The 225489-nt window shown below is 40.3% G+C and overlaps 12 protein-coding genes across 22 annotated transcripts; 5 read left to right on the forward strand and 7 right to left on the reverse strand.

Annotated features, from left to right (window-relative positions):
* The first annotated feature begins 287 nt into the window (after positions 1-287).
* On the forward strand, positions 288-12671 carry amph (amphiphysin). 2 transcript variants are annotated; one of them, XM_058066041.1, is made up of 21 exons: positions 288-421; positions 1867-1947; positions 2146-2200; positions 2486-2580; positions 2672-2767; positions 2830-2937; positions 3927-4012; positions 4253-4328; positions 4429-4511; positions 4798-4936; positions 7318-7437; positions 7518-7601; positions 7847-7873; positions 7995-8012; positions 8276-8503; positions 10442-10483; positions 10594-10707; positions 11234-11287; positions 11425-11613; positions 11686-11787; positions 11863-12671. In XM_058066041.1, the coding sequence occupies exons 1-21, from the start codon at positions 353-355 to the stop codon at positions 11965-11967; spliced, it is 1971 nt and encodes a 656-aa protein (XP_057922024.1). In that variant the 5' UTR covers positions 288-352; the 3' UTR covers positions 11968-12671. The 2 variants fall into 2 exon arrangements, with proteins under 2 accessions (XP_057922024.1, XP_057922025.1); XM_058066042.1 differs by having other exon boundaries at positions 7327-7437.
* Positions 12672-12816: 145 nt separating this feature from the next.
* cfap300 (cilia and flagella associated protein 300) lies at positions 12817-17011 on the forward strand. Its single transcript, XM_058066054.1, has 7 exons — positions 12817-13352; positions 13439-13520; positions 14493-14556; positions 15654-15811; positions 15894-16066; positions 16363-16429; positions 16528-17011. Exons 1-7 carry the CDS (start codon positions 13243-13245, stop codon positions 16657-16659), a joined length of 786 nt encoding a protein of 261 aa, XP_057922037.1. The 5' UTR covers positions 12817-13242; the 3' UTR covers positions 16660-17011.
* Positions 17012-17328: 317 nt separating this feature from the next.
* LOC131124991 (elongation factor 1-delta-like) lies at positions 17329-23816 on the forward strand. Of its 4 annotated transcripts, none has more exons than XM_058066051.1 (8): positions 17329-17428; positions 19860-19983; positions 20913-20969; positions 22398-22479; positions 23003-23097; positions 23163-23372; positions 23445-23639; positions 23728-23816. In XM_058066051.1, exons 2-8 carry the CDS (start codon positions 19867-19869, stop codon positions 23764-23766), a joined length of 795 nt encoding a protein of 264 aa, XP_057922034.1. In that variant the 5' UTR covers positions 17329-17428; positions 19860-19866; the 3' UTR covers positions 23767-23816. The 4 variants fall into 4 exon arrangements, with proteins under 4 accessions (XP_057922034.1, XP_057922035.1, XP_057922032.1 ...); XM_058066049.1 differs by lacking the exon at positions 17329-17428 and adding an exon at positions 18791-19341; XM_058066052.1 differs by lacking the exon at positions 20913-20969 and having other exon boundaries at positions 17331-17428.
* Positions 23660-27481, reverse strand: ftr87 (finTRIM family, member 87). Of its 2 annotated transcripts, none has more exons than XM_058066043.1 (8): positions 26982-27481; positions 26122-26280; positions 25818-25904; positions 25044-25280; positions 24820-24979; positions 24689-24739; positions 24556-24618; positions 23660-24487 (listed from the first exon to the last, which is right to left on the reverse strand). In XM_058066043.1, exons 1-8 carry the CDS (start codon positions 27423-27425, stop codon positions 23961-23963), a joined length of 1728 nt encoding a protein of 575 aa, XP_057922026.1. In that variant the 5' UTR covers positions 27426-27481; the 3' UTR covers positions 23660-23960. The 2 variants fall into 2 exon arrangements, with proteins under 2 accessions (XP_057922026.1, XP_057922027.1); XM_058066044.1 differs by having other exon boundaries at positions 25044-25277; positions 26982-27478.
* Positions 27482-27851: 370 nt separating this feature from the next.
* Positions 27852-33946, reverse strand: ftr67 (finTRIM family, member 67). Of its 2 annotated transcripts, XM_058066048.1 has the most exons (9): positions 33535-33946; positions 33198-33284; positions 32690-33110; positions 32191-32286; positions 31883-32116; positions 31451-31610; positions 30036-30134; positions 29571-29672; positions 27852-28251 (listed from the first exon to the last, which is right to left on the reverse strand). In XM_058066048.1, the coding sequence occupies exons 2-9, from the start codon at positions 33281-33283 to the stop codon at positions 28184-28186; spliced, it is 1266 nt and encodes a 421-aa protein (XP_057922031.1). In that variant the 5' UTR covers position 33284; positions 33535-33946; the 3' UTR covers positions 27852-28183. The 2 variants fall into 2 exon arrangements, with proteins under 2 accessions (XP_057922031.1, XP_057922030.1); XM_058066047.1 differs by having other exon boundaries at positions 32690-33284.
* Positions 33947-35700: 1754 nt separating this feature from the next.
* LOC131125037 (protein THEM6-like) lies at positions 35701-40673 on the reverse strand. Of its 2 annotated transcripts, none has more exons than XM_058066156.1 (3): positions 40522-40673; positions 38545-39049; positions 35701-35978 (listed from the first exon to the last, which is right to left on the reverse strand). In XM_058066156.1, exons 2-3 carry the CDS (start codon positions 39043-39045, stop codon positions 35871-35873), a joined length of 609 nt encoding a protein of 202 aa, XP_057922139.1. In that variant the 5' UTR covers positions 39046-39049; positions 40522-40673; the 3' UTR covers positions 35701-35870. The 2 variants fall into 2 exon arrangements, with proteins under 2 accessions (XP_057922139.1, XP_057922138.1); XM_058066155.1 differs by lacking the exon at positions 40522-40673 and adding an exon at positions 39395-39962.
* A 342-nt stretch (positions 40674-41015) lies between these two features.
* them6 (thioesterase superfamily member 6) lies at positions 41016-44267 on the reverse strand. The gene is made up of 3 exons (XM_058066154.1): positions 44121-44267; positions 42932-43434; positions 41016-42861 (listed from the first exon to the last, which is right to left on the reverse strand). Exons 2-3 carry the CDS (start codon positions 43430-43432, stop codon positions 42754-42756), a joined length of 609 nt encoding a protein of 202 aa, XP_057922137.1. The 5' UTR covers positions 43433-43434; positions 44121-44267; the 3' UTR covers positions 41016-42753.
* A 244-nt stretch (positions 44268-44511) lies between these two features.
* ccdc24 (coiled-coil domain containing 24) lies at positions 44512-61459 on the reverse strand. Of its 2 annotated transcripts, none has more exons than XM_058066150.1 (9): positions 61016-61459; positions 60342-60503; positions 55318-55502; positions 51301-51396; positions 51109-51213; positions 49311-49365; positions 48440-48503; positions 46657-46753; positions 44512-46121 (listed from the first exon to the last, which is right to left on the reverse strand). In XM_058066150.1, exons 2-9 carry the CDS (start codon positions 60489-60491, stop codon positions 45782-45784), a joined length of 1092 nt encoding a protein of 363 aa, XP_057922133.1. In that variant the 5' UTR covers positions 60492-60503; positions 61016-61459; the 3' UTR covers positions 44512-45781. The 2 variants fall into 2 exon arrangements, with proteins under 2 accessions (XP_057922133.1, XP_057922134.1); XM_058066151.1 differs by having other exon boundaries at positions 60342-60506.
* zgc:113531 (uncharacterized protein LOC541359 homolog) lies at positions 61160-65580 on the forward strand. Of its 2 annotated transcripts, XM_058066153.1 has the most exons (4): positions 61160-61828; positions 63078-63148; positions 63349-63478; positions 63551-65580. In XM_058066153.1, the coding sequence occupies exons 1-4, from the start codon at positions 61499-61501 to the stop codon at positions 63587-63589; spliced, it is 570 nt and encodes a 189-aa protein (XP_057922136.1). In that variant the 5' UTR covers positions 61160-61498; the 3' UTR covers positions 63590-65580. The 2 variants fall into 2 exon arrangements, with proteins under 2 accessions (XP_057922136.1, XP_057922135.1); XM_058066152.1 differs by lacking the exon at positions 63078-63148 and having other exon boundaries at positions 61323-61828.
* b4galt2 (UDP-Gal:betaGlcNAc beta 1,4- galactosyltransferase, polypeptide 2) lies at positions 64638-163021 on the reverse strand. Of its 2 annotated transcripts, none has more exons than XM_058066149.1 (8): positions 162922-163021; positions 141216-141984; positions 110938-111056; positions 109065-109181; positions 87588-87775; positions 86582-86704; positions 82023-82127; positions 64638-69190 (listed from the first exon to the last, which is right to left on the reverse strand). In XM_058066149.1, exons 2-8 carry the CDS (start codon positions 141562-141564, stop codon positions 69040-69042), a joined length of 1152 nt encoding a protein of 383 aa, XP_057922132.1. In that variant the 5' UTR covers positions 141565-141984; positions 162922-163021; the 3' UTR covers positions 64638-69039. The 2 variants fall into 2 exon arrangements, with proteins under 2 accessions (XP_057922132.1, XP_057922130.1); XM_058066147.1 differs by having other exon boundaries at positions 162679-163015.
* Positions 163022-164092: 1071 nt separating this feature from the next.
* Positions 164093-167913, reverse strand: atp6v0b (ATPase H+ transporting V0 subunit b). The gene is made up of 8 exons (XM_058067203.1): positions 167622-167913; positions 166907-166955; positions 166533-166616; positions 166322-166399; positions 166182-166251; positions 166036-166087; positions 165392-165582; positions 164093-165124 (listed from the first exon to the last, which is right to left on the reverse strand). Exons 1-8 carry the CDS (start codon positions 167704-167706, stop codon positions 165098-165100), a joined length of 636 nt encoding a protein of 211 aa, XP_057923186.1. The 5' UTR covers positions 167707-167913; the 3' UTR covers positions 164093-165097.
* A 9519-nt stretch (positions 167914-177432) lies between these two features.
* On the forward strand, positions 177433-193438 carry kiss1ra (KISS1 receptor a). The gene is made up of 5 exons (XM_058068746.1): positions 177433-178001; positions 181975-182099; positions 189943-190078; positions 190158-190396; positions 191740-193438. The coding sequence occupies exons 1-5, from the start codon at positions 177713-177715 to the stop codon at positions 192124-192126; spliced, it is 1176 nt and encodes a 391-aa protein (XP_057924729.1). The 5' UTR covers positions 177433-177712; the 3' UTR covers positions 192127-193438.
* The last annotated feature ends 32051 nt before the right edge of the window (positions 193439-225489 follow it).

A 225489-nucleotide genomic window follows, 5' to 3' on the forward strand; every position in this document is an offset into this window, starting at 1 on the left:
CTGGACGGAGGCCAAAATTGCAACAATTACATTCAAGAAAGAGCAAGAAAACAAAATATTTTGTCATTATTATGTGGGTATTTGTTATTGCAGGCAAGTTTTCTGATACAAAAAATCGAATCATAGTTCAAATACTTATTTAATTATATTCTTACTTATTATATACTTATTATATTCTTACCACCCTTGTGGCATGTGACTAGTTCCGTTTAATACCTGCAAAAACAACAAAAGTATATGCATTAGGCTCCGCCCCTTACATGCGCACGTTCGCTCTGTCCCGAGCGTACACGCGCACCCTCCCCCCCTCGTCGCTGTGTCGGTGTTAATCCGCGTCTGTCAGAGCGGCGTCATGGCGGATATCAAAACGGGAATCTTTGCTAAAAATGTGCAGAAGAGACTGAACAGAGCGCAAGAAAAGGTAAGGAGGAGGAGTAGGAGGTGATAAATGGAGGAGGAGGGGGTGATGAAGGAGAGAATCTGATGAGGAGGCGATGACGATGACGTCCTTGCAGGCCGCTGCAGCTTTCAAACGTCAGATGTTTTTTTCAGGCACAGACGTTGATCTGTATGACGTCATTTTCGGCGAAAAACGACACGTCTGCCACAAAAAAAAGATAATTTATCTATCATTTATGGATGATGTGTTTAATGTGCTGCTCAGGTACGCAGATTACGTCAGCTGTGCCTGTGATGTCACGCAACATCCCGCATTTTTCTGTTTTCTGGAGAGCCTACGTCATTCACTAGAGCAGCCACTTACATATAAAATACTGAATATAATCTGCATGCAGCTATGAACAATGTTCAAGCATCCAAAAAGGGAGTCAATGAATTATACTACTAATAATGACTAATAAATAGAGATGTATTGATATTGGCTTTTTTGGGGTATCTGATATATCGATATTGTCCAGCACTTCATTACCGATTGCCGGTCAAAAGTTATCTCACATTTTCCATTATGAAATCATTTAGTTAAATCGGAAGGAAATGGTTTGGATGGTAAAAGTACTTGGTTCCCCCCAGAAGGTCCCGGGTTCAAGTCCCATGTACACATTTATTACAATCATTCATTAATTAATTTTCTACCGCTTATCGTGCGACAAGCATCGGGTGCAGAAACACGTGCTGGAGCCTATCCCAGCTGTCTTCGGGCGAGAGGCGGGGTACACCCTGGACTGGTCGCCAGCCAATCACAGGGCACATATAGACAAACTGCTAACTACTCCACCATTTCGTAACCAATTCAAACAAATTCAACATCAAAATGTTTAGCTCACTCAGGACAAGTGTGCTACCAATTCAGACTTTTCTAAATATCAATGTAGTATAATTTAATATTTTGAGTGATTTAAATGCACATCGGTTGATTCCAGAGTCGAGTTCAAACTAATCTTGCTTTCATTCTACATTTTAGCATATTTCCACAGCATTTCAGCCAAGCTTCAGCTTCTGAATGGCTCCTGTTTTCATTCTCAATTTTCATTTTTGAAACTTTTCAAAGCATTTCATTCATTATACTAATTGTGTCCAGCCTGACTGTGTGGCCAACATGCTAACCATTATCGAGAGATAAATATTTTAAATTGAAAAAACTCCAATTAAAATAGTAAATTAACATTTATTACCACATAAACACAAAAGATGTTGTTGAATGTCGGTACCAATCCCCAGGTAAAGGATATTGGTGCTGTATACAGTAGGTTCAAATGTGAAACGTAGTCATCCCTAGATGCAACACACACTTTTTTGAGCTATTAGCATCCTGTCTGCATGCAAGACACATCTCATCCTATGTACTCTGATACCTCTGGCTGGATGTCTGTCAACATGACAACATAAAACACTTCTTCCTTTTTTCAGGTTCTGCAGAAGCTGGGAAAAGCGGACGAGACCAAAGATGAACAATTTGAACAAGTTGTCATCAACTTCAGGAGACAGGAGGTGAGGAAGTCTTAAAAGTCATGCCCTGTAAAGTCATTCTAGAATGGGGCACTAGAAGCAAAACCGTCCATAGCTGCAACGCCACGTTTTTGTTGGAAGGCTTGAACGTCTTGCACTTTGTGTTTTCTGTTAGCCACCGAGTTACACAAACACTAGACTTTATGTGTGTGAATTATTAATAAGTCTTTTGTGTGTTAGTGTGAAGGTTCGCGGCTGCAGAGGGAGATGAAGGCGTACATGTCTGCCATCAAAGGTGAAATGCTCACGTATATTTATGCTCCCAGTGTACAGTACTGTTTATCTGTCATTAACGGTATGTAAGGCTAATGACGCTTTACAATGACAAGAAGAGTTGAGGCTCATGACTGTTCACAGTGAGAAGACGGGGTTAAGGTTAATGAAGACTTAACGTGAATGGAGATGGTTTAAGGGGTTACATTTAAGGGAGTAAAAGGGTTAAGGCCAAAGGAGGAAATTTCATGAACACATTGTTGTGCTCTGTTGAACGTATGTGCTGACTGATTATGTTGTTGTGCAGGGATGCAACAGGCCTCCATCAACCTGACCCAGTCTCTCCATGAGGTCTATGAACCAGACTGGCATGGGAAAGATGATGTCATGACCATCGGGAAGGTACATGTGCATTTCCGAATGACCACATACTTGATGTTGTTGGACAGAATAGTTAAAAGGTTGTATATATTTTAAATGTGTGTTCCTGTAGGATTGTGATGCATTGTGGGAAAATTTCCACAATAAGCTGGTGGACTCTACACTACTGAATCTGGATGAATACCTGCTACAGTTTCCTGACCTGAAGGTACTTAACTTTGGACGCACAAATGTACTTTGACATTAGACTGACAGTTTTGTGTCTTTCAGACCCGTGTGGCTAAAAGAAGTCGAAAGCTCATCGACTTCGACAGTGCTCGGCATCATGTTGAAACGCTGCAGGCATCTGGAATGAAAAATGACCGCAAGATGATGAAGGTCTGTGCACTTTTGTGTTCTCTAAACTGTATGGTTTATTAATAATGGCGAACATTATTGATCATAAAATAGATTTTCTGCAGGTTGATTTGGAGCATCTTTGTGGCTGTGTCATCATGCTATGACACCTACAGTGTTATGCTGCTCCTGCCAGGCCATATACTCCTCAGGATTAAAGTTATCTCATGGCCCTTTTACACAGGGAACAGGCTTAGAACCACGTTCCTTATACAGCAATCCCTCTTTTATAGCGTTAAATGGGTTCCAGACCTGACCGCAATTAGAATTAGAAAGTTTCCGCACTATTAATAAACTGAATATTTTTAGTATAGTATAGTATAGTATACTTTATAGCTTTCGATTTTTGCCATGATTAGAGCCCTCCAGACTTGAAATAACACCCCTACAGTCACTTTTACACTCATATTACCTAATATAGTAGATATAATTAGAGGAAACAAGCCAAGTGGAGACTACAGTTCATCAATGTCTTGTATTGCCTTAACCTGTGTTTGTATTTTAGTTGATTTAAAACATTCTTATGCTTGAAAATGCTGAATTTTGGCCAAGAATATATAACATTTCCTTAAGTATGCATTTTTTGGATAATAATAGGCCATAGTTAACCACGAAACAGCGATCATTTATTAATGAATTCGTTTTAGAAAAACTGCAATATTCAAATCGTGAGGGAGCGAAGGAGGACTGTACATTTAAAAAAAACAATTCATCCTCACATCACATCCCCACACCACTTTTTTTTAATTTTAATTTTAATTTTAATTTTAATTTTAATTTTAATTTTAATTTTAATTTTAATTTTAATTTTAATTTTAATTTTAATTTTAATTTTAATTTTAATTTTAATTTTAATTTTAATTTTAATTTTAATTTTAATTTTAATTTTAATTTTAATTTTAATTTTAATTTTAATTTTAATTTTAATTTTAATTTTAATTTTAATTTTAATTTTAATTTTAATTTTTCAGGCAGATGAGGAGCTGAGAAAGGCCCAGAGAGTGTTTGATGAGCTCAATGTTGGTCTGCAGGATGAACTGCCAACTCTTTGGGACAGGTCAGACTCATCTAATGCTTTTCTACATCACCTCAACTTTGCAAAATAAAAATCCTGATATCATCATAATGACAAGCAAAATCAGTGTTTGGGACAAAATAATAATACATAATAATAATACATTCTGATGACTTTTCAAGGGAAAATCCATGATTTTCCTAAATAAGACAAACATGTAGCCACAATCAAATGTAATTAGAGATTGTTCAAATTGTGACTTCAATCTTTTTTTCTGTTTAGCCGAGTTGGATTCTACATCAGCACGTTCAAAAGCGTGACAAGCCTTGAGGCCAGATTTCATCGTGAGATTTCCCTGGTGAGGGTGAAGCTGTAGAAGCGTCATTTATATAAAAAAAAATTCATAATGTTGTTTTCTCTGGTCATGTGATCATCCTAACGCTACCATTCATCTGCAGGTGTGTAAGCAACTGTATGAAGTGATGATGCAACTTAGTGAACAACACGCTGACAAAATGTTCACCATCCAAGGAGCACCAAGGTCACAACAAACCCATAGATCTTAATTTACTTTGTACACAGATGAATGATGTGCCATAATACCGTACATACCGTAATTAATTATGCCTCATGTCACTTGTGATCTGATCTGAATTGACGCTAGAACTGTTCTGGACGGATCTGTATCATCACTGTTGATTCTGTAAGAATTTAGAAAAATAATCACATGATATCACTGGTAACTTTTCCATAGGTGACGTGCTAATGGGTTTCTTTGGTAGTCTCTTGTTGTTAAGGTTGGATGTGTTTTAATGATCGTCTTCCAGTGATTCTGGACCACTGCGACTCGCTCGGACACCCTCGCCACCGGAAGAAGAGAGTCCTCCTGAGAGTCCAGAAGCCAGTTCCAATCATATGCTTCGACCTGTTTCTCCTGGACCTCCACGGCCCAGATCTCCAGTACAGGTAAATCAATCAACTGGATCTACGTGGGAATCCACATAAAAAGTCAAAATGTGCTCCAATCCCAAGCAAAGAAAAATAATGAGAGCTCATAAAGACTTTAATCATGAGAAAGTAATGAGAACTCATAAAGGTAATGTAAAGTAACATACGTTGAGTTGGTTAAGGACTAACACATTTTGAACTACTATTGGCATGCTAGCATGGCTCTGATTCTAAATGTTTTACTTGTATAACTTTCTTCTCTGCTGCACACTCATCTGTTGGATGGTGAGTGAAAATATCCCGTTTGTGTTTGTACAATGATTGGTACAATGAACTTTGAAGGCCTGCGAGTCTTCAGCGTCATTAACATGTTTGTCAAAAACATTTGGACAAATATGTATGGCAATATGCTGCTTCTAGAACTCTGGTTCCCATTTCCCCCCGCCACTTAGCCAGCAGCTTGTTGAGGCAGAAGGTAAAGATAAGTTGCCAATGGTGATTAATCATGATGAATTAATTGAAGATTATCTGATTGATTAAAATGGTAATAATTTGATAGCCTTAAGCACGATATATTCTCTGGCTTATACATTTTAATACAGTCCTCCCTTGTTTATTGTGTGATAATTGAATTTATAATTGGATTAAATATTATTAAATTGAATATTATATAGTAGTTGCTTAGAGAACCTGTTTACAATCTTCAAAATATGGTATTTAACGTTATTAGAGCCCTCAGGACATGAAATAACACTTGTATAGTCACCTTTACATTTGCCTTACACAATGTAGTAAATATAGAGTAATCAGAGACAATAAGCCGTATTATAAAGTATATAAATAAGATAACATGGACTCACACATTATTTATTAAGCCATTAATATGCTTGAAAATGCTTAATTTAGACCTAGAATAAGTACAATTTACTTTCACCAGTCCAAATATCCTTCACCTCTTATGCGAAGTTGGGTAGTGGGAGCCACAGCCTAAGGAGAGAAGGTCAGGCTTCCCTCTCCTTGGCTACTCTGTCCAGCTCTTCCTGGCTCTTCTTGAGGTGTTCCCAGATCAGTTGAGAGACATAGTCTCTCCAACGTGTTCTGGGTTTACCCCAAGGCCTTCTACCAGTCGTATGTGTCCTGAACACCTCCCCAGGAAAGCATCCGGGAGGCTTCCGGACCGGATGTCAACCTCACGGTCCATCCTTTCCTCACTTGTAAAAAGTGCTGATTCTCATTCTCATCCCAGCCACTTCACACTAGGCTGCAAAGCGATCCAGTTAGAGCTGAAGATCACGGCCTGATGAAGCCAGCAGGACCACATCTTCTGCAAAAAGCAGAGAACCAATCCTGCAGCCACCAGGCCGGATCCCCTCATTCTTTCCATCATACGTATACCGTTTAAATCACTAGATCACATCTTTTTTTTCAAAATTTCAACAATCCACCACTCACTAGTTTGACCAAGATAAAATGAGTGACGGTAATAAACCCAACCGAGATAAATAACGGCAATAACGGATGTCTTGTTTATCAAATCACACATCTTCTTTTCATGTTGACCTAAAAACCTAAAAAGCTGTTATTTGATAAGTCAAAGTGGCAAAGGATCCTTTGCTCAGGTTAATAATCTCTGCATATAATCTAAGAAGTCTCAAGTTGTAATAACAGAATGGATGTTTGCTTCATCTGTATCGTGTAAAACATGAGCTGCTTTCATTGTTTATGGTTATTCAATCAGCTTTACAGATGTGCTTCAATCATTCATTGTTTGGGAACCATTGTTGTAGAACAAATGTGTGTTGTTGTCCTGTTTACATCCTACTCGTGTGTGTCGACGATAGCAAACCTTTTTGTTACATTGCTGAACCTTTAGTCCCTCTTCCTCGTAGAGCTCTGATTGGTTGCTACCTTTTTTTTTGTAACCTGTTAACTTGTTTGGAAGCTGAATCAGGCAGTATTAGTTGTATGTTTATTTGCTATAACAGATCAGGTGAGTGTGGTACACTCCAGTCTGAAGAAAATAGCAACCATCACATGAGCATTCACTGAGCTTGGGTATGGGTAGGTACGGGGTCTGGGGGGGTAAAATGCAGCAACTCGTGCAGTTTGATCGGAGAACCTGGCTGTAGAATGTGAAGATGGACCTGAAGAGAGAAGAGGCTCTAGCAAACTGACGGGCATCGTGGAGGAGCATCTGTTGGAACAGCCTCATTGTCTGCTAGTGCTTAGAAGCAACTCAAAGCAATAGAATAGAAATAGAAACAATGACATTTTTGTCATTATTGTCAGCAACACAAATTGAAGTTGCAGTATCTTTTTTTGCCAAAGCGCGGAATTAATAGAATCAGAAAATGTGAAAAAATGTCTTTAAATCACATTTTGTCCTTATTGATTGACAGATGAAAAAGGGCCCCCCGGTGCCTCCTCCCCCTAAAGTCACACCTTCCAAGGAGGTGGTGGAGGAGCAGATCATTGACCTGTTTGGAGGAGAGTTCTTACCTGCACCGTCACCATCACAGGTCTCTTTTAGTCCAGAAAAACTATGATTATAGCCAAATGAACAACTGCTGGTTAACTGTTTATCATGTTTTGTCCGCAGCCCAATGAGAGGCCTGGAGAATCTCTTCTTGATCTGGACTTTGACGCCTTCCAGCCAGATGAAAGTGTATCACCAATACCGCAGGTTGCATACACTTTGTTAAAAACGCTTTGTGCATGTGATGAGAGTCGGTGTTGGAGTGGCCTTTTATTGTTGCCAACCTAAGGCGCTCCTGTGCATTCAGGATGTTATATCAGTGCTTTCAAATCAAGAATAAGGAGAAGTGCTGACAAAGAGATTTAGACAAGATTTGTGAACAATATTGATTTTTATTTATTTACTTATTTTAACAGTATTGATGTGTTAACATGACTTGTGTGTACCTTCAGACCGCTGTGCCTTGGGATACGTGGTCGGTGAGTACATTTTTATTTATGAATTTGAAGTTTATCTGCCAATGGAAATGTAATAAGTTAATATTAAATATCAATGACATATACTGTCTCTTACTATTCTCTCTTATTTTTTGTTTCCAAGGCGCAGCCATCCAAGACGGTGAGTACACATCTCTTTCAATGTGTACTTTTTTGTTGTACTCACACAACATTCATTTTTGACTAATTTAAGAGGTTCAAATATTTCCAGAAAAAGTGAAAGACTGAAGAAATGTACAAATTTAAGTTTGTCACCCAGAATTTATTTAAGTGACTAGACCCCAAACACAATTTCAAATGTAACCAGACTATCCAGCACCACACTTTAAATTTCGTTCTGGGCTTCTTCAAATGTTAACCCCTCGTTCCGTGCATCTTTGTCAGGCTGAAGAAAGCGGATTTGTTGCGGACTGGTCAGCTGACTTTGGTCCAGCCAATGGAGAGGCTGCTCCAGGAGTGGAGGACACTGCTGTTCCTGAAGGGGCAGAGAGTGGAGATCAAGCTGCAGATACGCATTGGGCCCAAGAAGACGGTCCACAGCCGGCTGGAGATAGAACCATATCTTCTCCTCCCATTTCTCCACCACAGGACAGTGAAGCAGCACAGGATGAGGTTAGCAGCTGGGATGGCCCTTCTCAAACAAACACCAAACGTCTCTTTGGTACTGGTGATGAAACTGAAACGGGGCAGACAGATTCAAAGGGAAATAAATCAGGTGGGGGAGACCGCAGAAAGTCCACCCCTGGGCTCATTTTTACTAATGAGTATGGTGAACAAGTTGAGGACTGTTCCACACAAACAAGAGAAAAGTGGTCTAGGTCTCCTGATGGCTCGGGATCTGAATATGAAACCGCTGAAGAATGGGGAGATGGGCTTCAGGGTGGGGGCTGGGCAAGTGCAGATGATGAACCTTCACCGGAAGACCACCTTGCTGGTGGACATGCAGAAGCAGAGCATGAGGGTGCCATGGGAAGTGGAAGCAGTGGTGAAACAAGTTCACATCAGAAACCTGCAGATGAAAATGAACCAAAACAAGCTGATTTCATGTTAGGAGATGTTGGAAGTCAGGGAGGGGGGGTGATTGATTCTGATCCTTTTGCTGAAACGGATGGAGTGGGGGCGTTTGATTCTGATCCTTTTGCTGAAACGGATGGAGTGGGGGCCTTTGATTCTGATCCTTTTGCTGAAACGGATGGAGTGGGGGCGTTTGATTCTGATCCTTTTGCTGAAACGGATGGAGGGGGGGCGTTTGATTCTGATCCTTTTGCTGAAACGGATGGAGTGGGGGCCTTTGATTCTGATCCTTTTGCTGAAACGGATGGAGTGGGGGCGTTTGATTCTGATCCTTTTGCTGAAACGGATGGAGGGGGGGCGTTTGATTCTGATCCTTTTGCTGAAACACAGGAACGGGGGACATTTGATTCTGCTCCTTTGGCTGAAACCGAGGGAGGGGGGGCGTTTGATTCTGATCCTTTTGCCGAAACCCAGGGAGTGGGGGCATTTGATTCTGATCCTTTTGCTGAAACACAGAGAGGGGAGGTGTTTGATTCTGATCCTTTGGCTGAAACACAGAGAGGGGAGGTGTTTGATTCTGATCCTTTGGCTGAAACAGAGGGAGGGGGGGCGTTTGATTCTGATCCTTTTGCTGAAACTAAGGGAGTGGGGGTGTTTGATTCTGATCCTTTTGCCGAAACCAAGGCAGTTGGGGCGTTTGATTCTGATCCTTTTGCTGAAACTAAGGGAGTGGGGGTGTTTGATTCTGATCCTTTTGCCGAAACCAAGGGAGTTGGGGCGTTTGATTCTGATCCTTTTGCCGAAACCAAGGCAGTTGGGGTATTTGATTCTGATCCTTTTGCCGAAACCCAGACCGGCGACAAAGCAGGTAGTTCAAAGTTAGAGGACAGTTCTGGAGATGGAGGAAGCGGGTGGGATCCTTTCGCCAACAGTCTCCCTGCAGCATCTGTGGTTGATGCCGACATATCCGGGACGCAAGTTAGCAAGAGCAGCAGCTTTGATCCTCCGATCAAAGACCGAGCGTCAACCACAGACTTCCAAGATGTAAATGTTCCTAAAATTCGCAAGGAACCAGAAAGTTCCGACATGTCCGAAGACGAGGCTGCAAACCTGAGACTTGGAAAGTTGTACCAAGATCTAGCTAAAGAAAAGGAAGAGGTACTGGTCCTGTTTTCAGTGTGGTAGATTGGCAGCGAGTAGATGTCAGAAACCTCTTTGACCCACCCAATGACTCCGAACCTGATTCCACTTCAATCCGTTATTGTGCTTCCTTTCTTCTGACAGTGCTACTCCATCACCTTCTCCTGTTAAGACTTCCCGTTTCTGGCATTTGATTTAGGTTGGCTCACTGGCATTTGATAGATTCTTGTTTTTTTTTTTGTTTTTTTTACAGGTGATCTATTGAGCATGTTCCTCCTTTCCCTCTGTCTTCCCAATTGCATTTCCTGTGGTCCTTGACAGACATGCACGTGCATTACTTAGTTTTTATGAAAATTTGAGATTCTTCTGGTCTCATTTTAAACATGCACTCTGAAGGATGCTACTGGTCCATCATTCTTTGCGGCTTTTGATCAAATGGTGAGTAGTCAGTTTGAAGGCGCTGCGTACCATTACATGTAAAATGAATGCAGAGTCACTGTATAAACATTTGAGATTCATCTACATCTTTCTCTCACATTTTGAACAAGAATGAAGTCAAAGTTGGATCAACGGAAGGTTCTGAGATATCAGCTCCAGCGCCCCCTGCTCTTGAGGAAGATACAGTAGAATGTCCTGCCCCTCTGGAGGAAGAGGAACCGACGGTGAGTTGAAGAAAACATTTCATTTTAAATTCATCATTTCATTTATTTAAAAAATGTAGTTCAAGGAGAAGGGCGGCACGGCGGTCGAGTGGTTAGCGCGCAGCGACCACACAGCTGACGAGGGTTCAATCCCACCCTCGGGCATCTGTGTGGAGTTTGCATGTTCTCCCCGTGCATGCGTGGGTTTTCTCCGGGTACTCCGGTTTCCTTCCACATTCCAAAAACATGCTAGGTTAAATGGTGACTCCAAATTGTCCATAGGTATGAATGTGAGTGTGAATGGTTGTTTGTCTATATGTGCCCTGTGATTGGCTGGCGACCAGTCCAGGGTGTACCCCGCCTCTCGCCCGAAGACAGCTGGGATAGGCTCCAGCACCCCCGCGACCCTTGTGAGGAAAAAGCGTTAGAAAATGAATGAATGAATGAGTTCAAGGAGAACTGACTAAAATTGCATTGTTATTAAAATTTTGCCCTTTAACCACAATTAGACAATTAAAAGATTTTCATATATTTTTTGTGTTTTTAGAAGTCTGCTTCAAATTTGGAAGAAAAGAAAGAAAGTCCTGTGGATGAAACTTCGGTAAAATCTCCAAACACAGTAGGACGATCCATCCATCCATTTCCATCCATCCTGATTGTCCTCACTAGCATCATTCATATCCCAGCCATGGTGTAACAACTGCAGTGAAATGATTGACAGCTGATCACCCTTTACAGGAAACAATGCCCATCCCATCTGTGGTGATTGAGCCTGCCTCCAGCAATGAAGGTGATGATGACCGTGACGCTGACATAATCTCACCTTCGGCTATCAGTGACAATGGCGTGGCAGCTGATAAACCATCAATCAAGCCCACAAGTTCGTCTGCGGGAGTAGCAGAGCTCCCTGATGACTTTTTGTACAAGGTCAGACTTTTATTTTTCTTATTTTCTTATTTTTCAAAATAAATGAAATGTTAATGTGTTGTTTTAATGCAGGTGGAGACCATGCACGACTTTGAGGCTGCCAACTGTGATGAGCTCGACCTGAAGCAAGGTGACGTGGTCTTGGTGGTTCCCACTGCCTCAGTAGAAGACCAGGTGAGGCGCTGCATATCACATATTTACTGTTTGATTCCAAGTATGTAATGGATTTGTTTTCTGCTGTCATTGCAGGAAGCTGGCTGGCTGACTGGATTCAAAGAAAGCGACTGGACGAGGCTCGGAACTGCAGCTCAGAAGGGACTTTTCCCAGAAAACTTCATACAGCGTTTGGAGTGAGAAGGTTCTTCAAGATGATGGGGGAAACTAAGCAAGAAGCAATCTGGTCAGCATGTACCAATGCCTTTTAACTGAAACACTGCTGAACTGTCCCAAGCATTAACGTTGATGTGATTCCCCTCCATTTAAAGAAAACAAGACACATAACTGTTTGCTGTCATTAGTTTTGTTTTTGCATGTTTCTATCGAAAAAATATTTTCGGAAGGAATACAAGAAGTACCATATGCTGTATTGTACACCAACTGTTAACACTGTGTTTAGTACTTTTAATGTAATTGATCTATTTTTTTTCTTGAAGATTTTGTTACCATAGATATGATGTGGTTTTTCACAATGTATGGGGCTTTGGTCATATGTTTTTCTGACATAAATATCTGTGAATGAACACTGTTACTGTAGTGGGGCAAAAACGTGAACTTTCTTCCAGTAATTATTATTTTTGAAATGTAATCAAACATGTCAACAATCCTAGTGTAATTGCAACATGGGGAATTACTATGATGATTACTTTAAATGGAGTAAAAATATATGAGTTCGGGAAATAATAGAGAATTCAGAGAATAACAAAGTCAATATGCAATATACAGTATGTAGTTGGATATAGTATATGTATATATATATAGTTGGTTTGACTCACATTTATGTTTGTGACTAGATGTTGAAGTCATATCATTGTCACCTATCTGTCACAATAAAAATGTTTCAATAAGGTCTCATTAGTCACAGGTACTATATGTTTGCAACATGTTTGTTGTTCTTATTTAAGGATTATTATGTGTTGCAAATATAATACTCTGCCTTCTTAAAGTTCATTGTTGTATAAACTGGCAATTTATTTTACATTTTATATTTTACAGTGCAACACATCAAAACAAATGTCTTCCTCTACGATCCCAATATTCTTGCTACTTGTTGCATACATGATTATAGGTAGTGTATATAAGTCAGTAATTTGTTAAACTAAGCAGGCCAAGGCAGTCGAATCTTCTAGAAAAAGAATATTCCCGATGAAGTCGACGTCTTCGCGTCCGTTGTCATGGCAACGTATGTGCTTGGGGAAGACAAACGTTTCAGCAGTCGCTTCGTTTTAATATCGTGAAAGAGGTGCCAAGGCAACATTGAAAGCGTATTGGTCGAGCGTGAGCAAACTAGGCTGTGATTGGTCACTTTAAACCAATCAGCACGATCGTGTACTTGCCTTTTACACACCATAGAGCCGTCTAACACTGTTACAGACCGGGTTTGGTATCAAGCTATTAGCACAGAAAGCTAACATGTCAGGGGTTAAAAAGGAGTTTGAACAAACTTTCACTTTTCGCCTTCTTCCCGCCAGGAAGTTCTCTTTTCTGGAAGAAAAGGAGACAGTGGACCTGTTGATGAAATGGTGAGGTTAAAAGAAAGTTACATACACAACAGATGTGTCGCCATCTTCTGGGTGGTAATCAACACTATTTGTCATTTTTCGTCCAGGTCCATGCTTGGGAGACTCTCAGCACAAACGTTCAGCTTTGACCAGAAGTTCACCCCGTACGCTGGTGAGAGGTTCGCACTGGTAAGCCGTGGTGTTATTGTACAATATAATTGGACTGATCGATCCCAATACAATATCTACATTGGGAATCGATCGATACTGTCGTAATGAAATGTACATTTTGCAGTATTCGTGTAGTTCTCAAGTATACATCAATGAATCAGCATGGTATGCTTATTGTTTTCCAATACTTAACGAGATTACTACATTTAGTTATCTAATGAGGTTTTAAAGAGGACCTATTATGCTGTTTCCACATCTAAATGTAGTTAGAATGTTGTATTCCCGTGTTAAACAATGCCAAATGTTCAGATAATGAGGTTTGCGCATTTTAAAGTGAGCCCTGACAGAAGTTTGGGATGGCTCAAAACGCTCTGTTTCACAGTGTTTCACTGTGACGTCACAGTGAGCCAGACTTCCTCATATGGGCGTCCTGGGTACAATCTTTTTCGGCTTGCCCTCCCCCTCCTCTGCTGTTTGTTGACGATATCGTGGTAGCTCCTCTATTGGAGTCTATAATTCAATACAAAGGTCAGAAAATGAGCATAATAGGTCCCCTTTAAATATTTAACCTTGAGACGTGCAAGTCCAAGTCATGTCTCACAGATTGAGACAAGTCTAAAGTAATATGATATATAATATGACAGACAAAGAAGACTGATAACTAGTCCAGCTGCTCATAAAGTGACAATGACAGCGATTTAGCAAGATTTGGCAGAGCCAATTGATGTGTTTGTGGGCAACCCAATAGTATTGATGGCCAATCCACCACTGGTTGTCTTATATTGTTAAATTGTTGACAAATATTACACAAGTATAGGTAGTATAATGTCAGTATACCTATCGGCGATACTGGCCCTGTATTTACTTAGAAATTGATCGAAACTCATAGACCATGAAAGACTGTGATAACACATTTGTGAAGTTGAGTGAAATATCGTTTGTGTTGTTGATGACTTTTGTGGTGTTCTGTTACCATCGCTCTCCACGCAGTGCTTCTTCAGAGATGCCAAGGTGTTATCCAGTCTGAGAATGATGGCAGCCTGGGAGCCTCTTAGTATGTCCTTTCATCTTTTTATACTTTAAAGTCATCTGATGGTTCACACTAGCTTTTGGGCGAATTAATTAATATGTCATTAGTACCGATATCCAGGGTTGTATTAGGAACAGAGAGAGTGATATTTTGCTCTATCAATATGTTTTGTTGTTGTGTTGTTCATAATGTTACATGCTGTTGTATGTATATATTATTTACATACAAAAAGCGGGCTGCATGGCGGTCTAGTGGTTAGCGCGCAGACCTCACAGCTAGGAGAACCGACACCCTCGGCCATCTCTGTGTGGAGTTTGCATGTTCTCCCCGTGCATGCGTGGGTTTTCTCCGGGTACTCTGGTTTCCTCTCACATTCCAAAAACATGCTAGGTTAATTGGCGACTCCAAATTGTCCATAGGTATGAATGTGAGTGTGAATGGTTGTTTGTCTATATGTGCCCTGTGATTGGCTGGCGACCAGTCCAGGGTGTACCCCGCTTCTCGCCCAAAGACAGCTGGGATAGGCTCCAGCACCCCCCGCGACCCTCGTGAGGATAAGCGGTAGAAAATGAATGAATGAACATACAAAAAGCAATCTGAGGAAATGAGAGCCAATCACAGTTTTTTGTCTTGTTTAGGTATTTTGCAAGATTGACGTTGTTTTGATCAAACAATTGTATACAATCAAAGGTAATAGGGTAAAATATGTGGTCCTGTTACAATGTTTCATGGTTACGTACAAGTTCACATTAAGTAATTAAAAATATAATTTTGGTCCGTAAACAGGAGATTCGCTCACTGTGTGCGGCTGACATGCAGCGACACTATTCTCAACATTGGACTGTTGCAACCATCATTAAGGATAAACATTGTATTGTAACTATACCCTGATGTTGTCACACCCACACACAGTCAGGACTCATGTCACGTTCACGGACAGTTTGAAATCACAAAACTCTTTACTTCAACTCACAACTTCCAAAGCAGTTGTGAACAAATTAAAAGCAAAGCACAAAAAGAGTCCAGCATCTTCAACAATTTCAAATATCTTTATCTGCAATACTGGCCCTGTATTTACTTATCCAGCCACACACACACGTTTAACTCTTTGTTATTCGCAGACAAACCTGTCGTGTCTGTTGATGTGGAGGTGGTACCATGCACAAAAATCTCAATGGACCTATTTGACCCCATCTACACTTGTGGCATTGTGGGCACCTCAGGACGCATCGCCGTATGCTTCCACGAGGTCTACCCTGACTACGACAAACTGCGAGAGGTGGACCTTTCTTTTTTATTTTACAGCTTGGTGTTTGTTTGTTCTCTCCCTTCTCACCACCGTCCTTTCTCTGTGCCTGTAGATGCTGCAGGATGAGGACTCAGAGCACTACTACGTGGTCGGAAGAGCCGAGCGAGGGGAGTTTCTGTTTCACCTCTTCAAGCATCTCTGCCTCGGAGGAGAGCTGAATCAATATGAAGACACCGTTGAGCCTTATGTCAGCACCACCAAGAAAATATACAAAGATCTCATTAGGTGGGCATAATCCATGTCTCAGTGGTTTTCAAATTGGGGATGTATATACACTTTTGTATGTATATATATATATATATATATATGTATACAAAACAATGTTAATATTAATTCAATAAAGTTTATAATTTCATTTTACACCATCTTTATAATCTTAATATAGGGCACTTTAAGTTGATTATTATTTTATGTGCACAAAGCTCTATTTGTAATGAAGTCAATTACCGTATAATTGACCGTATCATTAACTGTACAGGCAGTGTTGCAAGTCATATTTATACCACTATAACTGTCTACAGTGTTCAAAAGGATCCAGAAAGTAAAAAGATCAGTGTTGTCTCAACGGTGCTCAAAGTCTACGTCTTTGTAAGTCTGCTTTTCATTTAATGACAAGGTTCACATTATGAATGAAAATTTTGCTTGATGTTTTATAATTGTTTATAATTGCGCGTTTTATCATGCAGGATGAATCCGGTCGACGTTACCCTGGGACACAAGAGGAAGAGCAGACATTTGCCTACATGATAGTGGACCCCTTCAAACGCCATGTAACTCTACTCTGCCACTGTTTTGGTATTGGAAACATGTCCCTATAAGATCATTAAGAGGCCTTCTGAATTCATGAATTGCACAATTAAATTTTACAATATGTAAGGTAAATGCTGTGCTCGCAGAAATGGTCATAAGGATGAATATTTTTTTGGTCTATTTTTCCCTTTTCTTTTTTCTTTTGCCCTTCTTCACAATAGTGGAAGGAGTTTATCCTGATTTAGAAGGATAAGACCTTCCCCTTTTCTTTTAAAGGGGAAGGCATTCTAACTCCTGACATATGATATTGTTCTTAGTTGTTAATGCAGTTATATTTTATAGTAATACATATATATTTCTATGAATATTTATATATTTATATTAGTATATAGCGACGATATATTTCCCCTCAAAATAACATGTTTTTTAAAATGAAACAAAAACGTGTTACGATTATATACATTCAGACATAAACAATTGAGAACTGCCTGTCAAAACAGCTGCGTTTATTTCCGGCTTTTGTTGACTCATGGGAAATGAAGTCTTTCTTGCACATGGATCATACCAAACTTTGTGTCCATCGGAAATACTAGTAAACATGATTGTCGCCTTTTGTTTGAAATAATAGCATGGTGTTGTTTTGTTAAGTGTCGTAAAACACAATTAGAGTCATTTAAGTGCAGTATAACACGACATTTTGGACAAAAAGATTAAACGTGACCCCCTTGTACGGTTGATGAATATAGGGCGTCCGCTTCACGCTAGCCCTCTTTCGGTCGGATTACAGCTGAGGCAGCACGCAAAAGGGACTGCTTAAAACGTCGAATAAAACACAAAGTAAGTGTTCATAAAAGTTTAGTATGTTTGTCCTGAAACTTTCACAAATAGTCTGAGTCTGGAATGCGAATATATGAATTTTACAGTGGCTACGCGCCACGTGTTCAGTGGCCGTGCAAGTTTGCGAAGCTGTCAAACAAACTTGCTTGAACTTGCCTCACGAGTCACTGACAACATGTATATTTACACATTTTCTGAAATTATGTCTATCAGTTGTCGAATATGGTTGACTATTAAACTATGAGCGTTACTAGTTTGTCACTGCCCAGTTCTTTCATAACATTCCATAACATTAGATACATCTGGAAATGCAAAACCTTCAGTTCTACTTCCTATGTTTTTCAGTTACCAGAGGTGAGTGTTTTAAAAATATATGCTCTTAAACATGCTTCTTGTTGAATTAATTGAGAGAAATTGTTTGCCAATTGATTTGCACATCTTGCATGTAAATGATCAGTGTTTATTGCAACAGCATTGAGACTCCTAATTGTGTCATTGTGCAAGTGTAATTGGTATGATGATAATGAAGTATTTTCATGCATTTGTTATAATGGAAGCTTGATTGTACTAACAGTGACTTGTGCGCATTTTAAAAATAATTTATGGGAGACTTGTGCAAGTTTTTTTTTTTTTTGCCATTGTATGCTTTTGTTTTATTGGGCTTGAACTTGAATTTTGGCCTTGATTTGTGTTTTAATTTACGGGAGCATACTGTATCATTATCATTTCAATTGGCTCATATAATCTTTTTGTGCTTTTATTTGAATTTTGGAATAATGCTTTTCATTGGCTCTCTTCATTAAACGCTTGTATGGTTTAATTTATTTGTGCTTGTAAAATATTGGAATCATTGAAAAGAAATTGCAGTAGAACCTCTGGTAGTCACCCGTTTTTCCCAGTGTTATAATACGCTTTACTGTCATACAAGCGTAGTGTATTAATTAAATTAGAAAATTACAATTTTGCCCTGTGAAAGTTTCTTTTTCTGATATGTGGTTATCACCACCTTTCATATTTACCACTGCTCCTCAAACGTGGCATGACAAGAAAGCCGAAGAAAAAACAAAACGCACTTTAATCACATAGAAATATAAAAGTTGAATTTGAAATTTGTGGCAAATTCCAAAATTAACCAATTTGAATATTGGAGGTTCCACTGTAATTTGTTTGAGATTGTTTGATAGAGCAGAGGAAATGCTGCAAAAATATAACTTAAAGGTGTAATGTGAGCTTGATCCATTAGCTTTAATTGCCTGACTTGTGCACCCAACTGATGGTTTGAATCAAAACACTTTTGTGGTATAAAACACGAGAAACTCTCTAACAGCGTCCTGAAATTGAAATGGCTTTTTGATTATCACCCCTGAATGAGAATGTGTTAAAAGTTCTCCTGTGATGTGTCCCAGAAAGCTAGGTGCCACCTGTTGCTTCTCTTCTCTCATAACGCAACTCAAAAGTGTCAAGAACCTTTTTCAAAGAACCATGGATCTGTTTGGGGCAAACGGCTCAGAACAGGGAGCAACTCCTCAGGACGGGAACACCATCAGCGGAGCCGGCCTCCAGTTTGGGAAGATGCGGCGCCATGCACGCTTGTCCCAGTCAGAGAACCAGAGCTCTGGGCCTGAAGAGTGCTTGAGCTCCTCCGTGGAGATGGGCAGCTCATATGGCCGAAGCCCTGCCCTTCAGAGCACGCATGGAGGGCATGCAAGGAGCCCCAACACCAGGGGCCCATGGAATGCCCACACAACACGCCCCCAGCAGGATGGCACCCAGGTCCCCATAGTGAAGTCTTCCGGCACCCCTCACCGCCGCTACAGCAGAGGCCGCAATCGCACCTCGTCTGAGACAGAGAAGGGCGGCAGAGGCAGCAGGGAGCCCAAGGCCAGGAAGAGGGGCATCTCTGGGAGTGAGAAGTACGACACACGAGGAAATGGCACAGATGTTCGACTACTTTTGTCTGTCTTGCATTATTGTTTGGCCTTTTACTTTTTTATTTTAAAGCTGAACAGATGGAGGTGGAAGTGAAACTGCTAAATGTGGCTGATTTGATTAGTAGTTCAAAAAGAGCTCATCTCAGAGTTAAAGGCCTTTTGTGTGGTAATCCTGCTGACCAGACATGGCTGCCAGGGGAATGTGTTGATGGGGACACAAGCAGGCCGTTTGTCGCGTTGTGGCATGGGACTATTTTCTTTTTTTGACTCAGTTATTTTGACTGGACACTTCATTATATACAAGAGTAGCCTTTACAAAGCTCAGTTCTGAAAGTAAAACTATATTGTGGTGTGTTTTGTATTGGATATCATCAGATTGTGCGGGTGTACCTAATGAAGTGTCTCACTGTAGATCTCAGCGTAGTAATGTCATCATAACATAGCTGAGCATCTCACGTTATGTCTGTCGGTCTCTTAATGTCTCACTGTTTGTTCCGCAGCACCAAAATGAGTGGACTGCAGTGCCTGGCCTCGGAGAATGTCTGGTTTGACAAGCACCGCTACGATGAGTCCGAGAAGAAATTCTACGAGGGCTTGAACGGACCCGCCCCCAAGCAACAACAGGTCGGTGACTTGCTTGTGCTGTTGGTTGAACATGTGTACAGTACACTGCAACCCCTGAAAGGTCTTGCTGGCCTCTGTTGGTTTAAAGCACTTTTACATCATGGCCAGAAGCAACTGTATGTGTGCGCTCGATTTAGAAGCCTTTTCGCCCGTGAGGTCAGGTGGTTTGGCAACTGTCTCAACTGCTACGGAGCTAAATAAAGCCCATAATATCTTGACTTCAACTATTTCAAAGGCGGCTAGTTTTCATTTCCACAGTGAGAACATGTCAGCTGCACCCCCATGCGAGGTATTTGGGTCATTGTTGTGTACTTTTACTGCCACCCTGAATCAGCTTGACATGGTTAGATAAGAGCAAGTGCTGACTGTCAGCCTGCTGCTGCTCCCTAAAATCCCTAAAAATGTACAAGTCTTAAGCTAATGTGCTATCCAGGTCGGTCGGCAGTGTTCATGCTGTTTAAAACCTTAACTGTTTAACCTTTTAAAATAGCTTTTGTGTTGCCATTCATGTTAGCATATGCTGTCTCACAGTCAAACTGCAGCTTGGGTAGCAGCTACTGTAGCTAGTAGCCCACCCTCCACAAAGAGGCTGAATGAGATGAGCGGCCACTCTCCCTGTTCATTCCACTTATAGAACCAATGTGCACAGACAGATGCAGAGTGACCCCTCTTGTCATCCAGCCTGTGTGACACACAGGCGAGCAGACACGCATACATACATGCATATCAATTTATCGAGAACATCATAATTATCAACCAGGGCAAGAAGGTGCATGGACTATATTGAATTGTAGTGAAGCTTTGCTTCGCTTCAACCCACCTGCTTCTATATGGTCTTAAATGTAGGGATATGAACGATGTTTCTTTGTCTGTTTTCTTTGTTTAACCTTCTCTTCGTCCTCCCATCACTTGCGCTTTAAATGCTGCAGGTGAAAAGCTCCCTGCAGCAGGCCAAAGGGCGCCCGCAAAAACGTCAGCACAGAAATGTAAGTCCGCTCTGTTGGAGCGTGTGTGTGCGTAACAACGCATGGCCGTGATGGACGATGTATATCCTTAGTTGCACGCAGTGTGTCTTAATTGTTTTGGCATTGTTTTTGATCATCATCATCATTGTCTTTGTATCATCATCATGCTCAGAATCACAATCAAAAAGGGCTAATTTGTTCTGAATTACTGCTTAATTATGTACATCCATTTGTGGCTTAATTGCATCCCACTGGGTTACATTACTTTCCTGTGTGTAGAACATGTCATTTGTTTTCATACTGTACTTGATAAATCTCAACATGGGCCAAAATGGTGGCTCCTTTTCCTGTAATATTGACAAAATAGAATATCAATACATGTAATACATTATGTCACCACCAGGTAGAGCACTGCACTTTTCTACAACCATGAATTTGTTTTTACTAAGCATGGCGCTGATTCATTAGCGGAATCGGGAATCTGACGAGCCTTGTATATCCTTATGAATTTGGAACCTTTGCATGGGAATATGTACTATGCCTACGTTCACACAGCAGGGTGATACCAAATTAGATGATTGTTTTTCCATAAAATCAGATAATTTTAATAATTAATTGCCAAAAAATGTGACATGTGAACACAATGCATTGGGGAAGCGGACGTGCATGCGTGCAAGTGTGTTTACAGAAGTAAACATCCAAAATTTGTGTTCTCAGTCCTGGGGCATCGGTGTCAATTTCAATGATTTGTGCAATCAGAGACGTTTCCTTACCCAAATTATTCTGCGTAGGAGATAAAGAACAAAGACGGCAAAACATTAGCATGAGACGTCACCGACAGATGTTTGAAATAACGTTTGGATGACTAGAAGAACTTTTGTCGACATCTGTGTCTAACTCCCACGCATGTCTTTTGACGATGTATTTGTTGGATTTACATGAACCAAACGTTCCGACTGCAGTTGCATCGGGTACATACCATACATATCTAATTTATATCTGCATATGAAAGACTCCTGGGTTGCATTTGGAAAAACTGTGGATTCTACCATTCCCACTGAAAAATGTGTGGAAAAAAAAATCTGAATTGACCTGGTATGAACCTACACAATGAGTTGTGTAGGTTCCTCCGTGACGTGCACAAAAAAATGAATTAAAGTGCTCAAACACATCTGAACCACTCTGGTTGACATCAAGATGCTAATCAATAGGATCCAAATACAGTCTGTAAGATGTTGTGTGCATGTATTAGAAAAGTAATACAAAGGATAATCATACTGTAACATGGAGGTTCTCCCAGTAGGCTACAATCATGAAATCATAACATGCTTGCCAACATGAAATTGCTACAGGGTGAAGGTGTGAATCATAGCATGGCTTTAATTACTTTTCTGTGCTTACCTTCATTCAATGTCTATCTGTTCTTCTCCCTTCCCTCGCCTTCCACAGTCTTCCTCACATTCAGCTGGAGACCAGGAGCTGATTGCATGCATGAAGAGCCTGGAATTGGAGAACCAGTCTTTGCACAAAGGTTAGCACAATTAATGCACAAGGCTTAAGGCTTATGCTTATTTTTCTGCCCTTTTATATTAAGTTGTGGACTCCGATAGAGCAGGTACACACAATAACGTGCACAGAAAGCTTTAGAGATCTTCCAGAATCTGCGCCTATTTCAGTGCATTTCCTTGGCTTTCCAAGTTTTCATTTATTCCACCGATGGCCACCTCCGGGCACGCCCACTCGGCTGTGATTGGTCACACTTCTGTGCTAACGTGGTGAAATCTTCACAGTGCAGCAGAGCAGGTCGTATTTGGGAACGCCCATATAAGGAAGTCCATCTCACTATGACATCACAGGGAGCCGGTGTTAGAAACCGAGCATACAGTGCCATCCCACTCTTCTCACTCAAATTTGTAAACCTCATCTGAAATTGTGGCATCGTTTAACGTGAAAATACACCTTTCTAACATTTATAGGTCAGAAAATGATAATACTGTAGGTCCCCTTTAAACTTAGCTGATCTTAGCATGACTGCAGCTTTTGTTTTGTTTCAGTGGTGGGGGACATGAGGGCCGCCCTGCAGAAACTGGAGTTAAGAGTGGCTCAGCTGGAGAAGAACCCTGCATCAGCCCCCGTACCCGCAGTCAAGGTAGAAGAAGGCAAGAGACATGTCTTTTTACGTTTATCGCCTCTTTAATCCTGTTTTTCAACCAGGCCACGCCCATCCAGGTTGCCCCAGCCGGAAAGGTTGTGGTGGAAGAGAATGACGACAGCGACAACGATGTCGACTTGTTCGGTAGTGACGACGACGAAGATGAGGAGGCGGCTCGTCTCAAGCAGGAACGTGTGGAGGCGTATGCCGCCAAGAAGGCCAATAAACCCGTCTTGATCGCCAAGTCATCAATCTTATTGGACGTGAAGCCCGTAAGCAACACTGCTCTCCTGTTTTAGTAGCTAATGTTTAGGAGCCAACTCAACTTTTTTTGTCCGGTTTAGTGGGATGACGAGACAGACATGACCAAGCTGGAGGAGTGCGTCCGCTCGGTGCAGATGGACGGGCTCCTGTGGGGGGCATCCAAGCTGGTGCCAGTGGGCTACGGCATCAAGAAGCTGCAGATCAACTGTGTGGTAGAGGATGATAAAGTGGGCACAGACATCTTGGAAGAGGAGCTTACCAAGTTTGAGGACTATGTGAGTACAAAAACACTTGGTTTTTAGTGCAAAAATCTTTATTTGAAGTGTAAAATCTAGCAAACATGAGTTTTGCTCACTCTTACAGGTCCAAAGTGTCGACGTTGCTGCCTTCAATAAGATCTGAACAAAATGCTGCTCGATGGTACATGAAATTAAAATGTAAAAAATCCCTGAGCAACTTGTGCCTTATTTGGCCTCTTTATATTAGCACTGGCCACAATATTAGGCACACCTGCACAGTCTGGGGTCAAGTCGGAGACAAGCACCTCGAGGCATCTTGTGACTGTGCAAGTGTCACTAATACTGTGGCCGAAGTCTTTACAGGGAGCACAACTTCAAAGTAGAACCTAATCCAACCCAAAATCCTGGATACACAGGCTGGCTGAACGTAGTCTGTACACTGTGAAGGTGAACCATGCCATCAGACACGTTGTAGAAGGACAAAACCCCACCCCTAAAGTTCAGATACACTCCTATCCTGTTGCCGCATGGTGTGGCCAAGCTGACGCCATGCTTAGCGTGCCGAAACACGCACCCGCCGTGCGAGCAGTCCAGGCTCCAGGATTTGGAATTGTGGCCCAGTTTGCTGTCGCTGCCGCCACCGCTCCTGCTCATGCTCCTGTAGCAAATGCCCACAGAAGCCCCGCCCTTACCAGTCCACTCCACCTCCCAGTAGCAGCGGCCTGCCATACCGGCCCGACACAGTACCTGAGCCCAGCTGGTGAAGCGGTCAGGGTGCGGAGGGTACGGCTGGGGCTCGGAGCGCGTGGTCACCGCTCTGTGGTCCTCGGACAAGCTCAGGTATGGGTTGGCCGTGTTGAGGTCCAGTGTTAAATCTTGGTTGTCTGTGCATACCAATTACATTTAAAAAAATAGACGACAATAGGCTTTAAAAATGAAAAATCATACTCACAGTGTAAAAATTCTTCTCTGGTCCTTGGTTCTGAGTCATACGGTATGTGAGAATCTACAGTTACTAGAAGGATGATATGAAGAAAGATGAGTTAATGACCAAAATCAACAAAAACCAACTTGTTTGCATATACCTTTGGTCTTTTCCAAGGGACTTGGATTTCTGGTTTCCTTTAGCGAAAACACTGAAAATGAAGACAAATGGACCTAAGTGTTCATCCCCGAAACAACTTGTCATAAAGAGTATCATGTGCTGTAGACTTGCCTTTATCTGAGATTCTGTTGTACTCCATCTGGAGGCTTTCATCCAGACTGTTCCTCAGCTCTGCCAGGCCACCTCTGATGCTTTTATACATCAAGTATGGAAATGTGTCAGTGTTGGGAATCTGCACCCTCTTGGATGGGAAATGAAGGGATCTGCACTTCTGCAGAGATGAGCAAATCACATTACATTAAAAAAAATACCTCTATTGAACACTTCTGCCTCACCTGAAGGAATTGGAGATGGTCGTCCATGCGAGAGAGATTCTCCAGCTCCTCCTCGCCCCTCCTCAACTCTGTCGTATCCCGCTCCACCTTCTCCAGAAGCTGGTTGGTCTGATTGAGGGCCACCCGCTCTCGGCCTCGGATCATGTCCTTCACGTCGCTCCTATGCTTCTCAATGACGCGGATAAGCTTGGTGAAGATCCTCTCGCTTTCCTCCACCGCCGCCTCAGTGGTGTGCTGCTTGAGATCAACAATCATTGGCAATTTTTGTATTGAGGAAAAAAGATCACGATAACAAAACGCAGCCCCATGTTGCTTTTTTTGTGTGTTCAAACCATTGTGTCCCACAAATTCCGCCTAGCAACAAGCATTCTAGTCCAACCAATGGAGTGATACTTGTGAGCTAACATGTTACTGATGGTTTTCAATGATTCATGTTGACTATCCAGATTTTTAGTTGAAGGAAAGTGTAAGTGTGTGTGTGTGTTGGGGGAGGGGAGGTACATAAAAAAACAATTTTTTAGCATGGAATAATTTCAGCTACAAACATATCTAATAGTCTAAAAATATATAATATTTAATATTTAGTACATACAGTAACTTTAGGCTTGATGGTAATCTTTTTTAACAGCAACAATCATACGTGATCTTGCTGTTTCACACATACTGCTTTAGTACATTATTGGAGGTGACCCCCCAAAAAAGTTGGTTATTTCCCCCTAGAATTATTTCATATAAAAACAAATGTTATTAAACCTCAAAAGTTAGTGTTCTCACTTTAATGTATCTGACCACATATCGTAGCTCCTTCTCCACGTCCTTTAGGTTCTGCTCGCACTTCAAAGATGCTTCTTGGAGTTTTCTCTACAAAAGATCACAAACAGACTTAATTTAGTCCCCCCTCAAATGATGACAACCAATGAAATATTTTCTACAATGTGAGCTTATGGACAGAAAAGGGTGTCAAATCATAATTGCCCGCTATGCTCATAGCCAATACATTGCAATGATTTGCAGTAATCAGCATTTAAGTTTGTTTTTCGTTACTGTTGCAGTTATTTTATACTCTGCGATTACTTACCTGTTGTTCTGTACGCTCGTCCACCAGTTGCACGACCTCATGACCCTTGTGTTTACTTTTCACACACCGTGAGCATGCGCCCTCATGGTCCACTCGGCAGTAGCTCCTCACTACTTTATGGTGATAAGGACATAACTTCTCTTCAGAACGTTTAGTTGTCTGTGGAAAACACAATCACAGACCCAGAACATCACTTCAGTGTTAAGTGTGGACATGTGCAGGACTTCATATACGTACAACCACAACAAACGGTCTCATACATTAATGTCCTAGGTTCCCAAAGTGGGGTAGGTGAATAAAAATGTAAACACAATTACGAGTGTGCCTGAACGCCTCACAGTCCTGTGTACATCATTTGTGCGCATAAAGTTTGATTATTTTGTGCATTAAGAGTATTTAACCAGTGAAATGTATTCTTTATTTCAAGTTAAGATAAAAGGGTTTATGTTTTAAGTGTCCAGAAGGCGTAATAGATGGTACGCATGCGCATCACAACTTCAACCCAAAAACAAATATGGCAGCCGTGATTGTGCAGTGATATCGTGCTGGTCAATTTAAAAATAAATGAAATTTTATTTTACTGTAATATTGTTGGTGATGAATTGCTCGCATAAATCTACATCTAAATTCATACATCTACAACAACCGCAACAATGGCGGACAAAAGTTCCCTGATGAACTCACACGACCGCCGACAAAAATGTACTATACAGTGAATATAATCCATAACTGGACGAAATGCCCAGTGGAATATACGTCCAGCGTTTAACATAACATCACCCACTCATGGTCTGGCATTCGTATTTTCAGTATTAAAAGAATATTTTTGAAAACAATAAATGGCTGTGCTGTAAACATACCGTTTGTCCCAAAGCGGCTGGAACCAGGCTGTGGCCACGCCCCCGGAAGCGTTCGTCGTGAGCCCTCAGGTGAGCCGCACAGTAAGACTCCGAGCACGTGACGCATGACGTCACTGCCTTGCTTTTCTTGCCAGTACAAACTCCACATTTCACCTCTTCCGTAGAAACTGGAGGACCCGGTGGCTCTTGAAGTCCACTCTTCACTAGTTTCTCCACCAGTTCGCCCAGTACAGTGTTCCTGTTGAGCTGAGGTTTCGGGCTGAACAACTGCCTGCATTGAGGGCAGCTGTACTGGCCCTTCTGCTTGGTTCTGTTCCAGTAGTCTTCAATGCAGTTCAGGCAGTAGCTGTGTCCGCAGGGGATCGTCACCGGGTCTCTCAGGACCTCCAGACACACAGAACAGCTGAACTGATCCTGTTCTACAGAGATTGTCGTTGCTGCCATTTTCTACCATGGACACGGCGACTCTGCTGAGGGACGAAAGGGGGCGTTCCCAACAGGTGTACAAACAAGGTTGGTGGATCGATCCAAATACCGATACCAATGACAGTATCAGTGTTATGCTAGCGTGATACTATTGATATTTTTCATAGCTCTTAATTTGTGTTCACATACAGTATACTCACTAATGAGATGATTACATTGTTTACCTAAAATCAGGCGTTTTAACTAGCATGATTGATTATTAAACTTTTCAAGTAAAACTTATCGGTATTGGCAAAGTGTCTTATTTACTTAGTAGCGGAATGATACCAAATTTGAAGCACTGTGATCAGGTTACAGCTGCTGGAGGCATCCAATCAGGAGACAGGAGAATTCCACTTACAAAGTCAACTGTATGTGCAGGGTGTGTATACATGACACATAATCTTAAATGTATGAAAACATTATGTACATATTTTTTTTAATGATACAAACCCAAATAATATATTACATGTGTATTATTAATCCTTTACAATTTTTCATAAAATATACAGCCCTGGTGAGTCTGGCTTCTAGTGCTGCACTGTCCTGCAATGAATATCAATGTCAAAAGTACTGCCAAAGTAATAGTAACTGGTGTGTGTATGTGTAACACTAACAGGCTCACAGGCTTGTAAGGTAATAAAAGTGTGGTTCAGATGTGGCGTAATAAAAAGTAAAGTTGAGGAAGAGAAGAAGTGGTATGTAACATGATTATAATCAATGTCCACATTCAAATATTATTTCTTTCTGGGGTGACTGCGGCGCTGATTCCTCTGCCTGGACCTTGAAGGCGTCAGTTTGGAGCCTGTAGAGACAAACAGCACAGTATTGTTGATTACTGATATATGCTTGACTGAACATATTATTATCGTTGTGTAGTCTCTTCATTTTGCAATAGAACTGACAAAAAACATCAATTAATAAAAAAAATGGATGATCAAAAAATACATATCACACAGTCATATGCTTTTATTTCTGTGTTGATGCTTTGAAAAGTGAGTGAAATGTGTATGCATTGCTTAAGGAATATTGAGCTGCTCCTTTGATTCTTTGCTACAGTGTTATGAAACAAAAATAAATTTCTAGCATAACAGGGGCTCTTAACATGCAGAATAGTCATTATCAAATGTATACCAGGTGTATCACAAATAGGGCTGTCAATCGATTAAAACGTTTAATCAGGATTAATCACATTTGCCCATAGTTAACATGGAATCGCAGATAGAAATACGTTTGTTATCTATAATGAGTAGTGGTAAACAATTCAATGATAATTACATTACATTTTATATAAAGGGATATCAATTTCGGAAATATGGGCCATTATTATTAACAAAATAATACACAGTCAGAAGCACATTTTTTATCACTATTTTTCTTTATTATTAGAATATTAGCTCTTAAACTCGCCCACAAAGGTTCATCAAATACAAAATATGAGCGAGTAAGACCTCTCACATTGACACAAACATCTTTTTTTGACTACAGCATTCGCTCAAAGTAAGATTTGTTTGTTTAGGTTATTGCTTTTAAATTCTAAATGTTTGTGAGTAGAAAAGCCAATTTACAAACATTCAGAAACAATTATTATTACACATTAACAATGCATATAATATATAAACAAGGCATCTCATGAAATGTACAAATGAAAATCCCTAAAACACATTTTATCTTTGAGCAATTGAACAATAGTCATAAAACATTTAGTCAAAATTGCAAACTCAATGTCATTTCATTTTTTGTTTAAAACCCAGTCATTAAAATACATAGATATTAATGTAATATTACAGTAAACATTTGATTTGAACTATTATTTCAAAATTCCCCTAATTTGTACTATTTTGTTTGACACTTCTTGAACACACCATCCACTGTTCACCAATGCACAAATGGACTATACTATGCTGTATTTCCATTTATTATATTTATCATATCTATCATACTATGCTGTAAAACCATTTCATTTATTTTATTTTTAGATTAGTCATTGAGTATTTATTATATTTTCATTGTATTTTTTGTTATTAAAAACAAGTTCTACATTTAAAATTATTTATAAAATATTTTGATTAATGTAATCCATTATTTTTTTATTATTTTACCAACACGGCGGTGCATTATTACCAAAAGGTGAGAAGACAAAAGTGGGCACTGCAGGTCGAGGAGCGGAGTTGAAAGAGCTCAGAGGACTTTGGTCCAGGTCCGGTGACGGGTTCACTGCAGATACTGACACACACACACACACACACACACACACACACACACACACACACACACACACACACACACACACACACACACACACACACACACACACAACACAGGAATCAAGCGTGTGGCGTCAGTACATGTGTGCCGACTCAGCAAGCTGAAGCATAAACAAACATGCTGAGTAAGCAGCTGGTGTAGTTGTGATGAAAAATAAGATAATATGAATTCTATTTCATGTATTGACAGAACACATTTTATGACAACATGCAATTTTTTTGGTTCGCTTTGATAGGTGTGCAATACACACTTTGGCCACTAAAGGCCGCTGTTTACACGCATGGTCAGGCTGCCGTTGATGAGGTTATAATGTTGACTCACCTGTTGCTTCCATTTGAGCAGGATAATGGACATTTCCCATTGGCGTTACTTCTGCCTGGGCAGGGACGGCGGGAGAATCCATAATGACCACATCTCGCACTACATGGGAACGGTAATGCACACAATCAATATCACAATTTAATTTGTGTCAGTAAGTAAAAAAAATGACTCAAACATATCAATTTTTGGCACTCTTGTTGCAGTACGTAAAGCGGCGGGGCTGATCAGAGTGGAATGCATTAATTGGTTGACAGAACAGTCACTTCCCTATGTACTGTATCCATCTATCCATTTATATACCTCTTGTCCTCATGAGGATCACAAATTAGTATGCTGGAGCCTATCCCAACTGTGGTGGGGTAAAAGCGGCCAATGACAGGACATGTGTTATAGATATGATAAATTAAATATTATGTTTTCATTTAACGATGTTTATTCATATGTAAAGGGGTAAACCTTACAAAATCAGCAAGTGTTTATGGTGGTAAGATTTATCAGTCTGGGAAAGGTTATAAAGCCATTTCTAAAGCTTTGGGACTCCAGCAAACCACAGTGAGAGCCATCATCCACAAATGGCAAAAACATGGATCAGTGGTGAAACTTCCCAGAAGTGGCTGGACAACCAAAATGACCCCAAGATGGTCCCCACGACCTTTGGAAAAATACTGTGGTCTGACGAGACAAAAGTTGAACTTTTTGTAAGGGGTGTGTCCCATTACATGTGATGTAAAAGTGTAAAAGTAACGCCACATTTCAGAAGAAAAATACCATACCAACAGCAAAATATGGTGGTGGTAGTGTGATGGCCTGGGGATGTTTTACTGTTTCAGGACCTGGAAGACTTGCTGTGATAAAAGGAACCATTAATTCTACTGTCTACGAAAACATCCTTTAGTAGAATGGTGGGCCATCTGTGACCTTTAGCTGAAAAGTGGGTTCATGTTTGAAAAGCCTCCAATGTGGCTGAATTGCAACAATTCAGCAAAGATGAGTGGACCAGAATTGCATGTAAGAGTCTCATTGATGTTGTTGCTGCTAAGATTAAGATATGCCTTTATTCGTCCCTCAGTGGGGAAATTTGTAAAGGGTGGCCCAATTAGTTATTAGGGCAATCACTTTTCCACATAAGGTCATGTAAAATTTGTTTTGTCCTTCAATAATATTAAGTTTCATTTAAAAACTGCATTTTGTTTTCTGTTGTGTTGTCACTGACTAATATTGACATTTTTGGATGATCTTAAACATTTAAGTGTGACAGAAATCAGGAAGGAGGCAAACACTGTTTCAAACCACTGTTATGTTCTTATGTATGTATGTTGCTTTTGTTATAAAATAAATAAAATATTTGGGACTTCAATGGTGGCTGATGTTATGTTGGAAGGACAAAATAAGTGAATACATAAACAAACACAAACCTTTCTCATAAATGCTGACAAATCCTCCCTGGCCGACTTCCTGCAGCAACTCTTTGTAGTCACACACTGCTTTTGTGGCCGGGTCAAAGGTCAGGTTGTGGTTGATGGCAATGGTAGGTAAAGCTGGCGACGCAGGCATGGCTTGGAGGGACTGACAACTCTGTCGTGAGAGAAGAATCACGTTAATGTGATTGAGTGTAATGTTAGCACTGAAGCTAAGCTAATGTTGCTAATGTTTGTATCATCCTACCACTCCTTAATGTTACATTGCTGTGTATGCTGTGTAAAAAGTAGATAAAAGACCACAGTAGTGCTTCCTTTTGAAGACAGACGTGGACACGGTTCATTAGCATTAAAGCTACAGACACACAAAACACCATGTTACCAAAAGCACTTTTAAACTATCTACATTCCAACATTAAGGCTCCGAACCTGGAGAAAGTACAGGTGGTCCTCAGTGAGCGCCAGCTTGTCCAGCTCAGCTTCCCTCCTCTTCAGTTCTGTGATCTCCTTCTGGATCTTCTCCAGCAGTTGGTCGGCCTGATTGACCACCAGCTTCTCCTGGGCTTTGATCAGCTCGCGCACTTCGAAACGCTTCAGATCAATGGAGCGGATCAGATCGGTGAAGACACAGTGGCTGGTCTCCGTCGCCAGCCGGGCTGATCGCTACAGGAGAGGCCAGACGTTTGTGACGTGTGTGTGACTGAAACAAAAAATCGTGTGAAGAGTCCTCGACTTACGTTGATAGAGAAGATGGCTTGTCTCAACTCCTGAGCCTCCTTCTCTCTTTGTTGGATGTTCTGCTGAGAGATGAGCTTCAGCTCACCAAGCTGTCTCTACAGACGATGAAATAGAAAAATTAAAGACAATGTCGCCTGAAGTTAGACACCACCGATACCCTGAGATTTGCTAGGGCTGTAGGCAACCTCCTGAATTCCACATGATGGCAGTTGTAGCCTTTGAAGTATCATGAGTGGTCAACACCCTGCAGCTTTAGCTACCTCTACATGCACTTTAAAATGTCACAATATTAGGGACTCACAACATTACGTGTAGGAAAATATATTACATATATTGTTTTTGTAACCAAATGTTAGGAACAATACTCTTTGCAATGCAGGAAACTACAACCACAACAATACACTCATTGCCAAAACATATTTGTACAGGCACAATGTTTTGATTACCAACATGATTACAATGGGGGTTGGTGTGTAAAAAAAATAAAATAAACAAAACCTGTTGTTGTTGTATTTCCACCTCTGCCAGCACTGTGTCATGGCCCTTGTGTTGGTCTGTCAGACACATGGAGCAGATGCACTGCTTATCCGTACGGCAGTAGACCTCCAGCAACTTGTCGTGTCGACCACAGACGCTCTCCTGGAGCCTTTTGGAGGCCGAGACCAGCTTGTGCTTTTTGAACACCGCCGACTCGTAGTGCGGCCGGACATGAAGGTCGCAGTAGGAGGCCAGACACACCAGGCACGAACTGACCGCCTTGTTCTTCCTCACGGGGCACACGTCGCACTCCACGTCGTCCGCCTCCGCCAGGCTTTGGCCCGCCGCCGAGGTTTCCTGGAAACCGCTTCGCTTGAATCTCTCTACCACGTCGGCCAGCAAGGTGCTCCGAGCGAGCGCCGGCCTCGGGTTGAAGCTCTGCCTGCATTGAGGGCACATAAAGACCCCCAGTTGGTCATCTTGGTCCCAGTAGTTGCGGATGCAGTCTGAGCAATAACTATGGCCGCACGGGATGGTCACCGGCTCCCTCAGGACGTCCAGACATACCGAGCAGGTCAACTGGTCCTTGTCCAGGACCACCCCGGCATGGGCCATCCTTTGGGGAAGAAAGACAGGAAAGGAAATAAGAATAACACGGAGCTTGCCTTCTTGCCAGTACACAAATGCTTTGTTTACAGGAAGTGGCGTCAAGGGGTGTGGCCAAGTGGCGGAAGTAAATGTTTTTCCCTTTAAAATGCAATACTACTTTGATGTAGTGTAACATACTTTTAAAGCTAAACAATGACAAATAAACATATAGCCTATAGCATGAAACGGATGCAGAAGAAATAGAAAAAAGAACTTACGCGTTTAACAGTCAGTGGTGTCAAGGGGTTCAGCCAGGTGGCGAAAGTGAAAAAGATATGATGGTATGCTTTTATTAGCCTCACAATGGGAATTTCACAACACTATAACGCAACACCTACACTAAGCCACGTCTACATGAGGAGTTCTTTCCGAACTGACTTTTCCGAAAACAATGCCAATCTCTGGTCTACATGCGCCGCTATAATCAAACAGAATAGTCAATGGGGCATGCGCAGTAAAACGTAAACATCAACATCACGTGATACCGGCTTCCCCAAATTTTTCTTTCACTTGTTGGAATAACTCCGTATTGTGAGTTTTTGTCCGCCCAGTCTTGAAATATTGTTTGGATCAAAAACAAACTTTCCACAGCAGTCCAGTCCTGATTGCTCGCCTCCATTTTAAAAACTGAACCTCGTCTCGAGCTGCGTATTACGTCATATCTGCGCATGCGCTGAAAGAACGAACCGGGATACATTTAAACAGGAAAATGTAAAATTAAATCTTAATCCTAATATTTTATTTTATTTATATTTTATTATTGGTTGTTTTTTGGTTGTTGCGAGAACGATGACAGTACTGACAATGTTCTTGTTTAGGCTGTATAGCCTTGTGGTCTCCATCATTGTTTCTTGTTCAAGCTACTTTTACAAAGTGAAAATGGCCAAGAGCTACTCTTGTTTTGTGATATTTAGTTTCCTAGCTTATTTTTATGGAATCATTCTCAAAATGTTTGTATCCATAAGCCACATTTTGTATTTCAGCATGCATGTCTTTATAGTGTTGAAAACCTGAATGAAAAGCAGGCTTGCGGGCACCTCATGTTGGGACCACATGCTGCCTGCGGGCACTGTGTTGGTGACCCCTGCTATAAACCATATGAAAAATGTCTCAACACTTCAATGTTTTAAATAGACTAAATACTTAAGTCTCTTCTGAGACTGGTCTTTATCTTTTTATGACATTATTTAATTTTTTTTAAGGCTGACCTTACCCTTTGTTAATAGGAAGTGACACAGGGCCTCTAACTGGCGGAAATGGACTTTAATGTGTTCAGACTGTAAATATAAACGGTCAAATAATTACAATTGAAACTTTAGAATGGTGTGACCAGTCCAGGGTGTACCCCGCGACAGCACCCCCCGCGACCCTCATGAGGATAAGTGGTAGATAATGAATGAATGGTGAATAAAGAGCGTAGCTGAACGTGCTTTTATTCTGAATGAGTGTCCCAGGATGTTATTACCACTGCCAGCAAATAAATGGAACTTTACAAGTTGAAAACAAGCTTTAATGTAGAAGGTAACCCAAGTGGTAACTTATACGTCATCAAGTGCTGATGTACACATAAAATATCCAGTGTTCAAAGTTATAAAGAGTGAGATATTCCAGCTTTGAAGTCCATTTTTAATCTAAACGTCTTTTAAATACAATGAACATGTTGTACTGACTGTCCAGAAATAATTTACAAAGAACATAAAAAGGCCATATTGTTAAACTTAGGAACAAACAAGACTCACCCCCCACCCACATCCCCCAATTGGTGCATTCAATACCATAAAGAACATTTGAATTTCCACTTGCAGCTTTCAACTTTTAACATTTGTCCCCGCAATACAGTACATGGATTTGGTCACAAACTAAACTGGTAATGTATTAATGTGAGGGAAATGTTTCAAAGTGTTAAAAGCCTAAAGCTTATTGTCCACGCTATTATTAATATTTATAATTAATATTCATAATGTATTGCACAATTTAATAAGCTTCTTCCCTTTCTTCATGCAATTCCAATCAAAGCAGCCCAACCTTTGAATACAGTACATGAACAAAAAACGATGCACAATAAAAGATCCCTTTGAAACGCTTTAGAAAACGCTGAAAAGGAAGATTTTAAAAGGTTGGTTCAAGTATTTCACTTTTCTTCTGTTCACTGAAATATACAATTAATCAGGCAGAACAGATGCAAACATCCCCCCAGCCCCCGTTTCAAACCATGCACAGATCTCAACAGAAGATCAAGTTTCTGCACTGCATGCTTGTCTGAAGATAATTAAGATGCCTAAAGTCAACTACTAAACTAAGATGTGAGGTTCGTGTCACTTTGGAGTCAGAACAACTTCCATGATACTCCATGATGATGTTTTTTTTTTTTTTTTAACAAGAAATTATTTTTTGTTTTATTACTTCATATTGCCTATCTAGTATTTCATTCACAGCAAATAAATACACAGAAACAGTGTGTCATTAGACTAGTAATAACCCTCTACTATTGTATATATTACTATATGTGTGTATGTTTATGTCGTACTGTAAATGTGTCAGAGTGCTGTTTCATTCATTTGTTCTTCTGCTCCAGTCCACTCTCGGCCCTCAGGGCTTGACTGTTGGCTGAAATGAAGCTGATCCAGTGCTTCAGGTCCTCTGGAAGCGGAGGACATTGAATCTAGCAGAGGAAACAAAGTGAGCATCACCATTTTAAAGCTAATAAGTCCTTAAATCATCATCTTCAGGAAAAAAAAGTCAAAAGTAAAACAAATGGTGCTACTTTATTGTGGTAATTACCTTTACTACTACCATACACAGCAATAATAATTTACAGCGGAGTTTCAATAGAATGTGCCGATTTCACATGATTTTACTCTGTCTCAGTAGGGAAGCCCAGACTTCCCGGTCCCCGGCCACCTCCTCCAGCTCCCCCGGGAGGACACCAAGGCGCTCCCAGGCCAGCTGTCGGACGTAATCCCTCCAGCGTGTCCTGGGTCTGCCCCGGGGCCTTTTCCCGGCTGGGCATACCCAGAACACCTCACCAGGGAGGCGTCCGGGAGGCATCTGGACTAGATGCCCGAGCCACCTCAACTGACTCCTCTCGATGTGAAGGAGAAGCGGCTCTACTCTGAGCCCCTCCCGGATGGCTGAGCTCCTCACCCTATCTCTTAGGGTGAGTCCAGCTACCCTATGGAGGAAATTCATTTCAGCCGTCTGTATCCGCGATCTCATTCTTTCAGTCACGACCCAAAGCTCATGACCATAGGTGAGGGTGGGAACATAGATCGACCGGTAAATTGAGAGCTTTGCCCTCCGGCTCAGCTCTCTTTTCACCACGACGGTTCAGTAGAGCAATCACATTAATGCAGAGGCTGCGCCGATACATGACGGGAGGTGACGGGACAGACCAAGAGTGATTCAGAACACCCTTACTCGGTACAAAAAAATATTAATTAAATGGAATGGCTGCCTATTTATTATAAAAGGTCATTATCATTAGGGAAAATTCCCCACGAAAAATATCTGCAGAGTTTAACAAGAAAGTTTGTGATAAATTATATTCATCACAATTAATGTGGCACAATATTATATTTGTTGAGGTCGGAAAAGTATTTGCATTCAAATAAAATTTAAAATAGCCCCCCGCCCCCAAGCCTGGGAAAAAAAATAAATAATTGCAATAATAATAATTTAGAATAAATTGAATAATGTTTTTTTTTCATGAACCCACCAATGACTGAACTAAAAACTAATACACTATTGTAACGTTGGGTATATGGTGTTGTTCCAAGCTGCTGTTTCATGTGTAACCTATAGAGGGCAGTCAGGTTCAGCATGCTGGTTAGAGCAAGCGTTTGGAGGAAAAAGGGTAGAATAAGAGATTGAGCAAGTGTTGGGGAGTGATCATGCTGTGATGAGAGTCAGCGTGCAAGACAGTAAGTGCTGTATGTTGCTGTTACAAATAAATGGCCAACTGATTACAGCCATCCCGAAGCCGCCAATACAACATCATTGTAAACATGAACATATGACACAGACTGCTCTGTGTCTCTCTGTCCCCGCCCCCTACTGCTGAACTAGTGATCTGGGCATGCACTGTGGTCTCACGAAGAAATGCAGCTTATTTGTAAAAAAGTCATTTGTGCCATTCCGAATACCGTATTCAGGTTCGGCTCCACCCCCAATATACACAGTATAAACACACAAAAATTAATTTGATTAATTGGGTAAATTAACCACATAAGAAATTTAGTCAGTGTCAATTTTCATTTACAACAGCACACATTATAATGTCACAATACATTTTTAATGATTATTACTTATATTTGTGGAACTAAAATGTAGAAAAATAAATCATTTATTGCCCGGGAATCTCTGTAGATGAGTAAATAAAAGAGCCAAAGTCATTGAGGAAATTAGTTATTTAAATTTGTGTATAAAATAGACAAGCCTACTTTAAGGTTAACACAATGTACATGCCAACTGTTTTCAACCCAAGACCCCTGGTTTTGGTCATGAACCTAAGATATTTTTTAATCGATTTTTATTTTGGAATGGCCACATATTCACAGACATCAGCTCTGTGAGCAAACCATATGCTTGATGGCTTTTGGTCGCAGGCAAGCGAGAGTTTTGTTGCTGCTGGAGATAGTCGATGCAGCTTACTGCAGTGCACAAGACACCTCAGGGATTTGGGTACTGGGCTGTGGATGGTCAAACTGCGTGCCTGTTGGCAGATCTATCGGTCACTCTTTGAGAAGGGAGTGTACTGGGCATTTACTTTTCCTACTATTTTCAGGATCGAACAGCAAAGTCCTAAATATTGACTGGTCGATCACGATCAACAAATTGGCGTAGTGTTGCTTATATTTTTAAATGACTTTTTTTGTTTCATAGCAGTTGTATCATTGCTTTTTCTCTGCTACTTATGCTTTGTGCGGTGTCGTTCAGTGCTCGAAAAGGCGTATTATCATTGTTTCCAGTCATGATGCTTTGTAAGGTGTCCTTTAGTGCCCAAAAAGGCACATTATTGCTGCTTCTCCCATTATTTACACTTTGTACAGTGTCCTTGAGTGCCCAAAACACCTATGAGTGAGAAGTACTGTTATAAAAACAAAATGTTCCAGATCAAAATGATCAAATTTTGTTCACTTCAGGTGGACACAAATATAAATCCAGTGCATCTGTGGGACAATAAATGTTTGACAGCATTATTCCCCGTGAACGTGTTTGTCATCACTCACCTTCTCTTTGCAGACAAACTCTATAATACGCTCAGGGCTGCTGTTCACCACACTCTGCTTGCAGAGCAACACCGCAGACACAAACGCATCCTTCTTGGATACAAATCGCTGCTCAAAGTAAAATGCTTTGTCGTCCCATCCCACCACTCTGGTCCGGATCTCGAATGCCTCACCAAACGCCAGGGAACGCCGGTAGCGGATGGTCGAGGCCCCCACCACCATTTTGGCCCCCATTTTGAACAAGGCCATGAAGAGACCCGTGCGCATATAGTGTTGGAGGCGGGCAAAGTCACACTCCCTAAGGTAGCGGGAGTTGTTCATGTGGCCCTTGTAGTCTACATCATGGGGAAGAACTATTCCATGCACGGTTTGCTCCACTAGGATTTGCTTTTGTCGTGGTTGGAAGATGGTTGTGATGAAGACCTGGGCCCCTCGCAGGAAGTACCACACATCCACAATGCAGAAGAGCAGCAGGAGGGCTCCCAGCACCAAGAGCAACATATCTCTGGAACAAGAAACGATATTGCAATATTACAATAATACAATACTACTACTCACTTTCTCTTTGAATTGTAGTTTCTCCGCATAACAAAGGCTAAATAAACGTGCCACAGTTCGCTTAATACGAGTTCAAATAAAAATTTACAGCATCACCAGGGAAGCTTCTCTTCAACCTTCAGAGGGCGAGCAAGCTAGCAGCCTAGAAAGCTGCCTTCTGTGCTAACTTTTCTCAGTCCCTTTTTTACGGCATCAAAACACGCACCAACGTTCGCATGACGTATTCGTAAAGGACGATAATAACAAACGGTAAATCAATGTTTTTTTTCATGGCTTTTGCAACATAACTTACCGTTCTTTCGGAAGGGAGAGCTAACATTGGATGCGATGCGGTCTGAAGAAGCCGGCAGACTGGCTCAACGTCGAGCATGACTTCCGCATTTGCGACGACACGTGATCAGGTAAGAAGCTTAATGTTAAAAAAACTACTTTGTTCCAGTTATACATCATATCCCCATTAATATATACTTACATAATACATAAACAAGACATGACAAGAGATTTCCAACGTCATGTTATGTTTGTATTGTAGCACGAATGACACTTCCGGGTTTGTGATGACGCAGCATCGTTAGAATTTTATCAAATTGTGTGGTTCATCACCAAAACATGTTATGAGTTTTTCCTTAGTGTTACACTTAACTCTTTAAATAGTTTATTGCTGTTATTAAAATAAACATGTCAGTCTCTAGTTACCCTTAATACGCCCAATAACTTTAAACAAGCAAGTGCTCTCCCTCATATAACACCTTCTGTGTTGCTGTTAAGGTGAAGTTAGTTTCGTGTTGGACGTTGGATATTCGGTTCCGTAGCTACAGCGATGGTTCCTCCTCACGGTGCCCGGACTACTCTGTCATGGTGCGGGGAGCTCGCACGAAAAGTGCCGCTCTAACCACTGGTTGTTTGTACTAGGGACCGTCCATAACCTATTATTGCGTTGAAGACAGTTTGTTAAAAAAAAGTAATATATTCTAAATCTAACCACCAAAGGACCTATAACAATGTCAAATAATAATTCCTACAGTAAAAGTATTTTAGACGCTTACTTTTTGTAATTTTATATTTTACCGGATTTTATATGAATTTTTAACATTAAAAAGTAAGTGTTGTGTTTCAGGCTTCCAGGTCATGTGACATAGGCACTCCAAATCACTTAATATCAGTAGTGCTATCAGTAATATCATGCACACCTCTGTTTCAAACTTTAAATTTGATATGATTTCCTATTCATTAATATGAAAAATCAAGGATTTTGGAAACCACTTTATATTGGTAGTACTAGTCAAAATTGAAACCAGCAAAATGCAACAAAATGGGAGAGCTGTGAAGCACACAAGCATATTCAAGAGTCAAAATTGTATGCTGAGTATGACAAATTAATACATATTGGCAGGTTTGCCAATATATATATTCTCTCACCGCAGCCTCCTCCAGGGGGACCTGCCCCACTATGTGAGAAGAAAAGGTTTGGCAGAACAAAGATTTCCGTAGCTTTGGTGTATTCGTTCCTCCCACTTTGGCGTGATCCGGCCCAAGGTCTAAGGAAAAAGTATCCTGTCCCTAAGATCTTTTTAACCCCATGAGTTCCTCTTTATCGCTGGGAGAGGTTGGGAGAGTCAAGCTATCAGCGATCAGATACTTCAATGTGTTCTTCAACTAGATCTTGAAGTTCCTCTTGAAGTACTTCTCTCGAGAGTGTCAGAAGTCAAGATATTAGATACTGCTCTGTGATTGGCTGGCGACTAGTCCAAGGCGTAGCCCTCCTCTCACCCAAAGTCTGATGAGATAGGCTCCAGCATACCCCCACGACCCTTGTGAAGTTTTTACAATTACTTGGTTTGGACACCCACTGCCTGAGACAAGTGCTCAAGACCTGTCCACTTGCTGCCCTCTGGTAGGAACTATTTACTTTACTCTTTACTTTGCCCACTAGCATCACATGTCCCACCACTACACTTCATCCTCCTGATCTCATGTCCTGCCCTTAAAAAGGTCAAAGTTTAGGGCTGGTAGAGCCGCTCCTTCTCTGCCTCCGAGTAATGTGTTGCTTGCGACCAAACTGGTTCTTTGACTTGAATGACAAGAGCTGTCTGTTGAAGTAAATGAGTTGCTGTTTTCTGTTGAAACTGCACGATTTGTCAAAATGTGTCATGTGTGTATTAACACAGCAGATTGGGGGAGGGATGGGTTGCACAAACAAGCACACAAACAGCAGGGAGGGACAGGAGAGAGTTTGAGACGACACGCGGTGGGAAAGTGAGGGACATGAGAAATGTCAACAAAAGCTGACACACTGTGGTTTTGAATGCCAATCATTGCTAGCAATAACTGCGACCGGGATGCTGCTTTTTTCTTTTAGTTTATCATCATTTTTATTTCTTTGTATACAAATTTGATGGGTTCAATTTCATTATAAATAATTCATCCATCAATTGAAGCAGTTTTAACAGCAATTTTAAAAGTCCTTAAAATTCATATAAAAGGTGTGCATAATACTAGTAGGCTGGGACTACTAATAAAGTGGTTTGGAGTCCCTAAGGCACATGACTTGAAAGGTATTTCCTAATTGTTCTTATTAAACATTCTCACACAATCCGATAAAAACTAAATTATGACACAAAGAAGTGTGCATGATACTACCAATCTTGGACTATTAATATAAAGTGGTTTGCAGTTCCCGGATCACATGACCTTGAAGCTATTGAAGATAATGTGATTTTCTTTATGTTAGAAATAAAATCCTCTAAAACCTAAATTGCAAAACAAAGAGGCGTGCATTACACTACTACAGTATACTGTGATACTCCTTCAACTGTCACAAAAAGTAGAAAAGTGTTTCAAATTAGCAGAATAATGTATTATAGTTAACTAACACATTGATTTGTACATATATTTTATTAATAACTATATGTTTATCATAAAATTATTACGGTTACTAAATAAATTAGCATTTCTTTTCTGGCGTGAGCACCTGCCCCCCAAAATGTCTGTGCACGTGCTTGGTTTTGAAGGATTTTGGCACATTTCAGTTTGCTTAGAAAGAAAAGATGTTGAAGAAAATCCTGATGTGTGATATTAAAAAATCATATAAAATTCCATTAAAAGTTGACAAAATGTGTGCATGATACTAATATACTAATACTGCTAATATAAAGTAGTTATGCACCTAGATCACATGACAAAGCTTTTCTCCATTGGTTTGGCTTATTACATTCTCAAAAGTTTAAAACCAGTTGGCTAAAAAGTGTATACAGCAATGAGCGCATTAAGGTTTAACAGCAGCAAAGTAGTCAGTATTGGCACAGAGTAAAAATTTTGCAAAAATATTCATATTCATTGCAAGCAGTGGAATTGCAAATCAATCTGAAACTGATGAGTTTTCGATGTAGGGAAATACAGTTAGTGAGCAACAAATAATAAAGTGGCAGCATGGCCATACCCGGTACCTTGAGAATGACATTTTTTGTTTTTAACTATGGCTTTACCTCATCTGGTGATGAACTTATTTCGGCACTTGCATCAACCTTTGTTATCTCCGAAGAAAATTGTCAATCCCAGCACTGAAGTGCAGAACAAAAGTACAACTTGAATGTAATGGCTTGTAAGTTATTATCTCTATTTCAAAGATGCACTTGGTTGTAATGTCCATGCTTATTTGTCTTTCTCCTGAAGGTCGCTCTCCGCTCGGAGTGTCTGACTGCTGGCTGAGATGAAGTTGACCCAATGCTGAAGGTCCTCTGGGAACTCAGGACATTCCACCTGATAGGGTTTGAAAAAAACACAAACGCTAAAGTCTTCTCAGACCTGGCAATGTTTTTCTTGGTCTTACCTTGCGTTTACAGAGATACTGCATGATCTTGCCAGGGCTGCTGCGTATGACACTCTGTTTGCAGTACATGACGGCACACACCAGACCGTCTTTGCAGGACACAAACCTCTGCTCCAGAAAAAAGGCTTTATCATCCCAAGTGACCACCCGACTCCTCAGTTCGTAGACCTCACCGATGCACAGAGCCCTGCGATAACGAATGGTGGTGGCCCCGACCACCATGGAAGCCTCCAGGGCCCGTAATGCCATGAAGATACCATTACGTATATACAGAGAGAAGCGGGCAAAGTCACACTCGCGTAGGTAGCGAGCATTGTTCATGTGACACATGTCGATGTCGCGGGGGGCAACCCGGCCCGTGAGAACCTGCTCTGCTGTCACATCCCGTACGGGAGGCTGGAACCAGGCCCGTAGAACCACCGTGGCCGCACGCAGGAAGTAAAACACATCCAGGGTGCAGAAGAGAGCCAGCAAGGCGCCGAGCAGCAGCAGCAGCCACATTTCTAGGGAGGTCAGACACAAGGAAAACATAGGATGGAAAATGTATGGAGTGACTTAAAGGAAGGAGCGGGGCTGCGCATGAGGGATGCCATTACAGCCTTAATACTCTTGGAGCACTCTTAACTTAATCAGTTTTTAACTCGGTGTCCAATAATATAAACCCTGTTTGGCCACATGACAAACGTTTGACTTATCTGAACTCACTCAAGTAGTAGATTTTTTTTTTTTTTATCAGTCAGTTGTAAGTGAATAGTTGAGAGATGACTTACAGACCAAAAAAAAACAGGCCTTTCAAGATGAACAAGCTGTGTGGCCATTACGCATTGTTAGGACAGTGAGATAACCACATCTCAATGTGCCAAACACAGACAATACGTGTATCTGAATTATTTTAAATGCTGTACACTGTTACTATTATGATTTATGATGACACCTTCACTGGCTGTGTGACAGACGTCCGTAACCTGCTAAACAACCTGTTTAGAAAACCTGCACATGGAACCTTTTGCGACAATTTTAGAGATTTGCACTGTAGTTCGTTATAAAATGTAAATGGTAATGCATAGCTGTGCGGCGCTTTGAAAACTTTTAACGGGTAGTTCAGTCGCTAGCTTTGCGGCTAGCAGTCCGCGCAACAACCAGTGTCAAGAACAACCTTTTTAACTTGTGACGAAACGCTGAAACTCACCCAGGTGTTTTTTGTTGCTGTAACCACCAAAAGAAACCGCAAAGGTTAAACCAAGCAAGCCATTTTTGCAGGGGAAATTTAACACTACCACTTCCGGTTAATGCCGGACAGAATAAGCGTTTACGCCGGTCACCATACAAATAAACAGCGGAATGATAAACCATCAAAGAAACTGGGATTTGTGTTTAAGGAGTTCACTTGAAATATTTATTTGTCGGTTGGAGACATATCTATCACACTTAAAGCTGTGTAGTTTATATTCCCGAAACCGGATGTGACGCAACAACAGGGACGAACATGATTGACACGAGTCAATATAAACACAAATAAATGACATCGTAAAATTGTCAAAGTAAAGCAGTAAGTTCATGCATTGAAGGGTTTAATTTTATTTTGACATACATACGTTTTGCCCTGGTATACATCACATATTACAATTGACAATTCCACATGTACAGAAGGAGCAGGAAGAAGCAGATCTTATTCAAGTCTACCCAAGTCTTCCTCAACCTTCAATAGCTAACACATTTATCCATGCATCCATTTTCTATGCCGCTTATCCTCACTATTCACTTCCTATTTCATTTCCTATACTTGTGCCCCTCGCCAGTTCCAAAGCAACATAAGAAAATGATAAAACAATACAACAATGTACAATAAATTGTATAACTTTGTATATACAAATTGTATATAAAAAGTATATATCATAATAAACCGAGACGACACATACATTGTTGGATGATCAGTGAGTACAGACAATGTAATATTTCAGATAGTCCTACAAGAAAATGAAGAATAAGGAGTAAGCACAGTTGTCATATGACATATACTGTATGTACAGGTATTTATACTGCATGTACAGGTATTTATTTCCCTGTTCAGGATTCTGCTTCCTTTGTAAGCATCAACAGCTTGTACTGATCTGTGAACTTCCTCATTTTCATGCATTGAGTTCTCTACTCAATCCGTTCCATCATTTCATTCCACACACCTACATGCTGAAGGTGTTTACTATTGTTTGTGCGTATAAATGTTTGAAGTTTAATTTTTTCCGAATGTCATCTATCTTGATGTGAATAATTGTACTACATTTTTACGTAGCAGCTTCATTTTTTGCTTCATGCATAATTGTAGCAGTTTGTTTACAAAATACATATTGTTAATTAAAAATATTACCATTGTCAAATCGAGCTTCAGAAATGCATGTGTATAGCAGAAATTAAAAAAATAGAAAACTAAAAACTATAAAAACTATTAAAAACTATAAATACAAAAAATGTCTATCATTTATACTTTAAATAGAAAACCAAACTATATGCAAATCGATCACACTGTCAAATACTATGATATTTACGTATTGATCCAATCACTTCCACATTGTAGTAGAAATCTTATCAGTTCAGTAGCTGACTTGTTGAAGTGACCAGTTATAAACATTTGTTGAGACAGTCCAGTCCTGTCCTGTCCTGGATTACATGTGTCCTGCCACTGAGTACTTCACCTCTTTTCCTCAGGCTTTGCTACTTGATCACTTCCCGTCCATTGGAAAGCCTTTTCCATCTCTTCCAGCTTCCACCTCTGGCAGGAAAAAGGTGAGCAGGAAAAGAGTGAAGCGACAATTTAGTTTGTTCTTGCTGTCTTTCGTCCACAAATCAGCCTTCCTACCCAGGCTGGAGATATTGTGAGGGGATGAAGGGCGAGCTACTCGAGCAGGTGAGAAACCGCCAATGGAGATCAGACTCATCTTCCTCAGAGTGCACCTGGTCACCTGCGGGAGTTTTAAGGCAAACTTTCCTGTGTCGGGACGTCCTAGTACAGACGTCGGCTTGACTTTTGTGCTGCAGAGAAGTCCTCGAGATAGCGTCCAAAGAATTTATTGGCTTGAGGGAGCCGCAAAAGTTCAAGTGAGAAAGTCTGGGTGGAGCGGAGGGAGGATGTGGTCTTCGGATGGTCGAAGCAGTTTGTGAGGTCTTTTCAGCACTCTTTTGTTCCGATGGAAGTCTGGAGGAGATGGATGGGAAGAAAAAAAGCATATATCTAAATCTATGCAGGTATCGGCCAACTGTGGGACATGTGGACAAACATAATGAGGCTGTTGAATGTTTAAAAATGTAAATCAATAAGAGCATTTTTAATGTAAATATTCAGACTTCAGTAAACAGTGTGCTTCTGCTATGAAATATACCAAAATGTGATATTTTCTTGCAATTTTTTCTTCATAAAATGAAACCGAACTGGTGATAGTTTATTTTAATATGCAAATAGGTTAGAAAATAACTAATTATTGCTTGCCATGTGACACTTTGGTGCCCATTTCAGGAGAATGACTCATATTTAAACATATGTAAAAAAAATAAAATAAAATGATTTAATAACACCAGCAATACTACCACTAATAATAATACTGTTTCTATTATTTTTTTAAAATAATTAATTAAAAATAATTAATTTCCAGAGTTGTAGTCCTTTTTATTTAACATTACATTAAATTTAATGAATACAATGACTGTTTACCTTCTGTATTAATTGTACTCACCTGAATGACCTTTTCACTACTTTATCTGGGATATTGGAGGGAGGTGATGGATAGAGCTCATAGTCTTTTTGAATAGCACCTCGAAGCTCTTTCAAGTCTAAAAAGACAGTCATATAAAATGTAATTATTATTTTTTTTACTCTTCAATGCTTATTTGCAGTGACATATTGAGTAGTGAGTCAGAGGAGTCAGAGCCTATACCTTCCTTTGAACTATATTATAAATGTACTGTATTGTATGCATGATTCCTTAAATCTAATAAAAGTAAAAATGAATTTGGACATTTCCTGATCAAGCACAGGGAAGAAACCAGACATGAGGCTCTTCAGGCATCTCTTCTTGGCTTAGTGTGCAAGGCCTGCCAACCATCTGTGTGGACTCACTGTTTGCACCGAGTTGGATCATGGTACCTGCCAGTTTCTGTTTGTCAGTACGGTGCCAATAATACAGTCAAAGTAAAAAGCATGTGAACCTTTTGGAATTTCTTGCTTTTCTGCATAAACTGGTCATAGAATGTAGTCTGATCTTCATCTAAATCACAAGAATAAACGGAGTCTGCTTAGTGTAACGTTACATAAACTATTATTCATTAATTCATTCATTCATTTTCTACCGCTTATCCTTACTAGGGTTGTGGGGGGTGCTGGAGCCTATCCCAACTGTCTTTGGGCAAGAGGCAGAGTACACCCCGGACTGGTCGCCAGGCAATCACAGGGCACATATAGACAAACAACCATTCACACTCACATTCATACCTATGGACAATTTGGAGTCACCAATTAACCTAGCATGTTTTTAGAATGTGGGAGGAAACCGGAGTACCCGGAGAAAACCCACGCATGCACGGGGAGAACATGCAAACTCCACACAGAGATGGCCGAGGGTGGACTGAACCTTATTTTGCATTAAATTGCAACAGACAAGCTCATATGAATATGAAATGTAATGAAACCCTAAACTGCATTTAAAACAGGATCACATTCATGTTATTGTTATAGTTGACATTGGGATTTGTCTGAATTTGTCACATAATTTCTATTTACCTTGGAGTAAGATCACTGCAGCTGTAGCACACCTTCACAATGATCCCATCAGTGAAAGATATTTTTTTTTGCTCCAAAATCCACACAATCATGCATTTGCATGCACAGAAATGAATGTGCTATGACTCTGGTAGCAGCAGCTAGCTAGAGTAGATTAGACATCAGACATGGGTGGATACTTCCCCTCGAATGATGTCTGTTTTGTCACATTTGCACTTTTGACCAGCGCTACTGTTTCAGAGCATTATTGTTGGTCACGAGTCCATGAAGGGCCATCATTCAGTCCGGATCCAGACCAGACCAAGGTCCACCATTTGGTGATGGTGGTTATACACCATTGCTTTCACCAGCCTGTGTAATGACACACGTGGAGGTGCCTGCAGTACTTGCTTCATCTTGTTTGCTGGAAGGGCGTGAGCTAGAAGGTGTCACTGCTATCCTTCCATAGAAAGGAATAGTTTTTTTTGACAGCTGAAGAACAGCCATGTCAAATGCAAGACAGTGTTATGCTCTGCTCAATTATTGAATAAATGAATTTGACTGCCAAGATGGAGAATTATATATCCGGAATGTGAGCCCTCCATAAAAAGACAAAACAAAAGAACACTACACTCAATTATTTATAATATTTATACAACAAAATAATCTACTCGTACACTCAGTCAAGATGCTCAAATTCAGGAATGAAAACGAATGGCCGCTAGATGGCAGCATTTGCCACCAGTTCTTACAGCATTTACCTGCAAGGGTTGGTTCTGGTTCCTTATCCTCACCATATCTCCTACAATCCTTTTTGATCATTTCCTGCAAGAAATACAAATCACACAGCCCCCAGAAGGGACTGATGTTATGCAGTGTATATGGCAGTGTTATGGGACAGCTAAACTAGCACTAAACTGTCCCGAGTGGAAAAGTACAAAGTTAATGTATTCTTTGGAAAGAGCCAAGGAAGCACATTGGATAAAAATAACAACCTGAGAAAGACGGAAAGGAATTTGTGTGACCGCTAAACGCTTAAGCAGAAGTGTTCCATCATTATTTAGCCTCAAAAATTCATATCTACATTGAATGAGACCCACTGTGTGCGTTATATTGTTTTTTCATGTGTATTAGCTATTTGTCTAAGTATGGAAAAGGCCACATCAAACAAACCAGTTAATCAAAAAATATCTTTTTTGGCCTATTCCCCAGTGGGTCTAGCGCTGGGCCAAATCATGTTTGAGTTTTTTTGTCCAAAACAACAATAACATCTGTCTTCAGTCCAACCCACTCAGAGTGCTGCTTATCACAGCTGATAACTTCTACACATCCTAGCAGACATCTGGCCTCAATACCTTATATAACGACACATATAACAATGTTACACATGTGTGGTGCTTTTACCCAGCGGGTATCGGAACACGTATGAGTGTTGTGGGATGAAGGATTGAAGGAAAATACACAATTCTTGCATGTGTAACATAGACGCGTATAATTACCGTACTATGCAATAATATTACATGGTTTGTGAAATCCACATTATTGCAAGTATCTGGTGACCCACACATAGTATAAAGGTTCAGGGATTAAAGCAAACAGGATTAATGATTAATTCAGAATTCAGTGCCTTACCTGTATATACTTTACGTATGATTTCAAAACTGCACATTCTTCTACCAGGATGCACCTGTGAATGATAAGACAAGTAGGTAAGGATCTCACAGTATCTCACAAGTGAGTATTTTGGTTACAGTATATTATCCCCCCTCAGGGGCGATACTATAGAAAGTAAACTTAGATGTACTCTATAGTAGTCAGTGTACTTGTACAGCAGAATAGATTTACTATCCATTGAAAATGACGCAACCCACAGCTATTACTTTCCAAATGGCAAGTGAGCAGCAAAATAATTGTGTCTGGTGGTGGAAGCATCCGTCTGGGGCTCCACGAGTGCTGCTAACACAAGGGAGCTGTGGTTTATTGAGGGGAAACATGAATTCAAAAAATGTACATGGCAGTTTTCCAATATGATAAGCAGCCCAAAATGACTAATGCCTTGCAGAATGTCTCCTTCAGATCAAAGCCAACCTGTGGAACATCCACAGGTTGGAGAGCAAGGTGTCTAACCTAAGAAGACTTGATCATCATAGAGGCGTGGAGGTGGATTCTAGTTACAACCTGTGCAGCTCTGGTGAACTCCATGTCCAAGAGGATTACGGCGGTGCAAGACAACAATGTTGCTCACACCAAGGACACAATTTGGACATGTTCACTCTGACATGTTCTCACTGAAGATGAGCTCCATACCGACTTGTACACTATACACTGACTTGTGAACAAGTGTTTGTTCCCTTCCTGATTTCTTATTTTTTTACGTTTGTCACACTTAAACGTCATGACAACACAACTGAACACAAAATGCAGTTGTTAAATTATCCATTCATCCATCCATCCATTTTCTATACCACTTATCCTCATGAGGCATGCTGGAGCCTATCCCAGCTTTACAAAGCATGTTTTTGGAATGTGGGGGGAAACCGGAGTACCCAGAGAAAACACACGCATGCATGAGGAGAACATGCAAACTCCACACAGAGATGCAGATAGGGGAATCAAACCCAGGTCTCCTTGCAGTGTGGCCTGCACGCTGTTTTTAAATTATTAAGGAATAAAAAAATTCATTTTCAGCTGTGTTGTCATTGACTAATATTTACATTTGTTTGATGATCTCAAAAATTTAAGTATGACACATGTAAAAAATAAGCAATCAGGAAGGAGGCAAATACTTTTTCACACTACTGTATATCCATCTTTACTTTCTATAGTGTACTGTGAGATACTGTAGGTGTAGTTATGTAGTTATAGTTAGTTGAAAAAGTGAAAGAGAGGTGTCTTCATGGACAAAGGCATCAACAACCAGAATCTCTGTCATGCAGTAAACCCAGTTGTTGTACACTAACATACAGTAACTGTGTCTCCATGAATAAGTTGCAAAGCTCAACAAAGCAAGGACGAAGAAGTAATTTTCCCGAGGAAGCCTGTTCGTCCCTCTCCGGTTACATAACCACAATCAAAACTTCTGGCGACTTGGGATGCACTCTCTCACAATGGACCCTTTTGTGCTGATCAAGTCAGGAAGTGGATGTGAGGCCAGAACCAGAGAGAGGGGAACAGGCTCCCGTCCAAGGTAGCCCCAATGGCTGCAATGCTACACAGACCATGAAGAGAGAGGGATGGAGGAGGAAAGAGGAAGGATGGAGTGGAGGAGGCGGAAGGCAAAGTAAAAAGCTACTCAGGACAGCTGCAGGGAACTTAGAAGAGAAAACGGGTTGAAACTCGACTCACAGTGATTTACAGCCAATTAGGTCCATACAGCACATAACGTGTGGATGACTGAAAGTATTGGAGCCATGTCCTTTGTGCTACTTACTTGATATGCTCCACCACTTTGTTGATGTCAATGATATTCAGCTTGTCCTTCACAGCTTCTATCTCCTCTTCCACATGGGAGTGGATGGAACAGCGAGAGCTCAGTCTTCAGGAGACCGGAGGAGGAAGAAGAGGACAAAACTGAGAAAACAGTCACATTATGAGCGCTTTGGAATGGTGGCATGGACCATACCTGATTTCATTTTTGGGTTCGGTGCTGATGTCAAGGCGACCCAGGGCAAAGTTCACAGTCTTTGCGTTGTAGCGACTTAAAAACTCCTTGTCGTGCCTGTAATGACAAGACAACATTCAAGTACCATGGATGTTTCAACACAATATAACAAATGAGCTGAGCCAATATGAGGAGCCCAATAAACACAAGATCTTACAATGGAAAGGTTAAGTCGCTGCATCACATACTCTAAAACTCCCTAAAGAAGGAGAAACAAGTAACTGTATCAGGCAGCTGAAGGTGAACCTATTTGTCCTTGCATTCGAGAAAATAAGCCTTTTCCACTCAGAGAACTCACACAGATAATGATACAGGAGTGTGTGTGTGTGTGTATGGATGGATGGATAGCTAACTGCGGCATCAGGACCACACAAGAAGAGTCCAATAAGCTAAATCACTTTTACAAGGCACCCCCTCACACAGCTCAAATCACAATAAGCACCCCCAGGCCCCTTGCTACTGTTGGTGCCATTTGACCTTTGCCCCTCAAGTGCTACTGAGAAGCATTGTTGGTAATTAGGTTTAAAGTACACCAAGAATAAGAACAAGTGAGAGATTGCTTTATCAACCGACCGAACAGGAAACACTATGTTGTAGGTCAGTTTTCTGAACATTACTTACTTTATACAATTATACACACATGCACACACACATACACAATTGTACAAAAAAATCAATGAAGAGACAAGATCAGTGCTGGCACAGCCTGTGGAGGCACCAATAAATTATGGCAATGTTCAGGCAGTAAATAACAATGGACGTACATTTCCCCTCCAGTCAATGGGACTTTATGTGGTGAAAGAAGGTTTCAGTTTGTAATGTTACTGAAACTAAATCTCCTAATTCTTTGCATTTCTCAAGAGAGACTAAATAGACTCACTTTTTTCCGTATTGACACTCTTTTTCTAAGCCTGCTTTTTCTTTTTTCCTTTGTGTTTCTTAGATTAGATACCTTAACACTGCATGAAGTCAGCTATGGCCTGTCCGACATGATCGGTTGAAAAAAAGGTTCTCCTCCTATTCTGTGTGGAAGTGGTGAGGTAAATAAATTTGAGGCTAATTGGCTTGTTAGCTCGCTAGCTTTTTAGCTCACTAGCTAGCAGTTGTCTGGAGTCCCTCCAGCATAAGAGTTGAGCAATGCCTTGTAAACAAATAATAACAGGAGAGTAAACGTGACTATATGGATATTATTTCATATCGACAGTGCTCTAATAATGCTAAAAACTAGGGATGTCTGATAATTATCGGAAATGTGATATCAGTTGATATCGGTATCTGATTTTTCCCTGATCATGAAAACTGATGTTGTATATATAAAAATGAAAATAAAATTTTAAAACATATATAAAATGTTGTGTATAACACATATGTGTTCATCCCACCACAGGTGATATGTCATGTTACACATATCGGCATTGGTATCGGCTGATATCGGCATCGGAAATTGAGAGTTGAAAAAAGCCAATATTGAACATCCCTACTAAAAACTGTATCTATAAAGTCATAAACAGGTTTTCTATGCTCTAACTACAAAAATATTCCATTTATTAACATTGAATCAGAGATCGTGGAAATTATTTTATTGCATTTAATGGCTATAAAAAAAGGGATTACAGTAATATATTTCTAATTATTTGATGGTCAAAGCTTGTTTTTTTTCTCTCTGTAAGGTTGAAGACATGGTGAGACTAAATAGTGAAGCAGTCATTCAGCAGTCATGATGCAGGATGTCAAACAGTTCACAGCAGCTAAGACGAGATTTGCCACCAAGGTTAGAATGTCATTATTAGGAATGCAGCAAGGACAGTGTATGTGAGTATATCTGTTGGGAGGGCAAATGGAAGCTTACTGAGAAGACAGTGAAAATTCCACACATCTAAGAATAATCCTTGAATATTAATCAAAAAGAAATTCAATGTTACTTGTAACTTGTGAGTTATCCTTCTTCCCACATCTTTCCAGGAATGTAAAAATTAATGCAGTTAACATTTTCCTCACTGGTTCTGTTGCTATTGATTCTAATTTGGTGGATTGATGGTTAAGTCTTATCGGTATAAGACATAATGGCAATTTTATTTTGTATTATTTTAAAAGACGCATTGATAACATGAAGAGGAAAACAGAATAAAATATGACATGGAAGTTGGGTTTAAAAAAGTAATTCCCTTATGAGTTTATTTCTCATAATATGATTATTTTAATGTTATTTTTTTCCGTGTTTAGTTTTTTACTAGGAACACATTTGCCTTTAGGAGCACAAGAAGAAAATGCAGGTGCGCACACCAACCAGGGGTGAGGCGGATAACTCCAACTAGCTGCTGCCAGAGAGACAGACGGAAGTGAGAACAACAGGCTTTTATTGCAGGTTTGAATTACAACAGGAACAATAATCACTAATAAAAATCCCTAATAAAAATAAAGGTTAGTGTTGCTGCAGTAACCCACACCAAGCTAAAACTCAACTCTGAACCCCCGATGTCACTCCCTGTCTGTAGGCCACTCAGCTACCCTAGAATACATTTGTAGCGACACACAAGTCTTGAGCACAAGTCTTATTTATGTCTTAAACGGCTTACTTTATTTTATGATGACTACAATCAGGAATATGAGTGTAAAATTGACTATGGGGTGCTAGTTCACGTCTATTTAGATGTAGGTTTTCTATGGTCTGAATATAAAAATATTCTATTTATAAAAAAAGAATCCCACTTTGCATAAATTCACTTATCGCGGTCAGGTCTGGAAACAATGAACTGTGATAAACAAGGGATTACTGTATGTATATAATGTGTAGTATTAGTACATCTTTGCAGTGTTTTCAGTCGTTTTGATAATGCTGCTGTTTGTGACACTTTTTAAATATGCAAAGTAAAACCATGTGTGAAAAGCACAGCATGAATGGACACACAAAAAAATAAAGTAACAATAGGGAAGTAGTCAAGCAAATTGCCAGGCAATAAAATGTCACAAGAAAAGAAAACAGAGAACATTATGTGGTGCTATTCTTGTAGGTTACACGGGGCAAAATTCCTGGCAGCAACAACTTAGTTGCCCGGAGAAGTACAAGCTCATATGGAGACAGAAACTCTAATAGACACACATAGCTAGCCGCTTTACAACTCTTCTTTGTTTTCCAATAAAAGTCATTTGATTGTAAAGTACCAGTTGCCCATCAATGGCCTAACATGAGAGGGAAAAATTTTAAAGCAAACAGCAATTAGGCTGTTTTATAACCACAGCTTGGATTTTTACAACCCTGATAACTTTCTTTCATAAAAAAACAAAATAATGATCAGAGTGGCAAGCACTCCAAGAGCTATACTCAATATTTCTTCACATATCACAATGGGTTACCGTTTTAAGATGTGTATTTAGCCAGCCAGTGAGCGTACCCACATATATTCTATCCAACAATACTGCACCTCTAAAATAGAGCACAGATGTCTTGCGGAAAAATGGAAAAATGTCTTGTTCGTTCTCAGAGCACATTGCAACAACCCTACTCCCTGTTCCTTCTTTTCTGTCTTATTTGTAAGTGACGAGAGAGCCAGCCAATATAGCGTTTTATGGATGTCTTTGTCAGTTTCTCCCAGCTGTTGGGAGAAACAACAAAAAACAGCAAAAGTAAAGATGATGGCTATCCATCACTTTCCATGCAATTTTCTTTCAGACTAACAACTGCTATTTGACAGTCATCTTAAGGTTCAACTAATGCGAGAAAAATTGCAAATCGTGTGTGGCAGTATAAGCTTGTTAAGCGTGTCAAATGGGAAGCTGCAGTCTGCGAGTGTTGTGACATAATGATGTTAATTCAAACTACAGCTACATTATTTTTTCAATTATATGGTGTGCCTATCCATTACAAAATCCACATCAAAAGTGTAGTTACAAAGTTGCAGACAAACAAACCCATTTGGCTGAGTTAATAAAATTGAGTTTTGTTGCAAAGGGAGCTTGTGTGTGACAACATGCACCAACCTTCCCTCCCGAAGGAATTTCTCTTGGAGATTCTCCAACAACATCTTGACCTCGGCCCTCACCAGCTCCTTGATCACTGGCGGGTCGGCCAGGGGGCCCCTCGGACGAGCGAGAGGGCCCCCTGCTTTGTCGCCGAAGAGTCCGCCCTGCTTTCTATCCTGCCATATCTTGTACCACATGACTGCCTGCAAACGAAAGAAGTCACGGTTAAGACAGCAGTTTTGTGCATGAAGAGTTTTCTAAGAGCGTTGACCTGAACGCAACGTAATTGTAAATAATGAACTTGAATGTGAACTTGTGAACGGATTATGTCAGCTATTTGCACTTGTGCTGCAACAGCGATTATTGTCACTGCCCATATTTTACTAGTGGCGCTCGACTTGCTTCACACTGCATTACACACGAAGCATTGCGCACACTAGTGTAACAATCAAGCAATTCTTAAAGAGGACCTATTATGCTGATTTTTGCCGCTTTGTATTGAGTTGTGGACTCCTAGAGAACAGCTACACACAATAACGCGAACAGAAAGCTTTCTTGATCTTCCAGATTCTGCAAATCTTTCAGTAGTAATTCCATGGAATTTCTGCTTCCCACCCCAACGGTCTGTTTAATTTACTCCACCCCCGGGCCTTCCTCTAGGTCCGCCCACTCAGCTGTGATTGGTCAAACTCCATAGTGCTCCCGAGGACCTCCGGATATGTAGCTCTGCGTTTACTAATTGATTTCAGTGCATGAAACAACACTACAATTTGTTGCTGCTTTTATTTGCAGGGTGTGAAGAAATAAACATGCATACGCTAAAAATAATAAATCACGCATAAAATCACTTTATATTCAATATTGTTCTACAGTTCCACTACGACAATACATAAATGGAGACAGTGAACAGTGTTAGGTGGTGATGGGTGACTTTTAGTTTTCTTTTAAAAGCAAGGTTAGTCTTTCATTCTTACTTTCACGCAAAAAATTTAAATGAACTAAACTTTGAACAACTTCAAAATTGATATTGTGAACTATGAATGTGAACTATTCATATTTATACTATGTTAACTGGACTTTGAACTAGCTCATGAGAACTATGAACTTGCACAACACTGGAAGACGGTAACCGGGGTTACATTTTGTAAAGGACGAGCTGTAGTTCTTTGAGCTGGAAGAATTTTTGAAAAACATTTTCTGTTTATTCATGCAAACCACAGAGGACGAGATGTTAATTGGAAGCAGATGTTAATTGGAAGGAGGCTGAATTGTGAAAACTCATATCTAACATTGATTTTTTCATTTTAATAATAATTAGAATTAATAATTTGGAGTGTGGAAAGGAAAATATAGTTCTCCTTGACCACATGATCATTTATTAACAAGTATATTGCACAAAACGCTTAGAACTGGTGCAGACCAGGGGAATCCGACTGTTTAATTAATTAATTAAAACAGCAGTAAGAGAACCAATGTGTGACAGTGGTAAGGAGCAATTTGCTCATCCAGTATTAATGTCTGGAACACAGGTCGTCCCACATTTCCACTGCCGATGTTGCGCCCTCGCGTCCCGGTTCTCCTAAGCTTCATGGCACCAGTGGTGCTTCTGACAAAGTGTATTCGACACTGAGTGCTCCTGCTTGAGGAAGAGGCAGCGTCCTCGTGTCCAGCTTCCCCTGAGCATCACCACACTAGCGGTGCTCAAGGATTCTAAGGGTTCCAAACAGTATCTCATGAGCTACCAGTAGCTCCTAACCACTTTTCAGGTAGCGCTCCAAAAGGTTAATTCAATTATTATCAACTCCTATACCGACAAAATTAGCAAGTGGGGTTTGGCACTAGTCCGGAAGTAGTCAGGAGTAATCACAACAACATGAGCGTGCCGTGGGTGGAATAAATTAAAACCGACCATTTTGGAAATCCAAGAAAATACAGCTGGAATAGGTGCAGATTCTGAAACATCTAGAAAAACCTTCTGTGCGGCGGATCGTATTTAGCTGCTCTTTAAGTCCACATCTCACTACAAAGGGCCAAAAATGAGCATAATAGATCCCCTTTAAAGGGCTTCATGGCTCACAGCCCCCCACTCCCTCCTTATACAGTAAATTGTGTGAATATATTGACAGTTTATGCCTATTCAGTTAAAAAGTGGCCGTCTAACCTGGCTGCCATTGACAATGCAGCCTTGATGGAGGGTGGAGTGGCGGTGTTGAGGGATGGAGGAGAACCCTAAAACCTTTCATATTGGTGCATGAATGGAAGTCATTACAGAGCCACAAAAGAAACAGTCAGGGATAGACCAAACAAAAAAAAAATGAGAGTAGTGAGGAAATGAGGACTTGATCCACCCTCCAGAGAATGCAATCACAAATTAAATAAAGAGAAGCCTCTAAAAGTCGAGCATTCTGAAGAAAATATGCCTCTGAATTCGGTTATGTGAGACAATAGCACAGATTGTGTCAAACTTTTTCTTTTGCTTTTTTGCAACACTTATTCCAAACAGTGGACCGCAACCGAGCATGACGTCAGGCTAGATAGCATACAATACAGTATACAATAGTTACTTTAATTCCAGTGTTAACTGTGATTATACTTGATTGTACTTTAATTTGTACAACTTCGTAAAACGTCGTAAAACTAAGTTGCATAAACATCTTGTCACATTCTTTCAGTGCGTGGGATAGTTTACACACTTACACACGCACAAACACGCATACGCACCTTGTCACGCAGTAGGTGAACCAGGCAGGAATACTGACAGTCACACGTGCAAACAGGCATGGAAATAACCAATAACAACAACAAGTAATGTCCTTGCACACACAACTTCTCCCCACAAGTTAAAGAATGTACGAGCAAATAGTCTTATCGGCAGTCAAGGATTAGCTTCTTTAACGCTGTTATGCCTCTTGTGGGCCTCTTTTGTGAGATGTATGCATGTGAGATTATGATTTACATATGAAGTGAATCGCACTGTATCTTCTAATTTGATTTCTTTTGTACAGCCTTTAACTGTCACCACTTATCATTTTTTTCTTTTGCATGTGAAAAAAAGACATTAAACTAGATTACATAATTGACGACAATATGTCCGAGCCCTTTGGGTATGTGTGCACATTCTATTATGCCTCCACATGGATTAAAAGCGGCTTCTGGATATTACAATTACAATTACAACATAAGATGAGAGCTGTACGGTCCGAGTTTTCATGTAGTAACTTATTGTGTTGGTAGCTTTTTGGGCCAGTACAAAGGTAGAAAAACAAAATACTGCGTATTTGTCTAGGCATCAATGTTTTTTTTTTTTTTGCCATTTGCTGGTGGTCCCAGAGAGAAACCCCTGTGAAAAAACGGAAATGGAATGAAGAAGTCCGGAAAATCCTCCAGCATACATGAAAGTTAGCACGGTCAGTAGTTTAGCATCAAAAACAAATAAAGAGGCCATCCTCTTTTTATTTTTTCCGACATATCAAGACTTCTCATCAGCACTGCAGATGTGTCTTGAGTGAGGTCAACATGCTAGAGCTGATGGCTCAAGAGTGGGCCTTGTGTAAATATTGATGTCTGGCTGGCTGGCTTACACTTGGACGGCACTGCGATGCCACTTCTTTCTTTTTAGACAACTTTGGCTTTTATTAGGCCGTCTGGGAGCTGTAATTGCTGACTTTATGCAGCTCAGATGTAAGCTACTTGTAAAAAAAAAAAAGTTATTTTTTTACTGGCAGGACTGCTGAGCTGGGTAAAAATCCGATTCACTCTGAGCATGACAGGAAATTCTTGTAGGTGGTGGGGAGGGATTTGACTAGAAACAGACACACTTTTGAAAAGGACACGTCAAGAATAAACACTCACAAGCCGCATCATTAGGTATACTTGCACATTATAACAACATACAATTAAAGCATGATAAGAGATGTTGTGTCCTAATGAAACAGTAGGTGCCTCATTTTCATCATTAAATAAATGCTACACCTCAAATAGCAAAGGCAAAAACAAACGTTACGTTGCATGTTACCGTCTACTGGGCTGAAGTGTGGAGCAGACGTTTGTCAGCAAGAAAAAATCTTAAATAATAATAATTATAATAATAACAAACTGGTAGGGTTGTCAACATCTGGAAAAGTAAACTAAGGAAGCACTCTGAGAGAACTCCGCTAAGCACCAGAGTTGCCCAATATTTTTTGGATCAATCTTGGATATTTTGTAGAACCTGTTGGTAGTTTGTAGTTTGTTTACAAGTGCTCTGACCATTTTTGTGGAGTTATATGCACAAATGCTACCTACCTGCCACCAGAAAGACAGAACAAAAATGATAGAAGAGTGTATCGAATGCAATGACCAGTGAATAATACTACATATCATTCAGAATGTGTTTGATCCCTACTTTTATCTAGTCACACATGCGCAAAAAGATGAAAATTGATATATTTTAGTTGCAAAACACAACCATTTAGTCTCAGTCTGGAGCCTTGAATATTTTTTTGTAATATAATATATACGACATATAGATGCATTGGTAAAAAAAAGGACCCCGGTCCAAAATAATCACCTATATATTCATTCATTAATTTTCTACCGCTTATCCTCATGAGGGTCAGGGGGGGTGGTAGAGCCTATCTCAGCTGCCTTCTGAGCTGAGAGGCGGGGTACACCCTGGACTGGTTGCCAGCCAATCACAGGGCACATATAGACAAACAACCATTCACACTCACATTCATACCTATGGACAATTTGGAGTCGCCATGGAGTCGCCACGGAATGTGGGAGGAAACCGGAGTACCCGGAGAAAACCCACACATGCACGGGGAGCACCTATATATGGTAATCGAATAATATTTGTGGAAATAAATGTAACATAAAATAAATTAAACAAAGACCTCCCACTTAAGATATGGCTTACCCCTCATATATGCCTGATACTCTCTTCCGTTGGGTAAATTAACACTATTTAAAAATACTGTATTTCAACTGTATCATGTAATCAAATAAGATACCACTAAAGGTAAATGTAAAAAAAAAAATCCAACAAAATTCCTTCGTACCTCAGCGTGTAGCTCCGTGTACGTGTCGACCAGCGAGTGGCCCAGGGTGGTGTGAATTTTTGGCATCTCAGAGCGTGGAACATGCTCAACAATCAGGCTCCACAGAGACTGACCCGGACACCCAAACGGGTTCCCGCAGGTAGACTGCATATGGGTGGCAGTCTGCTGGTAAAGACATAGAAAGACAGTAATAAAAACACTTTTATTGAAGCAACTAATTATATTATTTGCTCAAAAGTGAAACTTTATGGAAAAGTGAGCATTGCCTTCAGGTGTGCTGATGGGCCCCTGAAAGGCCAGTGAAAAATAACATTGTTTAAATGTACAATGTATGGAAAAACTATATGTCTAAAACACCTATGTGGGTAAGTGCAGTCAGTGTGTGCATTCCACGGGCCTAGTGACCACCTTAACCTGGCTCTGGAAATTTACATTTAACAAAATAATGCCCATTCATTTAATTAGCATTGTTGGTCCTAAGTAACTGAAAGAGTGTTATATTGTTTTTAGCTTGTTATTATAACGTTAGCTAGCTAATGTTAGCTCACTGGCAAACACAAACCAAATATGACGTTTGTGACGTATTCATTGGCATATTTAACATAATAACATAACTGGAAATAAAATTTTGATTTCTGATAGAACACTAAAGAAAAAGAGAAAGGGAATCTCACCTTCAGTCTGCACTTAGCACGACTCTGGTATCCACGGCTAACATCTCAGTTGCTAAGGGGAGAGCCATCGCGAGACTTCGCGTGGCTTACAGTTCAGGTCATTTAACTTGAATATTTTTGGACTTTTGACTACTTTTGACTCACGTCACCTTCTCGCGTCACTTTAATATGTCGTAATAAAATAAATAAAAATATGTGAATGAGAGTGTGACAGACGAGAGTGCACAAACGTATTTGTTCAAGTATGCAAGTCAGAAATTGTCTACTTTAGAAATGTTAAAAGTGGGGGAGGGACGTAGGTGTACATATATTTATGTACCAGTGCCTCCACCCCCTTCCTTGCGTTTGATCGCTGAAGTCCCAGACAGTCACAAGAGCTTGGAGCAAAGTCAAGACATTTTTTAGCTACAATGTGACAAATATCCCTGCCAACTTTCTGCACTAGTTTCTCTTCACTGAGTTGTGTTCAAAACCCCCAACGGCATGGCGATGTTGCTCCTCTTCTTATCGCTGGTCCTTTGCACTAAGGAGGCCGCCTTCGGCTTCTCGGTGGCCGGTCAGCAGCAACAGGAGAACACCTGTGAGGCCAACGGCAGCATCTACTACGTGGGGGAGTGGTACTTCCTGGACTCGGACCAGTGCACCCAGTGCGAGTGCACCCCCGAGGGCTCAGCGTGTGCCCGCACCGACTGCACCTCACTGCCGGCGGCGTGCATCCATGTGAGCCACTACCCCACCGACTGCTGCCCCCGCTGCGAGAGGATCGGCTGCGAGTACCGGGGGGTGGTCTACGAGCTGGGGGAGAACTTTCGGGTGAGACGCAATGAAACAAGTATTAATAGCGACTTTTCCCCCCCAAAATACAATAGTTTATCTTTAAAGAGTTTTACTCACACTCACTAGACAGTTCATTAGGTACACCTGCACTTCAACATATTTTTTTAAGAAGAAGAAATGCATAGTGCTAAGACAACCACTAATCATCTCCTTTGGTATCCTACAAGCTTTTTGTCACGTATTTCCATTTATGCATGTGAACAATTATTTAGGCGTGTTGTAGCGCCCCTTTGTGGTGGGTAAGAATAAACATTAACGGGACACTTCATTAGGTACACCTGCACCTCATTAAACATTCATTCAGTCATTCATTCATTTTCTACCGCTTATCCTCACGAGGGTCGCCGGGAGTGCTGGAGCCTATCCCAGCTGTCTTCGGGCAAAAGGCGGGGTACACCCTGCACTGATCGCCAGCCAGCCAATCACAGGGCACATATAGACAAACAACCATTCACACTCACATTCATACCTATGGACAATTTGGAGTCGCCAATTAACCTAGCATGTTTTTGGAATGTGGGAGGAAATCGGAGTACCCGGAGAAAACCCACGCATGCACGGGGAGAACATGCAAACTCCACACAGAGATGGCCGAGGGTGGAATTGAACCCTGGTCTCCTTGCTGTGAGGTCTGTGCGCTAACCACTCGCTCACCGTGCAGCTTCTCATTAAACATACTGTATCAAAATGATCTTTTTATTAAAAAATATACGCAACTAATATTTTTGCGGGCTGCACGGCGATCAAGTGGTTAGCGCGGCAGACCTCACAGCTAGGAGACCAAGGTTCAATTCCACCCTCGGCCATCTCTGTGTGGAGTTTGCATGTTCTCCCCGTGCATACGTCGGTTTTCTCCGGGTACTCCGGTTTCCTCCCACATAGGCTCCAGCACCCCCGCCACCCTCGTGAGGAAAAGCGGTAGAAAATGAATGAATGAACGAATGAATATTTTTGCAGCAGATCATTAAAAAGTCCATTATAATTATCATTATGTCATAAAGGAAGTCATGTTCCCCTTACTCCTACACACTAAAAAAAATGTAAACCACACAATGGAAAAAAACAACTTTAATATATTATTAGATTATTATTATTATGACATTGTATTAAACAATCATCCTATTTTTCAACTGCACACAGGCTACTAATTTAAAACACATTTGTCTTATTTTATATGTAAACATGTCATACCATTTGCTGTATGTTCTTGTGTTCCTTTCTTCAGGAGCACTTTAAACATCAGACCACATCAAATAACAAAATAAGGTTTTACAAGCTACAGGTTTGGCATCATGGGTGAGCTAGTTCTCTGGATGGCTGCCGGTCAAAAGCTACTTAAACCATGAAAAGGTTGTCTCGGATTGAGTCTGATGACTTGCAAGTCGTTTTGCCAGCTTGTATGGTAAAAGTTTCGGTATTCAGTGAACAACATTTGTTACTTTGAAGAAGTCAAATATGACACTGACATAATTTATTCATATGAGTTTTCTCCCTAGCCTACTGAATGCGAGCAGTGCACGTGTGACAGTGATGGCATCGCCCGGTGTTTGGTTGCAGACTGTGCCCCTCCCTCCTGTGTCAACCCTGTGTACCAGCCAGGAAAGTGCTGCCCTGAGTGCAAGGAGGGTGAGTTGAATAAAAACATATACAACCGTGATGTAGCACATGAGGGAACGTCACTCACTTCTTGCCCTCTAGGTCCAAACTGCTACGTGGACTCATCTCACAGCCAGGTGATTCCTGCCGGGGAGCCCGTCTGGGTGGACTCCTGCACCAAGTGTCGTTGCCATGACGGCCAGGATGCCGGCTACTGGGAGGGAAACCGTTTGGCCACCTGCACCCGCCTGAAAAACTGCACTCCTGAAACACAAAACTGATTGTGGTGTCTGCAGAGGAGCAGCTGGGGTGTTTGTTACATGACGCAGTCCTTCCTGTTGGATCCGCCCCACACCATCCATCTTCACTAATAAGCTCAGTGCACCAGAATCCATGTGTTATTAACATTTTGGGCGATAGAACATGAACACAAGACAAAGACGCTATTTTGCTACTGCTCAATGTAGCATCCACTGACTTCAACGATTTGATACCCCATGGAGGCCCAAAAACTATAGATAAGATGTAATTGACCTGTCCCAGGCTTATGCAGCACAGCTCTGATGCAATTTAGATTAGCAAATTGTTTAGCAAAGCAATAAAGCCATCTTTATGGCGATTCATGTTTTTGTGCTTTTGTAGGTGTTGCATGTACAATGAAAAACTCAATCGGGACTCGTTTCAGTCATGATCGGAAGTCTGTAGAAGTAAGTTTGTGCAACAAATTGATAAAAGCATAGACATGAATGATTCCTTTGATAGAATGTGTGCAAAATGATATTTTTTTGTAATATGTCATACTGGATGTGTTGTCAAATATATTATATTTTGAAAGCACACAATATCTAAACTAAATGTCTTTGTAGCTTCTAATTTGGGTTTTGTGCACCGTGTACATTTTTTTTTCATTAAAGATGTTAACAAAGGTGGGGAAAAAATAGCAGAAATTTACTGAGAAAATAAGGAACTTAAAAAAAATAATGTTAACAAAAGCAGGAAAAAATACTAGAAATTTAAAAAAATAGAAAAAATAATAGAAATAAAAAAAACACACGTTAAAAAAACATGTTAAAAGTCACACAAAAATCACTATAAATTAATGCACATAATAATCAAACTTGATAGTTTTGGTCAATTCTGGATAAAGCACAAAAAAAGACTTAACATCAAAACAATCTTTAACCAGCAGATTTATTGATTGTATAGAAAAATTAGTTTTGATATGACATAATGCATTCGATATAAGATACAATTTTTAACATTCAATGTACAAAAGAACTTGGATTTACAGTATATTGATGTTCTTTTTGATGTTCTTTGTTTATAAACAAAGACCACACAGGCAAGAAAGCCCGCCCACTGTGCGCACGGGCAGGAAGTGTGTATCCTGTATGGAGGAAGTAAACACCGGATGTGTGCTTGACGACCGTGGCTTCAACAACAGCGCCCTCCATTTTGGAGTCCATTAGGAGACATCAAGCACTGTTCACGGCGTCTCCTCACTTCAAGGAGATAAGTACAGTTCCTGTGTAAAGTACACACCGGGGGCTGTGTTTCTATTCTAAACTCTAAACATGTCAGACCTTTTTGATGAAATTAGGCCTGACTGTGATATGCGGTAAGCTTGATGAGGCAGGCTTTAGTACGATTTTGTACAAAATGCGTGGCAATTTTGTAGACGGCACAATATTTTTGTTTCATGAATAGTCATGAAATAATGAAACTGTACTCCTAATAACCCAACATGTTGTGAGTTTATGGCAGATGTGTCTGACACATCCATTTGTTTTTGGTTGTTTTGGGTCAGTAATTTACAAAATATACCCTTTTGTACAATTTCCCACTAAATTCCTGTGAGACAATGTTGATTGATGAAGCATTGAATGAATAAAAAGGCAAAAAAAAAATATGTATTGGACATTAAGGGCATCGTCGCTGGACAGGAATTTGGATTTGTCACATAATGAAAAAACATAATTAACTTTTTTGCAAAAGCCTTGCAAGTCCACTTTATGATGATTTAAAGAGTGATTTAACATAACAAGGGTCCGGTGTTCTCCCGTCTGTGCTGTTAAAAACATCTAAAGCAAACGACGAAACATTTTGAACAAGTATTTCCATTGGCCTCCAGAACTGTCTTCCAAAAATGGAAAAATACCTACAAAAAAACTCTCTTGATTATCAGTGTCGGTGACACTCATCTTAATTTACATTTTTCCCCTGGGAAAATTTAGTAGGTCCAGTTCAAGATGATTTGATGACTTTTTAACAGAAAAAACACCTTACAATATTCATAGAATAAGCATTTTTTTCCCCTGCAAATTGACGCCATCTGGTGAAAACCATCTCAATCCCAGTTTACGATTTGATGGCTTTTTAAGATAACATTTTCATATTCATGAATTCATGAATTCATGTATTCTTAAAGGTATTTAGCTAAACAACCAATGATAACATGTTTTAATAATAATGCCACCTTTTAACAAATATCTCCACTGGTTATCAGAATTCATTCATTCATTCATTCATTCATTTTCTACCGCTTATCCTTACGAGGGTCGCGGGGGTGCTGGAGCCTATCCCAGCTGTCTTCGGGCGAGAGGCGGGGTACACCCTGGACTGGTCGCCAGCCAATCACAGGGCACATATAGACAAACAACCATTCACACTCACATTCATACCTATGGATAATTTGGAGTCGCCAATTAACCTAGCATGTTTTTGGAATGTGGGAGGAAACCGGAGTACCCGGAGAAAACCCACGCATGCACAGAGAGAACATGCAAACTCCACACAGACCTGGCCGAGGGTGGAATTGAACTCAGGTCTCCTAGCTGTGTGGCCAGCGCGCTAACCACTCGGTCGCCGTACACTGTACAGTAATCCTACTTTTTTAATCAGAGTTCAACAGTTCAGAGTTCTTATGCTGTCGTAATTCTACACTTGATCAAATCCACTTTAGATTTGTCAGATCAAAACATTGATCCTTGTGCAAAATGTCAAAACGGGACATTAGCATTCACTTTGCTACTCCAATTCATTACTTCCTGAATCAGCACTCTAAGCATCATGGGAACAGTAGGTCTTTAAGCCATAAATGAACCACATCATTGTTTAAGCCGCGTGTTTCATGTGAAAAAAGTAGCGGTTTACAGTCCTACATTTACATTAATTTCCAAAATAATCATTAAAATTTGCTTCAATATTTATATTATTAGGCTCCAGTACCCCCCACGAACCTTGTGAGGATAAGCGGTAGAAAATGAATGAATGAATTCATATTATTTTTTACTAATAATAAACCATATTGAAACACAAAACAATATGATTTATTAGTATGTTTTTGAAAAACCATCATAAAGTAAAACCATAAGATTCCAAGTGGGGAGTGATAACTGTACGTACGTTTTAACAACAACGTGTGTTTACCCAGTTGACATGTCCATTGACCAGCTATCAAAAAAACATACTTCCATTTCAGACGACTATGTTGAATTACCGTATGTTGATCTGAATGTCAAATATTGACATTGCGTTTTTCTGTAAAACAGAAATATGACAGGCATGGTTATCATCAGACAGCGTCCATCTACCACTTTTAGCATAGCTACATATTTTGCTCAGCTTCCAGGCATCCGAAGCTTACATGTGGCAGCCGTAAGGGTTACCACACATTGTTGTGGATAAATTCAAAAGCTTTATTACTTGACAGCATTTATATCGCCTCATAAACAAATTAAAATATAGACTAGAGACGGGAGTTGATTGCGACACTAAACCCTGCAGCGGGACGACGGCAAGGGGCAGGGAGGAAAGGTCAATTGGACTCTGAAAAGGCAATTAAAGGTGATAAAATGCAAAAAATAACAATAAAGAGGGAAGACATAATGAGTGTGTGCGCTTCAGAGAGGCCAAGATAAGAGTGACGATGAGCTGGAGACAGTTTCCCTCAGAGGAAGCTGTCAATACACAACTTTTCAGAGAATAAAAGCCCACAAATAAGAAAAAAATATCTTAAACGTGAGTTTTGGTTTTTGTCATTGAACTAATAGAAATACTGAAACTACTGAAGGCATCGGCTCGGCATATAGGCGACAACAGTAACGGTGCCAGAACAGCAACAAAGGACAAGGTAGATGAATGATTCAAATATATGATAATGAAAAGTACCTTGTTTCTGCAAAAAAAAAAAAAAAAAAAAGAACAATAAATGTCAACCAAAACAAAAACATGTCAGAAAGAATAGTGTATGATTGATAAGGCTCATTGTTTCTCATATTGTGATGAAATCGACTCCCATATTAAAAGTGACAGCTGATGAAAATAAAACGTGAATCACAGTTTCATTTCCTATAAGCTGATATTTTTCATGAAGCCAGACAAGTAATAGAATTTGGCTGTATTATTTTGTCTGTAGAAGTAAAACATAAAATTATATGAAAACAAAAATGCAACGTGCCACTAAGTCAGATATAGATATATAGCACAAAATAAAATCAATAAAAAAATCAATTTAAAAAGGTTAAAATGTCATTTTGTGTATCTTATTTTGTCTGTAAAAGTAAAAGGCATTAAAATAAAATTTAGGAGTATTAATATGTCTGTGGAGCCACTTTGTTAAGCCCTTTGTGCCTCAAATAAAATGAAATAATATTAAATACATGAGCCCAATGAGTCCACAGAAGATTAGCTTAAAAAAAACCCCAGAATGATAAAGTAATTAAAAACAAGATAGCGTCTTCTGTGCAACAACAACAGGCTTTAAAAATAAATGATATGAATATTATATCGGGAGTATAAAGTATTATGACCCCGTTGTGCCTCACATCATGTCAAATAATAAGATTATTATAATACAAGCTCAGTAACTGCACCTTTACCACTCACATTATCAGAACAAATGTGGAATCAATAAAGTTAATCTCAAATGATTCGCTTCCAAAACAAACAGCACCGTTTTTTCCCCACAGCTTCAACGTGTATATTCATATATTCATGTTGCAAAACCAGTAGTTCCATTATGTCACCAGTGTGGGCTCGTGTGGGAGATGCAGGCACCATACATTCATTCGTTCGTTAACGCCAACGGCGTCAATTTTGGAGTATTTCGGTAGCGAAAAAGGTGACTCCTGCAGGAAAATGTACTGATGTGAGTGGGATTAAGAGTCAACTGATATGCACACCATCGCTATTGTATGCTAATGATTCCATTAGCCGCCATTGGCTGCCTTCTTGATATTTCACTGAATAGCATCCCAGCTTCAATGAAGTCTTCTGGGAGATCCCTCATCATGATGTTCATGGTTTTTGGATATATAACAAAAAAAAAAACCACGTGAACTTGAGGTTTTTGATCCCCTACTGCCATTTTATTTACTCCGGAATTGTTGCGGTCCTCATTCAGTGAATCCCCATGGTTCAGCTCCATGCCTGTGGACCAGTGGGTATCTTCCGTTTGAAATTGCTGGTTTGATTCCAACTGTGGCCTAACGTCTTCAAATTCAGAAGGTACGCGACCTGTCCGCAGTCCTGACAATAGTGTGCTTGAGAATTCCTTACTTCCTTCATCCGTCTCCGCTCATCCAGCGCTCCTATCCCCGGAAAGGCCTAGGGGGTGGTTTACCGATCTCCACTGAGATGTTGGTGTACAGCGGGTACCTCTTGGTCTGGACCAGTCTATAGGTGAGAGAACTGATGCCGTCCTTTTTCATGGTGTTCTTGGTGTTCTGGATTTTATTGAACCTGGAGACAAAACAAGAAGAAAGGTTTACAAAAAAGCCAAACCTTTGTTGCCATATGTCGCAGTTTTCAAATGATTCAATTTTTGTCAAAAATGTTCACAACATTTGGCACAATATTTCACTTCCTGTTTGTATTATTCTGCTAAATCAGGTGTCCAAACAAAGCACTCTACATGTTGCTGAATCACTGTCCATGTATTTTTAGTTGAGTTGGACTGCTAAATCACCCACCATGGGGCCAAAAAAAAGTTGCAAGTACCAGGAATAAAGAAAACAAGCAATTTGGATTCAGTACTTCTAACTGCCACTGTACTACATCAATACGTACATGTATATGCTGTACAGCATCTCTTTGCACAACAGCACGAGATGGAGGTTTTTACATTATATTTTGCTTGCTTTGCTATTATATTTTTGTGCTACTGTATTTGCTATTTGTACCTTATTTTATTTTACTGTACTACTTTACATATTACTATTCCCTTATTTTCTGTAGATTCAGTCTCAACTAGCTTGCTGCCAATAGAAGCACATCAGCAACTAAGGGAGCTACACACCAGATATGGCACAAAACTGTCCTGAAAACAGGAGTTCAGAACATTCAAAGAGAGATGGTCCCAACCAATGAACCCTCAAAACATTCTGATTCTCAATATCACTCAGTTTTACGGCTTTTTATGACACTTAACTCAGATTTACTTATGATTAGTATTTGTATTTAAGTAGATTTGCATATACAGTATATACAGTATGCCTACTATCTTTGTTTTTTCGAGGCTGATTTGGTCCCATTGACCCCCACATATATAACCACATTTTACAAATTAATTTTTTTCCCCATTAAAAAAGTCACTGATTCTTATAAAAAATAAGTCATTAAAATCAGATACTATTGAGCACATCATCTGTGGTGTGGTTTGAAGTTGTTGAAAAGGTGAAAGTGGGAAAAAATATTGACATGTAACATTTTAATCACACATTTCAGGACTGTTTCAGGACCTGAGGGTAAAAAGTGCCTCAAATGTTAATCATTTTAAGAAGCAAATGAATCATTGATCTCATTTCCCCAACATGAATCCATTTGCAGCAAACATGCGGTATGCAAATAACAATCATAAGTCCCCACCATGAGATGGCGCTAAGGCTATAAAGCATTACAACCCAGTGGACAGACAGCAAAGGTCCATCCCAAGTTGGTCAATTTATGTTGGATGTCTTCTGGCTATGCTTCAACAGTTGCATCAGATGTCCTCCTAACATGGGAAATGGCTTGTATTATAAAACTGAAGGAGGGGAATAAGCGGTACAATGCATCAGCCTGCTGCACACAGCTGCTGCAGCTGATGCAACCTCATCCAGTCGCAGTAGAAATGAGGCCGCTGTGCTGGTTTTTGCTTTTTTTTTTTTTTTTTGGGACGGCGAGATAATCACCCCGGGAACAATCCATTACATTTTGGACATGATCTGTTGTGTATTCAGCATCCCCTTGTGCAGACAAATGATACGATTGTTGAGTCACTAACAATGGTACAAATACACCCATATTTTGTGGACTGCTAGAGAATTAACTAAAGTACAATCCATTGCATTTTGAAGAATGTCTTTGGGTTTGTTTGTTTATTTGTTTTTTTTCCAGGATTACGCAAAAAAAACTACTTCATCGATGTTCGATTTTTTTTTCCTCTCTGGTTTTTGCTTGAATAAATACTAAAAAGACTTGTTTTAGCTATTTTTAGTGTGTTTTTTTTATAATAAAACTACATAGATAATATAAAAAACAACAACATAATCTTCTACAAAACTTTTTCTCATCAGCATATTTTTACATGGAGTAAAAATGCTTGCATACAGGGAGCGGCGTTGGTAATAGCCGTTTCCCATCACAGTTAGCGGCCACATTCGGTTACCCATGCTGTAATGCTAAAGCTAAAATGCTAAAGCTACTTACCATTGAGAGACAACTTAAAGTAATCTCTTCTCTTGAAAAAACTTTGCACTTTACAGTCTCTACTTCCGGATCGGATTCGGGATCCAACACATGGCTATGTTAAAAGCGGAAATTTTAGATAAATAAAGAGATAAATCGACGTATTATGAAGTTTATTATGTTAGCTAGGGCCACAAACTGCAACTGTGTGGAGGCGGGCCGTGGGTGGAATACATTAGAACAGACCGTTTTCACAGGAAGCACAAAATCTAAAGAAATACAGCTGGAATAGGTGCAGATTCTGGAAGAACTAAAAAGCTTTGTGTACTGGTTATTGTGTGTAGCTGCTCTATAGGAGTCCACAAAAAAAGTCACAAAAAGTGAGCATAATCGGTCCCCTTTATTGTTACCTTGTCTTCATTTTGTTTTATTTAGTTAGTGGTATTACTGAAAAATAACGTATTCCATGTTCCACTAAACTTGATATCATCACCATTTTGGTTAAACACTATGTAACCAAATTTCCATTCATATTTTCTCATTGCTATGTTTGACGGGTATCAGTATCACACAAAAATGACGGCCTCAATTTTGCCATCATCTTTGTTAGCTACCACAAAGACGCAAAAACTACTTGTTTTCATCGCCACTTTTTCTGTTGGTTGTTAGTTTTTCACTAAAACAATTTCCATAGTTTTTGTTGGCTAGTTATCAGGATTAATAATGTCAGTCAGATCAAAATCAAAGTCAAAGTCAACTTTATTGTCAAATATGCTATACATGCTCGACGTACATGAAATTTCAGTCCTTTCGGACCCCCGGTGCTGCAAATAATAAATAAAATTACAACAACTAAAGTAAATAATTAACAATGTAAACAATATAAACAGACGTGAGGTATGTAACAGTAGTGCAAATGAGCGAGGGTAAAGTGAGGTGTGCAGTCCTGAGATAAGTGTGTGCGTGGGCAGAGTCAAGGGCCCAGAGCCAATGGTGGGGGCCAGCGGGGGGAAGTGGTGCCAAAGCAGGGAGGGAGTTAAGCATCCTGACTGCCTGGTAGAAGAAACTGTCTTTGAGCCTGCTGGGTTTGGCCTGGAGACTCTGTAGTCTCCTCCCAGATGGCAGCAGGCTGAAGGGACTGTGGGATGGGTGGGTGGGGTCACCTGCAATCCTGGTGGCTTTGCGGGTGAGGCGGGCGTGGTCCAGTAATGTCCAGTAAGGGGTGGGAGAGAGACACCAATGATCTTCTCAGCTTCTCAGGAGATGGTGCAGGCACCGTACCACACGGTGATGCAGCTGGTCAGAATGCTCTTGATGGTGCCTCTATAATACATAAGAGTACATAATGGGAGTCTTCTCAGTTTCCACAGGAAGTAGACTCGCTGTTGTGCTTTCTTGGTCAGATATGTGGTGTTGATGTTCCAGGTCAGGTCTTGGGAGATGTGTACACCCAGGAACTTGGCGCTGCAGCACCGTTGATGGTTAGTGGAGAATGCTGGACGTGCTCTCTCCTGATGTCCACTACAATCTCCTTTGTTTTCTCCACATTCAGGTGGAGATTGTTGTCCTTACACCACGTGGCCAGGAGGCTCACCTCAGTCCTGTAGATTGTCTCGTCGTTGATGAGACCCACCACAGTTGTATCGTCTGCGAACTTGATGAAGAGCTTTGAGCTGGATGAGGATGTGCAGTCGCGGGTCAGCAGAGTAAAGAGGAGGGGGCTCAGCACACATCCAAGGGGGGCCCCTGAGTTTAGCATAATGGTGCTGCTACCGACCCGGACTGCCTGTGGTCTCCCTGTCAGAAAGTCCATCTGATATGTGGGTCTTTGGTCTTCAGGTGAGTGAGGGCTTAGTCGAGGGTAGTGGCGATAGCATCTTCGGTTGAGCGGTTGGACCAATATGCAAACTGGTAGGGGTCCAGTGCAGGGGGGAGGGTAGATTTGATGTGGTGCATGACTCGCCGCTCAAAGCACTTCATAATGATGGGAGTGAGTGCGACCGGGTGGTCATCATTGTAGCAGGAGGGAGACGGCTTCTTCTGGACCGGGATGATGGTGGTGCTTCATCCCTAATCCCAATCCCATAATTACCAAACTAATTTCCGTTCGGTGTTGAAGATGACACTCTAGGATTTTCGCTTTTAACATGGGACAGTGTGGACCACTGAGTCCGGTTATGAAAAGAAAGCACGCTGTCAGCCATTTTTTTCCTTCAACAGTCGTGACACATTTGAGATAAAAATAGAATTATTTGAAAGGATTGACACTTCCATCAGGAAAGGGAGGGGAAGGAAAACAGGAGGGGACAAGAGGAGAGGGAGTGGACAATGTAAATGACAGAACAGAAAAATGGAGGATGGGCGAACCCGCAGATAAAATTATATTCCAGGAGCAAAATTGAGAAAAAAAAGAATGACAGATGGAGCGAAGAAGATATGCTGATATAAAAAAAGTGGAGGATCTTCAGATAAGCCTGCCATGGAGCGTAGATTAAAAAGCCATAGACTAATCCCAGCGTACATATAGACAATATTAGATGCACTCAATTTGCATGCCATCAAGTCATTCTTATAGAAGCTTAGTTTTATTTGATGTGCTTCCATGACCTGTATAGACACGCTCACTGGACACTTCATTAGGAACATGTCCGCTATTATAGACACGCTCACTAGACGCTTCATTAGGAACACTTGCGCTCTCAGAGAGGCTGAGTGGATATCAAAAGGTCCGCATGCACGACCATAGAAACAGCCGCTCCACACTTCATAAGGCATCTTAGACACATCCACCGGACATTTCATTAGGAACACCTTCACTATCCTGACACATCATTAGGCACATCTAATGATCTCCAATACAAGATAAAGACAATGAATGGTCAGTCCTGAGTTCATTCATTCATTTTCTACCGCTTTTTCCTCACGAGCCTATCCCAGCTGTCTTTGGGCGAGAGGCGGGTCGCCAGCCAATCACAGGGCACATATAGACAAACAACCATTCACACTCACATTCATACCTATGGACAATTTGGAGTGGCCAATTAACCTAGCATGTTTTTGGAATGTGGGAGGAAACCGGAGTACCCGGAGAAAACCCACGCATGCACGGGGAGAACATGCAAACTCCACACAGAGATGGCCGAGGGTGGAATTGAACCCTGGTCTCCTAGCTGTGTGGTCTGCGCGCTAACCGCTAGACCGCCGTGCCGCCCCAGTCCTGAGTACAATTGATTATTAATAACAATATATATATTCTTGTGGCTGTACTTCTCATCAGATTGGGTGTATTCTAATTCTCTATTCTAATTAATAGTGTCACCAAAAAAAGGAAAAAAAAAGGCCTGATAACGTATAAATGCAATATCGAACATGCCTGTATGAGTAATTCATGCCAGTGTGATGAATGTGCCTTGTTTCTCAGCTCGCCATCTCATCGCTATGCCTCGCCATGGCCCATGGACTGAGAATGGACTCCTGTTTAACTTGAATGTGTGTGTGTGTGTGTGTGTGTGTGTGTGTGTGTGTGAGAGAGCGGCAGAGCGAGAGAGAGAGAGGAGATAAGGCACCCTTATTGAAGAGTCAAGGCAACACTTCCCTGTGTCAACGCTGGACATAAGCACAGCAAGCATGGATAAACTCTCCTTATTCATGTGAAAAAGTCTGCCTGGAGACAGACAGGTGTTGAGTTTATCTGGGTAATCTACTAAAACATGTTTATGTGTAATGACAAATAGAATAAACTACAAGGAAAATCCTCCTTTAGGGGGACAACGCCCCCCTAACAAAGTGGCATGTCCCCCGAAATCAACATTTAAGAAACCGGAATTCCCGGAGAAAACCCACGCATGCACGGACGGGGACAACATGCAAACTCCACACAGAGATGCCCGAGTGGGGAATTGAATCCGTGTCTTCTAGCTGTGTGGCCTGCGCGTTAACCACTCGTCCATCTTGGTGACATTGGTGAAAAAAGCATAGTCGTATAAAATTCAGTCTTTGCTCATTTTTTAAAAACATTTTTTTCTGTTATTATTTAACATCTTATACATCTGTCAACTTTCTTCTTAAATAATCTTTGTAAATATTCTTTTTGGAATACACTTCTTTAATATTTCAATATCATGCTACTAAAATGAATAATTTTTGTAAATATTCTTTTTGGAATATTAGGACTTTATTCACATAGTATTTTGACTTTATTCCCATAATATGATAACTTTTTCCCCCAAATTACAGCTTTATTTTGTTTTATGTAATATTACAACTTGAACTTCCTTAATATTTCGATATCATGCTACTAAAATTATTTTTTTTCTCTTCATGATATTACGAGTTTATTCTAATAAAAGTGTGACTTTTTCTCATTAGTTTACAGTTTTTTTCTATTCATATTTAGACTTTATACATTCATATTTATACATAGATTCAAAGTTATATATATATAAGTTTTCAAATTATATTTTTAGAATGGGCCAATACAAAGAGACAACCACAGGCCGCAAATGGCTGCTGGGCCGCACTTTGGACACACCTGATGTAAAGTAACCATCAGAAAGGGGCTGATGAATACAAATATCATTCGTGTTTTTTTAAAACTGGTTTTTAACCACAGCTTCAGAAATTATTAGAAAAAATATCTGTACAGACTTTGATTACACTCTTTTTAAAGTAGTTGAATTCATGAAATAACTGATGACAAAACAGAAAGTCGTTGCTTTGGTTAGCGTTAGACCTTTTGGTTTAGGTTCCACTTTTTCCCATTGAAAAACAGAAGTGCTCCCTCCTATGGCGCTATGGAGAAGTGCAGCTTAAAATCCTCATAAAATGTAAATTTAAAGAATGTGACAATTGAATATAAATCTGCTCCTATGCAAAAGGGAGTTAGATTTAATAGATTATGATAGTGTGACCTGTGAACTGAAATATATTGGTTTTATGATTACATACGTATATACGGTACCTAAAGCCTAAAAAAGGGTAATTACTGCGATGCTTCCCCAGTTAAGATACCCTCCTCACTTAAGAGCTGACACTGCCTCAGCTACCAAGAAACTCTTTATCATAATGCCTCACTTCCCCGCATGGCTTTCTTTAATTCCAAATGTCTTGACAGACTGAGGATTTAAGGTTCCCAAGGAGAAACAGTGAGAAAGACACTTTTAGGATTTAAGAAAAAAAACTAATTGTGATTGCTTGTGAAGTGAAGACTGCCAAAGAGGTGTCTTCTTCTCCTTTTCACAACCTATTTAAGTCCAAATCCCACTTCTCCTGAAAAACTATCCTCTAAGCTAAAACATATCCAGGACGTTCTAATGAGCTTCCAGAAGGGAGCAAAAAAAAAAAAGTTTGTTCCAATTAAAAGACACTATTTTCTGTCCCTCACTAGGCGATGAATAATGTATGGACCTCCAAATAAATGGCGTCCCTGTTGGTGGTGCATCTATGTGCAGGAAGCATGTGGTGCTGAGAGGAATCCAGCATGTTCAGCCAGCCAGTCAGTGGCTCATTTATTGATTTGGATGAAGACGAGAAGACGAGACGCTCCCATTTTCCAGAGGTGTTGTTTTGACAGGCAATTACAGAGGACACACACTTAAAACAATGATGGATGACATGCTTGTTTTACACATCATTAAGATTGTTTGTTTGCAAGATAAAACGTTTCATCAAATCCAGCAAGACTCCAGCTCACTGAGCATTGTGGGATTCATTTATAAATTCTGTAAATTTTGTTTTGCTTTTTTGACATTGTGTGAGACATCTTGACAGTGTTTAAAGGGGAACACAACAAGATTATATGATCTAGCTAGCAACAGGAGTCATGGAAAGTACTTATTTTGACGCTAAAGCCCTCACAAAAAAATCTATAAAAAAAAAAAATGACAACAGTGTTCCATTTACATAGTGATATAATTATTGTAGCAGCTAGCATGAAAAACTAGCGGAGACGTCGCTAATCACCAGTCTCAGTGCCATTCAAAGAGAATGAGAGAAGAGTGGATACCTAGCTCTCAATTTCGCTACAAAGACTCAGCAAAATGCTCGTTTTCCGTCAGAATTTTTGAGGACTGAAACACACGTCTTGTGCTGGAAGACACAGCCATCCCAAGGAGAGCGGACATCGTAAGTGTTGGTGCTGCTGTTGTTGTTGTTGAAGGAACTAGCATAAGTATGTGTATCAATGTGCTTAGGAAAGAACTTTCGGTATTGTTTTAAATCATCAAAATACGTCAAGATATTGCAACTATTACGTGTTAATGCATGATCACAGCATTAGAAGTTTTTTTTTAGAGGGCTTCATAGTTGAAATAGGTGTTTTCCCAATGACAGCATTGTAAGCTAGCTCAAATTAACGTGTATTCTTATGTCATAATTAGGGATGTCTGATATTGGCTTTTTTGCTGATATTGTCAAACTCACAATCTCTGCTATCAACCGATACCGATACATATGTGCAACATTACATATATTTTTATTGAGCAGTGTTTCTCGGTTATTTTCTGTCATGCCATAGGACAGACATTTTCTAGTGTCACCCCGAGAAATACGAGAAAAAGTGGTAATATTTATTCATTTATGCAAACTGTACAGACTGGAGCCTATCCCAGCTGTCTTTGGGCGAGAGGCGGGGTACACCCTGGACTGGTGGCCAGCCAATCACAGGGCACATATAGACAAACAACCATTCACACTCACATTCATACCTATGGAAAATTTGGAGTCACCAATTAACCTAGCATGAAACCGCAGTACCCGGAGAAAAAACTCACGCAATTCCACACAGAGATGCCCGAGCTGGGAATCTAATCCTGGTCTCCTAGCTGTGTGGCCTGCGCGCTAACCACTCGTCCGCCGTGCAGCCCCAGGCCCGTGTTATTGGGCTGTTATAATGTAACAATGATGTCAGGAAATGAAGTGGAGACAGTATTTGTTAGCACAATAAAGCCTTCCAATATTCCGTTTTACAAGCTTTTGGACGGCACAGCTCAGTCAGTCTCTGTGAGAACATGGTATAAAGAACTTCTTTCTTCTACAAGGGAGAAGATAAAGTAGTTTCTTTAGCTCCCAACAATGGACAATAAGGTGTCATATAGAAAGCACGTTAAAGTACGTGTGCAAAACACATTTTGGGGAGTCACACTAGATACCTATTTTAGAGCCCCTAATGATGCTGTCGGAGAAGAGGAGGCAACGTCGGTCATGGTGCCTTCAAGATTGTCTGGCATGGGTCTGAGTGCTGATGGGACGTGTGTGTGTGTGTGTGTGGGGGGGGGGGGTGCTCTTAGAGGAGAATAAACAGTGATAATCCACATTTAAGCAGCTTAATGTGAGGTGCTATACTCCTGGTGATTAATGTGTCTCCAAGGGCTCATCCCGCCATATTGGGCCTCATTCATCACACCAGCAAATAACTCATTTATACAGGAAGAGCTTTTATACTTCTGTCTGTAAAAGCACTTCATAAGCGGTGCTTGCCAAAAGCGCAACTTGAAACACCCCCTGGGCGGGCACTATCTCTATGAAGCCATTTTTTATTTTATTACAAATAATTTCCTTTCCTGGGCGCCTTTTACATTTTATAATATGACAGCAGGACTAAAGGACACAGAGAGGGTTATTTCCTTAAAATATCTATAATCTCAAGCTATTTTTCTACATCTGCAGTGTTGATGAGCATAATAAAATGGATTGCGCTACTTGGCTGCAACCAGCAGAAGCGCAATTCCAAGCTTGCGTGCTGGCTAAAGAAGCACAACATGATGTCATTCCATCTTCCTTGGGTAGTACTTGAAAAAATAGCATCCACACAGATCAGTAAATAGTAGGGATGCTCTGAACAGGGTTTTGTGCTGTCAATTCCGATACTGATTATCTAGGGCCGATACTGATGCCAATCACATGGATTCATTGTACAGTGATAGTGGCCATTTCATATGAAAAAAGAAACCATAAAATCTATTTACTTTATACAAAAACATACATCGTCGTGGAGGGTGCTGGAGCCTATCCCAGCTGTCTTTGCGCGAGAGGCCGGGTACACCCTGGACTGGTCGCCAGCCAATCACAGGGCACATATAGACAAACAACCATTCACACTCACATTCATACCTATGGACAATTTGGAGTGGCCAATTAACCTAGCATGTTTTTGGAATGTGGGAGGAAGCTGGAGTCCACAGAGAAAACCCACGCAAGCACGGGGAGAACATGCAAACTCCAAACAGAACTCGCGTCTCCTAGCTATGAGGCCTGCGTGCTAGCTACTCGATCGCCGTGCAGCAAAAGCATACAGTAGCGCATATAACACACGTTCTTCAAGGAGACTTTTGATGTGAAAGAACATTGGTGGAGCTCCAGCAGGACTTCCAGGTGAGTAAGAGAGCACTAAGAAAGGCCGGGCATCTAATCGGATGAATTCAGTTATTTCTCGGGTTATTAGCGTCACATTCTAGCTGGACCAGTGTCCACATGGCTGCGTTAGCTTCTGGTTGCTGATGATCACACCGTGAGCCTCATAAACTCACCATACTCTCCATTCTTCAAATTCCATATTAAATTAAAGCTTTTTAACGTGCTATACCGTTTTCATGACATGTGTTGGTTATGTTCCACACGGCAGACATGATGATTTTCTTTTGGCACGCCTGCGCACTGTGCACGATTCCCGAGATGTTAGTTAGGGCAAGACACTGCACTGCATGGTTGGCTTCGGGTTGCAATGATTGGCAATACCAATCACATGATTTTTCACACAAATCGGATACTGATCAGTGCCCAATTGATCGAAGCATCTCTAGTAAAAAGCAGAGGCGGAAGAAAGTCAGTGTTTAGCTCGTCTCAAGTCTCAAGACATGCAAGCCTGTGTCAAGACAAGACGGATCGAGTCAAGTCTGAAATCATAAGCTTGAATTTTTGGAGTCTTTACAAGTCTTTGTAATGTGCAAATGCAAATTAAATTCTCCTCATTAGCATATTGACACATCCCAGTGTTAATCACCGCCAATCTCCAGCAGTCTGGCGTTCAGCGAAGTGTAAGCCACACACTTGTTGTTTGTTCTTACACCTGATTGGATGTTATTAAATACATTCAATGAGGCAGATTCCGAGGGAAAACTTGCCGGAAAATGACAGAATGACATAAGTTGAATACTTTTGAATGGGGACGAGTACTTTCAAGTCATCACACTAAAGATCAAGTCAAGTCCTTAGTCATTAATGTCAGTCCTATGTCAGAGTTTTGGTGATATTTTCAAGTTGAATTCAAAACCAACAAAAATTGTGACTGGAGTCTCAAACTCAACCATACATGTGTGAGGTGTTCAGGCGCACTCGTAAATGGGAGTATTAGACGCTAATTGTTTTTCATTGTTTTTCCACGTACCCCCTGTAACAATTGGTGTAGCCCTGGGGGTACGTGGAGGAACCTTTGCTATACAGTATGTGAAAGATCTCAATGCATATGGGTAACATATGATTCCCTTTACTTTACAATGACATTCTACAATATGTAAGTGCATTATCCCAGCCTATTATTTATTCAGCATGTCCTGCATGGATGTCAGCGGCTCGCTGCATGAATCATTCAGCATACCGCAGCCATGACAGGAACATGCTGCCACATATAGGAAAGACGCTTCTCTGCCCCCCTGCAGGACGGTCTGAAAATACTAAGCTTTCGCATTTTTGTTCCACTGCTTTGACTTCACGTCCATGATTGTTTTTTGGAGAAATTTGAGGCTTTCTCAAAATTTTCAGCTATGCATAGTGGATATATTATTACTTATAGATATCATGAAGTAAACATGATCTGAATAATGTAAAGTGTTATGGGAGTGGATATGGGACAAACTAAATGATGCATATTTGTGAGGTCTTTGGGGTGTTGAGAGTATGACTCATGATGTGTGGTACTTTAAAATGCTTCAGGATGAGAGCTCCGGTTATACAACCTTAACAATAATTTAGTAGTAAATTGTACATAAAGTTAGTGAGTGTGGGTCTCTTCATTTATCACAGATACATATATATATATATATATATATATATACAGCGGTCGAGTGGTTAGCACGCAGACCTCACAGCTAGGAGACCAGGGTTCAATTCCACCCTCGGTCATCTCTGTGTGGAGTTTGCATGTTCTCCCCGTGCATGCGTGGGTTTTCTCCGGGTACTCCGGTTTCCTCCCACATTCCAAAAACATTCATTCATTCATTTTCTACCGCTTTTTCCTCACGAGGGTCGCGGGGGGTGCTGGAGCCTATCCCAGCTGTCTTCGGGCGAGAGGCGGGGTACACCCTGGACTGGTCGCCAGCCAATCACAGGGCACATATAGACAAACAACCATTCACACTCGCATTCATACCTATGGACAATTTGGAGTGGCCAATTAACCTAGCATGTTTTTGGAATGTGGGAGGAAACCGGAGTACCCGGAGAAAACCCACGCATGCACGGGGAGAACATGCAAACTCCACACAGAGATGGCCGAGGGCGGGGACCGAACCCTGGTCTCCTAGCTGTGAGGTCTGCGCACTAACCACCAGACCGCCGTGCCGCCATTCCAAAAACATGCTAGGTTAATTGGCGACTCCAAATTGTCCATAGGTATGAATGTGAGTGAGAATGGTTGTTTGTCTATATGTGCCCTGTGATTGGCTGGCGACCAGCCTCTCGCCCGAAGACAGCTGGGATAGGCTCCAGTACCCCCCGCGATCCTCGTGAGGAAAAAGCGGTAGAAAATGAATGAATGAATGAATATAATATACAGCCATATACCTGAACTCAGAACTCCGAAGGTCCGTGTTAAACCCAAAGAAACAAAAGTGCTACGGGAGTCGATTACATGAGGTGTAATAGCAAGCCGGTGTAAAGCTAAAATAAATACATCTGGACAGTGATGAGGTACCTTTGCGGGTTGGGCTCGTTGTGTTTGTCCCGCTCGTGCTTAATCATTCTGTAGCGACCGATGCGAACGTCTGGCCTGGACACCTTCATCCCATTCAGAGTGATCCTGCAAAACACAAACCAGCATTATATGGCGTTATACGGAATTAAAAAAAGCACAAAAAACCATTGGATTGTGCCTTCTCCTTCACTCCATTGCTTTAATGCAATTAACTCCAGTGGTGGGAAGTGGAGAGGAGAACTGGAGGAATTCCCAATGAATCCAATCAAATGTGCCCATGCAGACTGAGACTGAGTTTTGGATGATTTATTATAGCAGGCTAGAGAGCAGATTTGAGCAGCTTTTACACACATACACGCAGAGGTTAGCATGCGGCAGTGCACCCTGTATCACACGAGTCAAAGATTGTCAAATGGGCTAAATTGCTCATATTAATTGTGATTGAAAAGACGACAGTGTGTCTTTTGAGGGGTCCACTTAAAGATTAGCTGTACTTAAAATGTCTTTTTGTTGCCAAAATGGGGACTGACCCGAATAGAATTGCCTTTTCTATCTACTTGAGTCAGTCAGACAGTTCCACTTGAATTCATCTGTTTTCTTGTCAAACCCCACTCTGCATTACAATATTTGTTTATGGAGGTATGTCAGCGCCTCTGGAAACAAGTTGTTTCAACAAAATAAAAAATATTACACAAATAGATCAAGTGAAGGCGTCAATTCGTTAACACAGACAAAAAATGTAATCCCACACAAAATATGAAGATGTTTTCTTTGAACAATACATATACACATCAAATAAAAGTGTCTATTAACGTTCACTCATGATGTAAAGATGTCTGCTCATTTGCATACTCACATAATGTAGGCTTGTCTGTTATTGACATGCACATATTACTCATGTTTATCCGTTCACATACACACATATGTATAATATAGACACATATATTATGTCTGCCTTTCACATGAACACAGTGGAACCTTGGTTAGTGGCATTCTTTCATTCGTTTTCTACCGCTTATCGTCCACCCTGGACTGGTGACCAGCCAATCACAGGGCACATATAGACAAACAACCATTCACACTCACATTCATTAATAAATCATACTGTTTTGTTGTTGAATATAGCCTATTATTAGTTAAAAAAAAGGATATTGAAGGACATTTTGTGCTTTAATTTTTAAGCAATGGCTAAATAAACTATAATACAAATATAAGGCATTCAGAAGATGCATTCAAAGATGCTGGGAACATGTGTAGTATTCTAGACTGGTCAAAAGCTGTCAGTACTGTTACTGTAATGTTTGATGAGACACACAAGCACCAGACTTGAGCGGCAGAACAAAAGGTTTTTATTGTGGGGTTGAATTATCTCACAACAAACACAATAACTACACACAAAAGGTACTTGCGGTCAACAGTTCAGAACAATGGAGATTGTGAAAAGGAGGTGAAGAAGCGTGTGCAGGCAAGATGGAACGGGTGGAGAAAAGTGTCAGGTGTGATGTGTGATAGAAGAGTTTCAGCTAAAATGAAAGGAAAAGTATACAAAACTGTGGTGAGACCAGCCATGTTGTTTGGTCTAAAGACAGTGCCACTGAGGAAGAGACAGGAAGCAGAACTGGGGGTAGTAGAGATGAGGATGTTCTCATTGGGAGTGACCAGGATGGATAGGATCAGGAAGGAGTACATCAGAGGGACATTAAATGTTAGAGGCCTTGGAGATAAAGTCAGAGTGAGATGGTTGGGACATGTCCAGAGGAGAGATAGTTGGTAGAAGGATTCTGCCAGGTAGGAGATGTAGAGGAAGACCAAAGAGGAGGTTTATGGATGTAGTGAAGGAGGACATAGTTGGCGTGAGAGAGACAGATGCAAAAGACAGGGTTGGATGGAGGAGATTGATTTGCCGTGGCGACCCCTGAAGGGAAAAGCCCAAACAGAAAGAAGAATAAAAATCCCAAATACAAACACGAGCCGCTGCAGCAGTTCTAACCCACGCCAAATGGGGTGCATTCCAACGGAGGTTCCACTGTATTATTTAAACATGTGTGTCCGTTCACACACAAAGATACACGCAACATTGCCTGTTCTTTCGCAGTCACCGGTCTTGATTTAATTGCAACAGAGGGGATGCTGTGGAACGGAAAGCATTCCTATTAAACCACCTCTTCAATCAGAACGCTTTGACAAGGTTGTGGGGGTCACTAGCCAAGTGTCATGTGACAGCAGCTGTAGGAACAGTTAGCTCCCGCGTATTTGCGCATAAAACCGGCAGGACTAATGACATGCCAAGGAAATGACCCAGCTGTGGTTCTTTCATAAAACCACAATCTGCAAGATGGAAAGACTTCCTGTTGTTTGCTTTGTGAATTTCACAGAGAACATACAAACACAACTAACCAAACTCGCATTCACGGGTGCCACACAGTCTGACTTACTGTGTAGGACAGCCTGCTAATCCACTCAGCTGGAGAACATGTCCAGTTTCTGGCCTTGAAATCCCATAAAATATTGGAAAATAATAATTCTTGCTACTATCCTGCTATGATGAATGCTGACCTGGATTACACAGCCAATGGACACCTGCACAATTTAAGAGCTGCTTAGCAATTTAATAATACTCAGTGATACATATTTCCAGGAAATCTATCCATGCAGCAGATGCTGAGGTAATATGGTCAACACCAAAGAGCCAAAGCGACCACATGACCAACCAACACTTTCACGGATTAATGTGAAAAAAAAAAAAAATCCCAAAACAAGATTTTATATTAAAAGGGTCAGAATGTGGTTCTCTTGCAGCTTGTCCAAAATGAGCTTTGAAGGGCATATTCCCGACCACTTACCCATTGAAAGGCTTTTAAAGCAGCCAGCCATGACAGACGAGAGTGGAAAGTGCTGGTGGTGGAGTGTGAGCTTTTAATGTGAGCCCACCCGTAACCTTCACACACTGTTACTGCAGCTTAGAGCAAGTTAGATTTATTGCTTTTTTTTTTAATGTCATATCACGCAATGCAAATGACAAACTTTACTCTGCACAATAGGACAAGGAGAAGGACAGTACGAGCACATCCTGGTTTGCTGTATCATTGAGGGGTTAAACGGAGATAAAAGGCACAGTTACAATGATGATGTGCTGTTGGCTTGCCAAGTTTATTGGACAAATGGAGCCATTTATGTGTCCAGCTGACACTGAAACAACTTCTGTGTAAAATGCACTCATTCAGCTTCAGTAAAGCTACAATATGTTGGCATTTTAGCCTTGCTAGAGTTGCAGGGGCATGCTGGAGCCTATCCCAGCTGTCTTCGGGCGAGAGGCGGGGTACGCCCTGGACTGGTCGCCAGCCAATCACAGGGCACATATAGACAAACAACCATTCACACTCACATTCATACCTATGGACAATTTGGAGTCGCCAATTAACCTAGCATGTTTTTGGAATGTGGGAGGAGTACCACACACGGAGGGGGAGAACATGCAAGTAGTAGTCCAAGTAAATTTTTGGTGTTTGGTGAACACGGCAGCTGACACGTAAGTTTCACTTTTTGTCGCACACTTTTTCATGTCAGAAAATGACGTTTGCATTGTCTCGCTAGTTACTCCTTACAATGTTCACTTAAAGCACTCCGTGTGTGCACTCGCTAGCTTCCCGCCTCCTCCCTACTGGGACAAGAAACTGAGTAAATTACAGGAGGGTTCATTCATTCCGTTATAAAACCAACACGCCCAGGTGTTGAGACAGATGCACAAAGTGAACCCTCTTATCATCTAGTCTGAATCGAATTTGTTTTATTTATCGAGCAGTTAATTGACGCAACGATCATCAGGACAGGCCTGACACGTCAACAATCCAGAAAAACGACAGAACGCTATCATCGATTATTAGGCCAATCATTATTGACGAACTACTTTACCGGTGTGAAGTAGTGACGGACAAATCAGAACACTTGGTTTAAAATATACAATACTACACTACAGGGAATTAGTTCCAGCATTGAAGCTAAATTAGTAAAAGTGCAGGTAATAGAGGTAATATTTTGAGATTAGCATTACTAACCAGGAAGTGTTATTTTAGGGAGTCCAATTGAAGCTAATTTAAAAAGCAGAAGACTGCATGTGAGCAGTTGAGCAATTTCAATCATATTCCTGCATGTCACCTCATGGAAAAAAAAGTGGAATTAGATCCGCCGCAAAATATCTCTGGGGAAATCTGGAGCGTCTACTGGCCTAGTGGAGCTGGCATCTGATTAAAAAAATATGCTATACAAAGTCCCACGTATAGTATTCTCTTTTTTAACACTACATGCACGAGTTGACCAAATCTTTATTCTATTAAGTCTTACGTTCATTTAGAAGTCAGACAACCAATCTATCAGCTAATATAGAGTCTCAACAACCATTTGCCAAGACAGTAAATTTAACTTATGACCATACGTGCCATTGAAAGCAGCTTTAAATCATCTTGCAGTCCTGCTATCAATATTGAGTTTCAGCCAGTTGTGAAAAACATTGACTGAGACTATTAATTAGAAGGAATCAGGCACCATTTTTGGCCACTTACCTGTTGTAGATGTCATCGTCCTCCCCTCCCCAGCCCCAGTACTCATTGGGGAAGCCATTGATCTTCAGGAACTGTTTTTTACTGAGGCCTGACACTCCTCCAAAGTAGCCCGCATAGGGCAGCCTGCGTGGAAAATGAGCAAGTCGACATATTCATGTACACTCACTGCATACAACATTAGGTACACCTGCACAATATTAGAGAAGAGAGAAGAAATCCGTGGCCGATGGATCGGAGCACCCCTACGAAATACTAATGATTAGAATTTCACATTCACATTTTCAACATTTACAGGTAATCAAAGTTGTTGATATCATTGAACTGACCACAATTCATTATGGCTCACACAGTTCATGTATTATGTCCAGTTAGGTAAATGCAAAAACTAGCATTTGCTAACAAACATTACAGATAAACTAGAAATGAAATTGATTATGGGAAAGACAATGCAGCCGAAGTCAAGGCAACTTATTAAAAATGATTCTGCAATGGGCACATTTTCCAATTATTTATGAAATAGTAGTTTAACAGATGGAAATGTACAAAACCTGGATTTTTATATTGGAGTTCAATGTGCGATGCTATGCCATCAAACAATTGACTTTTTTTCAACATAACAAGATGCTACAAATGAACGAATAACTTTTGTTATAGACATAAGCATCTTACCGCAGCGTTTATCTGTAATCACCACTCTTTGCCGTGGGAGGAGCAACAGCAAATCACGGGGGGGGCTTAATGTCAGCTGACTGATATCATACAGTATAACATCAATAGGCATGTCACTGTACTATGTTGCTGATATACATAGAAGAACAAAAACATATAATTAGTCATAACTAAATATATATATTTTGGGACCAAATAAGTGTAATTCAATCATTTCGAGCTGCATAGCAGATGATGTCTCATGGCAAACCTAACGTACCGTGGCACAGTGGTTAGGAATCATTGCTGTAATGTAATATCATAAAAACAGTGCAAAGCATATTCATCAGGGCCTCACCTGAAGCCAAACTTGTCCATTGCAATGGCGAAGTGCCTGGGCTGCTCGTAGCAGTGGTAGAGGTTGCGGTCATCCATGGGGATCAGGTCCACGTCGCTGAAGATGAAGCAGTTGTAGTCGCCATCCTTCAGGGCCTCCGTGTAGCCCACGTTTAAAAGTTTGGCACGGTTGAACGTGTCGTCACCCAACTGCAAAAACACAACCATGAACCATCAACCATCAACCGTGAACCACCTTGTTTTGCTGTGAAGCAGGACTTACAATATAATAATCATAATAACAATAATAATAATAAAGAAAACAGTACATTTTAAATGTATTCAAATAAAATTTAAATACATTTTGTGGTAAAATTTAATATACAGTAAAAATATGAACAGCTTCATTAAAATGTAAAATGATTTATATTGTCCAGTAACTCATTCAATACCAAAAGTGTATTTAAAGTTTTTTATAAAACTGAATGAGGTGTATTGTATAAATTTATATGTTTTCAAAATGTAAAAGACATATTTATACGTCTTTTACATTTCTTTGCGCGAGAGGCAAAAAGAGGTGATGATGCAACTGCACACTTATGGATGTCCCTTTTAGAGCAATTTGAAGCCATAAAAATGGCCACAGGGTGGCAGTAGTGCATTTGATAAGAGAGAGACAAAATAATTTGCATGTAAAAACACACTTGACAGCAAAAAGGAAGTGGACCAGTAGCGTACAGAAGGTTACGCATTGAAGGGACAGTTCAGTTCCAAATGTCCATCCATTCATTTTCACCCTGTTTCAGTGGGGAACTGATATTTTCCTGAAACTTACTTATGTTCTACTGCTGATTACTAAAGAGCGGAAAAAGGTAGACTGTCTATAAAAGACAGGGGTTTAATCTTTCATTTGGTAGGTTCCATATTTATATACAGTAGCCATGGATCACAATATTCTCAAATGGCCTGTACTGAAAGGGACTGCATTTATTCAACTTATTTTCGTTGCATTTTAAAAGTATTTAATGGCCTTTCATTTAATGATGACCATCGCAATTAATCTTAATGATCTGCAACAATGGATCTAATTATTTTACAATCATTTCAAATCTGACGCCTCATTTTCTACTGCAAAAAAACACCCTGCAGGGTGCAGATATATTTCTGGACCGGACTTTGGACACCCAAAACGTTCTCGCTCACACAATTTTGCTTCAGGGAGGATTTACTGTATTCTATAGGGGTGCCGAATAAATGACAATGTAGAGTATGTGCCTATAAGGCATATCTTATCTTAATCTTATGACAAATAATGACTCTCTGAGGGATGCTCTGGATGTTTTTCCACTGCTGCGAAGTTGCAATGATCCACAGTCAAGAGTTCAGTGCCAAGCAATTAAGGTGAAACGTACAGGTTCAGCACCACTGAGCATCAATATTTAGTGCGCTGCTGGTCTGTATTTATCACCAAGTGGGTGTATGTGTGCCTATTGACCTCTGCTAAGCTGCCTGCTGCTGTTGCTGCTGCACTCAAATATGTTTTACACACTCAGCAAAGCAGCAAGTTCAACCCGATCTAGGCCGCCCTATGGACAAAAGTATTAGAACGCCATCAGAACTCAAATATTGAGTCAATTCAGTAAGACTGAAAAATTTTGTACCTGCTTTAGGTCATTGCAAGCTGTAAACATGCCTTTAAGGAAGTTAAAATGCCCCCAAAATAATAAAGTTAGTTAACAAAAGGTTAAAAAACAAAGTTGGAAATACTGTATAGGCCAAAATGTTGTGCTAATTTGATGCAATTCAACTGTTTTGACAGCGAGAAGACTTCATTGGCACAGCAGCTTGAGAAAAATAAACACCTGCTAAATTCATTTGTCTTTGCAGGCAAAATTAGAGTTCTTACAGTAAACAGTCTTTGAAACCCTGCTGATTTAATCCTACCCCAAATCGATTCATTATTTTAAGAGGCACGTCTCATTTTTGTTTTCTTAGTGTATTTTAAATGAAAATAAACAACAGTTATGACACAACAGGTGGACTCATTGAATGAAGGTTTCGACAAGATCTTTTTAGGCAGTCTCTCTCAAGCTGCCTTTTGGATTTCTTTGACTTGTACGTGCAGCAGGCAGGAGGAAGATAAAGAAAAACATCATTTAGAGCAAGGATGTCAAAGTGTGGCCTGGGGACCATTCGATCCCTGCGCATTGGCTTTTATTGGCCCAGTGGTGCACTCTAGGAGTACATTTAAAAGAAAAGTAATAAAAACAACAGCAAAATTAGAAAAAAGATCAAAAAGGCATTAAATAATTAGGAAAAAAATGAAACTTTATGTGTCTAAAAACAGTAGTATAACCTACAGGCTGTTTAATGAAAAGTATTAAGTATTTAATAGTATAATGTCTTAGCATATCTACATGCGATGATGTTAGCCTGTTTAAAAAAAATTACAAATATCAAAATGGCCCCCGCACTCGATGGACAAAGTATGGACACCCCCAATTTGGAGCAATTGAGCTGCTCTTTTTTGAATTTGTTATCAATTGCATTTGGCAATTTATTGATTTTTAACTTCCTGCTAATTCTCACAATCAGAATCAGCCTTTTTCATGACAAGAATAGGCCACACACACAAAAACGTGTGAGTGACAGGCTTTATCAGTGTCTTCCAGACAGGCAGAGAGTGGGCCTATCGTGATATATAGTCTGGCTGGTCAGTCAACGCACCGAAAGACCGCCGGTTCAGCACCTTATCAGTTTTAATGGAGACTGAGTTCAATGAGCGTGTGTGTGTGTGTGTGTGTGTGTGTGTGGTGTTTGTATTTGCTACGTATAACCGGTCATTTAGAACAGTGTTTCCTAACCTTTTTGGACCCACGGACCGGCTTGTGTTCTCACAAGCTTCAGGTTTAAGACAGTAGATTGTTCAGTTATGTGTTCTGAATTTTGCAGTCATGACTGTATTTGTTTGTTGGAATCTAACGCTTCTACTCCTGAACTGAAAATTTGTCACAACACGCAACCCCAATGTGTTGCCCAGGCTCTAATATGTGTGACAAGTACAAAACATGGTGGCGCTGCTATTAAACCCTATGAGTCAGATTGACTTTAAATTTGGCTAAATCATCACCATATTTGGTGCACACCTTAAGGGTGACTGACAAGCACATGTGTGTACAATTTTAGTTAAGATTTGTTAAAAAACATGGCCACCATCACACAAAAAGTGTGGCTTTGCAGGGGCATCGCCAATGAAAATGACCCCCAAAAGCGCAGCAATGACTCATCCACGAGTCCAATCCAATCACAAAAGAGCCCACAACAACAACAACATCCAAAGAACTGCAGGCCTCACTTGCCTCCACCACAAGAAAGAAAGACTGGGCATAAAAGGCCTGCATGACAGCGTGCCAACACAAAAAAAACTCATGAACAAAAAGAACATTAAGGCTTGTCTCAATTTTGGGCTTCTTGAAAGCCTACTCTGTGGTGAGACCAGACAAAAGTTGAACTTGGAACTTGGAAGGTGTGTGTCCCATTACATCTGGCGTAAACGTAACAGTGCTTTTCAAAAAATACCAACAGTAAAATATGGTGGTGGTAGTGTGATGGTCAGAGGTTGTTTTGCTGCTTATGGTGGTGGTAGTGTGATGGTCAGAGGTTGTTTTGCTGCTTATGGTGGTGGTAATGTGATGGTCAGAGGTTGTTTTGCTGCTTATGGTGGTGGTAGTGTGATGGTCTGGGGTTGTTTTGCTGCTTATGGTGGTGGTAGTGTGATGGTCTGAGGTTGTTTTGCTGCTTATGGTGGTGGTAGTGTGATGGTCTGGGGTTGTTTTGCTGCTTATGTTGGTGGTAGTGTGATGGTCAGAGGTTGTTTTGCTGCTTATGGTGGTGGTAATGTGATGGTCAGAGGTTGTTTTGCTGCTTATGGTGGTGGTAGTGTGATGGTCTGGGGTTGTTTTGCTGCTTATGGTGGTGGTAGTGTGATGGTCTGAGGTTGTTTTGCTGCTTATGGTGGTGGTAGTGTGATGGTCTGGGGTTGTTTTGCTGCTTATGGTGGTGGTAATGTGATGGTCAGAGGTTGTTTTGCTGCTTATGGTGGTGGTAGTGTGATGGTCTGGGGTTGTTTTGCTGCTTATGGTGGTGGTAGTGTGATGGTCTGGGGTTGTTTTGCTGCTTATGGTGGTGGTAGTGTGATGGTCAGAGGTTGTTTTGCTGCTTATGGTGGTGGTAATGTGATGGTCAGAGGTTGTTTTGCTGCTTATGGTGGTGGTAGTGTGATGGTCTGGGGTTGTTTTGCTGCTTATGGTGGTGGTAGTGTGATGGTCTGGGGTTGTTTTGCTGCTTATGGTGGTGGTAGTGTGATGGTCAGAGGTTGTTTTGCTGCTTATGGTGGTGGTAGTGTGATGGTCAGAGGTTGTTTTGCTGCTTATGGTGGTGGTAGTGTGATGGTCAGAGGTTGTTTTGCTGCTTATGGTGGTGGTAATGTGATGGTCAGAGGTTGTTTTGCTGCTTATGGTGGTGGTAGTGTGATGGTCTGGGGTTGTTTTGCTGCTTATGGTGGTGGTAGTATGATGGTCTGAGGTTGTTTTGCTGCTTATGGTGGTGGTAATGTGATGGTCAGAGGTTGTTTTGCTGCTTATGGTGGTGGTAGTGTGATGGTCTCGGGTTGTTTTGCTGCTTCAGCACCTGGAAGACTTGCTGTGATAAATGGAACCATGAATTCTACTGTCTACCTAAAAACCCTAAAGGAGAATGTCCAGCCATCTGTTGATGACCTCAAGCCGAAACCAACTTGTGTTCTGCAGCAGGACAATGATCCAAAACACACCAGCAAGTCCAAAACAGAGTGGACCAATACCAGCAGATGACTTGGCACCCCAAATCATCCCAGACTGAGGAACCTTCACAATGGACTTAAGGCAGCTTCTGTCCTGTGCCCCTCTTTCTTCAGTCCCCAGAACCTTGATTTCCAAATGATTGACAATATTTAGACCACTATATACCAACTCATTACCAACTTGGTAAGTTGCAAACTGAGCAATTAGCAAACTGAGTACTTTGAGACAACTGAGTAACTGTCAGAATATTCTAATATTATGACACATGGATTCTGTAATTTTCTTCAGCTGTATGCCATAAAAATCTACAATAAGACAAAAAAAGGTTTTGAATAGTGTGCACAATGAAACGAGAATACATGATGGTTTCACAATTTCAAAGATATTACAGAAGTTTTTGTTTTTGCACGGCTCTATATATCTATGGAATTCAAATGTGGCATTCTTCAATCCCACATCCTTCCTGGTTTATGAGAGGCTGGCACTGGGAACAAGAGCGAGGATGGAGGAGTGTGACAGCGCTGGTGTGAGGCCAAAATAACTAATTTGCTGTAATGACTTTCTAGCAGCACACACAGAGACACACACACAACACAACAATCGCAATGAAAGGCCGAGCCGTAGCGGGCAATTCAATTACCGCAAATCAGGAACCACAACAGATCAGTGCAGCATCGAAACCCTGACAAGCTGTGCTGAGATGCTGCACCCAAACAATGAGACCAGCATTTTTTTTTCTAAGTAAATAAGGACCGGGAAGCCCTCTAATTTAATATATGGCTTCCTTTGTGTTATTGCAGGGCGCCATGTGACATCCATGTGGAAATAAGAACTGAATCAAGTCCATTGTGTTGTATTTTAGTCCTCACTTATTAGATGGAGGGTTCTTTTCAAGAGTGAGCAAAAACTAAATCAAACCGACATTTTATTAAAGAATATGCCTCAAACTGCACGCCAGCCGAGTGGTTAGCACACAGGCCTCACAGCTAGGAGACCCGAGTTCAATTCCATCTCTGTGTGGAGTTTGCATGTTCTCCCCGTGCATGTGTGGGTTTTCTCCGGGGACTCCTGTGCCCTGTGATTGGCTGGCGACGAGTCCAGGGTGTACCCCGCCTCTCGCCCCGGAGACAGCTGGGATAGACTCCAGCACCCTCCCTCGACCCTTGTGAGGATAAGCGGTAGAAAATGAATTAATGAATATGCCTAAAAAATCAATAAAAACATCAATAAAAACGTATATGTTGAAATAAGAATTTACTTTTATTTCTTTTTTAAAATAACTTGTTTCTTTGACAGTTTTGAGATGACTTCTGATTCATAATTAAATGAATTAATCAATAAAAACACAGTAAAAAAACTATAACTTGAAACTCCTTCACATGGAGAGGAGCCAGTTGAGGTGGCTCGGGCATCTAGTCCGGATTCCTCACCTCCCTGGTGAGGTGTTCTGGGCATGCCCAGCCGAGAGAAGGCCCCGGGGCAGACCTAGGACACACTGGAAGGATTATGTCTGGACTTGGTGTCCTCCCGGTGGAACTAGAGGAGATGGCTAGGAACCGGGAAGTCTGGGCTTCCCTGCTGAGACTGCTGCCCCCGAGACCCGGACCCGGATTAGCAGAGGAGAATGGAATGGAAATATTCTTAGTATATTTAGTAGGTAAGCAAAGTAATGTAAGCTCTTTGGTTGGATTAGGTAATTTGATGTCTCCCAGGATTCTCCCAGGAATTCTGGAGTATTAACTGCAGTGTTAAACTGCCCAAGTATAGTTTGTCACTATTTCACCACAAAACAATCATCCTAGCCGCCATTAGATCCAACTCATAGTTCTGCTCTGTTTCCTTACAAAATGCATGTTTATTTTTAATTGGCTACATTGAAGCCAATCACACTGTGGCAGCGTTAAGCCCGAGTAGAGAGCTCAGACCTGCCAGTCATGTAGTCCTTGCTGGTATGACAGCGTAAATCACACACGGGAAGTGGGCCGAACAAAAGCCTGATGGAAGGGAATAAGGGGGAGGACAGCAAGATGACGAGTTATGACAAGAGTTGCTGCCGAAAAAGACATGACGGGAAAGGTTAGCGGCGCCCCACGGGGGGGTCGGGCACCATGTGTCAGTCAGAAGAAAAAGTAGACTGAAACACATATACTGAATACTGGACTTAAGGAGCTGCCGCCTGACAGTCCCACTTAAGAGGCATAAAAGAAGAAGGCAGCAAGACGACAAAGACACAAGCAGATGGTTGTGTGGCTCCGGGCTCGGATCTGCCGTGGCATGACCTAGCCTGCCTGAACATATGGGCTTGCAACAAAAATAACTGTTGTGCTGGCAAAAAAGTCCAAAAATCACTCACACTGCTTAAAAAAACTTCACCAGACCTACTATCTTAGTAGGGGTGTAACCCGTCATCTAGTACATCGGTGTATTGATTTATATTCCTACGATCCAACTACATCGATCTGTGTTCGGCAATCCGGTCAACATATAACCATTTAAGATTGTTTAAAAGGTAATCAATCAATTGCATCATTCATTTTCTTATCCTCATGAGGGTCGCAGGGGTGCTGGAGCCTATCCCAGCTGTCCCACCTGGACTGGTCGCCAGCCAATCACAGGGCACATATAGACAAACAACCATTCACACTCACATTCATACCTATGGACAATTTGGAGTCGCCATTTAACCTAGCATGTTTTTGGAATGTGGGAGGAAGCTGGAGTCCACAGAGAAAACCCACGCATGCACGGGGAGAACATGCAAACTCCACACAGAGATGGCCGAGGGTGGGATTTAACTCAGGTCAGCTGTGAGGTCTGTGCGCTAACCACTTGACCGCCGTGCAGCCCTCAATTGCATCAATACCAGAAAAAAAAAATGGATTTAAGCATGATGTCATCGCCACATGCCAACAAACAACAAAACATAGCGAGGTGGACGGCAGCAGACGAGCCGCTGGCAAGCGACAAATAATGAAGCCACCATTGGGGTCCAGTGTGTGGAAACACTTTGGCTTTTCCAATGAGGGAGATGTTCTAAATAAGACGCTCGTTGTTTGCAGGATATGTAAATTGTCAAGTAAAATACCACAACAACACGACAAATCTCCCTAACCACCTACTCAGGCACCATGGGATTTCACACAACACATCCAGGCACCTCTTAAAGCAGCAGCGTAGGGTAACGGCAGCTCTGCAGACGCCTCAGGCCTCGCCAGCATGTTTAGGCAGAGACTAGGCCAAAACACAGCTTAGGATTGAATCGCGAAAATGAGAGCATCCATTCATTCATGCATGTTTTTGGAATGTGGGAAGGAACCGGAGTAACCGAAAAAAAAAAACCCACGCACGCACAGGGAGAACATGCAAACTCCATACAGAGAATCGAACACAGGTCTTCTGACTGTGTGCCCTACATGTTAACCACTCGTCCAGTGTGTGGCAACCTATTAATTCAACCTGCAGTGTTGGATGCGCTCTATTCAAATAAAATGTGAATGCATTTGGCATTAGTTGTTGTTTCCTTGTTTGTTTATATCCAGAATGAATTATACACGATTCCCTAATAAAAAACAACAGGAATCAATCCAGTTGGGAGTGAAACATGTGAAGTGAATGTGTGGCATGTTTTTCTGCCATGCTTTTATTTTGATGGAAAGTGTTACGCCGAGTTTGTGTTGTTGAAGGGTCTGGAAAGAGTAGTTCATTTGATATTTTTTAAAGTAACTTTAAATAATAAAGTAAAAGTAAATTAAAGTAAAAATAAACAGCATCCATTTACCCATCAGTTTTCTATGCCGCTTATTCTCACGAGGGTTGCAGGCATGCTGGAGCCTATCCCAGCTGTCTTTGGGGCGAGAGTACACGGGGTACACCCTGAACTGGTCACCAGCCAATCACAGGGCACATATAGACAAACAACCATTCACACTCACATTCATACCTATGGATAATTTTGGACATTTCCATTTTTGGAATGTGGGAGGAAACCGGAGTACCCGGAGAAAACCCACACATGCACAGGGAGAACATGCTAACTCCACACAGAAATGGCTGACGGTGGAATCGAACTCAGGTCTCCTGGCTGTGTGGCCTGCGTTGCTCAGATACATATTTGACTTTATTTAGGGGGAACATGGGTGACTGCTCAACATCAATGACCAAATAAGGACAAAGGATGTATTTCCTACGTTTATAGCTAATGGCTGAAAACACACATTGACAAAAAAACTAACAAAACTCGTTAACTGTTCTTAAACTTTCCACTTTCTTTCCTGCTGCAGTAAAGATAATTTTCTTCCTCCTGTTTCCCATCTCCTCATTATGTCAGGTAACACACACACACACACACACACACACACAAACACACGAATGAACACAATACAACGGCTGGCTTTCACGCCGCGTGTCCCTCAAACCTGCAGCTCGATACAGCGAGGTGACTCATCCTTCCTCATTTCCCATCAGGACCAATATGGGACACCATCTGCCTCACACCGTAATGGTGGAAGACTTCTCCAATCTCCCCGTCACTTTGAGCTATTGCATTAAGCTCGGTGTGTGTGTTGGTGTGTGTGTGACAGAACGAGTAGGTGGTGGTATTGTATGAAATCAGCCAGTGTATCAAAATCAGCTGAACACATCTTCTGGCATAGGCCCTGGTTCATCTTAGACGCTATTATATACATTCAGATTCATAAAATGTTTTTTATTTTTTTTAAATAAAAAATACAAACTTTAACATGATATAATAATAATAATAATAATAATAATAATAATAATAATAATAATAATAACAATAATAATAATAATAATAATAATAATAATAATAATAATAATTATTATTATTATTATTATATCATGTTAAAGTTTGTATTCAAAAAAGTCCAAAAAATACAAACTTTAACATGATATAATAATAATAATAATAATAATAATAATAATAATAATAATAATAATAATAATAATAATAATAATAATAATAATAATAATAATAATTATTATTATTATTATTATTATTATTATATCATGTTAAAGTTTGTATTTTTTTAAATTATCAATTGTTGCAAATAAATAAATACACACATAAAAATATATTAAAATAAAATCAAAATCTGACAATTGCTTACTTTGATAGTTTGGGATAACTCAAAAATTGCTGTTAACAAATAAATTCAGCAAATATTTCAACTTAGAAACTTATACAATTCATTTACTGTAATATTGTAAATGTAAATATACATTTAAAGTCAGCTATTGGTGCAAACAAATGAATAAATAAATAAATAAATAAATCAAACATAAACATTTTAATGGATATGAATTATTTTTTAAAAAGTATACATTTATTTGACGATTTTGAGATAACTTGTGTTTGTATTACGAATTGGCTGAAATAAAAGGAATACATTGAGTAAGACATGACAAATTTAATTTTTAAATATTAAAATTAATTTATTTCTAATTAATTAATATTGATATATATTTTACATTTATACCATATATATATATATATATTATATTATCTATGAGTACTGGAATGTACATGACAGAAGTTGGCGATGTTACTTTGTAAAGAAACCCTCCACCCATATGGGGCAACTTCATGCCCTCATGATGTTTTGCAGCTCGTTCTCTGGTTCTGTTTCGCCTGGTCCTGCAGCCAAAGAGCTATACACCTCCAGCATCACCTCATCCCCCCCCCCGTGGTTGGCAAACTACTTGCAACAGCTGGAGTTCAAACTCAACTGAACACTCCACCCCTGAAGGAGTTGTTCAGCAGCCAAATGCAGCCAGAACAATTCCATCGTGTCCGTCACAGGGTTGAAATGCCAACAACCTCGCGGCGGCTCTGGTTGCAGGGAGCTCTTCAAACTAATCACAAAGACTGGGTGGGGGGAATCCTAAGGGAGTAAGAAATACATCAGTCGTGCAAAGACCGATTGAAGTTGAAGAGCTGAGACATTAAGCAATCCACAATCCACTGGCTTGATTATCTTTGAATGATGGTGACATTTAGACCCCTACGCTGACCACAGGCTCTATACGATAGCCACACGGTAATGACTTTCCTATTTTCACTTTATTATTATAGCAGATTGCTGGAGAAGTATTGTATGCGCACTCCATCCAATGGAAGTTGTTTTCGTTGACATATTACAAAGTTTTGACCTGTAACAGGTGCAATTTGATAATATTTGGAGGGGGTTTGTTTATTTTGCACCTACGCTTGCATAATGTGTCCCATATTATAGTTTTCCACAATTCAAATCCTACAATTTGAGCGCCTTTTTACTCCCTGTGTTGCTTTTGTGTATAAAACGCATAGATATAATTTAGGTGGGGGAAATCAACCCGGCAATCTTGTGCCTTTGGAGGTGGTATCACAGCCATAACAGAGGCAGGACGATACTTTAAGAATTGATTATGATAGAATAAGATATATCTTGAAAGACAGACTTCAACATTTTGAAACATCGTGGCAACCTTTTGTTCAATATCTTGTACATACAAATCAAGCTTAATGATGGATGTAACATGTACTACAAGATTCAAGTGAGGTTTTAAATGGGTCCTCAACGGGGAAGGGGGGAGGGGTGGGCTGGCAACCTGCTTTGTTGTAATGATGTTATGTTTGTATATTATGCTTTGTGTTCTGAGTTTGTATTTTGTATATTTGTGTTATAAAAAAAAAAACCCAATAAACATACATGGGAAAAAAAAAAAAAAAGAATTGATTATGATATCAGAATAGTATTAGAATAATTGTAAATAATTCTAATGATATTAAAATACAAATACAATTAAAAAATATTAACGTTTTATATTAAATTACCTTCACTTAACTTGGTCATCCTAGAAGGGGGATTCCCCCATCTGCGGTCCCTTCTCAAGGTTTCTTTTTCCCGAATGGGTTTTGAGTTTTTCCTTGCCCTGATGGGGGTTCAGATCAGGGGATGTCGTTTGTCGTCTATTGTCTATCATCTACTGTTGCCTGCTTGTTAAGCCCTTTGAGGCTCTTTTGTGATTAAGGGCTATATAAATAAACTTGACTTGACTTAACTGAAAAAACAAGATCTATATTGTTATTGCATTGTTTTTTTACTTATTAGTTTTAAAGGGAACCGCTTTTCTGATCTATAAATGTCGTTTGAATGTTCTATTCTCATGTTAAACGATGCCAAAGTTTCAGATAAGGTTTGCACATTTGGAAGTGAGCCCTGAAAGAAGTTTGGGATGGCTCAAAACGCTCGGTTTTAGAAGGCGTTCCAACACTGGTGATTTGTGATGTCACAGATTGTACACAGATGTCACAGTAATGGAACATAGTGGTTGTCTGTGTAGCATTATAGAGTGTGCATACAGGAAGCGGGGTGCAAATTACAAGCTCACAGAGTCTGGAGTTGCTAAAAGCCATTTCTTACCACAATCAGAGTTTTTTAAACACTGGTAGTCCTGCAAAAAATGTGTAACGATGCTAATGCTAAAATGCTAAAGCTAGTTACCATTGAGCGACGTCTTGAAGTAGCTTATTTTCTTGAGAAACTTCAGACAGTCCAGTCGCTACTTCTGGATTGGATTGAGAATCCAACACTTATGGCTGTACGTTAAAAGCGGACATTTTAAAAAGATAAAACGCTATGTATTATCAAGTCCTATACCGTTTATTATCAACTCCTATAAAGTTGGGTTGGGCAGCTATCTGCACAACACAGACCAACACCATAGCAGAGTGGGCGTGTCTGGAGACGGACCATGGGTGGAATACATTAAAACAGACCATTTTTTAGTGGTCTATAGGTGTCCACAACTCAATACAAAGGGCCAAATAATGAGCATAATAAGTCCACTTTAAACATTTATATTAGTTGCTTTATAGCCTTAGAATAATGTTAAATTAACATGTTTGCATTATTTGGTCATTAAATGTAAAAAAAACAAACAAACACATTAGACTAAATTAAAAACAAACACTTCATTTTCAAATGATTATACTGTTATTAGTATATTAAATTATTGTTTTTACCAGTTGCTTATGGTCTTAGAACAACATAGTTACATAGTTGATTTTATAACACATAATTCAATATTTCTTTCTTTGTTTACTAATTGGTTATGATATTGAAATGACTTGAAATCCCAGCAAAAGACTAAACTTATTCCAACATAGTGAGCTCAGTTATCTTTACCGCCACGGTAAACTGCTGTTGCCTCATGCAGTGTTTAATGTATATCCCATAATTCATGAAGTATTCAGCGCAAGGCAATAAAAGTTTATAGGATAATGTTGATGCTTTTAGACCTCTCATTCCCAGCGTTCCCATGTTGTTGACCTCGGCTCTACATGAAGAATGTGAAGCCGTCCCATTTGATCGCTGCTCTCCTAAAGTCCACCGCTCATTCATGTTACATGGCCGTGAGGCGCTGCAAGGAATCACATGTTGTGCATGCAAATAAACGCACAGCACAAAGCAGGACAACGGCAGGGGCCCTGTGGATGTAATTTTAATTAGCGCCGATTTGGGATTCACGCCGCGTTTCACTGCTATCGTGTTCGCCAAAACCTTGACAACTCTCCCTGGCGCGTCCCTTCCCTTTCCCGCCAACAGGCTAATTATGAAATTTTCCTTGGATGGCTAGCAACTGTGATTAGAGCTTGTCCTACAGCCCTCATGATGTCATGATGATGACGATGATTACATTGCTACCACTTGCTCCCGCTTTATTAATGGGTTCAGAGAGTTGAACATTTTTTCATTTGTGTTTTTGACTTGACGGCATTATCAACGTCTGCATGAATGCAGACCATAAATGCTTTATTAGCTACCATGAAGCACATAATGTCAAATGTACTGTATGTGGTTACTTACGTTGAACTGGATTGGTTACATGAAAAACTAGCACCAAAACGTACAAAAGCGCACTACAAATATTACTGTAAAAAAGTACTAAAAATACTACAGGCAGAAGTCTTAAGAGACAATACAATAAATAAAACACGATTCAGACCTGCCAAACCGTCAAGACATCTTATGAATACTCTAACCTACTTTCGATTTTTTTTTGTTTTTTTGGGGAGGTGCATGTCACACCATCACGCTATGCAAGAGAGTTTAGCGTACGCTGGTGCCTCCACATAAGAACGTATTCTGAGACTCAACTCAAAACTGAAACCGGTTATATGCAACAAAATGCTTACACGAAGAGCAGCAAGGCTTAATTCATCCATCCATACATCCATCCATGGCATTGTCATGGGTATGCTGGAGCCTATCCCAGCTGTCTTCGGGCGAGAGGCGGGTACACCCATGACTGGTCGCCAGCCAATCACAGGGCACATATAGACAAACAACCATTCACACTCACATTCATACCTATGGACAATTTGGAGTGGCCAATTAACCTAGCATGTTTTTGGAATGTGGGAGGAAACCGGAGTACCCGAAGAAAACCCCCAGTGAACATGCAAACTCCACACAGAGATGCCCAAGCGGAGAATCAAACCCAGGTCTTCCCGATCTCGATATATGGCGACTTGGCTCTGTCCATGAAGTCACCTAGTCATCTAAAATCATGTCTAATAACATTATATTATTATTATTATATATTATATTATATTATATATGATACCCAGTGACCAGAATACTACACACAACTTATGTTTTATTTTTTAACCAAACAAATGCCACACATTTATATTATTTTTTTAACCGCAATATCGTTAGGGAGTGATAGTTGAATCATAATTTAGTGAGAGATGACTGTATTATTATTATTAGTAGTAGTATTGGTGGACGAGGGGTTAGCATGTTGGCCACACAGTCAGGAGTGGGGGAAAAAAGATCCCCTCTCATTTTGTGTGGATGTGGTAAGTTTTTCGCTTCTTTGTCCTTCTTTCCTACATGTTTAGAAATATATATGTTTGTCTAGATATATGCTCTTAAATTACACTTTTAGAAAATATTTTTGTTGTCATCATTATATTTGTAAAAACATTTTTTTTTACAAATTAGTTGTACCAGGCATTAAAGTGAACAAATAAACTGAAGGAACAAGGCTGGTCTAATAAGTTTCTACTTAAGTAAGTCAGTCTGGAAAAGGTTATAAAGGCATTTTTAAGGCATGACTCCACCACAAGAAAGAAATCCTGAACCATGAATTCTGCTGTCTACCAAAAAAATCCTGAAGGAGAATGTCCGGCCATCTGTTTGTGACCCTAAGCGGAAACAAACTTGTGTTCTGCGGTAGGACAATGATCCAAAACACACCGGCAAGTCCACCTCTGAATGGCTCCTACAGAATGGCCTTGTCAAAGTATTGATCTGAATCCTATTGAGATGCTGTGACATGACCTTAAAAAAAACCTCCAACATATACAACATTTCTGCAAAGATGAATGGGCCAAAATTGCCCCACAGCGCTGTGAGAGACTCATTGTGAGTTATTGCAAAGCCTTGATTGCAGTTGTTGCAACTAAGGATGGGCCAATGTTGCGTTCGATTGTGTTGTCATTGACTAATATTTTCATTTGTTTGATGATCTGAAACATTTAAATGTGACAAATCAGAAAGAGCAGTCACACTTTTCATATGTTAGCATGTGACTCTCAGTCAGTCGGTATAACAATAGTGAATAAGTTGACACGTAAAAAGAGGGAGAATACTACTATACAGGCGGCACGGTGGTCTAGGGGTTAACGCACAGACCTCACAGCTAGGAGACCAGGGTTCGGTCCCCGCCCTCGGCCATCTCTGTGTGGAGTTTGCATGTTCTCCCCGTGCATGCGTGGGTTTTCTCCGGGTACTCCGGTTTCCTCCCACATTCCAAAAAATTGTTTGTCTATATGTGCCCTGTGATTGGCTGGCGACCAGTCCAGGGTGTACCCCGCCCTACGCCCGAAGACAGCTGGGATAGGCTCCAGCACCCCCCGCGACCCTCGTGAGGAAAAAGCGGTAGAAAATGAATGAATGAATGAATACTACTATACATATTTACATATGTTTGTCTGGATCCTATAGACTAAGCCTCATTTTATTGTACCTCTGCGGTAATCAACAAACAAGACCTGCATGACCCCCCGCTGTGCTGAGCAAAGTGATATTTTTGCTCGAAAGCCATTTAAAAATTCTGCCAGTCAATACAAATTCTCTTCAGCGGCCTCATTTCCATTTGATATTACAGCTTATAGATTGAAGAAACAAGCAAATAAGCAGAAACAAACATGCATCGTGTACAGTTCATGAGACCTGCTGCGTGGGCATAACAGGTCTCTTTTCTGCTGGATTTCTCAAGAGGCGTTATATTGCGTTGTAGCCCGTAGCGCGCATTATTAAACAACATCAGTTCAAGGTAAGGATGCTCCGATCGATCGGTCGTGGATGATTAGGCTTAGTTCCATAAAAAATGCTGGAACCGTTCGTCGTATAGAAGCAAACACTACATGTGTGCGACGTCACGAACGCTTGCCAACACCTCTTTTTTGTCCCGTGTAGCCGTAAGAATCCAAACTAGTCTGTAAAACCTCATGTATTCATTTTGACAGCTTAGCACAGGCCACACCAATCCACACTAATTTGATAACTCACTTTTCAAACATATTGCCGTTTGACTTATCTTGCATGTTTGTTTACACACTTTGCCTAGTAGTCTTTACATAGCGGTGTCAGCTAGCTAGCTCGCCAACCCGAGTTGTTCTCCTAGCTTCTCTTCTTCTGACTCCAAATGAAGGACACATACAGTACTTGGCCACTGTCATCTTGGAGGCTCCTTATATTCTGGCCCAGTTTCCCAAGGGAGAAGATCTTGCTCTGCTTCACAATGTCAGAGTAATTAATGGAATTTATGTTTGGCCTCAGTGAATGCCGACAGTAGGGTTGGATATCATTTACATATTATCTGATACAAGTACCAAATCGATACTTGATTGATTTGAAGCCATCGCCATGTAAACATATACTCCAGTATAGGAGAAACAGCTTCTAATAACACTAAGGCTTGTCTCAATTTTGCCAGAAAACATCTTGATGATCCCAAAGACCTTTTGGGAAAATAGTCTTTGGTCTGATGAAACAAAAGCTTATCTTTTTGGAGGATGTTGTCCCATTATATCTGACATTAAAGTAAAGCTGCAATTTCAGAAAAACAAAAACATCATACCTACAGTTAAATATGGTGGTGGTAGTGTGATGGTCTGTGGCTTTTTTCCAGCTTTAGGACTTGGAAGACTTGCTGTGATAAATGGAATCATGAATTCTGCTGTCTACCAAAATATTCTGAAGGAAAATATCCGGCCATCTGTTTACAATATGGATAATAACAATTTGATTCATATCACGATTCCTGGTTGTTGATACGATTCATTTAGAACAATACAATGAAACGATTCAGTAACTTTTTAGCCAAAAGTAAATAAATACCTGGATACCTAGAGTCCCATTGATTTTTACAATGAATCAGGTATGTATTATTTATGGATATAAAACAAACAAGTAAACAACAATTCAGGTTGAACTAACAATGAATGAACAGAATGAATGAAATCAAGTCAGTGATTTGATCTACATAACTTCAATTTTAATTTTCAAATTTAATATCGGGAAATAGTGCCTGTGCTTCCCATTCCCACCGGCCAATTTTCAGTCAACTGTAAATCTATTCTGCCTTACAAGCTGTACGCTGACTATTCTTAAGTACATCCAAGTTCACTTTCCCTTGACAAGACATGCTGGAATAAAAATGCCAAAATGTGAGTCTTGTGAGATACTGTAATTCCCAAATTGACTGCAGAGAAGTATCGATAACAATAACAATCTCATATTCTGCTGAACAGTCCGAAATGGCCTTTCTGTGAATAATAGCAGAAAGAGACACCAAGAGAGGAGTGTGTCACACACTGAAGGTTATCTCTTTCTCTTTCACTTTCATTTGTCTTTGTGCAATAATGATACAAAAAAAAAAAAAACGCACACTATGTAGTCTCAGAAGTTCACTATGTGGAATGAAGCTCTATAAAACAGGCACACATGAAGGTCACATGACTTATCTCCAATTGTCTTGACTTGACACAGTCAGAAAAAGAGAGGATGGCTATAAATATGAGGCATTTTTGCTGCTATTTTCTCAAGTGATTAAACCCCCCCCCACCCTGTTTTACAAAATTATCCCCCCCAACCGCTGACATTATCTTAATACATCCTGTTTTTTTTTCATTCCAGGTATGAACTGAAAGATTAAATGAGAAGGAAACAAAGAGGCTGATTGACATTCCTCACAAATGCAGTGAAAGTGATGCATGCCGCAGAATATTAAAAAACATCTCAAGAGATGGAGCGTTCGACAGCAACACACTTATTCATTGAAAGGGCTTCCTTGACCTCCAATCTTTCCGCACGTCATATCCACAAAGTGTGTTGCCATTAAGCACGCTCGCTCCTCACATTAATATTGATTGCCCTCAGTTTCCATTCAAATCAGCATAGTTTGTGTCGCCTAGACAGCTTAAATCACTGCGAGCAGACTCAACGGTGTGGATGTTATAAATACACCAAAAGACACGGTCAGTTGGTGCGTGCACCGGGTTATTTTTAATAAATATCATCCTTGATCACAATGCTGCTGCTCTTAATTCACCACTTATATGGTCAAACAGGACATTTTGTTGATATTTAGAAGCAATTTCATAAGAATTTCAAATTTTCATACGAAATAATGGAAGTGGAAATGATCTGATCCAGGGTTAAATTGCTGCAAATGTTTATTTGTACGTGGCTGCATGGCGGACGAGTGGTTAGCGTGCAGACCTCACAGCTAGGCGACCAGGGTTCAATTCCACCCTGACCATTTCTGTGTGGAGTTTGCATGTTCTCCCCGTGCATGCGTGGGTTTTCTCCGGGTACTCCGGTTTCCTCCCACATTCCAAAAACATGCTAGGTAAATTAGCGACACCAAATTGTCCATAGGTATGAATGTGAGTGTGAATGGTTGTTTGTCTGTATGTGCCCTGTGATTGGCTGGCGACCAGTCCAGGGTGTACCCCGCCTCTCGCCTGAAGACAGCTGGGATAGGCTCCAGCACCCCCCATGACCCTTGTGAGGAAATGCGCTAGAAAATGAATTAAAAAAAATGTTTATTTGTACAAATAATGAGGACAAATGGGGCTGATATATTTACAATTTTTTTTCTCTTTAAATTTGGTGGGTTGGGCTTATGTTCAGGTACTGGAATTTACGTTACTTTGCATTTGGCTGCTGGAAAACCGCCTTGCCAAGACCTTTGAGTAACGGAATGATTTTTTTCTAATAATATTCTGTGAGAAGGCGTTATAAATTATACATGGCTCAAATATGTTTTCAGTGTTGAACAATACTTCAACTTAGGTTTCATTTGCGTGCAAACACAGGAGGAAGATCAATATCCTATTCAACGCTCAACTGCTTATACTGTAGATGCAATTTTCTTTGTTAAACATTTGTTAAACATTTCATTACAAATTGTGTGTGAGTTTGCATGTGTGGTCGGCGACAATGGAGCCTTCATTAACATGCGGATATCTCAAGTAGATAAGAAAATAATGACTGTTAGAATTAAATAGGCTTTTCCTTTCATTAGCATGTTAATGTAAAAAAATGCTAATAGCTCGATGGAGAAGATAAAGAGGAGCACCAGTTACATTCTTCTTACGTTATAAATTAAAGATCTCTCATGCAGACTAGCTCGCCGCTACAATGTGTGTTATTTGTAATATCAGTGTCATTTTTGGTGATCTTGAATCATGTAAAATAATGAAATAACAACGTAATTAAAAATATGAATTCATCTTATACAATACAGTGTATTCATTTGGTTGTCATGAGAAACCCAACTCACCAAATAAGGCGATGCACGAGATTGGGTCACGTTTTAATCTTGTGACACCCCTAATATTTACACATGATATTGTATGACATTTTTGGGTAACAGGTTATTGTTAGCTTTATGCATAATTTGATCTTTTTTTAAGTTCATTATATCAGCAAATTTTAATATGTGGGGTTTTTAGAAAAAATTGATTTTTATGTTCTCTATACGCGGATTATCGCATTATGGATTATCCTAACTGATCATTTTTGCAGGACATTTAACAAGTAAAGATGTTTTTTTTATAGTTATTACCCCATATCTCTACACAATTCAAGTTAGATAGGGTAAAACCAGAGAGCAGTAAAGAGTATATGGAGTGATTTTTGGTTAAGGATAAATTTAGTTTTATTCAATATATATTTGATACAACATGTATAAAAACATTTAAAAATATTAACTCATTAAATATTCCATTCATCCAGCCGTCTTCTACACCGTTTCTGCTCACAAGGGTTGCGGGGGTATGTTGGAGCCTACCCCAACTGACTTTGGGCCAGAGGCAGGGTACACCATGGACTGGTCGCCAGCCAATCAGAATTAAATATTCCATCCATCCAAACGAACAACCATTCACACTCACATTCATACCTATGGACAATTTGGAGTCACCGATTAACCTAGCATGTTTTTGGAATGGGGGAGGAAACCGGAGAACCGGAGGCTCCAGCATACCCCCGCAACCCTAATGAGGATAAGTGGCATAGAAAAAGAACACGACATATACCTATAAAAAAGATACCCAAATCCAAGAGCCTTTTTATATTAATCGATTGGTCATAAGGTTCTTTGTTAAGTTATTTCCCAGACGGTGATTATGCATGTAGGACAAGCCTAACATTATTATGGCATGTCTTACAGTCTTAGTTTAATTTCCTGTTATTTGAAGCAATGGATGTGGCAGAATTCCAATTCCAAGGTGAAGTGCAGACATGTGAGCCAACAAACAAACCGTGACTTCCTATACAGACGCTGCGGTTTGACCAATGAACCAATGAACCGCAAAGGCGGACCTTTACGCGACCTTGGCCGTTAAAGCCAAAACAAATACAGACAGAAACACCCGGAGCATAATCCGCTCGTGATCCGTTGGTGTCAGCAAGGAAATGAGAGGACGGCAAGGAGGCGGAGCCACCAGCCTCTTGGTGGGTGACACAAAGTGGATGGTTTACAGTGTGTGACTATAGTTTGATGCGGTACATTCCCGAAATAGAAAAATCAATAGAGAGCTACAAAAAAGTTCAGTCTTCATCGCCAAGTTCACATGCGGTTCAGATTGATGGTTGACAAGAGCGGAACAAACAATAATAACGAGTGCAACCTTTGTGGAGGTAACAATCAACTCTGCCAGGATAGCAGAGACCTTTTGGCCTCCTCAACGGTTTTACCATCCAGATAAGAAAGATGCTCCGAGACAATGAGCCGGTGTGTGTATGTGTTTGTACGACACACACGCAAAGAGAACATCAGCATAAAGAGAGCGGGTCCCGAGAAGAGAACAAGACTGTAAAATAGCTCATTACTCAGCAGACATAATGCAATAAAGCACACCTTCCTCGCTGTGACGACACCCAAAAAGAGGGAGAGGTCAGCCTTTAGGGGAGTTCTGTAATTTAACTATTAATGTCTTTCTGCTACAAGTACATTGAAAAGAAGGGCCTGAATGTATAATTATATAATTATGCATATGAGTGATAATTAAAAGTTAAAGCATAAGATTAATGGAGATTCCACATATTATAAGTGTAATGTTAAGAGTGGTCTACCTGGTTGATGATGTAGATCCCGTAGTCGATCTTCTGCCGTCTCAGGATGGGGTGGAGGTAGTGGAGCCAGTACTTTAGGTGATTTTCACGGTGACGGAATGGAATGATGATGGCCACCTTAAAGCACGGACACACACATGTAAGTATATGCACATATATGGTGTAACTTTTAGGATGTTTTAAAAATATAATTGAACTATATACTTCCACTATATGCGTTACATTAACGCCCAGTTTGGACTCTTAGGAAAACAATCAGACTGCACTTCCGGAATAACAAACAAAAAACAGACTGTGTACATATATTTATACTGTATATTTTGTATTTTTCATTCTTCTTTAATAGATGTGTCTGCACCTACTTCACCAAAACAAATTCCTAGTATGTGTTTGATCATACCTGGCAATAAACCTTTTCTGATTCTGATTCTGAACTGTATTTCTAATGAAAACAGCAGCTCCTTTTAAATACAATAATAATCAATTAAAATTCATTAATTTCTACCGGTTTTCGTCACGAGGGTCGCGGGGGTGCTGGAGCCTATCCCGGGCGAGAGGCGGGGTACATCCTGGACTGGTCAAATAAACAATTTTTTAAAATTCATTTTCTACCACATTTCCTCACAAGGGTCATGGGGGGTGCTGGAGCCTATCCCAGCTGTCTTCAGGCGAGAGGCGGGGTACACCCTGGACTGTTCGCCAGCCAATCACAGGGCACATATAGACAAACAACCATTCACACTCACATTCATACCTATGGACAATTTGGAGTCGCCAATTAACCTAGCATGTTTTTGGAATGTGGGAGGAAACCGGAGTACCCGGAGAAAACCCACGCATGCACAGGGACAACATGCAAACTCCACACAGAGATGGCCGAAGGTGGAATTGAACTGAGGTCTGCGTGCTAACCACTCGAGTGCCGTGCCGCCTCAATTAAAATTGAATTAAATAATAAAAATGATGGTAGAAATATTATTTATATAACTCACATCAAAATAATATTACAATATTATTACTGAGTACAGCTTCAGGAAGTAGTGACGAGCATGAGTTAAGTGGATGCTAATGTCATGTTTTGAAGTCTGATACAGCGATATCTGACACAGCTTCAGTAAGTTTGATCATGTGTAAAATTACTACAGCTTTTATTTGTACTACTCGGACAGCCAACCATCCATTATCACCAACGGGTTCCGAAAGGCTGCACTACTGTGTGATGAAGAGCTTTAGCTAAAGCTAAATGGCTAATGAGACAAAAGTGACACAAAGAGCGACAACAAAAGAGAAAGAGAGATGGATTTTCTGCAAGTCACATTAGAAATTAAATTACTATTTGAGACATGTACAATATACACATTTATTTTATAAAAAGTCGCGTTGGACAGATGCATCATTGCCGTGCCATCCATCAATTTTATGTGCTGCTTGTTCTCCTTGCTAAAACAAATGCATTATAACTTTAAAATGCTCTTTTTCATTATAAACTCATATTTGTACATGTTTGTATATTTTTGAGGTATACCTGTTAAGTTGCTACGTGTTTGTTATACTGAGTAATGTCATCCTGCAATTTCCATTGGGTTGAAAAGCTTTTTTCATAGCTCATAATTGACTCCTGCCAAATAAAGAGCTGCCTGGTCCTCACAGACTCATTTGTGCTCTGTGTGAAACTGTTCAGTCATGTATAAAAACAAAGAAAGAAATCAAGGCAGGTAGAATAATTAAGCTTAAAAGAGATTGCTTTCATCACGATGGCGTTCATTCTGTTCCAACGTCATCCACGGTGAAAAATGAGTCAGTTCATGTTGCGGCGATGCTAGACATTTCTGTCCATGAAACTAGAAACATGTCAAAAAAGTGGCAAACGCACCTTCCATCGAGGCCGGCAGTCAGGAGGTGTGTAGCGGCCGCCCTCGGTCACGTTGGGGTTTTCTCTCTGTACTCGCTCCATCGTCATCTGGGAGCTGAACTCGATCAGCAAGCGGCCCACTGAGAGGAAGAAGAGAGGGGAGGAAATGAACCAAAATAATGAGAACAACAAAGAGGATGGATAAATGAGAACCCGTGGCGGCGGCGAGGGACAACGTTTGTTAAGTGTTTTTATCTTCAAAGTAACACTCCACATCTACCAAAGCACCTGTGTAGAAATAATGGTTATACTTTGCATAAAGATGCTTTTAAATATGATACAGCTTTTAAAAAAATCCTCTCAAACCGCAATTAAAACCAAAGTGTGTACACACAGCAAGTTCATTTTACTTTCCCTATATATAAACGGACAGATAAAAAAGAACCGATTTTTCTGTAATGTATTTCCAATAAAAATTCATTGCATATATCGGATTTTTTATAACGGATTTCGCCTATTTTGGACAAAATATCCAGTCCCGTTCCAATGCATTTCCATTAAATTTCCCTCGCGTATATCGGATGGCTGCATCGTGGCGCTCCGATTCGCCGAATCGTGACAGGCCGCTATACGACGTCATTTGCAGCGTTGCCAGGGCCTAGCTTAATTAACAATTTGTTATGCTCAGAGTCCAATAAAGTTAAATTCTCATTACCTTATGTCTCTTTTCATTGCCCAGTCCAGGTACATTGGAAACATAGTCAAGGAAGTGCCTTTTTATAACGGATAAAATCCGATTTACGCATATAGCGGATATAAATCCGATATATGCGTAAAACGGACATTTTCCGGTATACGCATATAACGGATTTCGCTTATATCGGACAAAACCAGTGGGAACAATTGAATCCGATATATCTGAGGTTTACTGTGTATATAATATACATACATAAAAAAACATACATTTTAAAAAGAAGACAGAGTACGAAGTTGTTCATTACTCCGTGTGTGTATCAAGGTCAATGTCAATGTCAAATTTATTTATATAGCACATTTCCAACTGCCCAAAGTGCTGTACAGCAGCCAACAAATCGCAAAAAACACACATGCATAATAATAAGTTGTACAGCTAAGAGTAAAAACAGTGCACAAAATAATGACCCTGATAAAGATAATAAAACAATAAATCCATAATAAAACAATAAAAGCACACAATTCCCAGGTTAACCTGTGTTAAAAGCCAGACTATAAAAGTCTGATTTTAATAAGGAATTAAAATTTTTCAGTGATGGTGCAGATCTAATGTTAAGAGGCAGGTCATTCCAGAGTCTCAGAGAAGGCCCTATCACACAGAGATTTAAGCTTAGACCTAGGAGTTAAAAGGAGCTGTGAGCTGGACCTCATAGTTCTGGTAGGAACTATATGAGCAACGTCCTGGTAAGGTCATATGAGCGAATACGTTTGATGATTATTTTGTGCATTGCGAATGTTTCATCGTGAAGATTTAGTTTATTCCCCCCCAAAACCCTACTGATATGGAAGAATGTCAACCTCAGACTGGAATAAAAGATATGTAGTATGATGTTAGCATGCAAAATACAAAGTATTTTATTGGAGGTCCACATTAGAACAATCATTAGATTAGATTAGATTAGATTAGATTAGATTAGATTAGATTATATTAGATTCAACTTTATTGTTATTGCTCATGTCACTGGTACAGGGCAACAAAATGCAGTTAGCATCCAACCAGAAGTGCAATTTTATAAGTACCTTAGTAGTAAGTAAAAAAAAAATGGACAGATCTATGTAAAAAAAAAAACTATAACAGGCTATGACCATAATACAGTGAGGATATGTACAGTGATATAAATGACTATAATATGGCTATTGTAAATTATACAGATTATAAACAGTATGCACAGTATGGATGTGCATACTGAATCATCTTCAGTATTTTAAAGGAAATCAGCAAGGCGGAATAGCTGAGGTCAAAATTGTTGTTGAGATGTTCCATGAACGCTGATGATCTCACGGATCTCTGATGTTGTAGCGCTAGGTCAAATGTGTTTGCTCTTAGTGACCAAACTTTGAATAAACAAACGGTAGAATGAACGTACACCGAGTTATCTCATCAAAAGTGACTTTAAGATTCCGCCGACTAAGCTGCTGTGCTTCTTTCTCGAGTATAATCTGAAAAACAAACAGGTAACATGTCGACCTCTGCGTTGCTTGATTGCAATCAAAAGTCATCACTCATCTCTCCAAACACCGCAGAAAAGTTACAAAGCTCAAAATCTTATGTGATGTGTGAGATTTCCCCGGGCTGCTGTTTGTGTAACACGACCAAAACGAGTTGATCCTCCGTGTCCTCGTCTGCTGCTCACACGCCAGCTGACCACAGATATCGCACGACAGGCTGCTTGTTAATCAGCAGTGCTCGCAGCCTCTCTGTGCTTCCGTCTAACTCTAAAGTGACGAGCCGAGTGCTGCCAGGCTCTCAGGGATTGCAGGGAATCGTCTCCAATTGAGTTTGGGATCTTTGGCCTCCTCCGGATGAAGGCCGGAATGAGTGTGAGGATGAATGCCATGGGAGGGGGGGGGGGGGGTAAGAGGCGGCAATGCAGACTGAATAGCGACTTTCATCTTCATGAATATCATCCTCTTAAACTTTATCAACCAGAGGTGGTAGGGAAGATGTCAGAATTCTGCAAGTCTCAAGTAAGTCTAAACTTTTTAATCTGAAGTCAAGACAAGACGGGATGATTCAAGTGTAAGGACATTTTCCAGTCCTTACAAATAATTTCCCTTACCAACAATGTAACATTCATTCATTCATTCATTTTCTACCGCTTATCTTCACAAGGGTCGCGGAGGGTGCTGGAGCCTATCCCAGCTGTCTCTGGGCAAGAGGCGGGGTACACCCTGGACTGGTAGCCAATCCCAGGGCACATATAGACAAACAACCATTCACACTCACATTCATACCTATGGACAATTTGGAGTGGCCAATTAACCTAGCATGTTTTTGGAATGTGGGAGGAAACCGGAGTACCCGGAGAAAACACGCATGCAACATGCAAACTCCACACAGAGATGGCCGAAGATGGGATTTAAATCCTAGCTGTGAGGTCTGCGCGCTAACCGCTCGATGTCCATGCAGCCGAACAATGTAACAATCTGTTGAGTCAAAAAAACATCAAAATTGTGACTCGAGTCGGACTCCAATCTCAATCCTGTGACTCGAATCCCCACCTTCGTTATTAACTACGATACCTGAATGCACCCATCGCTCACTTCATTCGGTACTAATGATACTTCAAATGTATCTACTGCTCCCTCTCATCAGGAGGTTGACCCACTGTTTACTTTTCTAGACCATGCACAGGGCCACTATATGAGACTGTGGTGCATTTAAGTGGAGGCATTAACTGGAGTATTTACAGTATATTCATGAAAGTCTTCCTTTCGTTTCATCTTTTTAAAGTCCTTCTGGCGCTTTGATTGTCCTCCACTGGTTCTCACCGCCTTCTATCCTCTTAAAATCATTAGTGTGTGTGTGTGTGTGTGTGCGTGTGTGTGAATTTACTAGATGTGAGGATTATCGGCATCTAAGAATCTCCTCGATACATGCAGTTCCTGACACGCGAGACCTCCAGTTATCTGTGTGTGTGATGGCGGTGCGTTCAGTCACGACAAGCCTCCATGTGTATATGGGTGTGTGTGTGTCCTGGATAAGATAAAAGGTTAAGTATGGTGCATTCACAAAAGCACAGAGAAGGAGACACTCCATAAATGATGGCAACACGTTGTTAAAGTGTGTAGACAAGCATAACATGCGGCAGCATTGACGGCCATCCTGTAGGGATATGACGACTAATTCATTAAATAGAAAAAAGGTTGCTTTTGCAAAGATAATTAAGTTCTGTTTTGAGTGACACGACCAGAAGAGGTAGTCATTGAAAAATAAGTCTTTTGTTATGGTTCTATTTGCACTCAGTTAGCATTTTTAAAGGGCACCTATTCTGCTTTTCCCACTTTTCTGACCTATAAATGTAGTTAGAATGTTATATTCTCGTGTTAAACCTTGCCAAAGTTTCAAATAATGAGAAGTTTGAGGTAGCTCAAAACTGTCTGTTTCAGGGAGTTTTTTCTAATACTGGCTCTCTGTGATGTCACAGAGTTTACGGTGTTAGCAATGTCTCCAAGGAAGTGTGACTTCGGGTTTAAGGGAAAGCTGAATTTGTTTACGATTCCTAACGTAGCAGAAGTAGTTGGAGTTCCTGATTCCATACCAGCAAACAAAAAATATTATCTGTCAACAGCATTTCACACTGGACTGTTTTGGCCACTACGCAGCTGTGTTTATTTTGTGTAAGTAATAAAACAATAGTGGTTGTCTGTGTAGCATTATAGAGTGTGCATACAGGGAGCGGGATGCAAATTACAAGCTCACCAAAATAGCCATTTTCCACCACAATCAGTGGGTCTACCACAAGATCACAGTGAAAACTCATCCAAGCGGTCACAAAAGACCCCACAACAACATCCTAAGTACTGCAGGCATCATTTTCCTGGGTTAAGTTTCATGTTCATGATTCTATCATAACAAAGACACAAGGCAAAAATGTTTCCAAGATGAAAACCACCAACAAACAGAAATAACCTAAAAAAAATATGCTTAGTCTAAATGTTACCAGAACAAAATACTCTTGTGGTCGGACGAGTTACCAACAGTAAAGTATGGTGGTGGTAGTGTAATGGTCTAGGACTGTTCTGCTGCTTCAGGACAGAGAAGCCTTGCTGTGATACACAAAACCATGAATTCTGCTGTCTACCCAAAAATCCTGAAGGAGAAAGTCCGTCCATCTGTTTGTGAACTCAGGCTGAACCTAACTTGGGTTCTGTAGTAAGACGATGGCTGAAAACATACCAGCAATTCCACCTCGGTGGAGCTTCACTCCCTGTAAAAATCCATCATGTCCACTTGTCTACTAAAAAATTAACTTTTTCCGCCTTTTATCTACAAGTGTTCTTTCTTAGTCATCTAGCCAGAATTTAAAAAAGAACAAAATATAGTGAAACCATCCCTTGACCAAGCACCAGTACCTCTGCTTCAGTTGTTGCATGGTTAAACAAACAAGTATGTCTAAAAGGCTCCTAATGGCATGAAGAAGCCACATGAACAGTATGTTTGCTGATGTATTCCTCCTCTCAAGTCGGCGGCTGTGAACGCATGGGATGGGGGGGAGGGGGGGGGGCACCAAACAGATGGAAAAAGCGTGTAACACCACACATGGCGTTCCAGCGGGGGAGGGCGCGAACGAAGGAGGACGAGTGGTACTTTGAGATACAGGACAGCAGAGGAGCCAAGCCCTCGCTAATGAAGAGGAAGGATAAACAGACAGACTCGACGTCATGGCAACCGTTCAGACAAGTGGAAGAAAAGGTGGTGTGGTGAGTAATTGTTGGCTTTCTAATTTGCTTTGTTGACACACATTAAATGTGCTGGAAAATGTGCATTAATTCCCTTTAGCAACACCAGACGTGTGAGTGGAAGGTGGATCACATCACTGCACTCAAACATGCATCACCGTTAAGTGACGGACTTTCCCATTGAAGTGTATTATTAGAATACTAGAGGCTGACATTACATCTGAATGCTGAAGAAAAAGCCCCCCAAATAAATTGAATTGAGAACTACACCAATTATGGCATTGCAGCATAACATATAGCCATATAGAAATATATATATACCTGATCAAAATTTTAAGAATTCTTTCAACCGGTCATTTGATCAGAATTTTGTTATTTATTATGGCCAGGTGTGATTTTGTTGTTTATAATTTATTATTTATATGTATTAAAGTGATACTTTCATTCATTCATTTTCTACCATTTATCCTCACGAGGGTCGTGGGGGTGCTGGAGCCTATACCAGCTGTCTTCGGGCGAGCTGGAATCAAACTCGGGTCTCCTAGATGTATGCCCTGCGCGCCAACCACTTTTTCCACTGTGCAGCCCGAGTGATACTTTAAAAACCTTAAATTTTTCTTGCTACATCATGATTTTTACCTTTATTGTGCATTTATTTGCATTTTCTGCATGTAAAATTGCAATTATTATACTATAAAACATATTTATTGTTCAGATTTTGGGTGTGTAAAATGTATTTATGTATTTTTTATATATTTTTATATGTTGAAACTAATTAATAGCAAAAACTGAGATACCACTGTATGGCAATATGAGTCGAATTTTACTACATAGGAATCCTGTAGCGTAACTATATCAACTAACAGTAAAACAAAAATAAAGATTAAATAAATAAAAAATATGAGGTTAAAGGTGAATGTTTAATGTCATCCCTGCACCAATTCCCAATGCAAGGATTGCTAAATTAATTGAAATGCTGTGTGTATGTCAATTATTTTGTCAGCATATACCCCGCTTGCTATTTATTGTTTCACGGTTTATTAATATTAATGAAGCATCTACCACAGTGTTCTCATTGAAACATAAAAAGCAGACATTTTGGTTTTGAGAAGAGTTTTTCTTCAATAAAAGACTACGTGAGCAATTCTTGATCATAATCAATATATTAGTCAGGAATGAAGTCATTCCAAGTAATTTAAGCACAGCAGGCCTCGCCAAGCAGCACATATTGTGTTTCCCTCGATGCTGATTCTGGCACACGTTAGACGGATGCCCCCCCCCCCCCCCCCTCTTTTTTGACATGACTTTCAAACATGGTCCTTCCCCACAAAGATGAAACCATGCTAGGATGCCAGCGTATGCCAGTGTGTTTGGCAGACACACTACAGGTCCGACTGCCCCCGTCCAGCTGGCACAGTGATGTGGTGGTTGGCTCTCTCGCTCTTGGACAAAAACACACATACACACGTCTCATTGGAGTCAGCATCCTTAAAAGGCCTCGGCCAAGGTCACAATGCTGTAAAGCCTGATATTTTCTGTAGGACTCAAGAAGCGGTGGAAATCAATAAAGTGGTATTATGGGCGAATACTCACTGTGGAACATCCACACTAAACTACATCACTAGAGTCGGACATCGAGTCGCCAGCATTAATGGGAAGCGGAACTAACACTGCAATTCTCCTGTGATTGTTATTTTGATTCCTATAGTTTCGATGGCCACTTCGCCGACCAGAAGTGTAAACAAAATAATTGCGCCATAAACATACACCAGTGGTTTTCAAACAGGGGGAAGGGGGCACAAAAGGTTGTAGCTTGGAAATGGTTAGAGATAAATGCATACTGCTTGTGATGGGAGTAAATAATTAGTATATTATGACATCACCAGGCTCCTAAATGATCCATGACTCCCAACAAGCTTATAAAAAATGTCTGATCCATTTGTCATACTTTTCCACACCTCTCACGCAAACACGGGCATCATCATTATCATCATCATTTATAGCGGGATATTGAACACTGCTGCTTTCTACCCTACTAGGTGTGTATTTCCTGCAGCACATTCTCCCACGGCCGTGGGTATTTTTCATCTCCAAAAGGGAGGGAACCACTGGCTTACAGCAACATTGAGGCAGCAAACAAAGTATCCGACATTTCAAAAGTAAACATCTCTTGTGAAAGTGTAGTTCTGTGAAAAGTAACTTCATAACATTTACATTCAAGTTGAACGCTTTGGTATTTATATACTGTTTGAAAGTAGCCCTGCGAGAAATTCACGGTAAACTTGATAAAAAAGAAACAACTCATAAGTTCAGATATTTATTCCAAAAAACTAGAGCCCTCATTTAAACCATCCAAACTTTTATTCCCCTGCCTCTTAAAAGCATTGGAATCCAGAATCAAAGGGAAGCTGAATTGTGGAATCTGAATTGATGCCAATTCAAATGATGCCAAACAACATTGATAGGCATTACTGGATGGGGATGTAGACCACTTTAGGTCAGAAATTATGTTATTCTTATTCCTGCTGTAGCTTTAGCCTTTAGCCCTGTTGTACTGAACAGCCACAAAGAAAACATGTTCAATTTCTGATTCTATGTTTATCATCAGGCGGCACGGTGGTCTAGGGGTTAGCGCACAGACCTCACAGCTAGGAGACCAGGGTTCAATTCCACCCTCGGGCATCTGGTGCTGGCGACCAGTCCAGGGTGTACCCCGCCTTACGCCCGAAGACAGCTGAGATAGGCTCCAGCACCCCCCGCGACCCTCGCGAGGAAAAAGCGGTAGAAAATGAATGAATGAATGAATGTTTATCATCACAGTTTAAGCGCAAAATTGCAAAAAAAAAAAAAAGCTTGTGGATTTGAACGGATGAATGGTTAGCACACAGGCCTCACAGCTAGGAAATCTGAGTTCAATTCCACCCTCGGCATCTCTGTGTGGAGTTTGCATGTTCTCCCCGTGCATGCGTGGGGTTTCTCCGGGTACTCCGGTTTCCTCCCACATTCCAAAAACATGCTAGGTTAATTGGCGACTCCAAATTGTCCATAGGTATGAATGTGAGTGTGAATGGTTGTTTGTCTATAGGTGCCCTGTGATTGGCTGGCGACCAGTCCAGGGTGTACCCCGCCTCTCGCCCGAAGACAGCTGGGATAGTTTAGATAATTTGGAGTCGCCAATTAAGCTAGCATGTTTTTGGAATGTGAGAGGAAAACCATTCACGCACAGGGAGGACATGCAAACTCCACACAGGTGGAGATTCAAACAGATCTCCTGACTGTGTGGCCAACATGCTAACCACCCATCCACCGTACATTTTGTATTTTATAAGTATTATCATTGCTTTTCATAACTCTGATTGTGTGGTTCTACTAGCTCATATTGAACGTTCTTGATATCAGTACACCACTTTCATCTGTTTTAAGACAGTTTGGGTGTTTTTAAGATTAATAAATGCATCTGATGCATCAAATGATGCCAACATTGACAACCTCAGTGGAGGTAGTTGCAAGGCTGCTGAGTGCACAAAGGAAAAAAAAAATCATCACCAAACAACACACACACACACACACACACACACACACACACACACACAAATGTGACTGACTGACTGACCTTGCTGGTTTTGCAAAAAGTGAAAGCACTCTTTCTGAGAGCCATCCACATCGAGCACATATTCCTCGCTCGAGCGGTTCTGACATCTGAACTCTCGGGAGGCTGCCCTAGGGGGCGCCTTTTTCTTTTTTTTCTTGCTGGAGCGTACACAAAGACGTGCGCACACATCAAGGAGCACGGTCTGTGTCGCCTGTCTTCATCTCACTTTGCTTTAATCTCCTTTTCCTCCTTTCCCTTCCCCTCAGGTTTCATATGTCCTGTCACTATCAAAGCGTGTCAGAATAAAAGAAAACACTCAACTGTCCACAGGCCAGAAGATTAGGTACACCTGCATCATGTCACTAATTCAAATATTCAGGATCCAAATGGCCAAACAATGTATTTAGACAAAAGCTCTTGAAGGGCCTTTGAGAGAGCAAGTAATTACAGCATGTGTTGCATAAATGACACAACGAGCACCAAGTGACCTTCATAGTGGGGAAGAACCACAGACGCTAATGGCTTTAAACGAGACAAGGCTGGTTTCCATCGACTCACAACAGGAAATGTCATTTAGGGTCGGTTGCCAGGTGTGATGAAATAAGGAGAATACAAAGGAAAGGCTTGCTCGTGGACAGAAATATTGGGACAGTCGGCCGCTGAAGAACGTGACAAGTGAAGTCAATTTGGAGTTGGTAGTCCATCCTAAAGAGTATTTGTGTGGAATGAGGTCACTCTCACTATTAGATGAGTTTTTTCCACACCAAACTTGTCCAAAGCTTTATGGTCCTTGCTGTGTGCACTGGACCTTCCCAAACTGTTCCTAGAAAAGCCATGGTGTCTAGTAAATGATAAAACCTGCTTCAAGTACACAAATAACGAGTGAGCTCTAATGGACATAAACAGGTTCCCTTCATAATAAAAACGACAAAGTCTTTGGGGGAATAATTCATGTGAAGTAATTATGATACTGCTGATCATGAGAGTGGACAAAGAGTAATTGCACAGCGTCTGCTGATGGTGGACATATTATTTTTTTTTTTTTACACTATTATAGTCAAGATGAAGTACCTCTTAATGGAGAGTGGGAAACTCAGCATTAGTTCAGGAGTATCAATTTGTTGAGTAACACTGACAAATTGCGGTGCTATTACACCATCATGGTCAAGTTCTCGACAAAATATTGAACTTGGTGCTAGGTTTGTAAAAGCATACACACACACACACACACGCAGACACACACACACACTAAGGCAGACTCAACTGGGAGCTGATTAAACGAATGTAACAAACTGCACTTTTGCCTCCCCGCTGGGTCGAAAGCTTCTGACAAGCCGAGTCTCTCTGACACCAATGACACTGTGGCCATTTCAACTCTGCACTCAAAAAATCTCTGGAAGGAGAGGGGGAGGTGGAAAGGTTGAGAAAAATATATAGACCACGGAGCACATCAAGGAAGACTCAGGAGACAAAATTTGTGATTGGTGAAGTAGAAGAAGAACGGAGAAGCTCATTATTATTGAGTCACATTGATGCTCTTGCTGTCTTACGCTGCATTCCAGTACAATGGTAAATTCCAACTTGTTCCTCGCACAACTCAGGGGGGAAAAAAAAGACATGTTTGGGAGGAGTCCAGGTGAATCTGTACCATTAGCTATGTTACCCTGCTTATCAATACCAAAGCCTCAAGGTCTATACTTGTTTGCACAAAAGCTGAAGCATGAAGACTCGTTTATCTGGAACTTTTCCTGTCCAAGGATTGTAATAGATTATTAAATCCAATCTACTTCAGTTTCCTTATTCAATGCATACAGCATTAGGCAGCCAACAACATGAAGCGTATCTACATAAAGGATAGCCTTGCCTCAAGGAACGTGGATACTCCAGATGAAATGTCAACTCAGTAGGGGTGTAACAATTCATCTACTACATCGATGTATCGATTTATATTCCTATAATCCAACTAAATCCAACTACATTGATAGGTGTCATTCCTGACAACATAATGTATATCAATCTAACACAGTTTAAAAGATAATCAGTCGATTGCACTGATAGAAGGATATAAAACATTATATTTACTTATATGGATGTTTGCTTCTTGCACTTTTAATGATAAAGACGTCAAACATCAGTCGATTTAGTCTGCCTCCATACAGTCAAACTAAAAACAATGTTTTTTTCTGGATCCTCATTTGTCCAAAATCTCACAAAATCTGCAATGACAAGTAGTAAACAAAATTCTGTAAGTATTACATATTATCATGAATGTACCTGTTACTGCATGATCACAGCATGTACTGTATATATAAAACAATAAAGTGCTGTTTTTTTACAGGGCTTTATAGCCGAAATAGGTGAGTTGTATAATGTGCATTTTTAGCTCCCTCATGCAAACTGATATTCTCTATAAGGAACGTATAGAAAAGACATGTATGGTCATGTTTCCATATTTTGGATAGAAAATTAAAAGAAATGTGCAGTTTTCCTTTAAGACTCCGTGTTACATGATGAAAAATGTAGTGGTTTTGAAACCTTTTTACTTTTTTTTTTTTTTACCATGAAACCGACACATGCCTAATTATAACAGAAAAAAATGTAAGCCCATACATGGCTACACGGCAGCAGGAAAATCTGAATATGATGTAAGATTGATGACATGGTCGATAATGAAATACATCAAACTGTCTACGTGCAACACATTTCTGGTTTTGTCCTGAAGCCTCTTTTAAGAACCTCAACTTCAGGCGGCTGACGTGCACATTGACACAAACACAAAAGTAAGTCATAATAAAAATAGCATGTATGGAGGTTGTAGTGCGACCGGTCGGAAGAAAGGAGATTGATGAAGACGACTACGACATTTCACAAACAACAATCAGATGTAAAATATTTGCATATACAAGGTGAGAAATGTAAGCAGTGATCCAGAAATAAACTGCGGAAGTGGAGCACACGAAGCAAACCTGTGAGATATTGTACATGAGGCTGTTGTTTTGCTGCCAATCCATGCAAATAGACAACTAAAGCTAACATTTGCATAGACCGAGATGAATGAAGGATAGGATAGCAAAAGTTTGGGAAGATGAAATGATAACTAGGAAGTTGGGTAGATAAATGTGTCCATGTACGGATAGACCAGGGGTCAGCAACCCGCGGCTCCAGAGCCGCATGTGGCTCTTCAGCCTCTTTGTTGTGGCTCCCTTTGCAATGCTTGAATATTTTTTAACACCACAGTGGGGAAAAAGCATGTCTTTGTAATGAGTTTTAAAAAATCCAACTTTGTGTGAGTCCATGAATGCATCCTGACTGAGTTCTGACTGGTGATTGGATGAGTACAAGGATGAGCAGACAGGATGCTATTCAGTTCTCTCTCACAGGTAAACATTAAGGAAAATACTTTATAAATACTTTTCATACTTTCCCAAAGCTATTTGACAATTCTAAAAAATAAATTAGAGATCATATAAAACAGCGACATTGGAACTTCAGGTATCAGGTAAGTTTACAGTAATTTACACATATATTTATGTAAGTTTATATTTAATATAATACTAGCAAGAGTACTCCAACTTGTTTTTTTCTTATCTGAACTACTTTGATAGCCCCAAATTCCCTCCAATTTTGTTTTAAACATACTATGTTTTGCGGCTCCAGGCTATTTTTCTTTAGTGAGCAAGGGGGTGAAATGGCTCTTTTCATAATAAAGGTTGCCGACCCCTGGGATAGACGGACAGAAAGAAGGGTGGACGTAAGGTTGGGTAGATTGTTAGGTCGTTGACGGATGAATGGATGCATGGATTGATATAACAAGATAGAAGCTAGAAAATAGATGGGTGGACAAAAGGTTGCAAGGTCGAATGGATAGGTGAATGTGTAAATAGGATAGCTATACGATACCACCTTGGGGGAAAAAAGATGTATGGGAGAGTCCATCGAATGTAAGATGGACGAATGATGGAAGCAGGTTAGGGATGGACTGTGAGAACAATGGATGGATGGGTGAAAGACAGGCGGTTTGGTGGATGGATGGATATCACGATGGATGGTTGAATAATGGATGGATAAAGGATTAGGTAGACGGATAATAGAAGGTTGGGTAATTGAGGTCAGGTGAATGGATTAATTAACGGTTAGGTAGATAGATGGATAGATGAAAGGTTGTATAGGTGGAGGGAGTACTGGCAGCTGCGTTGATGGCTTCATGGCGTCATGATAGTATCTTAATTATTTGGATGATGGGTGAACAGATGATAGGACGTTTGAGTGAATGGATGATGGATGGCTAAATAATGAATTGATGAAAGGTTGGGTAGATGAACAGGTGGATGGTAGATGATAGATAAATAGGCCGATGGAGCCATGACAACAGGCTGAGTAGGTCAATGATGGGAAAAAGACTGGATCAATCATCAATGGTTGGGTAGATGAGTTGTTATGAGATGGATGGATATACTGAAAGATGGATGGATGCATAGTAACAGGTTAACTAGGTTGATGGATGAATGAATGGATGGATAGCCGGGTGATTGGATTAAGGTTGGGTAGACAGATAATAGCTGGCTGAATGATGGTAGGATGAAGCATTAGGTAGACGGATAAATGGCTGCATTATGGCAGGTTGGATAACAGATAATGAATATAAGGTTGATGAAATACATTATTGGTAGATTCCTATGATTCCTAAGATTCCTATGTCGATGAGTGGCTTGATGGATGGACACATATACTGATAAGAATCTAATTGGACCAGTTGGGTGAGGTTTCTAACACTAATCAAGCTACAGTCAGTGATGTACGTGATGTAGTACAGTGGGAACATTGACTGTGTGTTTCTATGCTATCTGATTGTGAGACCATGGGCTCTATTTTTGTAGACCAGGCACAGGCGAGGCGCGTCTGCCTTGTGCGGATGGCTGTGGGCCAACGGGGTGTGGCCATTGCACTTACCAATTTTCGTGAGCAGCGCAGTCTGGCGCAGCGCGGCGCACCCACGCCACACCAGTCAAATGAACGGGTCTCATTGCCTTTAAATGCGCAGGGCCAACTTCAGTGGCGGTTGCTGTGATTGTTTATTGCATTGAAATGTGCCTGACACTGCCTTCAAAAACCTGCCTGTGAGGTTTTAGTGACGTGTGTGCACTCTGCGCCTGTCAGCCAATTTAGCACTGCGCTGGGTGCGCTTCGCCTTCACTGAGAACACAACAGGTCGAGGCTGGAGATCTTTGAACGCTATTTTGTCACAAAATCTTCACTGCGCCAAGCTGAAAATGTGGACACCCACCCGAGTGCGCCCATCTCGGCACGGCACAGTCTACCAAATTACCAACTTGGCTGCGCACAGTGGTGCGCTGGATGAAATTACCACTTTGTGGGGTGCGCCCAACGCTGTGCCACCTGTGCTGCGCCGGGAAATTAGACCGTGTCTGTCTCTAGTGTTCTAGTATTCAACATAGCAGCAACAAAAAACCACCTGGGTTTAATTTTTTTTCATCTTTCTCTTTTGATTACATTTAATTACAGTATCAAATGTATTAAGATTGTTTTTGTAAGCTGCTACAATGAAAATATGGGCCTGTGATTATTTCAAATAAACCTTCTGTGGCTGTGATTAATGGCTTGCCTCTTTGCCCCTTGAGGAATTTAACATTGACACAGAACTTGTAAACAACAAAACCCCCTCAGGAATACAGATTCAATACAGTCCGCTAATGTCATACAGTCTTTCTCCTCCTCCATTGTCTGAAGTGATGTGTAGCAGAAAGTACATAGAAGGTAATTGCAATGTTAACGCTCATAAATGTTTAAAAGAGTCCATTTTTGTAGCAAGTAAGTAATGTAGGATAACAGAGGGAGAAACAGAACAGCCTGGGACAAAGGAGTCATGGCACAGGAACAATACGCAGATGGTCATGTCCCAGTCCAAAGTGCTGGGAGGCAGATCCTGCATCCCCACCTAAATAGAGCACAAGACCACACAGATCAATTCCAAAGCAGATGGTTTTCGTCCAAAAATGGCAGAGTACCAAAACCCAGAGGTTGAGACATTCAGAGCATCATTAATAAACTCACATTGTTGTACTTCCTGTTGTGTAACTATTCCTGCCACCTTGCTGGTCATCATTGCGAGCCAAAAACAACAACAAAGCCAAGCTGGACTGGTACCAAAGAAGACGTCAGAGGACGCTGCACTACAATGCACTCAATCCACTCCAAACTTCTACTCTTGTCTCCTGCTGTTACCAATCATTACAACCAACTGCCAGGGAGTTTCCAGGGAGTTTCTCCCCTGTGGCATGGACCCGATCCATGTGAAAGCACGCCTCACATTTTCGAAGCTCAAGTGAGTGGAGGAGAGAAGGGGAGGGATGATAAAGGCCTGACCTAAATACAGGTAAATCACCGTAGTGGATCACAGACCCTGAGAAACATGAATGTTGGACCCTTTTCAGCACCATTTCTGAAGGGTTAGAGGAGAAAACTAGAGGCAACATGCCACTTGTCATGCTGCTTGACCAGCTGAGTGGTGTGTGACGCTAACGCTAATTCTTCTGTCACAATGGGAGCCGGAGGGCGAGCTGACAAGTCACTTAAAGTGCTCATGACACCAAAACCTGAGGTTAGGTAAACCACAATGTTTTCGTAGAGAAAAATAACATTGAAATGCATATCTTCTGTGATACATGTGTACTGAAATGTTGACGTATTTACCCTTCTTGGCACTTTTTGTCACTGGAACCACTTTCCAGAAGAGGTATGAAGAAGAGGTATGGAGAAGATGGAGGAACCTCCAAACTTAATTAATTAATCACACAATAAATAATAATGAACTCTGTAGTTTTGCTGGCTTCATTGTATTGCCATGTGTGTGTGTGTGTGTGTGTGTGTGATACAAAGCTAACCTAATAACCCAAAAAAATAACAAACTTCATTACCTATTTTTTTCATGAATTTGTTCTGGGAAAAGATGGGTTGTCTTATTATTTTTAAGACAATTTATTGTCATATCCAGAGATTTATACATTATATTTGTTCAAATGCTATTTAAAATGTGACCTGTATAGGTTTATGATGTCTGGAAGAAATAGCCCCATTAACTTGAATATGAAAAGGTATTTTTCCCCAGAAAAAAGCGACTATCATTACACAGTCACACATTCCACCAAGTGGTGCACGGACAGCCATCCCAAGATTAATGTCAATAAAACCAAAAAGTACCGTTCACTCAATGCTTTCTGTCACCAACCGGGCTAAACTCACACGTGTCACAAACACAGCCGCTAAAATCATCAGTCTCCCCACACCCACCCTCTCAAAATTAAACAACAGGTCCATCTTTCGCAAGGCCGATAACATGGCACAGGATATCAACCACCCACTGAATCAATACCTCATCCCCCTACCTTCAGAGCAAAGATACAGAACAATGACGTTCAGATTGTACCAGCCGCTGTTCGAACCAGGGTGGACTTCATAGGATACGACCAAGGAGGATGCTACCGTTGAAAACAAATCATCAAAATGCAAGGTTTCCTCCCAAATTCCAAAAACATGCTAGGTTAATTGGCGACTCCAAATTGTCCATAGGTATGAATGTGAGTGTGAATGGTTGTTTGTCTATATGTGCCCTGTGATTGGCTGGCGACCAGTCCAGGGTGTACCCCGCCTCTCGCCCGAAAACAGCTGGGATAGGCTCCAGCATACCCCGCGACCCTCATGAGGATAAGAGGTAGAAAATGAATCAATTAATGTCTACTATATTGGGTAATACGAATTTAAAGGTGACTATGGGGGTGTTAGTTCATACCTATAGGGTATATTTTGAAGGTCGTAAACTGCTTTTCTAAAATATTCCATTTATTTTCTTATATTTTTTTCTATTCCAAATATTCCATTCCATAAATCAGGACTCCTACTGTGCAGAAATCCACTTTTCACGATCGATTTCGGAACCAATTAACCGCGATAAACGAGGGATTACTGTCCGGTCTCCATTTGTTATCTCCCTCAAACATTAAAACTTCTTAATCGAGTGCAGAGTCTCATCCACGGGAGGTTCTTCTGGACCTTCAATAGATCCAATAGATAGCCATCATCATCCAGGAGATGATTTACAGCTCCATGCTGTTGCTGGTGGGCACATTAAAGGCACGACTTCTGCCAATATATTCTTTTTTTTTTTTGGCTTTTTTGGTTTTCTAGTTTCAAATCCTGGCTGAACAACAAATCACTGGCATAAGATGCTATTTTTTAACATTTGCAGCGGTTCTAACATTCTCCATGTGAGATGCATACAGTCGTACATATTTCAGTTCAGTGTTGGTAGTTCTCTCAGGAAAGATAACGAAAGTGTTGCTGTGCAAATGCATCTATATGTGAAGGCTGTACATTGGTATGAATTAGAGGGCAGGGTTGTCCGTGGAGATGGACAGGAGATTGATGAGGAGGATTTCTTCCAAGTTAAACACACACACACACACACACACACACACACACACATATAAATCATCTGGTTTCAGAATGATCTCCAACAGTGTCATCCATCACCGTGCTGCAAAAACACACACTTAGCATATTTATATTAAAAATGACAGAAGCTTAAAGTTGCTGTCACTCAAAGGCTGTATTTAGGAAGCTATTTCCGTTTTGTGGATTCCAATCAACTATCTCGGCCTTTTCTGACCTCACCACCAGCATCACCAGCAACACAAATCACACATGCTAATTTCAGATTAAACAACATGGGAGGTGACTGTCAGTCGTCATCCACAGGGAGGAAAAAGTCACAGCGGGAGGGGAAATTTATCCAACCAGCAGGGGAAGGCAGTTGGGATGCAACCTCTTCTAGAACCTTAAAGCTGTGGTAATTCTATACAAATATATTTTACGGAACTACATTTGGACATCATATAGGACAGTAGAACCATGTGAAAATGCAATACTAATAAAAATAATGGCAGAAAGCTTTTATGCATATAAATATACCGGTAATGATTACAAAAATGTGAAAAAAATTACTGTTTTCGTTAAAAAATAACTTTTTTCTATCTGTACTACAATAATGTGTAGAACTTATCTAGCAACACATACCACGAAACTATCTGGCATGTAGCATGTTAAATACTGCATATAAAGTATGGTGAGTTTTCCAGGCTCACAATGTGATTGTCAGTCAAACAGCAGCTTCTATTGATTTTCTATGCCGCTTATCCTCACTATTTGGAGCCGCAGTCCCTGGAGAAAACCCACGCATGCACGGGGAGAACATGCAAACTCCACACAAAGATGGCCCAGGGTGGAACTGAGCTCTGTCTCCTAGCTGTGTGGCCTACGCGCTAACTCGTCCACTGTGAAGTCCCCTTTAAGATGAAAAATAAAAATAAGAATAATTAATAAAAGAATAACCTTTTAGAAGTTATAATAGAGTATAGATAGATTACCCAGCTTTAAAAAAATATTTCCTCCAATGTGTTTACTTTATAAACTGTGGTGGTTGGCTTTAACTATATAATAATTTAATCCTCAATAAAAATAAAAAATGTACTCTTGAACTTACTTTTGGCAGGTTATTACTTTATTTTAAGGTCCGGGCAAGATGTCGGGGAGCATGAATAATTAACTTTTATGATCAGCCAAAAGACAAACTGGCAGCCTCTAGTAGCTCGGGGGAGCTCACTGGGTTGTTCACTCTATTGATTTTTCACTGTGTACTGTATGTGTGCGTCTGTGTGGGGGCTTGGGGGTGGCGGGGAGGAGAGACTGGAGACTGTCTTACATTCTATGGGGCAATCATGAATATCTCACAAGTAATTCATGAGAAATCAAGGAGATTTCATTGGATCGTCAGTCAAACAGCAGCTAAGCAGCATCCATCCATTCATTTTCTACTGCTCATCCTCACGAGGGTTGCGGGGGTATGCTGGAGCCTATCACAGCTGACTTCAGGCGAGAGGCGGGGTACGCCCTGGACTGGTCGCCAGCCAATCGCAGGGCACATATAGACAAACAACCATTCACACTCTCATTCATACCTATGGACAATTTGGAGTCGCCAATTAACCTAGCATGTTTTTGGAATGTGGGAGGAAACCGGAGTACCCGGAGAAAACCCACGCATGCACGGGGAGAACAAAACTCCACACCGAGATGAAATGCTTTAGTGTTTAGGTTGTTCAGTATTCAGTTAACATGATAGAAGAAAATTGTATACCATAAAGCAACAGTGGTTAGCTTATTGTTACTCTAGTATGGCAGTTAGATATGTTGAAATGCCACTAAAACATTGTCTGTACAGTAAATACAAGGTTTTATAAAGGCCACAGTGAGCCTGGAAAAGATTAATTTCATTTTTATGAAGGCCTGGGGGTAAACTCTGGCCCACAAATGACATCAGACCAGCGTGCAAATGAAACAAAACTAATAAAAATCCTGAGAAAAATGAAGCAGATGCAGTGCTCCTTTAGTGTAGGTATGCATCCTTTTATGTTTCTTTGTATATCTGCAGTATGTTTCTACTTTTACTGCTTTATTTGTTTATGTTAGTCTGAAATATACCTCAATTAACTTTACTATTTTCTTTTACATTATTATTTTTATGATTTCAAGTGATAAAAAGTGGTATACACAGTGACAGAATGGAGAGAGCGGGGACTGAACGACCAACCTTCCACTTTCTGAACAATCTTCTCTACCTATTGCATACTACTGTAAATGAATAAATGTTTATCCTGACACTAGGCCTTTGACACTGTTACACATTTACCTACTGATGACGCAGCATCAGGACCAACTGGGGCTTCACTATCTTGCCCAAAGATGCTGTATTTCCACACAAACCCACAGCCGCTCTGCATACCAAGTCGCTTACCAAGTCATTTAGTCATTGGTCGGTATTTGCCATGAACATACTTACAGTACAGTATGTCATTCACAGTATTCTGTTAAATAAACTGAACGTTTAAACATTGTCGTTTAGCACTTAGCATGTTGTACAATCTTTAAACAAGATTTGATGTGTTTATTTAAACCAAAATAACTTATTTTTACTAGAAAAAAAGTAATCCCTCATTCTAAAATGAAGGCTATACTTAAATAGCTCTACAAAATTCACATTTCCCAGTCGGGTCTGGAACAAATTAGCCATGATAAAGTTGAATTCAAGAGGGCATAACAAGGCATGCATAAAAGCATTACATAGGATCACAAAAAAATACAGATATAAAAAAACGACATGATGAGAAAAAAATTGAAGTGTTGAAACATTGAAATCAGATGAAAAAGTGATCATACTAATACAAGTATTAATGCCATTTTACTCTTTTTGTATTGATTTTTGTTTGTTTAATAAACAAAAAGGTAAATAATAGAAGAGTTGTTGCCCACATTCTTCCATTTTTCTGTATGCAGCCCTCAATTGAAATTAGTTTTTTTTTTTTTAACAAAGCCTTGTTCTATGGGAATAATAGTTTCTAAATATGAATAAATTGGAGGTTAAGCAAAGCTCGGGACCTTTTCCAGTAATGACTGGATGCCATTTCAGCCAAAGTAGTTCCTAACAATGAGACTAATGACCGCCAAAGGGCATCGGTACTTGAACTCCTAATAGCGAAGAAAATGTGCCAAGGAATGAACCTGAACATTACAAATGTTTAGCATTTTCTAAAATTAATTCCAAACAGATTAAATTCCCTCGTATAAGAGACCAATCAGCTAATCGCTCTCACGCTAATTTCCCCGGAGTGAATATTTAGAGCACATTAAAAAGATGATATTTGATCCTGCGGCTCGCTTCTCCTCATTGCGCCTGAAATGATGCGAGGCCTTCACTTGTTCCTCGAATGGATGCTAATTTCAGCCGATGTAGATTAGGATGCAGGTTTGAAGAAGAAGCGGAATAAAAGACATCCTCGGAGTGTTTTCAGGTGTTAAAAGCCGAATAGCTGAAATAGCAAACAAACCAAAAAAAAGCAAGCGATAGATCATAATCCCTTTAACTCATCCATATCAAATCTCACAATGCTAATCCAAACACCGCAAACTGAGCTCCGGCGTGAATAATTACATTGTTTTGATAATTTGTAATATTAGCGCAGGTGGCAACAACTTAAGGGTTTGTTTTGCTCGAGGGCTGACATGCTTACACAACAAAGCTGATTTCATTGTCGTACATAATTAGCGTGAAGGAGGGCAGCCTGATTACACAGCAGCAATAAGTGTGAAAAGAAACACAAATAATTAAAGCCTACATTGGAGTGTTGCATCTTCAACCTGGAGGTTACAAGCTCAAAATTACAGGCAAAATGTAGACCAAAACAGAATGGGTGTGACAAAGCACCATAAAACTGATGAAGGTTTTTTGGGGGATGGGAGAACATCACATGATGAAGCTGCTTGATTCCATTTCCCAGAGATGCCTCCAGGTGAGCTTTCTTCTCCCAAACCTTCCCACCTCACCCATTGTCCCTGCTTGGCAAGAGAGACAGCCTTCTCCTCTACCATCATTTTCCTCCTTTGTGAAGCCGAAGCTTTGCCCAAAGTTGTTTTTCACTGCAATGCCAAATCCTCCTTTTCCCAGCAGGACATGCCCCATGATGTCATTGTCAGGGCTGAGTAGTGTGCTGTCCATTTCCGCTCTGTAAACAGAGGTGCTGCAGCATTGTGTTCTTCTTCATATCTTCTTTTTTTCTCTGCTATGCTCCTTTTTTGTTCCGGGATTCTGTCAAATCATTAGCCACGTTTACCTGAGGAGTTTTTCTCTTTCCGAATGACCTTTCCGAAAGCAATGGTATACATGGAAAGGAATATTCCAATCGCGCGTCTACGTACATGCGCCATTATAATCAACCAGAATAGTCAATGGGGCATGCGCAGTAAAGCGTAAACGCCAACATCATGTGATACTGACTTCCTCCAGTTTTTCTTTCACTTAATAATAATAATAATAATACATTTTATTTGTATAGCGCTTTTCAAGATACTCAAAGACACTTTACAAAAGAATGAAGTTGAATAGAGCAAGTAAACAGAATAAAAGACACACCAAAATACAACATTCATTGGTTAGTACACAGTTAAAAAAGCGGGGCGGGACACAGCAGTCAGATATAGAAGGTTAGACATTAAAAACAGATTTAAAGAGGTGGGTTTTGAGTTGTTTTTTGAAGGTGGGAAGGTCAGGGCAAGCACGGAGCGAGTGGGGCAAAGAGTTCCAGAGAGTGGGGGCAGCGATGGAGAAGGCTCTGTCTCCCCAGGTTCGGAGCTTGGTCTTACAGGGGAGTGCCAGGAGGTTGGAGTCTGAGGAGCGAAGGGGACGCGGGGATTATGTGGATGGAGGAGGTCTGTGAGATATGGGAGGGTCAGATCGTGGAGGGCTTTGTAGGTGAGGGCTTGTTGGAATAACTCCGTATTGCCAGTTTTTTGTTCGTCCAGTCTTGAAATTTAGTTTGAATCAAAAACAAACTCTCCGCAGCAGTCCAGTGCCGATTGCTCGCCTCCATTTTTTAAAAAATTGAAGAACATCTCGACCTGCGTGTTACGTCATATCTCAGCATTCGCTGAAAGAACGCACCCGAGAACAGGAAAAGATAAAGTTCAATCTTGCTAATATTTTATAATTAAGCTCGGTGCATGTTTTATATAGATATGTATTTTCTTTTTTAATAAAACTGGACTTGTGAATGGCGTATAGAAGGGTTTAGATTCTGTTCCACAGATGGCGCTAATGCACACGAAAGCTGCTTGCCAACCGCCAATAAACAACAGAAGAAGAAAAACACCACGAAGAAGAACGCAGTCTGACAACTTTCCGATTGAGCGGGTACAAGATACCTCAATCGGATTGGGAAAAGGATTTTCCACCCCTGTGAATCCGATTATATATTTATTCGGATTGGCACTTTTCTTTCGGAATGAGGTGTATACAAAGGTTACATTCTTTCCATTTGAGCAAATAACCCGAATGGAATTGGAATATCTGGGTCCATGTAAACGTGGCTAATGTTGACTGTGTCCTACTCACGCTTTTCAATAGCTGCATCCTTTGATTGTACCTCCTTTGGGGGTTTCGGTGGTTGGGTGGGTTCCTCCACTGACATTCCTGTGCTTGTATTATCCTCCTCATAGACGAGGGTGCCGGTCAATATAAGGCTCTCCTTGTGTCTGCTTTCTCAAACGCCCTCTCTTTATTGGAGGGTCCTCAAACCCCCGAATGATGTCATCCCAGCCACAAGTACACGCCTGAAGTGAGTGTCCTGCTGTTGTTGTGGTCGCCTCATGTTGTTGTGTCATGTTCTTGAAGGCTTCATGTTCCTTTGCTGGGTATCTCCAACAAACAGACAGCAATGGAGACTGCTGTCATGACAGCCACGGGGGGGGGGGAACTCGACTCTGAATGCCCAACATCACTCAGGTCCACGAGGTGCACACATTTATAGCAAAACGCACAAGTCTGAATTATGTGTAAAGGTGGATATAGGGGTATTATTTAATGGTTAGAGGGCTCTAATCATGTAACAAGTTGTATTTAGGAGGCCATAGACATGCTCCACTATGAAAATATTGCATTTATAAATAAGGAATCCTTAAGGAAAAACAGAGTTTGTATAAGACAATACTGTATTTTGATTGCAGTTCTAACATAAGTTTTTTTCTTAGCTTCCGACGACAAAAAGCCAAAGTAAAACAGCATAATCGAGGCAAACTCACAACGTCATCAAAGCCCTACATTGATCTTTTACATTGAATTCCAAATAATTCAAAACTAAATTCCACCTCGTTAATCATTCCTACTCGGCTCAAAACATCACATTCATCATCGAAGGCTGGTTAATTAAAACCAATTCTCGCTTTAACAATGCCGTTTATCCAAACAAAATTAAAGGAGCAGTGAGCAGCTGAGCGTAAAACTGAAGCAGCAGCAGCAAGTTGGTGGCTAATGAATGTATGCAAAGCGTATAGCAGCGGCGCGCTTGTTTCAAAGCAAGAGCAATTCCCTCGCCGTCCTCCCACTTAGAAATAAAAGCTAACCTTCCTGGGGCGGCTAAATAAGACAAATGGCCGAGCCCACTCAGCAATTTCATTGTCTGTCTCTACTAATGACGGTAAGTCAGTGAGGCGCATTGATCTGAACTAGACTAAGCGTTTGTAAGTTAGCTCCTGTGTTTTTCTCTAATAAATCCTGTTCAAATGCTCCTACTTGTTCATTACCGGGGCCTCATCATTCAAAAGACGTTTTTCCCTTTGCTTTAAAAAACTTTGTTTGGAAATTCTACTAAATCCGTTTTCCAAAAATTACAACATTATTGTTGCTTTTCATAATATTGCGACTTAAAAAAACACTGTCTTTCTTTAATATTTAACTTCAATTTGCTCTTAATATTTTGAATTTATTCATTACAATTACTGCTGATCTTACTGTTTTTGCTGTTTTATTGTTAAATTATACAATCAAAACACAGTAAATGGTCCCCGGGTCGCACTTCGGACACCCCTGCTTTAGATACCTCAGCTATCTTGGCTCAGACGACCTGTTGCCAAAACATAACATAACAATTTATCGTAAATATGACTCTATTCAATTAACACCTGAGTCTCAGTGAGTGGGTTGCAAAATCAAATAATCTCAGAGGTCTCCAATTAGCACAGCATAAAAAAACAATAATGCAGGAACTGCAGGAACCATAGATTTTTAGAAGTGAGCTGCGTAAACCTTTCAATGAACTTTGTAGCAAAAACCAAAAAGAAACAAAATAAATACTTTATGCAAATTCTCCCTCTTGGAACTTTCAGGTGGAAAATTAAGAGCGTTGTGCTAAGGAGGCAAAGGCCGTTTTGTAGCAAAGTTATGGTAGCCATTATGTTGTCAAGAGGCCTTTACCTCCCAAAAGTGATGGTTACATCCTCAATATGTTCCCGAGGCTTTAACAACCTTGTTAAGCGGCTTGATTGAGAGACCAAAAACAAGCTAATGTTGTTTCTTATGGGCCCAAAGATACACTTTATGGACCATTATTGTTTATCTCAACGTGATTGTGCACCAGCGTTGTCTTTAAATAGGATCATTTTCAAACATGGGTTAAATGGGACTTTGTGGTGCCCCCAATGGGTTGTGGTTAGAATACTTTGGAAGACATGGCAGCAGAGAAGTAACATAGATGTCCTCAAAATGTTATTATCATTAGACAAATGGTCAATAACTTAACTTAACTACCTGTGTCCTGGTAAAAAATGTTTTGCTGGATAGCGAATATGTTTTTCAAGCAATCCTACTCACATTTTCCATATGAGTGCTTGTCGGTGCAATAAGGATGTGTACCAAGTTTTGTGACATTTCGACTAAACACCCTTAAGTCAGTGGGTGTTGTGCTGTGTGAGGAATTTCAAGTCGTTTCGACTTGTAGGGTTTTATTTATTTTACACTGACAATATCAGTGTAATATCAGTACCACCATATGGTGTGTTTGTGAGAAAACGAATAGCACAGGCAGTGCAGTAAGGTCTGCAAGTTTTGACCAACTTTCGATTCTCCGCTTGGGCATCTCTGTGTGGAGTTCCCCTGTGCGTGTGTGGCTTTTCTCCGGGTACTCCGGTTTCCTCCCACACTCCAAAAACATGCTCCACTATGGCCACTCCAAATTGTCCATAGGTTTGAATGTGAGTGTGAATGGTTGTTTGTCTATATGTGCCCTGTGATTGGGTCACAACCAGTCAACAAGTTGTATTTAGGAGGCCGTAGACATGCTCCACTATGAAAATATTGCATTTATAAATAAAGAATCCTTAAGGAAAAACAGAGTTTGTATAAGACAATACTGTATTTTCATCGCAGTTCTAATATAAGTTTTTTTCTTAGCTACCGACGACAAAAAGCCAAAGTAAAACAGCAAACTTACAACGTCATCAAAGCCCTACATTGATCTTTTACATTGAATTCCAAATAATTCAAAACTAAATTCCACCTCGTTAATCATTCCTACTCGGCTCAAAACATCACATTCATCATCGACTCCAAATTGTCCATAGGTTTGAATGTGAGTGTGAATGGTTGTTTGTCTATATGTGCCCTGTGATTGGGTCACGACCAGTCCAGGGTGTACCCTGCCTTTTGCTCGAAGGCAGCTGGGATAGGCTCCAGCATACCCGCGACCCTAATGAGGATAAGCTGTATAGAAAATTGATGGATGGATATAAACAGGAAACAAACAAGCTAGAAAGGGAGTGGGAAAAGGAAGAACTTAAGATGAATGAATGGTAAAACAAGCATATTCAGTTTGTTTGGCCTGAAGTAAGCTATGGAAATCGATGTTACAAAAATGAATAGCTCTAGGCCATTTTCATTTTGTAAAAGTAGCTCCTACAAGAAAAAACACTGGAGACCACTGAGCGAGCGTTCGATAAGTGTCACAAATAAAGCAAACCCCCCCCCCAAAAAAAAACCACACACAATTTTTGCTTTCACCAACCCTTTCAATCAAATTTCACATTTCTTAACTATCAAAAATAAATGTTAAATGTTAAACGCTAAATGTCAGTAGAGGTTGTGAACCAGAGACTATTTTGCCTGCCCGCTGCCACCTAGTAGGATCTGTGCAAGGCATGGCTCGGCACAATGGCAACTTGCTGAACCTGTGTCGACGTTCTCATTTAACAGGCAACAAGAACAGAGTGCGGGGGTGTTTGTATAAAACTAAAACCTTCCAGTTGCTGTTCCCGTCCAAGGCAAGCGCCGCTAGCTAACATGACAACATGACCAACTATTAACAATGAAAAGGTAGCTACAGGCTGGGTTTTTTGCACTCATTTAAAAAGTTAATTGGCTGGGTGACAGCAGGATATAATACAGGAAGACAGGAGGGGGGGCGGGGAGGTCGCCTTGCGGCTGTAAAGCTTTGGGGTGCCTGCTGCATAGATGCATGCTGGGAAGGAAAGGCTACAGGATGCACACAGCAAGGGGGAAGATATTGTGATGCTTAACTACATCGTATTTTTATGCTACGTCCAATTATGCATTGTGATGATGGTAGCTTTTAGAAGCTTTTGTTGCAGTAAAAAGTTCGACTTTGATGATATGAACTTTAGTCTTTAGCAGATTTTTATACACTTTGTGATACAAAATGCTAATGATTGTGTTTTATGGTTTATTTCATTTACATGTTGTATAACACAATAGGGATGAATGCATTGTTTTAGATTAATATTACATTTGTTATGATAATATGTAGGGTGGCACGGCGGGCGAGTGGTTAGCGCGCAGACCTCACAGCTAGGAGACGAGGGTTCAATTCCACCCTCGCCCATCTCTGTGTGGAGTTTGCATGTTCTCCCCGTGCATGTGTGGATTTTCTCCGGGTACCCCGGTTTCCTCCCCAGTGGTTAATTGGCCACTCCAAATTGTCCATAGGTATGAATGTGAGTGTGAATGGTTGTTTGTCTATATGTGCCCTGTGATTGGCTGGCGACCAGTCCAGGGTGTACCCTGCTTCTCGCCCGAAGACAGCTGGGATAGGCTCCAGCACCCCCCGCAACCCTCGTGAGGAAAAGCAGTAGAAAATGAATGAATGATAGGGATGTTCCGATCAGGATTTAATGGTGCCGATACCGATAATCCCAATCCATGAGTGAAATCGGTCGATACCGATACCAATACAGATCACTTACATGCAGTATGCATCCTTATAACCACTTTAAAAAACTTTTAGTGACAAACTTTTTAGCAGCTGATGTGCAGGCTCAGGCTCTCATACACACATGCGCGTGCGCACACATGCACACTTGGCTGCAGGAGAACTCCAGCTGACAGGTGCTGCCTCTGTGAGTGGCTTGCATCCACCCATTATGTAGTGTGTATGTGCAGCAGGCACATGTGTGTGCGTGCAGTCAAACCCTGCCTGCTCTTACTTCCTTTTTCTGCCCCGTTCTATGACTTCCTCAGCCTCCATGCATACCATCCTCTCTGTGTGCATTCAGAAACAGCTTACCTACCTCTCAGCGCTCCACTGGCTCTCTGCTCATCATCAGAGTGGTCCTAGCGGCCTCTCTATCTCCATCAGTGAAAAAGGCTGAGATTAGCTATAAGAGCACACCTGGGCCTGCCATGAATACCAAAATCCTCAATCCTTGCCTGACAGCTGATTCCTGGCAGTGAATTGCAGTGAACCTCCCCTTCAGCTTCAGGCCAACCGACCTGACAGCTTCATCTGTCTTGTGGTGGGAGTTACAAAGCTCACGGAGAAAAACACTATTTGGCTTTACATACGAAGTTATAAAAAGCTGAATAATACAACTCCATGTACAGGCCACACCTTTAACCACCACCTCTACCTCAGGGATCATTCAAAAGTATTTGCAGTGAATCTTCAATGACCCACTCACCCACCAAACCCATTTCAACCCCCCCCAACCATCAATCCATCCATCCTATACCACTTGTCCTCTTTAGGGTGGTATGCTGGAGCCTATCACAGCTGACTTCGGGCGAGAGGCGGGGTACACCCTGGTCGCCAGCCAATCGCAGGGCACATGTAAACCACAACAACCATGCTTTCATGACCTTTGCTTGACATCAGTGGATTATTTTTTTTGTTTAAAAAAATGAGTGCAATTGGAACTACCGTATTGACCTGTACTGGTCACCCCCAATGTTTTCTCTAAGCTGCATGTCCAACAAATTATTGTCAATAATCAATATTATTGACGATATTTTTTGAGAACATTTGGTAATAAATAAAACAAAAAAAGACAACAAAAAAACCCAAAAAGCAATAATTACACTAAAATAAAAACCACAATCATAACCAAAAAACACTTCAATAAAAACACACAACAAAGGTAATAGGTAAACAAAAAACAATGGATAAACAAAAATATGCAGACTAGTCTCAGACCATACACAAATCTGTAGCCACTTCAGATTCATCAGATTGTGAGCAAGGAACACTAAATTGTTGACCTTGTGTGGTTTAAGGCCGGATCTCTCTGGAGTGGTAATGTTAATAGCTGCGCTTAATATTTTCTTCTGTGAGAACTACTTTTACAAAATAAAAATGGCCAAGAGCTACTGTTTGTAAATGTTTGTAACATTTAGCCAATGTGAAAAAAAAGAAAAAGCCAATAAGCGTTTGTTTTACCAGAACATGAACAAAATGCTGATGTCCACAACTCATCATTTCTATTTCACAATGCATTTAATTCTAGTCTTCTGACATTATTTAATGAACCGCTTTTCCTCACGAGGGTCGCGGGGGGTGCTGGAGCCTATCCCAGCTGTCTTCGGGCGTAAGGCGGGGTACACCCTAGACTGGTCGCCAGCCAATCACAGGGCACATATAGACAAACAACCATTCACACTCACATTCATACCTATGGACAATTTGGAGTGGCCAATTAACCTAGCATGTTTTTGGGATGTGGGAGGAAACCGGAGTACCCGGAGAAAACCCACGCATGCACGGGGAGAACATGCAAACTCCACACAGAGATGCCCGAGGGTGGGATTGAACCCTGGTCTCCTAGCTGTGAGGTCTGCGCGCTAACCCCTAGACCACCGTGCCGCCACATGTCAATTTATCGCGGCTTTTTTTGGAATTGTTCGACAAATCAATTTATAAAATTATAAACTCGGAGCTTTCAATACAACCCACCAATCATCTCTTGATCCTACCCCAAAGTGAACAGTGACTTCACAATAACAAGCCGATGTAAACACTTCCTGGTAACAGCTTCAATGTAAAAGCATTCAAAGTGGCAAATACAGCCACACAGCAGGCCACATTTCATAACTCACTCCACCACCAGCAGATGTGTCAGGAAACGCGGCGGGAGTCGCAGGAAGAGAAAGAGCAGCTGCCGTTAGACGGCAAGCAGCAGGGACGTCTGGGCGAGGTAAGCGCGTCCTTTTGAAGCCCATGCTCCTGTTTCAACTAACTCACTTTAAGAGGAATTACACCAAAGTGGCTTCCTGTTCAACAAGTATTTTAGTATATACAGCACCATATCTTTTCAAGGGACAAATACTATAGAAATGGATCATGTAGAGCAGGGATTCCCAAATGAACACCCGACTAGGGTCCGTGAAGGTTGATTCATTTGGACTGTTCCAGTCTTTACTGTTCGGTGCTGGAAACTTTAAGATTTGTTAAAGAAATGGAATATATATATCAGTATGAGGATTACAGGGAGGTCCATTTGAGAAGCCCTGCTCTACGTGTGTCCAAAATGACTAACATGTAATGAAATGCTAAAGATGAAGTAGACTATTTTTAAACGTCTGACTCACCCAGGCCAGGAGGGTTCTCAGGACATGGCGGCAAGGGCTTGGGCGAAGGTGCCTGATTGGTCTGTGGCTGGACACTCGGCCCCGCCTGTTTGCCCGCAGCTAAGAAGCTAGCTGATGTGGCGTTGGGCCTGGATATGTTGTAGTAGTAAAAATGATGTCCGCTCCCTGTTGCTCCGCTGCCGTTATTCCGGGAGCCGTTACGTCCGTTGTTGAAGCGGCTGAACAGGTCGAAGCGCTGCGAGTAAACGTCGAAGTAGAGGATCATCATAATGAGGAAGTGGAGCAAGCAGAGCAGCAGGACGCCTTTGCAGATGCGCTCCAGAGTTCGGCCCAACATCAGCCGGGTCATGGCCGAGGATGATGAGCGGCGGGTGACCGGCAACAATCATGCGCTCATCCCGACAGCCTTGTGGTCAATATCCACTTTGATTTGAATATGGAGTTCACTGCTTACCAGCTATCTGACCTCTGCAGGGGTCATGAGGTCACTGATGGTGATCCAGTTTGGTCCTGATGCGTCCCTGCATGTCCAAGGACCTAAAACAATTCCATATGCATTGATCCCAGATGGTCTTTAGGCCCAACTGTGCACTTGGCGAACAAGGTGCGTTATCTCAACTGTAAGGCAACGTGACATGCGGCCATGCGCCACTGCGCCATTCAGATGGACAACAACGCCCTCGTGGGGTTCCATCGACTTGTCAAGTCATCCCAACGCTGCCTGGGTCTTGCAAACGATCCAGACCTCCTGGAGGATCTCCTCAAGCACCTGAATAAAAGAATTGAGATAAACAAACAATTCTGTATTTACTTCATGTAAGGAAACACAATTTATAGGTAATGTGCAGCAAAATAGGGACTATAGAGTATAACACTGCAGAATATAGAGCACGCCGCTGTCAATTTTCACACCCAAATAACTTGGAAAGCATTTAGGAAAAAAATAAACCACAATAAAAGTTGCTTTGGCGAAGTCGGCGTAACAATCAATGAGGTAAGAAACAACAAACCCTGAGGAGAGACATGAAGATGTGATGCTGGAGTCATTAAAATGCTAGCACTTGTTGGCAAGACATGGGGCTTCAACAGTTGGGTTCAGAATAGATAATATCAGAAATGCAAGAAGAAGTAGGACTTCGCTAAGTAGGATTTCTTATTTATAGATGAATATTTCATAGTTATAGCATAGAAAGCATGTTTACGGCCTTCTACTGTAAATATGTTTTTTTTTTTTTACATCAGATATCAAAAACACCCCTATAGTCACCTCTACACTTAATGTAGGCTGGAAATATGTACAATTTGCTTTAATGTGTATATGTCCCAATCCGAACCGTGGGTTTAACTCTTTAAGGGGACGTATTGTGCTTTTCCACTTTTCTGACCTATAAATGTAGCTAGAATGTTGTATTCTCATGTTAAACGATGCCAAAGTTCTAAATATTGAGGTTTGCACATATGGAAGTGAGCCCTGAAAGAAATTTGGGATGGCTCTGAACATTTGGTTTCAGGGAGATTTTTCTAACACTAGCAATCTGTGACATCACAGAGTGCCGTGCTTCCTTATATGGGCGTGCGCTGTAGGCCAGAACCGATCTCTGCCGTCCCCCATGCTCTGCTTCCCCCAAGCTCTCCTTGTCTGTTCACGACAGGACCAAACAACTACGTACATGGACCGTATTTGACTCGCTGGCCACACTTTGCCGACCCCTTGCTCTGAAGTGCGGATCACAAAATGTCTGTGCAGCAAACTCATTATTTTTTATGCTTTGTTGCTCACAGATAAACAAAAGGTCAGTGGAAATAGTTCTTCTGTTTGGCAAAACAAGAATGAAAGCATCCCTGTAGAAACCCTTACTTGTTATTTGAGCCTTGGAAACAGTGAAAGGTAAAAATTAGTTTTTTTTTTACCAAGCTGCACACTGCTGAGGTTGTTTGTCTCAGCAGAAACTTGCAGGCTGATCTTCATTAAAACAAACTTAGTGGACGAGAGGAATGAGGCCATTTAGGCCTGTCACGATAACAAATTATAATAATAATTATGATAATTGTCCAACAAATAATCAATATTATTGACAACATTTTTAAGAGAATTTTTAAATATATTCTATGGCTTAATAATGTAAAAAAAACTATTTAATTAATTTCTAATCAGTTAATGATTGTTTTGTGGCTGAATAAAAAATGCATATTCAAGCATATTCAATTACTTATTAATTATTCTTGACCTAAATTGAGCATTTTCAAGCATATAAATTAGGGATGAGCCAGATGCTCGTTGTAGATAAGTATTTGTTACAGATAATGCATTTTCGCCCAGTATGTGCATGAAAGGAGTACAGCTCTTCATTATACTCAATCGTGATGATGGAACATCATTATGTATTCACTCTTTATGCTCTGTGATTGGCCAGTCACACACAGTGACCACCTTTTCCTGGTCACTGTTTGTCAGGGCTGCTCACTCACATTGTCACCCTTTAATTCACATTTTACTCCTGAAATAAGTCTGTACACAGTGAATCAAGCCGCTCATAGAGGCTTGCCACCGGAGCTCACCTCCTCAACTTGATATGTGTGCACCACTATGGAACCCTGCATCCAGCCTCTGCTTATAGCAGGCGTCATTTAGTGATAGTGCTATGAAAACACAGCATGGACATAATCACTTGTTAACACTCCCCCTGTGAATATAAACTAGGGATGTCCAAAGTGTGGCCTATGGGCTGCGTATTCTACATTGGCCACAAAGTGACAGGCACTAGACTCCTCACTATGGTTCCCTAGGGAAAACATTTACTGTGACAGGAGCTAACGGGTGCATTTTGATTTGTATACATGTTTGTTACCTTTCATTTGATACCTCATTCACTTCTCTACTCTAAATATTAAACGTTAGAGCTGATTTTATACGGGAAAATAGTGCCTTTGGTCCCCATTCTTTTAAAAGAAAATTGCACACTTCTCAGAATTTTGCCCTTCATTCTCAATCCTTACATGAACGCATATTTGTTCACAGTGCAGTCTTAACTGCAAAACTTACAGGGAGGTTGGGAGTGTCAGGCACATTTCAATGCAATAAACAATCTCAGCAAAAACTAACGTAAGCATCTGAACCAGCATGCACATTTTTGTCCCATCACATCTGATGTCAAAGACGTCACGCATAATGGGAACTCAAAGTATGATAAAAGTATGATGCCAACATGTTTCAGCCAACCACAAATAGCCAAATATGTATTCTCATCGGCTTATCTCATCCCATGAATCTCATCCAAAGAGAAAAAAAGAGAAAGAAAACAAAGAGACTCGGAGAAATGTAAGTCAGTCGGCGTCTTAAGGATTTATGTTTAATTGGCCTTATTTCTCAGTTTTAATCTCTATCAGGGCCGGTTCAAGGCATGAAATGTAAAGCGAGCACACATTCACACACATCATGTGCTAGCACTATATTTATTTTCCTAACAGTGTTGTGTTCATGGCATTAGTTGTTAGCTGTGTGTCCAGCCTTCAACCTGGAGAAGTGGATTGCACTTTGTCAGGCCTCTACCCTCAGACCTGTTCACCTTGGGTGTACCACCTGAAGACTCAGCTCCTGCTCCTTTAGATCTTGAGTTTCACTGAGGCACGCAAACAATACAAATGAAAAGTGAAATAAAATATCCTACATCTAGATTTTAACAACCAACCAACGTTGGTCATAGTCATGGTCAATAGTCATCATTAGTTCATTCATTCATTCATTCATTTTCGACCGCTTTTCCTCAGGAGGGTCGCGGGGGTGCTGGAGCCTATCCCAGCTGTCTTCGGGCGAGAGGCAGGGTACACCCTGGACTGGTCGCCAGCCAATCACAGGGCACATATAGACAAACAACCATTCACACTCACATTCATACCTATGGACAATTTGGAGTCGCCAATTAACCTAGCATGTTTTTGGAATGTGGGAGGAAACCGGAGTACCCGGAGAAAACCCACGCATGCACGGGGGAGAACATGCAAACTCCACACAGAGATAGCTGAGGGAGGAATTGAATCCTGGTCTCCTCGCTGTGAGGTCTGCGGGCTAACCACTCGACCGCCGTGCAGCCCTATCATTAGTTCATTAGTTTTCTAATGGGTCACCTTTTCTGTTTGCTCCAAGTCCGCTCTGTCTTACCTTCCACCAAAATGTGGTGTCTTGGCTCATTTGCATACCAACGGTGACTCTTTGGTCTTCTCGGTACAATCATTTCCCTTTCTTAACAAACTTGTCATATTAGTATCATGCTTATGAAATCGGCTGCATTTTTACCATCACATTTGTATCGAATTTATTAAAGATGTACATGAATAGCATCATAAGAATCATAAGCTTTGATAACTATTAATGCTGTCCCCATGTTTGCCAGTAAGTGACCAAAGAGTTGTATTTAAGTCAAACTGATGTTAACAAAAGAAAAGTGGACAAAAGGTTGGACTTAAATGCTAAAATAACAACACACTGACTGTGAAATCATCCCAAAGGTGCATTTCACAGAATAAAAAGGTCACTTCTCACACTTGCAACTTTTTAATAAAACTAAAAAGGTAATATAATATCTCTGTGGAAATGGACCTTTTCGTTTAATGTGTCATTTTAATTGCAGTCAGAGCTGAGCTGAAAATGTAGCAACCTCAAGTAACCAAAATGAGATGAAAAGGTGTCTTTTTTTTCCGTTCACATTCACTAAGGAGTATAAGAATAAAGATGGCCTCTCGAGTATTTAACTTTATCTCTTTTTGTACAGCTGTGAAATTTACATTTAAATAACAGTGCCGAGCTCTGCGATGACTTTTGCATTGACATTATTACAGTCGCTTGAATCTGGTGCTGCATACGACAAACACTACCAGCATGTATTATTCTTCAAACCTAAGTGCAATGTTACGTCGCGTATGTGGAGGCCAGGCAGGCCGGATTTTTAGCCATGCAATGTGTGTGTGCGCATGTGAGTGCGTGTGTGCACGAATCAAATCAGTCAAGTGCAGTCAAGTCATTGAGGTCAAAGCTTTAAATTGGAGATTTTAATTCAAGCTGAAGGAGTGTCTAAGAAGGCATGGCGGAAGGAAATGTTTCACGTAGTCCTTTCATCACTTCTCCTCTTGTCACATCAACGTAATAGATGCCTCACACTTTAACAGTTACAGTAAAGACGTTAAGAGATTAGCTACTGTATTGTTATTGCTGCACGCACAAGGGTGGACATTTGTCAAAACAAGCACCCCTGCACTGTTATTTTCAAATATAAATACACCACATGGCGGTGCTGTTATTAAACCACATTAGTCGGATTGACTTGAAAATTCTCATACAGCTCTAAAAAACAACCACTGTAAACTTAGTGTTTTTGCCGGATCACGTGTAACCCCAAAGTGCTCCTCACAGTGACTCTGGTACGCTACGGCTGCGGAAACCATGTTCACAAGAGCAAATGTTCACGCAATAACTAGCCTTGTAAACAGGAAGTAGCCAAATTTGCCTGCAGAGCTGCATTGTCGTTGATTTTTGTTGTTTTTTTTTGTGTCTTTTGAGTAATTTCTTCATATTGTTGTTTGATCCTGATGATGATATGATATGCGAGTGCTCCAGCGTCATCCAACGGCGGTCCGAAAAATAAGCTAGACCCCAGACCAATTTTTTGCGCTGTTTCCGCCGTTTGGTAGACGCAGCCGGAGCTGGCACTACACAGAGCTGGTGTGAGCCTACAACAGGGACTTCAATCTTGCAGAATGCTTCCAATGCTTTCAAAGGAGTCATTCCACCTCATCTGGGATAGGCTCCAGGATACCCCGAGTGAGGATTAAGCGACATGGAAATTATTTGGCTTGTTCACCCTCACTTGCAAACACATAAAGCAGTGCTTCTCCGTTATTTTCTGCCATGGATCTGACAGTTTGATGAGCCTGGTGGGTATTGTGGCGACAGGGATCTCGACATGTCTGACCCTGGTGATGCCATAATATGCAGATTAGATGAGTGAATGTACTCCCATCACAAACTTTGGGGCATACCAATGTTTTTGTCATTTACAGTATGCCTTTACGTATATATGTAACCATTTTAATGCTACAAGCTTTTGAAATAGTAATATAAAAACTCAACATTAACAACATTAACATTAACATTAATCAACATTAACTCGACATTTCGTTGGCAATTTCACTGCTGTGTTATTGTGCAATGACAATAAAGAAAGAAAGTCTATGTCAAATCATACACACGTGCCACGGACCAGCCTGCCCCCTGCCAAGGCTCGAGCCTGCGTCCACACTCCATATTTGGGATCTTTGGGATTTAAGTCAAGCAACGCTAACCAGTGAGCGCATTGGTGGCGCATTATAACGCACCAGATAATCAATTTAGTGATATATTAGATGTACAATGACAATGTACATTAGCTTTAATCGCCAGACACAAATTAGACCATGATGTCAAGAACCCCCCCACACCCCGGCGACCCAATGCCACAGATGCATTGCAGTCCTGTGAAAAACAGTGAATCCCATTCATATACCATTGTCATATGACCATGTTATATCTCATAAGGCATTTTTTGCTGACAAATCACATAACCCTACTATTGTGTAATGTATACTATACTACTACTACTACTATAATACATACCCCTACACTGCTTCCACTATTGACATATCCTTGAGCAAGATCCTGAACCCACCGTTGCTGCTGATGCTGACTCATCAACATGAATGACCCTTCCATGGCATCAAATGACACATCATTAGTTACCATGTTATTGGGGGAATGAGGCGACATTGTAAAACTGCAACCTTAACAAGGAGAAAAGTTCTAAATATAGTACAGAAGTGAAGTCTGTTTACTACACATATGCTTCTCCAGCCAACGGGCGAGCAACAATAAGCAACAGTGTCGACAACATGCCCAGCTAGACAAACATCTGTATCGTGAAATTTTAATTGGGCTGCAGTGGCTAGACCGCTCATTTGTGAGGGTACAGCATTCATAGTTTGGTCAAACATATGCTGGAAAAAAGAGACCCAAAGGAAGTAGAGGGTTTTCATTTCAAATGGGCAAAAAATTAGCCTGCATTAGAATTAGTCCATTAGACCCATTAGTTACAGTGCAGCTTCAGACCAGATGGTGGCGGTAATGTGTCAGTCAGTTGTTTGACAAGCTCACAGAAGATCAGAAGAAGACATTGAACTACAGCTAGCAATGGAGAAGATTTTAAAACAAAAAAATGAAAGACAAAAGTGGTGCCAGTCGCTGCCAAAAGACTACAATTTTACCCAAGTACAATCCTAACTTCATCAGGTATGTCTTTGTAAATGGAGGAAGAGCAACAATCTAGTTTTAGCTTGTTAGCTTGTTCAACTGTGAATGGATTTGATTTATTATTGAAAACAAATTAATGTGATCAATTAAATCTCTACAGTGTTAATATTTAATTGGCCCCGGGCCACTCTGCACTGAAAAAAATCGGGCCTCACGTCAAAAAGGTTAAGAACCCCTGATATAGACCACTATAATCATGATCATAGTGTAAAAAAAAGTAGTATTATATTCTTTGCAAAGACAAAATGCTTGCATTGGATCTCCTTAGAAAGTAGTGTAGGTGTGTCCCTAAAGTTGTGTCCTATATGTTTACTTGGCAGATGTTCTCAGCAGAGCCCTCAGGCTTTATTGTGCACCAGCAGCTCATGTGGAAGATGACATTTTGTCTCATTGGAGCGGCAACAATGTGAAATTGTTTTCAAGTTGTGGCTCATGACCGCGGCCAGTAGTATGCTGGAGGACGCATGAAAAAAATGATTGTGGAGAAAGACAACATTTAGTCAGATGTTCTTCCTCTCTTTCTCTTAACCTCCCACCAGCTCCTCCAGCTCTTCATCAAAAATGCATCGGCCATGTTACACCTGATCGTCTGGAGCTTTTTCAGTTCTCATGAATGCAGCACATCCTGCTGGAGGCAAGTTCAACTCCCCTAAGCACAGCACGGCACGGCGGGACAGACAGACGTTATGGAAGGATCAGAAGTGTGGTCTGTAAAAAAAAACATTATCCAAAGAACACCGGAGTCTTTGAGGGTTGTAACAAGGTTGGATGATACAGTTTTGGGACCCTTAATAATAACGTTGATGTACAATGTTGGATCCATTAATAGATAACATGTGTATGACCCATGTGTATATTATTTAGCGCAGTTATTGTGAATATTATTGTGAAGTTGTTCTCATGAGGGTCACCGGTAAAATATCTTTTTAATTACCGCTCCCTTGCTAGATTGCAGTTTCTCAAAAATGAATTAATGATCACTGTTTTGTGGTAGATTATGGTCTATTATTAGTCCAAACATAGTGAAATACAAGTACTGTATGTAGTAACAATGTACTGTGGTCACTAGGCGGAGGTAACAACACACAACATATAGATATTACCTTACCTTAACATATAGATCTGCTAAACACTATATCGGTGGTCCGATAAACAGTATATACCGATTATGGCATATGGCAGATTAATCAATATCGGTGAAAATATAACTGATATTTTCCCATATATAGCTTTTTCTATACTGTGCCGCAACTCTGTCTTAGTGTCTGTCTGTGCTGTCACTAACTCATTCACTCATTTTTTTCCACCATAGAAAGCTGTGACTTTGTACAACAACATAACACTTCACTTTAGTGCCATGCTGCCAAGGTGAAGCTTGAGGAGAAGGTATAATGTCATATAACGTGCATCTCTGTGAGTTAAAAATACATGCAACTGTTATCTAAGACTCTTGTAGAGCGTTTTAAAGTGAAGTAAAGTGAAGGTATATGAAGGTATACAAAGTCTACTACTTCACTTCATACTGTACTTCCATGCAGGATATCCAGGGGCTCATACATTCACAATGGATGGATGAATGGATGGATAGATAGATAGATACATAGATAGATAGATTTCCTTTATTGTCATTGCACAATACACAGCAGTGAAATTGTCAACGAAATGTTGTTGCCTGGCTCCCGTATAATAATAAATAATAATAACAACAATGTGGAGAATAAATAGATGACATCAAATATGAACAACAATGTCTTCATTAAAATCATTTTGCAAATGTTCCAAGTCATGTATTTAGTTGTCATTTGATATACTGCTATACTGATATACTGCTTGTTTTCGAAAGCAGTGACATTGTAACATAAAATGCAGTTTTATACCCAGTTAGTTTCATGTATGATTAGTATGTTTTATGCATGATTCGTTTTATGTAGTATGCTTTATATAGCAATTGTTTTCAGCAGCTGTTTGCACATTTTTCTGTAGCTTTAGTAAATTAGATGTTTATGTGAATCTATCCATCCATCCATCCATGTTCTACGCCCTAAGCCTTTTATATACATACAGTCTCGTCTACTGGTTGAAAAACACCTGACATTTGCCTACATATTATCACTTTCAGCTCAATGCAGCCACTTGTTTTTATTTGAAAATGTGCACATGTGCAGTAGTAGCCAGGGCTCCAGGGCAACAGCTAAAAGTAAATGACAGAGGCATGCCCTTATGTTGACAGTCATACAAAATAAACTTCCTTACTTTCATTTGGTAGTCTTCTGCTTCTTGCGTTGAATCATATTTTGTGAAGTGTAAGAATTTATCATTATGTACAGTGTATATCAATGCTCTTTATATATACTGTATATTGGCCAATGTGTTGTATCGGTTATCGGCCGATATATCGGTCATCGACTTCTTTCAGCCCTCAATATCGGTATCGGCCCCAAAAATCCCATATCGGTCGGGCTCTACTTAACACAGCATGAAGTCAGCCATGGCCTGTCCGACTTGACAGAGTGAAAAAAAAAAAGTTTTCCTCCCATTCCTTGTGGAAGTGGTAAGTTTTTGGTTTACATTAAGAAGCTTCTTACACGGAAAAAAAGCGTGCTTGCTTGCTCAATAGCGGCCGTCTACAGTCCCTGCAGCATAAATGCTGCAATGAGGAGTAAACAAAGAATAATAGGAGTTTAAAGGTGAGTATAGGGTTGTTATTTCATGTCTTCAGGGCTTTAATAACATTATAAAATTGTATTTACAAAGTCATAACCAGGTTTTCTATGCTCTAATTGCAACTCTATTTCATTTATTAAAAATTCATTTATTACAGTCGGGTCTGAAACCAATTAACCACTTAACGAGGGCCAACTGTACAATGATTTGAATCCATATGAAAATCAACTCCAATCATATTTAATAAGCAGGAGAAAGTGTCAAATACTTTCATTGTCTGTTGTGTATAAAAGATGACCTGCTCATGCCATTTTGTGACATGCAATGTTTGTCACCTTGTTTACACCTTGTTAAACGTAAACAGCGTAGTCACTAAAAGTGATTGGAGGATGTTTAAATGCAAACGAGCTGACGTCAGCATTGAAGCAAAATATGAACATGTGTGTTATTGCTCTGGGTTTTCAGTCAACAATTCAAACAATAACAGAAATATGGTATATTGTCCATTTTTTACTGAGCTGCATCTATAAAAATATTATAAGTAAATGTTACAATTTCTGTAAACAGCGCCCTGCTGCCATGAAATATACCAAAATGGTATTCCTCGATGTGATACTTTAATATGCAAATCGGTTAGAAAATAATAGTTCTAATTTTTGCTTGCAATGCCATGCTTTTAATTACGCCTTTCAGGAGTATTTGTTCAATTTTTGGTGATTTTAGCATATACACCATTACCCAACATCATTAACGCTGTTAATTCAGTAGCAAGGTCCCTTGCAAAAAATGTTTCTGCATTCTTCTTAATATGAAAGATTGCATTAATTCATGTTGAGGGGTCAAATAATAATTTCAGTGGTTTTCAATGGAACCTTTTTGGTCAACCTTTTTGGAGTAGCTGTGCTACTTTAAGTAAGATGACTATTCTGGAAAATTCCACTTTTATTCATTTAATGCAGCCAGAATGATTTGAAAAGAAAAAACTGAATGGCAAAAGACGTCCCAAAGATCTTTTCAAGTGTCACAATCCCGCCATTATATTACAAAAAAAAAAAAAAAAAAACGGCTATGATACATCACGTTTATGCATGCAATTGAAGGATAAAAAAACTCAGCAAAGTAATGTCTTTGAATGGCCCATCTTTTATACAGCTGTACACTGAGGATTACCAGCTGACATTGTGACAATGAAGCCAAGGGGAGGATAAAAAAAAAAAAACGGCTGTACTTTGTCATTGTGAAAGATCTGGGTCATGTCACTAAAGAATGGGGTCATTTGATGGTCATAAAACATTAATATCTCACAGGATCAAAGTCACAATGGTATGTATGTTAAGGCTCTAATATACATGACGTTAAGCTACGTCGGATGTGGCTTTTTGTTAGCCTTCTAACTCTGCTGCAATGAAGCTTTCTATTGGTCACAAAGTTAAATGTAAGTGAAAAAGCTTTTAGAAAGAGCTCAAGCAGTTTGCTAGATTTGATCGTGCTTGTTGCGTATATGGTATTCATTATCTGACTGGAATCTGTCCATTGTGTCCCAACTCTAAAAGAACCACTACCTCCTTCTTAATCGTATCTAAAATACCAAAATACTAACAACCATCAATAATGCCTCATTTTCTAATCTCCACTCACAGTGACAGGCTTTCATCGCTGCGCCGTACGGGGATTAATTGGAACGCCAATATAAGTGAAATCTTCAAGATGAAACACTCTTAATGCACAAAGGAATCATTCAAACGTACTTATTTATTGATATGATGTACACAGAGCAAGGAACAACTTGCCGCTGTCTCCTTTCTGCTGCGGTCTCCTCGCACTTTGAGGTGTTCAGGCGCACAATTTTGAGCGTTAGGCGCTAATTGTTTTTCATTTTTATTCACCTACCCCCCCCATGGCAATTGACATACGCCACTCTGGGAACCACTGCTCTGTGATATAAGTGCTGTCCCATTCATGCACTAAAATACTTTTTGAAAATTTGTGCACCGTAACGCCACTCTGAATTCCCGCGCGGCACGCATTAAAAACGCTAGGTTTTAAGTGTTTCTTTCGTCATGCATTTACTAGAGGGTCTCGGCTGGAGCGTGCCTTCAAAAGTTTCAACACTCCCCCCCTCTGTGAAATATGTAAACCAGGGATGTCCAAACTGCAGCCTGCAGAATAGCACATTGTAAGAAGATTGCAACTGTATGTATAGCTTAGTATATTTGTACACAGGATGTAGTGTGCCAGGCTATGTATGATATTGCATATTCATATTATACTGTACATAGTCATACATAGTACCAGGGAGATGTAGGCCTTATGATGCACTGTGCAATGAGGCACTGTGGGTTAGCGTGTACATTGCTTGAGTTTATTTATTATTAAAACATTTCACATTGCTCCGATATGTTTTTCTGTGCTCATAATTTGTTTATGTGCTCCTGTGTTATTTTTATTTAGGAGCACAGGTGCTCCTAGTTAAAATGCTAAGTAAGTAAAAAAAAAATAAAGTGTACAGCCCTGGGAGGTCATTATTCAATAATAATAATAGTCTTACAGACAGTGTCATCTTTCAAGGAACACTAAATTCATCACACAACAACTTGAAAGGGTACCTATTATGCTCATTTTCGGACCTTTGTATTGAGTTGTGGACTCCTTTAGAGCAGCTACACACAATAACTATCACAAAAAACATCTTAGATTTTCCAGAATCTGCACCTATTCAGCTGTATTTCCTTGGAGTTGTGCCTCCTGCGAAAACGGTCTGTTTTCATTTATTCCACCTACGGGCCGCTTCCGAGCATGCCCACTCCGCTGTGGTTGGTCACACGCCCAAAGTGCTTCCTAACTATGAACCATATAAGGAAGTCCGCCCCTTTGACATCACAAATCCGGTTATCCTCCTCATCATCAGAGATTGTGGTGAGTGCACAGTGTTTTTATGTTTTGCTACACAGCACTTCTTTTTACACTTGTATGTATAATGCAATGTTTTGCAATGGCAATAGTTTGACCCTGTAATTATTATTTCTATTTTCAAAATCCATGTGAACACCAATGATTTCTTATAGAAGTCAAGTGGAATAAGTTTTGAAAATGTAGTTTCATTTTCCACGCTTCTGATTTGGTTAGCAGCTTTTATGTGCTAATGCCATCAAGCCCAACAGGAAGCATTCCATCAGTTATGTAAGCGCCGACACTCCGTGTGACTCGAAGCACAACATGACAGCAATGCTTTTTTTTTTTTTTTTTTTTTTTTTACTTCCCAGCCAGCGAGCTTTAAGACGCGCTGTCGTGAAGATACATGAATCAGATACTCAGCCCCACTCGACACACTGCCCTGACCTTTCAGTGTTCATTAAAGCAGCGGTTTACCGAGCACATCCCAGCATCCCTCATGTGCACCAGACGAATGTCAGCAGCGCTCAACCTACGCAAACAACAATAACGAAAACACAGCGACACAATGTAGCGTACTCATACGTAAAACTCATTATATTTTGGATTACTAATTATTTTTTTACTTGAATAATAATTTGGAGTGCATGAGAAAACGTAGTGAAACAAGTATATTGCACAAACAGTAACAGAACTAATGTTGTAATGTCGCTAGCACGCTAACTACTTAGCCTGAATCAATAGCTGCATGAGTGTCCCAATCTCATATCGATATTGGGTATTAGTCCAATATCAGCAAGAAAATGGATCGTATTCTATCGGCTGCATCTAACACCTCTAATATTAAGTCTATTCCAGACTCCACTCCAGCACTCCTATCTGGCAGTGCCCATATAGATCACAACAACATGTGCTAACATGCTCAAACACGTTGCAGCCATGCACACATCAGTACTGGGGACGTGTCTCGCCCCCAGTCCCTCGCCATATCTTCTTCTTCTTCTTCTTTCTCTTTGGGCTTTTCCCTTCAGGGGTCGCCACAGCAAATCAATCTCCTCCATCCAACCCTGTCTTCTGCATCTTTCTCTCTCACACCAACTATGTCCTCCTTCACTACATCCATAAACCTCCTCTTTGGTCTTCCTCTACGCCTCCTACCTGGCAGCATCCTTCTACCAATATATTCACTAGCTCTCCTCTGGACATGTCCCAACCATCTCAGTCTGGCCTCTCTGACTTTATCTCCAAGGCCTCTAACATGTAATGTCACTCTGATGTACTCGTTTCTGATCCTATCCATCCTGGTCACTCCCAATGAGAGCCTCAGCATCCTCATCTCTGAAAACCTCCAGTTCTGCTTCCTGTCTTTTCCTCAGTGGCACTGTCTCTAGACCAAACAAGATGGCTGGTCTCACCACAGTTTTGTATACTTTTCCTTTCATTTTAGCTGAAACTCTTCTATCACTTTTCTCCACCCGTTCCATCCTGCCTGCACACGCTTCTTCACCTCCTTTTCACAATCTCCATCGTTCTGAATTGTTGACCGCAATTCTCCACCTTCTGTATGTCTTCTCCCTGTAACCTCACTCTTCCATTTGGGTCCCTCTCATTCACACACATATACTCCGTCTTGCTGTGGCTAATCTTCATTCCTCTCTTTTCCAGGGCAAGTAATGCAATAGTTACTTTTACTGGTAAGTAGTTCCTTTGTAGTGGAGTAACTCAGTTAGTAACTCATTTACTCATTAACTAGTTACTATAACTAATTACATTTTTTAAGTAATGTGCCCAACACTGCTTAAAGCAAATACTGCATCTGTAGTACTCCTTTTTGGCATGAAACCATACTGCTGCTCACAAATGCTGACTTCTGCCCTTAGTCTTGCTTCAACTACTCGTTCCCATAACTTCCTTGTATGGATCATTAGCTCTATACCTCTGTGGTTGCCACAGCTCTGCACGTCACCCTTGTTCTTAAAAATGGGCACCAACACACTTCTCCTCCATTCCTGAGGCATCTTCTCACCACCTAAGATCCTATTGAACAACCCAGTCAGGAACCCTACTGCTATCTCTCCTAGACACTTCCAAACCTCCACAGGTATACCATCAGGACCAAGTGCCTTCCCAGTCTTCATCCTTTTCAATGCTCTTCTCACTTTCCCTTTACCAATCGTTGCTACTTCCTGGTCCACAGCAGACACTTCTTCCACTCTTCCTTCTCTCTCGTTTTCCTCATTCATCAACTCTTTACAATTCTCTTTCCATCTTCCCATCTACTGGCATCTGTCAGTACACTTCCATTCTTATTCCTGACCACCCTAACCTGCTGCACGTCCTTCCTATGTCTGTCGCTCTGCCTTGCCAACCTGTAGAGATCCATCTCTCCCTCCTTACTGTTCAACCTCGCGTACAAGTCATCATAGACCTCCTGTTTGGCTTTTGCCACTTCTATTTTCACCTTACAATTTATCTCTCTGTACGCCTGTCTACTCTCTAGTGAATGATGGTCAAAATTTCAAAAAAGTGCATTTCCCCTTTAAGATAGTGACGCTATCACAGGTGTCCTATGCTAGCAGTAGCCCACCGGCTTATATTGAGTAGTTCACCAAAGAACATTTGCGTCATCTCTTAGTATTTTTATATGTGTTCTATTCCAACATGACACCCCTATTTAAAGGGGACCTCATTTTTCGGCAATTGTATTTAGTTGAGGACTCCTATAGAGCGGCTACACACAACAAGCAGCACAGAAAGCTTTCTCAATCTTCCAGAATCTGCACCTAATCCAGCTGTATTTCTTTGGATTTCTTGCTTCCCACGGAAACGGTCTGTTTTAATTCATTCCACCCACGGGCCACCTCCGGGCATGCCCACTCTGCTGTGGCTGGTCACACTCCTAAGAGCTTAGGAGGACTTTCAGTGGCATAGACAAGGTCAGAGATAATCGATTTTACAACATTGGTTCTTTTTCTGCAGTGTTGTGCAATATACTTGCCAAGAAATGCAAAGTCCGCTGAGGAAACGCCGCCTGGCGTCTCTGCCTCTGATCCAGTTGCTCATTTGGCAGAGGAGCAAAGGAACAAATGAATTGCTTCAGCAGGAGGAAGAAGACACTGAGAACAGGATTGTGGGTCGAAAGGGGGAGGAGAAGATGACGATTTGGTCAAATGCGGTCTTTCTGGGTTGTTGTTTGTTTTTGAAAGCTTGCGGCCACTGCTGTCCAATTATCCGCTCGGTGTATGTCCAATTGATCAACCTTTGTCCTTTACGCTATGCAGTCAATAGCTGATGGGTGAAAAGGCCTTTCAGGTGTGTTTTTTTAAAAAATGCTGAATGGAAAAATGTAACATGGAAACAGTGTTTCTGGAAGACTGCTTGACCTGTGAACGGTGAAAACTTCACCTGGCTTTAGTGAAAATATTCATGGCAAATTTCTGAAAATGAAATAAGGCTCAAAGCATTTTGTAATTTAACTTGAGTGTGTTTATGTGTGTGTTTCAGGGCTTCATACAAATCTTTTGCATAAAAACAATGAATAGAAAAAATGTATACATTTGTCCAACTATGGAAAGAGCATGAAGTTGTTCATTACTCTGTCCGCATCATATCACCAAATCAGTAAGTTTGATCATTAATTTGTACATTAAGTGTGTTACATCTTGAAGATTTCATTTATATTGGTGTTCCAAACCCTCCACGCAATGGTGAAAACCTGTCACTGTTAGTGGAATTTCCCCCCGGAAATTATGCTTTATCGTTGGTTGTATGTTATTTTCTTTACATTGGATACCGCTCTATCATGATTGTTAAAATTCCCCCATTAATTTGGTATTAAATGAATATGCATACTTAAACCAGAGCAGAACAAAAGCCGTTCAATCAGAAGGATGCTAACATCAGACAGCAATAAAATATATGTAGGAGGATTATTTATCATGTCAAAATTGATCAAAATGCAACAATGCTACTATACAAAGCGTGGGAACTACAGTGCTAATCTGCGCATGCAGTCACATAATATAACAGACATCCCATCATGTGCAATTACAGTACATTACTAATAGCCACACTACACAGGAAGAAAGGCGTATTAACCTTTAAAGAGGAACTGTACTGAATTTTGCCCATTTTGGGTCACAGGTATTCTGGAGCCTATTCCAACTGTGGGGTACACCCTGGACTGGTCGCCAGCCAATCACAGGGCACATATAGACAAACAACCACTCACACTCATACCTATGGACAATTTGGAGTGACATCTTCATGTGTCAAAACGACAGTTTATGTTTTGGAGCCCGCCGATGTGAAAAAAAAAGTTGTTAACAGATGCACAAAAATTGTACTCTAGTTTGATTCACTTTGTATGGCCTTATTTTATAAGCAAAATGTAAAATGAAAGGGTTGAAATCCGTACGTGCACAGGTGCTCCCTTTATATTTTTCATACACGCATGATGTACATTTAGGTACATATACGAGTAAAATGTTCGCACTGTACAGTCCTGATAAATGACAATGTGATCAAAACCACTTTGTCATGCACTCCTAATCATTCTTACATACAATAAATAAACTTGTAATAAATACAAAGTTTTAAAAATAATACAAACAAAAAATAATACAACAATAAAAACAGAATGAGTTATAATAGTCTTTGAAATGGAGACGTTATTATAGTGAGGACATCAGAAACAAGCTACAGCAAAGGGTAAAGGGTAACAACAAAGCCAAACTTAAAAAGACACATTCATCTCTAGTCACCACATGCAAGTGGAGCCAAAAGGGCAAACCCATAGGCATTGGTCATTGCTTCATTATTCTTTGGGAAAGCGCACACTGTAAATACCAATAAGAAAACCAAATTTTGTAGTGCATTTTGCAATACAATTTCTCATTTACTTCGGTTAATTGGTCCTAGTTAGTTAGAGCTTCTGTTTACGACCTTCTAAATATTTTTTTAGCATCATTAGAGCTCTAACCATAACGATAACATAACACCCCTATATTCACCTTTATACTTGTATTACCCAATATAGTCAACAAAATAACAGTAAATACGCCTTTTAAGATACAAATAATACTCATGTTTATGTGTATGTATATAAGTGTGTCCCCTAGGGGAGCTTAGTGGTGGTTGTACAGGAAGTGACGTGGGTTACAGATGCAAAGGTAGTAGTAGTGTTTGTATTAGATATTTTTATTACATATTATTGTGCCTGTCTGCAATAAAAGCCTGTTGTTCTGGCGATCAACTCTTGTGTTGTGCGTGTCATTGAACATTACGGTAACATTACTGACACCTGTGGGCCAATCTACAACACTACATATCATTCACAGTGTCTTTGGATGTGTTTTCTGAATGCCTTATACAGTATTTCATTTCATTGCTATGCTTGAAAATGCTTCATTTTGGCAAAAATACACTAAATACTTACAAAATACATTCAATGTGAATAGTTTTGACTAATCGGAGGCCATATTCAAACACAAAACTGTATAATTTTTAACATTTAAATACTTTTTTAAAACTGTGATAGAGTGAAGCCGTGAAATTCATCCTGCAAAGTGACAAGGAATGACTGTAGTTCATTTAGAAATGTTTTGCTGATGTATAAAACCATCTTTCATTGCTCTCTGAGTTAATTGTCTCATTTCCACCTATCAGACGCTGAGAGACTCCACAATCAAGTTTGTCTATCAGGTATCAGGGTTTCGCATAGAGAACTGAATCTGTGACCTTTCTGCTTCCATGGTTCCATGTAATTAAACACCCGGGTGCCACAAGCACCTCTCTTGTTATCTGATAACACAGAAGACCAGTTCCGATAATGCTTTGCCACGTGAGAAAACTAAATATTATGTACACTATCACAGTACAGCCCTCACATTTCAGCAATGGTTTTATAATATCTTCTCAAGGAACAACTTTAGAGGGTCTACTTTAGAGTAGTCGGTGTGCAACTTATACGTATAGCGGCATAAGTTTACTATCAACACAGCCATAAGACTCTAAATTGCTGACAACACAAGTGAGTACACCTCACAGTGAACATGTCCAAATTGTATCCTTGGTGTGAATATTTATATCTTGAACTACTTTGACATGAAATTCACCAAAGCTGTGCATGTTCTGATGGAATTCTTTTCCACGCCTACGACATACTGTGTAAAAACTGCCATGCCCTTTCCCAAGGCAGGAGATGGTGCTCTGATTCAAAATGTCACAGTACATGTTGGGATTCATGTTTTCCCTCAATGGACAACTTCGCCACTGCCTGCAGCACTCGTGCAGCCCTAGCTCATGACAGCACAACCACCACCGGACACAATTATCTAGCTACTCACTTGCTTTTTCAGTGCATAGTCAGCTATACATTTATCGGCTTTACGTTCTATACACAGACTACTCTAAAGTACAGTTATGGCCAAAAAAATGGAGAACGACACAAATATTACATTTTCACAAAGTCTGATGCTTTAGTTTTTACGATGGCAATCCAGATAGAATCTTGTGAAGAATGATAAAAGTGTCATGAAAATGAATTTAATTGCAAAAAAAATAAAAATTTCCACTGCATTTCAGCCCTGCCACAAAAGGACCAGCTGACATCATGTGAGTGAGAATCTTGTGAAGGATGATAAGTGACATGAAAATGAACTTAATTGCAAAAAACATAAACATTTCCACTGCATTTCAGCCCTGCCACAAAAGGACCAGCTGACATCATGTGAGTGATTCTCCAATATAAGTGAGAGTGTTGACAAGGAAAAAGACTCTGACTGAGTGAGAATAACAAACTTGAGGCTTTAAAAGGAGGGTGGTGCTTCATATGTTTGTTCTTCTGTTGACCTGCATGGAAGCAGGTGCAGGCATCATTGCTTTGCACAAAAAAGGCTTCACAGGCACGGATAGTGCTGCGAGAAAGATTACGGCTTAATCCACTGTTGCAGTGCTTGCTCAGGAATGGTAGCAGGCAGGTGTGAGGGCATTTGCATGCACAGTTCTTCCAGACTTTTGGAACATGGCCTGGTCTCAAGAAGGGCGCAAAGAATCCACATCAGGGGCAGACTGGTATTCTGCAAAAGATACGGTTATTGGACTTCTAAAGACGGGGCTTTTTCTGATGAATCACATTTCTTTGTTTGGAACATCCAGAAAAAAAGCTTGTCCAAAGAGGAGAAGGTGTGTCCTGCCAACAGTAAAGCATCCTGAAATCATTCATGAGTCGGGCTGCTTCTCAGCCAAGGGAGCGGGCTTGCTCGTAACTTTGCCAAAGAACACAGCCATGGATAAAGAGTGCTACCAAAGCATCCTCTGCAAGGAACTTCTACCAATCAACCAAGAACAGTTTGGTGGCAAATAGTACTTTTTCCAGCATGTCATGTGTTAGCTGACTGGCTCGGAGAACAAAACATCAACATTTTGGGTTCATTTTGGGTCAGGAAATTCCCCAACTTTTGAGAACTTGTACACAACATAACATAACAAAAACCTGCAAATTCTGACAAACTGCTCCCAATTCCAGGATGCAGTCATGGGCAACCAAAAGTCAGGATGTGACCCAGAAGTGAATTGGAAAAGATGGGTCAACACTGCAAATATTGACTCTTTCCATAAACTTAGTGTAACTTTCAATAAAAGTCATTGACGGATATGAAATGATAATAATAATGATAGTAGAGTACCTCAGTATATGATAGTAACAACTGATAGAAGAAGTAAACTTTGTGAAAGCCAATACTTGTGTCAATCACAAAAATGTCATGTGACTGTATAAGCAAGTTTGCTTCCTGGAGTATTAAGATATGTGAAGATATGTCATAAAAATGCATTCACCTTCCGACATGTGTCCACTTCAGAAAAATAACCGAAGTACAAGTTTTCAAGCTGCACAAACGCAACTTAACTTAAAATTTCAAAAGGTTTTAAAGCATTTGAAGGGGTCGTGGGCCATTTTCTGCTTGTGTTTTGCACCCTTTTTTGGAGCCACCGATGACAATAATAACCATAGTTATGGTGTCACGCTTAGCATGGTCCTGGCCCTGAAGAGATACTGTGTTTGAAATGAGAGACACGTCACATTGGATTACCATCTAAGGTACCCTGCCTGTGTGGACTGCCTGGTTAGGTTAAGCTTCATCATCAGGAAGCCCTCCTCCTCACCGTCATCATCATCATCACCATCACCATCATCCTCCTCTTCCCAAAACTGAGACAGAAGCTGGCTGGACTCCCACCAGTCCCCATGTACACGCCGGGCATGATACAGCCCCCCTACACACACATCTTTAAAGCCCAACATTGCAAGCATGCATATGCAAATGTCGCTGCAGAGTGACTTTCATGAGCTTCACCCCCACTTGGTGGAATCTGTGATGGGTGTTTTTGCAGGGAAACAGGGAGGGAGGCTAGCATGGCGGCTGGGGAACAAAATGCACAACAGAATTACGACAGGAGCCACATAAAACTGAATCATACACTGTAAAATGGAGCTAAGCAGAAGGCACGTATGGAGGCTGGTGTGGAGACAAAGGGAACGCGTGGAGAAGACACACGAGAGCTGCTTACCTTGAAGCTGTCAGACTGATCTTCTTTGCAGGAGCATCACATAGTTATCATTTAAAACAGAGCAGATATTTCCCAACAAAGGAAAGACAGTATGGAAGATATCCCAAACAGCCTATAGCTACTCGCTCGTAAAATGTCAATTCAGTAGAAAAAAAAATCAAATAAAAGTAGCAGTGTTGTTTAGCTAGCTTCCCCGCCCTGTCGACGTTAGAGCATTCAAGTAAGTTTTTTTAAAAAAGCCACCTCTTCGTTCTTTTCAAGTCATTTCCCTGTATATTGATGTGAAGCGAAAGAAGGATGCTCCTCTTCTTCCTCTCTCCAGCTGCCAGCAGGTCCCTCTTGGCTTTCACTGACTACGGAAGCCCGCTTGAGACACAAATGACTGCTTTATGCATTATTTATCGTAAAATAACTCATACATAGTATATAATAACTGTTATATTGTCCTGCGGATAAATATTATATGATTGTTTTGGTTATTTTGGGTATTTTTGATTCAATGTTAAAATGCACTTTCCAATGCCGTGCAAATATATATATGGTAAATACTGTATGTAGACATTGGTAGCTTGATAGCATAATACATGATTTTAAAACTTTACATAAATAATAAATAAGATTTATGATGGAATAAAAGTTGCATGAGTTTACATAAGATTTACTGTAAAGTAATGTAGGTTTGAAACATGCTTCGCTCTTTAACATTTCATCTTTTAAAATTAGGCGTCTATATATCGCTACATGTATTAGAACTTAGCAAATATATGATCATTTAAAAATGATTGTATATATTTACATGTTTATACATGGCTACAAATTAGACGTGCTTATCAATAGATAGATTTACATTTTAATACACGTTGCTAGTTAGTTTAATAGTTTAATTTTTATTTTATTTATATAAAACTGGATTGGTTTAAAGACGTATGATTTAAACTCATATGGGTTTGAACATTACAATGTTGCTATTTGATGCCTTATTTTTGAAAAGCAATTGTATTTTTATTTCTTATCATTTTAGGAAAAGATATTAGAATAATTACTTTTAACTATTTTTTTAATTGCACGCTATTTATTAAAACGTTGCAGGCTGGATTGTCCAGAATATTTTAATATGCTAAAATAGCACACATGCTGCTGGTATATTTAAAGCTTTCATTTCATATTTAAATAATCTATTATGAAATTACCATAGATGATAAATATGGGTTTGAAAGACGCAATGTTAAAATACAAAAAATAATAGTATTTATGTATATATTTTTAATACACATTAATCTTATGAATTTAACAAAGTAGTGATGGACACCCTATTGTATGTGGTAGTGGTCGCCCTCTAGAGGACGCTGGGAACACTGCATATTCACTGCCCTAATTTACAAATCAGATAATTACAGAAGACAAAACAAAAATATTTAGTTTGGACATTTTTATTTCACATCCACAGACATCTACAAAGACAAAATGAAGATTGTTTTTGTTGTTGTGGTTTTTACAGTTACTTTCTCATCATCACCATCACGTCAAAATAAACATACACACGCACACACACAGTAGCGACTAGTACGGTACACAACTTTATTTAGCCGTTAGTTTAATATTAAACCAATCAAAGGCTGGGCGGTTGGGAAAATACTTTGAAGAACATTTCCAAGTTTCCCTGCTGTTCATGTAATGTATTTCCCAATAACGTGAAGGGGAGACTCATACGTTAGTTAGCTAGCTTGGTCTGTCAAATTATGAGAAAATCATGATGAAACGAGGAACGTGTTATAATTCCAGCAGCAACAATTCCGTTCATTTGACAATAATGGAAAATAATGTGCATGACGAACATAGAATGAAGCCCAATGTACACAAGGAATGATTATAGATAACAATGACAGTCCTCATACAATGATGTACAATTGTAAAGAAAGAGGTTAAAAAAAATCAATGTTTACATTATTTTAGTCAACTATTTCAACTCCCATCAGTCTCTATGCAATGAAAATTTGGACATAGCTGTAAACAATCACAACAACTCCGCATTGGCTACTTTAAGCTTCCCTAATTTAGTCATGTTCCCTGCAGAAGGTCTGCAGGCATGGATGAAGGCTCAACAGGAAATAAAATTGACAGACCAGGCAACGGTAACAAACACAACATGCTTCACAGGAAGAAAACACACACACACACACACACACCTTCAAATACTCTAGTGTAATTTTTTTTAACCATCATTCATTTAGAGGGAACATAATGGGAGGCAGGGAGTTTGTCTTCTGTCTTTTGTCATTAGGTGCCTCCTTTCTTTAAAATGATGGTTAAAAACAATACCGGGCAGATAGAACATTTAAATAATTTACGTTGTATTTACACAATATTCCACCTTGGTTCCAGCAGAAGTGTCCATCTTCTGGTCTCGCCAATGCGTCTTCTAGTCGCCCATCTTTACTTTTGACGTCTTGAAAAGGGGAGAAAGAAAGAGGGTGCGGTTATATAACGGCAATATATTACATTTAAAGTAATCTCATGCAATATCACAGTCCGATTATCGCTCCCTCGTGATATCAGGTTTTTTCAAAATAAATTAATTGCTGTTATGTGATAGATTGTGGTCTATCATTAGTCTGAAATACAAGTGGTATGTAGTATTCTGGTCACCAGGGGGCAGTAACGACACAAAACATTGATCTTTAAAGGGAATCACAACAATAACAGTTTAATTCACCTGCAAGATGGCTACAATGACTCCAAACAGACCGATGGCGCTCCCAAAGATTTCCACAATGAGAATCTTGACAAAGAGGCTGGCGTTTTGAGCGTCGGCCAGCGCCGCCCCGCTGCCTACAATGCCCACGCAGATGCCACAGAAGAGGTTGGAGAAGCCCACGGTCAGACCTGCCCCAAACATGGAGTAGCCTGAGCACACACAGAAGACAAACAACAGTTAATTACTAGAACAATGGCCATGCATTCATTCATTTTCTACCGCTTATCCTCACGAGGGTCGCGGAGGGTGCTGGAGCCTATCCCAGCTGTCTTTGGGTGAGAGGACTGGTCGCCAGCCAATCACAGGGCAAATATAAACAAACAACCATTCATACCTATGGACAATTTGGAGTCACCAATTAACCTAGCATGTTTTTGGAATGTGGGAGGAAACCGGAGTACCCGGAGAAAACCCACACATGCACGGGGAGAACATGCAAACTCCACACAGAGATGATGGCTGAGGGTGGAATCAAACTCGGGTCTCCTAACTGTATGGTCTGCGCGCTAACCTCCCCTCCGCCGTGAAGCCCCGCCATGCAACATTATGCCACATTATTCCAAACCCATCAGTAACTTAGTGTATCCTTCCCGTGTTCTTACCTGCTTGGTAGTTCCTTGCCCCGATGGTCTCAGGAGTTGTTCCACTGAAACTCTAAAAGATAACAGTGACCGTGATCATACAAAAAAATTATATGAAACCATAACTTGAAATAAATAAGGAAAAAAAAAGCTTGTGTTTGGTTTACCTCAGCCATGTTGCTGATAACAATAGCCATGATGATGCCGTAAATAGCAACCGCTTCACAGAAAATGATGCTGGAAAAAAAAAATTCAATTTTGTTTTTTTGCACTAGACAGTCAAAAAATAGTAATTTAATGTGCCTACCTGACTAAATTTTTGGTTTTAATTCGGGGAGCCTTGACACCGCCTCCAATGATGCTTGAGCCAGTGATGTAGATTCCCCTTCAAAAATACACAAAAAGCATTACTAAGTCTACCACGGCTATATTAGAGCTATATAGAGGATTTTCTTCAAAAAGAAAAAAAAGGAGAAGCGATGACAAGAAAAACATTTCCAGAATGTGTCACAGCTTACCAAGCTGCTCCCACAACAGACAGCGAGATGGCCAGGCCGATGCCCAGATTGGCCCACATGAAGGGTGACGTTTCTGTGAGAAACCTGCACGAAAATACAAAACTGTGATGCACAAAGAAATCTTTAAGATAATCATTACTTGGTGCGTGGTGGCCATCTGCCCATTTCACGGACTTCACGCCAAACAACCAACAGATAAACGTTGGAATAAGTATAACATCAGTTACTTCATATTTTTTGCACCATCCCCTCAGACTAGAGCTGTCCTATCTAGTCTTGAGCATGATCCGATAAAAATGATAGGCCAAACTTTATAGAGAACCTGAACATCCAGTTGCAATGATTCAATGTCAGGTGTTTGCTGAGGTACTCACCATGCCACATCAAAGCGGAATCCTAGATCAAATATAGTGTAGCATATACCTGTAAGAAATTGTGTTAGAATTAGTATATGAAGCGAAAATGACTTGCTAAAAACATCCACTGTGTTGTTGTCTTATTGAGAAAAAAAGGAAGTCCATTCATGTAGTACAGCAAGGCCAAGATGTCCTACTTTAGTGTGATAGCTCACTCTGTCGTGAGAATTGCTATACTTCCGGTTTTGAGCAGCTTCTTTAAATCCGTTACAGCTAACTATAAACAAGCCATGTCTTCTTTCTATTAAATATATATGACAATATATTGTCATTTATGACCGACCAGCATGTCCCATTGGGTGCTAAGCGAGAATTAGCAACAAGCGAACCATTAACTTTAACGTATCGCTAGTGATATGATGCTAACTGCGCTCGCCATTCATTTAAAACATACTGAATTGTGACAAAGCAATATCATGTTTTTGCAATAATACCCTCCAATAGTAATTATAGTGATGTATACTTTATAACCATGTTGTACGCTTCTATAATAACAATCGCTATCACGACTACTGCAGCCTGTCGCAGTGCCTGTATTTAGCCTGATCCGTTTTGCTACATACACACGACGATTAGATAATCTAATTCTTAAAGTGATTCGATCTTATTCCTGATTGGTTTGCTGGGAAATGTAACTTAAATCCATCTAATGTCCAGTTCAATATGTTCTTACCGACGATGAGTATGGTGCTCCAGAAGGCCAAAGTGACCCCCGTGTAAAGAATGGCGTGTCCGTTCATCATCCACTCTAGCAGCATCGATTCGGCGGTGTGCTAGCAGACAAGCAAACAACCCCTGGTCCAATACTAAAAAAAAACTCCAGGAAATTTTGAAAATGTATTATTTAAGCCAAGTGGGTCGTAATATATCAAAAGAAACAAAGTGAAGCGCCAAAGAGAAGCTAGCTAGCCAGCCAGTATCAGCTGATCCAGCTGCATAGCATGTGACCAGGAAATCGTGCGGCTGCGTTCCATTTAGATTCCCTTCCGCGTCCTTTTTTCCCCACTAATTATTGACTTTCTATTTCCAGTTTATTCGTATAGCTTTTCAATCAAAATTATTTTAAAAACACTCTAGAAGATACTAAAGGTAGACTGTGTCCTTTTAGAACCATTGCAAGTGTTCAAAATGAACATAGCAAGGAAGGCGACCTTCCAAAACGGTTTCGGACCGTTTTTGCAGTGTGTGTAGAGGACACTAGATGTCGCTATTACTTTAGTTTATGGTTCATGGAAGTACACACGAAACTAAATAAAATTAAATTAAAAAAACATTTTCCACATTTTTGGCCATAAAGTTACATGTTCGAGTTCAAGACCCAAAGTTAAAATGATAACAATAGTACTAGTTACTAATTAATTGCAGTGCAGTGACAAAACCTTTTGAGTAGTCCACTGTTTGTTAGTTATGTATTACTTAAATTAAGCAAAACCAGAAGTTAATGGAAATGGAAGGTCTAAGCCTAGTTATACAATGGTACGCAGAAAGATTGATGCCAAAAAGGCCTTTGAGAAAACAATACCATGATCCAATGAACTTGTTTTGAAGAGCTTTGACATTTACAGCATTTTAGCCAAATAAAATTAGCCCCATGTTAAGCCCCATGTCTTCTAAAATTCTATTGTTCCAGTCTCAGGAAAACTGAATTTGTTTTTGTTGTTGGGTTTTATATTTAATTTCATTTATTTTGTTCCTTTCATGAAAGTGGATAGTATCATTCTTACATAATTGCACTTTACATTTTCAGATCAGCACCTTCATCATTGGAAAGGAGCAGCAAGAAGAAAACAATTTGTATATTTTTATATACTTGAGTATTTTTATATACTCTTGAACAAACAAACAAAAATAGTTTTTTTTTCTCAGCAAACTAAGCTGTTAAATGTATTTGTGGATATGAAAGAAATGATGACTTGCTCTAAGATAATTTGCCAGATATGAACATTTTTGCCATGTTACCAAAATCTCACCAAGCGGCTGTTCTCAAAAAGTATTATTACTCATTAGTAAGGCATGCTCATCAATTGTGCATGTCTACCGGTGACATACCTTATACTTCTCCACCAAATAGTTACAACAATTTTTTTTTGTGCTAAAGACAGATGATCTGAAATACTGCGAGTTAATTAGCCTGACATGATAACTTACATCACACATGTTTTGAAAAGCATTCTCGCTTGAATCATGAATATATATGACATGATTCATTTGTAGCCAGAATTTGATCCTCAAGAGATTCCTAGCCTGCATGCATGAATAGGGACTCAAAATTAAAGCCCTCGTCAATTCAAGCCCAAGCCCAGTTCATTCATTAGTATTTAGTCATTAGTATTCAGTCACGCCAAGTACAAGGTCTTTGTAATGACACTCCTGTTGACTGTTCAGCTACTGGCATAATAAAATAAAATATGGATGGCTTTTCTTTTAGTTAATTAATACATGTTAGAGACACTAGTAACCGGGGACACTGAGCAAGAGATGTGGATGGTACACAATAGTCATCATTATAAGCTGTGCATACACGTTCATGAAATGGATGAGAGAACAGCTACCAGCATGACCAGCATATTTTGTGTTTTCATGCTGGTCTGACCAGCATAGTTGTGTTGGTCCTCCAGACCATAATAGGTCAGCTACCAGCCTACCAGCATGAAAACACAACCTATGTTGGTCATGCTGGTAGCTTTATTTGACTTTTTCCTTCCTTAAACTGTTACAAAGGCTTAAGAATCGACATATAAAATATTTTTTCTATCATATTGGTAATTAATTGGAAATATTTACATATTGTAACATTTATTTCAGTAATTCAGTAATTCAAGTCATCACCTAGAAAATCTAATTTCCTTTCAATCCCCCCACATTATGCACTTTGCGAGTCTTGTCCACTCTCCTGTTTATTTACAGCAAGCAGTTTTATAACACAAACACACACACACACACACACACACACACACACACGTGTCAACTGTCTTTGTTCATGGGGAATCAAATCTATTTTTTTGGACTGTTTATAGGAGCAATTAATGGCTGAATTGTTCTAGATTCCGCTCACCATCATGGTGGCTATAATATGGAAGTCAATGCTAACAGTCCTACTCAATTTTAATATCCTTGTAATTAAGTGGGCAACTGTCCAGCTAGTGCTACATAGACAGCCAGAGGCTGCTGTCTTTAAAAATGTGTTTACTTGCTTGTAGTATTGTGTAAAATACACATGGTATTCATATTTGTGTACACCCTCAAGCAAAGACAAGCATGAAAAACATTTCCATGGGAACATAGGATGCTGATACCACCATGCAACACAAAGAACATAATATTGGTTGCTTCAAGGCATAGTGTTGTTTGGGTAAACACATGGGGCCACAAGACGAAGAGGAGTAGTCAAGACATTAAAAAAATTATATTAATCTGTATATGTATATCCATATATATATATATATATAAATGAATTAATTAATTACTAAACAAAGTGTGTTTTTTCCAAAATAAATATTAATCTAGGCTGCATGGTGGACTACTGGTTAGCATGCAGGCCACATAGCGAGGAGACCCGAGTCAATTCCACCCTCGGCCATCTCTGTGTGGCATTTGCATGTTCTCCCCGTGCATGCGTGGATTTTCTCCGGGTACTCCGGTTTCCTCCCACATTCCAAAAACATGCTAGGTTAATTGGCGACTCCAAATTGTCCATAGGTATGAATGTGAGTGTGAATGGTTGTTTGTCTATATGTGCGCTGTGATTGGCTGGCCACCAGTCCAGGGTGGACCCCTTCTCTCGCTCCAAGTCAGCTGGGATAGGCTCCATTTAGAAATACCACCTCAAATATTAACATACTGTACATACTCAAACATGACATTTATATGAAAAAATATTGCTTTTCTCGCAAAATTTATGGGTGTGGCTTAAACACAGATGTGTCTTATATACCAGAATTTATCATAATTTTGTATTGAGAAGATATTGTGTAATAAAAAGGATTTCTGTGCTTTTATGATGTGCTGTAAAACATATGTGATATATGTCTCGCTCTGTCACACACACTTGTTTCCTTGACAAGTATGCAACCTAAATAAATATGCTTTATCTTTCTTAGGGTTAACAACACAGGCAAGAGCATGTTTTTTTGTTCTGTTTCAGTCCATTAATCTCCATTAAAGAACGCCATCGATCGCGCGAATGTTATTATGTCATATCCCACAAAGATTAGGCCTGCCGATGTCAAAGGTTGCCGCGTTTTTGCCACGCATAAAGTCACTTGTTTAGTAGATATAAGACAGTAACAATGCATGGCAGGAGTTAGTGCTCAGCCAATAATTGTGTCTGCGGATGTGCTGCATGAATTATGTCATTTTCAAAAAGTACATGGAGTTACTTTGGCAGGCTGACTATTCACAGAAATAACAAGCTTGTGTTGTTTTTTGGGAGCATTACCAGACCGAAAAAGGCCAATATTATTATTTATTATTATGTTCAGCCTTTATTTGTGAGAGGAAGCAATATTGTCAGAGAAAACGCAGAATTTGTTGTATTGGTGAGTTATTATTGATCGTTTCTACACCACAGAGCATAAAGGCATCGGTAGAAAAGTGTTAAACTTTAATAAACCACTGTGAAGAATTGAAATATCCTCATGAAAGGATCTGTTTCCACGCTATATGATAAATAACCTACCTGAGCGCTGGTGTTTGACATCAGCAGGCACAGTTATTGATCCGTTCGGGTCTGCATGGCGATGGCGCTCGCTCATTAAATGCACAAAAATGAGTACATTGGATCTCGGAAGGTACTTAATTAACTGAAAAAAGCTGACTAGATGAAACACATGAACATCATTTTAAACACAGTCCAATGCCACAAAATGTAGCACAGAGACCAGGCATGCTAGCTACATTAGCTTAGCATAAAACATACACAATAGTCATAGATAGATAGATAGATAGATAGACTTTCTTTATTGTCATTGCACAATAACACAGCAATGAAATTGCCAACGAAATGTCGTTGCCTGGCTCCCGTATAATAATAAATAATAAATAATAATGTGGAGAATAAATAGATGACATCAAATATGAACAATGTACAGCATAAACAGTAATTTGTCATTGACAATTTAGCAATTATAGTTAATTAATGTTGAGATTTTTGGTCAAAAACTTTTCTCTGAAAACAGCCATTTTTCTCATTCACCTTAAATTGATAATAATTAATAAATATTTGTCATCCTGCATTTAATTGGCCAATGTAGTGCTAAGAGTCCACTGGGCTGGCGCCACTTGGTGCCAGTTCTGATGGACCACTTCTTCCTCATTCTTGCAATGCCCAGGCAAAAGCAACAATATTTTTACTTTTGCAGCTGTGGAATGGCTAGATGCTGTTTTTCCCAGCATGCTTTGCTGTTGTAAAAATGATGACTTTTGACTGTCTTGTGCCTTTCAAGGTGTTGCATAATTGTGCTCTAAAAGTGCTGCCGGTTTTATTCATTCATTCATTCATTTTCTACCGCTTTTCCTCACGCGGGGGGTCGCGGGGGTGCTGGAGCCTATCCCAGCTGTCTTCGGGCGAGAGGCGAGGTACACCCTGGACTGGTCGCCAGCCAATCACAGGGCACATATAGACAAACAACCATTCACACTCACATTTTGGAGTCGCCAATTAACCTAGCATGTTTTTGGAATGTGGGAGGAAACCGGAGTACCCGGAGAAAACCCACGCATGCACGGGGAGAACATGCAAACTCCACACAGAGATGGCCGAGGGTGGAATTGAACCCTGGTCTCCTAGCTGTGAGGTCTGCGCGCTAACCACTCGACCGCCGTGCCGCCCTCTGCCGGTTTTAGTCGTGCACAAATCAATTATTTGGACTTTTGATCTGAATCTGGCACCCGTACTAAGAATGGTTATTAATTTGGTGCAATAGAGAATATTGTTTCTACTTTTAAAATGAAAATTCCAGTGGAGTAGTTTATACTGAAGGAATTGTTTGATCAGGTGTGCCGGGTGGACCAACTGAATACTATTTTTCAAACAGTTCTGCAGGCGGGATAAATGGCACGTAACAGCATATTTCCATATATGATACAGCTTTTGTAGTCAACTAAAATGAATAGTGCAGTCAAAGAGGAGCTCATGCTTCCCGCTTGAGAAAGCATACAACAACTACTGCATTTATTTTAGATGTGGAAAAGAAGCCCTTTAGGACACCTTTAAAGGGCAACACTTCAATGCGTCTTGTTAAAATTCTCCACGCGGCATTGTTTCACTGAGTGGGTATTTGATCATGTATATTAATAATGTATATCATCACTGAAGCTTTAAATGAATAGCAAAGGTAGCTTCATCTCAAATGCACGGCGCATGCATGTTGGGTAAAAAGGAATAGGATCTGTGGAATATTAAAAAGTCTTGTATGAAGATGTTTTCAGAACTTTCTGTGTAGCCACTAGCTACGCACTAATTTATTTATTTGAAAACAATGCATTCATTTTTTTTCATGTTCATATTTAGATATATTTATTAGTGCTTGACAAACCTTATATGTTCATTCGTATTTATTTCATTCATTCATTTATTTTCTATGCTGTTTATCCTCACTATGGTCGGGGGTATGCTGGAGCCTATCCCAGCTGTCTTTGGGCGAGGGGCGACCAGTCCAGGGTATACGAGCATACCCCTGTGACCCTCGTGAGGATAAGCGGCATAGAAAATGGATGAATGGGTAATAACAAAGACAAAACACAGTGAGGGTGCATGTTTTGACTATTTTTTGTTGCCCAAAGACAGCTGGGATAGGCTCCAGCATACCCCTGTGGCCCTAGTGAGGATAAGCAGCATAGAAAATTGATGAATACATAATAACACAGACAAAACACAGTGAGGGTGCATGTTTTGACTATTTTTTTGTTGCCCAAAGACAGCTGGGATAGGCTCCAGCATACCCCTGCGGCCCTAGTGAGGATAAGCAGCATAGAAAATTGATGAATACATAATAACACAGACAAAACACAGTGAGGGTGCATGTTTTGACTATTTTTTTGTTGCCCAAAGACAGCTGGGATAGGCTCCAGCATACCCCCGCGACCCTCGTGAGGAAAAAGCGGTAGAAAATGAATGAATGAATGAATGAATGAATGAATAATAACAAAGACAAAACACAGTGAGGGTGCATGTTTTGACTATTTTTTGTTGCCCAAAGACAGCTGGGATAGGCTCCAGCATACCCCTGCGACCCTAGTGAGGATAAGCAGCATAGAAAATTGATGAATACATAATAACACAGACAAAACACAGTGAGGGTGCATGTTTTGACTATTTTTTTGTTGCCCAAAGACAGCTGGGATAGGCTCCAGCATACCCCCGCGACCCTCGTGAGGAAAAAGCGGTAGAAAATGAATGAATGAATGAATGAATGAATGAATAATAACAAAGACAAAACACAGTGAGGGTGCATGTTTTGACTATTTTTTGTTGCCCAAAGACAGCTGGGATAGGCTCCAGCATACCCCTGCGACCCTAGTGAGGATAAGCAGCATAGAAAATTGATGAATACATAATAACACAGACAAAACACAGTGAGGGTGCATGTTTTGACTATTTTTTTGTTGCCCAAAGACAGCTGGGATAGGCTCCAGCATACCCCTGCGACCCTAGTGAGGATAAGCAGCATAGAAAATTGATGAATACATAATAACACAGACAAAACACAGTGAGGGTGCATGTTTTGACTATTTTTTTGTTGCCCAAAGACAGCTGGGATAGGCTCCAGCATACCCCCGCGACCCTCGTGAGGAAAAATCGGTAGAAAATGAATGAATGAATGAATGAATGAATAATAACAAAGACAAAACACAGTGAGGGTGCATGTTTTGACTATTTTTTTGTTGCCCAAAGACAGCTGGGATAGGCTCCAGCCTATATATCCCATTTAATGTGATCAGAGGATACTTTGTGTTTGAATCTTAAAGTCCTGCAGAAGCGACTGAGCTTTACATGATCTATTCGACACCAGCCCAGGGTGACATAACTTCATTTTATCAAGAGGAAACACTACAAAGTAAAAAAAAAAACTTCTTAATAGCAGCCAGTATTTGAAACACCCACATGATGCAGTACAAGAGGCTGCACTTCACACTCTATTATCTGGTCTCATTGTCAGCTACAATAGAAGGTTTCCACTCCAGTCACACTCTTTATTTCCAGTGAAGTGTTGTATCACCCAAAGTGAAAAACAATGACTTTTGACATCTGCACTTGTAACCCGGTTCCTCCCTCAGTGTACCTGCTGGAATGGAGGTACAAAAGATCAGCTTATGTAACAAGTATTGAAAGGACAAACGTGACCAACTCCTGTAACTTGTTCTTTAGAGTGGATTTCACTTGTGGCCACTCAAGCGCTTGCCATAGAGCAGTGGCCCCAAAACTTTTTACAGTCACGTACCCCTTCAGACAGTTGAACCGGAAGCCACGTACCCCCTACTCATGCACACTTTAAAAAGTCTGCATATTTATTTCCAAGCAAATTGAAGAGGAAAGTTTACCAATCATGATAAAGCACGTTTGTTTAACATTAAGATAAGATAAGATCAGATAAGATAAGATAAGATATGCCTTTATTCGTCCCTCAGTGGGGAAATTTGCATTGCACAGCAGCAAGAGTACAGAATCAGTTAAGCAGTACAAAATACACAATATAGAAAAATAAACAATATAAACAACCCAAGTATTAACAAAATCAACAGTTTTTCCCAGAGTTCTATACAATACAGTATGTAGATAATATGAAACGAGATGGGATACATGACCAGTCTATACATTGATGTCTGTTATGAGTACAACATTTTATAACATTGTCTTATTGTTGTATGAGCAACAAAGGGATGCTTTTGTAAATATCACCTGCTTTACGTTGCATTTGTGTGGGTGTGTTTGCTGTGATTTACAAGTGTCCCTGAATGCAGCCGAAACTTGTGTCCCAGGAGTTCCTGAATGCAATATTTTAGAAAAAGCTGGAGCAGCACTGAGAGCAGTTTGCTAGTTTTGATCCTCCTTGTTGAGTATGAAGTGTCCATTATCTGACTGGAATCATTCCACGGTGTTCTAACTCTAAAAAAAACATGACTTAGTAATATCTAAAATACAAAAATACATACAACCGTCAATAATGTCTCATTATCCAATCTCCAATCAACAGTGACAGGTTTTAATTGGAACGCCAATATAGATGAAATCTTCAAGATGAAACACTCTAAATGCACAACGTGATCATTCAAACTTATTTGTTGATATGATGCACACAGAGCGAGGAACAACTTGCCGCTCTGTCTCCTTCCTGCTGCTCACTGTGGGATGATAAGGTTGCACTCTGAATTTTGAGTGTTAGGCGCTAATTGTTTTTCATTCTTATTCATGTACCCACTATGGCAATTGACGTACCGTACGTTTTGAACCACTGCCATAGTTCATAGTTGTGCACTATTCAACTGTGTGGGATAGTACACATTTGGCTGTATTTTGTTAGCACTCGGATGATGGTTTTGGTGAAATTTTCACATAAATTTGCATAAAAAAGCACCTCAAAATGTTTTTTTTTTAAAAATTAGACATTCATTTTCTATGGCGCTTATCCTCGTGGGTAAGCTGGAGCCTATCCTAGCTGGCTTTGGGTGAGAGGCGGGGTACACCCTGGACTGTATGCAGAGCACATATCAGGCACCTTGCCTCCATGGGTCCCTAAGCAAAATTTCATTTTGGGGCCCTCTATTACTGTCAATGTTGATAAATCACGAACCTACAATAGCGGAAATCTGACATTTAGAGCAGAGAGGCAGTAGGAAACTACTCTCTACTGCCATCTTATGGACTAACTAAAAAAATTAAGTCATGAGTAATTTTACTTAATTTTAGTTTGATTCAATTGTATACTACAGTAATACTTATACGTTTTACAGTTGCATGGAAATTACAATTTGCCTTCAAATGTCCTCTGTGGCATTAATAAAGGTTTTATGATGGCAGTAGTGTGACTCTAGAACAAATAATTTCATTTTACATTATTTCCTACCACAAAAAATGTTTTTGACCACAACTGGAAAGTCGGTTGTGTTCAACTTTTTTGTCATATGGAGTCGATGGAATCAACACTTACACCAAGAGTTGCAAGAGTTATTAAAAAAACATACAATTCATGTACCAGTATATTTATTAGCGACTGAGAGCCATTTCTAATATGTTGTCCATGTCATACGTATACAGCAGTGCTGCTGGGTCAGGATGATTTCTTTCGGCAAATCAGAGAAATAAAGTGTCTTTCACGTGAATTGTTTCACTGATTGAGGGATGAGGTTGCTAGGAGACCCCGTCATCGGCTATTTTTCCCAGAATCCTGCAGCATGTGCATTCAGACTCCCTGCAGGTGTATAAAAGAGTGTATGTTGAAGTGTGTGCATGCCTGCTCTCCCTCACTGTCTGCTCCTACTATAAAGACTCGGCAGCAGCAGCGGCAGCAGCTGGATGGACTTGGCTGTGCTCTCCAGTACAGACCAGGATGTTCCGCCTCCAGCTGGATGTCGCCTTTTCCCTCCTTTCTACATGTTTCCATCCATAGTTTGACCACATATTACTTTTTAAGGAGGACAGTGACACCATGGGGCTCGTATAGATGCACTTATAGACGCGAGGAAGCTACAATTCTGATGGAATATTTTACAATTAGCCTGGAGGGTTGACTTCTTCGTCCTTATCGTCTCCCCTCTCACGTTCTGATGATGTACCCGTCCTCCGAGAGCAACTCCACCGAGTCTATCCTGTGGATCAACACCACAGACGCAAACTTCTCGCAGCATGGAAGACACGACCATGAAGAGCATCAGCAGCAACAGTATCACGAGGAGGATGGAGGAGGGCAGCATCAGCACCCCTTCCTTACAGATGCTTGGCTGGTGCCGCTCTTTTTCTCCCTCATCATGCTGGTGGGTCTGGTGGGCAACTCTCTGGTCATATATGTCGTCTCCAAGCACAGGCAGATGAGGACAGCCACCAACTTTTACATAGGTGAGCAATGTTTGGATGGAAGATCAGCATCTAATGTGCTTCTTCATCACTCAGGTCTGTTGCTATTTCCACTGAGTTCATACATTTGTAAAAATGTTTGGTAAAAAAGTTGCGAGTTTTGAACAACTCGGTCATAAATTACCATCTCTAGTTCTGGTCAGTCCCCTAAATGTGTGTACCAAATTAAGATTAAGATTAAGATATGCCTTTATTCGTCCCTCAGTGGGGAAATTTGCATTCCACAGCAGCGTACAAGAGTACAGGATCGGTTAAGCAGTACAAAATACACAATATAGAAAAATAAACAATATAAACAACCCAAGTATTAACAAAATCAACAGTTTTACCCAGTTATATAAAAACACAGTATGCAGATAATATGAAACGAGATGAGATATATGACCAGTCTATACACTGAGATCTTGCTAGTGAGTTAATATGAGGCATTATAGAAATACGTCACATAGAACTTAATATATCGCATTTAGAGCATTAATATTGCACGTGGAGGTTGATCAGATATTGCACAAGAGTAACTATACTGAAATATACTAAATAAACAAGTAAACAAATTCCCCCGTGATTCAGCTAAACGCCCTAATGCTACAGTGCGTGTTTTGTATTGTGCCTTGAGTCGTGTGAGAAATTTTATATCCAACTTAAGCGGTAAAGCTAACAGGGTTTCATAACAGCGCCATCGTGTGGTGATTATGTCAAAAACATAATAACACAATCTCTGTGTGGAGTTTGCATGAGATAGTTTATACAAACAAATACAGTTATTTCGTTTGTTTCTTTTGGCTTTTTCCCTGATTACAGGGTCGCCACAGCGGAACTTTTTGATCCGCATAAGTCCAGAATGCTAACCACTAGACCACGGCAGGCTCGAGCAGCAATTTTGCAAGACTTGTTTGTTTCTTTCGGCTTTTTCCTTGATTACGGGGTCGCCACTGATTTTTGGCTTGAGCCGGATGCCATTCCTGATGAATACTGTTGGTGCTTACTAGTGGAGATTCAAACCCAAGGTGTCTGATCCAAAGTCCAGAACGCTCAAACAAATACATTAATTCATTCATTTTCTACAGCTTATCCTCACCAGGGTCGCGGTGGGTGCTGGAGCCTATCCCAGCTGTCTTCGGGCGAGAGGCGGGGTACACCCTGGACCGGTCACACAGGGCAAATATAGACAAACAACCATTCACACTCACATTCATACCTATGGACAATTTGGAGTCGCCAATTAACCTAGCATGTTTTTGGAATGTGGGAGGAAACCGGAGTTTCAAACTCAGATGTGTCAAACTCAGATGTGCCCCACCACGTCCTTTTATGTGTCCCACAAAAGCCTGGCAATAATATGTGCCAAACATGCATTTCACCTTTTGGAATATGAAAAAAACACAAATATCTGCTGGTTCTGGTGGGGAACTGCCCCTAAAGTAGAGCTGGTAGAGGTGCGGGAACTACATGACTGCTGATCATTGCTAATTTCTAGACACCAAGCAAATATGCACTCTAGTGGCTGTGAGCTGTGATAATCTGATTGGCTGCTAAAGGTGATGCCATGACATTCTCCATCATCTCACCTTTGACCCCAGTTACTGTTGCACACCAGAAAGGAATGGAAGCAGAATAGTAACAAGCAGTGACACTCCACACTGCATGTAAAGTGTGCAAGAAGCGCATCCTTAGGGAGGTTGTTGTGAGTATTGCGGATGACATCTGGAATAACATACCCAAGGCCAGCATTTTAATATTCAACATCATTGAATTCTACCAGTGCTTCTCAAATAGTGGGGTGTGTCTCCCTCGGGGGTGGGGGGTGGGGGGGGGGGGCGTGAACCGTTGGAAAGGGCAGGGAAGACTTTTAATATTAGTGCATTAGTCAATTCTGTTGCATCGCTGGTTTCAGTTTTAACTTCAGTCTGTACAGTACAGATAAATAAATAGAAGAAAAAACACAGTTTGGCTATTCTATTTCAAGTCAGGGGGGGGGGGGGGGGGGGCGACGACAACATTTCTGTCCTCCAGTGGGGGCATGACAGAGAATAATTGAGAACCACTGGATCGTAGCAACCGTGTAACAACTGCGCTGCACCTCTGTGACTACACTCTGATTAGATCACCACACTGTATGGCATTCTTTTCCGCCTATTGCATACATTGTTCACTAAAACTTGTTTTCTTTTGCTGTTTCTGTGGTTTGCCATCACATTTCATTACCCTGTAACACTTTTTTGTCCACTATGGACCGCTTTTAAAAAAATCTGGATGTCTTATTTATTAAGAATAATGAGAGCAGAGGATGGAACAAAAGAGCATACAAGGAAGCAAGCAGGCAAACAAAAAGAGAATGAACAGAGCAGAATAGAGGAGAAGAGGAGGAAACAACTGACACGTGATTGGAGAATAAAGACAGAGAATGAATCATGGCTTCATATAAAAGGAAATATCGGAGAGGAAAGTGACCTTCCTTGACTTTTACAGTAACTTGGTGATGCTTTGTATGGGTTCTACTTAAAGGGACAGCTCATATTTTTTGACATGAAATGGGGGGGGGGGGGTATGTATGTATATATGGTATGTCATACAAATTCATGTAAAAAAATATGAACTATCCCTTTAAAAAAAAACCTGGTTGTTGCCATAGACAGTTTTTTCCCCAAAAATCATGGAAATTATATTGTCATGTAATTCATTGTAATGTTGAAATTATTTTTGCTAAATGTCCTGTCAAACTTGAACAAAAAAGCCCATTAATAATATGAATTCAATTTTCCATGAATTCATGTGTATTGTCATACTTTTTAAGGGTCATTTCATTAAAAAAAATCTGTTTTAAATTTATAATAAAAAATGTGAAAAATGCATTGGAATGTAATTCTTAATAGTAATTGGTATTTCTTTAAAAAAAAAAGCAAATGTAGCAATTATTATTTTAAAAAATCCCTATAACAAATGTAGCAAAGCATCCATAGCGTCCATTTCCATTCATTTCTGTTAATTATAAACATTGTAAAATGAATAAAACTCCATATAAAAAAATACATATACACATATATTAGGGCTGTCAAGGTTAATGAGTTGATGATGCATTAACAGAAGTGAATGCTAGTTCCGAAATTGATATCCTTTTACATACAATTTTATGTAGTTATCGTTGTAGTTGTAGATCGAATCTTTTACCACAAAGAGATTTCCCGTAGTTATTATCGGAAAAAAAAAATTGACATCTGTGATTAAATGTGATTAATTGTGAGTTAACTGTAGACAAAATGTGATTAATCATGATCAAATCTTTTAATAGACCCTAATATCTATACTATACTATACTATACTATACTATACTATACTATACTATACTATACTATACTATACTATTGTTCCCCTTTTTCTGATACTATATGGGAATGCATCAAAGTAAGAATTGATTACCTTATTGATTGTTGGTCTGTATTGATTTTGTGCTTTAAATTTGATGTTGTCCCTGTCATACTTTTAAAATAATAATTAAGATAAATTATATTGCTAAAATGTACTTGCACTGCTAATGCTAGCGCTGCGAGCTCTTCAGCGATAGTCACATTGACATAAGCCCCCAAGTAGCTATCCTGGGCTATGCTTAACGTTAACCAGCAGCTGGTACCCAAATTTAAGCTCATAGTTCAAAGCAGAAAATCAGCTGAGAACAGCTTGCATCAAGGAAAAAAAAACACTTGATCAAAAGAAACTTCAGTTCACTTTGACAGGTTGTAAATTGTAATTAAATGTAACATAAGCAAAACAATCTGTTAAGTTTAGTGAAATTAAAATCATGTTTGCTCATTAATTTCATAAAGCCTTGGCAAGAGGTCTATACCTGGCAATATGTACTGTTACTGTGATGTTTGTCATTGTTGCCTGACTTAGAATTGGTATATATATTAATGAACACCAGGCATTCTTTGTGTTGTTCTGTTTATTCCCTATGCAGCAAACCTGGCTGCCACTGACATCATCTTCCTGGTTTGCTGCGTCCCCTTCACGGCCACCCTCTATCCTCTACCTGGGTGGATCTTTGGTAACTTTATGTGCAAATTTGTGGCCTTCCTGCAGCAGGTAACAACTCAAAATTATGCAATTCTGCATAATTTTAACAATTCTGCATAAACACCACACCAACATGGTCACCATTAGCGCAGATGGCGTGCAGGTGTAGACCGTGACCTGTTGCGACAAGGAACAACTCCACTTACATGAGTGTTCAATTAAAAGCAAAGCGTAATGAATTACAGCAGGTGCTACGATGGTCACAATGTCATGTTATGTTGCCACCCTGCAATTACGCACAAAATATCCTCATTATTTTTTTATACCAAGATCGACTCCCTGCTGGGGAGGCTGGACAAGCTGGAGAGGCAACATCGCTGCGATGCTGGTACCACGCACACACAAAAGGATTCATTCAATCACAATTCAGTGCAAAGATATTTCCTGATGCAAAATGACATATACTGTAGTACATTTCCAGGAAATGACCACTCTTTCTATTGAACTCTTGAAGTGTCTCGGAGCCAGCCAATCAGGTGACACCAGTCTTAGAAAGAAAATAGAAAAAAATACAGAATTAATCCAAAAGTAATACATTTACGAGAATAAAGTTGTTAATTTATGAGAAAAAAAAATAATCCAAAAGCAATACATTTACGAGAATAAAGTTGTTAATTTATGAGAAAAAAATTTAATCCAAAAGTAATACATTTACGAGAATAAAGTTGTTAATTTATGAGAAATTTTTTTTAATCCAAAAGTAATACATTTACGAGAATAAAGTTGTTAATTTATGAGAAAAATTTTTTAATCCAAAAGTAATACATTTACGTGAATAAAGTTGTTAATTCAGGAGAAAAAAAATTAATCCAAAAGTAATACATTTATGAGAATAAAGTTGTTAATTTATGAGAAACAAATTTTAATACAAAAGTAATACATTTACGAGAATAAAGTTGTTAATCTATGAGAAAAAAATTAATCCAAAAGTAATACATTTATGAGAATAAAGTTGTTAATTTATGAGAAAAAAACATTTATCCAAAAGTAATACATTTACGAGAATAAAGTTGTTAATTTATGAGAAAAAAATTTAATCCAAAAGTAATACATTTATGAGAATAAAGTTGTTAATCTATGAGAAAAAGAATTTAATCCAAAAGTAATACATTTACGAGAATAAAGTTGTTAATTTATGAGAAATACATTTTAATCCAAAAGTAATACATTTCCGAGAATAAAGTTGTTAATTCATGAGAAAAAAACATTAATCCAAAAGTAATACATTTACGAGAATAAAGTTGTTAATTTATGAGAAACAAATTTTAATCCAAAAGTAATACATTTACGAGAATAAAGTTGTTAATTTATGAGAAACAAATTTTAATCCAAAAGTAATACATTTATGAGAATAAAGTTGTTAATTTATGAGAAAAAAACATTTATCCAAAAGTAATACATTTACGAGAATAAAGTTGTTAATTTATGAGAAAAAAATTTAATCCAAAAGTAATACATTTATGAGAATAAAGTTGTTAATCTATGAGAAAAAGAATTTAATCCAAAAGTAATACATTTACGAGAATAAAGTTGTTAATTTATGAGAAAAAAAAATAATCCAAAAGTAATACATTTACGAGAATAAAGTTGTGTGTGCGATCTCCCCGTGCATGCGTGGGTTTTCTCCGGGTACTCCGGTTTCCTCCCACATTCCAAAAACATGCTAGGTTAATTGGCGACTCCAAATTGTCCATAGGTATGAATGTGAGTGTGTGACATCAGCAACAACCCGCAGAGGGCAGGAGTGAAGATATCACTATCTACTCTATCTGCTCATAAATATGTATGTGTTGAATATGCCCTCACATTAATCTCAGAAGTGCTGAAAAAGAATGTATAAGCTTGCCTGCGGTGTCAGGCAACATAAGAAGTATGAAAGCGATGAAAGCTTGCCTGGAGATAACAATTTGTGGATCAGTAAAAACCCACAGCTTCATCTCAACTTTGACCTGGCTGACCACAAATCAACAGGCGGTTTGTTAAGACAGTTGAAGCAGCGCTTGAAGCGACGGCCTTGATAAGTGTCTGCTAAAACGCATCAGTAGAGACGTCTCTCTGTGCTGTGCTGAAAGATACCACGCTACATTCTTCATTCTACAAATATCCTTCTTCTGCAATTTTATTAATTACCATGCATCAGCTTTTTTTTAAGGACATTTGTGGCTTATTTTTGCTGAATATATTATTCTCCCATTCAGGCTTCTTAGAGCATATCGTTCACAAAAATTAATTGGATTCTTCTATGTTATTATGGGTGGCATGTGGATGTAGGCGATGCATTGTCAATGAGTGTTACAGAATGACATATTAGTTTTAAAACTATTCTGTGGTGGATTTCAAGATATTTTATTCCATTTAATTGGATTTTGTACAAAATGTACCTGTAATTAGAAGAAGCAGATGTATTTTGGGACTTGATTTGACAAAGAGCAGTGGATGCTCTGGGGTCAAAAGTAATGAGAAATTTGTTAACAATTTCCAGTGAGGCTGCACAGTGTAGGAGTGGCTAGCGCGTATGTCACACAGATGGGAGACAGGAGCTCAATTCCACCCTCGGCCATCTCTGTGTGGAGTTTGCATGTTCTTCCCGTGCATGCGTGGGTTTTCTCCGGGTACTCCGGTTTCCTCCCACATTCCAAAAACATGCTAGGTTAATTGGCGACTCCAAATTATCCATAGGTATGAATGTTATTACAACATTGGTTCTGTTGCTGCTGTGTGGTGCAATGTACTAAATGTAGTAAACATTGTTGCAAAGTTTAACTGCACAGACAGTTGACAAATAGTCCAATTACAAGCGTAAGATTGACTTGCATTGGATTGCATGTAAGCGGAACCAGAATGACTTCTAAAGGTGAGTGGTTGGATGCCAAAGGCTGTGGGATCAATGTGAATTAAATATGAAGGCCTTTTAATTATTAAGTCCATACTGCGTTTTCCCACATTCGTACAAGTGAGACATAAAACAAATCAAAAACATCATTTATTCTCTTTCAAACGGACGAGTAAATTACACAGAGATGGCGCAGTTACGGCGGGTTGGTGTGGGAAGGATGGAGCGGAGAGGTGAGGATAGGAAAGGAAAGGAAAAGGAAAGGAGAGGAGTTCCGTGCCCACATTTCACAGCAGGTCTCATCACTGTACTGTCATCATGACCCCCCTTTCATGTTTTTTTTTTTCTCAATACTTATTTGGTGCTGGCAAGCCACTGGAGGCTAATGGCTGCTGGCTTTATCTTGTCAGAGAAAAAAAAAAACATTAGAGGGACGACATTAGAGCTTATTTGGAGAAAGGAGAACTTTTGACCTCTGATTCCACGCATCTGCTGCTGCTGGAGGTGTTTTTGAAAACACATGACAGCATGAAACATATCAAATATGGCTTATACTTCCATAGGAAATCATGTAAATTCAGTGAATAATAAAAATGTAAAATCAACGGTATAGGCACTGCTGAAATTAGAAGCATCTGGTCCAGTAGGCAATGTAGGCAGATGCTAAGCTCGGCGTGGCCTCCAGGTGTGCCAAAAAATTGGGAAAAAAAAAAATCACCTTCTATATAATTATGGTAAAACTAATTATTACTATGAACTCTCAAAATGTGAAAGCTCACATTGAATGTAAAGCAATATCCAATGAATATGGCTATAAATATCCACGTATACATGGACCCAAATATTCCAATTCCATTCGGGTTATTTGCTCAAACGGTAGGAATCTAACCTTTGTATACACCTCATTCCGAAAGAAAAGTGCCAATCCGAATGAATATATAATCGGATTCACAGGGGTGGAATATTCCTTTCCCCAATCAAAGTTGTCAGACTGCGTTCTTCTTCGTGGTGTTTTTCTTCTTCTGTTGTTTATTGGCGGTTGGCAAGCAGCTTTGGTGTGCATTAGCGCCATCTGTGGAACAGAATCTAAACCCTTCTATACGCCATTCACAAATCCAGTTTTATTAAAAAAGAAAATACATATCTATATAAAACATGTGCCGAGTTTAATTATAAAATATTAGCAAGATTGAACTTTATCTTTTCCTGTTCTCGGGTGCGTTCTTTCAGCGAATGCTGAGATATGACGTAACACGCAGGTCGAGACGTTCTTTGATAAAAAAAAATGGCGAGCAATCAGCACTGGACTGCTGCGGAAAGTTTGTTTTTGATTCAAATTTTAAGACTGGACGAAGGAAAAACTGGCAATACGGAGTTATTCCAACAAGTGAAAGAAAAACTGGAGGAAGTCGGTATCACGTGATGTTGGCGTTTACGCTTTACTGCGCATGCCCCATTGACTATTCTGGTTGATTATAATGGCGCATGTACGTAGACGCGCGATTGGAATATTCCTTTCCATGTATACCATTGCTTTCGGAAAGGTCATTCGGAAAGATTCCATTCGGAAAGAGAAAAACCCCTTCATGTAAATGTGGCTACTGATAACAAATACCTCTCAATCTCTTGTTGTCTCCTGGACTTTAGATGGGTTGGTGGTTCCTTCTGTGTCCAGATGGTCACGCTTGTCACTCCGAACCTCTGTGCTTCATAGCTATAGATGATTTCTCCACTCTTGTCCAGCCTTTCAGTCCTTCTACGTAGAAGAAGGATGAGGTCTAGGTGGTGTTTTCCCACTCCTCTTTCTGGCAGGATTTAGGCCACAGGATTTGGGCTTTAGTTCATTCTTCCTCCGCTCGACTGCTGTATGCGGCTGGTTGGGCTTTGGACTCCAAGGTGGATCTGTGCTTGGTTGAGCTTCGTCTGGGGTTTTGATGCCCTGTGGCCTGTGGTGAATATCCTGCCGTTGGGCTTCACTCGACTGATTTGCCCTACCTCGGGGGAAGTAATCGACAATGCGAGGCCCCTCGCTAAGCTCTCGCTGACACTTTTTCTTGCTCTGGTGAATCTTGAGACCCTTCTCTGATGTTGTCTTCTTCCAGCCACATATGAAGCTTTGCAGCTTGTGTCCTGCCAGTGGTGTTACTCCGACAATTCCTGTGCTGATCATTTGATTCGTAGTCGCTTCTGTTCCAAGGTCTTTTACCATGTTGTCTGCAGATGATGGACCACATGGTCTTGCACCCCCGCTAGTAAGTAAATTCAAGTATTATGCAATGTTATCAAGGTTCTACAGGATGCTATCAAGGCACGATTGGAAGCTGTCTCACGCACTACTCTTGAGGAAGAGAAAAAAGCAAAGGAAAACATCAATGAGCAAATGAAAAATATAACTGATTGGATCAGAACGTACAAATGAACGATGTGATCCTGACAGGCCTCCAAAATATATTCAGGTCAAAAGTCCAAAACAGAGGAGAACCAGATGGAATGGATGGTCCTTCAAAAGAGCAACAAATTGCCAACTTCCGACAATCAAACAAGGTGGATGTAGATATCGACACTATCGATACTTGCATCCCATTTTATGGCGGCAACAACAGCACACCCAGTTAAGTTCATCAACAGGGAATTAAAAACTGAATTGCTGAAAAAGAGGGTGAAGCTGGCTGCACGGTGGACAAGTGGTTAGCTTGCAGACCTTACAGCTAGGAGACCAGGGTTCAATTCCACCCTCGGCCATCGGCCGTGTGGAGTTTGCAGGTTTTCTCCGGGTACTCCGGTTTCCTCCCACATTCCAAAAACATGCAATTGTCCATAGGTATGAATGTGAGTGTGAATGGTTGTTTGTCTATATGTGCCCTGTGATTGGCTGGCGACCAGTCCAGGTCTACACGAATGAGCATCTGACAAAACGCTGTAGCAACATCACACAAGACCTGAAAAGGCAGAGAAAGAAACAAAGCACTTGGAGCACCGACGGCAAAATCAAGCTAAAGATGTGAAAGATATCAATTATCTGCATACATATTATACATCATATTACTATGACAACAAAGAAAATGGCAGCTACAACCCACAAAGAAAGAACCATGCAAATAGAAGGATGATATTCAATAACATTTGATTAATCATGCAGGGCCTGCTCAACAAAGGACCGGAATTAGGAACCCAGATATCTACATTCAATGGCAATGCAGCACAAAAGACGGATAAGAACAGGAAAAAAGGCAGAACTTATAATAATAATAATAATAATTGTGACTTCTTTGAGTGTATTGAAGAATAATATAAATTGTGAATTCATGGGCCGAGTGGTTAGCATGTTGGCCACACAGTCGGGAGGTCAGGGAGACCTGGGTTAGATTCTACGTTTGTGTGTAGTTTTCATGTTCTTCCCGTGCATGCGTGGGTTTACTCCGGGTATTCCGGTTTCCTCCCACATTCCAAAAACATGCTAGGTTAATTGGCGACTCCAAATTGTCCATAGGTATGAATGTGAGTGTGAATGGTTGTTTGTCTATATGTGCCCTGTGATTGGCTGGCAACCAGTCCAGGGTGCCCGATGACAGCTGGGATAGGCTCCAGCACCCCTGCCACCCTCATGAGGATAATTGGTTGATTGATTGGATGGATGAGTGTGTGAATTAGTGCATATTGAATACAGGAAGTGAACATATGTATTAGCTATTGACTACTCCTTTTCGTATTGTGAATTGTAACATAAGCATTCAACGTAAACTGTATACATGTGCTAAACAAATCAAACCATTACCAGTACCATATGGCAGTACCATAAATTAGCTGTTGATGGTTTTAACTGCAGGCTTTGATACTGTTGGAACATTCTGCTGCAAATGCTTTCAGATTTTTTTGAAACAGAAAAAAAATGTGGCATTGCATAAACTTCAGCAGAATAAATCATATCAGACGACACATACTCAATGATGCATTCATGCATTTCCTTTTTTCCTTCTCGGCCTCCTCTTACTTTGCATCTTTGGAAGGCTCATTCCGAAGGAAAAAAAACGCTGAACAGACAAGTCACCAGCAGATAGGTAAATACTGTAAATCAGTCACCTGCAAACTTTGGATGAAATCTGTGTGATGGAGCTTGACAGTGAAATGCTCAACGACCTTATAGCGGAAGCAAAGATTTGTTATTTGCCTTTGTGGGGAGAGTGCTGATTGCATTTCAGCATTCCCGCAGGTAAGTAGGGGGGCAGCATTTGTCAGTTTTGCGTCATATTATGGCTCGGTTGGTTTGTTCCACAAAATGGTTTATTTCACAAGGCAATAGCCTGTGAAAAGTTTGAGGTGAAAATTTGTCAGACAGTTCAAGTTGAGATAATTTTGCATTTCATTATTGCAGCCAATAAGAGAGAAGAGGGATGTCATATGGTAATGGTAATGGTAATGGTTTTATTTCATTTGAACATGCATCAGATTACAATTGAATGCATCACATAATCAGTTCACAGTTCCACATGTCCAAAAGGAGTAGGAAGAAGCAAAGCTTATTAAAGCTCCATCTAGTACTTTTACAATCAGTAACTGTTACATTTGTTCACTTCCTGCTTTCCTAATATAGTTTAAGTTTTTTTTTTTTTTTTTCATTTCATTTGTGTCGCCTTCTAGGATTGTGGTCAAAATACTTGACATACATATACAAACATATACTACTAGCATACATGTACATACAGATACAGATATAGTCGGCCTTCATTTATAGAGGTTAATTGGTTCCAGACCGGACGCCTTAAATAATGTCATATAGAAAACCTGTTTATGACTTTGAAAATATTGTTTTTAACATTATTAGGGCCCTGTAAACATAAAATAACACATATATAGTCCTATTCTGCATCCTTTACACCACATTACACAACTCATATGCTGCCAGGACTCAAGAATAGCGAGCTAACAAGCCTTGAAATAATTTCTTCCAAACTTAAAGAGCCAAACAAACCTTTACCACTTCCACATAGAATAAGCAATGGATATTTTTTTGTGTTTTAGGTGACCGTCCAAGCCACCTGTATCACTCTGATGGCAATGAGCGGTGACCGTTGTTACATCACCATCTACCCCCTGAAATCTCTCCGCCACCGCACGCCCAAGGTCGCCGTAATTGTCAGCGTCTGCATTTGGATCGGTCCGTCTGTGTTTATTATCTCTACTGGTATTACTGTAGATGGCAACTTTTAGAACTTAACATTGTTGTGGTTTATCAGGCTCCCTTGTCCTGTCCACCCCAATCCTGATGTACCAGCGCATCGAGGAGGGCTACTGGTATGGTCCAAGGCAGTACTGCATGGAGAGGTTCCCTTCCAAGACTCATGAGAGGGCCTTCATCCTCTACCAGTTCATCGCCGCCTACCTGCTGCCCGTCCTCACCATCACCTTCTGCTACAGCCTGATGGTGAAGAGGGTGGGCCAACCCACCGTGGAGCCGGGAGACAATAACTATCAGGTATGGATCAATGGCTCTGGGATGCATCACCGTGGTAACAAAGGCTCCTTCTATCGGTTATCAGCGGTAAACAGAACGACTCCGACAAAGCCACAAAGTCAAAAGCGTCAGTATACTCACTCGTGCGTGAGCAATGTCGAAGAGTCGTATGACGTAATAACAGTCAAAACCCTTGTGAACACAATGTTGATGCGTATGCCGTCAATGCGATTGCTCCTCTCCGCACCACCGCAGTTAACCATGATAACTACCACCTTACACAATTGAAATGACTCATAATAATCCACAAAGTCAAAGACCACAATACACTCTTGTACGAGCACGTGTGCAACATAGATTAACTGTATCATGACTGCGATTGCTCCTCCCAACAGTTATTAATGATAACTGTCATCATGAAATTATCAAAATAATCCACAAAGTCCAAAGCCCTCAGTACAGGTGGTCTTGCAAAGCGTATAATGTGTATAATGTATAATGAGTCATATATAGCATAATCAATGGAATTGTTCCTCTCACCTTTTTATTAAGGATATTGATGTATGGATCAATACTGAACTATCGACATTTCCGGTACCGCTTCTGTGCTCTAAAATGGATCCACAAGTGCAAATATTAATACTTTTTACACGTCAGTCATTTGAGGTAATGTTTGTCTGAAACATTTGTCTGTTGAAACAATGACTTATTGTGTGAATTGTAAATAAAGTTTTCATTATTTTTGTAGTTTGTAATAAATAATTAATGATTTTATTATTTTACAGATTTTTTATATATTATATATATATATATATATATATATATATATATATATATATATATATATATATATATATATATATATATTTTTATATATATATTTTTTTTTTTCAGATATATATAGATTATGAAGGCACTTCAATTCAATTTACCAGACACATGAGGTGAATTTGTAGTATGTAAATATCGGTATCGGAGCGATATTGCTGATACCAGCCGAGTATCAGTCAGTACCTTAGTCAGTATTGAATCAGAAAAAAAATTCAGTGGTACCGCACACCGTTACTTCATGATTATTGACATCTGGCACAACAAAAATAAACAGAACGACTCAAAATAAGCAACACAATTAAAGCCTACAGTACACTAACCCATGAAAGAGCACAGAGACACTTTGTAAACTAGAAATAAACATCAACACCTGAAAGTAAGACACAAAGTCGTACTAAGACTGAGGTGTTTAATAAATGTCAAAGAGCAGTGTCCTCAATCTACGAGTGGTGTCAATCTGACTTCCCACTTTTCTTCAAAACACCATGAACATACAGGAGGAATTCCATGAACTTCTTTGCTTACATCCTCAGGTCAACCTCCTGTCCGAGAGAACCATCAACATCAGGAGCAAAGTCTCCAAGATGGTGGTTGTGATCGTCCTACTCTTTGCCCTCTGCTGGGGTCCCATCCAGATCTTTGTCCTGTTCCAGTCCTTCTACCCCAACTTCCAGGCCACCTACGCCACTTACAAGATCAAGACGTGGGCCAACTGCATGTCCTACGTCAACTCCTCAGTCAACCCCATCGTGTACGGCTTCATGGGTGCCAGCTTCCAGAAGTCCTTCCGGAAAACATTCCCCTTCCTGTACAGGCACAAAGTGAGAGATAGCAGCATGGCATCGAGGACGGCTAACGCTGAGGTCAAATTTGTGGCGGCAGAGGTCGGTAACAACAACAATGACAACCAAGTCAACTGAAGGAGCCCGATAATGGAACATCTGGCTGATTTCCAAATGAGAGATAACGCTGTTCAACATGGAGTAAAGCCTCTTAATCCAAAAATGAGACAAGCCGTCATGCACAAAGGACACTGGGATCATTTGCCGACGGGTCCCCTGCCAAAGCAGGCTGTTGTTGGCACATCTACAACTCAATAAGCAGCAGAGAGGGATTTGGCTACTGTGTAGTGTTGGACATACTTGGTTTGTCAAACTATAAGGAACATAAGGAGATCTTACATCAGATGGGTCTTTCCACAAGGTTGCCACACAAATATGTGTTCATGTGGTTTACATCTGACTAGACCATGGATACCGTGGACCACGGTTAAAGGGTTGTTTCTGCAGTGAGCAAGTCTATGTGGACCTACAAGGAGCTGATTATTTATTATTATCATGTATCCACACTTATGTTGACGTTGTCTCCAATTTAAAGGCATTCTAACATGTTTTTGTTGCTTTATTTTCACATGATTGTCTAGTACAGGGGTCGGCAACCTTTACTATGAAAAGAGCCATTTCACCCACTTGCCCACTAAAGAAAAATAGCCTGGAGCCGCAAAACGTTGTATGTTTAAAACAACATTGGAGGGAAAAAAAAAGACGAGTTGGAGTACTCTTGCTAGTACTGGAGATAAACTTTTGTTTTTAAATGAGCTCTAATTTATTTTTTAGAATCGTCAAATAACTCATTAATAATAATTAATAACTCAAATAACTCAAAGTATTACTCATTTCCCTTCATGTTAACCTGTCAGAGAGAACTGGATAGCATCCTGTCTGCTCATTCAGTCACCAGTCAGAACTCAGTCAGGATGCATTCATGGTCTCACACAAAGTTGGATTTTTGTAAACTCATAACAAAGACGTGCATTTTCACCACACGGGTGCTAAAAAATATTCAAGCATTGCAAAGGGAGCCGCAACAAAGAGGCTGGAGAGCCACATGCGGCTCTGGAGCCGCGGGTTGCTGACCCCTGGTCTAGTACAACAGTCGGTCTGGCATTTCAGGAGCGCTTTAACTAATTACGCCATCCCTATACATCAATAAATGTGAGTGTTTCATTGACTTTGTTAAAGAATATTGGTGTGCTTATCTTATTTTTACTCTTGTATGACAGTTAAGAATGATAATATGTGACATAAATTAAAGGCCTTATGATGGCCACAGCTGGGACTGCAACAAATACAATCAATTACCATTATTACCCATGAGGAAATTTAAATAAAAATATTTTTTTAAATAAATATTAGGGGTGCAACAATACACAAAAACATACATTTGCACCAGAATCAACACACCTTTTTTTAATAGAATTTTTGAGTACAAGAAAATCACCCCAAATTGGTGATACATGTGGTGGTGGTGAACAAATCTTTCTGTTTAGGAATGGAGAGGAAAATCATTGTCAGAGGAGTCTGACGGTGGGGTGGGGGTAGGGGGTGGGACAGGACAGAGACATTTAAGACACAAAGAGTCCTTTCTATCGTGGAGCAGAACCGCATGACGTCATGACACATGCAGGAAACCACACCAGGGCTACCACCACCACTGGAGACTAGAGGCAGAGGGAAAGGACTCAACACACAAAAAAATATATGACGTTTTGTACTGCTAAATGATGGAGGTGCATACAAAAAGAATGGGGGCGGGGAACCTGCACAAACTCGACACCGCAAACGTAACTGAGTGCTAGACTGAATGGTTCCTGTGTGTGAGAGTTGATCACGGAAAAAGTACGCCTTTGTAGCTTTTACAGGAATTTTTTTTCAATGTGTAAGTGTGTGTGTGTATGCATTCGCCATAGGAACATTGGAACTTATAGCATCACATCTACTCCACACAGACACAACATTTGCAGTGTTGTTCCCTGATTGATGTAAAGCATACTGAACAAGGTCAAAGGGCTTTCACGTATGCGTAAAAGGTCTCCTATTGTGTGTTTTAATGGCGTTCGAACAGTAATGAGTGTTCCTGGAGTTTATAAGTGCAAAAACGTGAGAAAAAGCTATCATCTCCCTCACTTGTTTGCTCCACTTTTGAAAAAAAAAAAAAAAAACTCTCACTCCCTGGGGCTTCCCTACACGTCTTAAAGTAGACCTATTGTGTTTTTTTGACTTAAATGTTGTTAGAATGTGGTATTATTGTGTTAAACTATTCCAAAGTTTCAGATAATGAGGTTTGTGCATTTGGAAGTGAGCCCTGAAAGAAGTTTGGGATGGCTCTGAATGCTCGGTTTCAGAGAGTTTTTTCGAACACCAGCTGACTCTGAGCTCACAGTGATCCTTGGTGTACAAGCTGTACAAGATGAGCGAGACCAATCACAGCAAAAGTGGGCGTGCCCGGAGACAGGCTATGTTTGGAATACATTGAAACTGAACATTTTGGAAATTCAAGGAAATATAACTGGAATAGGTGCAGATTCTGGAAGATCTATTAAGCCTTCTGTGTGGATTATTGTGTGTAGAAGTCCACGACTCAATACAAAGGGCCAAAAATCAGCATAATAGGTTCCGCTTTAAAATAAAGTATAAAGTGTAAAGTATAAAGTGCTTTAAAAATAAAATAAAATAAAAATAAAAATAAAAATAAAAATAAAAATAAAAATAAAAATAAAAATAAAAATAAAAATAAAATAAAATAAAATAAAATAAAATAAAATAAAATAAAATAAAATAAACTAAAATAAAATAAAGGGCTGTCAACTGTCCATCAGTTAGCTACACAAGTGAGAGCTTTAAGTTTGAGCAAATAGGTTAACCTAACATGCTGTTTCCAATAAAGTGAGTGTCATGTTTTTGTCCTCCCCTATTATTCTTTTTTCATTTTTCTTATAATGTATAAGTTATAATTTTCATCAGTTTGTTAGTTAGGGTTCCTTTTGAGGAATTTATTGACATGATTTTCTGTTTAAACCGTGATACAACATGGGTAGTTAAACTGGCACAGTCCATCTGATTTTTTTCTTTTTAAATTCAACCACGCTATTTTTATTAAATCACAAATGACCTAACTTATGCTACCGTTTGAACTTGATGTGTGGAATATTTGTGGCATGTGGCACCATCACGGCTGAATGCTCATGTTACATACAACCCCGACTGTCAGGTTTTTGCTTGTGTGTGTTGTGTGTCTTCAGTGACATGATTGGTGTATATCATGTCATTCAAACCTTTTCAAAAATTATGCTTACACACATACACACACACACACACACGCACGTACCCGCTTATGTATGCAGACAATGAACACACACACATGCTGTTGGCGATGCACGGCAAGTGTTGGGAGCATGATCAGGTGACTTGGCTCAATGGAGTGTGCCCAGAAGGGACGTGCTATCAGTGATGAGTGCTTTAATAAGTAGTTACTGACAATGTTTAGTATTCCTTTCGGTGTGTGTGTGTGTGTGTGTGTGTGTGAACGAAGCATGCCAAGCCACCTGGATCCGAGCATCTTTTATTATGGAGAGTGCCAGAAGACATTTAAAACGCAGCCTCCATGTCTCAAGTACAAGTCAAGGCAAAATCACACACACACACGCACACGCACATATGCAGGGCAATTTGAGGGTTACGACGTCTTTTACAGGCTTTATGTTAGAAATGGGTTGGGATTTAGTGTTGAGGTCGGGCATAGGAATGCATTTTTGTCCTTGTGTAAAGGTGTATATAAAGGTGTGCACTTTGTAGAGCATAATTACATCAGTCTGGGCTTTTTAAAATTGCAATTAGACGAATGAAACCATAGGAACGTAAAAGTCACTTGCCCTAACATGCAAAGCAAAAGGTGTTTCCTTTAAAACAAGCATGTCATAATTTTTCGCATATTTATAAGTTAAAAAATATTTTGAAAAATCTGCTTTTGGTAAATCTTATCATACTATGCAACCATGCAAGCATTTTGACCAAAAAAAGCTGCAAGTAAACATGTATAAAATGCATGATTGATGACAAAACAATTGTAGTTTTTACAAAAAACAACAAATTATGCAAATAATAAAAATATGCAAATAAGATAAAATGAATAAATTAGGTAAATTAAATTGTGAATTAATCAAAATGTTACATTCTGAATTAAATAGTAAATAAAATAATAAATATACTGAAAAATATATACATAATATTCCCATTTGTCATGAGCTGAACTCTATTCATTTCTATATGCAGATTTTTTTCTCTGAAATATTGTTGTCACATCTGTCTAAATAGGTGTTAGCGAGCTTTCATAAATAGTAATTCATCCACCTCAAGGTGAGGCATATCAAGATGCTGATGACAGCATGATCATTGCACAGGTGTGCCTTCCGCTGGCCAAAATGAAAAGCCTCTCCAAAGTGTGTAGTTTAATTTTGATGGGTAGTTCCAAAAAGCAGTCTCTAGTGTGACCACCATTTGCCTCATAGATCATATACAGTAAGGCATTATTTATCGATTGTTATATATTATAAGTACATTTCTGCAAAATATTTTCTTAGAGCATAGAAAACCTGTTTACAACATTCAAAAAATTCATCCATTTTCTATACCGCTTATCCTCACTAGGGTCGCAGGGTATGTGGGAGCCTATCCCAGCTGTCTTTGGGCAAGAGACGGGGTATACAAAAATTTATTAATTATTCATTCATTTTCTACCGCTTTTCCTCACGAGGGTCGCGGCGGGTGCTGGAGCCTATCCTAGCTGTCTTCGGGCGAGAGGTGGGGTACACCTTGGACTGGCCGCCAGCCAATCACAGGGCACATATAGACAAACAACCATTCACACTCACATTCATACCTATGAACAATTTGGAGTCGCCAATTAACCTAGCATGTTTTTGGAATGTGGGAGGAAACCGGAGTACCCGGAGAAAACCCACGCATGCACGGGGAGAACACAAGCAAACTGGCCGAGGGTGGAATTGAACCCTGGTCTCCTAGCTGTGAGGTCTGTGCGCTAACCACTCGACCGGTATACAAAAATGTTTCTTTTAATATGAATAGAGCCCTCTAGACATGAAATAACATCCCTATAGTCACCTTTGCACTTGTATTTCCCATCCATCCATTTTCTGTACCGCTTATCTTCACGAGGGTCATGGGCATGCTGCAGCCTATCGCAGCTTTCTTGGGGCAAGAGGCGGGGTACACACCTTCAAAAATGTTTCTTGTAATATGATTAGAGCCCTCTAGACATGAAATAACATCCCTACAGTCACCTTTACCCTTGTAATACCCAATATAGTATAAATAAGCATTGAAAATAAGCCACTATTAAGGGTGTCACGAGACGACACAATGCACAAGATTGGGTCCACAAGACGATATTTAAACATAATTTTTTTTAATTCATGAAAAAATGTGACAAAAATGTTAATATAACTGCAACACAACATAGTGCAGGTGCATTAAAAATAATGATTTTGCTCATTTTATTTCTGCAATAAGCCACGTTCCACACTGCGCAAGGCGAGGTGTTGCCAGGCAACGAAGGAGGAGGAATGTGTCCAAGGTCGCCTTCTTTGGTCCGTTGCTGGTCGGCGGTTGGGTTGCAATGTGGAGGGGTTTATGCAGCTGAACCTCTCCCTCACTTATGGCACTTGGACCATTTCCACCCATTATTATTTTTAACTGTCATTTTGTTGGTGCAACAAACTACAGTCAGGCATAAACAGCACGAGAGTAATAAAAACGTGCACTCAAACATAACAAATACAAAAACGACAGCAGTACATGATACATGTATATAGATCAGGAGTTAGTCTGTACACTATTGTCATCCTCCAGCACCCCCCCCCCCATGCTATGGCTCATTAGAGACCATGACGGGCTGTCAACTCGCCACCAATCACACTAAGCCCCGGCGTGGCCTCTAGTCAAACGAGGTGCCCCCCACAACGGCAGCCAGGTCAACTGCGTTCGTCGCTTCTGTTTGCACCCTTCCTGTCCTTTCTCATTGCTGCATTGTGCTGCTTTCAACAAGTGGCCAGTTTTAACGCCAGATTGACGTGTTGAAACAGGCATCCTGCTCGAAATGGAGGTCCTCTGTTAACACTGAAATGCAAAATACGCACGCTCTCTGGGGAATGGATTTGTTTTCAGTGATTGTGTGGTGGACAAAAGTCTTTGAACTCACCTGAGTTAGTTTATGCGTAATCTGAATAATAAAGATGAAAGTTGCATTTCTGTGTGTAGCTTGTGACGTCTTTTTACCACTTTATCTTTGCATCAGAGGGAACTTTCAATTCAATCATAGCAATTTTTCAAAAGACATCCGTCTCTGTCTCAGTTTCAGAGACATCCAGTTTGGATGATTTTGACTGATTTTTCAAGAACATTGTGTTCTTATAGATTAGATCAGAGGTAGGGAACCTATGGCTCGGGAGCCAGGTAGGGCTCTTTTGATGACTGTATCTGGCTCTCAAGCATTTACCACAATAAAAATGTATTTTTGCTAACATTTTAAAGTAAACATCACAGAAATCACTGTTAAAAATATTAAAAATCAACAACTTTCTTATGCATTTTAATGCGTCCATCTATTTTCTACTGCAATACGGCCAACCATATCTATCTTTCCTGATGATATTTTCCAGGTCAAACACCAAAACTCGATTATTACTGGGTAATGCGGTAGTCTACCTCGGTCATTGAGATGTAAATGCAAACTATCCTCCTTTAGTCAAATAGTCACCTAGCTAAAGCTGCAGAACCAAGCCTTCTGGTGAAGATGGCCAAAAGAATGAAATATACTGAGTACGGTGCAAAACCATGCAGCAGCAGAAGTTGCATTAATGGCAGCAAGTATTTGATTTATTATTGGACACTGCGCTGCTCACAAAAGTGTGCTGGCCACACCCCATTGGCGTGGGGTAGTGTGCCTGGTCTACGTAATTAGAGCCCATTATATCTAAAACTGTTGGTCTTACATAAAAATGCACACATTTTATTGCATTCAATGTTTAAAAAAATGTATATGGCTCTCACAGATACACATTTTAAAATATCTGGCCTTCATGGCTCTCTTAGCCAAAAAGGTTCCCGACCCCTGGATTAGATGCTCATCTTTTATCAGAAAAACAGGTTTGTTTAATGTTCTTCAGTCATAACTTTCACTTTGACACAAATTTAACCATATATATTAATGCAATAATCAAATCGCAATATTGTGAGGGATGCTTGTACACCATATGGGGAAAATAGTTTCAATTTTCATACTGTTCTGTTGATGAACACTTTGCAATGGATTAATAATGAAAACAGAGGTTCCACTCTACAAGTATGTAATTAGTTATGGCCCAGGAGGCCACACCCACCCCTATGGACGGTTTATATAGAAAAGCAGTAGTAGTGTGTTCATTGTAGCAGCATATCCCTGGTGGTACCAGTGCTCCCACATCAAACACATCCAGACGGCAAGGAGCTCCCAATATAAGACTGGAGTCTCTGCGACGTCTCTCCGCCGATGCCTGGTAATGAAGGCTGACGAGAAGAGGCCTTTAATAGCGATCTGGCTTGTGTTAACCCCCAGAAGATAGACCGTGAGGTGGGTGGTTGTGGACCTCCCTCCTATTTGTTTTTATGAAGTTAGCATAATCTTAATGGAAGAACATCTGTTCCACTTCTTCTGAAGCAAGTTAAATTTGTCTCTTTACAGCCTGACCTCAACTGCGGTGGGTGTGCGACGGATCAGGGATTTTGTTATGATGGACTCAGACCGGTTTTTCACTTTCTCCTCTAAAAGAAGAAGAAGAAAAAAAAAAGAACGGCAAATTTGGCACATAATTAAATCAAGACATTGTGGACTTTTTCATCCCTGCTCCCCTTAACCTTGGGCTTTAACTTCCATTTTTGTTTCATCCGTCTGCCCTTGCTTGATCCGCCGTCCAAACCTCAGCTATGACTCACAGGTAAATGAGCTGCAAAGGGGGAGGGGTATTGTGGATAAAGGTTTTGTGGTAGGATGAGAATGTTTTCAACAAGGCTGCTTGCTTGCGGGCACTGGAGAGCAATCAGCGCAGCATGCTTGGAAAAACAAAACGATGCTGTAGAGGGTGGTCCCGCTATGATCCTCCAAAAGAGGTGAGAGAAGGGGGGGCGGGGGGGGGGGATACCTATAGTTGCTGCTGTACTACCACCCAAAACTGAGTCGGTAAATTCGTCTTTAGTCAAAGAGATTTGTTGACATTTGAGGATACACAGCTCTACAGGACCAAAATAAACATATGCTAAAACCAGCTTTCCCTGTTGTAGTGCCTTAGCTCTGGATGCTACAGGATTATACTCCACAGGCTCAACTTTGCTGCCCTTAGTCTCCTCCATCAGAGAAGTCAATATCAAGACCAAGTTCTACTTCATTGTGTCTTTCCAACAAATGTGCTAAGATGTACATTTTGGATGAGGAAAGCCAACCACCCAAAACGGTCCACAGTCTCCACTTTGTTGCACTTTTGCCTCCAGTCTCCTCTTGAATAAAATATGTCTCCTTACCAAGGCCAACAGAGAACTAAATACAGGAAACCCTAGTTTATTGTTTCCTTCTGATTGATGCATTCTGTTTTTGACATGGAAAACCGACCGTCCAAAACTGCCCTCAGTCTCTTCTTGGATAAAATCGATTTTCTTCCTGAGGACAACAGGCCGTAAATACAGGAGACTATTCTATTCCATTGTTTGTCAGCATGTGCCCTTCTGATTGATACATTCTGTTTTCGACATGGAAAACCGACCGTCCAAAACTGCCCTCAGTCTCTTCTTGGATAAAATCGATTTTCTTCCCAAGGCCAAGAGAAAACTAAATACAGGACACCCTAGTTTATTGTTTCCTTCTGATTGATGCATTCTGTTTTTGACATGGAAAACCGACCGTCCAAAACTGCCCTCAGTCTCTTCTTGGATAAAATCGATTTTCTTCCCAAGGCCAACAGAGAACAAAATACAGGAAACTCTAGTTTATTGTTTCCTTCTGATTGATGCGTTCTGTTTTTGACATGGAAAACCGACCGTCCAAAACTGCCCTCAGTCTCTTCTTGGATAAAATCGATTTTCTTCCTGAGGACAACAGGAAGTAAATACGGGAGACTATTCTATTCCATTGTTTGTTAACATGTGCCCTTCCAAATGATGCATTCAGTTTGACCCCGCAATGTTCACTGTCGCCATTCTCTCCTCTTGGTCAAAATTTGCCTCCCTACTATAGTCAACATTGAAGTAAAAAAGGTTCTTCTATTGTTGTTGTTTGTTAGCATTGTGTCAATGTAGCCTATTTTTTTGTCCTTCCGCAGTACGTTTCCATGACAAAACCTGACACCCAATAGAACCCATGTCACCAAAACCTACTGCTGCCACCCATCAACTTCAAAGGGGTAAACAAGCCGGGTTGTCGAGCAACAAAAAGGAAGAAGGAAACAGTAGTTGAGGTGTTTTGGAAGCTCTTGCAGCTGGTTGCAGTTGAAAAGCAGCCGACTGCCAATTCACTCTGCCACAGGCACTGAGCGCAGCTTCATGCACAGAAACACCAACGATTTTCTCATCAACCAGCATTTTATTACATTTTTTTTTATCGGCCACTCGCAAGATGTCACCAGACAAGATTTCAGCATCATTGCATTTTCAGTTGTTCCTCTTGCTGGTAAGGGAACAAAGCGTACGGTTCACCTGATCAAACAGCGCAGTGCAAAAGGCCCTTTCATAACCTTTCATTAATGTGAGTAATGACGCAGGAATATGAGGCGATAGCGGCTGCAAACACGTTTCGCGGCAGTGCAAATTCATCTTTCATTTGAGGGCATTAACGTCCGTTATACAACATCACGGCCGGCCAAACTGCTCTGCCTTCTAGGCAGATGGAAACAAATACAAAATTAAGAGCAAGGATAGCCTCGAGAAATAAACGGTCAAAAAGGAAATGACACAACATAATTTGCTTTGCAGGGAAAATATGTTTTAACACCATGAAACACATATCTAAGGACAGATTATCCTTGTATCCTGTAGAATCCACCAATGATTTCTGAAATACACATTTAAATGTCTGAAATCCACCCTTTGCCACAAGTGTTTTGTTGTTTTAAAGTGAGTTTTTCAAATGTTTCTTTGTTTTTCTCAAGCTGCTGGACCCTACCTGAAGTCCCCCTGCAGCAGCTTGAGATAAAATACAAAAATGATGACTTTTTAGTTTATACGCTGAAAGAAATGACACATTATGGGTTGAGCAGAAAAAATGCATGAAGGGACATTTTATAAAAGTAAACTAATACATAACATACTTTTTATTTTCTTTCTTTATTTAATCTGCTTCATCTTAAATTAAACAAAAAAGGCAAAAGTGAAGGATTTAAATTCCTGAATTGTGTCAAAACGCCAGAAAATAGGATTGCAATATTTATTAATCACAAGAATGTTTACAAATACAATTTTTAAAAAAGCATATTTTTAATAGATGTTTAATAGTTAAATAAAGTTATAAGAAGTGTGAATGTGGAGTTTGGTGGGCCCTAGTTTTTCAACTCCATCATCCTGAATGATTGTTGATGGGAAAAAGGGGTACAAACAACAAATCTGAGCAGCAAAAAAGACAATTTGTGTTAAATGACATCATGAGTATCCTAGCATTGTGATGCCATTGCTACATTACCTTGTGGCCGATGTGCGTGCCACAGTGTTTTGTCACTTTTTTTTTAGAAGTGACCTCACTGCGGAGTTCATGTTTCTCGCTCAGAGTGCTTTCCTTGTTTTTGAAATGAAAGCCAGAGCGTCCTCGGGTCGACTGAGGTACGTCGATCTGCTGTGTGCACCACTGGAGTGTGTGAGCGTGTGTGTGTGTGTATCGCCATCTGCCCACCATAAACATCATGATGACACAATTGCCAACTTCTTTATGTTTTAATTATTGATGATGTTGTTTATGATGCCACCACAGAAGAGGAGAGGAAAAATGCAATGACAACCATAGGACTGGAAAGTGGAGGGGTAAAAAAAAAAGCTAATTTTATCTGTTTTTGGTCAAAAAGTTTTTTGCTGAAACCACCCTATGTTCTACTGCCGATTTATAAAGACACAAAAAGGCTAGAAACAAACTCCTTTTTTTCTAAAGAAACAAGAAGTTTCTTTACATAGTTTCAATGTTTATGTAGTTATAAAACTCAAGCACATTTAAAAAATAATGTGTGTTGTACAAATGAGCCAGAAAATAATAAATCAACTTGCTATTTATATTACTACCGTTCTGTATATCAAGTTCTCATTTCCCTTCTGTAAAACTTACATTTACTAACTTTACTTCTACAATGTCACAATCAGTTATTTGTCATTCATTTGTGTTATTTCTTGGCTCTCCTTTAGTGATGCTAGATGACATCATCATCATTCTGTCATGACATCAGGGTAAACTTAAGAACATGTGACACAACCAGGACACATGAGGAAGGCTCGACCGTCTAAATTCACAAGGCTGAACGTGGTTGGAGTCGGAACTTCAAGTGCAATATCTGTCACATTCCTGGGGTGCTGGACTTATTGCAGCCTGAGAAGCACTCAGGTGCAAAGAACTTAAGTCCATGGGGGAACGTGTGCAAGGCCAGATTTAATATGGAACACCCACATTTTACGGTCGCTTCACCCAAAGTGTGTGCCTTGAATGAAAGTGCAGTGGCGGACCTACGTAGACGGGGAGAATCCCACACAGCCAGAATCTGTACAGCTGCGCACATGTGGGAGAATAGGACCCTTAATTCCTCAAAGTAGTCCTAGATGAGCCACATCCTCCAGGACAACCAAGCTCCTTAAATCCTTCGTAGTCTTGCTGTGCCTGGCTACAACGCCTCGCTTCTTTATTTATATAATATATTTGTATTCCTCAACCTCCAGCATCATGACTCAAGTTTGGATGTATCCCGGAATGCCTCCCATGCCTCTGCTAGTGTGGTATCTCGCTGGTGAGTCAGCGGCTCAATGGATCGTTACGGCCGACGGCCTTCGAAATGGCCCCGATAGACCAAATTGTGGCGAGAACAAAGCATGACCCCTGGCTGCAAAGGACAATGTTTTTCCGCGTTCATGCGAAGCCGAAAAACACACAAAGGAACGTCTATGTCCTTGTTGCAGCTGCATGAGAGCAGTGTCATTTTTATACGAGTAAACAGTATTTTCATGAGGCAACATGCGGATAAATCAATACAACATGTTGAGAGAAGATCATGTGTCATCCTTTCAAGATCCATTTGTATCTGGTCTACAGCGTGCTTTGTTTGTGGCCATATATGGGACGCTAAATAAAAAAGTAGCAAGTTCCCAGTGCCCCGCAATGCTGACTTAGCTAGCCAATAAGTCATCACAAATTGACTTGCAAACCTCATTTTAAATTTCATTTCTTTGCAAAATTGATCAACTTGCAGACATTTGCAATAAAGAACAAAAACACCCCAACACAACTAATATTGCAGTCACCATTTGTTTTTAAGCTTTGAATTTATCTTTTAATTATTGCTGATGTTGTTTATGATGCCACCACAGAAGAAGAGAGAAAAAATGCAATGACAACCATTGGACTGGAAAGTGGAGGGATAAAAAAAAAAGCTAATTTTATCTGTTTTTGGTCAAAATCAGGTGTTTTTGCTGAAACTACCCTATGTTTTACTTTACTTTTACTTTACCGATTTATAAAGACACAAAAAGGCTAGAAACAAACACTTTTTTTTCTAAAGAAACAATAAGTTTCTTTCTATAGTTTCAATGTTTATGTAGTTATAAAACTCAAAATTCAGTGGGTCTTGAACATTCAGCAAAAATTCCCCCAAAATTCCCCAAACCCCAGCAGTATGGATCTCTCTTCTCTGAATATGGCTTGCAGTGAATGCGTTTGTATTATTATTGGTATTAATTATATATTATTATTATTATATATTATTATCATATATAGTATTATTATTAGAAACGTATTATTGGGTTTCTTTTTTTACAAAAAAATACTCAGAAACTTAAGTAAAAGCTGTACTTTTCTGTTTGTTAAATTATTGTTTTGTTTTTTTTACTGTTTAAGTGTTATACAGTATTTTGTTCCACATACACCTTTTCCAAAACATTTATAATATACCATACCTTTTTTTTTTTTGCCTGCTTCACTCACACAAGTTAGACTCCCTCAAGAACTTTTTCTTCTGTGTGGAGTCAGATTGCATATAGTGTACGTACATGTAGTAGTCCTGACGCATGGTTTTATAAGTCGGAATATTTTTTGGCATACGCCTTTTTAAACTTTTGGCCGTACGTACCCTCTTAGTATGGATACTATGAAATGTTTTATAAATGAAGCCCCTGGGTTTTGCAACTGGTATATAACCTGGCTGCTCAGTACACTATCACGGCAGTAAGTACCGTAACATACAGGTATGTTTAGTGTTAATGTAAAAAGACTCGCCTCCCAGGCATAAACTGTATCCTCCTAAAGCAGCAGTTATGGATGGATATGGGATTTGTTTTTTAGCTGTACAACACTTTTTGGGTTCCACTGAATGCGATGATTTATGACATCTGCTAAAGACATAAACCATCAGTGGTGTGAGAATGTTGTTTTATTTATGCGTTTGTGTTGGAGCGATTGGGCGAAAAGCTTTGTGACATTCCCAGTGATGGTGTATTGTGTCTCGGATGCCCCGGAGGCCCGTGACTCATGCTTGAAACGTTTGCGCCTGTGACAAGGAGAAAAAGGAAATAAGAGCCAGATGCCAAAAGATATCCACAAGCACATGGTTCACGCAACAGAACCTGCTCTGTGTGTGTGTGTGTGTGTGTGTGTGTGTGTGTGTGTGTGTGTGTTGGCATGTGTGTGCCTGGCAGTTCCACTCAGGATTCAGGTGGGACGTGATTTTCCAGTGCCGTCTTTGAGTCAAAGTCTCCTCAATGTGGTAACTATTCTCACAGATGTCTCAAAACAGGACAACAAAATGGGGCTTTATGGCTTTCATTGTTTATCCCATGTTTACCATGTTTACTAGTCAGCCTACTTTATACACAACGTACATACAAACCCAGAATCTAATGAGATCCAGGTCTGAATCGAATATGCTGCCTTAAAAAGACAACAAGAGCACACTAAATCTTAACAATAATACAAGGAAGTGGTAGATACTAGATACTAGATACTAGATACTAGATACTAGATACTAGATACTACATACATAAGACAAACAGAGCAGGAAGCTGTGTAGTGCGGATGACCAATGCACCATGACCAGGGAACATGCTACTACAGCCTTTTTGGGCCATCATGCTTCAATATTCGGTAATCAAGTTCATTCATTCATTCATTTTCTACCGCTTTTCCTCACGAGGGTCGCGGGGGGTGCTGGAGCCTATCCCAGCCGTCTTCGGGCAAGAGACGGGGTACACCCTGGACTGGCCGCCAGCCAATCACAGGGCACATATAGACAAACAACCATTCACACTCACATTCATACCTATGGACAATTTGGAGTCGCCAATTAACCTAGCATGTTTTTGGAATGTGGGAGGAAACCGGAGTACCCGGAGAAAACCCACGCATGCACATGCAAACTCCACACAGAGATGGCCAAGGGTGGAATTGAACCCTGGTCTCCTAGCTGTGAGGTCTGCGCGCTAACCACTTGTCCGCCATGCCGCCCGGTAATCAAGTTAAAGTTAAAACACAAAAGGGAGTCACAACATGTAACCTTAACCACAACAACCAAACGCTAAAAACTCCCACACTTAACTGTAACTACCAAGTCTACCAGTAACCCAAACCCAAATATACCCAATGGTAACCCCAACCCTAACCTCAGGGGCGTCACTAGGTTCCGAGGACAGGGGGTGCTTAGACCCCTGGAGATGCGCAGGATATGAATGAATGTAGTAGACATTCCAAAAAATCCCCAAAATCCAAAAAACAAAAATATCGAACAACAACCACGATATAACTTTTCCACTTTTGGACATATTTAGTAGAGATACTCAATTGTTTACACAATCTACACTGCAAAAAACGCTGCTCAAGCTCTGCATTCTGTCCAGTGGACAGCGATCAATTATATAATAATCATTATTATATTATTAATTAGCCTATCATCATTATTCTTCTTCTGATTATTACTACTACTATCAGTAGTAGTAGTAGGCTAGCATTAGCCTGCTTATTGGCTTGCTTATTAGCCTGCTTTTCCCCTATTACATAATTTTTTTGGTAAAAAAATCAAGAAAAAAAAATCAAATTATTTAGAGGGGTTTAAGAACATTTTTGGGCGTCTGGAGACCCCATAAAATAGGCGTAATGACGCCACTGCCCAACCTTAAACCATAATCACTAAACCGAACCCCAACACCAAAACCTTAACAGTCTTAGATCAGTAATCCTAAAGGCTGTTTCATCCTTTCCGAATCCGCGAGGTCTGTGCAGACAGATGACATCATTTTCACACTTGCGCCCCCTCAAGCTGCCCCCTCAAGCTGCCCCCTCAAGCCGCCCAAATAAGTTTGGTTTTAAGTCAAGTTGTTTGGTTTTTCACCGTTTTCAGTCCCTGTGGTGGAAAGAACGACAAGCTGCGATTGCAGCACTCTTATTCAACGGACGGGTGGACCGCCTTTTTATCCTTTTCTGCAGCAGCACCAAATAAATACAGGGTGACCCAAAAAGATGCGTACCCATGAAAATTTCAATTGTGACTTTGATTAAAAAGCTATTTATTTCAAATTCCAACCACACATTATTCAGTTTACGGAAGACCATTCACCAGAGTTTCAGCTATTTCTGTCAATTTTTAGTCACTTTATGGCTTTCCCAAGATGTGTTCCAAATGTCCACCATTCCGTTGCAAGCAAACCTGTACTCGTCTGACAAAGTTGTCAATCACTTTTACACACTCCTCGTTCGGGATGGCTCTTATTTTTTTTGCTTGGTTGAGGCAGAGGTTCGAAGAGAGACTCATAAGCAGAAGATGCGATGTGGAATGGGCCCCGCACTCACCAGATCTTAACCCCCCAGATTTTTTATCTGTGGGGTTTCCTCAAAGACAATGTATACCAGGGAAATCCACAAACAATTGAGGAACTGAAAACTGCCATCAAAGCAGCAAAAAAGGAAGGTTTAACGAAGGAAACATTATTGCATGGAACGGTTCTGGAAAAAAAAAATGAAGTCAATGTTTTTATTTGTTTTCTGTATGTTCTCTTGATAATGAACAAAGAGCTACTAACAGGACATAATAAAACATGCTTGATGTTAAATTTGAACCATTTTGTAATCTAGGTAAAAAGTTAAAAATCGCACAGAATTATTGATTGTTCTTGACAATGACATGACACCAAAATTACCCTTTGAGTTGTGTTCTGTTCATTAATGTGATAAATTTTCTCTGCGCTGATTACACTTAACCGCTTCAGGTGACAACGCTAATTTTCCTTCCAACCTCCCCCGCCCCCCAAAAAAAAGAGATCAATGAACCGACGGTGTCCGCCCTGAGCAGTTGTGCAGCAACTCTTTTCCTAAGTGTTTCCATATTGACCGATTGCCTTAAAGTCAGACTTAACTCATGTGCCATTAAATACTTTGAAGGCTTAATGCTCCCTGGCACATGCTGAATAAAATGGTTCCATTCTTTCCACGTGCTCGAAGCACTTGTATGTCAGCGTGTGCAGAAGCCTGACGTGGGTGATTTATTGGCTTATGGCTGTACTTCTGGCAGTGTTTATGCAGTCACTTGAGCATCGAACAAACGTCATGACGATGTCATGACATTGTGTATGGACATTAAAATTAAAATAAACAAAAGGCTAGCTGTAGAAAAATCCTTGCATTCCATGTTTTTTTTTGCCTTAAAAACAACAGGGCTATATTATATGTTGGTTTAAAATATAAACAGTATAAAATAATATAATAATATATAATAATATAATATAATGGGCGGCACGGCGGTCTGGTGGTTAGTGCGCAGACCTCACAGCTAGGAGACCAGGGTTCGGTCCCCGCCCTCGGCCATCTCTGTGTGGAGTTTGCATGTTCTCCCCGTGCATGCGTGGGTTTTCTCCGGGTACTCCGGTTTCCTCCCACATTCCAAAAACATGCTAGGTTAATTGGCCACTCCAAATTGTCCATAGGTATGAATGCGAGTGTGAATGGTTGTTTGTCTATATGTGCCCTGTGATTGGCTGGCGACCAGTCCAGGGTGTACCCCGCCTCTCGCCCGAAGACAGCTGGGATAGGCTCCAGCACCCCCCGCGACCCTCGTGAGGAAAAGCGGTAGAAAATGAATGAATGAATATAATATAATTATAATAATGTAATATAAACAGTTCATATGCACTTTTAGATGCACAACTCTAAATGGTACAGCCTTTGTTACCTTTGTAATACGTTAAAAAACATAGTTAGGTTTAATATGATCAAGAGTCGTTTTTGTTGCACATATTTCAACATTTTGTGGCTTAAGATTCCACATTTGCACTAAACATTTGCATTTAGCCAGCAAAAAGTAGCTTGTTGCTTTAACAATACCTCATAGACAAAAAAAAAACATCAGTACAAAATGTAGACGATGTAAATTAGCTATGGTTTATGACAGGCACAAGTACAAATCTCATGGCTTAAAGGGAAAGTGCACTTTTGGGGGGAAATTTCATTTACGATCCTGATGTGAAACATGAACACAAATTTATTTCCCTTTTCTGTGCAGTAGAACGCCAGAAAACGAGTTAATACGAGATAGCTAACAATGCACGTCATTGGGACACGTGGCAATAACAAGGAACTCTAGAACGAGACATGAGTGTACAACAAACTTGCAGCTAACAGGAGGAACCAGAGGAACTAAATAGTGACCAGGAAATCAGGTGATGAGGGACACCTGAGCACAATCAGGCAGGAGGCGGGATCTCCAAGGTGAAGGCAGTAACACAATAACACATAAACAAATAGAACTGTCTTTGACAAAATTATAAGGTGTAAAAAAATGATTTAAGATCATTTTGCATACATAATTCTCAATCTTACAGTTTGAAGATTTACGTAATTTACGGTAGCTAGCCAGCTAATTTTAACATGTTGTCTTAGCAAAATCTCATAAATAAACAACAGAAATTATTTTTAACAACAAAGTATAATTTCAAGTAATTGCTGGCCATATCAGCTATCAATTTTAATAGCTTGTTGCCATAACAATATGCAACACATTGAATTAGAAATGATCTACAGGGTATACAGTAAAGGAAGAGATCATAGTCATAGTATTTATTGTGTTAAACTTTAAAAGTAAACATGACCACAGTGATGAAACCGATTTATGGTTTTATTTCATTTATTTATTTCATGCATCAGATTACAATTGAATGCATCCCATAATCAGTTCACAGTTCCACATGTCCAAAAGGAGTAGGAAGAAGCAAAGCTTATTAAATCCTACCCCTCCATCTGGTACTTTTACAATCAGTAACTGTTACATTTGTTCACTTCCTGCTTTCCATAATACAGTTTAAGGGTTTTTTTTTTGTTTTAATAATGTTTTTTTTAATAATGTTCCTCGTACCAAGGTACGAGGTGATATGACCATACAGTGACATAATGGGTACCATAGTAAGTGTCAATATAGTGATATGTATAGCACATCATGACTGGTTCAAGACTCTTCATCCTTGTATTTAGCAAACATCAACAGTTTACACTCAGTTGAGAAAGGGGAACTGTATCAATTCACGTTTGACGCAAAGGTAGTTTTGTTTGAGTGCAGGCCGGGTCTGCGAGAAAAATCCCAGTCCTTTAATGGACCGTCGCAGCAGTCATGTAAACTGGTAAATTCATAGAATAGCCAAATTGTAGCTATTTTGTAAGGCAATGAATGTTGTTATGAAATGCTCGGAAGTCCAACAAGATGATGCTTTTAACAATTATGTGCGGTGAAAGGTCTGACTTGCTTTAATGCAACCCCTTTGGTTATATTTGGATTTTATGTAAGGCTATTAGAACACAAATATTTTTTGCTTCAAACACATAATTAAGTAACCACTCTAACATAGATGGCTTTCAGTGGAATTATTGCGTTTTTATTGAGGCTTTCAACGGCTAGGATAGAACGTATCTGCAAGAAAGCAAGGCGATGAGATGACTCCTGAAGAGGAGTGACATTTGGAACAAAGGGGCCAGTTATTTGAGTCTTTCTTTTCTGGGACAGTCCAAATACTGGCCAGGGCCCGTCAAATTCACCACCCACGTAGGGTGGGGCCACTGTGGGATGACTCACTCAAATGCATGCAGAGGCACTGACACGGTCGCCATCATGGGAAGGTTATTAAATAGGTTATAAAATAAGTTTATTGTAAAAGTGTCCAATGAGGAAGCCAAATTGTAAAGTGTAAAAATAAGCTGGTGACTGTTGTGACTGTATGCGACTCATTCCAAATAATTTTTTTTGAAAGCAAAAACAGTAACAGTAATGGATTAAAGGAACAGATTGTACAAAAAAAAATGTTTACATCGTTCGACAATTATGAATTAAACTGCATAAAATTGTTGTAAATTGAATTAAATAAATGGCATATCTGCATGTCCCCCACTGCCATGTCCATGGTGCGTACACACACATAAAAGTAGTCTCAACAATGTTCATGCTGTTGTTACGATTGACTATATATGAAATAATAGCCAATGTTAGTATCTACATTTTAGTTTGTAGCTAACTTTTCCAAATTTCAATCAGTAGCTCACAGTTAGGGCTGGGCATCGTTGGAATTTGAGCCGTTCTGGTTCTGATTCTGATTCGTCGTTAGAATTCTGTGTCCTAACGATGCTCAATTCCTATTCTAGGTAAGGTCATGAAAATTTTGCATAAGGACGCAACCAAAGTTCTTGGATGTAATGAACATAAATATTCAGAAGACTCTTTATATGGGAGTACACGTTCACAAATTATTTTTATTTTTGCAAATCTTATGAAAAATGGCACATATCACATCCAACTACCTATGTGAAATTAACAGCGACGGAGACAAAGTATCCAAAGTTCACCACGGTAAACAAGTAAGGTGAATGGAGTAACACTTAAGGCAAGGTCCAGTCAACTTCCTGGCTAAAGCTAGCGTTAGGTAACGTACACAGTATTACCTTAGCTGGATAGTTGAATTGGCCACCATATTCACAGTATAAAGTATCATTTGTTTGCTGCTTCAATGTTGGCATAAGATCGACGTCATTTATTGGTTGGTAGAATCGGGCATAAAAAACGGGGTGAAAAGTCCAGTGTAGGTTAACATGCTAGGTTAATTGGCGACTCCAAATTGTCCATAGGTATGAATGTGAGTGTGAATGGTTGTTTGTCTATATGTGCCCTGTATTGCCCAAAGACAGCTGGGATAGGCTCCAGCATACCCCTAGAGGTAGATCTTTGAGAATTGGTCATTTTGAAAGTAGCTTGCAGGATGAAAAAGTGTGAGCACCCCTACTATAGACAGTGAACTTAACTTAAGTTTACCTATACTTTAGCATAGAAGGTGTACAGCTAGTATAGCACCATAGATTCACTAACACTGGCAACCCAAGTGAGAAACAAGATAAATGTGACTACTGTCAAGTACGGTTGTGGTAGCGTCATGGTTTGGGGTTGCATGAGTGCTCCTGGCACTGGGGAACTGCAGTTCATTGAGGGGAAACACCCTTTCTTGGGAAACTGGATCAAAACATGTTATGGAACCCAAACACACCGCCAAGAGGGGGAAAGTGAAGATTATAAATTAGTCAGGTATGGTTCCTCAAGAACTTAATCCAATTGAGTAGCTGTGGGGCATCCTCAAGCGGAAGGAAGGAAGATGGAGGAGCACAAGATGTGTAACATCCACTAGCTCCACCAGTGATGTCATCATGGAGGAGTGGAAGAGAATTCCAGTCACAGCTCCGGTCAACTCCTTTCCTAAGAGGATTAAGGCAATGGTGCTCACATAAATATTCTTCATCTTCACGTTCAGAATTATGGGCTCCAAGGCGCTTGGAGGTGCGTTTGGGCTGGTTATCTTGTTGGAAAGAGACCATACCACCCACATTCTCAAGGGAGGGGATCTGTTTCATGACGTCACAGTGCATGGATGCTCCCACCACCATGCTTGAATGTTGAATGAAATGTTTCAGAATAGTGAAACAAAACTTTTCCTGAATAACTTTTTAAACTGGTTAGCGCACAGACCTCACAGCTAGGAGACAAGAGTTCAATTCCACCCTCGGCCATCTCTGTGTGGTGTTTGCATGTTCTCCCCGTGCATGCGTGGGTTTTCTCCGGGTACTCCGGTTTCCTCCCACATTCCAAAAACATGCTAGGTTAATTGGCGACTCCAAATTGTCCATAGGTATGAATGTGAGTGTGAATGGTTGTTTGTCTATATGTGCCCTGTGATTGGCTGGCGACCAGTCCAGGGTGTATCCCGCCTCACGCCCAAAGACAGCTGGGATAGGCTCCAGCACCCCCGCGACCCTCGTGAGGAAAAGCGGTAGAAAATGAATGAATGAACTTTTTAAACTTTGAATAAAGACTACAGTACCAGTGCAATAAGCATAACTTCAACACGTAATACAGTGGGAACACATATTTAGAAAGGTCACACAGGAATAGGAGCACTATTTAGCATTGTTAAAAGACCCAGATGAAAGCGGCCACCAGAGAGCCTTAAATTATGTTTTACTAAACGCGAGATCAAATAAACGGCAGATTGGCTCTGGGATCGCTTGTGTGTGGTTAACGGCAAACAGATGTGGCCCATACAGTATGATTACCACGCCATAGCATGAAGCAGACAGGAAAAGCAGTGGCAGCTGCGAGCCATCAGCGTGGAGGCACACAACCGCTCAAACACACACGCATGCGGCCGGATGTGTGCTCACGAAGGAGTGTGTTTATATATATGTGTGTGTGTGTGTGTGTGTGTGTGTGTGTGTGTGGAAGGCAATGACACACAAACACAGTCGCTGTAATCCCTTTTATCATGGCGGTCTGGTGTTTAGCGCCATCTTGAAAAGCACATGTAAACACGAGTGTTCTGCATATGAGGCCTTGAAAGTTTCCTCACTTGCTCCTCCTTTGCTGTTATTTCAAGAAAACTTCTCCCTTCCTGCCTTTCCCTCTGCTCCCTCCTATAATGGGTGTGGTTTTTATTTTTTTATTTCTTATGAGTGATGTGGAGTCTCAGCACTTGCAGCGCTGACCCAGTCCACACCCATTAACTCAAAGAAGAAGAAGAAGAAGGTGGAGCAAAACAAAAACCCCCAGAGCAGTCTGTGCCGGGAAACACTGTGGAGGCTTGTGTTGCATGTGTTTGCTGCCTTTTTTGAACTTTTGGATGTCTTCAGTGTCTCTATGGCTTGTTTTGTTGAACCGGCTCGGCATGAGCGGAACCGGAGTTTGAGAGGTGAGTCAAGTCTGCATGTGGTAGATGCTTGGAAAGGTGGGGAAACAAAAGCGTTGGTATTTATACGTGCAGAAAGTTGAAAGATTCTGTCCTTCAAATGAATGCATAATGTGGCCATATAGTGTTGCAGCCTGATGACCCGACAGACTTTATATTGATTTTTCACACACTGTGAAATGATGCTAATTCTATCAAGACAGATATGCATGAAACTCAAGACTTAGAAAAACAAGAAACTCACAATATAAACCAGGAACGAGCAACAAGGCAAGGACCTATTTGGACAGTTTTGACTTGATGAGTAATTTTAATAACAGTTTAGTTCACGGTTGTCCAAAGTGTGGCCCAAGGGCAATTTGTGTCACATTTCTCAAACAATGCATTACAACAACACATCATTAGTAAGGTAAAACTAACTAAAAATGAGCAAAAAGACTAAAGTAATGTCACAAGAAAGTAGCTATTACATTTTTTACTATGTGGACCTGGCTTGGTATATTTAAAAGTACATAAAATGTTTATACCCTTAATCCAACATGTCCAAAAAGAATGAAAGTTGCATTTAAGTCTACTGTTACACGTACGTATCCTAAGGTTGTTATTTATTGGGTCCCCAAGAGTAAAATAATAAAAGCTTCTTGGTTAATGGGCTTTTAATTAAATTAAAGGGCCCTTTGTGGCCCTTTATATTGAGATGTGGACTCCTATAGAGCAGCTACGCATGATAACCCGCACAGAAATTTTAATCTTTCTAGATCTTCCAGAATCTGCACCTATTCCAGCTGTATTTCCATAGATTTCCAAAAAGGTTTGTTTTAATTTATTCCACCCGTGGTTCACCTCCGGGCACATCCACTTTGCTGCAATTGATAATACTCCTAATGTGATGTAATGTAATGTAATGTGGGATGTGAGGGCGGTGCGTCCACCTCGCCTGCCCGAGGAGGAGCACTCATTGTCGGACACACTTTGTCAGAGGCAACGTAGGTGCCGTGGAGCTCAGAAGCTGGATATGAGGGTGCCGCGTTTACTAAGTGCAGGCAATCTGGGCACATCATTGGTACTGGAAATATGGTCAAAACACAATTTATTTTGTTGTGTGTTTAAAAACTCTCAGTTGTGGTGAAAAAGGCCGTTAGCAACTCTAGACATCGGTGAGCTTCTAATTTGCATGCATGCAGGTAAGACACTCCCTGTGTGCACACTCTATAATGCTACACTGACAACCGCTTACTTACACAAAATAAACATGGTGCTAACATGGTTAAATCTTCCACAAGAGAGTGCAGCAGCATGGAGAGGAGGGCATACCCTGCCATTCCCATATACGGAGGCCATCCCAAACTTTTTCCAATGCGCAAACCTTATTATCTGAAACTTTGGCATCATTTAAGACGAAAATACAACATTTTCAGAAAGTGAAAAAAAGCATAGTAGGTCCCCTTTAATGTCTACTTGTCTCTTTAGAAGCTTCATATGGTGAATATGGTATTTAAGTCAACTCCAAGCACAAGAAGGTTTGTGGTGTTTCTGTTGCAGAAAAATTGCAAAATGTAGCTCCATTGTCTACTGTAAAGTTCCACTGAAAAACCAAAACTAGTCCACGGTCAGTTTTTACTGGAGATAGTGAATGCTTTTTTTGCACAGGTTTTTTAGGTCCATGTGACTTGAGCTCAATTCATGCCTATTGTCCTCTGTATTGGTAGTTTACCTGTATAGGTCACTGTTATGGCAAAACATGATGCTAGGTTTGAGTCCCAGTAAGGATCTGTGTTTCTAATATGGGTCTTGATGTTAGGAAACCTCTGTCTTAAACTGACACCAAAGCTACTTACATAGAAACTCAATGACTGATGCTCTTTTGTGACACATTTATGTCTCTAGATCAGGGGTTGGCAACCTTTACTATCAAAAGACCCATTTCACCCCCTCGCTCACTAAAGAAAAATATACTGGAGCCACAAAACGTAGTTTAAAAACAATAACATATAAACTTTCGGAAGTTTGAATGGTTCTTAATTTTAAGTTTTAACAGCAGAATACAATGAATAGACGTGCAGTGTGCATGTGTAATGGAGGCCAACTCATAGGATAATGATATCTTGATTAAAATGACGCCTGGGGCGTCAGGTATTGAGAATGTGAGTGACATGCTCACATTCAGAGCGAATTGCGAGTCTCCCAAGATTTTGATTGATTTCCAGATTTGGAGAGACTTTTGGGAGAGAAAAAAGGTGAAAAAGCTGTGTTGTGATCGAATACTCTTGCTAGTATTGCGTCTCACAGAAAGTCAGATTTTTTTTCAAAACTCATTACAAAGAAGTGTATTTTCCCCATTCGGGTGTTTAAAAAATACTTCAGCATTGCAAAGGGAGCCACAACAAAAAGGCTGAAGAGCCACATGCGGCTCTGGAGCCGTGGGTTGCTGACCCCTGCTCTAGATATATTCATTTTTGTTGAATTGTGATGCATGAATCCAACAATTAATGATCCCACAAAAGGCTCATCTTGGTTTTCTCAGTTGATAAGTACATTTAAAGAAAATTCAAAATATCACTGCTATAGATGGCTTGCAAAACGTGGACAGGAACAAGCTGAGATTAATCTCAACATGCGTACAGTTTGTGAGTCATAAACTCTGTATTTATCTTAAATAAATCACCACACCTTCACCACAAAGAATGACCTATCTTTTCCTCATTGACTTGTCAGCGATACAGTACTTAAACAATTAGTATTGTAGTTCTGGAGTAAAGGAGATGTCGCAAGATTAGAATTTAGCCATAAATTAGCGGCACTGTTGCACTGCCGCAGGGTTCAATGTTTATGAAAAAAGTTTTATACACCAAAATTTACAGTACATGTGAACTACCTCCCAGTGAAAGTGAACAGCAAAAATAATGCCATTCAATGTATTAAATTATATTCAAGTGTATGTAAGTCACAGATGTAGAGGAGTGCCATAAAATCTCATAAAATCTCTCAAGAGCTTGTTAGGACCAGCTCTGGCAGTAGGAATTTTTGGTTGTTTTACTCTTATGCCTCCCTTAGCACTCTGTGGTATAACTATCTTATAAGAATGAAACATTTTCCAATGAAAAACATGCATCTCTAAAAAAAAAACATGTGGCAAGACATAGGACTCCATACAAAACTGGCTGCACAACAGTGGCCTCAAACTGAATTGCACCAGTAGGGGGAGCCTAGGAGCAAAAACAACCCCTTACTATTGTCATGTTATAAAATGAACGATCCCCAACGACCCCTCTTCACTACTGTTTCAGTACATCAAAAACACATGCAGTGCAGCTTCATATTTTCTTATGTGTGGAAAAAAAACGCGGTCCTGCATCCCGCTGTGCTAAAATGCTTCGAAGGCAATAAAATGAGAGGCGCAGTGAGACTTCAGTACTTTGATTGTTAGGACAAATTGTGAAGCAGGAGAATAGCAGGAGTCAAACCAAACACAAAAAGGCCATGGTGCTATTTTAAAGGTGATGTTGCTGCAGTTAACTGAAATTTAATTAAATGAGGCGATTGTTTCATTGGGCTCATTCAGTGTAGCGTTTTGAGTTGCTCTCCGCTCTTGTTTGCAGGAAGCTGTTTTGGAGTTTTTACACATGGACTCATTCACAGCCAAGCTTTTTATTGCATTTTTCAGAGCCCTGTAAACCTCCTTTGCTTCATTTATGTGTGGGAATGTTTGATTGCTGTCACTTGGCTCGGCTTTTTAAGACACAGTCATCACCTTCTTTATTTTACTTTTTTTTTTTGGTTGCATCATACAGAATCTAATTTTTTTTTTTAAACAAATGGCCAAGCAGGCCCTGGCCTTCATGTGCACCCTTGGCAAGCTCCCAAAACATGGGACATATCTAGTCATAAAACGTGGCTGTTCCAATCACGGGGTAATCACAAGAGAAGGGCCCTGGCTGGTAGATGCTCAAAGAGGGAGGAGAGCACAGTCATGAGGTCCAATTGATTAATATCCTGGCGCCCCCACATTGCGCTGATGTTTGGGTTAGCCAAGATACTTTCTTCCTGTTTACATTCTTTCAGCCAATAACAGACAAGAGAGAGGTCACATGGAGTGTGCACTTTTTTTTCACATGACCGTAAACTGCATTTGTGGCACACCCTATGGGTTGTGGTTATAATGGTTTGGAAGACTTGCTAGCATGCATGACAGATATCCTAAAGTTCATCATTCATCATTAGACAGTCAATGACTTCTGGACAACTTGGACTTGATAGCAATCTTGCTCAAATTTGACAGTAGTTTGCATTAGTATACATCCCATATTTACAGTGCAACAATTCAACATATCTAAAAAGGAGTAGGAAGAATCACACCCTTTCTCTTCAAAGGGGACCTCTTATGCTCTTTCCACTTTTCTGACCTATAAGCGTCAGTAGAATGTTGTGATATTGTGTTAAACTATACCAAAGTTTCAGATAATAAGGGTCTGAATTTTCGGTTTCAGTGAGTTTTTTCCAAGAACCGGACTTCTTTATATGGGCGTTCACTAATACACGCGGTAGACGTGCCCTACCCAGCTCTGCTGCACTGTGAAGATTCACCGCGTTAGCGCAGAGTGTGACCAATGACAGCGGAGTGAGTAGAATAAATTAAAACAGACCGCTTTGGAAAGCCACGGAAATACAGCTGGAATGGGTGCAGATTCTGGAAGATCTAGAAAGCTTTCTGTGCTGGTTATTGTGTGTAGCAGCTCTACAGGAGTCCACAACTCAATACAAAAGGTTGGAAAATGTGCATAATTGGACCCTTTAAGGTGTGTAGCAAATGTCATGGTCATACACCCTGATGTTACAGAGGGAGTTTTGTAAATCCAAAAATGAATGGAACAGAGTGTTTCCATGGAGCGGAAACTCCGCCATGATGGTGAGCAAGAGAGGTTGGTTGGGTTAGGCAGACAAAGTGTACAATGTCACTAGCTCTGAGCTGAGAACAGCAATGAAAAAGAGGGTGACGAGCACCAGTCAAGAAGCAGCGGCTAAAAAGTTTGGTTTAACTTCACAAAGAAGAGCGGTCGGCTTAATGCAACATTTGCATCACAATGATATGCAAAGGAGGGTGCACGATCAAAATGATGAATGTTCACACATTCATGTTGTAGAAGTAACAGAGTACCTCGTGCCTGATGCGCTACGTCGGACTTCCTCCAAGCAGCCAGAATCAGGGAAGTCAAACAATACATGACATAACCCAGGCTTTCAAGATGCTAACGGATGTAGAAGTTCGATGTACGTAAAGTACAGCAAGTTCAATACACTTCAGGCCTTCAAAATAAGTGCGTTTTTGGCTACATCCTGTTTAATTGTGTTAACAAAATAGGGTGTCTTACACCATAGGGGCAACACAATAGGGGTGTACGTTTTGCAGCGCTTCAAGAGTAATAATAATAATAATACATTTTATTTGTATAGCGCTTTTCAAGATACTCAAAGACACTTTACAAAAGAATGAAGTTGAATAGAGCAAGTAAACAGAATAAAAGACACACCAAAATACAACATTCATTGGTTAGTACACAGTTAAAAAAGCGGGGGCAGGGCACAGCAGTCAGATATAGAAGGTTAGACATTAAAAACAGATTTAAAGAGGTGGGTTTTGAGTTGTTTTTTGAAGGTGGGAAGGTCAGGGCAAGCACGGAGTGAATGGGGCAAAGAGTTCCAGAGAGTGGGGGCAGCGATGGAGAAGGCTCTGTCTCCCCAAGAGTATAAGCTATCACAAAGAAATATAGAGAGAGGTGCCAAGAACAAGGCTGGCCAAAATGCGTAGCAATCTGTGTGTGATCTGACCCCATTTCCACTGTTCATTCTGAAGAACAAGCCAACACTTGTGTTCAATGTCCATCAGTGTTCATCAAGTCTGGGAGGACCCTGAAGACAAGCTCCAGTCTTTGTTGGAGTGTTAACATGAAAAAGCACTGCTGTAGTTATCTATCTAAACTCCCATTTGTCAATGCAATAGATCTTGCAGTTTCAGCTGTTGTTCCATGGAAAAAAGTACACACTGAGTAGTTTACACGCACTGGAGTTCTTCCAGGCCAATGGCGTCTCACACAAACATCGCCTGGAGGCAGCCGCAAGCCCGCAGTTAGCAAATACTGTACTTGAAATGCAAGATTTTTATGAACACTGTCTTGTGATTATGTTTCTGTTCCACGGCGCTTCCCAGGGGTAAAGCAAAATCAGCGTCAATTTCAGTTGGTTAGGTGTGCCCAAACGGGACAGATGGACCTGTGAGCCGGCTGTCACCACTAATGCAGTACAATGGGAATGCATTAGTCCAAAAATACCACACTTTCTCTCACCCTCACTCTCTCTGTGCTGTCGAGGGAGATGGACTCATACGCATTAGAAAGTCACTGAGTTCCCGTGACTGTGGCTGTCAAAAGCCGAGCCCAGAAAAACAGCAGAGCCTGCGGCTGTTCTTGTCAGCCACTTGTGGATCCTGATAAACCAGACAGAGGACTGGAATGTGTAAGAAGAACAAAGCATGGATGCAAAGCAAGAAGGGGATCAGTAAAACCCTGCTTAATTACTTCCATATACATTATATCACGTTTTTTTCCCCAGAAATTTTCCATTCATATAACTCTATCACTATCAGTATGAAGGAACATTGAAAGACAGATTCTTTTTTGTGGGGAAAAAAAGACAAAATAATGTGGATTTAAGATTGCATTTTTATGTTTCGAAAAAGCACAATTAAAAAGGACTAATAAAAACAATTTACTACTACAACAAAAACACTTACACACTTAAACATATTCAGACTATAAAGCTGCAGTTGTATGTGGAAAATCTCATAAGATCATAAGAACAACAACATTTCAAATTTACCCCAAAATAAATAAGTAACATTACAAGATGCTTTCAACAATTAAGGTCATTAAGGTCATCAATAGATAAGCATTAGATTTGAGACGTTCTCTGTTGTAATATTATTACCAGAGTTAGTAAATAAGTAAGTAATTTTGTGACAATAAGATTGCCAGTCCAGGGTGCACCCCGCCTCTTGCCTAAAGCTGGGATAGGCTCCAGCATACCTGTGACGCTAGTGAGGATAGCTGGCATAGAAGATGGATGGATGGAAATATTATAACAATAAGACTGAACAAAATATGATTTAGGGAGTAATTTTATGACAAAGAAGTCAGCATTTTTAGGGAAGTTTCAATGTTATTTATTTTTCAAAAAATAAAAAGGTTAGCATAGTGTATAGTGCATTTATGAGAGAAAGTCTGATTCCTCAATGAATACATTTGAGACTCAAACAGCTGGAATTGTATGACAAAACCATTAGAGATTTTGCTCATCATATTCTCAATATATTAAGGTTATCGTTGTAAGAATTATAGCATAGTTTTTATGATTTCTAAAGTAAAATGTCATTTTATGGAGTAATTCAAGTACTATAAAATTATCATCCATCCATTTTCTATACCACTTATCCTCACTAGGGTGGCGGGGGTATGCTGGAACCTATCCCAGCTGACTTCGGGCGAGAGGCGGGGTACACCCTGGACTGATCGTCAGCCAATCACAGGGCACATATAGACAAACAACCATTCACACTTATGGACAATTTGGAGTCACCAATGAACCTAACATGCATGTTTTGGGGGAGAAAACATGCAAACTCCACACAGCGGAGCCCAAGCGGAGAATCGAAGCCAGTTCGAAATTGTTCTCATATATATGTATATATTATGATGCAATCCTTATGCTATTTTTAGACACAACACACAGTGTTAACTGATCAGGTGTTCCAACTGAAGCCATTATATTTCACTTCACTCAACTCTGTGAATTTCATGCTTTTGTTTACTGTCCAAGCTGGGAATAGAACTGATATTCCCAGGTGACCCATGCCTGTGGGAACCCGGTTTAAAGCTCAAGCCGTATCTTATTTACACATTTAGTGGATATAAAGCAGCATTAGCATTCATTTGGAGTCATGATATGATCGCAAACATTTTTTTTTTTTTGCTGTGTTTGCTTTGCTGTAACCCGACTGCCTGCAACAAAATTCTGCAGTACCTTGTTGCTTTATCTGCCGCCAGCAGCAGTATAGGAAACAGCTGCCTGTTTGCATTGGATAATTGCTCGTAAGAGAGCAGCACGAGTGGAAAGGGTGGAGGAAAAACAGCCATAAATAGAAGCCAGCGAGTTTGAAATGAGTCCTAAAGCCTCCGTCCATAAAGTTGCTTCCCGCAACTCTAACGGAGAGGCCACTATGATACTCCCCCATCTTTATTTCATCGTCGTTACAGTACTTGATGCAAAGTATGATGGACAAAGAAAGGTTGTTTTGTTGTCTGGTATGTATAGTTTGTACTATGGAAGCAGTTCTCAAAGTGGGAAGACTTCAGGATAGGTGCAGCAGCTTGAGAAAATACATAAAAACACCTCAAAAGAACTAAGCTGATAATGTTGTTTAATTTTAAAGGCAAAATCTGATATAACTCCTACTCATATTGGGACAAAACAGTATACAGCACTTTTTGCTGAATTTCTTACTTAACTCACATTGTAGTAAGCAGATGTTTGAGGGTCTCTCTGTGTCGAGGAGGGGTGATGTTTCTTAGGTTGTATCGATTTTAACCGCGGTGGAGTTGAACTTCTCTGGTAGCCTTTTGCGGGGCTGTCCTCAAAGATTAGATTTCCCAGTTTAAATATAAGACTACGTGAGAGACAAAGCTAAGATTTGCGTCAGTATACTTCAATAGATATGCAGTGTAGAAAATATGTACATGTTGCATAGCCAAGATGGCAGCTATTGAGGTTGGTAAGAGATCATCACTGCGCACTTTCGACATTGCAAGTGCAACGTCCGGCCATTTTGCCGCCGTACTTCTCAATGTGAACACAATCAAAAGACCAAATGTATGTTCAGGAAGCGTGCAAACTGAGTCTATCAGTAGTGAAAATAACACCGGCCACTCATTTTGAAAACAATAGTTGCACACATTATTGCAAGCACAAAGCACTAAAAGACTAAAAGACTAAAAGAACAGATTCATTCACCGGATTTTTGTCATTAGGAGAGAGTGTAATTCGTGTAAAATATTCCTAATCCTGATGTATCCGTCACATACTGTACTGTCACAGTGCAGTAGATAGTTTACAAGGAGTTCTACTTGTCCAGGTGCAGAGGTGCGGTGTGTGGGCTTCCATGTGTCAACATTTACAAGTGTGTGTGTGTCCCATAATGACCAAGTGATGAGATGCTCTGCCACACACACTGCTGTCATTCTGTCTTCACTTGTAACCACAACATGCATCTTGTTTGTTTTGTTTTTTTCAGGTGTGGACATGTCGAGCGACTCTCCCTCTCATCTCCCGTTGTCCCCAAACTGGAATTGTGGGAAAGGGGTTGGTTCAGCTGGAGGGATTCCTGGCAGAGTGATTTGGTTTTCATGTAATGTAAATCACATTGCCAGGGATTTCCAACCTGCTCTGACTGAAACACAACGCACCCGAAGAGGATCAGGAGCACACCGCATAATAAAATACTGTCCAAACTGCTGACGGGCTCAAAAGCATATAAAAGGTGCAGCTTCTTAGAGCCTGGCTTTGTATAAAACCCACAACCAGCATCTACTTCTTTTCTCGGTGCATTTCATACACATACTGATGATATCTCCACTAGTAAGCATCATTGGTATTCGTCAGGAAGGACATCTGAAAAAGTGCTCAAGCCAAAATCAGTATGCGGATCAAAAGGTCCGCTTTGGCGACTCCGTAATAAGGAAAAGGCCGAAAGACACAAATAAAACTTGTGCTAGTTCTGTCAACAACAACAGCAGTAACAACACGTATTACATACTACAGTATTAATTGGCCCTGTACCCTAGAAACCGCCCATGAATGATACGGGAAAAGGCCGAAATGATACTTTGTCAAAGCCCAGGGCAGTGATACTGATAAAATAAATAAATGTAACCATGTCCAGTATCAGCCCCCGTAGCTGTCCACTCAGAGCGTGCTGGTATCTGGTATCGTGCCCGTGAAACAACCAATCAGAGAACAGAAAATTTTCTGGAAACAAAATGGTATTTTGATTAAATAGTACGTGATAATAAGCTCATGATGAAATAGTATGTGATAATAAGATCATCACATGGTTTGTCTGGTATCAGGCCCGGTCTCGGGCTGATACTGGCACGCGGGGGTATGATACCTGGCCTGATACCAGACAAACCATGTGATAACCTATAATTATAGTGTCTGCTCAAAAAAAAAATACTACAAACGAGCATCTTGTCTTTGTAGCAAAATTGAGAGCTACAAGTATCCACTCTTCTGTCTGTGAATGACGCTGAGACGAGCGCTTAGCTAGATTGGCAAGGTTGTCATTATCATCGGTGTACGTGTTAATGCATGGTCACACCATGTATATCAACCATGCAACTTTGTTTGAGGGTTTTTTTGAGATGGGGATTGAAATGTGTACTCCAATTACATTGCAATAAGCTAATAAGGTAATACCTAATTGCATTGTTAGCTAGCTCACATTAATAGGTGTTCATATTTCACATAAAGATTGTGAATGATGGGCAAAATTCCCCTTTAATGTTATGTTGTTGTGTAAAATACGTATATGGACGAGTACAGAGCAACAGTGTACAGTCGTCTCTCGCCCCTTTCATGGCTACACTCTATCACACACACACCTTTGATTCTTTAACTTGGCTTTTCGAGATGCTGAGGGGTAGATTTTTCCAGAGCCAGACCACTTCACATATCCTGCCCACCATGCTCCATGTCTCCATGCTGATGGAGAGAGATTGGAACAGGAGTTTGGACGAGGCGCAGGACTTGGCTCGCTCCGTGAACAGTTCAGTGGCAAGCCTGTTGTTCACAGTGGCTAAGTTCCGCTCCTCACAAGCCTTTCCAGCCTTTAACCACCACTGTTGTAACAGCTGTGAGGAGTCAACG

The sequence above is a fragment of the Doryrhamphus excisus genome, chromosome 3 (assembly GCF_030265055.1).
Source record: "Doryrhamphus excisus isolate RoL2022-K1 chromosome 3, RoL_Dexc_1.0, whole genome shotgun sequence".
Classification (NCBI taxonomy): Eukaryota; Metazoa; Chordata; class Actinopteri; order Syngnathiformes; family Syngnathidae; genus Doryrhamphus; species Doryrhamphus excisus.

Bases quoted from the DNA above. Each gene is read 5' to 3' on its own strand.
- amph (XM_058066041.1), top strand. From the start codon at position 353: ATGGCGGATATCAAAACGGGAATCTTTGCTAAAAATGTGCAGAAGAGA. The intron at 2,581-2,671 runs GTACATGTGCAT...GTGTTCCTGTAG, and splicing joins ATGTCATGACCATCGGGAAG to GATTGTGATGCATTGTGGGA. The intron at 4,013-4,252 runs GTCAGACTCATC...TTTTCTGTTTAG, and splicing joins CTGCCAACTCTTTGGGACAG to CCGAGTTGGATTCTACATCA.
- cfap300 (XM_058066054.1), top strand. From the start codon at position 13,243: ATGTCAGGGGTTAAAAAGGAGTTTGAACAAACTTTCACTTTTCGCCTT. The intron at 15,812-15,893 runs GTGGACCTTTCT...CTGTGCCTGTAG, and splicing joins ACTACGACAAACTGCGAGAG to ATGCTGCAGGATGAGGACTC. The intron at 16,067-16,362 runs GTGGGCATAATC...AACTGTCTACAG, and splicing joins ATATACAAAGATCTCATTAG to TGTTCAAAAGGATCCAGAAA.
- LOC131124991 (XM_058066049.1), top strand. From the start codon at position 18,824: ATGTGTCCCAGAAAGCTAGGTGCCACCTGTTGCTTCTCTTCTCTCATA. The intron at 22,480-23,002 runs GTTAGCACAATT...GTTTTGTTTCAG, and splicing joins GAACCAGTCTTTGCACAAAG to TGGTGGGGGACATGAGGGCC. The intron at 23,098-23,162 runs GTAGAAGAAGGC...TTTTTCAACCAG, and splicing joins CCCCCGTACCCGCAGTCAAG to GCCACGCCCATCCAGGTTGC.
- ftr87 (XM_058066043.1), bottom strand. From the start codon at position 27,425: ATGGCAGCAACGACAATCTCTGTAGAACAGGATCAGTTCAGCTGTTCT. The intron at 26,281-26,981 runs GTATGTTTACAG...TGTTTTCCACAG, and splicing joins CAGCCGCTTTGGGACAAACG to ACAACTAAACGTTCTGAAGA. The intron at 25,905-26,121 runs GTAAGTAATCGC...GATCTTTTGTAG, and splicing joins ACGAGCGTACAGAACAACAG to AGAAAACTCCAAGAAGCATC.
- ftr67 (XM_058066047.1), bottom strand. From the start codon at position 33,283: ATGGCCCATGCCGGGGTGGTCCTGGACAAGGACCAGTTGACCTGCTCG. The intron at 32,287-32,689 runs GTTTTGTTTATT...CATCGTCTGTAG, and splicing joins TGGAAATACAACAACAACAG to AGACAGCTTGGTGAGCTGAA. The intron at 32,117-32,190 runs GTAAGTCGAGGA...CCTCTCCTGTAG, and splicing joins AAGCCATCTTCTCTATCAAC to CGATCAGCCCGGCTGGCGAC.
- LOC131125037 (XM_058066156.1), bottom strand. From the start codon at position 39,045: ATGTTGCTCTTGGTGCTGGGAGCCCTCCTGCTGCTCTTCTGCATTGTG. The intron at 35,979-38,544 runs GTGAGTGATGAC...TTCCTCTGCTAG, and splicing joins AGTTTGTCTGCAAAGAGAAG to ATTCAATGTCCTCCGCTTCC.
- them6 (XM_058066154.1), bottom strand. From the start codon at position 43,432: ATGTGGCTGCTGCTGCTGCTCGGCGCCTTGCTGGCTCTCTTCTGCACC. The intron at 42,862-42,931 runs GTAAGACCAAGA...AAACCCTATCAG, and splicing joins AGTATCTCTGTAAACGCAAG to GTGGAATGTCCTGAGTTCCC.
- ccdc24 (XM_058066150.1), bottom strand. From the start codon at position 60,491: ATGCAGTCTACCTGCGGGAACCCGTTTGGGTGTCCGGGTCAGTCTCTG. The intron at 55,503-60,341 runs GTACGAAGGAAT...TTTCGTTTGCAG, and splicing joins ACACGGAGCTACACGCTGAG to GCAGTCATGTGGTACAAGAT. The intron at 49,366-51,108 runs GTAAGTAGCACA...TATCATTCACAG, and splicing joins AAAGTGGTGGAGCATATCAA to GTGCATCCTGGTAGAAGAAT.
- zgc:113531 (XM_058066152.1), top strand. From the start codon at position 61,499: ATGGCGATGTTGCTCCTCTTCTTATCGCTGGTCCTTTGCACTAAGGAG. The intron at 61,829-63,348 runs GTGAGACGCAAT...TTTTCTCCCTAG, and splicing joins AGCTGGGGGAGAACTTTCGG to CCTACTGAATGCGAGCAGTG. The intron at 63,479-63,550 runs GTGAGTTGAATA...CTTGCCCTCTAG, and splicing joins CTGCCCTGAGTGCAAGGAGG to GTCCAAACTGCTACGTGGAC.
- b4galt2 (XM_058066149.1), bottom strand. From the start codon at position 141,564: ATGACCCGGCTGATGTTGGGCCGAACTCTGGAGCGCATCTGCAAAGGC. The intron at 109,182-110,937 runs GTGCGTTTGCCA...CCGTGCTTTAAG, and splicing joins ACTGCCGGCCTCGATGGAAG to GTGGCCATCATCATTCCATT. The intron at 87,776-109,064 runs GTAGACCACTCT...GTGTTTTTGCAG, and splicing joins GGATCTACATCATCAACCAG to TTGGGTGACGACACGTTCAA.
- atp6v0b (XM_058067203.1), bottom strand. From the start codon at position 167,706: ATGCTGCTAGAGTGGATGATGAACGGACACGCCATTCTTTACACGGGG. The intron at 166,956-167,621 runs GTAAGAACATAT...AATTTCTTACAG, and splicing joins GAGCACCATACTCATCGTCG to GTATATGCTACACTATATTT. The intron at 165,583-166,035 runs GTAAGAACACGG...GTGTGTGCTCAG, and splicing joins GGCAAGGAACTACCAAGCAG to GCTACTCCATGTTTGGGGCA.
- kiss1ra (XM_058068746.1), top strand. From the start codon at position 177,713: ATGATGTACCCGTCCTCCGAGAGCAACTCCACCGAGTCTATCCTGTGG. The intron at 182,100-189,942 runs GTAACAACTCAA...TTTGTGTTTTAG, and splicing joins TTGTGGCCTTCCTGCAGCAG to GTGACCGTCCAAGCCACCTG. The intron at 190,397-191,739 runs GTATGGATCAAT...TTACATCCTCAG, and splicing joins CGGGAGACAATAACTATCAG to GTCAACCTCCTGTCCGAGAG.